General features: G+C 42.2%; 3 protein-coding genes and 1 pseudogene across 5 annotated transcripts; 1 reads left to right on the top strand and 3 right to left on the bottom strand.

The window, feature by feature from the left end:
• Positions 1–84,339: 84,339 nt before the first annotated feature.
• Positions 84,340–181,566, top strand: TRIM24 (tripartite motif containing 24). 2 transcript variants are annotated; one of them, XM_080932034.1, is made up of 19 exons: positions 84,340–85,120; positions 129,674–129,792; positions 134,288–134,435; positions 140,587–140,719; positions 144,298–144,414; positions 149,235–149,349; positions 152,086–152,232; positions 161,134–161,251; positions 162,857–163,023; positions 166,066–166,236; positions 168,325–168,498; positions 169,850–169,985; positions 172,185–172,257; positions 173,593–173,761; positions 174,055–174,383; positions 174,977–175,109; positions 176,844–176,918; positions 180,059–180,208; positions 180,856–181,566. In XM_080932034.1, exons 1-19 carry the CDS (start codon positions 84,757–84,759, stop codon positions 181,063–181,065), a joined length of 3,048 nt encoding a protein of 1,015 aa, XP_080788160.1. In that variant the 5' UTR covers positions 84,340–84,756; the 3' UTR covers positions 181,066–181,566. The 2 variants fall into 2 exon arrangements, with proteins under 2 accessions (XP_080788160.1, XP_080788159.1); XM_080932033.1 differs by having other exon boundaries at positions 162,857–163,125.
• On the bottom strand, positions 118,726–127,705 carry LOC308432336 (glycine cleavage system H protein, mitochondrial-like; annotated as a pseudogene). Its single transcript has 2 exons — positions 127,616–127,705; positions 118,726–119,459 (listed from the first exon to the last, which is right to left on the bottom strand). The product of its transcript is annotated as a glycine cleavage system H protein, mitochondrial-like (transcript).
• A 977-nt stretch (positions 181,567–182,543) lies between the features above and the next one.
• SVOPL (SVOP like) lies at positions 182,544–234,961 on the bottom strand (the record flags this gene model as incomplete). Its single annotated transcript, XM_080932408.1, has 16 exons — positions 182,544–182,746; positions 186,253–186,484; positions 188,719–188,832; positions 204,918–205,007; positions 205,955–206,036; positions 208,269–208,380; positions 211,548–211,759; positions 213,846–213,919; positions 215,131–215,259; positions 217,448–217,573; positions 221,363–221,426; positions 223,856–223,980; positions 225,291–225,362; positions 230,824–230,922; positions 234,085–234,176; positions 234,880–234,961. The coding sequence occupies 16 exons, from the start codon at positions 234,959–234,961 to the stop codon at positions 182,544–182,546; spliced, it is 1,908 nt and encodes a 635-aa protein (XP_080788534.1).
• Positions 234,962–243,256: 8,295 nt separating this feature from the next.
• ATP6V0A4 (ATPase H+ transporting V0 subunit a4) lies at positions 243,257–287,201 on the bottom strand (the record flags this gene model as incomplete). The annotated part of the gene is made up of 20 exons (XM_080932031.1): positions 243,257–243,350; positions 244,738–244,909; positions 245,440–245,557; positions 247,840–247,935; positions 249,086–249,187; positions 252,854–253,070; positions 257,004–257,122; positions 263,568–263,661; positions 266,581–266,738; positions 268,975–269,114; positions 271,318–271,468; positions 273,864–274,076; positions 276,130–276,223; positions 276,986–277,068; positions 279,763–279,889; positions 281,662–281,756; positions 282,366–282,491; positions 285,533–285,627; positions 285,893–285,971; positions 287,085–287,201. 20 exons carry the CDS (start codon positions 287,199–287,201, stop codon positions 243,257–243,259), a joined length of 2,490 nt encoding a protein of 829 aa, XP_080788157.1.
• Positions 287,202–288,358: the final 1,157 nt, after the last annotated feature.

The raw sequence follows: 288,358 nt of genomic DNA, 5'->3' as shown, positions 1-288,358 counted from the left end.
CTTCCTGACCTCCATACGCCACATATGCCATCTCATGGGTCAGGCAACTGTCCAGGAAATCCTTCAAGTGGTTTTCATTTTTAATTATTATTTTTAATTTAAAAAGTCAATGGGAAAAATGTATAATATGATGAGTTAGGGTGTTAATTTTTAAAAGTCAGCCGAAGGACAATTAGACAGCCCAGCAAAGACTGCGGGTTGCACTGACCCCCTAGAATGTGATTAAACCATCTTTTTTTCTCTGTGTGGGGTTTGGGTTTTTGGTTTCAGTAGACCTTTAATTTGGACATGGGGAGGAACGAACATCATTGTTTTGTTCTGGAGAGAAGTTCCTGAAGGTGTTTCTCCCTTCTCACCCACAAATTGACTTAGTTATTAAAGTCTGGCACTTTGAAAGGGTTAAAAAGAGTGGTTAGCAGAGCTTCAATTAAAATGACAGAGGAGGAAAAAAAAAGATGTTTGCCACCACTGCCTGGAATTTGATTTTACTTTGGAGGCAGGGTCCCTCTATGCAATACTGGCTGACCTGAAACTCACCATGGCATCTGCCTTCTGAATACTAGTATTAGAAATATGCATTAGGCTGTAAGGGTTCTAAAATTACAGAATGAAGACCCCAGACTCAAATAGTATACAAAGACAAAGAGCATTTATTGTGGGAAAAAACAGAATGAGAGGGTCAACCATTTATCAAAATGGTGACCATGAAGAAGCTCACAGGGCCCTTTTTATGCAGAGCTAAGGGGATTTTGAAAAGGATTAGATAATCACTAATATGATTGGCAGGGGCCACAGAAGTAACATTAGTACAATTCTGATTGGCTACTAGTTTTTCTATATTTAGAGAGAGGATTAGGTAATCTAACATTTCATTGGTAGGTGCTGGAAAGGTCACAAGGGTCACCTTCTGATTGGCTTGTGCCAGGTAGTCAGTGGTCTGCATCCCTATGGCATGAATGCTTACCCACAGGATGAGATAGGGCTGCCCAGCACAGATGGCCCATCCTGAGATAAGATATGTTCCCATTCTTGTGGTTATCACCAGGCTGTTCTTTAGGAGAGGTTTTATGACCTTGTTCCGGAAATTTATGATCTGTTCCTGAGCTGGTGACTTATGGCCTACTTCCTGAAATTTATGGTCTGTTCCTGGAGCCGGTGACTTGTGGCCTAGTTCCTGAAACTGGTGACTATTGAAGTTACCTTTTGAAGTCAGGCCTGGTCCTAAAATGGAGACAAATGGGGTTTATGCCGTCCTTTCAAAGTCATAGTCAATAGCTGCTATGGCCATCCTTTCTACCTATGACCACGAAGATGTCTGTAGTTTGGGAAGCAACTCGAAGCCATGTTGATGTCTGAGCACTCAGGAAAGCCGGTCCCACCCATTGCCTGTAGAAGTTAAGTCCTGGTTCTCTACCCCATGTTTCCAGAAATAAGACTCAAATTCAAAATAGATTTACAAATACTTTGGCCACACAAGGCATGACACAGACTTCTCTGACTAGATACTACTTAAAATATCCCATTTATTCTAGCCTGCATTCTGCTACGTGGCTGCTTACCTGTGCTCAGGTACCGTATGTCCATCTTGTCACATTCTTTTGGTGATTCTCTCACCTTCTGTCTTTCAGAATTCATTGTCCTCTCCCAGATGTACCACCTCTACTTTCTACCTAAGCCATAGGTCATAAGCTTTCTAATTGACAGATGATGCATCCACACAACACAGAAAATATTCTCTCTACACTCTCCAGCTGCCACATGGCTCTCCTCAGTAAATGCCTTCTGATGTGGAGGCAGGTGGAGAAAAATTCATTCTCCCCTGGGGAAAGAGGGAACTGGCCACTAGGAATGTGGCCATGATCCAGTGAATATATGGATAACACAAAATGGAATGTGTGGGGGAGGGTCCCTTCTTTCATTTTGGGGGAAGTGGGTCACAGGAAAGTGGGGCAGACATGGGAGGACTGGGAGGTTGTAGATTGTTCTGAAGCTGTTTGTATTTTAATGCTAATTTACTTCCCCCAAAAGGGCTGCCTACTCATATACTCATGAGGTGACTTCATCAGAACCTTCCCATTTTAATTAGTAAAATAAAGGAGCCAGTGACTGGAGAGGGTAATGGAGATGAAGAGGGGGCAGAGAGGAGAAGACAGAGGAGGATCGGGGAAGTTCCAATATGGAGATCCAGAAGGATGAACTAGACCCAGGTGGGCTTAATTGGCGTTTTATTGCTATGAACATTTAAGGATTTTATAGGTCTACTATCTCATGTAGAAGGGTGATTTGTATCTTTGTCCATTTGATGTAATCTTGTTGTGTAAAGGGTTTGTGAATTGAGAATAGAATATATAAACCTGTATGAAAAGCTATCGAGCATTAGAGTTGTGTTTGTGTTTGAATTTCAGATGAAGAAACACCCCTAGATGCAGAGAGTAAGCAAGTGGAGTCAAACTGCCAAGGGAAGGGAGCCATTTGGACAAAGTGAGACCATGGGGGCAGCTCAGACTGAGTGACAGAGGCCGTGTGCCAGCTCCGTACTAGAATGGGGCCCTTGGAGTGAGACCGCAGGGCCAATAAAGAGATATGCTTTATTTTTTAAATATTTACTGCAACAGGTGGTGCACCAATGTGTTAGGCAAGAATACACTAAAATGTTTAATGCTATCCGCCTAAGAGTAAGTTAAAAAGTTTGTCTTTTCTAAGAAAGAGGAGGCCAGTGCCATGTTGAGTCACATGATGTCTCAAGCTCAGGAACCTTACAAGAAACAAAGAGACACTCTTTGCTGGCAGGTGTAGTGTCCTGCAGCTAAAAAAGCAGGTGACCCGGGAACAGAGAGAGAGAGAGAGAGAGAGAGAGAGAGAGAGAGAGAGAGAGAGAGAGAGAGAGAGAGATTAGTAACTATTAGTAACTATTTGATTCTTTTAAAATTGTTTTCAGAAATTAAAAAGCCAATTTGTTTTTTTTAAGATGGTATAAAAAATTGATACACAGGTCAAGTTTGTTTTTCTAGATAGAAGTCTGTACACCAGAAGAGTGATACAGACATATATTAAGTTAGGTATTAGTAAGGATCTGACACTCCAGATTGGGAGAAGGACAGATCGAAATACTTTGGGCTAAGGTCCTAGATTTATATAATTGTTTAGTAAATGTATGAAAAATTGGTTCAAAATTAGACAGAGAAAATTTTGTCACTGATTCCAAGAGAAAGAGTGGTTAAAGGTTTATCATTGATAGAGATCTGTGCGCCACAGAGAGTGTATACAGACATATAGTAGGGAAGTTATTAATAATTAAAAATTTGACACTCCAGATTGATAGCCGGATAGATCAAACTACTTTAAACTTAGGTCCTGGTTTTACAAATTGTTTACTTATTGATTTGTAAGTGATAGTAGTTTGTTTTGTGAATTATCCTGCTAGGGCCACTTGGCTCATCAGATGCCAGCTAGCGAGGCTTTATAATTATCTTAATTGTTTATATTGTTTCAAAACAGATATGATGTTGAGTTTTGTGTTTATATTACTTCTATGGGAAAGAATACAAGATACAAGATACCCTTGTTGCCAACTAAAGGACACTTTTTAGGAGAAAGGTTTTGTCTTTGTGTTTTTAAAAGATGTGATTCAGCTCTGTATGCCTTCCAGAGTTATATGGATCAGATTTGATAGAGTTAGACCACCTGAAAAACTAAATTCAAAAAGAGCAAACAAAATATTTCTTGATAGTAAAATGTTTTCTGTTGAGTTTTATGTATGTTATAGAATGTACAGCTATGGTGAATCTTGTCATCAGAATGCTGAACTGGACGGATTCCAGACATCAGAGACTACAACAACCTTCAGTGTGACTCTTGAGGCCTGTCTGGCTTCTTCATTCCCCTTCTCCCTTCTAAATCCTCAACGCTCATATATTCAGCTTGAAAAAGCTGTGAAGAATCGTCTCCTGATTCCCAGAACTTTGTGGGGGGGGGTGAAAGTGGTTATTGTAAGGTTGTTTTTATAAAGAATTTAGAAATGGTCATAATCATACAGGAAGGAATTAGCCAGATTGAATTATACAGTTATAATCTTGTTTTGGGAACTAAGCTAAAGTCATATCTTCATTGGTAAGAATCTTTCTAATTGATACCAAGTTAAAGTTATAATTTTTATAGTGACTTGATACAGATTTAAAGTTTATACATTGTGTTTAGTTGATTAAACAATACTAGTTGAGGGCTAGATAACAGCTCATGGTTCTGAGTCATTAAAAAGGTGTTGTTTTTAAGATACTGTGAATTAAAGATGGCCAAGAGTAGTCAAGGCTTAACAGTTCAGAGATGCTTTATGTAGATAGATAATCTTCAAAGGCATCAAAAGTCCACAGAATATGACATTTATAGATAATGTTTTTATTAAAGATCATTTGACTAGAGACCTGTCTGCTCCTGACAGCACCCCTTCTTAGATCCTAAGAAGAAATTGAAAATTAATAGAGTTTCTCCTGTTGTGGTGAGACAGCCACTAGGCAAGAATTACCTCATTCATCCACAAACAATACTGTCCAGAAAGACACTTTTGCAGAATAGTCTACTGATAATCTTTGCCAAGCCAAAATTGTCAGCCCTTCAAAATTCTGCATTGCAAAGTTCTGTCAGATATGATCCTGGGACAGAAGGCTGAAGACAGATGTGCCAATGTTTTGAGAGATGAGGAACTGTCCAAGTGATCAGTGGTCATACATTGACTAGTTTTGGAAGCTGTGTTTTGTGTTTCTCATATATCAGGTAATATTAGTCATTCTAGGATTTCTGACATGGTTGAAGACTTGTAGCCTCATAGTCAAAACAGCTGTTTGGCATTAAACAAGTTATTATAGTTCTAAAAAGGTGATTTTTCAGATGACATTCAATCTAAAACCAAGATATAAGTCAGATGTAGAATTATAAGATAGATGAAAAGGTGCTTTATTTAATAGACAAAATTGATAGACTAGGTGTTAAGGCTGTCTTATACTTTATAAAATTAGAATGGTAATAGTTGTATTTATTTTATAGTTGAGGGAAAAGAGCCTTTTAACTGTACAAAAGGTAGAAAATGTAGATTGTACTGAAGCTGTTGGTGTTTTAATGCTAATTCCAATTTCACAAGAAGTGCTGCCTAGTCATGAACTCATGAAGTGACTTCATCTGAAACTTCCCATTTTTATTAGTAAAATAAAGGAGAGCCAGTGACTGGGTGGGATAAGAGAGGTGGATAAAGAGCGTGAGAAAACGAGAGAGGACTGAGGGGAGTTCTAAGATGGAGGTTGAGAAAGATGAACTAGGTCCAGGTGGGGTTTATTGGTGATAAGTAATTATGAACATTTTAAGAATTTTATAGATCTTATATCTCATACAGAAGGGCAGCTTGTATCTTTGTCCATTTGATGTAATCTTATTGTGTAGAGGGTTTGTAGATTGAGAGTTTGGTATATAAACTTTTATGAAAAGCTATCAGGTATTAGAGTAGTGTTTGTGTTGGGATTTGGAGTAGAGAAACATCCCAGGACAGAGGCAGTAAGCAGGTGGTGTAAACCACCAAGGGAAGGTAGTTGTGCAGACAAAGTGAGATCATAGGGGTGGCTTGGACCGAGCAACAGAGGTGCACATGGCTCTGTAATAGAAGCGGGCCCACAGAGTGAGCTTGCCGGGCTGATAAAAAGATATGCCTATCATTTTTTAATATTTACTGCAACAGGAGGTAAGCTCAATTGGGGTGCACGATATGAGAGTCCTAAATAATCAACAAGAAAGACAGAAATGAAGAAGGGAGAGAGGGTAGGAGGGAAGAACAGAGAGAAGAGGGGAGGGACAGAGGGAGAAAAGGAAGAAAGAAAGAAACAAAGGAAGAAAGGAAGGTAGAAAGGAAGGTAGAAAGGAAGGAAGGAAGGAAGGAAGAGAAAAAACCTATGATCGAACACTCTAGAGGCAAAGGCAGAAGAATCTGGATTCTAGGCTTACCTAGAATATGTAGTGAATTGGAGGCTAGCCTGGGTTATATGAGACATTACCACCACCCCCCCAAAAAAAACCAACAAAAATAGGGAAATAAAATAAAGAAAATCTAAAATCACTACTTTCTTAACTACTCTAGTGCATTTCTACACTCAACAGAAAATTTTACTTGGACCTCATTTTTTTATTCCCTTAGATACCGTCTATATTTGGCAGCCCCAGATGCATTCCAGGGACCGACAAGGTGGCTCAGCAGGTGAAGGTACTTGCCAACAAGCTTCAGATTGAATTTCATTCCTAGAAATCATATGGTGAAAGGACAGAACCAACTCATGAATGTTATCCTCTGACCTCCATTCATACACCATAACACATACATGCCAACACAGACACACACTAAACAAATATCTAAATAAATAAACATAACAACAATAGATTATCTTTAATTCACTCTTTAACTATCCAGATAGTTCAGCAGGAACCTTGAAAGTGACTGTACATCTCCTCAAGTTGCTCTTTACCAGCAATTTAATGTTTACCCAATTATTTCTTCCTCTTCCAGCCCCAAGTTGAACTTTTAAACAGACATGCTTAACGGTTCTTCCTAAGAGCCAAGCTAATGAATAGTATGTTATAGAAGGGAAGACCACAGCCCAGCGAAGCCTGTGTCTAATCATGTTCTGCATGATTGTTCCCTTTCAGTCCTGAGGTTGCCTTAGCAACCACTTCCATTCTTTCATCTTAAAGCCTTTTGAAGTCTCCTCAACTTCAAGTTGGCCCTTGAAGTTATTCGCAATAGAGAACTAAAGATTACCTATCAACTAACCTCTCAGAGTTCTGAATATGACAAAGAAAGCTGAACATTTAATAAGTGCCATACTTTTGTAGTTGACATTACATGCAAAAAAATAATAATTTTTTATAAAGGTTATATGATTTCTACTGTTTAGAAAGTTATGAATGTAACTCTATTTTAACTTTCTTTATTATAGTAGTTTGAATGAGAATGGGTCTCTTAGGCTCACATATTTGAATAATTGGTTCCTGCTTGATGGAATTGGAAAAAGATTAGAAGGTGTGGCCTCTGTGTGTGTGTGTGTGTGTGTGTGTGCCTAAATATATATAGGTGCACTATGTAAGTCAGCAGCCTGTGGAGATCAGAAGAGAGCTTTGGGTTGGCTGGAACTGGAGTCACAGATAGTTGGTAGGTACCACGTGAGTCCTGGGAACTGAACATGTGTCTTCTGCAGTAACAGCAAGTTCTCTTAACTATGAACCATCTCTCCAGACTGCCACTTACAATTTGAAAAGAATAGTAAAAAGAAAAATATAGAAAGATATAGAGGAATTTTAATATATCAACATGGTTACTTTGCTCACACCCAAATATTTCTTAGTTCTGTGTAATTCCTAGCTGGAATGCAGACACGCCCTTAGTACACAACTTTAATGCCAAATAATGACAGTCTAATTGATGGGCAAAGTCATGAATCAGAGGAAGATTGGGCAGAATGAGTCAGAGGAAGATTGAACAAAATGAATCAGAGATAGGATACGCCCAACTCTCAGGAGAAAATAAGAGCAGCATAGACAGTTCAGTGAACTCAACTGAGTGGAGTTGAGTTTGTCAGTAAGTCGAGCCAGTTGGTTGAGAGGCAGTACAGTGCAGTGGAGATGATTCCTTGGTGACTTGATGCAGGTCAACAGAGGCAGTAGAAGCCAGAGAATAAGGAGCCAGAAGATTAGAATAAGTTGCTAGAGTTTGAGTCCAAGGGGAACAATTCAGTGAGAAGATAAGAGAAATCAGATTGAATCAGTCAGCTTGGAGAGGAGTTTTGATTCTGAACAGCTGAGTTGAAACAGCCAGCCAGAGTTGTAAAAGAACCAGAAAGGATAGAAATTATTCAATAGTACTTTACTGGGTGGAGTGGAAAGCATACACTGATCAGACTATTCCCTATTCCACTCTCAGTGCCTTTTCCAGGAAAAAGGTGTTCTTTTAGGGGAAAGAGATAGGAAATTTTCCCATTTTGACTTTCTGGCCTCTGGCAAAGGTGGAACCAAAGATATATTGGCTTAAACACTTCTGGCATCTCTGGCTTCTAGCAAGAACTTAAACTACACACAAAATTTCTGGCTTATTACCAATTAAGTTTTTTCTTTTATTATTTTTATTTAAAAAATTATTACACTTTTTTCCTTTTATTGAAAATAGTTTTTTTTTCCTCACAAAATATTATGATTGTTGTTGAGGCCTACCTTCCTAGCATAGCTATTGTTTCAGTAAATATTAAAAAATAATAGAACAGTTTATCTCTTTAGCAGCCCTGAGGTCTCACTCCTCAGGCCCAGTTTTAGTTCAGAGTTATGTGTACATTTGCCATCCAGTCTGAGCTGCCCCCACAGCCCAACTTGTCTGAGCAACTCCCTTCTTAACTATTCTAGTGCATTTTTCCCTCTCTACCTCCCTTGCCTGGCCCAGTCACTGGCTTTCCTTTATTTTGCTAATTAAAATGGGAAGTTTCAGTTGGAATTATGTGACTAGGAAGCCCTTCTTGGGGATGTGGAATAAACATTAAAATACAAACAGCTTCAGGACAATCTACAGCTATTACTATTTTGTTTCATGCCTGTTAGTCATTAGTCATTGACGCAGAAATATTGCTTGACTCAGAGCAGGGTTATGTTCTGTATGTTAACCTTAAGAAAATCCACAATTATAAGCACTACTTAGGACCAATCAAAATAAAGGTCATTTTTCTCCTCACAAGGTCATGATGTGCTTAACTATCTTGAATTCCTACTGCCTTGACTTCCTGCTATAATGAGCTGTCAACTTGTGAACTAAACCAAACCCTTTCTCCTGTTACTTTCTGTCAGGATCCTATAATAACAACAATGTAAAAGAAACTGGGAGGGAAATCATATAGTTCTAATACACTATAACAGAAATAGGGACCCTATTTGCCCCACATGCTGGCTATTGGTTAGTCTTTCACAGCTAGGAAAAGACATGAAATGCATATGTCAGGAATTAAGGGCTGTTTACAATGGCAATAGCTCCAACAAGCGCAACCATATTTTTTTCCTTTTTATTTTAAGACAAATATTTATTGACTATTGGAATTAGAGTACGTTCATTTTCTCCTTTTCTTATATAGTCCTAGACCTCAACTGAAGGAATGAGATAGAGCTTTTTGGCAGACTTCACACATCAATTAAGGTTATTAGAACAATTTCCCACATATATGCTCAAAGGCCAACTAGATTCTGACCACCAACCCTGATGCAACAGAGACTTCATTGCTCTTCAGGTTTCCTAAGGTAGCTTAGTGAGGTCATGAGGATACCTGCTACATTCTAAAGAAGGGCCTATTCATGGGGACACAGAAAGCACTAGGAGCAGTGAATTTCATCAAGACACTTACACATAGTGATTGAAACTTAGGCAAGGGTACAGGAACAACTGTGTAGCATGTAATTTTTAAAAAATTCCATGCTTTCTCCAGCAACAATGGACTTACACAGCCACCACAGCTAGTTCCAAGGGGCTGTCTGGCCCTCCCATGGCTGGTCTAATAAACACCAACAACCACTCTGGTTTCACTTAGCTCCCTCTAGCTAGCCCCATGAAAGAAAAACACTAGAGACTTTTATTTATACTAGCTAGATTTAGTAAATCTGCAACATCAACATCCCCATGCAAGGAACACACAACTCAGTCACTATATTTATAAGTTGCATGCCTAGATTAGGCAGATTTATCACTACACTACTCTATTCCCCAGCTATGAGATCTCTTGCTACTTGTGCCACGGAGGAGCTACACCTCCATCTTCCACTTCTTCCTCCATCTTGTTCTCCCTCAGTCCTCTGTCTCATCTTCCTCTTCTTCTTCCTACTTTCCCTTTCCTAAAACTTTCCACCCTGCCTTTTCCTTCCCACTGCTCAATCACAGCTCTAGCCTTTATTTGACCAGTTCAGGCTCACATGAAGTCACCTGAGTACATGGTACATTCCTTGTCTGAGGCAGCCCCTCTTGAGAAAGCAGAATGAGTATCAAAATACAAACAGCAAGCCACAACATATCCCTGTTCCCATTTGTGATTGATATTCTTGGGTATCAGTTTGCCTACTGTTAATGTTTTGTTCAGGAATCACCACTCAAACCTCACCCACACCATTTCAGTGAAGCAAGAATAGTTTATTGAATGCACACCATATTGGACATCCAGGACCCCAAGAAGGAAAAGCCTAATTGTGGCACTAGTGTGATCTCAGAGTGGGCTTTTTATAAGAAAAAAACAGGTTCAAGGTTTAAAGGGTGAAGAGGAGAGCAGTCCACTCACTAGGCAAAGTGTTATCAGCTAAATTTTAATCTGATTGCTCCTGAGTAAGGATGGAGGATGGGTAAACATGGGAATTTCAGAACATTGAGATACCTGAACATGAGTATTGTGTGTGTGTGTGTGTGTGTGTGTGTGTGTGTGTGTGTGTGTGTGTGTATACAGTAGTACACTGTTGCTGTCTTTAGACACACCAGAAGAGGGCATTAGATCCCATTAGAGATGGTTGTGAGCCACCATGTGGTTGATGGGAATTGAACTCAAGACTTCTAGAAGAGCAGTCAGTGCTCTTAATCCCTAAGCCATCTCTCCAGCCCATTAAAAAAAAAATCTTAATTAAATTATTTGAATTGGGAAGACTTGTCCTAAGTCTTTAGGGTAAGCCAACTTTCTGATTATAGCCTATAAAAGGACATTGAAGAAGGAAGTGCTTATTCTGCCTTCTTGTCCTTACTCTTCCTGGAAAGCCCATCCCTTCACTGGCATTAGAGCCCATGTCTTCAGGATTCTGGCAGATACTGCAGACCAGAAGGGACATCCAGTCTTAGGCACTGGACACTGCTGGATTCTTGAACTTTTTACTGGGCGATAACAATTGTTGTTTGTATGTGTGTATGTGTGCGTGTGTGTGTGTGTATGTGTGTAAGAGAGAGAGAGAGAGAGAGAGAGAGAGAGAGAGAGAGAGAGATTTGTATATGTATGTATATACATATATATAAAATGAATGTGTATGTGATGTGTGTATGTATATATAATGATTGTGTGTGATATGTGTGTATGTAAATTCATATACATATATAATGAATGTGTGTGTGTTTGTCTTAGTTAGGGTTTTATTGCTGTGAACAGACACCATGACCAAGGCAAGTCTTATAAGGACAATATTTAATTGGGGCTGGCTTACAGGTTCAGAGATTCAGTCCATTATCATCAAGGTGAGAGCATGGCAGCATCCAGTCAGTCATGGTGCAGGAGGAGCTGAGAGTTCTACATCTACATCTAAAGGAAACCAGGAACAGACTGAGCATATTCAGGCAGCTAGGAAGAAGGTCTCCAAGCCCACCTCCAGAGTGTCATACTTCCCCCAAACAAGGCCACAAGTTATAATAGTGCCACTCCCTGGACCAAGCATATGTGAACCATCACATTCCACTCCCTGGCCCCCACAAATTTCTTCAAACACGTGAGTCTATGGGGGCCATACTAAACATAGCATAATGCAAAATACATTTAGCCCAATTTCCAAAGTCCCCGTAGTCCATAGCAGTCTCAACGATGTTAAAAGTCCAAAGTTCAAAGTCTCTTCTGAGATCCATCTAATTACTTAACTGTAATTTCAGAGTTAAGACAGGCAACCAGCTGGACAAACTCCAAACTCTGCCATCTCCATGTCTGATGTCAAAGCAGTTTTCAGATCTTCAACTATTTTTTCATTTTTGTTGACTGCAACTAACTTCTTTCTCCTGAGCTGGTGCCACTCCCTGTTAACAAATTTTCTTGGCAGGTATTCCATGGCCCTGGCATCTTTAACATCTTTGGGTCTCCAAGGCAGCTTCAATGTTGCAGCTTTTTGTTTCAATGTCTGGAATTCACACATGATCTTCTGGGCTCCTCCTAAGGGCTAGCTTTACTTCTCCAGCTCTGCCCTCTGTAGCACTTTAAGCTCAAGTTGATCCATTACACTGTTGCTGCTGTTCTTGGTGATCATCCCATGGTAACTGGCATCCTCAATACACTGGGCTCTTCAGTTGCAACTAGGCTTCACCAATAACGTCTCATGGGCTCCCTTCATGGAGTCAAGCCTCAAATCCATTGCATGACCCCTTCAGTCCTAGATTGTCAACTTCAACTGAGGCTGTACTTTCACCAGTGGCCTTTCATGGCCTCTCACAGTCCTAAGCCTCAGTTGTTCTTCATGACGCCTTCATGCTTTCAAAACCAGTACCACCTGGGTGATTCTTATACATTACCAAGTCTAGTTGCAGCATGAGGTACAAATTTAGCTATCTCTGGAACACAGCCTGTTGTGCTCCCATGAAACACTTCCCAGAAGATTTTACCTTGGTGATGCTGGTTTCTTCTTAATCACCACTAATTTCATAACTCCAGCTAACCAGCATCAATTTCTCAGTATTCTCCTTTTTCTCTTGAATATAAATCCAAAAACACATGGTCAAAACTGCTGAGTTCTGCTACTTACAGAAGCTGGAACATGCCCCCTCTTGTTCTATTACATTATCAATAGCTTCCTCTTGTCTAACTTGTTCACTACCTAAGCCTGGCTGTCATGGATCTTGCTCAGTAGATTGACCTTGAATTTAGAGATCTATATGCCAGTATTTTGGGATTAAAGGTGTACCTCCACACCTAAATTTAAGCTTTTCTTCACCTAGAACTTGCTCTGTTCTAGGCTGGCCTTGAACTCAGAGATCTGCTTGTCTTTGCTTCCTGTGATTAAAGATGTACTAAATTGCCTGAAACTAACTTAGCTGGGTGAAATCTTACCATAAGGTCATTAACCCCCTTAATTCAATTTAATAATCTTGAACATGGGATTCAGATCCATATTACTTTCTGGTGTCCTTTTAATACTCAAACCATATATTTTATATTTTTTTCCTTTCTCAACTTGCTCCTTTTTATTAAAATGCTCTTAATAAGAGTGAGCTTTAGTAAACACACTACAGAATTTACACCAGGCTGTTTTGAGAACTCTAGTTCACACCGACTATGAGAGCAGTTTACTTGAGCCTCCGTGAAGAGGGCCCTACAGGGAGAAACACAGATTCCACTATCCTAGAGAAAGTACCCTCAAAACATCTTCCAAGACACCTGGTATTGAGAGTTTGTTTGTTCACATTTACCTCACCAGTACTGGTACCATCGTTATCAAAGAACAAGAACAGTTTTACCCATAAACCACAGCAGCCGCCAGGAGGAGAAGAACCGAGGAGCAAAGGGGAAGACTTATGGAGGTCAGACGTGGGGCTGACAAGTAGCCACGTGGCAAGGAGGCTTTAGAGGAAGAATATGGAAGCCCAAATATTGATAAATCTCAAAATATTATAAAAAGCATACTTAGAGAAGAGACAGAAGCCGGGTAGGGGTGACTCACACCTTTAATCGAAAGACAGGAAGCAACATCCTGTACAAAGCAAGTTCCAGGACAGCCAGGGCTTCCTGCAGAAAACTTGTCTCTGAAAAAAAACTAAAATAAATAAATAAGAAGAAATAAAAGTTATACTTCTCTGAATAATTCAGAAACTTGGGCAAAAACTGACAGTAAGTATCTACTCGCTTAAACTTGCCCTTGTTTTTTATGAATATGAGTGTTTTTCCTGAGTGTATTTTACACCACATGTGTGTCTAGTATCTGAGGAGGGCAGAAGATGGCATCTCTGGAACCAGAGTTACAGACATTTGGGAGGCACCAACTGGTGCTGGGAATCCAACCCAGGTCTTCTGCAGGAGCAGTAATGGTTCTTATCTGCTGAGCATCATTCCTGCATCGAGTTGTTTTATTTTTGATATGTTTTATGTAGTCTAGGCTGACCTCAAACTCCATATATAGTCAAGAATAAACTTGACCTTCTGTTCCTTCTACCTCCACCTCTTAAGGGCTGAGATTATAGGTGCAAGCCACAACAGCTATTTTTGTTGTGTTTTTGTTTGGTTAGTTTTTGTATTTTGGTAGTGGATTTGTGTTGTTGCTTTTGTTTCTGTTTTGTGTACTAGAAATAAAATCCAGAGCTTTGATCATGTTAAACTGACCAATGAGCTATGACCCCATTGTCTCTGGATATGTGTCTGTCAATACACACACACGTCCATACACCTCATTCTTGTATGCCTGCGTGCAGGCTAGCAGGCATCATCAACTATTTTTGGTGTTTTTATTTATTACCTTCTACCTTATTTTTTGACAAATTGTCTCACTAGACTTGGAACTTGCTGTTTTCAATATACTGTCTGGCCAGCAACCTCAGCAACTTCCTGTCTCCAAAACCATCCCCTTCTTAACATTACTGGAGTAACCTACACATGCTTCTTTGCCCAGATCCTCATGCCTGAATAGCGTGTGCGCATGTGCACACACACACACCACTGATGTTATAGACTATAAAATGAAAATAATAGTCTACAACAAATACTTGTTATAAGTATGGTGCTTAAAATCCAGTATAAATGTGTTTCTCTGTTACTCTAGACAGAGGCAAGAGAATGAAGAATGTAAGGGCATCTGGACTATTTAAGTAGATACTATTTCAAACATAAATAAATTATATATGTCTGTATATATGTGTGTGTGTGTGTGTGTGTGTGTGTGTGTGTCTGTATATATGTGTGTGTGTGTGTGTGTGTATGTATGTATGTATATGTATTCATATATATATGAATTGTTTGGCAAAAACAAGCAAGGCTGCTAGTCACATCTGCTATAATTTCCAGATAAATACCAGTGTTATCTTTATAGTATCAGTGATTCTACAGAAACCAGCTATGCCAGATCATTGTGACCATGGTGACTGCAGTGTCGTACCTAGTGTTTCTCTGAGCTAAACAACTTTGTGACCTCACTTTTGTGTGACATTTAAATTCTTTCTTAGGATTTTGTGACTTTTCAAGTAGAGCTTTATCGATTGTTTATATGTATACAACCCAGGTACCACAATGTGTTAAAAGCATTTTAGAAAGCCCCTGCACCCATCCTCCATGTTCTCTCCCCCCCCCCCCGTGTGTTTGTGTGTGTGTATGTGTGTGTGTGTGTGTGTAGCATGTACAAAACCTGTGATACTGAAATCAGGAGCTAGAGTATTCTAGACAGCATATTTAAATGGTAGGGATTGCTATTCTAATCATGTTTAGACGGCAAAGTTTAAGTGTAGAGTGCAAAGGAGAGGCCCAGCAGACACAAAGGAAAGGGAAAAGGAAGAGGAGTCAGGAACCGATTTCAAACACAAAATACATCTGCAGGGAACAGGATACGCCTGTCCCGACACCGGAAACACTGAAGAAGGAAAAGCAATTATCAGAACAGATGGGCGGAAGCTGAGCCACTCAGAGAGGCAGATTCACATGTGGGAAAGCAAGTGGGTTCTGAGGTGTGGAGTTGGACAGAAGTCACCTTATAGTCACAGCTTCTGGGTCTCTAATGATGCTTGTGGAGCTATTTAAGCATGTATGAGCTCATGTAAACACTAAAGATCCTTCCTTACCCAGGAAGTGCCTATCACCTAGGACTACTTAATATACATATACTTAATGGATACTACCCTTAATTTATTTCCTTCTTGACAAAGAAGTGGAATTGTGAAAGTTTATGAAGCTAACTTTAAAGAATATTGAAACCAGGTTTGCGCTAGAAAATATGGGACAGATGGTTGTGGGACATTAAAAACGAAACTGTTAGGCCTACCATACAGAATCTGACTGCCATATTTTTTTAAGCTGTACAGAGAAAGGCACATACAACTGCTTCATGTCTTTCCATACAGCTAAATTTCTTCAGACATACACAATTTTTAAAAACGCAATTCACGCAGTAAATTACATGTATAATATAAATAAAAATGCAAAGCATTATAGAGGAGCTCTGTGTCTGTCAGCTGTCCACAGGATTGTGAGGTGTAATAAATTACACACCTCGTGCTCTACATACCTACAGAATCTTGAATAAAAGTCATCCCTGAATATTTATTAGTTATCAGTACATTCTAATTGTTTGGTATTTTGAAGCACTTGCTCATGTAAATTGATCCTGGTTTCCGTGGTGCATTCATACAATTGCTTTAGCAAACAGCACAACGATTCTTTTCATGCTCACTGAAATGCTTCATTTTTGAGCTGGAATATATCTCATTTTCTCAAGGTAAATTAAAAACAAGAACAAAAAAGAGGAAGAAAGGAAGGAAGGAAGGAAAAAAAACTGACCTTCTTTCACTGTCTCAAGGGGAAAAAAATACCAAAAACCAAAACAAAAAAAAACTGACCCTCAGGGGTTTCCCAAAAGTCTTTCTTTCTTTCTTTCTTCCTTTCTTCCTTTCTTTCTTTCTTTCTTTCTTTCTTTCTTCCTTCCTTCCTTCCTTCCTTCCTTCCTTTCTTTCTTTTTTTTAGACAGGGTCTTGCTATGTTGCCCTGACTAGTTTTTTTTCTTTCTTTTCTTTTCTTTCTTTCTTTGTGTGTGTGTGTGTGTGTGTGTGTGTGTGTGTGTGTGTGTGTGTTTGTGGGGGGTGAGGGATAGAGTATTGCCCAGACTGACTTAGAAATTACTTTAAAGCCCAAGCTGGCCTCAAATTTAAGGTGATCCTCCTGCCTCAGTCTTCCTAATGTCGGACTATGCCTGTTTTCAACTATATTATACATTAACATGTAGAGAGTCCTTTCACTGTTTCATCTATTTGCTATATATGTTTTTTAATGATAGCTGAAAATTTGCACTTATCTGGTCATATTAAATATTTATACATTTTCTTCCTCTGTTCTTTCCAAAAAAAATGTTTATTTTTATAGCCTTTTGAGTCTAAGATTTGATTTTTCAATTTTTAATCTTTCAGCTTTTTCTTTTTAAATTTTGACCTAAAATCATAGTATCTTTCATAAAACTTTTAATTAATTTTGGTCAATTGTCCAGATAACTTTGGCAAGCTATATGTAATTTTTTCCAACTTTTTAGTGTATACTTTTAAAAATAAGTTCTTATTTGGTCATGATTGCAAATGTTTCTAATCCTAGGTGTGAGGATATGGAAACAGTAGAATCAATAGTTCAAGGACCTCCATGGCTGCATATAGATTTTGAGGCCAGGCTGGATTACAAGAGAACTTGTTTGTACAAACAGAACAAAGCCAACAGTATCTCCATCAGATTCACAACGTAGCCCACCCTGACCTGAAACTCAGGGTACCACACCTACCTCAATTTGCAATACTGAGATTACAGAGTGGGTCACCATGGCCATCTCTTCTATGCTGTTAATATGACAGAGTTTAATTTCACAGCCCCAACAGGGCTTGAATTTATGACATACCCACCCCAGTAATCCATGTGTTGAGATTACATGCCTGACTCACCATGCAAGCTTACTGTATTTGTAAGTATTCAATTGATCCATTTGCAAACTACAATTTGTGCAACATGATGACATTCTCACCTGCAGATAAAACACCAATGCACATTTTTAAATGACAGTGATGTTGTTCCAGCACAACGACTGAGCCATGTCATTGCCCTCAGGACTCAGGGACTGCCCACAGACTGATGAGCACCCAGAAGAGCCTCAGAAATGCTCTTCCACCTGAGCCCACAAAGACAGAGCCAGATCACCACCATCAGAACTCACTGCCTGCCCACAAAGAGCAGAACATCCAGGAGCACCTAGCAACACCCCTGAGCCCATGGGCGCTCAGACCCACAGGAGAGACAAGCTCCAGTCAGAGTCAACAAGATCACCTAATATTACAGATAACAAGATGGCAAGAGGCAAGCACAAGAACCTAAGCAATGGAAACCAAGACAATGTGGCACCATCCGAACCCAGTTCTCCCACTACAACAAGTAGTAAATTTCACAATGCACCAGAAAAACAATATATACACTTAAAAATCATGCTTCATGATGATGATGGAGGTCCTCAAGAAGTACATGAATAACTCACTTAAAGAATTACAGGAGAATACACTTAAACAAGCCTTTGAAGAGAAAACACAAAAATAACTTAAGGAGCTACAAAAAACCACAACCAAACAGGTGAAGGAATTGAAAATGGAAATAGAAACAATAAAGAAATCATAAAAGGAGACAACCCTGAAGATAGAAAACTCAGGAAAAAAATCAGGAGACATAGACGCAAGCATCATCAACAGACTTCAAGAGATGGAAGAAAGGATCTCAGGGACAGAAGATACCATAAAAAACATTGACAAAACAGTCATAGAAAATGCAAAATTCAAAAAGCTCCTGACCAAAAACATCCAGGAGATCCAGGACACAATAAGAAGACCTAACCTAAGGATAATAGGTGTAGAAGAGGGTAAAGACTCTCAACTAAAAGGCCCAATAAATATCTTCAGCAAAATTATAGAAGAAAACTTCCCTAATCTTAAGAACAAGATGACCATGAACATACAAGAAGCCTTCAGAACTGCAAATAGATTGGGTCAGAAAAGAAACTCCTCCAGACACATTATAGTCAAAACACCAAATGTTCAAAACAAACAAAGAATACTAAAATCAGTAAGGGAAAAAGGACAAGTAACATATAAAGGCAGACTGATTAGAATTACACCAGATTTCTCAACAGAGACTATGAAAGCTAGAAGATTCTGGACAGACATTATACAGACCCTAAGAGAACACAAATGCCAGCCCAGGTTACTATAGCCAGCAAAACTCTCAATTACCATAGATAGAGAAACCAAGATATTCCAGGACAAAACCAAATTTACACAATATTTGCCCACAAACCCAGCCCTACAACAGATAATAGATGGAAAACCCCAACACAAAAAGGAAACTAAACCCTAGAAAAAGCAAGAAAATAATCTTCTTGCAAGAAAATCAAAAGAAGAACACACAACATAATTCTACCTCTAACAACAAAAGTAACAGAAAACAACAATCACTATTCCTTATATCTCTTAACATCAATGAACTCAATTCCCCAATAAAAAAAGACATAGGCTATCAGACTGGATACAGAAACAGGATTCAACATTTTGCTGCATACAGAAAACTCATCTCAGCAACAAAGACAGATACAGCCTCAGAGTAAAAGGCGGGGAAAAAACTTGCCAAGCAAATGGTCCCAAGAAATAAGCTGGAGTAGCCATTCTAATATCTGGCCTTTGGTCCAGTGAAAGTGGGTTTTCCCAGTGTAGGGGAATGCCAAGGCACTGAGGTGGAGAGGGTGATTGGGAAAAGGTGCACCTTCATGGAAACAAGTGGGGGGGGATTGGAGAGGAGAGAGGATAACATTTGAAATGTAAATACAGAGAATATCCAATAAAATAATTTTTAAAAAATTAAAAAAGTAAAAATGGCAGTGATAATACTTAATGAGTTCCCTGTGTTCTGGGATCTATGTCATTCTATGTAATGAGAATGAAAAGTGTCAGAACTAGGTATCCTTCTGCTGACTCCAAAGCCTGTCAAGTTTTTTCCTGAGTGCATATATGTCTGATTTTAAAACTTCTGTTAGGGACCAGCAAGATGGCTCAGCAGGTGGAGGCATCTGCCACCAAAACCAATAAGCCGAGTTCAGCTTGAGTTCAATCTCCAAGACCTTCATGGTGGAATGAGATAACTCCTACATGTTGTCATTTGACTCCTACAAGTTATCATTTGACTCCTATATGTTATCATTTGACTCCCACATGTATATGCCTACATGCATATGCACAGTAAAGGGTTTTAAATATAATTTTAAAAACTTGTATTAACATGTACACATAGTTGAAAAATTAAATATAAAATGAAAATTTTTAAATGGTAGGTTAAAAAATACAGAAAAATATGTTGAGCTTTAACTCTTAAATCTTTCTAAATAAGATGGCAAAGGCAAAATCGGTTTGTTGATTAATCTTATTATACTAAAACCACAGGGTTGTTGATGTGGATCGGTTGATTAAGAGGCTGGTTGCCAAGGCTACCAACCTGAATTTGATCCCCTAAATCTATAAGGTAAAGAGAGCTGACTTCTGAATATTGTTCTTGTGTGCATATGCAGTGACCTGTATGTGCATGTGATCAAGTACTAGCCCAAGTGTACATGCACAGACAGACTAAATACATAAAAATGCATTTTGAAACATTTAAATTGCTGAGGCTTTGGGTGTAGCTCAGTTGGTAGACTGTTTGCTTGGCATGCATGAATTTCTAGGTATGTCCCCTAGTCACCCCATACATCTAGATTGTTGAGACACACCTGTAATCTCAGCACTCAGGCGTTGTTCTAGTACAAATACCATGGTCAAATGCAGTTTAAGGAAAGTTTATTTTGGCTTACAGCTCCTGTCTGTTGTGGACAGAAGTCAGGATAAGAACTCTGCCAAGGGCCAGCCTGAGCTTGAAAAGGGTTTCCTGAGGAAGGGGTGTTTGGGAGCAGAACAAACTACCCAGAGGCTGTTATGGGTGCATGCTTACAGCTCTGTCTCCTGCTTGAGCTGGCTCTCCAGACAGCTATGTAGACAGCTCAGCTCTAGGAGACCAAAGCCCAGTCTTCTATTAACATATCACATCAGTCACATACTCCAGGTTTCCTTTGGATTATCCCATGAATCATCATTTTATGACCTTAGCCCCTTGATTCTTAGAAAAAGACAGCAAGTACTTTTTTAAAAAAACTAGTAAATGAAGACAGAGATTTGTCTGCCTTTGTAAGCACAAACAATAAGCTAGATAGAATAGGATGCCACTCTGAGATCACCACTTCCACAACTTCTGGACCTAAACTTGATTTGTCCCAGGATAACCTAGAACACATAAATCTGTCTATCTTTGTAAGCACAAACAGTAAGTTTAGCTGAATGCGATCCCACCCAGAGATCACCACTTCCTTACTTCCTGGTGCTCTTTTTGGGCCTTGTCTTTAAACTCTTCCTTTCTCTTTACTGATTCATTAGTGTAGCTACCTCTGTTCTTTCAGGTACATGAAGACCCTCAAACAATTCACATTGCATTCTTATATTTTGCACAATTAAAACTTTATATATTTTAAAACTCATGTTTTCAGAATTCTTTCCCACAGCTTTCAGGGTTGTTCTGAGGGTCACAGCTTTACCATTTTGCTGAGGAACATAGTCTTGCTTCCTAGAATCATGCCATTTCTAGTTATCATGGAGTCATTAACCTTGGCAAGGAGAATATTCCTCAATAACTTTGGCAGGGAGAACATTTCCCAAAGGAAGAACATGAAGTAAATTATGTACATTATTATACAAACAAGCCTAATGCCTATAGCAATCATCAAAACTCATGGAAGCCGACATCCCATTGCCTCTGCTTCAGGGGCCTGACCATGTCACAGCTATGCCAGACCTGGCAGAATTCAAACAAGAATATGACATAGAAAACAGAATATCACTACCTCCAGGATTGGGCAGGTTACTTAACTAACATTTTTATGTTACTCAGGACCATCTGCTCCACAAAGGGTACCACTAATGGTGGCCTAGGTCCTCCTACATCAATGAACATTTCATATAATCAGTCCCTCACAGAAATGCTCATGGACCAACACTGCAGTTAACACTCTCTTCTCAGGCAACTACAGGTAGTGTCAAGTTGACAATTAAAAGACACAGAAAGTGGAGGCAGAAAGATCAGAAGTTCAAAGTCATTCTCAACTATATAAAATTTGAAGCCAGTTTAGAATTCTCTTTCTCTCTCTCTCTCTCTCTCTCTCTCTCTCTCTCTCTCTCTCTCTCTCTCTCTCTCTCACACACACACACACACACACACACACACACACACACACACATACACATGCATACACATATTACACATAAAAAAAAAGAGAGTTAAATTTCTGTATGATTTTTAAAAATTGCAATGAGGCAGTCAGTGATGGTACCCTCCTTTAATCCTAGCACTCAGGAGGCCATGGCAAACAGATCTCTGAGTTCAAGGCCAGCCTGGTCTACATAGTAAGTTACAGGACAGCCAAGAATACATAAAGAACCCCTTTCTCAAAAACAAAACAAACAAAAAAAATTCAGAAATAAAATAAAATAAAATGAATACAGTCTGGGAGTGGTGCTGTAGGTCTACAATTCTGCATTCAGAGGCAGGCAGGAATGTTACTGCAAGACTGGCTTGGTCTACAAAAGTATTCTAGGCTGGCCAGGGCTTCATAGCAAGACCCTATTTGGGGGAACAGGAGGAATACAGAAAATATTTGCAATATAGAAAATATTAGCAATGTAGATAATAGGCAACTGATTATAGGGCAAAACATGTATAACTCCATTCATATATAACATGGTAGTTTGAAGGAGAATGACTCCCATGGCTTCATATGTTTGAATGCTTAGTCCCCAGTTGGTGGAACTATTTCAGAAGGCTTGGAGGTGTGGCATTACTGAAAAAAAAAATGTATCACTAGACTTGGCCTTTGATGAATCATTGCCAATTAGGTTCCTTTGCTTAGTGTTTGTGGGTAAAGATGTAAGCTCTCAACTACTGCTTTAGCACCATGCCTTACCTACCTGCTGTCATGATCTTCACCATGATGGTCATGAACTCTGACCCTCTAAAACTATCAACTCTAAATTAAATGTTTCATTTTATAAGTTGTATTGGTCATGGTGCTTCATCACAGCAATCGAAAAGTAACACACACACATACACACACACACACACACACATATATATAATATGTAAATTCACATTATATCAATAAGAAAAGGATTTTTAATAGAAAAGTAAACTAATAAGAATGTGTGAAGCACAGGAGAGGAAATTAAATAGCCAAAAAAATGAAAGTATGCTAACTATTGCTGGTAATTGGACAAATGAAAATTGAATAGGAATGATATACCACTTTTTCTCACTTTCTCATCTATACTGGGGTAACCCCAAACTTACTACAGAGTCCAAAATGATCAGTGTGGGTACAAGAGAAGCTTAATTAGAAATCTTCCCACTCTGATCCAACGCTTATCATAAATCTAACTAAAAGCACCAGTGAAACGCATGCCATAAATTGAATGCTCTATTGGTATGAAAATATCATCATTAGATTGATGTGTCCATTGCTTTAAATTTTGGTATCACTTAAAGTTGCAAGGCACAGACAAAATATAGACATATGCTTTGCTAGAATGGAATATAAATGTCCTATTGCCTCCCATCCCAACAGTGTCATTCCCATCTGAAATTTCACATTCCTATGAGCATTCTTGTCTGAGTTTCTACCAGAATTATCTAATCCAGTAGTCCTTAATCTGGGACACCCTTTGGGTTTCAAATTATCCTTTCACAAGATTTACACATGAGATAGCCTGGATATCAGATATTTATATTATGGTTCATAACAGTAGCAACGAAAATAATTTTATGTTTGGGTGTTACCACAACATATGAACTGTAATAAAGGGCAGCACCATTAGGAAGGCTGAAAATCACTGATTGCATTCTAATCATTTGACAACATTCTAGGGATTTTTCAAATTGTCCTACTACAAATGCACATGCCTTCAATACCAGACAAAGGTAAATGGATCTCTATAAGTTAAAGGCTAGTCTGGTCTACATAGTGAGTTCAAAGCCAACCAGGGCACTCTATTTCAAAAAAAAAAAAAGTGGGGAGATGAAATTGGCAATGCCATATTTGGTTACACTGTGAACTATTAATTTTAAAGCTTTCCAACTGGGCCCAGAGTAGGGTTCTTGCTAAGCATGCACAAGGCTCTGGGTATCTTCCCTTAAAATATAAAACAAGAAAAACAGCAGCACATCATTATGATTAATATATACAAAACTGGAGAACATTGCATAATGACTGAAATAAGAAAGTGCCCTAGTAGGTTCAAGTATATGAATATTTGGTACAAAGTTGGCTCTGCTGGGGGAGGAGGTATGTCCTTGCTGTAAGAAGTACTGGGGGCACAATTTGAGAGTTCATATCCTGGGAATGGTGGCATAAGCCTTCAATTCCAGCACTTGAAAGACAGAGAGAGGTGGATCTTTGATTTTGAGGCCAGCATGAGTTACAAAGGGAGTTCCAGGACAACCAGGGCTACACAGAGAAATCCTTTCTGGAAAAAAAAAATGTGTGTTGGGGGAGGGGGAGAAATCATATTTTCACCTATTTCAGTTTGCTCTCTGTACTTCCTGCTTGTGGCTAAAGATGGCTGTCACACTGTCCCTGATATTATGGACTCCAACTCTCTGAAAATGTAAGCATACACCAACATTTTCATTTATTATTTTGTCTTGGTCATGGTATGTTTCTAACAGTCACAGAAGAGCTAATATATGACCTAATCTATACCTATTACTATCTATACCTATTACTGTTTCAGAGGATACCAACACATCACAAATATTTTTTATTTATTTTATATTTATTTATTTATAGCTTTATTTGAGACAGGGTTTCTCTGTTTAGCTATGGCTGCCCTGGAACTCACTATGTAGACCAGGCTGGCCTCAAATATCCCCCTGCCTCTTCCTGCTGAGAGCTAAAAGCAATGGTGACACCACTATCAGGCTTTCCAAATCGTGTTTTACATTTACTCCCTAGCTGGATTATTTAAGAGCAGATTTCAATTTTACCTATAGATAAATGGGAAGTCACAATATGGCACCAGAAAATGTGCCATGCTAGAATAAAAATTATTTTGAACAGAAGGCAATTAAGGAAAAGCAGACACAGAAGGAGCTTTGCCATCACATATGCCTGAAAACAGATCACAGTCCTTTTGAGAATGACAGCCCTCTCACATACTTCCAATATAGGAATGAATAGCAACCTTACCACCCAAGACAAGACACAGCCAAGAAAGCAGTTATGTAAGTAACCCTCACTAACTGTCTTGATCTTGGATTATTTTGTTTTGTCTTTGAGATAAGTTTTCACTATGTAGTCCTAGTTTGCCTGAAGCTCACTAGTGTAGAGCAGGCTGACCTCAATGTCATAGAGATCCATCTGCCTCTGCCTCCCAAGTGTGTATCTTCTGTCCAGATATTTGCCTTGCTAAAATCCATCTCCCTGAAAGTTCAGCTCTCTTTTCCTTTCTCTTCTCTTTAAATCCACCTTCCTTTGCCCAGGTGAAAGGTAATCCTCAAAGCCTGGGTATATGGAGGGTGTTTTATCTTTTCTCTACAAAGCATTCCTCACTTTCATCAAGCAAAACATTCAGCTTCAAACAGGTTTGAGCCAAGTACAATAGCTGTGCTTATGATCCCCAAATTTGAGAGGCTGATGCAGGAGGATCACTACAAGTTCTAACCCAGTTTGTTAGGTATATTGAGTTCCAAGCCAACCAGACATACATAGTAAGTTTTCAAACAAAAACTCAAAAATGTGTACTTTTTTTTTTCTTATGAATCTGTCATGAGCTTATTTCCCCTCACCACCAACACTGAGGCTTGAGAATCTAAAACAAGTGACTCGGAAGTTCAAGGTCATTTTCAGCTGCACAGTGATCTCATCTTTCTTCCTTTTCATTTTCTTGAGGCAGAACCTTTTGTGTATCAAAATTTTTCCTTGGGCTGTTCCAAAACTCAAGTGAACAGAAATTCCTGAAAAGCAGCTATGTCGCCATGAACAAAAAACTTGTTCAAGGAGTATCCGCTTCTACAGAGAAGGATGGACCAGTTGGAATGTCAGTACCGTGAAGAGGTTCAGAAGCTAACTACTTTATCCTCAGCTACTTTTAGCCTTCTTAAACAGTTTCGTTTCACTCTGCATCTGAACTAACATCTCATAATAATAAATAAAAACCTCTTAGAAACTATTAATGTATCAGAACGTTAACTTCCACCAGTCCAAGAGCTGAGAACATTGTCAGATAGCATCTTTGACCTCCAAAAAAGCTTTTCCCAGCTCAATATACCCATCTCTTTGCTATACCTATCTGTAGCAAGTTAAGTCCACCAAAGAACACACACAGATACTCTGAAAGTCAAAAAGATCGTCTTTTATAGCTGCTCAGGCAGCTCACACAGAAATTTGCCCAAGTCATGAAGCCCTGATTCTCACTTCTTTTGCCTTCTGGAGACAAAGCACATCCTGGCTGACACACTTCAGTCAACAAGAACAGTTAGCAAGAGTTAGGACTACAGAAGAAAAAAAAGATGGGGGTTAGTACACATAGGGGCTTTTATAGGGGATTTCCCCAACCACATCCTTTTTGTTGTTGATGTTTTGGTTTTGGTTTTGGTTTTGGTTTGGTTTGGTTTGATTTGGTCTGGTTTGGTTTGGTTTGGTTTTGACAGGGTTTCTCTAGTTTTTCTAGTGTACCCTGGCACCCAAAGTCTACAAAACCTAGCAGATACCAGAAATTCTCGTACTTGCCTTCAGGTTGATGGAACTGGGACATTAAGGATGGTTTGCTTCTGAGATGTCAGACAGCATACACTGGCCACCCGCTATACCCCAGATAGGTGACTTCAAGATGACAAAATTGGACCTTCTTAGCAGACCCTTGGTAGTAGGTTGGCTTACCTCCAGAGCCTCTCCTTACCTTCAGCAGCCTTAAAATCCCAGTCTGGTCCTGATTTGAGTGAGCAACCCATTTTTTCCCTGGAGCCAGGCAGCTCCCGTAATCCTCTCTCTCTCCTCTATCATGAAAAGGATCTGGAGCAGTTGCTTACAGTCACCCCTGTGGGCAGGTGAGTCAGCATGATTGAGTCTAGAAGACCTGTGAGGACTGCTGGTCTTTCCAAAAATGGGGAATCTGCAACTTCTGATTGTAAGGATCATTGCTGGCAAATGACATATATGTAATGAACTGTCTCCCTGCAGGTCCCATAGCCCGGAGGGGTAAGGCCATAGTGAAGTCAGCCCTCTGGGCAGCACACCCCTTGCCCCCCAACTCATGTGAGGTGTGAAAAGAAAAGGCTGATAATTTCCTATCAGCCTCAGGGCGCCAAGTAACCCCTTCCCTCCAGGAGAAAGAATGCTTCAATCTTTTCTAGCTACAGTCCCTAGAATGTCTCCAGGGCACCAAGAAGCCCCTCCTCCAAGGAAGAAATGTCTCAACCTTATCTAGACACCCCCTCCTATTCCAGCACATCTTAGCCCCTGGAGTATGGGCCAAGAACTCCAAGGAAACTCAAGTCGGAAGAAGCCAATCACCTTAAAAGTCAAATGACCCCATGTTTACATGCCTAATCACCACTGCTATAGCCCGCCAACTATAAAATGTTAAAAACTGCACTATTGGGAAGTTCAGGTCTGCCTCTCCTCTAGATGTAGGCCATCCCAGTGCACTGGACTAATAAACCTCTTATTTTTGTTTTTTTTTTTGTTTTTTGTTTTTTTTTTTTTGTTTTTTTTTTTTGTTTTTTGTTTTTTATCAATCCCTGATCTCTTTTCTAGGGAGACTCAAATAGATATGACTCAATTTGGGTCTTACAGGTGGACTCCAAGTGGAGTCAGTGACTGAACCTCCTCCACCTATGTTGGTTGGGCAGGGGCAGAAGTAGCCATGGTACCAACAGGAACATAAGGAAGGGGACAGAGATTCTCCTCAGGAAAGGGTAGCAAGGAAGGGGGCCAAGGCTGACCCTCCTCTAGAGAAAGGGGAGTGGTGAGGCCCATAGTACTTGGTTAAACTACATCTTCACCCTGCAAATGATGGGGAGATGGAAAGTCCCCTCCTCAGGCCACCCTACTTTATAGGTGAGCCACTCATTCCTGCAAAGTCCTTAAAATGGTTCAGGACCAAGCCCAGTGGGGTGCTTTGTGCCTGTCCCAACCTAGGAATTAAAGAACAGTTTGTTGGAGAGGACAAAAGGCACAAGACAAACACAGAAGGACGTTCCCAGAAAACAAAAACAAACTGAAAGGCTATCTCAGACGGTCTTCCTCCCTGTGCATGGGAGGCCCATAGACCCGCAGCCAGGTCTGAATCCAGATGAGAACTCTCTAGTTCTCCAGATTCTGGTAGTAGGTCAGAGAACCCTCTGTTGTCCCTGGCCAGGTGACAAAATACTCATCTACTTTGTCCCTCTCTGCTTCTAGATTAAACCCCCAAGCAGAGACAAGACAAGAGACAACTGGGTGCCTGGACTTACCAATCAGAAAAATGCTCCACCATTTGCGTCAGGGGGTCTCCAGCAAATCCCAGGATGAGCTCCCAGATGTATGGGTCCATAATTCACTGAATAATGATACCTCAAACTCAAATAGTATGTAAATGCAGAGTGTTTTATTCTGCAGAACTCCAGCATGCTGGGGTCTCCCATTACCAGAATAGAGAGATAACCAAGTGATCCCACAGGCCTGATTAAAAAGCACATAAGGGAATTCTTGGAAAGGGATTTGAGTGGGCAGCCCATTTGTTCCTGGAGCTAGGCAGCTATCTCTAGGCATTCTGGAAACATTACTTGGGTGTGGAGGCTGGAGGATGGGTTTTTTCTATTAGTAATTGACTAGTCTGGGCTTGCCTGGACTTGCCCAGGTCTTAGGCCTCATTTTCTTAACTGACAATTTAAAGTCTGTCATGGAATCAGCCTAGCCTTCTCATGTAAAGTCTGAGGCCTGTTACAATTGGTGTATTTTAAAGTTGCCTTGGTTAAAGTTGACTTTCTTTGTTCTAAAAAATTATAAAAACTTCATGAAACTGATTCCATATTGGAACATGGACTTTTGGGTAACATAAATCTGTGGTCCTGGACCATGGTCACTCAAAATGATTCCAGAGTAAACTTGTTTTCTTTAAGGTGGAAGCTGTGGTTTTCACATTGACACTCACTGTATTAAACAGGCTGGCCTCGAATTCACATTGATCTGCCTGCCTGGGTGTTAAATTAAAAGAATACACCACTATGTTTGTCTGTTTAGCAATTTCAAGGCTACGTGACACCTATCTTTAAAAAAAAAGAAGAAAGAGAGAGAGAGGGAGGGAGGGAGGAAGGGAAGGAGGGAGGGAAGGAAGGAAGGAAAGAAGGAAGGAAGGAAGGAAGGAAGGAAGGAAGGAAGGAAGGAAGGAAAATGAAGAACACTTTTGGCAACTCTGAACAGTTGATGGCGGAGTGATATAAACATTATCCCAGGACATTTTGGGATTAGCCAAGGCAGGAATCTGGCTTCTGAGCTACGCCCTGTAAGGTCTATTATCAAGCACATCTACATCTGAAGTTCAGGCAGGGCTCTAAGAATAAGGCTATAAGGAACTACATCTACATCTGAAGTTTGGGGCAGGGCTTTTAAGAATGTGGGATAGGGAAGTACATTCATATTTGTAGCTCCAGGCAGTATCCTTAGAAATGCAGCTTAGGGTAGAGTGGATTTTGGAATGTAAGCACAGCAGTATCCATTTTTGTCTCTGACCTTTTTATCTGACCTCCATTAAGATGTTTACAGGATCTTAGGCCTCAAGTCCAGCCGAAGTCATATCGCAGCTTTAACTAACTTGTCTTTTTCTTTCAATCCTCGCTCTGGCTCTGGGTGGACCTCTTGAGAATCCGAGCTGTTCTCCGACAAAGGAAGGAAGAAAAGGAGGGAGAGAGAGAGAGAGATAGGAGAGTTGGGGAGGGAGGGAAGAAAGGATATCAGATGGAGGCAGAGACTCAATCTTAAAAAGGCTGGCTGCTTTATGAGATCATTGAGAAGGTTGAACACATTAGAGGGTTTGAGATATGTACATGTACATGGTAGCTACCTCAAAGTTACAGCTGCTGGGTTTTGTAGTTTGACTGGGACCACGCTGGGTTGTCTTCCATACCCAGGCATATTGTTTATGCAGGTGAAGCTTAACAGTCAATTTGGGACCAAGCAATTCTTTATGGTTAGGGGCTATAGCCGGATTTCTCCCCTTTCAGTCAGACAATTGAAAGAACAGAATTTAAGAAATTTGATCTTCCCAATAATGTCCAGTTGGGAGAGGAAATGGTTTAAGCCTTGAGGGTTGTCTGTGCATGTGTGGCTTGTTTCCAGAAGAAAGGCTCAGAGTTTGTCAGGAGGACTTCTGGACAGACCACAGCTGATGTAGTGGTGGGTAGACAAGGAACCATTCCCTGCCACATTGTTCTGTTATGTACACCTCTTACTTTTTATTTAAATCCTACCCTCATAGCAGAGACCCAACAATGAACTGGGCCTCATTGTTTCTCTTCTTAATGTGGCTACATTGAATAAAATCCCTTTTCTTGCCTTTCACTACTAACTTGGCTTCATTAATTAGCCTATGGAAGATAAGTGATAGAACCTGGCTTGTTAGAGCACAGGCTGTGACCCCTAGATCCAATCACAGTACCTGGGACCGGAGTTCTCAGCCTTCCAAGCACTGTGTGCTAAAGGATACAGCTCCACCTGTTGTGGTGACTCTTCCCCACCCACTACCACTTATCAGATTCTTTTTCTTGCTCATTCATAACTATAATTTTGTGATTGTGAAACATGATGTAAATGTGTATTCTGATGGCCTTTTGGGGTCTCATCCATGAGTTGAGAATCACTACCCTTGAGTATAAAGATTACAGGCATAGTCCATCACATCCCATTTTTTTTTTTTTTGGTCTGCCTGTCTGCCTGAGTCGGGAGAAGTGCATTATCCTGGTACTGTTCTTTCTAAACCCCTGTTTGCCCTTAAAGGTAGTGAGACATGAAACCTGGAAACAGCTAAAGGCAGCCTAAGAAACTGGGAGTTTGGAAGTACCCCACCAGTTCCAGGTCGAAGACGCTGTCCTGATCTGACTTTATTGAGTGGGAAACCTAGAACCTCGCTGGAAGGGGCCATATTTGGTGCTTTTGACAACTCTTACAGTGGTTATGGTTGAAGGCATTTCAGCTTGGATCCATGCATCCCACATCAAAAGAACACCCTGGAGCCATCCTAAGATGAATGGAAATTGGAAAAGACTGCTGATCCTCTGAAGTTGAGTCTGTACCGCAGGTGTCTCACTGGTAGTAGGTAAAAACTCCCATGCCCCTCAAAAACTGACTTGGCAAGTTTCTTCACAGACTGAGGAGCTGATATGGTCCACCTCCAAAGTGACCCTGAAAGACCCCCGAAGGGACACCCTCACTCAAATCTCAGGAGAGGCGCACACCCAGCGAGGCACCAAGACCAGACTTGCTGCAATCGCACGAGGAATTTTATTGAAAGTGAAACAGAGCGAGATCTCAGGCCAGCATGCTGGGGTCGAGACTCATACACCACACAGGGGTAGAGGAGTTCGACCCCGGCCTGAACTTGTAACGGGCTTATAAAGGCAAAAACCACAAAAGAGGGGGAGGACAGGGGGAGAATGAGGAAATTCAAAGGGGACAATGAGGAAATTCAAAGGGGAAGAATCATACATTTTTTTATCAGTTAAACCATGTGTCACATGAATCATACACCTGGGGCACACCTAGGGCGTTGAAACATTCCACAGAGGTCATCGGGACCTTCTGTGGTTATTCTGGGAACTCAAATCTCAAGAAAGTTCCGGGAGCGATTTCCTGCAGAGAGGGGCCTAGGGCAAGAAATCAGTGTCCTTTGACAACTTTTTACTCTTCAACCCCACCATACACATGGTGGCCTATGTTCACTCATGACTTCTGTAGCTGAGCTGGACTCCTGGGACATTCTTGACACAGATCCTTAGATATGCCCCTAAAAGTCCCTAAAAGATTTTCACCTGGAGGCAAGTTTGAGTGTGGGAATCCAGAGGCAAGGTGCCACTTGGAGAGACTAGGATTTTACATTTGCCCCTGAGATGGCTGAGACTGGGCCACCACTTGATGTTGCAGAGGCTTAGAAAGTTTACTGAATCCTGTTGGCTTTGCCTCTCCTCAGGGCCCCCCTATTATGAAGGGATTGCATTTAATGGAGATTTTAACCAGACTATTAGCCATGCTCCTTGCTCCTGTGGAACAGGAAAAAAAGTTAACCTTACTGAAGTATCTGAAGAAAATCCTGGTCTCTGCATAGGGACGCCTCCCCCCCTCCCATCAACACCTATGAGCCAAAAGTTATTCTGTATCTAAGATTGATACTAATCATTGCCTTATACCGACCCCAGTTGGGTGGTGGGCTTGTAATACTGGGCTCATCCTGTGTGTGTCAACTAGTGTTTTTAATCCTTCCCACGATTTTTGTGTTACGATTCAGCTTTTGCCTCCTGTATATTACCACCCTGCTGCTAGCTTAGAAGGAAAATACACCAGTGCAAGAATTAAAAGAGAGCCAATCACCCTCACTTTAGCCATGTTTATGGGTGTTAGTATGGCAGTAGGAGTGGGGATGGGAGTGACAGCGTTAGTTGAGGGGAGGCAGGGAATCCAGTCCTTAAGAGATGCTGTCAATGAAGACCTAGAGATGCTAGAAAAGTCTATTAATGCTTTAGAAAAATCTTTAACTTCCTTAGGAGAGGTAGTGTTACAAAATAGAAGAGGCCTTGATTTGTTGTTTTTAAAAGAAGGAGGACTATGTGTCACCCTTAAAGAGGAGTGCTGTTTTTATGTAGACCACACAGGAGTAGTTAGGGATTCTATGCAAAAGTTGAGAGAAAGACTGGAATGGAGAAGGTGAGATGGAGAAGGTGAGATCGAGAAGCCCAGCAGGGATGGTTTGAGTCCTGGTATTCTCGGTCCCCATGGATGACCACTTTGTTTTCTGCTTTAGCTGGACTGATCCTCATTGTGTGCCTAGTTTTAGTTTTTGGCCCCTGCATAATAAACAAAGGAATTGCTTTCATTCAGAGTAGAATAGATGTGGTAAAGCTTATGGTTCTTCAAAGACAATATCAACCTATAGTTCAGATAGAAGCAGAGTTAGAGAACACTGACCTCTAAATTCTACGATTAGAATTAGTATACACAGAAGAAGAGGGGAATGAAAGGAAATTAAATTCAAGGTCTAAAAACTCATGTTAAATTGGGGCAAAAAGAGTAGTTTGTAAGCTTAATGGCCTAGGACTGAGAACATTGTAAAACAAGTCCAGGCATGCCCAGCCAAAACCATTGTTAAAACATTCCTGAGGCTAGGTTAACTGACCTTAAAGAAAGGAATGCAGAAGCTGATTCAGGCTCTCTTTTACAACTGAGTCATCAGTCAAATGAGCCCCTCCTGAGCCTATTCAAAAGTTACAAATTAACCACATGTATCCTGACTTAGGTAAGCTTCTGCTCCACCAGTCTCCTGACTTCCTGACTGAACAGCTGTGGGTGTTGGGTGAACTTTTTACTTGTGCTAATTCTTCCCGCTAATTCTTGCCAGACCCTGACCCTCACTCCCAACCCACTCTCTATAAAAACCCCTAGCTTTTGAGTCTCAGGATTGATACCTCTGTCTCCTGCATGAGATACGTATCAGCCCGGAGCTCTGCCATTAAACTACCTCGTCCTTTTGCAGCAAGAAGGTCTCTCACGTTTCATTGGGTAACCCCATGTTCTGAGACTCAAGTGGGGGTCCCTGAAAGGGGGTCCTACAATATCTGTTGCATAGTGTGACTTTAAGGCATTCCTTGGGCCCAGCCTGCCAATGTGCTCTTCTATTGCAAAACCCTAATTCTTGTAGCTATCCCTAATTCTTTCTTCTGCTTGACAAGTCTGTTTGGTGATGTTTTGATTGTGTAATTTAGGATTTCTAATTTACCCCCAAATCTCCATTTTCTTGGTCTTTTTCTTTCACACTTCTGACATCTTCACCCTCATCTCTAATTTCCCTCTTTATTTTGCTAACTTTTTCTTCCATTGCTGATTCTTTTCTCTGGGTACTAAATTCCTCTGCTTGTTTATATCTTTGGGATCATTGGTTTTTGTTGTCTTGAAACAAATCTAGGCATATTTGGGAAGAGGGAATCTTAATGGAGAAAATGCCTCTTTAACCTGTTGGCAAGTCTGTGAGGTCATTCTTGATTAATGATTAGTGTGGGGGCCCAGATTACTGTAGACAATGCCACTGTGGGTGATGTCATTGTGGGCAGGTGGTCCTGAGGTGTATAAGAAAACAAACTGAGCAAGCAAGCTAGTACACAGCATTCTTTCATGGCTTGTGCTTTGGTTCCTGTCATAAGTCCTTCTCTGAAGGACAGTAATGTGGAAGTGCAAGCTGAAGTAAACCCTTTCCTCCCCAAGTTGCTTTAGAACAAGGTATTCATCATAACAATGAAAACCCTAAAATAAGCCTCTTTTGGGTTTTAGTGAAAACTTATGAAATCTTCCTTTGGCCTTTCATCCCAGTCAGTATCTCTTCAGTTGGTAATAGGGAAGTCACACTGCTTTGTGGTACCCTTTTCCATTTTGTGTGTTTCAGTGTTATACATTACATATTTGTCAATAAGTACTGTTGTAGCTTTGGATCTTGTTATTGTTGCTGTTTGGTTTGGTTTGGTTTGGTTTAGTTGTTTTATGTTTTGTTCTGTGTTTTAAGAAAGAAGCCTTTTAAATATGCAGTACTACTTGACTTGAGGAAAACAGCCTGCTTTTGGAAGCAGCTTCTGTGTAGATTGTCCTGAAGCTGTTTGTATTTTAATGTTAATTCCACTTCCCTAAGTAGGACTGCCTAGTTGTACAACTACATCTGAACGTTCCCATTTTAATTAGCAAAAGAAAGTCAGTGACTGGGTGGGGCAAGGGAGGTAGAGAGAAGGAAGGTCTAAGAGGTCAGAAGATGAGAGGTCAGAGGACTGAGGGTGAAGGTCATGGCAACATGGAGTTTCCCAAGGACCAGCTAGATCCAGGTAGGATTGATTGGCATTAAATAGCTATGAACATTGAGGATTTTATGAGGTCTAATAACTCATATAGAAGGGCAGTTTGTATCTTTGTCTATTTGATGTAATCTTGTTGTGTAGAGGGTTTGTGGATTGAGAATTGAATATATAAACCTGTATAAAAAGCTATCGGGCTATAGAGTTATATTTATGTGGGTACAGAAACACCCTGGGACAGAAGCAGAGAATAGATGGTAGGAAACTGCCAGGGAAGGGAGTTGTAAGAACAGGCTTGGGCCATAAGTGTGGCTCAGATCGGGCAACAGAGATGCATGAGGCTCTGAACTAAAACGATCTGAGGAGTGAGACCTCAGGGCCGATAGAGAGATAAACTATTTTTACTTTTTAATATTTACTGCAACACTTCTGTGTCCACTCCCCTCCCCATAACACCAGGGCTCTGTGCAGCTGAAGACAAGTACAGTTTGTTACTCTGTGTAGTACTTCTGGTTTGCTTCCTTCCCGTTACCTTTTCTCTTCCCGTATAGATTTCTTAACTGTTTCCTCTATTTCTCTCTTTGGAATAAAATCTAATTTTTCTTTTTTCTGGCTGTCTTCCTCAGAGAGAGACAAACTATAGTCTACCATTCTACACACAATAGTCACATACTTTCCTTGCTTCTCACAAATACATAATGTTCTAGAATTCTTTGTGTTTTCTTAAAAAGAAATTACGTATATGGTTGTTTTGTCTTTATCTATGTGTGTGCACTGTATTCATGCCCGATGCCAAAGGGGTGAAAAGCAAATGCTGGATCCTCTGGAACTAGTGTTCTAAAGTTATAAATAGTTGTGACTTGCCATGTGGGCACTAGGATCCAAACCTAGCAGTCAGTGCCTTAACTTCTGAGCCATCCTCTATCTTCTCTTTTTCCTTTTCCTTTTGCAAAGTCTTTTTATATAGCCTAGCATGGTAGTTTAATGAGAAACTTCCCCCATGGGTTTGGGCATTTGAATGCTTGCTCCTTAGCTGGTGGTACTCTTTGGGGAGACTTAGGAAGTATGGAACTGTTGAGGAAGTGTGTAAGTAGGGCTGGCGTGTGGGAGTTTCTACCTCATCTCTGTGCTTCGGTTTACAGTTCCAGATGTGAGCCCCTTGCTCTTGCCGATGCAGATGCCTTCACCCAGCAACCATAGACTCTAATAGACTCTAATCTGAGGGAACCACAGTCCCAAACCAATCCTTTCTTCCATATGGCCTTGATCACCGTGTTTTGCACAACAACAGAAAAGTCACTAATGCACCCAGGCTAGACATACAGTCATGGTCATTTTGCCTCAGCCTTCCAGTGTTTGGATTACAGGTGGGCGTCATCATACCTATCTCCCAGAGTCTCTCTCTCTCTCTCTCTCTCTCTCTCTCTCTCTCTCACACACACACACACACACACACACACACACACACACACACACACACACACACATATATCCCAAATCTGAGATTTCTATAGGAGGAACTGACTAACTTCAAGAGGCCCTTGTAAAAGTTATAAAATATTTTGTTTTCTTTTTTGTTTTTTTTTTTAATTGAACAACTTTATTGAAAAAAACAAAGATAAATGTACAGATTTAAAGCATTTTTGCATGAAAGTATATGAATACATTTTTGTCAGTACTTGATTTTTTGATAGTATGCATTAAAATCTTATTAGTTACAATGAGCATAAAGTACATGTAAAACAAGATCTAACCTGGAAATACTCAAAGTTCTCTTGGTGTGTAAAGATTAATCATATTGATTTTTCATTTTCTTTCTTTTTTTTTTTTTTTTTTTTTTTGGCCTTGTTTTTCTTGAACCTCATATAGTCTGTGAGTTGTTTCTGGGGTGTTCATAGCTTTCTGGGATTAGTATCCAATTATCAGTGTCTATATATTATGTCTGTTCTTTTGTGACTGGGTTATCTCACTCAGAATGAAATTCTCTAGATGCATCCATTTTCTTAAGAATTTCATAAAGTCATTGTTTCTGGTAGCTGAGTAGTACTCCATTGTGTAAATGTACCACAATTTTTGTATCCATTCATCTACTGAAGGACATCTGGGTTCTTTCCATCTTCTGGCTATTATAAATAGGGTTGCTATGAACATTGTGGTGCATGTTTTTTTGTTGTATGTTGGAGCTGCTCTGGGGTATATGCCCAGAAGTGGAATAACTGGGTCTCCAGGTAGTACTATGTCCAATTTTCTGAGGAATCGCCAGACTGATTTCCAGAGTGGTTGTACCAGTTTACAACCCCACCAACAGTGGAGAAATATTCCCCTTTCTCCACATCCTTGTCAGCATCTGCTGTCACTTGAATTTTTGGTCTTAGCCATTCTGGCTGGTGTGAGGTGGAATCTCAGGGTTGTTTTGATTTGCATTTCCCTGATGGCTAATGATGTTGAGCACTTCCTTAGATGCTTCTCAGCCATTCTATCTTTCTCAATTGAGAACTTTTTGTTTAGCTCTGCACCTCATTTTTTAATAGGATTGCTTGATTCTCTGGTGTCTAACTTCTTGAGTTTTTTGTATACCTTGGATATCAGGTCTCTATCTGATGTGGCGTTGGTAAAGATCTTTTCCCAATCTGTTGGCTGCTGTTTTGTTTTCTTGACATTGTCTTTAGCCTTACAGAAGCTTTGCAATTTCATTAAGTCCCATTTGTTGATATTTGGCCTTAGAGCACAAGCCATTGGTGTTGTGTTCAGGAAATTTTCTCCTGTGCCTATGTGTTCTAAGGTTTTCCCTACTTTCTCTTCTAATAGTTTCAGCGTACCTGGTTTAATGTGGAGATCTTTGATCCACTTGTACTTGAGCTTTGTACAAGGAGATAAGCAAGGGTCTATTTTCATTCTTCTGCATGCTGAGTGCCAGTTGGACCAACACCATTTGTTGAAGAGACTATCCTTTTTCCATTGAATGTTTACAGCTCCTTTGTCAAAAATCAAGTGACCATATATGTGAGGGCTTATTTCTGGATCTTTTATTCTATTCCATTGATTCACGTGCCTATCTCTGGACCAGTACCATGCAATTTTTAGCACAATTGCCTTGTAATATAGCTTGAGGTCAGGGATGGTGATTCCTGCAGATGTTTTCTTGTTGTTGAGGATGGATTTTGCTATTTTAGGTCTTTTGTTATTTCAGATGAAATTGCACGTTGCTGTTTCCAACTCTATGAAAAATTGGGTTGGAATTTTGATGTGGATTGCATTGAATCTATAGATTGCTTTTGGTAACATGGCAATTTTTAGAATCTTGATCCTTCCAATTCATGAGCATTGGGAGATCTTTCCATTTTCTGAGATCTTCCTCAATTTCCTTTGTTAGAGATTTGAAGTTCTTGTCATTTGAAGTTCAGGTTCTTCACTTGCTTAGTTAGAGACACACCAAGGTATTTCATATTGTTTGTGACTATTGTGAAGGGTATCTTTTCCCTAATTTCTTTCTCTGCACGTTTGTCCTTTGAGTAGAGGAAGGCTACTGATTTGTTTGAGTTAACTTTATATCTAGCCACTTTGCTGAACTTGTTTATCAGCTGTAGAAGTTCTCTGGTGGAATTTTTGGGGTCACTTACGTACAATATCATGTCATCTGCAAACAGTGATGCTTTTACTTCTTCCTTTCCAATTTGTATCCCTTTGATTTCTTTTTTCTGTCTAATTGTGCCAGCCAGGACTTCCAGTACTATGTTGAATAGGTAGGGGGAAAGTGGGCAGCCTTGTCTAGTCCCTGATTTTAGTGGGATTGCTTCAAGTTTCTCACTGTTAAGTTTGATGTTGCTATTGGTTTGCTGTATATTGCTTTTATTATGTTTAGGTATGGGCCTTTGGATTACTGTTCTTTCTAAGACTTTTAACATGAAGGGGTTTTGAATTTTGTCAGATGTTTTCTCAGCATCTAGTGAGATGACCATGTGGTTTTTTTCTTTGATTTTGTTTATATGGTGGATTACATTGATGGATTTCCATATATTAAACCATCCCTGAATCCTAGGGATGAAGCCTACTTGATCATGGTGAATGATCATTTTGATGTGTTCTTGGATTTTGTTTTCAAGGACTTTGTTGAGTATTTTTGCATCAATGTTCATAAGTGAGATTGGTCTGAAGTTCTCTTTCCTTGTAGGGTCTTTCTGTTGTTTAGGTAAGAGGGTTATTGTGGCCTCAAAAAATGAGTTGCAGCGCAGTCTCAACAGGCCTGAGTCCCTGGATTTCTGCTGTTCCTAGTGGCAGATGGCCTGAGTGCCTGTTCTGCATGCATGGGCCCTCTGGGTGGAAACCAAGTCCCTATGGCAGAGTTCCTGCTTTCCTGAACCCATGGGGGGGTGCGCTTTCTGGGCACTCAACCCAGACCTCTCTGTGCCCTGGCTACTCATAGCGTAGTCTCATCAGGCCTGTGTCCCTGTATCTCTGCTGTTCCTCGTGGCCAATATTTTGTTTTCAATTCCTTCACTGCTTGCTAACTCACAGCTCCTAACAACCTTGGAATCCATACAGTGTGTAGCACCTATTGAACATTAATAAGAGAAATAGTGGCTGGTCCCTAGACAACTTCAGAATGGGCTCTGGGCACTAGACAGATTAAGGGAAAATTAGAGACTTTCAACACTGCCACCAAAATGTTGAGTTAGGAAACAGACTAAAGGTTAAATTGATCAACACTGATTAATGTTTAACCAATTATGCTTATCACTACCATGATAACTGAAGGGGAATGAAATCTAGGGATTCCTGGTTGGGAAATATGTGGGATTTCCTGGAGAGTTGGTACGCTTGGGGAGAGAAGGAAAGCTCATCATTCATCCACAAATGCACATAATTGGTATATATATTTATTCCATTTGGCTAATCATCTATATAGATTTTTTTATGACAGCCTTGGTAATAAATATGTAAATGTAAGCAGTTACTATGGAGTCTGATAAGCTAAGAAACAAACTAATCAGATCCAAGGCGGGCTTCATGGTATGATTTTTTTTTTTTTAATTCAAAGATAGCTAGCCAAACAGAGGCTAATAATCCATAAAACCCCCAGCTTTAATCTTCCCAATTTGGTAAAAAATTTTTTAAACAAAGTCCATGTTGCATTCCCAAAGCTGGATGGCCATGAGCAACAGACTCCTCCCAGTCCTTTGACCCTTTGTTTCTTTGGTTGGTTTTGCTTTCTTGAGGACAGGGTTTTTTTTTTTTTTTGTGTGTGTGTGTGTAGCCCTGGCTGTCCCTGGAGCCAGGCTGGCCTCAAACTCACAGAGACAGAGACCTGCCTGCCTTTGCCTTCCAAGTACAGAGATTAAAGGTATGCACCATCACCTTGCACTTTGACCTTTTTTTTTTTTTTTAAGACCATTGAGAAAGATTCACCAGGCAATGAGAAAAAAATTTCCATCATCTGCTGTAGAATGAAACCCAACCAAACTTCCTGCCTGGTATGCTGGCTATCTGTTTTGGGTTCTGGTGTTCCCTTTTTGCAAAAGAAATTGCCTTGTCAAGCAGCTTTCTCTTTATTCTCTGTGTTTCTTTGTAGGCCACTGAGGCTGTTTTTTCTAACTGTAAGAATTTACATTTATAGTTAAATGGTTGGTCAGAGAATATAATTGGTATCTCAAGTGGGTGTTGGGTGTCTCTGGGAGCCAAGCCCTCTATAGGCAGAAATTTTTTGCCACCTACTTTTAATAAGGGTTCAATCTCTCCTCTAATACACCACCCCGCAGAGGTTGTAGAAGAGAAAAGTTATTAGGATGGGGGAAGTGGACCTGCTCAGCAATAGTTCTTTGAGGGTGAGCTGGACCATATTGGGCAACAGTTCAGTCCTATAGCAGACACCATATATGACTCAGCAGCTACAGATTAATCCTCTAGTCAGGAGATACCAAGGCATGAACCAGCAGCTACAGACCAATCCTTTCAGCAATTGTAGTTCAATCCTGAAGAAGCCACCAGGCTTGCCAGTTGCCTGAGGTGAGGCTCCTGACAGAAAGCTGCTGCAGGAGCCTCAAGAGCAAGCAGTTCTTGGGCAAGTTTCTCTCAATGTCAAAGCTACCACAAATTGAGCTCAACACTATGCAAAGCGAACCAATACATGTGTATCTTTAGTGAAGAATAGCAAGGTGGAGCAAACCAACCAACCAAAATGAGCTATCTGACTATATTTAAAGAATGTAGAGAATTGAGTGTTTTCTTGGTATATGGTGAAAACTTCCCACATATCTGGGATCATAAAAGTAACCCGTGTTCATTATGGAGTGGCAGAGTAGGAAGCATACTGTGGCTTCTCCTATAGGTAGAGTTCCTAAAGGTTCTATCTGATACCTGATTCCTCCACTGGTGAAATGAGCCAACTCAAGCCAAAATAGAATATATTAAAGGCTGATTTATGGTGGGCAGGCAAGTTCACTGGCCCAAGGACCCAGGTTAGGGAAGTCATCATGGAGAGAGAGGTTGGAGGGTTGGGGGAATAGAGAGAAAAAGGGTGGACATGTAAAGAGGAAGGGGACGGGGGAAGAGAGAGAGATGGAGGTGGGGGAGGAGAGAGAACCCAAAAATGTCTGGATTATTAAGGGAAGGGCAGTCTAGCCTCTGGGCTGGAAAGTTCAGGGTTGGGAGCAGAGTATGCCTGGTAGGATCTGGGGGATGCAGGGAGAACCAAGAGGCCAGGTCTCCTTTGATATGTAAAATACACACCTCAGTCCCTTGGTCCAGGAACCAAACACTAGCTACATCCAAGATGGGAGTTTAATTACATGACAAAGTTCAACTGAGAACAACTTTGTTTTCAAATTGGAGGAAATTGAAGGTGGAATGATGGGTTGGCAATGAAAAGCACTCCCTGCTGTTCCCAAGGACTCACGTTCAGTCCCAGCACACACACCAGGTGTCTGACAGTCACCAGGAGCTCAGCTTCAGCAGATTGATACCCTCTTCTGGTTTCCAAAGACACACACATATGAGACAACATAGACATAAATTTTAAAAAAATGATATCTTAAATTTCAGGAATTTTTTTTATACCTAGTAAAGTGTTCCATAAATTAATGTAAGAGTTATATATAAAATTAAAGTCTGCAATAAGTAAAAATAGAATTTAATAAAGGCCAGGCATAAAGGCCCACACCTTTAAGCTCAGCACATAAGAGGCAGAGACAGAAGGATCTCTGTGAATTCAAGGCTAGCCTAGTCTACATAGTGAGTTCGTACATAAAAAAGAAAAACAAAAGCAACCTTTTAAATAGTCTAATGTTCCCAAAAAGATAGATGAGGATGGAGGAAGAGTGCTTGCCTAGTATAGTGTAGCCTGAGTCAAACTCCAGATGTATATATTTATCTGTGAGACAAAGAGAAGAGGGACATAGGTGGATAGTGAGTCAGAGCTTGGACTCCAAACCCACACTGTTCTAGTGCTTCCCAGCTACCTTTTCATTTGCTTTTTGTCGAAGTAGATTTTGGATTGCAGAGCAGTGTTTCGTTTTGTCCAAAGTGTGTGGCCCAGGCTTCCCTGGAGCTCCTCATCCTTTTGCCTTTGTTCTTGCATGCCATTTGAGTCTGGGGTCTTCCTTCAGCGAGACTTGAACCCCAAGGACCCCACATCTGTTCTTTCACTGGTGCAGCATTATCCTAGTTTACACAGATTTCTGTGGAGACATTGCTTTGTGCTATGCTGCACGGCAGCTTTCAGAATGGACCTTGCCCCACCTGATTCTATTTCAATTATTCATTTCTTTTTACTTTTATTGAAAGTACAGGTTTAAATTCACACATTTTCTAATTAGAGCTTTACCTCTCACCGCTCCTCCCAGTTCCTCCCTACACCCCTCCAAGCCAGAGCAGCTTCCGCTCTGTCCCTCAGGAGACAATAGACTGCTACAGGATAACAATAAAAATATAACAAAATAAAATGTGACAAGATAAAGCAAAAACTGTCCCATTGAGGCTGGTCAAGACAGACAGAAGGAAAAGGGAACAAGAATCTAAGACACACCCATTCACATGCTCCGGAGTTCATAAGGCCACTGAACTGGAAGTCATAATTCATAATATATGCACAGAAGACCTGATGAAGACCCATGCAGAATACCTCAGTCTCCATGAGTTTGTATGAATTTAGATCATGATGATGTAAAGGGCCTTGTTTTCTTGGTGGCCAGTATCTACTGTTTCTTACACTCTTTCCACTTCCTCTTCTCTGAGGTTCCCAGAACCCTGAAAAGAGAGATTGGATAGACACATCCCATTTAGGGCTGAGTGTTCCAAGGTGTCACTGTCTTCATAATGTCTGGCTGTGGGCCTCTGTATTTGTTCCCATCTGCTCCAGGACACTTCTCTGATGATGGCTGAGCAAGGCACTAATCTATGAATACAATAGAATGTCATTAGGAGTCATCTTATTGCTACTTTTTTTTTTTTTTTTAGAATAGTAGTGCTTGTTTGATTTTCCCCTAAGTCCATGGGATGTCTGATCTCTGGTTCTTGGTTGCTCAAGTACTATCAGGACTGGGATCCAGGGAGGGCCTGTAAAATCAGATATTGGTTTGTTATTCCAACAAGCTAGGTGCTACCATTACCCTAACATATCTTGTAGGAAGAATACCATTGTAGATCAAACAATTTGTGTCTGGGTTGGATTTTACATTTCACTTTTGGTAGCATGCACGCAGAGTACCGACCTGTCCCAAACACACTAGAACATAGGAGTGGAGGCTCTATGTAGGCACCGGTTTGATTTCTGTGTTCAATGACTTGTGTAGATGTTGTCTTCAGAAATGGGGCCTTGCTCTCAAGTTTGTGGAGAGTAACATATAGTCTTGGCAATAGCCATGGTTGGTTGGGAGTTTTTATGAGTCAACAACTGAAATTATATATATATATATCCCAATCCCAGTACTAAAAGCTTCATTTGGTGGCAAGATGCCCAGTTGGGACTCTGTCTTCACTATTATTTTGTGATTTCATTAGATCAATTTATATATGTATATATTTTAGGGTACTTCTACTGTATTAGACTTCCATATAACACCTCAAATGCCACAAATTTTAGTCGCATATTCCCTCCCTCATCTCCCCTCCACCTCCTGACTTGACTCTCTCATTCCAATCCCCATCATCCATTCATAACTATTGTTATTTCTATTCTAATTCTCTTTACTAATGAGATCTATCTTACCCCTGGTCCCTCACTCTATACCTAGCCTCTGTGGTTCTACAGTTTATAGTTTGTTTATCACTTACTTAACAGCTAATATCCACATATTTCTCCTATTTGTCTTTCTAGGTCTGGGATAACTCATTCAGAATATTTTTTTTCTAGTTTACCTATGATTTTCATTCATTAAAAAAAGATGTCATTTTCAACACCCAAATAATATTTCATTATGTAAATTGCCATGTTTTCTTTAGCCATTGTTGTTGCTGTTATTGCTGAGGGATATCTTGGTTGTTCCCAGTTTCTGGCTATTATGAATAGAGCAGCAGTGAACATGCTTGACCCTGTGCCTCTGCAGTAGGTATATTTAAATACCATGAGGTATATATCCAGGAGTGGTATAGCTGGTTCTTTTTTATTTATTTTATTCATATGAGTATACTGTCACTTTCTTCAGACACACCAGAAGAAGGCATCAGATCACATTACAGATGATTGTGAGCCATCATGTGGTTGCTGGGAATTGAACTCAGGACCTCTGGCAGAGCAGTCAGTGCTCTTAACCGTTGAGCGACCTCTCCAACCCAGTATAGCTGGTTCTTGAGGCAGATTGAGTCCCATCTTCCTGAGGAACTACCATACTGATTTCCATAGTGCCTGTACAAGTTTGCATTCCTACAATCAATGGATAACTGTTCCTCTTACCCCACATCCTTACCAATATGACTTGTCTCTTGTTTTTATTGGTTTTAGCCTTCCTGATAGGTATAAGATGAAATTCCAAAGCAGTTTTGATTTGCATTCCCCTAATAGCTAAGGATGCTGAACATTTTTTTGTTTCTCAGACATTTGAGTTTCATCTTTGATAATTCTGTTTATATCTGTACCCCATTTCATAATTGGGTTTTTGGATCTTGATATCTAGTTGTGTTTGGGTTTTTTTGTTTGGTTGTTTGTTTTGTTTTTTTGAGTTGTTTATACATTTTGGATACTAGTCCTCTATTGTATGTATAGTTGGCAAAAATATCTTTTCCCATTCTGTAGCCTGCCATTTTATCCAAATGACAGTATCCTTTTCCTTACAGAGGTTTTGTAGTTTCATAAGGTCCATTTATTAACTGTTGATCTTAGTGTTTTGTTTAGAAAGTCTTTTTATGTGCCAAAGAATACAAGGCTATTCTCTACTCTCTCTTCTAATAGAGTAAGTTGGTCTTACCTTATGTTGGGGTCTTTGGTCCATTTGAAGTTGTTTTAATTCTTCCACATGGAGCCATCTAGCTGTTCCAGCACCATTTGTTGAAGATGCTCTTTTTTAAAAGTTTGTAATTCTAGTTTTCTAGTTTAAATAAGTGTAGGTGTATAAACTTAGGTAATGTCTTCAGTTCCATCCCATTGATCATCATGTTTGATACAATGTTGATTTTATTACTAGAGCTCTGTTGTATAACTTGTGAATTGGAGATGGTGATAATTTACCACAGCTCTTTAACTAATCAGGATTTTGCTTAATGGATACTCTTTGTATGTGTGTTTCTATATAAAGCTGAAAGCTATCCTTTCAAGTTTTGTAAAGATGTGTCGGAATTTTAGTGGAGATTGCGTTGAATCTGTAGATTGCTTTTTGTAGATGCCAATTTTTACTATATTAATTCTACCAATTTATGAGCATGGAAGATCTTTTCATCTTCTGATTTTTTTTTTTTTTTTTTTTTTTTTTTTTTTTTTTAGATTTTTTTTTCTTGAATACCTTAAAGTTTTTAACCATAAAAATCTTTAATTGGCTTGGCTTGAGTTATCCCAAGATATTTCATGATATTTGAGGCTATTGTTTCCTTGATTTCTTTCTCAGTCCATTTGTCATCTAATATAGGAGGGCTATTACTTTTTTTAGTTAATTTTGTATCCAGTCACTTTGTTGAAAGTGTTTATGAGCTATAGAGGTTGCCTGGTGGAATTTTTAGGGTCATTTATATATACTGTCATCTACAAAAAAAAAGATACTTTGACTTCTTCCTTTCCAATTTGTATCTACTTGATCTTCTTCAGTTTTCTTATTGCTGCGTTAACAGGTATGGAGAGAGTGGACATCCTTGCCTTGAGTGGTAATTTGAATATGCTTGGTCCATGGGAAGTGGTACTATTAGGAAGTGTGGCCTTGGTAGAGTAGGTATGGCCTGGTTAGAGGAAATGTATCACTGTGGGAGTGGGTTTTGAGGTCCTATGCTTAAGCTCCACTCAGTGGGGAAGAGAGCATCCTCCTAGCTTCCTGCAGATGCCAGTCTTCTAACAGCCTATAGATCAAGATTTAGAACTCTCAGCTTCTAATGTATCATAATCATGTCTGCCTGTATGCTACCATGCTTCCTGATATGATGATAATGAACTGAGTGTCGAAATCTGTAGGCCAGGCCCAATTAAATGTTTTTATTTATAAGAGTTGCTTGGTCATGGTGTCTCTTCATAGCAATGGAAACCCAAACTAAGACACCTTGTTTCGAATTTAGTGGAATTAGTTTGAGTTTCTCTCCATTTAATTTGATGTGGGCTATGGGTTTAATGCAAACTGTCTTTTTTATGTTGAGATATCCCTTATATCTCTAATCTTTCCTAGATTTTTATCATGAAAGGGTGTTGGATTTTGTAAAAGGCCTTTTCTAAATCAAATTAGATGATGATGTGTGTTTTGCATCTTTCAGTTTGTTTACATGTGGATAACATTTATTGACATATGTTGAACCATCCTTGCAACATGGTGAATGATCTTTTGACGTGTTCTTTGATTTGGTTTTCAAGTATCTTATTGGAAATATTTGCATTTATGTCCATAAGGGAAATAAATTGATCTGTAATTCTCTTTTGTTGTAGGGTCTTTATGTGGTTTGGGCATCCGGGTCACTGTGGCTTTAAAAAAAATGAATAAAAACAGGCATTCATTCTGTTTCTATTTTTTATAATAATTCAAGGCATACTGGCATTAACTCTTCTATGGAAATCTGGTAGAATTCTGCACTGAAAACATCTGACCCTGCCATTTTTTTTTTGATTGAGAGACTTTTAATTACTGTTTCTATTTTTGTTTTATGTTTGTTTAGATGGTCCAGCTAACCTTGATTTAACTCTGGTAAGTGATGTGTATTAAGAAAGTTACCTATGTGTTTTAGATTTTCAAATTTGTTATAACAGTTTTGAAAGTATGTCCTTATGATTCTCTAGATTGCATTCATGTTTGTTCTTATTTTTCCTGTTCATTTCTAATTTTGTTCATTTGGAGATTCCCTCTCTGTCTTTTTAAAAATTTGTAAAGTGGTTTATTAGTCTTATGAATTTTCTTAAAGCACAAACTTTCATTGATTCTTAGTATTTGTTTCTGTTTTATTAATTTCAGCTCTAAGTTTGATTATTCCTTGCCACCTACTCCTTTTTGGATGTACTTTCTTCATTTTGTTCCAGTTTTTTTCAGGTATATTAAGTTACCTAGTGCTATGAACCTGTCTGTTAGAACAACCTTCATTGTGTCCTATAAGTTTGGGTATGCTGTGTTCTCATTTTCATTTAATTCTAGAAAGTCTTAATTTTTTTCTTAATTTTGATCTTCACCCTATAAACTTAGATATTTCAAAACCTACTTTAATAAGGGTTCATAAATGTTTCTACCTCCCTTCTGGCTGACCAACGATAGGGGAGAAAAATGTTTAAGAAGACGAGGGAAATGTGGAACTGTGTAGAAGTAGTTCTTTAGGGTGACTCCAATGTTCATTGTCAGGATCAGCAGTCTAAGTCCAAAGCATCAAACACAAATGAGTAGCAGCAGCCCAGTATAATCAGCCAACACCAGCCATGAATTAGTAGCATTGGCTCAATCCAGAAGAAACCCAGAGGCTCTGCCAAATTGACATGTGTCCTCAGAAGCAGAAGAAGCAGCAGGAATACCATGAGTTCTTTGGTAGGTTTCTCTCAATCATAACAAGTGAAGATCAATAAAGACTAGCAAAGCATTTCAAGGTAAACCCATGCCAAGAGCTTCATCAGCGAAAACTAGCAAAGTATTGCAAAGTGAACCAAATTGAGAGCATTGTTCACTGTCTATTAGGCTCTATGTATACTCTTTCCAAATACCACACATTCTCTCAAGTAAACTGCCTCAGTAAAACATCCTCTCTTCAGACAGCTTCCAGAAAAGCATCACATGACACAACTACATTTCTAAAGAAACCAGACATTTCCTCTTCATATCCCCCTTTCTGTTTAAAAAAAATGTCTTTTTCTCTAACATTAACAAACACAATAGAAATAATTATAAGAACTATAAAACTAGAACTTAATATCACATTTTAAATAAGTGGCTTACAAGCAATATAGTCAAACAGAAAACCTTAAATTTTTATCAATATACAATAATTCAAACAAAACAATCTTAAATTTCTATTAATATACATCAATCAACTTTATTTTGTTTCCTCCATGATCATAACCAATAACAACCTGCCACCCTAAATGATAACAACTATAACACATCAAGTGACCAAAATCATTCACCTCAACTTAAGAGAGCAGGATCTCATTAATTGCTTCCTGCTGAATTGCAGTGACAAATTTCTGTTTGGGGGTCAAGGGGTGGGGGGCATGGTTAGTCTGATAAAAGCTAGCTGTAGCATTTGGAGTCCAGTCTATGTGTTGTCTAGTCTTTGGGTGAACTGTCACTTAGGCTAGCCCTTTTGAAGTTGATTTACATGCATGTTTTAGAGAAATCAGTCACTGAGACAGTCTCTGAGAGTGAATCACCTGGGCTATTTGCTTTGTGAACACACTCATGTTTCAGCTGATAAAAGATTTTCCCTGGTCAGATCTAATCTTTATAAGTTTTGCTGGTAACCATATTTTTTCATTCTCTGTACATACATAAGCATAACCATGTCCCCACCTTAAAAATTGTAGGTTTCTGTTCTAATGTCAACACATCCTTATAGTATGGCCTAGGTCCTCAGATTTTTTTTTCCCCCCAATAACCCGGTGTCTCTCAGCTGCTGCTGTTTCTTTTTCACCAACATTAAGACAATTTAGAATTAACAAAGCATTTGTTTAGTCTGTCTCTGGGGCTTTTTTACTCACTCTTTTTATTTAATAAGCATCTCTTTTAAGGAATGGTTGGCTTTTTCTATAATTACTTGTCCTGTGGGATTGTGTGGTATAACAGTAACATGCTTTATATTATACAAAGAATTGCTTCATTTTATTGTGTACATATACAGGAACATAATCAGTTTTAATTCATGCAGATATTCCTGTAATTGCCATTATTTCCAATAAATGTGTAATTACACAATTGGCCCTTTCAGAACTTAAAGCAGTTGCCCATTGAGCTCTGAGTACACGTCAGTGGTATGATGTATATACCTTTGTTTTCCAAATTCTGGAAAATGAAAGGCATCCATCTGCCAGTACCCCTAGGGTTACTACCAGCAGGTTAACATAGTTCGGTTATATAGATAACATATAAGACATTAGTTTTATTATGCCTTTGGCTTGTTGACAAGTGATAATAATGTTTTTCTTTAAAACTTTCCCATTAATATGATGTTTCTCGTGAAAATTTGAGATGTCTAACACATTTCCTATTATAGTAATTGGTCAATTTTAACATTTTCTTGAGTCAATGGACCTGGATAACCTCTAGTGGCTGGTTTATATTTTTGATGGCCTGTTGCAATTGTATAAATAACAGAGCCAATTCTGAGTTATCAGGTACAAATTCATCAGTCTCTATATGCATGACCCACTTTTTATTCAGTAGTGAGTTATTCCATTTCCATAATTTTGTATGCTTTCTGTTGTTTCTATTGTTGATAGTGATATTTGTGTTGGCCAGATGTTATTTTAATTTTAGATAGTATTGTCAGGGTATTAATTCAATTTCTTAAAATCTGTTGAAACTGGCTTTGTGTAAAAATTCATTCTGGAGGAATTTCTGTGAGGTACTGAGAAGAAGGAACATGTACATTTGTGTTTGAGTGGAAAGTTCTTTAAACATCTGTTGCATCCACTTGGTTTATAATGTCAGTTAGCGCTAGCATTTCTTTGTTTGGTTGTTTTTTCAATCTGGATGACCTATCTATTGGCAAGAATGGGGCATTAACCTTTCCCACCATCAGTGTGAGAGGGTTAATATGTAATTGATGCTGCAATATTTCTTTTATGACCTTGGCTGCCCTTGTGTTTGCTGGCTAGATGTTAAAAATTGAAATGTTTTTCTGGTGGAGTTTTCCTTTGATGGGTATGTAGTGTCCTTCATCAAATCTTCTGATTTGGCCAAGTGATAGAAATTTTTTCTTTAAACCTTTTCCATTATATGGGAAAGTTTGGATTTGATGTCTATTTTGTCAGATTTTAAAATGGCTACACTAGCTTGATTCTTGGGGTCCATTCCCTTGGAATATCTTTTTTTCCACCATTTTACTCTGAGTTGATGTCTCTCCTTGATGTTAAGGTGAATTTCATGAATACAGCAGAAGGATGGATCTGTTTTTGTATCCATTTTGTTAGTCTGTGTCATTGGGGGGTGGGGGGGACTGAGACCACTGATCTGGAGAGATATCAATGAGCAGTGTTTGTTAATTCCTGTTATGTTGTTGTTTGTGGTGGTGGGGGTGGGGGTATTTCCCCATTTTGATTCCTTAGTCTGGGATTATCTATCTTTCAAGTCTTAAAATGATTATTTGTTTCCTTCCATTTTGTTTTAGCTAGATTTTGTAAAGGGTTTAATTTATTTCCTCTTTAAGGCTCTCTATCGAATTTATAAAAGCTATTTTAAGGTCTCTTTCTTGTGTTTCAGCTATACTCGGGGCCTGTTATAGTAGTTCCTGCGTTCTAGTGAAGAAATATTGTCCTGGCTTCTATTGATCCTGTTTTTGTGCTGGCATCTAGGCATCTGGGATTAGGAAGACTGTAATTCTAGGTGCTGATATCTGCTCTTGTCTTGATTACGTGTTTTGTTCCTTCGCTTCTGTTTTCTCTCTGGTTCTTAAGCGTGAGCTGTGTGTGTTCCCTGATAGGAAATTCTTCTGGGTTACTAATAGATATAGCCACTGGGGCTTTCAGATAAAATGTGTTTCTGGGTATGGTGACAGGTAGGAATCGGGATGTGTAGGGTTTATGTGAAGCATGCCACAAGAAGAACTAGCAAGGTAGAATGAAAGACCCCCGAATTGGGGAAGCCCCTCACTCAAGTACAGGGAGAACTCAAACCCAAGAACTCACAGAGATCCTATCTTGTTGCAGTCAAGCAAGAAGTTTAATTCAGGGGGGCGGAGGGGAAGGCCAGGACTCTGGGGACGACACATATCTCACGCAAGAGATAGAGGAGTCGACCCTGAACTCAATTAAGGGGACATATTTATAGGGAAAATTACATAGGTAGTTAGCAATAGGCACATAGCAATTTCATTGGTTTATTCAAATTGGCACACTCTGCCTATTTTGGACACGATTTAACTCTAGACCTCTCTATTTTGGAGCACACTGACCTTCATATTTGTTTTTTTCAGGACTGCAGAGCCAGACCTTATCGAGACCAGGTAGTCTGTGGTTTTTGTTCTCAGCCTTGAGACATACTTGTCCTCAAGGCAGGGTCAGTGGGGCCAACTTAAAATTTTAACTCTTTCAGACTATGTTCAAACCCCAGATATCTTAAAACTTGAGACCAACAGGAGCATGTAATCAAGCAACCCCCAATCAAGTGGTTGGTTTTTTTTTTTTTAAAGTTCTATAGAGATCAAAATACATTGTAGACATGCATTAAATTCTCAAAGACTTTTAAAAACACATATTTTAAAGTTCTATAGTCATCTCATTGTTGTTCCATTTGATGTCTAAATCAGCACTGCCTTTCTTAACCTTGAGCACAACTAGAAAATTCCTCTCACCTAATAGAAAAACTGGAAATTTAGTTTTACCTTGGATACTGTGTCATAAAAGATCATCTTATCTCCATTGAGTTTTTGTTTGTTTGTTTGTTTGTTTGAGTCAGGTTTCTCTGTGTAGTTCTGGCTATCCTGGCACACTCTTTAGACCAGGCTGGCCTTGAACTCAGTCAGAGACTGTGAAAGTACACCTTGTCTTATCAGTTCAGTTGCTTATCTTTGTTGTTGTCATCAGCAAGTTCATTTTCTGGTGAGTCTTTCTTATTAGTTAGAATTAGATTTTAAGCTGCCCCTGTGAATGCTCATAGAATTAGCTTGCTTTCATTTAGATCATTTCAAAAGCATTGGTTTTGTTCCTCTTGGTTCATGGACAACAGTCTTCCAATAGGCCTGTTTTTCTGCCACACCTTCTAGGCCAACATGGCAGGAGATTTCCAGAATTTAATTCCTCAGCCAAGAAAATTTCTACTCTTATTTTGGGCACTGTTATATTTTTTATTTTCTCTGAGCTCTTTTCACAGTTTAAACTGATAACAGGAGAAGGGCAAGACACTGTGAAGGTTGAAGGCTGGAACCCTATTAAATTCTGTAATTATCTGAGGGACTTTAATCCGTCACCAAGTTCACCCTATGGAAAGTACTATTTGCAACACAAACCATGAGTTGACTTCTTTTAGCTTACACATATAAGAATCTCAAAGTTCTATGGTTTTGGTGGGAGTACTTTTTGTTTTTTGGTTTTTTTCTGAGACAGGGTCTTACTACATAGTCACAATATTCTAGGCCTAACAATATAGACTGGGGATTAAAGGCATACCCTACCACTCCCCACTCTCAAGATTTTTAAAATAAAAAAAAATTAAATGAAGGTCTTTCCTTAGTGCTTGTTCTTAAACTTAATTTTTAATTTAAGGAAAAAAAATGCTGTTGTTTTGGGGCTTTGTTTTGACTTGTTGTTGTTTTGAGACAGTGTTTCTCTGTGTAGTTTTGAGTGACTGTTCTGGAACTCACTCTGTAAACCAGGCTGGACTCCGATTTATAGAGATATGCCTGCCTCTGCCTCTCAAGTGCTGGGATTAAAGGCCAACACTACACAATGGAAAAGTACCTTTTTAAAACTGTGTCTCCTTTTTCTTGGTGCTGGGGATTTTCACCAGGGCCTCACACATGCCAAGCAGGTAGTCTAGCAGGCCTTAGCAGGAGTTCTGCTGCAGAGTTAGGAGACTGGATTTGGAGAAGCAGAGGGAGAGGTGCAGACCTGCAGTCAGCCAGCTGTTTCCCTGGCTCTATTGGCTATGACTCCATTGTATAAAGCAGCAAATTTGTCTTGAGCTGGTTACTCCATCTTGAGTGAAGCACTAAAGCAAACTAACATGGTCACTTATCTGTGTACCTGTGTGACCCCAGATGTGGTGCTGAGTTCAAGGTGGAAGCTGAGAAAACTCACTTCAGAGACAGAAACAGTTCTATGCATTGGCAGGGAGGTGGCCAATTTGGGATCTGAACTGCCTGTCCAGGAAGAGAGATTGATTGTACAGCATTGTTAGACTATGGGAACACAAAGCCAGGGGAGCAGGGTGGGCTGTTGCATCGACCAATCATTATTTGAGACAAGGGATTAAACACAGAAGTTAACATTGGTAGCTGGGCCTTATCTAGGCCACCTGGTTTCAGGGTTCTTGAGACAGCTTTTGCAGTCAGGTCCCCTCCTGGACTCTGACCTGGAATCTACAGTGACAAGAGAACAGAGGAGGGGCAAGCTGCACAACCAAGTCAAGCCAAGCAACACATTTCTGACTTGTGTGCCTTGGTTTAGACAACAGGGGTAACAGCCACTTCCTTGCTTACATCCTTTACTGGTTAACAGACAACTAGGAAACCCCTGAAGAAGCAGGACTAGCGTTGCATTCTGTGGCCTGGGAACATGAACTCAATTTTGACCTTGCCAGCAAGGTGGTACTTGTTCCTGAGATGGCTGGACTCAGGAAACTGTCTCCTAACAGTTGGGTGTGCACAAAGTTTTTTTAAAAAGCAACCCCAAGCTATATGGCACATTTATAAGGCATAGACTGTCAGAACACAGTCCAGAAATGAACCTGTGTGAGGAGAATTCTGAGTGCTTGTGAGAAAATTCCAAAAACGAAGGCAAGAGTTCTGTTCTAGCTCCTCCTAGACAGAGGATGGTTCGTAGAATGTGTTTCATGCCCCTCCCAGGTCTAGCAGATAGGAATGGATTTGCTTCATTGCTTGTGTTGTTATTCAGAATGTTCGCAGGAGCCTGATCTCATGTGAACTTTGCTCATTTGATATTGCTTAAAATCAAATATATATATAATCTTCCAGGGGTCAAGATTAAAGGCTTGAGCCACCAGCCTCAGCCTGGAGAGACACATCCCAGAGACTAGCTTCTGTTTAAGTTTTTTGTCTAATAGGTTCTGTTCTCCAACCAAATAAGCCAACTCGAACCGGATTAAAACTAGAAATAGGCAGGTTTATTGAGGCAGCTCTTCGGCAGTTCACTGATCCCAAGAAGGGGGCCAGGGAAATTGCCACGCAGAGCAGGAAAGGGTTAAATGCAGAGAGAGAGAGAGAGAGAGAGAGAGAGAGAGAGAGAGAGAGAGAGAGAGAGAGAGACCAATGTGTCTGCTCTGCAGGAGGGGTAAGTTCAGCCCCTGGGATGGAGAGTTCAGGAAGAGGGTGTGGCATGAGGGCCAAGTTTTGCAATAGGTAGGGATTGAGGGATTCTGTGGGAAAACTGCTAATTAAGGTGGAAGTCCACCATTGACTGGATAGCCTTCTGGGGCTTGGGACAGCGAGGTATGTAACAGAGTACTCTCTTGTTAACAGAGTTTCTCCTTTTCTTACTTTGTCTGGGGTAGTCCAAGCCCCCACACTTGCCCTCTAACTGAGGAATGTCACATAGCCTTAATTAGTTTATAGGATCAATTTCCTTTCGCCTGACAAAACCTGTTTAGTCAGCACCTGAGATTTCTGAAAAGCTTCCACATGCTAATGAGGTATGCTAGGTACTTAAGACCCCAGCCCATGACCTTTGCCCATCCTGGATGTCTCTACCCTTGGTCCCCAAGACTTTATAAGCCTTCGAGCACCCTGAATAAGGTTGGTCTGCCTACTAACATGTGATCCCAGTGTGGTCATTCACAATATGTACTCACAGGGCTTCTGAAACACCGTCCCTACACATACATACATACACACACACACACACACACACACACACACACACACACACACACACACACGACTGCCACCTCTTCTCTCACTGCCCTCCTGGACTGTATTGGCCTTTGGTCCATGATGATGAGGAGACCCACAGGAGGCTAGAAAAACCTGGAGACCAGGTCTGATATATGTTAAATAGGCACCTTAGTGACTTGTCTCAGTCTAAAACACAACAGTCTCATTGATGAAAGGGTTTTTAAGTTCATTCATGAGGAAACAATGAAAGAAGAGGCATCTAAGGTTGTCATGTCAACCTCCATCATTTTATAAGACCAGTCCGTGTATGAACATGATTTCCAGAATTCCTCTATCTCTGTTCTTCAGCTTCATCTCTGTGGTCCACCTACCTGCCTCTGTTTGCTTTGAACCCATCTGTCATGCAAACCTCCTTAACCTGGCATTGCTGTAGTTTGCCAACTGTGCATCTGGCTTTCCTCAACCCTCATCAAACCAACTGTGGTGACTCTTAGCCTTTGTGTTGACTCTTGGAACAAATTGCCCCTTATCTTAATTAATTAATTAGTTAATTAATTAATTTTTATTCAGTGTCTCAGTATGTAGCCTTGGTTGGCCTAGAGCTCAGTATATAGACCAAGCTGGCCTCAGATTCTGAGAGATCCTCTTGCCTTTGCCTCCTGCGTGCTAAGCTTAAAGACATATACCAGCATGCATGGCTAATTAACATATTTTGCTGTTCATTAAAAATTGAGCTGATTTGATTTCCTACCCATGTAGGATTACTCTTAATAACACTACACTTCTCATAAAATATTATATGAGATATAAACTATCAGTCATACAATGTGGTGGTTTGAATGAGAATGATCCTCCTAGGCTCATAAGTTTGACTATTTGGTTCTCAGTTGAACTGTTTGGGAAGGAGTAGGGGGTATGGCCTTGTTAGGGAAAATATGTCACTGGGGACAGGATTTAAGGTTTCAAAAGACTCAGGCCATCCCCAGTGTTTCCCCTCTGCTTCCTACTTTTGGATCATATGTGAACTCTTGGCTGTTCCTGCCACTGACCACCTGAAACCATAATTCTAATTAAATCCTTTATTTTGTGAGTTGCCTTGATTATCATGTTTTGTCACAGAAATTGAAGAATAACTGATAAATGCAGTCAATGCCTTCTGGGACACTAAATAATAATACTGTTTTCCACTTGTAGGGATAAATATTAGTATCAGGCAAAATTAGATTAGATTTAAGATAGAGATAGTGGTCCATGCCTACCACTTGGGAGGCTGAAGCAGGCAGCCTGAGAGTTGGAGGCAAGCCTGGTCTACATAGTGAGTTTTAGGACAGTCAAGATTATGTAGAAAAATATTGTTTTCAATAACAAACAAACAGAAAACAAAAAAAACTATATTCATTCATTGTAGAATTTGAGTAGTAAATGTATCTGAGACACAGTTATTTCTGAAGTCACTTATTCAATCTGTCCTTTTATTATCATATCTCCTGTGGAATGATTCAGCTCAAATACTGATGAGCAATGAATAATGAATTGAGAGTAACAACTGATTATTTCTTTTAATATTAATACTCATAAAAAAGGAAAATATGCTCAGGGATAAATTGTGATTGGACCTCATGATTCCATTATATATCTTTTTTGTGATTTTGTTGTTGTTGCTGTAGGTCACATGGAAATTTGTGATTATGAACTGATTTTTTTTTTTTTTTTTACTTTGAGGAAAGAGTAGTGTTAGGAAGGGAATTTGAAATAATGAAAAAGTTTTAGGAAGATAAGAGAATACTAGAACTATAGAGGCATTCAGCATCTATCTAACAAATACCTGTAACTGAAGAGTAAAAAGTTGTCAAAGGACACTGATTCCTTGCCCTAGGGCCCTCTCCTCTGCAGGTAATCGCACCCAGAACTTTCTTGAGAAAAACAGTTCCCAGAATAACCACAGAAGATCCCGATGACCTCTGTGGAATGTTTCAACACCCTAGGTGTGCCCCAGGCATATGATTCATGTGACACATGGTTTAACTGATAAATAATGTATGACTCTTCCGCTTTGAATTTCCTCATTCTCCCCCATCCTCCCCCTCTTTTGTGGTTTTTGCCTTTATAAGCCAGTCACAAGTTCAGGCCGGGGTCGAACTCCTCTACCCCTGTGTGGTGTATGAGTCTCGACCCCAGCATGCTGGCCTGAGATCTCACTCCATTTCACTTTCAATAAAATTCCTCGTGCGATTGCAGCAAGTCTGGTCTTGGTGCCTCGCTGGGTGCGCACCTCTCCTGAGATTTGAGTGAGGGTCTCCCTTCGGGGGTCTTTCATAACCAAACAGACAAGTGATTCAAAGGTAAATTGTTAGGTTAAGAAAAAAAGATCTACTGTTTTCTGTTAAGCATCACTTTAAAAGTTTTGTATGTTTCTTCTTATCTGTGTATACAAAATGTTCTAGAATAATGGCTTTTGTCTAGATTGTGAGAAATAAATTATCAGGATTTTGTTTGATTCCTTTTGTATAAAACATTGTATATACATAAAACAAACATGTCCCCCCCCCCAAAAAAAAAATAAAAAGAAAAAAGATCTATTTGACAGCCAGAGAGCTAAAGAAGGTAGCCGCCATAATCAACAACTATGGAAACAATGGCTATTGGAAGTTATGGGCAGCATATGAGATAGGCAGGCATCAGAACAGTTGTAAACTTTAGTGGTCTCCCTTTCTGAAACTTAGGCTGCTGGTATCTGTAAGACACTAGAAAGTCTTGGTTCCTTAAATATAAAGAAAAGTTACCGACTACAAAGTCTTATGGCAAGTATTTTCAGTCTTTTTACAAATAATAATTAATTCTAGAGTTAATTATTAAGATATCAAGTACTTATTTTCTCTGGGGATCATGGAAAGATCACAAATACCTGTGTTTCTAAGGGGAAGGGGAGCTAGAGCAAGGCAACTTCCCTGTGGAGGGCAGGAGGAAGTAACAATTTTGAATAAGCAGTTTTTGACCTACTAGATGACCTCAGTTTGGAGTACTTTCTATAGCAGAGCCAGTTGAGTCTGTCACAAGTAAGCAGAGCTACAGAATATGCTTAGGTCTTCCCTTTGTTAACACCTACTATAGTAAATGTTAGGTCTGTTAGGTCTGGGGAAGACTGACCAATAGGCTCCAGAAAATAGGGCATGAAGAACAATGAGTGGGTTGGCTCAAGTCCCTGAAACAGGGTATAAAGATAACAGTGATTTGCCATTGGCCAAACTATATCAGTGGGGTTGATTCCAGCTGTGCCAGTTCCAACAACCCCAAAACAGATGTGAGGGACAGAGGGTGATCGTGGCCCATGCTAAGTCAGATCAGAACAAAGTCAAGACTTCCTCTCTGTGCAAGCATGTGTGGAGTGTTGTGCCTCTAGTGAACTTCTCACCTTTGAGGGTATTTAAACCCAAGTATGTATTTTTGCATAATATATATCTATTTATAACAGACTTAGTTTGGGGTAAAATAGGCTTTCAAGAACATGACACTTTCCTGGAAGTAGCCATCCTGGAGACACACAGGGAGAGACTCATTCTTTCTCAAGAGCATATTCTTATCTCCTCGATGCCTGTAACTAATTAAACACCTGACTGCTGGATATGTGCAGGTTGATGTCAAGGCAATACATTATTGGACAGTAGAGACTGGGACAGGGAGAGTCTAGGAAAGCAGAGGAAGTGGAGGAGAGGTGGAGATTACGCAAGAAACAGGATGGAGGCAGATGTGGATGTTTCTCTGGGAACATCTCTAGATTGATAAGGTTGTTATGCTTATTTAATGTATATGGTCCTACAGTCATTTGCATTTTGATGCTAATTCCACTTCCCCAAGAAGTGCTGCCTATTCAAGTACTCAGGTGATTTCATCTGAACCTTCTCACTTTAATTAGTAAAATAAAGGAGAGAGCCGGTGATTGGACAGGGGAAGGGATGGAGAGAAAGAGAGAGGGTCAGTGGAAAAGGGAGAGTGAGGGAGGACAGAGAGGACCAAGGGAGAAGGATTGAGATGGAGCTGGAGAAGGATGAATTGGAGCCAGGTGGACCTTATTGGAGTTAAGTAGCTATGAACATTTAAGGATTTTATAGGTCTTATATTGAAAGACCCCCAAATTGGGGAAGCCACTCACTCAAGTACCAGGAAAACATGAACCCAAGAACTCACAAAGAGCCAGTCTTGCTGCAATCAGGCAAGAGGTGTATTTAGGAAATCAGAGCTCTGAGGACAACTCTTATCTCACGCAGGAGATAGAGGAGTCAACCCAAAGTCAATTAGGGGACATTTATAGGGAAAATTACATAGGTAGTTAGCAACAAGCACATAGCAATTTCATTGGTTTATTCAAATTGGTACACTCTGTCTATTTTGGACATGGTTTAGATCTAGGCCACCCTGTTTTGGGGCACACTGACCTTCGTACTTGTTTTTCTCAGGACTGCAGAGCCAGACCATACCGAAACCAGGTGATCTGAGGTTTTTGTTCTCAGCCTTGAGACATACTTGTCTTCGAGGCAGGGTCAGTGGGGCCAACTTAAAATTTTAACTCTTTTAATATCTCATATAGAAGGGCAGTTTGTATCTTTGTCTATTTGATGTAATCTTATTGTGTAGAGGGTTTGTAGATTGAGAGTTTGATATATCAACATGTAAGAAAAGCTATCAGGCCTTAGAGTCATGTTTGTGCTGGGCATGTCAGAAATTTTACCTGGGTTGGAGGTAGTCGTGTGGGTGAAATGAGATCAGGGGTGGCTTGGACCAAGCAACAGAGTCTGTGTAGTGGCTCCATACTAGCAGTGGTGCCCACAGAGTGAGACTGCCAGGCTGATATAGAGATAAACCTTTCCATTTTTAATATTTACTGTAACAATTTCTAAGGGTTTCTATGGGTCTGTTTATCTTAACCAGATGGGCTGTTTATATCATTGTCCACTGGTTGTAAGCTTATTGTGTAAAGGGTCTTTGGACTGAGAATTTAACATATAAACCTCTTTGATAAGTTAATAATTGTGGAGTCTTTTTACTGGGCCTGTGGAAGAAGATTTAAGGGCACCAGGCTTGAGAATTAACCGTTTAGGGGATTGGGTTCTGGCTCTGCACTGGAGTGGCTACTGGCTTGGCTCTGGCAGCTCCTGGAGCAGCATCCGTGGAGTGAGACTGTGGTGCCAATAACAACAGAACCACTTTTAATATTTATTGCAACAGGTCTATTACTGCGACTTGTCTTTATTCTTCTCTTCCAGGAGCATAAATCCTAAAACTGCTGCTGGGGAAACTGGAGAGCTCCCAGAAGAAAAAAAAAAAAAAAAAAACTGTAAAAAAAACAAAGCTTATGGCCATCAAATGATAAATTTAGCAAGAATGTATGGTGGTGCACATCTATTATCCTCAGGTGTGGGAGGCCGAGACAGAAGGATTGAGAGTCTGGGCTATGTAGCAAAAACCTGTCTCAAAAAAAAAAAAAAAAAAAAAAAAAAAAAAGCTGTTTCAAACCCAGGACCAGCTGCTGAGGTGTCTATTTCACACATCAAAGCAGACCTGGCATCAAGGTTCTCCCAGCATCCCTCAGTCCCTACTTGCTACAGGATATGCTGTAGACCCTGTCCTGTATCCTAAACTTTCCAGTCCCAGTCTCTTCTCTCAGAGGCTTCTTCCTATATAATCCAGACATTTTGGTTACCTACCCCCCTTTTAAAAAAAAGATTTATTTATTTATTTAATATATATGACTACATTGTAGCTGTCTTCATTCATACCAAAGAAGGCATCAGATCCCATTACAGATGGTTGTGAGCCACCATGTGGTTGCAGGGAACTGAACTCAGGACCTCTGGAAGAACAGATAGTGCTTTTAACCACAGAACCATCTCTCCAGCACCCTCTTCCTCCTTTTGTACCTTTGCCCCCCCTGGCTGCTGTACTTGGTTCTCCTTTCTCCCTTCCCCAGACCACTCAACTCTACCAGATGTGTCTGCCTCTGACTATGCACTTCCTTTTATCTACAATAAACTTTCTCCTCCAACATACTAGGAACAGTCATATTCCTTTCTTTTCCCTTTCTTTCTTTCTTTCTTTCTTTCTTTCTTTCTTTCTTTCTTTCTTTCTTCCTCCCTTCCTTCCTTTCTTTTTTTCCCATTAATAAACAATATGACTAAGCTCAGCTTCTGGCCCTAAGTCTGAGACAGACAGTGAAAGAAAAGCTGGATAATGATGGCACAAGCCTTTATTCCCTGCATTCAAGAGGTAGAGGCAAGCAGACCTCTGAGGTCAGCCTGATCTACAGAGCAAGTTCCAGGACAGCCAGGACTACATAAAGAAACCCTCTTTCAAGAAAAGAAGAAAGAGGAAGGAAGGAAGGAAGGAAGGAGGGAAGGAGGGAAGGAAGGAAGGAAAAAAGGAAGGAGGGAAGGAGGGAAGGAAGGAAGAAAAAAGATGCTCAGCTGTACTAAATGATTACATCTGAAAGGATGGAGAACAGATAAGAGAAGGTATACAGGTAACATGACAGCAGAACTCAGGAAAGCACTCACCATCCTACTTCCCAAAAACCCTTAGAAAATCGGTATATGTTTATAAGTATATGCCACATGTGTGCTGGTGACTGAGCCGGCCAGAGAGTGTCAGAAAAGTATGTCAGATCCCCTGGAGGGGTTACAGATGGTTGGGAGCTGCAGAGCTCAGGATCTGGGAACCTATGTAAGAACAGGAAGCACTTTTAAGCACTGAGCCATCTCCCCAGCCTCTCCTCCAACCCCAGAGATTCTTCACTGAAACCCCAAGTGGAGGAAGAATATGAAAATATTGATACATTCTCCTTAAGACCTCTATTCTCACCAACAGCTTGGCTCCTCCTAGTAGAGCTCTCTCCTGTTTCCAAACTACTTGTGCACTTTGTCTATAGCTATTGGAGCCATGCGAGTGACATGGGTGTCATATCTAGATTTCCATTGTAAAATAGTCTCTGTCTTTTCAGATCTACAGATTCCTCCCACCCCCCACTGCTGCCCAGCTGCCTGTCCACTGTTTATGGAATTTGTCTCAGTGCTGGCCCTTTTGTTTCTTAGCATTTATTAGGCCTCAATAAATCCATTTTTAGAGAATTTCTAGTCTTCAGAATTTAAATTTAATACAAGCAATTCTTTACTATATTATTATAATACTAAAAATAGGCAGAGACATTCTTTCTATAAAATAAGTTCCTTGGCTAGAGAGAAACTGTCAAGACACATACATACGCTTAGAAGCAATAGCAAGTATTGTCTCTTTAAACCAGATGAATAGGACATGGTAGTACACAGCTTTCGTCCTAGCATTTGGGAGGCAGATACAGGAGAATCTGTGAATTCCAGGCCAGCAATGGCTACAGAATAAGACCTTGTCTCAAACAAAATAAGGCTGTGCCTCCTCTTCATGCCAGGTTTAAAGTAGCATTTTATATAGTTTACACCAGATTTGTGTGTGTTTTCCCTTTCCTTAAAATGTTCCAGGAACTGAATTTAATAACTATTCTGAAATAATGACAGGGTGTAAATCTACATGTAGAGTTTAGATGTTGGTCCTCTGGGAGATTTAGATTAAGCCCAGTTTTTGGCATGCAACCACCAGAATTGAGCTTTACAGGAAAGGACAGAAACTGAGCACTCTTGCTGTGTGATAGTCAGTGCTGACTCAGGACTTCTAGCAAGGCCATTTGTACACTAGACCTACAAAATGGAAATGAAATAAACCCCTTTTCTTCTAAATATATCTAGTCTGTATTATGGTAGTGTTGTGGTTGTGGTTAGAGACAGAGTCTCATGAAGTCCAGGCTGAACAAAAACTATCATGTGACTTTTTGTGAGGAGTCATGATGTTCACACTCAAGGGGACATTGATAATAGACACAATGTCACCAAAGTTTATCTTAATAAGATGCTGAGATTATTGGAGTTACATCAGTATGGGTAACAGGTTACTTATGGGTGAGGGGTTGGTTACAGGAATATAGGCAAGGAGTTCTTGAGGAGTGTTGGAGAGGGGCTGCTGACCAGAGTATAGGTGAGAGATCACTTACAGGAGCATGGGTCTGGTGAACCATTGCTTACTAGGAGTATGGGAGAGATGTCACTTATAGGAACACTGGTGAAGGATTGTGTGACAGTGCATCGATTCCTCCATTTTATATTCTCATAAAGGCCATTTTGAGCTTGACTAGAATTTGATCTCCTTGGTGTAAAGCCCTGTGGAAAATTACTATAAGTGTTGCAGCTCTGAAGGGAAAAGCTTCCCCTAGAGATGTTTTGCTCTGGCTGCCTGGGAAGGTTTCCCTGGAAGAAGTGTTACAGATCTGCTGTAAACTGGGGGAGGTTCCCCCCGCGAATGCTTTGGAGAGTATTATAGCTCTGCTCCAGGGAAAGTGTCATAGCTCTGCTCTGAAAAGTATCCTGGCAATCAGGAGCCAAGGAATACCACAAAGTCTCACTGCACATCAAATCTCACAGAAGAGATTTGTTGGAAGGAAAAAACCCAGGAGGGTGACCTTTGCCTAGGAGAGCAGAAGCAAAGTACCGAGGAGGAGGCAGAGCTGCTCAGGGTGACCTGGGATTTGAGGAATTATATGGCCTGCGTTTAGGACAAACTCTAAAATTATTAGGATTTTTGTTTTCTCTTGCAGGGCAGGGCCTTATTACTCTGGTAACAGCCATCACAGCTGTTAAAAAATAGCCATTAGGGCCATTAGAACCATTAGGTGGGGCAGGCATGGCCCCTGGAACTCTTTAGGTGGGGGATTTGGAGGAGCTGGCAACTTGCCTGCTTGAGGATTTACAAGGTTTACAAAATATACAAACTTTACAAAGAACATGTAGGTCCTCAGCAGGGAAAGCCTACTCACTTGAATTGGTCTGATTAGCCAATTATTACCCAACTCTATTCTAGGAACCCAAAGACAAGATGCCCCAGCTATCTTATATCTTAGCTTCTGATAAATTGCCTGCTTGAGTAGAATCCCCCTCCCCCTTCAGCTAACTGCTTATCTTAGCTTCTGTTAAACTACTTGCTTGCTTGAAGCTCTTCTCCCAACTGCCAAATGAGATGCCAAGATATGGTTTTTACCTTCAAAAGCTCCTTGCTCTGGATACTTAGTGCCACACTTGGACCCAAATACCTACCTGTGTGTAGTCCTAGCTGAGTAGAATTAAAACTTTCAGTAGGCTATTAACTGTTTCTAAGTGGTCCTCTCTGGGTTGCTTATAACAATTGCTTACAGTTGGATTCATAAGGGTGTAGAGTAAAAGAACTCAGGAAAAGAACACCCTGACCATGACTTGACCCCAAGACCAGGGCTAGGAGAAAATTAAAACCAAAATAAAAACCCAAGACAAAACACCAGTCCTTGAGTAGGAAATCCCACTAATCTCTGAGCTTCAAGATCAGGCCATAGAATTCCCACCAATATCTGAACTTGCCCCCAACTCAGGCCATATAATCTTTCAAATCCCAGGCTATCCTGGAGAGCTCACCTCCACCCCGACCCCTACCCTATCCCCAAAGAAACTCTATATAAAAGTCTGTCTTCTGCTCAGTTCTCTGCTGCTTTTCTCCTGAGCAGAGGCAACCACCCTCCTAGGTTTTTCCCTCCCAATAAATCTCTTGTGTGAGGTTTGTTGTAAAGTGCGGCTGTGTGGTGCTCCTTGACTGCCAGGATACCTTCCCTTCAGAGCTATAACACTTGCATTGGGGAACCCCCACCCCTGACAGAGCAGAGTTGTGATACTTCCACTGGGAATGCCTTTCTTTTCAGAGGTGTAAGACTGACAGAGGAGCTCCTTACAGAAGCACGGACAACTCAACAACATCTTCATCACCAAGAAGCTTACTCTAGTCTGGGGAAAGGACTTACATCAGCTATGTCCCTGGGGTTCCCTAGATAGCTTATGGACAAACCCAGCGCAAGAGACTCCTCTCTCCAGCAACTGTGACTGCTTATATAAACTTAGCATGGGACCATAAGAATCTTGTGTTTCAATAATTTTCTGAAACTTGTAAGTTTTGTTGACTAGTTGAGACTTTTACATTATTTTTTCTAACTTCTTGAGTCTCACTAGGCCATCCTCCTAGGTATATTTCAATTTAAAGGAACTAATTATACAACAAGTTCACTATGGTTGCTGAAAGTTCAACATGAACTCATTTGTCTCCATTTAAGGACCAGGCTTGATTTTGGAGAAAAAAAAAAATAGGCTGTAAGGTACCAGCTCAAAGAACAGACCATAAGTCCCAGAAACTAGGCCATAAGAACCAGCTCTAGGAAGAGACCAAAAAATCCAGAATAAGGTCACAAAACCCCCTCCCAAAGTACATTCTGGGGATAACCACAAAAATGAGGAAATATCTGATTTCAGAATGGGCCATCTGTACTGGGCAGCCCTATCTCATCCTATGGTTGAAGGCTCATGACATAGAAATACAGAGCTATGACCACCTGTGATCCCCTAGCACCCACCAATGAAATTTTAGATTGCCGATTCTTCTAGGGAGTTCCCTTGGCTCCCTATAAAAAGGCCTGAATGCTTTATCTGGGGTCCACATTTTGGAGAATGGTTGACCCCCACATGCTGGTTGTTTTGGCAGAAGTAACACTCTGTCTTTACACACTACCTGAGTCTAGGGTCTTCCTTCAGTGATTTTTCGTCCCTTTCAATGAGAAGATAACCCGAAACTTCCGCTCATCCTGCCTAGTTATAAATGCTGAAATTGTAGGCAGGTGCTATCACATCCAGTTTTTATGGTGCTGAGAATTGAAACCGGAGGCTTAGGCATAGTAGGCAAGCATTCAAGCAAGCACCTACCTCATACTGAGTTATTAACTACCTAAAATGGGTAGATACAATTATATTTCTCCTTTAAATTAATTAAAGTTATTTTTTTCATGTGTTTGTAGCAGGGTTTTACTTTGTATCCCAAATAGCCTCAAACTGAATACTGCCTCAGCCTCTGAGTAATGTGGTCAGAGGACTGTGCCACTATGATTGGCTGGGGGGGAGGGGGTGGAAAGGCATTGTTAAAGTCCGAACAACCATATGATGACTCACAACCATGTGTAATAAGATCTGATGCCCTCTTCTGGTGTGTCTGAAGACAGCTACAGTGTACTTATGTATAATAAGAAAGAAAGAAAGAAGGAAAGAAAGAAAGAAAGAAAGGAAGGAAGGAAGGAAGGAAGGAAGGAAGGAAGGAAGAAAGAAAGAAAGAAAGAAAGAAAGAAAGAAAGAAAGAAAGAAAGAAAGAAAGAAAGAAAGAAAGAAAGAAAGACAAATAAAGGCATAATTACCACCACTGTTTGGGAACCAACATTGCTAAGCAGAGGGGGAACTATCTGTAGTTTCTCAGGTTCTAGAGGCGTAAGTCCGTCCTAGTCAAGACCTTGTATTGAAAGTCCCTGAGCGTCTTAGTCGAGTGCAGTGGTACACACCTTTATTTCGTCCCACTACTTGGAAGGCAGAGGCAGGGAGCTCTCTTAGATTGAGACCAGCCTGGTCCATACAGCAAGCTGTAGAACCACCAGGGCTACACAGAGAAACCTGCCCTGAAAAAAAAACCAAAACCAAAACCAAAACAAGAAACACCAGAAAGTCCCTGAACCTGGCCACTAGTCAGGCTGAACTGGCTCGTCCATTGTCTGCATTAGTTACATTTCAGTTGCCATTACAAAACACCATGACCAAAGCGATCTACAAAATGAAGGGTTTATTTTGAGCTTATAATTCCAGAGAGTCAGGGAAAAGACATGGGGGAGGAGCAGCTCAGAGGTTTGTGGGGGTGGGGAGAGGCTCAAAATGGCATGCATCTTTGAAACCCTAAATCTGCCTCCAATGACAAATTTCCTCTGTTGCAGGCACACATTCTTATCCTCCCCAGACACTAACTATGGACAACTATGACAGATAAATATCTTATTCAATCCACAACAGTGCAAATTATTTATTGCCCATAAAAATACGTTGGCAGTGAAGGGAGTATTGTAAAGATGTGAAAGAAACACGAAGCCTTAGAATTGCTATTAGAAAGAATTGACTAATAAAGTTGTTTAGGAGACATTAAGTCACACAAAGCAGAATTTAGCTAAGAGAGTACTGCCTCCAAAGTCACTCAAAGATGAGTACAGTGCTAACCGGATTCATTAGAGATAAATGAAGTTTAAGATTTCTAAGATTGGGGCTGGAGAGATGGCTGGACAATTAGGAGCATGGGCTGTTCTTCCAAAGAACCCGGGTTCAATTCCCAGCACCCACAAGGCAGCTCACAACTGTCTGTAACTTCAGTTTCTGGAACGGGCATTCTCACACAGACATACATGTAGGCCAATCATCAATGCACATAAAATAAAAATAAGTCATTAACTAGTATAGGGCTTTTGTAATTGTTCACCAGGCTTGACCATTTTAAAGAAAAATCCCATTTAAGAAAAAAAAAAAAAAAAAAAAAAAAAAAAAAGACAACTCTGACTTACAACCAACCATTAGACCCATCTCTCCATCAGAAAACAGGTCTCATAAGGGGCAGCATGAGATGACAACCATTGTTAAGTCGTGGCCCTGGCCTACCAGTAAAGTCCTCCAAGATCTCTTTCTAAGAAAAACATAATTCTGCTAGGCGGGCACAGGATGGCCCTGGCAACTATTTGAAAAGAACAACACTATTGTGGTTAAAAATAATTCTGGTAGTATCTTTGCTATGTACATTTCCCATCTGCCAAAATGGCCACACTTGCAGTCTCCTGTCTCTGCTTGAATTGTTCAAGGTGTAACTTGGGGTTGGTTTCTGAATTAGATGTGAGGGTGACAGCCTATGATACTCTATATAAACTGGTAAAACAAAACAGCATTCTGTTCAATGCCGATGCCCTTTTGGGCATTAGCCAGAGACTATCACAATATCAAAGTCACACTATCAAAGAACATTTTCCTTTATTAATCTCTAACCCTGTGAAGGGATTTTGCAATGGGAAAGCATTTTAAGTCTATAACACTAAAAATTATGTGAACAGTGGGTTGGCACATGCTTTTAATCCTAGCACTCGAGGCAGACAGATCTTTGTGAGTTCAAGGCCAAGCCTGGTCTACATAGTGATTTTCAAGACAGGCAAGAAACTCTGTCTAGAAAAACCAAACCAAAACCCATGTGATCAAAGTTCAGTGAGCCTATGCCAGGCATATAAGTGGTATATGGTCACTGTGCTTTGAGTCTATCCTCTTTACCTGGATCTAGCAGGGTGCTGGTAGATATTTAACAACTGTCTTAGTGGAGACAAAATGTCCATTTGCTTGTTGGCTGATCTCCATGATGCAAATGTTTCCACTATGACCCATTTTACATTAGCAACAGTTTAATAACCAACTCAGAAGCATCCTGAAAACGTATGCACCTTGCCAGTGCTGTCTGAAGTCCAGATACAAAGTTTTTTAAAGCTCTGAGAAAAATGTGGTTACCTATTTCACATGCCCTATATTTCTATCTCTCCCCCAGGAAGACCTCTTCTTAACAGCATAAAAATTCTGTCATCTTCAAAGAAATTCCTATCCATAGTCAAAGGTATGCTTCTGATTTTTCAATGAATCCCAGGTATAACTTCATCTAATAAAGAATCACTTGATCCCACAGACATTATATGATATATTTTGCATAGTTAGCTACCTGCTGTAATGTTATTGATTCCCAATGCCAGTGACTCAAAGTGTCTCCCCTTTCTTTTCTCCTCTACACTCCTCATCTGAGATTTATAGCTTCTTTGCCTTGAGGTATTTGTTTATTTGCTTGTTTTTAACTTTAATAAAATATTGTTTTAGTCTGTCCCTCCCATTCCTCTCCCTTAATTTCTTTTCTGTAGACAAAATTTCTCTGTTGTACCCCTGGCTGTCCTGATCATACTCTATAGATAAGGCTGGACTGGAACTCAGAGACCTACCTGACTCTACGTCCAGAGTACTATGATTAAAGGCATGGGTCACTGTATGTGACTTACTTGGTTCTGTGATTAATATGACTAAGAATCTTCATGAGGAGACCCTGATTTTCCTGGTATCTACTCACCACAAAAGCACTCTCCTAATAGCAAGGGGTCAACTTTCTGATGTTGGTTCTCTCCTACCAAGGGTTTCAGGGATCAAACTCACTTTTACCCACTCAAGTACCCCTCCCACCTGGAGACTGAACTTCACATTGTTTTCCTTTGCTCTGATTCTCTGTAAACATTCTAATAAAGATTACAGGGAGACTGGTCTAGATTCCTGTTCCTCTAAACACATCACAATTTAAAAATTCAGTCTCCAGCTGCTGCTTTTTTTTTTAATTTTTTAAAAATTTTTTATTATTTATTTTTTATGTGAGTACACTGTAGCTGTTTTCAGACAGACCTAAAGAGGGCATCTGATCCCATTACAGATGGTTGTGAGCCACCATGTGGTTGCTGGGAATTGAACTCAGGGCCTTTGGAAGAGCAGTCAGTGCTCTTAACCACTGAACCATCTCTCCAGCCCTTAGCCATGTGAAGTTTGAGATGACTGTTGTTTTTTAAAAGTAGTAAATCTTATGTTTTTAAAGTATCTTTAGATTCACAGCAAAATTAAGTAAAAGGTGCTAGCTCAGTAGTCATGGTGGTACATGACTTTAATCTCAGCACTTGGGAAGTAGAGGCAGGAGCATCCCTCTAAGTTTAAGACCAGCCTCATAGACACAACAAGTTCCAGGACAGCCAAGACTACATAGAGAGGCCCATTTCAAAAGTTAAAGTTTTAATAAAAAAAAAAAGAAATGTTTATAGTGTCTAATACCTACCGCCACAGAGAGACAACCACCTGCCTCACCTCCATGTGCCAAAACAGTAGAACGTGTGGGCAACTGATGAACCTGTTTTCACCCTTCACCTGGTGCATAGTTTAACGAGGATTCGTTGTTGACTTGTACCTTTAAAGGTTATTCACTACATTCAATTAGGGCTGGGCTTGTGTTTGTCGTACACTGGGGCACACAAAACCTACCAATGCCTCTCCCCAAAGGAAAGTGACTCTCCCTCAACCACAACCAGCCACCTAAGGAAGGGCCATCAGGATCTCCTCCCACCTCCATGCTGTAGTAGCTAACTATACTGATTTTTATGGAGATCTTGAGTGAGAAACCACTGTTGTTGTGAGTTACTGTGTGTGACAACCATACCATGCAAAGAACAAACAGCCTTTATAACACCTGTCCCTTCATCTGGCTCTTACATTATTCCTGCCCCTCTGCCAAATGTCCCCTAGGAATGGGGAGAGGTGTCACCCACAGCTGAACATTCACAGTAGGTTATTTTCAATACTTCCAATAGTTATGAGTCTTGTATTAAGGACTACCCGCTACAACAAGAAGCTGCCAACCAAGGTTCAGAGCAACACAAATCTTTGACTGGAAATAAATATTTAGAAGGCAGTTTGGCAATATGACCATTTAATAAAACAACATCAGTAGGTTTCCTTCTAGGCCCTATGGCTTTCCTTTCAAAATCATATCAGGCATCAGTTCCCTCTTATGGAGCAATCATTGATTACCCATGAATAGTCTTAACACTATGACACCAGTGGGCACATCTTATGTGGCAGATCATTATGACAGCATACATGATTCATTGTCTTTTCTTTTTTTTTTTATTTTAAACAATTTTTGCTTAAAATTATACATTTTTGTCAGTACTTTTTTTTCAGATTTTAACATAATTTTTATATAAAACTATATGAATATATTTTTTAGTCAGTACTTGATTTTTTTCAAGGTTTGGTGGTATGCCTTGAAAACTTAATAGTTAAAATGAGCTAAAGTACATGTAAAACAAAATGTAACATGGAAATAGTTAAAGTTTTCTTGTTTTGTAAATATTTTTTTGTTTTGTTTTGTTTTCTTTATTTCTTGGACTTCTTACAGTCTGTGAGTTGTTTCTGGGGGAGTGCAAGCCTCTGGGGTTAGCATCCCACTATCAGTGACTGCATATTATGTCTGTTCTTTTGTGACTGGGTTATCTCACTCAGGATGATATTCTCTAGATGCAGCCATTTTCTTAAGAATTTGGTTAAGTCATTGTTTATGGTGGCTGAGTAGTATTCCATTGTGTATATGTACCACAATTTTTGTATCCATTCATCTTCTGAAGGACATGTGAGTTCCTTCCATCTCCTGGCTATTATAAATAGAGCCGCTATGAACATTGTGCATATATCTTTGTTGTGTATTAAAGTGTCTCTGGGGTATATGCCCAGAAGTGGAATAGCTGGGTCTTCAGGTAGTACTATATCCAATTTTCTGAGGTATCGCCAGACAGATTTCCAGAGTGGTTGTATTAGCTTGCAACCCCACCAACAGTGGAGAAGTGTTCCTCTTTCTCCGCAGCCTCACCAGCATCTGCTGTCATCTGAGTTTTGGATCTTGGCCAATCTGACTGGTGTGAGGTGGAATCTCAGGGTTGTTTTGATTTGCATTTCCCTGATGGCTAAGGATGTGGAGCACTTCCTCAGATGTTTCTTGGCCATTCGGTGTTCCTCAACTGAAAACGTTTTGTTTAGCTCTGTACCCCATTTTTTAATAGGGTTATTTGATTCTCTGGTGTCTAGCTTTTTGAGTTCCTTGTACACCTTGGATATTAGGCCTCTATCTGATGTGGTGTTGGTAAAGATCTTTTCCCATTCTGTTGGTTGCCGTTTTGTTTTCTTGACGATGTCCTTAGCCTTACAGAAACTTTGCAATCTCATTAAGTCCCATTTGTTAATCTTTGACCTTAGAGCTTGAGCCATTGGTGTTTTGTTCAGGAAATTTTCTCCTGTGCCTATGTGTTCTAAGGTTTTCCCTACTTTCTCATCTAATAGTTTCAGTGTATCTGGTTTAATGTGGAGATCTTTGGTCCACTTACACTTGAGCTTTGTACAAGGAGATAAGAAAGGGTCTATTTTCATTCTTTTGCATGCTGAGTGCCAGTTGGACCAGCACCATTTGTTGAATAGGCTGTCCTTTTTCCATTGAATGTTTACTGCTCCTTTGTCAAAAATCAGGTGACCATATACATGAGGGCTCATTTCTGGATCTTCTATTCTATTCCATTGATCCACATGCCTATTTCTGTACCAGTACCATGCAGTTTTCAGCACAATTGCCTTGTAATAGCTTGAGGTCAGGGATAGTGATTCCCGCAGATGTTTTTTTGTTGTTGAGGATGGATTTTGCTATTCTAGGTCTTTTGTTATTCCATATGAAATTGCACATTGATCTTTCCAATTCCATGAAGAACTGGGTTGGAATTTTGATGGGGATTGCATTGAATCTGTAGATTGCTTTTGGTAGGATGGCCATTTTTAAGATGTTGATTTTTCCAATCCATGAGCATGGGAGATCTTTCCATTTTCTGAGATCCTCCTCAATTTCTTTCTTTAGAGGTTTGAAGTTCTTGTCATACAGGTCCTTCACTTGCTTAGTTAGAGTCACACCAAGGTATTTCATAGTTTTTGTGACGATTGTGAAGGGTACCTTTTCCCTAATTTCTTTCTCCACATGTTTGTCCTTTGAGTATAGGAAGGCTACTGATTTGTTTGAGTTAATTTTGTATCCAGCCACTTTGCTGAACTTGTTTATCAGCTGTAGGAGTTCTCTGGTGGAATTTTTGGGGTCACTCAAGTACACTATCATGTCATCGTCCAGCCGCTGCTTATGTGACAGACAACAGCAGGACTGCCTGTGATAGTGCTGGTTGGTCAAAGTTGGCCACGTACAAAGGGCAATATTGTATAGGATGATAGACAATAAGCTAAAAGGAATCTCTTGCCTTGAATAATTGAGAAGTAAAGTCGAAGACTTACCTTGGGCCATGTTATATGCAAAGAACTAAACTGGGTATAGATTAAGCTAATGAAATTGCTATCCCAGCTTAGCCCATGTCTTAGTTAGGGTTTTATTGCTGTGAACAGACACCAAGACCAATGCAAGTTTTATAAAAGATGACATTTAACTGGGGCAGGATTACAGGTTTAGATGTTCAGTCCAGTATCAAGGCAGGAGCATGGCAGCATCCAGGCAGGCATGGTGCAGGAGGAGCTGAGAGTTCTACATCCACATTCAAATGAAGCGGGAGACCAACTACGCATTCTCAGGCAGCTAGGAGGAGTGTCTCCAAGCCCACACCCAGAGTGACATACTTCTTGCAACAAGGCCTCACTTTCTAATAGTGCCATTCCCAGGGCAAAGCATATGCAAACCATCACATTCCACTGCCTGGCCCCATGGGCTTGTTCAAACACATGAATCTATGGGGGCCATATCTAGACATAGCATAATAAAAAGTATATTTAGTCCAACTTCCAACTTCCAAAGTCCCCATAGTCTGTAGCAGTATCAACAATGTTAAAATTCCAAAGTTCAAAGTCTCTTCTGAGATCCATCCAATCACTTAACTGTAATCCTTGAATTAAGTCAGGCAACCAGCTGGGCAAACTCCAAATTCTGCCATCTCCATGCCTGATGTCAAAGGGGTCTTCAGATCTTCAACCCCTTTTTCATCTTTGTTGACTGCAACAAACTACTTTCTCCTGGGCTGGTTCAACTCCCTGTTAGCAGCTTTCCTTAGTAGGTATCCCTCCGCTCTGGCATCTTTAACATCTTTGGGCCTCTGAGGCAATTTCAATGTTACAGCTTCTCATTTCAATGTCTGGTATCCACACATGATCTTCTGGACTCCTCCAAGGGCTGGCTTCACTTCTCCATCTCTGCCCATTTAGCACTTTAAACTTCTGTTGATCCACTACACCTTTGCTGTTGTTCTTGGTGATCATCCCATGACACTGAAATCTCAAATATACTGGGGTTTTCCGTTGCAATTAGGCTTCACCAATAGCCTCCATTGGCTCCCTTAATGGTGCCAAGCCTCAAATCCTTTGCATGGCCCCTTCAATCCTAGATTGTCAACTACAACTGAGGCTGCACTTTCACCAGTGGCCTTCCATGGCCTCTCACAGTCGCAAGCCTCAGCTGTTCTCCATGACGCCTTCATGCCTTCAAAACCAGTACCACCTGGGTGATTCTTACACACTACCAAGTACAGCTGCAGCATGAGGTACAACTGAAAGAGTTTAAGTTGGCCCCACTAACCCTGCCTTGAGGACAAGTATGTCTCAAGGCTAAGAACAAAATAACATGTTCAAAGAATTGGCCCAACCCCAGACCTTCTGCACTCGATAAGGTCTGGCTCTGCAGTCCTGAGAAAAACAAGTATGAAGGTCAGCGTGCACCAAATAGGGTGGCCTAGAGTTTAACTGTGTCCAAAATAGACAGAGTGTGCCAATTTGAATAAACCAATGAAATTGCTATGCACCTGTTGCTAACTGCTTATGTAATTTTCCCTATAAATACTTCTCCCCATTTGAGTTTGGGGTCGACTCCTCTATCTCCTGCATGAGATACATGTCGTCCTTAGAGCTCCTAAGGATGACATAATAAATAAATAAATAAACCTATTTTTATTTAAATAGGTTTAATAATAAATAAATAAATCCTAAATAAACCTCTTGCCTGATTGCAGCAAGATTGGCTCTCCATGAGTTCTTACTAGGATAGCCCATTACGCCCCATTTAAAGCTTTCCCCAGCTTTCCAAATCCAAAGTCCCCCAAATCCACATTCTTCCAAACAAAAGCATGGTTAGGCCTATCACAGCAATACTCCAGTCCCTGGTACCAACTTCTGTCTTAGGGTTTTATTGCTGTGAACAGATACCATGACCAATGCAAGTTTTATAAAAGATAACATTTAACTGGGGCAGGATTACAGGTTTAGATGTTCAGTCCAGTATCAAGGCAGGAGCATGGCAACATCCAGGCAGGCATGGTGCAGGAGGAGCTGAGAGTTCTACATCTATATTCAAAGGAAGCAAGTGACCGACTAAGCATCCTCAGGCAGCTAGGAAAAGTGTCTCCAAGCCCACGCCCAGAGTGACATACTTCCTGCAACAAGGCCATACTTTCTAATAGTGCCCCTCCCTGGGCTAAGCATATGCAAACCATCACAGCACATAATTTAATAAAAACAAACAAAGGGATGGAGAGATATTTCAGCAGGCAAAGGTGCTTGCCACCAACCTGGCAAGCTGAAACTGATCCAGTAGCTAGACTCAGTTCTGCAGCTTTTATCTCAAACTGGTGACCCAAAGCAGGCCTGGCTCACAACAACAGCAACAGCTTCTCAAGTAGTTAGTTATCTCAGGTCTCACAGAGACTTTGTACTGCATCAGGTTTCCTGCTCTCAGGCCTCTGAAACCTCTAGAACTCTGATCTAGCTTCTTAACCCTTTGAAGCTTTCTGTAAGATGCCCCCTAAAATGCACGGGCGCGCGCACACACACACACACACACACACACACACACACACACACACACCATAAGTTTGTGATGTGTTGTATGTATGTGGCCTGGGAGTGAACAGTAGTACTGAAGACTGAAATAAAAGAACCTGTTTACCTCAGCCCTAGTTACCAAGGAAAATGAGAATAGCTGGCAAACTGTCACTATACTTTATGAATTCATTGTTATTTAACACATTCTGCCATCGCAGAAACACACAAAGTACTAGCAGGCCTTGCTTCAATCTAATACTTTGTTTTCAAAAAAAGGACTAGATATGTCCCCTACTCTCCCTTCTGCTACTTGAGCCATTCAGTGGGTTTTTCTTTTCATCTACAAATAATATTCTGAAAACATAAACTATCTGGGAAGAAAACAGGAGATAAGAGGACTGAAAGATCATTTTAATCTTGTGTCATGAACTCTCCACATGAGGGTATGACTCCAAAGAAGGAACTACATGAGGAGAATAGAGTTAATCAAACCAAATGCTTATGGTGGGCCATAGGACAAGAAGACAAAACCAAGGGGGGAAATTCTACCTAGTCATCTGTGAAATTCGAGAAATGTTAAAAGAAATACAGAAGGGAATAGGTAGTTCTAGAAGCCAATAAATTACAGTCTATCTAGAGAGTTTACTTGCTGTTGGATTGGGGGCCCAGAAGATCCCCTTCAGTTCATATGAGCTTCTCATGAGAACACAAGAAGAAACTGTTAGTCATTCACATAGGTAAAATTTATTATATCCAAAGGATGGGACTTTATTTGAGGAGAAGTTATATAGGGAAAAATCATGAGAAAGCAGAAAGATTGGTCTAGTGGTCCCCTCTTACAGCAGTCACACAAATAGTACTTGCCCTTGTGTGTATAGACATAGCAAAGTCTACAACAAACCAACCATGAGGAGACATGCATAATCTCAGTATGTTGGATAGAGAAGCAGAAAATTAGGAGTTCAGGTCACTTTCAGCATACAGTGAGTTGGAAGCTAGGGTGATTATTTGAGAGTCATATTACATATAGAGATAAAGATTATATATACATGCATATGGAGAGGAAACGAGAAGGGGGAGAGAAGAATAAGGGGAAGAAGAAGAGAAAAGAAGAGGCAGGGGTGTGCTGGGGAGAAGGGAAAGGGGAAGAAGAAGAGAAATTCACTTAAGTCTTGGAATCCAGTAAGGCTGATATGCAAGATGACTTAAATGGTACAAGTGCTGGCCACAGGTGCCTGGTGAGCTAAGTTTGATAGCCAGAAGTCACTTGATGATAGACTCTAATCCACAGGTTATCCTCTGGGTACCAAAAAACACCATAGCACACACATACTCCTGCATCATTCACATCCCCATTCACATCCATACCCACACATGCTAGTCAACAATATTAAAAATAGAGACAGATATAGCAGGGCATGCCTTTAATCCTAGCACTTGGAAAGCAAAGGAAGGAGAATCTCTGTCAGTTTTGAGATCAGCCTGGTCTTCTCAAGGAGTTCTTCTTTCAAACCAAACAAAACCCACCCCCCCAAAAAAAAAAAAAAAATAGGGACAAACTAGGCTTACACACTGATTATCTTTTGGGAATCTCATAAATATGACTTTAATTACAGAGAAGACACCCAAATTTCCTGTACTCCTCTGATCCAGGTTTTATTGTATCAACAGTAAATTTTATTTATTTGTTATTATTTTATGTCTAAGGGTGTTTTTCCCGTGTGTATGTTTGTGCACATGTATGCCTGGTCAAAATAATTTCATTTCTGTTTACTTCAAATTTAAGACTGTCCGTGCCTCGATCTATTCCTGGAATCTGACATGGTACACAAGTAATTGCTACAGCTGTCAAGGGAAAGGCCTTCTGGCAAGTGGAAACCAAGGAACACTACAAAGTCACACTGTGCATCAAACCTCACACAAGAGATGTATTGGAAGAAAAAAAACCAGAAGGGCGACTGCCGACCTCTGCTCTGGTGAGAAGCAGCAGAGAACTTAGCAGAAGCCTGGGTTTGATAGGGTTTCTTAGGGGGGAGGGGAGGAGCTGAGCTCTCCAGGATGGCCTAGGGTTTGAGGAATTATGTGGCCTGATCTTGGGGCAAGCTAGGAGATTGGAGGGATTCCGTAGCCTGATATTCAAGCTCAGTGGTTGGTAGGGTTTTTGTTTTGGTTGTTGTTTTTCTTGATCTTGTCTCCATCTTGGGGTGAAGTCAGGGTCAGGGTGTGCTTTTTCTTGGCTTTTGATGGTCCACCTCACTCTATGGAATTTGGTTCACACTCTTACCATTCCTTGGGCTCCACCCCTCACCAAACAACAAGATGTTCTGCCAAATAATCTTATCTGTTTCTGTATTTTGCTTCCCAAGTTCCTTATTGGAATTTCCTCAACCTTTGGGTTTGGGGTTATAAAAAACTTACATCCCCTTGTTCAGGGCTGATCTCCTGAGTCCTACTTTTGGGGGAGACCCAAGACTGGCTTTGTTATTCCCAGAAAGTAAATCCTGCTTAATTCAATCCGGAAAGAGTTGGGGATCCTTATTCTTATTCAATGCGATCCCCTGAAGCTAGAGTTATGGACATTTGGGAGCTGCTAAGTAGCTGCTGAAAATGAGACCAGGGTCCTCCAGAAGAACAGACAAGTCTTGTAAACACTGAGTCCTCGCTCCAGTCCTGACTTTATCAACTATAACCCTGTCAGGTTCCATCTGTGGAACTAACCCCAAAAATCCCTCAGTGGTTCTTGAATAGAATAAGTTCAAAATGACCAGAGTGATCCACACGGTTATGATAAAGACAATGAAGTCGTTTTTGAGAAATCAATAGTCACGTTCTGAATACTTCCCAGTAGTTCTCTGTTTTCCAAGCCCTGTGCTTAAATTTTAAGTTAAAATTGCCTTTAAATAAACTTCAACTCTTGCTTGGTATGTTGATGCAAACCGTTAATTCCTGCACATGGGAGGCTGGCAAATCTCTGAGTTTAAGGCCAGCCTGGTCTACAGAGTGAGTTCCAAGACAGCCAGGGCTACACTGAGAAACCGTCTTGAAAAAACTAACCCTCCAAACAAACCAAAACCAAACCAAACCTCCCTGGGAGTTCAAGACTTTCTACTTACTACCATCTTTTGAGAGGTAGAATGAGAAATCCTCACCAACATCTAATACTCTTGCTCTCTTTGTTGATATCCTTATATTTTCAAAGGAATTAGTAAGATTCAGTTTAGAAAACAGAAAACGGCAAATCATCCAATTAAGCAGAGTTTCAAATGTGTATGAGAACATTGGTAGTATGAACGAGGAAGAACAGATAGGGATGAAGCCAGAAAAAGCTTTCAGTAGGGAAAACCAGAAAATTCTAGAACAAGAGTACTGTGTGCTATAACCAAGGAAGAGTCATCCACAAGCAGAGTGGGTCTTTATAAAGTGCATTTGGAACAACACTTACAAGGAGGACATTGTGTGAACTTCCCCACTCCTAGGAGAACGTTGAGAACAAAAACAAAAATGTTTCACTCAAACATAGCTTGTCGAACCAATTAATGTAACTGGGGTTATGTACACGAACATGGGCTGGGGTGACTTAAAGGAGCATAGGCAACTTTCAAGTCACCGTATCACTGATGACAGTGTCTCTGGACCCAGACACTAGTTACAGAGAGGGGTGCAGCCCTATGAGCCCCTCCACTTCTGCATGACTGACTATGGAAGTGCCCAATCTTGTGCAGATCTCATGACAGGTAATCACAGCTGCTGAAAATCCAAGAGTGCATTAGGGGTGTCATGTGTGTGTAAGAAGTATTCTATAACAAAGGATAACAGTCAGATAAGGTATAAGGCCTGCCCCCCACCCCACCCACATAGCTGTAGCCATTTTGTTCCATGTCTGCTAGCTATTTCTTTCTTTTTTAAGAAAAAGTATTTACTTATTTTACATATGTGAGTATACTATAGTTGTCTACGGACATATCAGAAGATGGCTTCGGATCAATGGTTGTGAGCCACCATGTGGTTGCTGGGAATTGAACTCAGAACCTTTGGAAGAACAGTCGGTGCTCTTAACCACTGAGCCATTTCTCTAGCCCACTGGCCATCTATTTTATATTGTTGCTGTAATATGCTTGCCAGTCAGCGACACAGAAAATAACTTTACTCAGAGAAAGGTCATCCTGAGCACATACATATCCTGTTATGCTTTGTTATGTTATGAGGTTTGTTAGTCTTTAGAAAATCCACAACAATAAGCTTCTTGTAGGACCAATCAAAGTAAAGGTCAAAATGAACTGTTCTAAAATGGTTTGAGTCAGGGCGGACCACTTCCTGCATTTGCATGTGAATATAGAAAAAAAACTGTTAAGGATTGTAGCCTCAGGCCCTAAATTCTGAGCTACAGCCTTGACCAATCAGTCTTAGGGTGTGGGCTTAAAAAACCATCTCTGTCCAACTGAGATGGGTGTTCATGTGTTTGGTTTGTGGGGTGATTTCTGGACCCCAACATAAAGAAAAACCATAATTTAGATGACAGAAACTAAAGTGATAAAGCTATACTTAAAAGATACAAGCCATTCATACTTAAGCAAAGTGAAAAAAATATATAGCTATTTTATGTAACATTTAAGAGTTAGACTTTTGTTTCTTTGATAAGTACCTGGGAAAACAAAGGGCAGAAAAGATTTATTTGTGCTCATGATTTCAGAGGTCTCAGTGCATGGCCAGACGGCTCCATTATCCCAAGGTCCATTATAAAGCAGAACACTGAACAAAATTGCACCCTCAGTGAGAAACAGGAAACAGAGAGAGTCCTAAGAAGGAGCTGGTGACAGGATTTATCTTTTCAGGGCATGCTCTCAATGACCTACTTCCTCCAACTAGGTCCTACATCCTAAAATTTCTACCACCTCCCAAAATAGTATCACCAGCTGGGGACCAAGACTTCAATACATAAGACTGCGAGGGAGATTTTCTTTCCAAGCCAGAATAGAAGGCTAAAAATATAGAAGATAATTTTCCTTGAAAATGATTATCTGAGGAGTCTGGCCTTGAACTTCTGACCTTTCTGTCACCCAAGTCTGAAGTGTTGGAATCATAGGTGTGTGTATGCCAGCTTCCCAGGCTAGGCAAGCTCTCTACCAAAGGAGCTACATCCTCAACCAAGAGCAAGTTAAGCAATATCAAATTGTATGATATGGCTGAAAGAGACCACTCAGCTGTCAAAAGCAATTTTGAACTTAGAGGTTCAAAACCATCCTCAACTTCAGTTCTAGGGGATCTCACAACCTCTTCCGACGACCTCAGGCACCAGGCACACAGTTAGTCCATATAACAGACACACAGTGTAAGGAAAAGATGATGGGGCACCAATGAAAGGAAAAGTCACAGGGCACCAATGTTGTGAAAGGTTAACGATCCGAGTCACGGCACCAATGTTAGGGGAAGGATGAAGAGAGTGGGGGGCATATGGCCCATGGAGGTGCGGCAAGGCCTGAGGGCAAGGGAGATGCCTCTGGGGGGGGGTCCATGTTGGGAATCCCTTCCCTGAGGGACCAGCCACACAACAGTATAGTACGGAATAGAGTTTATTCAGGTCATGGGAGAGTTAAGAGGGTGGTAGAGGCAGAGAGAGAGAGAGAAGTAGAGGAGTAGAGGAGTAGAGGCCGGCCATGAGCACGTGGGACAGAGAGGGGGGAAGGGAAGAGGGAGGCTGCAAGAGCACCAGGGCAGGAGAGGCCAAGAGAGAGAGGAGGGGTCAAGCAGCTCCTTTTATAGTGTCAGGTCACTGGGGCGGAGCATACCTGGCCACTGCTGGGTAATTGAGGGGTGGGGTATACCTGGCTGTTGCTAGGTAACTGAGAGGTGGGGTTTACAGAATCCCAACACACAGGTTATGGTAATTTGAATGAAATACCCCCATAAACTCATTTGTTGAATGGTTGGTTTCCCAGTTGGTAGACTATTTCAGAAGGATTAGAAGGTATGTCACTGGGGATGGGTTTCAGGTTTCAAAACGCACACCGGACCCCGTCTCTTTGTGCTTAATGATTAAGATATAAATCTATTCCAAAAGCACAGCAGGCAGGTTGCTGGGACAGTGCACATACTACATAGTTGTCACGCTCTATTGCTAGGGAGGGTTAGTAAAGGCACTTTATTATATTTTTTGATTATGCTTTTTATTTTTTAAGAGCATGTGAATTTATGTGTTTGTGGAGCTGGATTCCTTGGCTCTGGAGTTATAGATCTCTACACGTGTGCTAGAAATTGAACCTGGGTCCTCTGGAAGAGCTGCAAGTACTCTTAACTGCTGAGCCATCTCTCCATTCTCAAAGATGCCTGTGTGTGTGTGTGTGTGTGTGTGTGTGTGTGTGTGTGTGTGTGTTTGTGAGAGAGATTTTGATCCAAGATTGAATCCCCAAATACACAAAACATGCTACAAAGACTGGTGTAGTAAGAATTCCAAAATTTTGGTTTCTTTATAAAAACACAGAAATTTTTAAGAATGTGCATTTGTTTGAATCCCAGCATTGGGGATGTGGTGCTGCTTTGGACTGTCCGAAGCAGCTGGCCATGATTCGGGTTCGGCAGCTGCAGATAATTTCTGCGATCGTGTGATGTTTGGAATTCTGGGAACTTTTCAGAGGATACATACACTTGAGAGCCCCTGTGAGGTGGAGTTGATGGTTGTTTAGTGAAGTTGGCTGCCGTTTCTTAGTAGCCATGGTCAAAGGAGAATCAAAAGGAAAGAAATTAGATTCAGGGATTTTCCTAATTTCTCTCTCCCCTCTATCCTTGTTTCTCTCCTATCTTTGGGGTGAAACTGTCCAGGAAAGTTAGAGGAAGAACCCACAAAGTAGCAAAGACCAGCTACATGCTGGGAGGGTGGTCTGTACAAAATTAACAGACAATCATTAAGTGTCCGAACCTGATATTAGAAGCCCATTAATCCTACCTTTGTTTAGGGAAGTTGTTATAATTACCTTGTTAAATTCTGCCACTGTAACTCTGCTTACTTTTCCCCATCTGGAAACCACTTATCCCTGATCTATAAAAACCTTGTTTTCCTCACAACCAAGGTGGACCTTTTGAGCCCCTTAGGGGGAGACAGCCTATGTACACAAGTAAAAAAGTATGCTTTAATTGCTTGCTTGCTTCTTGCTTGCTTGAATAAATTTGGCTGTGATGATTTAGGTCAGTGGTCTTTCTCTTCAAGTCTTTGGGAATTATAGCACATGGACTTTAGTCATGTGTGAACAAAAGCTCGTCTCCTCGCACAGTATTCTTCAACCTCTACCAAGTTTTACCCAGCTTTTTGATGTTTTTAGAGATAAGGTTTCTCTGGGTAGCCCTGGCAGTCCTGGCTCTGTAGACCAGGCTGGCCTTGAATTCAGAGATCTGACTGCCTCTGCCTCCCAAAGGCTGGAATTAAAGGTATGTGTCAGTGCACCTGGCTTTTTACAAAGCTTTTGACTGAAAATGTGATTTCTATTCTTCTTATTAAAGGTCCGTTAAGAGAAAGGTGTTGCCTACTAACCAAAAGCCATCGGATTCTACCTCGGAGGTAGAGCCACGCCATTGTCTCCATCTATAAACCTTAATCCAGCTGGGTCTACTAATCAAGTGGATAAGGGACCATCCCTTAGAAAGGCCACGTTCATCTTAAGCCATGCTAAAGAGACAGAGAAATAACTTACCCTTTAATGAAACAGTGCACACTTTCTCTTCCCAAAATCCCTGGCCCCTATCACAGTAGTTTCAGATTGCCGACGAGATTCTCCATGATTTCTGTCTACTCCTGTCTTAGAAACACTCAACCTTCTCTTTGTCTTCTCTTTTCATTTGGGTGCTGGCCTAATACATGCTCTCTGATAGTTTGGGCTTTTTACTCCTTCTCTAAAGCTTCCCTCCTGGCCAGGTGGGGTGCTTGTTAACCATGTAGCTGACCTCTATGTCTGTGCAACACAAATTAGCACAGCATCTCTTCCCCTTCTCCATCTTCCTCCGGGCAGCAGCCAAGATTTATAGCTTGCCTGCATTGGTTGGTTGTTTTTTCTTTTAAACCCTAATAAAATTTCCTCCAGCTTCCTTTTGAGTTTCTTCTTAAATTCTTTTATTAATGAGACTAAGAACCTCAAGAGGGGACTCTGATTTCCCTAGTAACAGGTGGCAACTCCCATGGGACTTCGCAGAATTTCCAGTAACAAGCACATGAGAAGGAAGACACGTAATATAATACTGAAACTTGAAAACAAGAATTGAGTTTTTTTTTTCTCCCTTTTTTGAGACAGGGTTTTACATTGACTATAACCAAGAATAATCTTAAATTTGTAGTGATTCTCCTGCTTTTGCTTCTGGAGTATTAGGAGTATAGGTGTGTGCCACTAAGTCTGACTTTTTGAGGGTTTAATATTCATGTACTTGAGACACTTGCAGATCGTTTATTCAGTCCACAAAAAGTTAACTGCTTTTATTCACTTAAAGCGCAAAATAAATTTCACCTTTTCCCACTGAGGTCTTTTAAAGTTCCGACAAATTTGTAATATCTCCCCCTATACATCACACTCATTCATCACAGATTGAAATTCAGGCCACCAAAAAAAAAAAAAAAGCAAGCTGCCTGCAACACTCCCCCTTTCACACAATGTGGGCTCATACAATGCGGTTTTAATCTTTAATCATTTGCATGTAACTTACTTCTTCATCCTCCCAAGGCCCTCCCTCGATCTTACACCTCTCACCATTCAGGTCTCCAGTAGTAAAAGCAGTTTTCCAAGCAGTTTCTTAATTAATCAGGTTGGGTAAACCAGGTAGAGCCCCGCCCCCTAGGCGGGGCCACAGCGCCTGGCGGAACCCGATGCCTACTCTGGCTCCTTTACAAACGATTCCTTTACAATCTTCAGAAGAGAGACACACACAGAGACAGCCAATCAACGGCCGCGGTCCTCGGCGTCCGGAGCGGGGCCAGCCCCGCCCACTCCCAACCTCCCGCGGGGGCCGTCCGAGACTCGCGGGCTCCCGCAGGCCCCGCCCCCTGGGCAGGCGCGGCGGTCATTGGATGGCACTCGGCTGGCAGTCGCCGGCGGTTGCTGGGAGAGGGAGGTGGGGGCGGGGCCCGCGGTGGTCCAAGGGGCCCGAGAGAAAGGCTGCTAGGCGCGGGCGGGTGCGCTGGGCGGAATCGAGCGTCTCGGTGGCGGTTTGCTGGGCAGCCCGCGCGGCGGCGTCGCGGTGCGGGAAGCGGACCCCGTTGACAGCTCCGCGTCTTCCGGCCGCGCCACTCGGGAGGTGGCTTCCTCCTTGCGCTCCCTCCGCGAATCTGCGCGGCCTTGGAGGAGAAGCGGGAGGCAGCGGCGGCGGCTGCAGCGGAGGTCGTCGGGGGCGGCGGGCGGTGAGCGCGCTCCCGCTTCCCCGGCGGCGGCCGCAGGACAATGGAGGTGGCTGTAGAGAAGGCGGCGGCGGTGGCGGCTCCGGCCGGGGCCGCAGCAGCGGCGGCACCGAGCGGGGAGAATGAGGCCGAGAGCCGGCAGGGCCCGGACTCTGAGAGCGGCGGCGAGGCGTCCCGGCTCAACCTGTTGGACACTTGCGCCGTGTGCCACCAGAACATTCAGAGCCGGGTGCCCAAGCTGCTGCCCTGCCTGCACTCCTTCTGCCAGCGTTGCTTGCCCGCACCCCAGCGCTATCTCATGCTGACGGCGCCCGCGCTGGGCTCTGCAGAGACCCCTCCACCCGCTCCTGTCCCCGCCCCCGCCCCGGGCTCCCCGGCTGGTGGTCCTTCGCCATTCGCCACCCAAGGTGAGAGAGGGGGCCGCGAGGTGGCGGGCGCGACCGGCTGTCACGCGGCGAGGTGGGGGTGAAATGGGCCCGTGCCGGCTGAGCGACTCGGCGGTCCTTCACTTTTGCGGAGCTCTGAGGGTTGTAGGGAGTTAGCAGCTCCCCGCTGCCTCCGGGAAGCTTTGTCCCGGTGCATACGATCTGGATCAGCTCGTGTACACCCGGGTTATACGCGCCGGAGGGAGGGAGGGAGGGATGGAGATGAAGTGATGGGGATTTTCTTTGATGATTGATTGCAGATTGGCTGCCGTCTGTTTCGAATCTTGTGCGTTCCGGGCTTTTTACCTTAATGAGTTCCCTCTCCATTCCCTCCGTTGGGGACAAAGGAACCAGGAGAAGGAGTTTTGTTTGTTGACTGCTGCTTTCGGAGATTTTATTTTGAGCGATTCGATAAAGGATAGAAAGTAAATAGACTTCCAAAGTCTTTTGTAAGCAGTGGTTGGAAGTTACTTTCTCTTTTGTGGTGCTGCTATTGGGTAATTAGTTTTTGACAGGTAGTTTCCATTGCTTATGTTAACAGGTTTGAAGCATTTAAAGTGATTTGAAGTGCAGTAATTATTTCTGGGAGAACGCTTGAAGTTTTTAACTTTTAATAATGCGAATATTTGGGCAAATTGACATCTTTAAAATACGAAGTTACCGAGGAAGGGAGATCTTTTTCTGTTGCTTTGAGGTTTTTTGTTTGTGTTTATGTTTTGGTTGGCTTATGTAGTAGCCCAGACTTGTCCAAAACTAGTAATCTTCCCGCCTCAGCCTCTTCAGAGTAAAGATAACAGGCGTGAGCCTTCACAACCGCTGGCCAGTCAGTTTTAGCATCTCTTTTAAAGGGAATAATTGCTTTGCGTTGATTTGTTAAGTAATTACATTAGGTCAGGATGCAGTGGCTGGCTTGGGTTGTTGACTTAGAAGCACTTAGCTCTATTTGACAGCAGTCCTTAGAATAGAAAACTATTTTCCACGGGTCTCTGTTGTTAACAGGAAGCCCACTACAGGGAAAGCCCACCAGAGAGAGACCACTCAGACAGTCTATAGCCAAATGAAAGTATTCTAGCCAGCTGGATTACTCTCAGGTATCCAGGATGCAAATGTAACCCATTGGTTTCAACCTGTGGGTCCAGACCCCTTGAGAAGGAGGAATGAACCTTGCACAGGGGTAGAATATCTGATACCCTGCATGCTAGACATTTACATTATGATTGATAACTGTAACAAAGTTACCATTATGATGTACCAAAGAAAATAATTTTATGGTTGGAGGTCACCATGACATAAGGAAGTGTGTATTCAAGGGTGGGGGCACTAAGATTAAGAACGTAGGTCCTTAGAGAAAAGAGTTTTTTTTTTGTCTTGTTATAACAGCTCTGACTGTCCTGGAGCTTGCTCTGTAGACCAGGCTTGCCTGGAAGTCACAGAGATCCTTCTGCCTCTGCCTCCCTAGTGTTGGGATTGAAGTTGTGCACCAGCACTGCTCTGCAAGGGGCTTTCAGAGGCACATCCTTATCTTGCCTTGCAGCTGCAAGAGATTTTGTGCAAGCAAGCAGTTTAACAGAAGCCAAGATAAATTAGCTAGGACATCTTGACTTTGGGTTTTTAGATTTTGGTAATTTTCCATGAGTCTCCATTAAGGAAGCCAAACTTTAGTCAAACCTAAATGGTCTCAGGAAAAATATAAGAGAAACCGCTGCACTGTCTTGCCCTGTAATATTACCTAATTAGTCCTATGGGCAACAAATAGTTGACTTGTGCTGTTCCAGGGTCATGGTTGGTTCTAAGGATCAGAAGCTTAACTAACTTTATTTTCTATTTGATACATTGGCCATGCAGTTGAGAATGCAGGATTCCACCATTAGCTGCATCAGAGGTGGGAGCGGGCAGGATTCTTTTTACAATCTGGTCAGTGCCGTGGTATCTTAGACTTTCAAGTTTGAAACATAATACTTGGGTCTGAGGAGTTCAACAGGTTTTTTGTTTTGTTTTGTTTTGTTTTTGTTTTTGTTTTGTTTTTTTGTTTTTGTTTTTTTGGCTTGGTGGAGATCTGTAACTACTCAGCTCCTACGACTCATGGAAAGGATGAATCTGCAACCAGCAGCATCTCTATTTTTTATCCGTAGTGGCTAGTTTTCACCCAGTCAGCCTCCCCTAAAATATGTTCTAAGTGGTTCCATGAGCTGGGCTGTGTCAGGGCTACCAAAACTTGGAGAGGCCCCAATAATTCTAGAGCTACTTCCCAAGTGACCCTATTTAACTCTGGCTTCTGGAGAATTCCCCTTTTTAAATTTTTGCCAATGACTATTGGCCATCCTTTTGGGTAATCAGATAAGCTTCTAGTATGGCTAAGATTTCTTCTGCTTTTGATTATTTTTTCCTGCTGAGGTTAGCAGTTTTCTCTGTATGAGCTCCATGGATCTGGGCCATGGTGAAAGCATGTTGCTGACCAGTGTATTTGATGATAATGCTATCTTTCCTCCAGTAGAATGCTTAGGTCAAAGCTAACATCGCAGCTCATTGAGTTGATGTTCTCCTGCTTAAAAACTGTAAAGTAATTTATCATTTTACATAACTGTTGACTTAGACTTCCTGCTGTTCTAGTTCTTTCTGAAGTCTTGCAGGCTGGTTCAATCTAGCTGTTCTGGCTTAAACTCCAAGCTGACTGATTCAATCTGGCTTTTCTCATCTTTTCACTTAATTGTTCTGCTTGACCTCAAACTAAACCTTAATCTTCTGTCTACTGATTCTCTGGTTTCAACTGCCTTTACTGACCCTCACATAATTGCATGAACTCAACTCCACTGATTCACTGCACTCCCAAGTCAACTGCAGCGACTGACTAGAACTCAAGAGATCTGTATGCCTCTGTTTTCTGAGTGCTGGGATTAAAGGGCATGTACTGTCATGCCTGGGCCTGAGCTTTTCTTTCCCTGGAACTTTCCCAGGCTAGCCTTGAACTCAGAGATATGCTTGTATCTATCTCCTGGTATTAGAGGTGTATCTGTATTCCAGACAGAGTAGCCATTTTACTGGATTAAAATTCCTCTACAAAAGATTGTGAATAGAAACTCTTATCTTGGGTCACTACTGCTACTCCTGCATACCTGATTCCATCTTGAACAAAACTACTTCCATACTTCATTTGGTATTATCATTCTTGATAGACTAGGTCAGACAGTAACTGCAAGTCATGCACAAGTTCCAAGAGATCATCATCCTGAAGCCGACTTGGCAGGGTTGAGGGCTGGTATCTTGTGGAACCAAATGTGGGGTTGCTCCAGAAGCAGGACTTGGTATTGAGTCCCCTCATCCCACACCAGGCATTAGACATCTATCTCTCAGGTATCTCCCTCAAGAGGGCCTCAAAAGAGCTGCTAGGAACAGTTCTTGCCCTGATATTAATTTGTCAGCTTGTTTTACCAGCAAGATAGAGGCAGCTATGGCCTTTATACATGCTGTCTGTGGGGAGCCCCCACCACAGTACTATTCTTTGACATCGCCATTGCCATTTTAACTTCATCTGCCATTTCTGAAGCTACTAACAAAGCCTGCTTTAGTTTCTCTTCTCCCATAAGTTCTCACTTATGCAAGTTCTCACTTATGCAGGTTCTCACTTATGCAGGTTCTCACTTATACAAGTTCTCACTTATGAGGGTTCTCACTTATGAGGGTTCTCACTTATGCAAGTTCTCACTTATGCAGGTTCTCACTTATGAGGGTTCTCACTTATGCAGGTTCTCACTTATGAGGGTTCTCACTTATGCAGGTTCTCACTTATGCGGGTTCTCACTTATGCAGGTTCTCACTTGTGCAGGTTCTCACTTATCAGGGTTCTCACTTATGCAGGTTCTCACTTATGCAGGTTCTCACTTATGCAGGTTCTCACTTATGCAGGTTCTCACTTATGCAGGTTCTCACTTATGCGGGTTCTCACTTGTGCGGGTTCTCACTTATGCGGGTTCTCACTTATGCGGGTTCTCACTTGTGCGGGTTCTCACTTGTGCGGGTTCTCACTTGTGCGGGTTCTCACTTGTGCAGGTTCTCACTTATCAGGGTTCTCACTTATGCAGGTTCTCACTTATGCAGGTTCTCACTTGTGCAGGTTCTCACTTGTGCAGGTTCTCACTCATGCGGGTTCTCACTCATGAGGGTTCTCACTTATGCAAGTTCTCACTTGTGCAGGTTCTCACTTGTGCAGGTTCTCACTTATGAGGGTTCTCACTTATGAGGGTTCTCACCTATGAAGGCTCTCACTTGTGCAGGTTCTCACTTATGAAGGCTCTCACTTGTGCAAGTTCTCACTTATGCAGGTTCTCACTTATGAGGGTTCTCACTTATGCAGGTTCTCACTTATGAGGGTTCTCACCTATGAGGGTTCTCACCTATGCAGGTTCTCACTTATGCAGGTTCTCACTTATGAGGGTTCTCACTTATGCAAGTTCTCACTTTAGTTTTTCTTGCATAAGTTTCCATTTACTGTATCTAGAGCTGTTTCTGTTAGACTTCCTGTTGCCCTGTTTTCTCTCTAGTGTATAACCTGTAACTCTTTGCAATAAAAATCAGACTTGTCAGTATATCCTGTCTTGCCCCATTCCTTCGAGTCTCCTATTCCCTTTCCCAGGTCTATTGTTGACTGACCCGTGGGCCGGGTCAGCTGTCCATCTAACTGTGACTGGGTCAAGTGTATTAGATAAGCCACCAGTCTTTTCCAGAATCTCAAGGTTTTTGTCAGGATACCTTGGGAATACCTCTGGCTTCATCCACATACAAGTTAGATGGCTTAGTAATATGTGGAAGGGCCAGGGCAGATACCAGGGCTTTTTACAGGGCTTTGAAGAAGGCCCTCTACTTAATCTCAGTCCATTCCAAAGGCTTTGTACTCCCAGCATACAAGAGTTTGGCTATCTAAGCAAATCCCATTTTCACAGCCAGCAATATCTAACTGCCCCCAGGAATTTCCATACCTGTTTTTTCAGAGATTTGTAGGGTAGCTGAAATACAATCATAGGAAAGCATGTGTTTTCCTTCCTCTAGGTTGTAGCCTATGTATGTGACCTGAGGGAAGCACAGTTGGGCCTCCTTGGCTGGGGCTTGAAGGAACCCTAAAAGACCTTCTTTTGGCTGTATATCTTCCTCTTCAGTGGTCAAAGCTATGAGATCATCATCTATATTACTGAAGCAGGTTGCTCTGTAAACTTTCTAAATCCCACAAGTTGATATTTTCTCATTCAAATCCTTCTAATTTCTTCAGCTTTCTCCTTATGTCTGGAATAGACTATGTGACAAAGAATATTAGTGACTCACTGTTTTTTAGGGGCATCTGGGTTTATAGGATAAATACCTGATAATGTGTCACAGACCTTTTTCATAAATTCAGCAGGCAATTCATTATCAGCTCCTTGAGTATTCTGACTTGGCTTGGAAAAGTTGATGAGTTTTCTGGCCACTTTTAATCTTCTCAGTGATGTTTGGCAAGAATGTCCAATGCATCCTTACATTTATTGATGTTAGAATCTCTACTTGGTTGGGTAGATGGTTAAGGTACACTCTGCTTGGGTCTTTGTGTTGGGAAGTGTCCTGCCACCCAGTCCCAGAGCCAGTTGCTGTCCAGCCAGATTCAGGTGTCCTTGGCTGTGTACAGAGGGTGGTCAGAAGCTTTGGCAATCATGGAAAGTCAGCTGATATATATATATATAAAGTCTTCAGTAGGCTGGTAGGGCTTGGGGCTTCTCCTAAAAGGGAGGGTTTTGGCTGTTCCAGTTATAATATAAATCACTGGTGGAGAAAGGGACTACTTTCCTTTCCTCCTCCTTCCTTCCTCTGGTCTGTAGCATGGTCTTTGTGCTTTGCCCATGGGGAGAAGGAATGATGGTCTCATAGCCCAGACAGGGCCTGTCCTCCCCATAGCCAGAGACTGTGTGATGGTGAAAGAAGAGACCACGTATAGTAAGTAGAGTTAGCTTCCTGGCCTCCCCTCTGGGGAGAGCCATTTTCTCTAGCTCCTCTTGTATCTTCCATTGTTCCAGTCAGAATATAATGAGGTCCATTTCTTCTGGTGAGCAGGGATAAATTAGCTGGGGTATCTTTAACTCCAGTTTCTAGAATAGAGTTTAGTGATTTTCCACTGGGCTGTACATCCAGGAGATCAAATTCTTGTCAAACCTAAAGTAGCCTCAGCAAGAATAAAGATGGAAGAACCTCTGTACTGAGTTGCTTTGTTACAAATATTTGAGTTTATGCTGTTGCTATTCATAATAAACCACCTTTTTATCTCTAATCCTTGAGTTAGTTACTTGCCATTGATTCTCATAAAGAAACTTGCTATCTGTGAAACTTCGGATACTTTATTAGGTTTCAGGAAGGAGATGGAGTCTCATAGTAGTTTATCTCAAAGGGGCTTGCTTCATGGGAAGGTGATGCAGGTATAACATATATCCTATTTTTTGTTGGTTTTTGAGACAGGATCTCACTGTGTAACCTTAGGTAATCTCTGCCTTTTGAGTGCTGGGTTCAAAACCATGCTCTATCACGCTCAGATAAATATAAGTTCTTAATTACAGCTATGTTCATATTGATGCTGAGGAGTAAGCCATGTAAAATAAAAACACACACTACCATGAAGCTCCCAGTTTTTAATTCTTAACTGTATTTTAGACATTCTCCTCTCCAAGATTCTCCTTAATGCATATGAACTGTTTTGCCTCCCTTACATGTATGTATGTATGTATGTATGTATGTATGTATAACACATACATGCCTGGTGCTCATAGATACCAGAAGTGTGTGTCAGATTACCTGGAATTGAACTTGCAGATTTGAACTGCCAGGTGGGTGTCAGGAAGGGAACCCAAGTTCTCTCTCTGTAAGAGAACAGAGTACTTCTAACTACGGGGCCAACTCTTCAGCCCTGTTAAGTTGTCTTCTACAGGAGTCCTTAAAATTTAATTTTACTTTGTGTGTGTTTTGCCTGCTTGTATATATGTGTAGTGCATGACTCCCTGGTACCCTTTGAGGCCAGAAGATGGAGTTGGATCCTCTGAAACTGGAGTTAGCTAGTTAAATGTGGTGCTGTCAGTGGTTTGAACTGCCGACCATCACTTGGGCTCCAGCAGCCCTCCTTACCCAAAAGTGGCCTATACAGGTTTTTATATAGCCTATATACAGCCTGGTGATATTTTAGTTCTCTAGATAAAAATACAGCCTAAATGCTGTAAAAGTTAATGACGTTATATAGTTTATGGGGTAGTGAAAAAAAATCTATAAAGTAAGTAGGTAGTTTTTCTCATCTGTACTTGTTTGAATCCACATGTTCAACCTACAGTGATTTTTATAGTATTTATGTAATTTTAAACCACTGAGTACTTTTATCATGTATTTGTGCTCATGTGTGGACTCAAGAGTCACAGTGGGTGTGGAGAGGGGTTAGAGGGAGGCTTTTCTGAGGTTGTTTTCTCCATGTGGGTTCCAGGGCTCAAATTCAGGTCATTTGACTTGATGGCAAGCCTTTTCTTTACCTGCTAATCCTTAAATAGATTTTTGTAACTACCTATATTCAGAAATTTGCATAATTCTAGAAATAAGACTTAGTGCCTGATCTTGACACTTGCCTTGAACGAGTGAGAATCTGGATGAAGAAAATTCTGGGACTCATTTCTGAGACAAGTTTTAAGTTCCAGACTTCACTTGCTAATTTTTCAATCTTTTTGGTTTATTATAGAGCTAAAAGAAAACATTTAGCTCAAATGTAAACTTTTTATACTACGGAAAAGTCTAATGAACTTCTTTATAAAGGGTTAAAGTTTCTTGTTTGAGGTAAGTTCTTTCTAGCCCAGGCTGCCCTTGGTGGATCTTGCCTCAGCCTCACACCTGCTAGTATTACAGATATGAGTGATCATATCCACAGAGTAAAGATTTTGCTTATAAACTGAATGGTGGTCCTTTAATCTGAGGCAGAGGCAGGAGGATCTCTGTGAGTTGGCTATCTACAGAGTGAGTTCCAGAACAGCCAGAGCTACACAGAGATATCCTGTGTATAAGGAAAATAGATTCTGTTTAACATGTTGTTCTTGCATGCCCAATGTCTCTCCTCCTATAATGTGGTCTTGGGATTGAAATCGGGCTTGGCAGCAAGCACCTTTTCCTGCTTAGCGTTTCCATCTCACAAGTTAGTGGTTTTGTTTGGTGTTTTAGTTAATTTTGTTCTTGTATAATTTTATACCTATATATAATACATTCTAGAATTGTCAGTAGCCAATAGTAGCAGGAAGAGTAGGGGCTCATGAGGCCAACCCCATTCTTGCTTGACAAGCGTAGTCTGGTACTAGATCAACAGCAGTAGCCACAGCTTCGATGAGTTCCTGATTGAATGGCTGTATCTGCCTAGAAGATGACATTTTTCAGGATTTCTGTTTTCTAGCTCTTGAATTCTTTCTGCCTCCTTTTCCTTGGTGTTCCTGAAGCTTTAGAGTAGGTAATATAAATTTCTTGTTTAGGTCTGAATTCTTGTTCGTATACTTAATGTGATAGTTTGTTTATGCTTGTGCCAAGGAGTGGCACTATTAGGTCTGACCTTGTTGGAGTAGGTGTGTCACTGTGGGTGTGGGCTTTAATACCCAGCCTTAGTTGCCTGGAAGGGGAGTATTCTGCTAGCTGCCTTCAGATGAAAATCTAGAACTCTCAGTTCCTCCTGCCTGGATGCTGCCATGCACCCACCTTGATGATAATGAACTGAACCTCTAAACCTGTAAGCCAGCTCCAATTAAATGTCGTCTTTATAAGAATGCCCTTGGTCATGGTGTCTGATCACAGCAGTAAAGCCTTAACTAAGACTTAGTTTGGCAGCCATGAGTGTGTATTTACCATGGTTTACTGCAGAGTCTTCTTTATTAAGGTTTAAAAGTAGCATTTGTCTCTGTGAATAAACAGGATATTTAGAAGGCATTTTTATACCATGTCCATTTACTAGCCAAGTATAGTAAGTGCTTTCAACCCTCTTGGATTGACTTTCCCAAGCATGGGTGGTTTTGGTTCGCTTTATTTTGTTTTGAGACAGTCTTACTATATAGGCCTAGCTGCTCTTGAACTTACAGAGATCCATTGTGCCTTTGCTTCCCAAGATCTGGGAGTAAATACAAGTGCTCCGATTAAAGGACCACCACCCAGTTTACTCACTGGATATGATGGCTCATATCTGTAACACTAGCAGATATGAGGCTGATGCTAGATCAGTCACCAAAGATCCAACTAGGGCAGCCTGGGCTAGAACTTATCTCAAATAAGTAACTTTAACCCTTTGTGCAGAAGTTTTCCCTAGATCACACCTAACAAGCATGGGACTTTGACCAGGTTTCCAGTATTAGGAGGCATGGATTTCAATTTAAGGGGACATGCCTCAAATCCTAACAGAAAGCAGTTGGTTACCCTCAAACAGTCATGCCATTATTGCAGTTGGGCATCTTCCCATGCAAGTTAATATTGTAGTTCTAGGGTTCATAGCTCCATTATACCTTAGATTTCCCACCCCTCTCCCAACCCCAAGCATCTTGCATAGCACTTTCTGGCACTAAAAAAGCTAGCCAGAAAGGGAAGAATGCTTGATTTCTCCATTTTGGAATCCTAGAGTGTGGTGTCATCAGCAGTAGCGTTTGTTTGTTGTTTTTGTTATTTTGTTTTGTTTTTTGAGACATTGTGTCTCTATGTAGCTCTGGCTTTCCTGGAATTCACAGTGATTATTCACCTGCCTCTGCCTCCCAAGTGCTGGGATTAAAGTGTGTGTACCACCAAGGCTGGCCTTAGCAATAGGCTTAACATCTACATCTGGTGTACAGCCTAGACGAACTGCAAAGTCATGTATTTGGGGAGGATTTCTATATCAGTGTCTTTCTTTGTGGCCCTCTTTGGCATAAGCACTCTCTTAACCACTGAGCCATCTCTCAGAACTCTAACCCTGAGATTTTTATTTGGATAATTGCTTCTAGGACTAGTATGGATCAGCCATGCAGGTTATCTCTTTTCAAACTCTTTTATGATAATGTTTATATTTATGTATGTATGTGTGTATCTATGTGTATATATATATGCATGTATACATGTATATGTGTATGTATATACATACATATACATACATACATACATACATACATACATACACACACACATACATATTGATTGGTGGTTGTTTTGTCTTAATGTATGCCTGCACATATGTATGCTTGATGGCCTTGGAGGCCAGAAAATGTCAAGATCCTCTGGAGCTGGCATTGTAGACTTTTGTGAGTCCTCCACTTGTGTGCTTAGAATAAGGTTTACTTGGTTATCACCTTTCTTCACATGAGTCAAACAGCTTCTATTGGCTAAGCAGGTAATTGAAGTGTAGAGCCACAAATCTGAGGTTATATAGCCTAAGCTGGCCTCAAATTTTTTATCCTTTTGCATCTGCCTCCCAAGTGCTGCCATAAGAGTGTATCACACTTCAGGATCATAGTTTTACTAAATAAATGCATGTCAACTTATAAAACATAAAAGTAGCAGGAATAAGGGCCGAGAGATGGTTCAGTGGTCAAGAGTGCTGGCTCCTCTTTCAGAGGACCCTCTCTCAGGTCCCAGCACCTGTAAAGCAGTTCACAGAGGTCTTTAACTCTAGCTGCAGAGGATCTGATGCTACTTTTTGGCTTCTGCAGACACTGTGTACATGTATTGCACAGACGTGCAGCTAGAACACCTATACACATAAGTCATTATTTTAAAAAGTAGCAGCAGTAGAAATTACACAGATTTGTTACCATTCTAATTAATTCTCTAGAACCTTCATCCAAATTGCTTTTCAAAGGCTCTTCCTTAAAGAAAGTAAGGATAAAAGTCTTGACTGTCCTTTTGTTTTGAGACCTGGGCTACTCTGTCTTCTCCTTTCTGCCTTCTCTCTCCACCTCCCTTACCCCCGCCCAGTCACTGGCTCCTTTATTTTACTAATTAAAATGGGAAGGTTCAGTTTCTTGAGGACTTAACTAGGGAGCCCTTCTTTCGGAAGTAAATTAGCATTAAAATACAAACAGCTTCAGGACAGTCTATACTTCTTGTTTCTTCTTCATAGCATTACTTTGGCACTATGTTTTGAATTATTTATTTATTTATTTATTTTTTTGTAGTCTACACTAGCCCAGAACTGCATAGCCAAAAATGTTCTCCAGTTGTCTATGTAGCCATGGATGGCTCTGAATTTAATCTCTTGCCTTCTGCATGCTGAGATTGGTTATGAGATTGGCAGGTGCTGCTGTTAAATGCTGAGCCAGCCCTTTAGCCCCACCATACTGCCTGGCTCAACAAGGGAAGCAGCAGTAACTTTGACAAAGATAATTAGGGTACTAGCCAACGTTTCTCAGTCACTTAGATGCTCACAATTTCAAATTTCTTCCAATAACTTGCTCCCTTTCTCATGTCTTATTTCTGTATTTTCTCTTTTATTATCATTTTTTATTCATACATTAATGATCCAGGCTAACAGGCTTCCCTTTGATATCCCCATGCTTACATATATCTTCCATTGATTTTGGTGCTTTTAGCACAGGATCTTGAACTGTTGTGTGGACTCAAGTGATCCTCTTATCTCAGCCTCCCAAATACCAAATTACTCCTCGATGTTCAGCTCAGGTTTTTGTTACTCTTTTTGAGATCTCACAGCTCTCTAGTAGCCCAAGCTAGCCTTAGACTCCCTATGTAGAAGAGGATGATGTTGAACTTCTGATCCACCTGCCTCTGCCTGGGATTACACTGGTATTACACCCAGGTTTTATTGTTTTTGCTTGTTTTGTGTTTTAATGCTTTTTCCAAACACATGTGTAGTAGGTAAGCATTACTAATGAACTAACTTACTCTCGCCCTGCATTTTCAATATACAGTCAAGAAGTGGACTTCAGAATGAGATGGGCTAGAAGGAGTTGAACTCGGTGGTAGGAACTTGTATAACATGTACACAGAGTGCATTTGAGCTGTAATATTTAGGAGTGAGATGGTGTTAAATAGATTATCACACTCATGTGAGAAAGAATGCTAAATTTCATACATGCTATGACGAGTATCCTGATGATAGGTGTTGGGGCTGCCACAAACTCTAATGGTAGCTTTGTGTGGTTTAGATAAAAAAAAAAAAAAAGCCTCCATAATGTTCAACTTACCAAGCACTATAGTTGCTCTGAAGTTACAGATCTTTATATACTGTAGTCCCTATTGTTCCCCCAAATACTAATTATCATTTATATGTGGTTAGAAAAGTAAGTCTGTATAAGTTGTTTAGTTTTTTTTAACTAAAATTACTTGAGTCTAAGATTATGGGTCACCATTTCCAGTCCTCTGCCATACAGAAGTCCAGTGTGGAGGCTACTTTAAAAAGCCCATCAATTTTAGCAGCCTTGAAAGTCCCTACATCGCAAGGTACAGACTGAGGTAGGAAGAGTGCCCCATTACTTCTTCCTACCAGAATCCACATCTAGGGCATTCTGTGATCCTAAAAGTTGGAGACTGAAGCAAGAATGCTGAGTTGAAGACCACCTCGGGCCTTTTTTCCTTTTATCCCCCCAAGGAAATGTGAAGCAGGATGACTCAGTGGGTGAAGGTTCTTGTTATGCAAGCCTGACATCCTGAAATCAGTCTGCAAAACCAGTTACTGAGAGCTGCCCTCTGACTTCCACATGTGAGCCATGGTGTGTGCCTGCTTCCCCACATCCAGTAGTAAATAAAACATTCAAAAGGTGATTTTGAATTCCAGTAACTGAGCATATATATTGTTTTTCCTTTGGAGTGTTTACTCAAGGTTGGGCTCATGACTTGCCTCTTCCCCAGCTTTGAATAGCCCTGAGGAATCAGGGCTGCTAATAGATGATAACCTGGTGTTCCTGGGAATTAAACTCACAATTCACTGATAAGGAAGTATGTGTTCTATAGAAAACTAACCATTGTTATACAATTTTGGTTTTGATTTCATAGGGCCGGGTTTCCCTATGTTCTGGCTGTTTGGGAACTCGCTCTGTATGTTAGTCTGACTTTGAACTCAGAGATCTGCCTGCCTCTGCCTCCCAAGTGCTGAGATTAAAGGCATTTACTACAACTAATTCTTGATTGGTATCTGATTTTGAACTCTATAGTATTAGCTATATGGAGCTGATAAGATTGCTTTTCCACTAGCCTTGGATTTCTTTCAATTCTTGACCTTATTCTAACTGTGAAAAAGGTAATACTTGTCTACAGGCATAGCAGCGTTAATGACAGAACCAACATCTTATAGAAACTTTACAGTTTCACTGTAAGGTCATTAGCAGTGACTAACAAGGGAATTGGGATCAAGAATTTCAAAACTAGAAAGACTCTTTGAAATGACATTCTTGTTTGGGAATTGTTGGGGTAGGGAATCACCACACAAACTACTTAGAAACCAATCTGTCAAACAGGGCTGAACACACACCCCAAGACTGACCAATCAGGCATACAGTCTAGACTCAGCTAAACAGAGACCCTAGCCAGGGTTCTATAGAACTATTGAGCCTGAAATTCAAAGGTTGGTGCCAAGTTATTCCTCTAATGAGGATTTAGGGATGGGGACTTCCTTAAGAACATGTCTTTGCTGTACACTTACCTCCTTCTCATTGGTTGGGATATTCAGCTATGGTAGGGGACTTTCCTAACATTCATGTCAGTCACGTCAAGCCAACCAGGATGTCAGTTACCCATACATGCCTCTTTCTGCCAAGTAGGATGTCAATTCCAAGGGAGGTCTTGGGAACTTAGTCTTTATTTGACCACTACTCAAAACAGAACTCTGTTTTGAATGGCTTCTCTTATAGGCATTTTCTCTTTCCTCTCTTCTCCTGACTCTCCTGTTCCAGACCCCACCCACATTCATCTATAATTACTCTATTTTGATTTTTTTTAGGTTTATTTTTTATTTACAAGTAAATGAAATTTTTTTTTGAAAAGAAATGTAAACTCTGAGATAAGAAAAGCATTATAAAGACATGATCCTTGGCTCCACAGTGTGAAGGAGATCATGCCACTGTTTAACAGTAAACCTTGGCATGGTGGAGCGAATCCCACCTGCAATCCCACAAGCTAGAGGTGATCCTGGTTTACATAGTGAGTTCTAGGTCAGCCAGGACTATGTGTTGAGACTGTTTGAAGAAGAAAAGTAAAAATAATATGCAATTGTTTTGTTTAAAAACAAAATCCCATGATTTCTTCATGTTGGCATCCATGAAAGAATAAGATCACTTTTCAACGTGATTCTCTGGTCGAGTGTGTGCGGTCAGGTGACTGCACCTGCTCATACAGGATTGGTGACATGGCCATCATGTAAATGCATGTTTGTGGTGGGGTTAGGTAGGTAGTAGAAACCAGATAGGGGCCTAGGTTAATCAGCCAGTGAATGGGAGGTGAAAGAGGTATGTGGGACGTTCATGAACTGTTAGAGAAGTTGACCTCTGACAGAGGAAAGTGATAAGAAAGACAAGACCAGGAGTAAGAAAAAAATGGAGAGGAAAAGTATTTCTTTATTTATTTTTATAAACCCAAAGGCTTTCACTAACATTTAAATGGAAGTAGGAAGAAAGAATCCATTGAGGCAAACTATTGAACATAGAAAGGAATTTGAGTGGTGAAGCTTTTAGGCAGACTTGGAGGGATGAGTGGAAGGCCTGGGAGTTCAGGTAGAGGTGGTTGATTTGTTGTACTCAGGAGGAGAGGTTAGAAAAACTGAGAAACTTTGTGTTTTGAGCTCCCACCTATTTCTCTTTCTATTAGAAATAAAATCCTGATAGAATATAAGCAGAAAATAAGCAACGTTTGAGAAGTGGAGTTCTGCAGTTGGTCAGGAAAAGTGGTGTTATTCCAGGCTGTGAACAGAAAATGTATCCTAATACCTTCCTCCTCCTAATACTGTCCAGTGCCTTTCTAAAGTGGCAGTATACTTTCAGGAAGTGCTACAACGTGCATTTTCAAAATTTACTGTGGGTCCGAAGTAAGGAGTTTGGTGTAGAACATAAACCAATGTTTATTGTACTGAAAAATAGTTGGTTTTTATTATGACATAAGCAAGCCTCTGATCTCATTAAGGATTTGATCACAAATAGTTTTAAGGTGTTATTAAACATGTTTTCTTTTTAATTTGGTTTGCTTTTGCAGAAATGAGGATTAAACCCAGTATATTTTAGCACTTGATTATACCATTCGGCCCTGGTTTTTTAAGACAATGTCTCTCACTATGTAGCTCATGGTGGCCTAGAACTTTATAGCTCAGGTTTGTATCAAATTTGACATGCTCTAATCTCAAGCTTCCCAAGTGTTCAAGCAAACTCAAGCATGACTTTAAAATTGTTAGTCAAAATGTGATAGTTGGACCAGAAATGTAGCTAGGTTTGTAAGACCCTCAGAGAGGACCTTTTCCCCAGAGGAGACCCTCGAGCCCAAAAACCAAGCGGAGACCACTGGCTGCAATCAGCATGAGGGTTTATTTGATCAAAGTACACAGGTACTTTTAGTCTGATGTCTGCGGACCCAAACGGTGTCTCCGATCTGGAAGGGGTATGGCGTTACCAGATGGTCGAGTTGGTCTTGGTAGGTGGCAGCCAGGGGCTTCCAGATGTCTCGTTGCACAATTTGCAGGGCCTGTAGGTGGGCTTCCAAAGAAGGACTGTTAGCATAGGCTGAGACATTTGAGTCCAGAAAATTAACAATTGGGGTCGGGGCCCCATACATGATTTCAAAAGGGCTCAGGCCGTGGGGTCCTGGGGTGTTGCGAGCCCTATATAAGGCTAGAGGTAGGAGGAGAACCCAGTCCTTTGTGCCAGTTGCAAGTGTTAATTTAGATAGTCTCCTTGATGGTTCTATTCATTCGTTCTACCTGTCCTGAACTCTGGGGTCTATATGCACAGTGTAACTTCCAATCAATCCCCAGTAACCTGGTCACCAACTGACTTACCTGGGAGACGAAAGCGGGCCCGTTATCTGACCCCAACACTTGGGGCATTCCATACCTGGGAAAGATTTCTTCAAGGAGTTTCTTGGTGACTACCTTGGTTGTTTCAGTCTTTGTGGGGAAGGCTTCCACCCATCCCGAGAAGGTGTCTGTAGTGCTCCTCCCTGGTTAAGGAGGTCTCGCTCCAAAAGCTCTTTTATCTTTTTGGTTCCGAGATGGGTCAGTTTGTGCAAATGTGAGATTAACTCAAAGGTCAGTTGCTCAGGCATAACAGTTTTCCCTTGGAAAATCCACCGCTCTTGTTTGGGGTCATAGGTGGCCATCCATTTTCTTTTGGAGGTGTTTGTCCTCTTGGGTGTAACACCAGGGGGCCGGCTTATCTTCATCTGGGCCAGCCGCTCCCTTCAGGGGGAGAATCTGCTTCCCCAGGGTGGCTTCCCAAGCAGTAGCATCTGCCATTCGATTGCCCCGTGCTTCAGGACTATCTCTCTTTTGGTGCCCAGGGCAGTGCATGATACTCAGTCTTTTGGGTAGGAACAAGGCCTTTAGGAGAGCTAGGATTTTAGCCTCATTTTTGATCTCTTTTTCCTCAGGGGTGAACAGCCCTCTTCTTCGGTATATTTCTCCATGAATGTGTGCGGTGGCAAAGGCGTATCGACTATCTGTGTACACATTCAGTCTCTTACCTTGTGCCATCCGGAGTGCCTGGGTCAGGGCTATAAGTTCAGCTCGCTGTGCCGAGGTACCAGCAGGGAGGGCGCTTGACCAAACCACTTGATCCTTAGTGGTTACCGCGGCTCCTGCCTTCCGCTCCCCACCTACCAGGTAACTGCTGCCGTTGGTGAACCAGGTGTAGTCGGAGTCTTGCAGAGGTCGATCTGTGAGGTCTGGTCTGGTTCCGTGGATCTCCGCTCCTCAGATGTCGGGAGCAGAGTGGCCGGGTTCAGGGCAACTACTGGCCTGAATCCTACACGGTCTGCATTCAGCAGCAGAGCCTGGTAGTGGGTCATGCGGGCATTGGAGAGCCAGCGGTCAGGAGGTTGCTTTACCAAGGCCTCCACAGCATGGGGCGCTAGAACGGCAAGTGGCTGTGCCAGGGTCAGTTTGCTAGCGTCTTTGATCAACACAGCGATAGCTGCCACCATCCTTAGGCAAGGGGGCCAGCCCGAGGCCACCAGGTCCAATTTCTTGGACAGATAGGCCACTGGGCGTCTCCATGGTCCCAGCTTTTGGGTGAGCACTCCTTTGGCATATCTTTGCTTCTCATCTACAAATAACTCAAAAGGTTTGGTAAGATCTGGGAGCCCCAAAGCAGGTGAGGATAATAGGGCTTGTTTAATGTCTTTAAAAGCTTTCTGTTGCTCGGCACCCCACTGGAATGAGGTTCCTGATTTAGTGAGCGGGTACAAGGGGGCCGCCATCTCAGCAAATCCGGGAATCCAGAGGTGGCAGAACCCTGCTGTCCCCAGAAACTCTCTCAACTGTCGGGGATTCTTTGGGACTGGGATCCCTGCCACCGTCTGCTTCTGGGCCTGGGTTAGCCACCTCTGCCCGTCCCTCAGCTGGTATCCTAGGTAGATTACTTGAGTCTGGCATATCTGAGCCTTTTTGGCCGAGGCCCGATAGCCTAGGCGTCCCAAAGTTTGTAAAAGGGATTCAGTGCCTCGGTGGCACTCTAGCTCAGACGGCGCTGCTTCTCTCAAGTCCTGCACCAGTCGGTAGTCACCCATCCCTGGTTTCTTTACAGGAAGGAGGGGAGTGTTCCAAGGGGACCGGCAAGGGACCAGGATGCCTTGGTCCAAAAGTCTCTTTATGTGGGGCCTTATTCCTTGATGTGCCTCATGTGGCATGGGATATTGTTTAATGGAGACTGGAGTCGCTGCCGCTTTTAATTCAATGACCAAGGGAGCCTGTGGTTTGCAAGTCCCATGTCTCCTGTCTCCGCCCAAGCTTGGGGAAATCTTTTAACCCAAATGTCCATCTCCAGGCATTTTGGCTCGTCTGGTTTAGGTTGTAAGATCTCAAAGATCTTATATTCATCTTTTAATTTTAAAGTGAGGACCTGGAGTGGGGCCCCTTCAGGGCCTGTTAGTTTGGCTCCTTCTCCCTCAAAGTGGATCTGAACATGCAGTTTAGTGAGAAGATCTCTGCCTAGTAGTGGATAAGGGCAGTCAGGAACATGTAAGAAAGAGTGAGTCACCTTACCAGTCATTTAACAAGGTCCATTCTCCCATGCACAGTCTGCCACTTTCATTTTCGAAGTTTGACCAACATGTTGTTCACTCGGTCCCAGACCTCTGACCAGTGATCTAAAGTGAGGCTCAAGGGGGTGGTTAGAGACTGTCTCAATTTATCTTCTGAGAAAATTAACACAGAAATTAGACACACAAATCCTAGTACGAGAGACACCCAACACAGAGACGCGCTGCGCGGCTTCGGAGTAAAACCGAAAGCAAAAACTCAGACGGAGACGTAGAGGGTCCGGATCCCTCGTCTCTTACCAGAGCCACGTATCCTTCCGATACGGGCTGAGCCCCGAAAAATCGGGCTCCAGACATCCTTGGAACATCTTCCAGGGCTGCGGGGTGAGAAGTCCGAGCTCGTCAGCTCCTTCCCTGGCCCGCCAGATATAGAACAACTCAGATCTGAGAGTACTGAATGCAGACTGTGATAGACACATAGACACACAGACAAATCAGGTAGACAACAGAAGACTAAACGGACGCTGGCTTTACCTCCTGGTGGATGGTCAGTGGTCCCTGGGCGGGGGAGTCTCCAGATCTCAGTGGGACCTCCAAATGTAAGACCCTCAGAGAGGACCTTTTCCCCAGAGGAGACCCTCGAGCCCAAAAACCAAGCGGAGACCACTGGCTGCAATCAGCATGAGGGTTTATTTGATCAAAGTACACAGGTACCTGCGGGCACACAGTCTCTTGGAGGACTTGCACGCCCCAGGCTTGGGCACTCGCTCTCATAGGGTTTTAGGAAGCAGGAGCAGGCTTACAGAAGCAGATACATGGTTACAGGGATTTAATTGGTTGATTTAAATGAGGTGGTGGGTCGAACTGGGGGCAAGGTCCTTAGCCACCTGCCCAGGACATGGTGATTAGATAATAGCTGACTTGGCCCTATCTTGGGTGGGGGATTTCTGCAAGAACCCTCTACACCCTCTTTTGGTACCAGGTGGCTGACCACAGATAACTGCTCTGCCTTGCCTTTTACCTTGAATTAACTGCTCTGCCTTGCCTTTTACCTTGAATTCATGCTTATCTGTGCAGGCCTTGTTCCTGCAGTCAGGCTAGTTCAATGGTGGGGATCTTTCAGGTTAGTCAGTGAGAGTGTTTGCCTAGTATGCATGAAGTCCTTGCTTCCATTCCCAGTGACATGTAAGACAAATCAGAGGTCAGCTTGGCCACATAACAAGTTTCAGACCATCCTTGAGAATCATGAGACCTTGTTTCAAAACAAACCCAAAAAAACTGGTTTATAAAACCATCAAGAACTCAATAACAATCAAAATTATCTTATGCTTGTATGTTTTGTAAAATAGAATATTTTGCATATATATGTGGATGGACTATGTGAAAAATTTCATAGTCCACATTTAAAAGAAAGCTTAACTATTTGCTGCAAAGTAGATTTAGTATTGTACCTTGACATTAATAGTATGTACAACTGTAAGAAAGTAAGACTGTGTACTGTTAGTGGAAGTGTTGGGTGATAAGCATATAAAGAAATTATTTAGCAAATTGAAAATTCACTTTCTGTTGATTATATGGTCTTTTATAAATGAATCTCAAAGATGCAATACAGAAGCATAAAATGTGATGTTTCATTGCTAATACTGAATGTGACTGAAGGGATACTAAAAAAATGAGGATCCCTATATAGACCAGTGGTTCTCAACCTTTCTAATGCTGCCACCCTTAAATACAGTCCCTCATGTTGTGGTGACCTCCAACCATAAAATTATTTTTGTTGCTACTCCACAACTGTAATTTCGCTACTGTTATGTGTAACTTTAATTTTTTTCAAACCCTAATTTTAATGATAGTTCTTAAACACTTTACCTCCCTTTTATCCTATCAACTACCAGAGGTAGTGGAAAAGAAAGGACACAGGGGTGGGGTGGTGGAGGAGATGGGAGGGTAGACCTGTTTAGGAAGGTTCTTTGGAGCAGTTCCCATCTATGTTGTCTGGAAATTGACAGTTCAGTTCATAGGTCAGAAGCAGCTCGATCCACTTGTAAACACTTTACAGAAATATCAACTGTGCTTCTCTCAGCAAAGTGGAAAGAAGATCAGCAAAGACTCAAGACCAACAGTGTTTAGCAATATAAACAAGGCAAGTTCAGTCATGTCCATCTAAGTGCTTCTTATACTCCCTCCAAACATCACATGTCCTCCATGGGTCTTGCCTTAGCTTGTGAGTCTGTCTCAGCCAATATTACTCTGCTAATCAGTCTGAGTCCTCAGAAGCGGCAAGAAACTGCAGCACACCACTAGAAGTTCTTTGGTGTTTCTCTCTATGGTGTCCCAATAGATAGAGCTCAACAACACAATGTAAGGCAAACCAACACATTCATGTCGTTAGCAAAGACCCTTTCATCACGTGTCCTTTCATGTGGTTGCTTAAGTAAAGCATCCTCTCTCCTGTGTCTACCTTAGCCTTTCATCTTTGTCTACTCCAAGAAAACACTCTTCATGTCTTTGCCCCAGCAAAACACCATCTAATACAATCGACTTTCCAAAGAACCCTTATGTTTCCATTTCAGTTATGAATTGTAATATAAATATCTGATAGGCAGAATATATTTTCATTGTTACAAGTTGTATGTAATTAGAGCATAATGGTTAATTACAAAAACATATAGTTATATATCATGAAATATTTGTTTCTAGTTACAAATACATGAAAATGTGTCTTGAAGCATGGTGCAGAATGGGAAACAGTTTTAACACTACAGCAGTAAACTATATTGCTATATTTTGCAATGGTATGAGAAAAGTCAGTGTGAAGGTTGAGATTGTTTCCTTCTCATCAAATCAGAAATTCTCGAGGCACTCTTTGCAAGAGCATAGTGTGAAGATCATCTACAACAGTTCTACTTATGTATTTACACTTGATAATCAACAAGGTGGAAACCCTGTTTCACAAAGCTATGTCATTGGAAATGGAAGAAGCACAACACAGTCTCAGAACAGATATACTTGATCCAGAATTTTGTAACAGTCATTGGAGAGAAATCAGTTCTCACTTCATTGCTGTTAGCAAGTTCAGTGAACCCCTCCTGTGCTCTCTCAGGAATGTCTTCAACTTTGTGAATGGGCTTCTGGCAAGTGTAAATAGATTGTCAAGTAGACTTGGAAAATGCTAATAAAATTTGTCTGCAAGCATGTGCAAGTGTCCTTTCACAGAGATTATTATAATCCTTCGGTCTAGTTTGATTTTATATCCCTCAAAGTAGATAAGATTGGCATCATTTGGCATCTGGGAATCACTGTACAAACCACTCAGAAACTGATCTCAGTCAAACAGGGCTGGTTTATTGAATGCATACCCCAATATTGATTAATCGGGAACATAGTCCAGACCCAGGAGCTGAACTGTGAAATCCACAAACATCTGTGCCGAGTTATTCCACCAATGAGGGTTTAGGGATGGGGGATTTCCTTAGGAACATGTCTTTGTTGTACACTTATCCCACTCCCGTTGGCTGGTGTATTCAACTGTGGCAGGGGTCTTGACTTACATACATTTATGTCTTAACTTGCCAAGCAGGATGTCAGTTACCCACCTAATGTGTGTCTTTCTGCCAAGTAGGATGTCAGTTCCCAGGGAGGTCTTGGGAACTTAGTCTTTATTTGACCTCTACTCAAAATGGAAACTCTTACCCCCAAATAGCTTCTTATATTAGTGAAGGTATCTCTCTTACGTTTGGGTCAATTCCAGAGGCAACAAAAACCATAAAGGCTCACACACAGCAGGAAGTGCTGCTGAGTGGTTGGTTCACTCAGTTTTATTATGGCTAACTATACAAAACAATTCTAATTGACTTCTATTGTGATTGGTTTCCAAGAACACCAAAGCACAGAACATAGCAGAATATGCAATCAATTTGAGCATGAGAAGGTAACATTAGTAAAAGAATGAAAGAAATTTCCTTGTAACATTAATAATAGCAGTTACCCAGGCCTTAACTGGCAACATGTAAATTTATTTTCATTTTTCTGATCAAAGCTGAAGTATCATTTGGAATGATCTGATCTTTTTAGACAGATCGAGGCATGTTGTATTTGATTCTTGCTGTGATAAATTTAACTCATTCAAGATGGCAGTGTTGTCAACCACCGTGTAAGCTATTTTCTGCAATTCGAACTACTGTAGTCTTGCTTTCTGATTTCCCCATGAAGCTCAAAAGTATTTTAAAACATTTCTTCTCAACAGGTATCTCACTTTTGTGTGAAGTAGTTTTGTTGAGCACAAGAACGCCTCCAGCAGTTTCACAGTTGTGAAAACAGGACTGTTTAAAGTGTCCAGCTTTACAAATGGACAGAATTGGTGTTGCTTCTCATTACTTTTTGTAACTCTGTGGCAGCGTCTTCATTGCTTACATTTGCTGGTGAATCATATAGTGAGTTCCAGTGACCTTTGGTGACTCAATTCAGTTCAAGCGTGAATCCAGATTGATATACTAGTATAGCAGGATCATCGTCTGTTGAAACACCCAAACCTTTCCCCAAGACATCTCATTCTTTTTCAGAAATGATCCAACTCTTTCAAATGCATCATGTGCAGTAATTGTTTCAACAGGACTGTAAAACTATTCATTAAAACTAGTAACTGTGGACTGCTGTAGGACCCTATAGACCTGCCAGCCAGAACCGCACCAGACACTGAGACTTTAATATTTCAAAGATTAGGCCTTATTTAGCTGGGCAGACTTTTAACTATACCTCATTTAAGTTAATCTAGCCACCTAGCCCTATCCCGGTACACAGTTGTCTCTTCTCATGTCTCCTGGTGAAAAGACCCACCTTCTTCTCCCCAGAGTCCCTTTCTCCCTACCAGGGAGTCTACCTTTACACTTCCTGCCCAGTTATTAGCTATCAGCTTTTATTCTATAAACAGCTACATTCTAATCTGAACCAATCAGCAGCAGGACACTATCTGATCCATCTTTTTGAGTTGCTCTTTGGCAAGGATGAGGGCTATGGCAGTTTGCTTTTTAACATAATAATCTCAGAAAATCATCTTTTGGGCCAATGAGGAAGGACAAGCATTCACATATAGAAAGCTGAGAGAACAGTACCAAGTATTCTAGCATTCAGCTTACGGCTGTATCATCAATTAACAGTCCTAATATACAGAGACACTGATGTGAATGCGAAGGAAGGTCACCTCTACAGTGAACATTTACACCATATGTAGATTTATCAGTCTTGATACTTAATATTGGAAATAGGGAAGATTTAGTTTTTTGGATTACCTGATCAAGAATATCAGCAAACATGTCTTTTTTTTTGTTTGTTTGTTTGTTTGTTTGTTTGTTTGTTTTTCAAGACAGTGTTCTTAGATAATGAAAATACACTCAATTGCATAACAAATTTGTCTCCTCAACTCAATGTCTTGGGCCACTGGCAACAGTAAACTCAACAATGGTGTGAGGTTTTATAGCTATTTTGATTCTACGTGCCACCAAATATGAAACTTCAGTGGCTGCTATGTCTTGTTTGTGGCACTGCCACCTGTGTCAAGTTTGGTCTTAAGCCCAGCAGCTTTGCTCCTAAAATAGCATCCTTGGGTCGCAAAGCTCAGATGCTAGCTACCAAAGTAGTAGCTTAGCTTGTCTTCGCAATAAACACATTACATTTTTTCAGTTCCTGCTGTAATTATTGAGGGGAAAACCACACTAAAACACCCACTTTATTCTCTTAATGTTCTTTTCTACACAATCTATTGTCATGGGATGGTTTTCTAATGAAAGTAACATAGCAATAGCTGTAATAAGACAAAGGATAGTAGTTCATTCAATACAGTTTATTGACGTTTGCTAAGATTTATCATTCTCTTTTTACATACGTGTTATCACAAGGAGGTGCAGTATTCAAATCGTAGCTGAATATAAAAAGACTGATCAGTGAAAGACCTTATGCAAAAGCAAGAGGATTTTATTATGCCAACATGCCAGGGTTCAGCAGCCTTCTGGAAGGAGTGAGCCCCAAGCAGTAGTTACAGTGAGTTTTTAAAAGCTGGAAACGGGGTATCTGGGGGAGCAGGGCACCAATGCCAGATGTTCTGTTTCTGCTGATTTTGCCCTTTATCTATTGTCAAGTACCGGCTGAGACCTTGCAGTTGGTCTTCTTTTGGGACCTTGGGTTCTGGGGAGTGTTATCAGGAGCGCAGCTGCAGCCCCAGTCTGTCGCTAGCTCATCCTGAGGAGGAATCAGGTTCCTGAAGGTGCGCAACTGTAACTCACTTGTCCTCAACTCCTTCTGAGGACACTGAGGGGGCAGATGGTATTTTTCCACTATTGGAGCCTTTCATCAGCAACCATATAAAGTTCCCATGGTACATTATATATGTATCTATATATACACACATAGTAATATATATTGCCATAGTTGATGTGTATGATTTTACATTTACCCAGTAATTATGAGTCATAAAGTATCATTTTACCTGCAAGACTGTTGCTTTCAACATAGATGGTCTCTTACACAGGTGTAATTGGTCTGCATAAGTACATTATAGCACCAACGCTGTCACATGTCGCTGTATTTGTTTGGGGTATATGTGATGGAGTTGGCACTGTGATGCTATCATGCCAGGTACTCTTATGCGAATATATCTGCAGGTGAGTATACTTGTCTGGGGACACATAGAGAAATGGTGTCTCAGTTCCTAATACCAGGAATGCGATCTCTGATGGTCTTGGATGACCCTTTTGAAAGAGTCATTAGGGCTGTTCATCCTTCAAAGGGGTTAAGACCCACAGGTTGAGAACCACTGCTGTAGACTCTTCTGTAAATTCTGATTTGTAGTAATATATTACGTGGAAACAGCAAGGCACAAAAGAACCTACAGTACCCAGTGTCTTTAATGAGAGGTGTAATGACATCATGTATTTGTGTATTTCTTAGCTCTATATACTGAAAGGACTTAGTCACAAAGGAAGTAAAAGAAAGTATATCCTTGTACTTCATGATGTTGTGGAAAAACAGCTCCTAATAGAGGGGTATGAGAGCAAGAGAAGGAATTAAAGAATGAAAATTTGTAGTATATATCACAATATTGATTCCACCATGTGTCAGCTAGGTGGCTCAGTGGGTCAAAACGTACTGTGTAAGTCTAAAAGAATGATTGGTACTTAAAATCCACATAAAGGCAGAAGGAAGAAACCAGCTGCATCCAGGGTATTTTTTTTTTCCAGCCTCCACATATAACCCATGGTACATATGCCCACACACTATGCACACACGAACACAAACACACACACACACACACACACACACACACACACACGTAAATCAGATTTAAAAATACAACTCTGGGCATTGTTACAGATCATTTTACCAACATGTAAAAAACTCTTTTATACAGACTTTAAGTTTTACTGTTTTTCTAGTAACCTAAGCACAAAGTGCCATCTTGTAGCTTGTTTAGTGATTATTTAACATCACTACTAGTGGTTATTTGTAACTATTTGGGCTTCATGTGTCATAAAGCATACAGAGAATTAGGGTAACCTGTTTAGGCAGAGGGATTTTCAGTAATCAGTAAGTTCCAGGGTGGAAATTTGCAGTAAATTAGAGGAAGAATAGAGCTAGAATGACTTCAGATTTCAGGGAATACATTCAATAGAATAGATGTAGTGTAGGTAAACCAGCAGATATTGAACATATTAGAAAAGATCTGTATTTTTTGGTAATATTTATAAGCAACGTTTATCCAGTTTTGTTGTTTTGAAAGTTTTATGATATACTCCTCCCTAGCCTCCAACTCTAGGCAATCCTGATGCCTCCGTCTCCCCAGTACTGGGGTGGCAGAGGTGCTGTACCATTCCTGTCACAGGCAACATTACTTATTTACTTATTTAGTGATGATACAGGGAAAACCAGGGTCTCTTTTTGGCGTCCCAGGATTTATTAATAAAAGAATTTAAGAATAGATTAAAATAGAAGCACAGTGATAGGGTTATTAGTATTTAAAAGAAAAACCACAAAAGGCAGGGAAACAACCTTACCTGCTGCCTAGATAAGATGAATGGAGAAGAGATGGCTTTTTTCGCTGATACCGAGGCCAGGATGCGTGCCAGCAGTCAGACACAATGTGGGGAAAGAGGTATGCTTTTTCCTTAAGAACGCAGACGGGCTTAGTGCAATGATCCACTTAAGATCGTTACAACCATGCTACTTGTCCTTTAATAATGGTGAGACTAGGAGTACCCTAACATCTGCAAAATGTCTCTTGGTGCCTAAGCTCTGGGGTTTACCATTTTTAAAGAAGGGGGAAGAAGGAAGATGAAGATGGAGGAAGAGGATACCAGTATTCTGAGAGGGGCTGGAATAGCCTTGTAACATCTGTGTTTTTGCAGAGCTTAGCAGCATTTTGTAGACACAACACAATTATTTTTGATTTGTACTTCCTCTAATTTGTTTTAGCTTGCACAGACATTAATTATTTTGGCTAATACATCTAGACCCGTGGTCAGGGTCACTAATAGTCCCAAGAGCATCGCCAGGGGGCATGTAGCTGTTGTGGAGTGTGTGTGGGGTGGGGTAGAAGGCTGAGATGTGTTAAGAGGCCACAATGAACTCAAGATGGCATCACCTTTGTCACTTATCAGTAAAGATCTGTAAACAATTGCCTCTAGGGGAAGGACTGCTGAGGTCAAAGTACATTATTATTTTTTAAAATTACATGTATTTGTGTGTGTGCTCGAGAAAGCCAACACATGCATGTAGAGGTTAGAGGATAACCTGTGGTTTCTGACCTGTAGATCCAGGGGATCAAACACAGGCCATGAAGCTTGGTGACAAGTACCTTTAAACATTGCAGCCTTAGTGAGGATTGATCTGCTGTCCAAGTGACCTATAGGCCTATTTAGATAATTCTCTTCTCCCCCCTCCATTTTTAAAATTAATTTGTTTACATCCCAAATACTGTTACCCTTAGTCTCTTCTCCCCATCATTTCTGAGAGGGTAGGATGCCCCCCCCTTCCAGGATCCGCCCCCATCACAAGTCTCTGCCCGATTAGATGAATCTTCTGTTGAGGCCAGGGTTAGCTACTACTTGGGGGGGGTGCTCATTTCAGCACATGTATATTCTTTAGTTGGTGGGTTAGATTCTAAGAGCTCTAGGGATCCAGGTTTGACTGTAGGTATCTGCTTCTGTTTTAGTCCACTGCTGAGTAGAGCTCTCAGAGGGGTCCTGCCTGGCTATTAGAGGTGGCCTCTTTAGGTTTCATGTCCTTACAGTTGGACATCTCAGCTAAGGTCACCAGCATTTACTTCTGTAAACCTCCCCTCTCCCAGGTCTCTGCAGTTTCCTAGAGATTCTCACCTCCCCATACCCCAGGCAGCTGCTCATTTTTCCATTTATTCTACTGGCTCACTGGGCCTCTCCCCTGGTTCTCCTCATAAGGGACCCTGCCTACCATACCCCCTCTGTTCTCCCCTTTTCCCTCTGCCTCCTATAACTACTTTGTTTGCCTGTGTAAGTGTGATTCAAGCATCCTTGTTTGGACCTTCCTTCTTGATTAACTTCTTAGGGCCTGTTGGTTGTATCATTGGTATTCTGTACTTTATGAATGATAACCACTTACCAGTAAGTACATACTGAAGTGGATACTTAGGGTTCTTTGTAAAGTAGTTGTATTGGATGGTGTTTTGCTAAGGCAAACACATAAGGGCATGTTTTCCTAAAGCGGACACAAGTGAAAGGACAGGTGAAGGATTCTTAGCTAATGACATGCTTGTATTGGTCTGTCTTGAATTGCACAGTTGAGCTCCAGTTGTCAGGACTCCATAGAGAGAAATGCCCCAAACTCTTCTGGTGGTGTGCTGTAGCCTCTTGTTGCTTCCACAGACTCAGGCCGATTAGCAGAGTGAGGTCAGCTGAGACAGACACACATGCTGAGGTAAGACACAGTGTGAGGCAAGACCCATGGAGGACATGTGATGTTTGGAGAGTATAAATAGGACTCAACAGACTGGGAAAGGAGCTAGAGGCTTGCTGGTTAGAGCTGTCTGTGCAGCACTTGTTGGTCTTCTCTGATCTTTGCTTTGCTGCACAGGTGAGAATTTCTGGTGTTTCTGTTGCCCCACCTCCACCCCTATCCTTTCGTTTCTGCTGACTCATGCTGATTTTCTGAGGCCTGGTCATTCCTGCTAAGTCATGCCACCACTGTAGCTATCTCTGATGTGTTTGAGTGGATTGAGCTACTGCTGCTGACCAGTGAATTGAATTGTCTTTCTGACAGTGCTGATGGGATTTGCTTCAAAAATAATAAATAAATAAAACATTTATAAACAGCTCCAGTCTCCCCATATCCTTTCTTTTCCACTACATCTGGTGGGTGGTGGGCTAGAAGGGAGGTTAAAGCATTTACAAACCATCATTAAAAATAGGCTTTGAAAAAATTAAATTTACAGCATATTATGCCTGTCCTTTTGGATCTGGATATTTTCTGGTTGCATTCATTTGCCTACAAAATTCATGATGGTTTTGTTTTTCATAGCTGTATAATATTCCATTCTGTAAATGAACTATATTTTTTTGTGTTTGTTTTTCAGTTGAGAGGCATCTGTCTGGGTTGTTTTGTTTTCATTTTCTGGCTATAACAAATAAAGTTGCTATGAACATAGTGGAGCACGTGTGTCCTTGGGGTATAGTGAAGCATCTTTTGGGTGAATGCTCAGGAATAGTATAGGTGGGTAGTCTTGAAGAACTATTTCCAATTTTCTGAGAAACCACTAAGTTGATTTCCAGAGTAGTTATACAAGTTTGCAGTCCCACTAGCAATGAAGGAGTGTTCTCTTCCTCTGAGTCTTCACCAACATGTGTTGTCACTTATGTTTTTGATCTTAACCAATTCCAGGGTCACTTTGATTTGCATTTCCCTGATGACTAAGGATGTTGAACATTTCTTCAAGTATTTCTTGGCCATTTGAGACTTAATCTGTTGAGAACACTGTTTAGTTCTGCCCCATTTTTTTTTTTACTTTATTAAAATACTGAGTTTATTTCACATGTATATTTTTGTTTCCCTACATTTCCACATCTGATCACCACTATTACTATGCCCTATGGTAACATTCCATACATTCTTAAAACCAAGTAAAGAGTGGAGTTCCATCCTTGAAAACCAATCAGGCATTTTAGACAATACATTCTTGGCAATTGAACCTGGACAACATTTATCAAACACAGTAGGGAAAGTTTCTTGGTTCCATTTGTGTGGAAAACCTTTTTCTAGACCTTAACTCTGAGGTAGTGTCTATTTTTGTTGCTGAGGTGTGTTTCTGGTATGTAGAAGAATGATTGATCATTGATCTTGCTTATGTGTCCAGTCTTTTAGCTTGTGTCTTTTTATTGGTGAATTGAGTCCATTGATATTGAGAGATGTTAATGACCAATGATTGTTAGTTCCAGTTATTTTGATGTTGTAGGTGTTATGAGTGTGTGTGATTGTCTTTGTTTGGTTTTACTATGAGTTGGGTTTTTTTTTTTTTTCCCAGGGGTGGGAGTAGGGGGAGCGCTTACCCTCTTTGTGTTGGGAGTTTTACTTCTATTATCCTTTGTAAGGCTGGATGTTGTTTAAATTTGTTTTTGTTATAGAATATCTTGTTCTCTCCATCTGTGGTGATTGAGAGTTTTACTGAGTATCTCAGTCTGGACTGATAATCTGTATTCTCTTAGGGTCTGCATGACATCTGCCCAGGATCTTTTGGCTTTTAGAGTCTCTGTTGAGAAGTCAGGTGTAATTCTAATGGGTCTGCCTTTACATGTTACTTAGGCTTTCTCTCTTGTGATTTTAAATAGTCTTTGTTTTGTATAATTTTGTTCTATATGTTGCAGGAGGATTTTCTTTTCTGGTCCAATCTATTTGGTGTTCCGTAATCTTCTTATATCTTCATAGCCATCTCTATTTTTAGGTTAGGAATGTTTTCTTCTATGATTTTTGTTGAAGATGTTTTCTGGCCCTTTGAATTGGGAATTGTTGCCCTCTTTTATTCCTGTTATTCTAAGGTTTGGTCTTTGCATAGTACTCCAAATTTCCTGCATGTTTTTTGAGTTAGGAACTTTTTTTACATTTGACATTGTCTTTATTCAATGTAACTTTTCCTCTATTGTATCTTCTATGCATGAGATATACACACACTCACTCTGTCTCTGTCTCCCTCCATCCCTCCCCTTACTCCCTCCCTCCCTCCCTCCTTCCCCCTCATTCTGTTGGTGATGATGCTTGTGCTTGTACTTCCTGTTCTTTTTTTCTAGAATTCTGTCTCCAAGTTTGCCTCTATTTGTGTTTTCTTTATTGCTTCTGTTTCTATTGGACTTTTAAAATTCATTTCCTTCACCATTTCAATTCAATTTTCCTGTATTTCTTTAAGGGGTTTATTTTTTTCCTCTTTAAGGGCTTTTAACCTTTTTGATTCTGTTTTTCTTTATTTCTTTAAGGAAATTATTTATATCCCTTTTAAAGGCCTCTATCATCTTCAAGAGATGGGATTTGAGGTCACAATCTTGCTCTTCACATGTCTTAGGGTATCCAGGGCTTGTTGTAGTAGGAGAGCTGGGTTTAGATGCGATCATATTGTATTGGCTTCTGTTCATTGTGTTCTTTCACTTGTCTTTCAACATCTAGTTGTCTCTGGTGTTGGTTGACCTGAGTGTACCGAGTTGGATTGAGCCTCCCAGGAGGCATGTCTCAAGTTTGAGCAGACCTCCTAGGGGGGCAGACAGAGCTGTGGGGTAAGGCAGTTTGCTGCTCCATGCCTGCTGATGGTTCAGGCAGGTACCAGAAAGAAGCTAGAGCTCTAACTGGACAGGATAGAGCAAACAACTGCTGGGCTTGCTGGGGTCCTCGCAGGTGGGGGTATTGGTGGGGAGTTGGAGGTGTCTGACTTGTGTGTGTCGGGTTAGAGCCTGGCTCTCGGGAGGCACGTACTGCTGTGGTGTGGGCCACAGTGGGTTGCTCCATGCCCCCCCCCCTTTTTAACATTTTGTGAACTAATGACCTGGTCCTTTTGCCTTTGGCTATTAGAATCTTTGTGCACCCTCTTCTCAGTATTTACTGAGCCTTAGTTTTAGGAATTGTTATAGACATATCAATTGGTGTTGGGCCCATCTGGATTACTTTAAAAGAAAGAGACAGTTTTGTAAGTCTGTGTAATCTCTTTTGGGAAGTTTAGAATACCATTTTTCTATCTTGAAGAGTTAAAGTTTACAGTCTAGTCTCTCTTCTCTCTCTTTCTCTTCTTGCATGTTTCTTTCTACCGACCTCCCCAAAGTTTTCCAGTATGTCACCCTGGCAGGACTGAACTCCCCAAGATCATCCACCCCTGACCAGTTTGAAATGGCATTAATGCTTTAATGAATATGTCTATTAAATTTTACTATACCAAGAGAACTACTTTTTACCTCTTGGGCAGCAATCCAAAAGTTTGTCAACATGAGACTTTAAAACTAGATATAGTGCATTTATAATGTGGATGCATTTGACAGTTGTTGAAATGTTGGAGATCCTTTTATCTTTGACCCACAAACCCACTTCTAGGAATCTATTTTAAAAGCACTTCTACCAGGAATCTAAAGTGATATGCAGTCAGTTACTCATTGTATCTTCTGTAATTTAAAAGTAAGGCATTGGGGAGAAGTTGTACAACAGAAATATAATCACTCAGTGTGTGGCTGGGGGAATAACAAAATCCAGCTCTATTATATATTTAATATAGAATGAGTCACCTAATGTAGTGTGTGAACAGGAGCAAAGCTGCAGGGATAGTATATATAGTAGGTAGCTACTTTTGTGTAAGAAAAATACTTTTGTAAAACAAAACAATTAAATATTGGATAAACTAGAACGTCTTTAATAAAATGGTTTAATAAACCAAGTAATGAAAATAGTTACCTTAAGGGAAGTAAGAGCTTGAAAAGGTGATGAGGAGAGACATTTTGCCTTTGAACTCAGCCAGTATTTTGCATATTCACACACAAGTTTTTATCAACATAAAAAGTAAAACCTAAAAGTAAATGATTTTAGGAAACTTAGTTTGCTGAGTTGGTAACATATCATCGGACTTTACTATTAAGTTTGTTACATCAGACTTATCCCAGTATTTTTAAAATAGCACATTTTATTCCATATTTAATAACAATATGCTTAGTTTAGGATCTCCCCTCTTTGTTTTTATTATCTTCTCCTCCACTTCCCTTTCTCCACCCCCCACCCGTGTGTGTGTGTGTGTGTGTGTGTGTGTGTGTGTGTGTGTGTGTGTGTGTGTGTGTAAGAGAGGGGGGTGGGATGGGGTGGGGAGTGTCCTGTAGTCCAGGCTAGCCTTGAATTCTAGATCCTCCTGCCTGTGTGCCTCCTGATTGCTGAGATTATAGGCTGTGCCACAGGCCAGTCTGACTGGACATTTGAGGGGAGCTAGCTGTTTCTGTCTTCTGACTTCCTTTGTTATGCGTAAGAGTCTTGTCTTCTTTCTTTCATGATAGTTTATTCCTTTAAGGAATTTTCTGTCTTTGGTTTCAGTTTTTGCATGTTACATATTTTCCATTCTCTTTTGAATTCACTCATCTTGAAAACTTAGGAAAATTATTTCATTTCTTCAGAATTCTTGCCCATTATATTTTCTTTCTGAAATTCTGGTTAAAGACTTGTTCTGTAGAATGTGTATATATTTATCTCTAGTTTTGTTCTACTCCATTGTTTCTAATACTTTTATTTTTTATTTTTTGAACAAAGAGGATGAATGTTTTATTTGTTTCTCATGATGTTGCAAAACCAGTGCTTCACGGTGAAAAAATAACAGCCAACACAGCACATGATGAAACAAAGACAGTACTCTCCTGCATCTGGCACTGCACACACTTCCCTGTAGTCCCAGGCATTTCCAAAGAGAGGACATTAAGTCTCTGACCAAAACCCAATGGTGGATATGGCCTAGTTACAAAATTATGTAAGATAAAACCACGGTTATCCTGAATTACGAAATTCTTATACCCAGTAGAAAGCCCAGTAGGTAGGGTTTCACCGTGTAACTGTAGCTGGTCTGAAACGTGTTCTGTAGATCGGCCTCGAACGAACATCTGCCTGTTGAGTGCTGGGATTAAATCGTGGTCCTCACCAAACCCAGCTTCATAACCACTTTTAACACAGATGATCTAAGACCTAAATGCCAGAGCTTATCAAAAATCTACACACTGTGTTTGTCTGCATCCATTAGGAAGTTGGGGGTGGGTCTTAAGTAGCACTGTCAAGAATAGTTTCTTTCCATCAGTATTGCTAAAAGTTATTGCAAGTCCTCTATTCTCCACTAGTTTAAGACAAGCATCCTAGAGCAGGTCATGTCCGGTTTTATCTGGAAGTGGAGGGTGACGTGGTCACCCCTAAATGGACTTCACACATTTCTCATATGCTTCTCCACTCATTAACACATGACCCAGGAGGGCCACTCGGTGTCATCTTGACCAACCATCTTCATAACAGGATTTGTTGACGAGCCCCGGGTTTTTCAGCAAGTGCTTCATCGACTTCAGTTACCTCTCCTGACAGTCGAGAGTAGAGTTCTGGCAGCCTTCACGCTCTCCAAAGCACCAAATTCTTTAGTTGCATCACTTGAGACCGAGGTAGGTGGAGCTCTGTAAGTTGACAGCCAGCTTTGTTTTTTTCAATTTTGTCCCAACTTCAGGCAGACTACAGTAAACAACATCTCCCAAAGCTTCCTGTGCAAAATTGCTGGTTCCCACTGTACCCATACCATCCTCTGTTGCTATCCGTTCGTGCTTCTCTGTGAATTTATGCACTGATAGCAAAGCAGTTCCGGTGCGCAGCGAGCCGACGGACAGTGGCAGCGCTTGGCGCCCAGGACCGCGGCGGGGAAGGAGGCCAGGGCAGGGCACAGGCTGCAGGCTACAGCCGGCACGCTCCTCGCGGCTCGCAGCCACGTGATCCGAGGAATCAAGGGTAACTGCGCTTCGCCTCCGCCACCGGAAATACTTTCGTTTTTAATTATGTGTAAGTGTGCGCTTGAGTGTAGTGTCTGTGGAAGCCAGAAGAGGGCATCAGTCCCTCGAGCTGAAGTTACCGATAGTTGTGAGCTGCCTGTTGTGGGTGTGGGGAACTGGAATTGGAGTATCGGGAAGGGCAAGTGTAGTACATGCTCTTAACCAGTGAGACTTGAATATCACCTATCTACATTACTGAAGTGTTTATTACAGCTGTAGAGACAAATAGTATACATCCTTCAAATTAATTTTTCAAACTATTGTTCAGGTAGAAATATATATCATTAATTTAAAATCATCCTATAAACATAAGTTATTTGAAAACATGTTTGTTGGTGTTCCTGCTCAACTTGAAAGGAGTCCTGGGACTTGGAAGCCCAGAAACTACACAACTCTGAGGTGGGACAAAGTCCTAATGAAAGGGTATCCTGAGACAAGCCAGCCCTGGAACCACACAGCTTTGAGGGGAAGCCTCCTCTGCTCAGGCGTAGGAGCCCTGAGGGAGGTGATCCCTGGCTGAGCTGGAGTGGTACAGGATAACAGCTCCACTTCACTGTCCCTCTTCAGCATTGCAGCTCCCATAGGAGAGTGTCCCCAACTGAGCCTCAGCCCTGCTCCAGTCAGTCACACTAGGCAGCAAAAAAGATTTATTGAGGGTCTGGAGAGGTGGCTCAGTGGTCAAGAGCTCTGACTGCTCTTCCAGAGGCCCTGAGTTTAATTCCCAGCAACCACATGGTGGCTCCCAACCATCTGTAATGGGATCTGATCTTCTCGTGTGTCTGAAGACAGCTATAGTGTACTCATATATAATTTAAAAAAAGATTCATTAAGAGGGACAAATCTAGGGTTGGCTCTGCCCCCAGAAGACAACAGGGAACTGAACAGTATTGAGGACTTACATAGAGTGTCTTAGGGAGGGTTGTGCAGGGGGGTCGATTACCAGGTGGGACCTGGCCACTGCCTTGAGATTTTACACAGTATGCAAAATTTGCAAAGGGAGTTTCCCAGCTGCTAGAGTCAGTGTGGATAGCCAACAGTTTAATTTCTAGGATGTCATTTTGATTATGAAACAGGCTGCATGTGTTTTAGGATTCGTCAGTGTAGTTTATTTTACTTTATATGCCTAAGCACTTCGCCTTTGCATGTGCACTTGTGCTGTGTGCACGGTGCTGGGACCCAAACCCAGGACCTCAGAAGAACCAGTGCTTTTAACCACTGTGCCATCTCTCCAGCCGTGTTTAATTCTTTCAAACCCTGTTTTATTGTTTAGCATATATTATATCTTGATGACATTCCATTCACACTTAAATTTACATTCTGCTAGTGTAGGGTGATAACTAAATATTGTTTTATCAAATTATGTGCCTCAACTCAAGTCTTATTACTGCTTTGATTTATTTGATTTTTGCTCATTACTCTGTTGATTATTGAGAGAAGATAACTGAAATCTCTAACTACACGCAGCTTTAACCTCTCCAACTTTGTTTATTTCTCAGATGTCTGTATTTTGTTTTGTACCTGGTATGTTAAGATTGTAGGTTCTTAAAGGAATTGACCCCTTTATGACTAGGCAGTAGCTCTAACTGTCCAGAAACTCACTCTGTAGGCCTGGATGGTCTTGAACTCACAGAGATCCACCTGCCTCACTGGAATTAAAAGCATGCTTGATCCCTTCATCCCCTGCTAGACAGTACTTCTGATTGTTGCATTAAATATTAAATTGATTCTGTTGCTATCAGCCCCAAGGTCTCACTCTTTGGGAGCCACTCCAGTGTGGAGCCGAGTGCACAGACTCCGCCACACAGTCCGCAAGCCACCCTTGTTGCTTCTGTCCTGGGTGGATTCGACCGCCCCGGCATGTTGTTTTCACTCACTTCCCCTTGATGTGTTGTTGCCAAGCCTTAGACACACACACTGCAACTCGGGGGCGGGCTTTGTGTGCTTTGCCACTACATCCTTTGAACTCAAAAGTCATTACATCAAAGAACACACCAAAGTGCTCTGATCTAATTGGTATAATTTGCTAACCTTTAGAAGGCAAATGATTTTGTACAATTCTGTCTCCTATAAAACATTCATTACAACCTTATTTATGAGGAGATGTGAGCAGAGAAACATAAACATCTGCCTCTATCTTTGTTCTTCCAGGAATCTCTCCTCTCCTCCCCTTCTGTTTTCCTAGCTTTTTCCCCGCCTATGCCTCCACTGTCCAATCATGTATCACCTTAATATCAACCCACATCTGATGATAATTCTTGTATAGTCTGCTTTGTAGACATTATAGTAAGCTACACTAGTTTTTTTTGGGGGGGGGGAGATTCTTTTGTTTTTTCTAGTGAAGAAGCCTGGTTACTATTTTAGCTTGCTACAAATTCTGCATTTTTACTACTTATAGAAGTCCAGTGAGACAGAACAACATAGGTTACAAGATGCAGCTAAGTCAGGCCGAGGAAAGCAGTGCATGGTAGATGAAGTCTTGTTTGAATACTGCAGGTCAAGAATTACAGAAAGCAAGCAGCTCTCCTGACTGTATACCCAGTGGCAATGTTTTATTGGACTTAAAACTTTGAAGGATATGTTGTTTCCAAGACAACAGGAACAGAGATCTGGATGTTCCAGTCAGTCCCTCATTTCAAGATGTTGCATCCCTAACACAGAACTACAAATGAGAAAGAAGTAAAACATTTCTGAATAACTTGTTCTAAATTGTGTGTGTGTGGGGGGGTGCTAATGGTCTGTAGCTCAGTAGCAGAGCACTTGGGTGGCGTGTGTGAGACCCTGGATCCAATTCCCAGAATCTTAGGAGAAGAGTATAGGAGCTGGAGAGAGCTCAGCAGAAAGCACTTGCTACCCTTGCAGTTCCCAGCACCTATATGTTAGCTCACAACTATGTGTAACTGTAGTTCTGGAGGACCTGAGAGCCTTTACACATGTGATGCACATACATACATGCAGGCGAAGTACTCATACACATAAAAGATCTTTTTTTAAAAGTGTATTTCTGTTGACATTATGAGTCTTTCGATGGATAAAAAGTACGTAATTTGTTCAGTTAACAGACAGGATGCAATGATGATACCATTAAATTATACCCATGATTTTATAGTCGTCTTACTGTTATCTAAATATACTCTGTGTTGTTAACAGCCTAACAATACATTTCTCAACATATCCCCAGCACTGGTGTGTGTGTGTGTGTAGCAAGCCATTAATGGTTGACCACGTACAGATCATTCTTTTATGTTTTATGCGTTCATTCACTTTTCTCCATAGATGTCAGAATTTATGTCTTGACTAGGAACGACCGACCGTCTCTGGTCATTCAGCTCATGTCACTTGGTCAGTTCCATGTAACGAGACCTTAAATCCACATCTCTTTCATAGAAATGAACAAAGTTTGCATGTTAACCATTCTAAAATTACAAAATCTGAGTTAATCTTAAATTTAGACTGAAAAGGCTAAAAGTGAGATAGCAAGTCACGAATCTTAGAATCCAGAAGATTAAAACATTTAAATTTAGGTGGGCAGTGAACAGAAAAATGCTGTTTTTGTTAGCAAATGCAAAAGAAACACATGTGTAGCATTATTAAGTTCCAACTTAGCAAGCGAGTAGTTTGTTTAATTTGTTTCTGAAATTTATTTTGCATTCTTCCATGTTGGGCATTGGTTTAAAAAAAAAAAAACAGTTTGTATTATTTGCTTTATGATTTCTCTAAAGTGACTTCTTCCTTGCCTGTGTGGTTTCAAATGACTCCTTAAAAATAATTAAAAAAATAATCTTGTGTTCCAAATTATTCCCACTCTTCCTAGAATGGCGTGTCTAATACAGACTTACTTCAGTTAGGCCTTGATTATATTTACTGTATGATATGAAAAGTCTTGACTTTTTGTTAGGTTTTAGTTTGGTTGCCTATTTTTGTACTGAAAACACCTATGATTTGGGGATGAAGTTGAGGGAGAAGTTCAAATTTGGGATCTAATACCACCAAGTTAGGGAGGATAAAAGAAAGAAGGCCTTGCTGGGTCTTTTGGGGGAAAAAAAATCAATTGTTGTCACCTGATTTTAATGAGAGGATAAGGATAGAAATTAGCACAGGTTCCAGTCCAGATTAGACCTTTCCCATATATTATTTGTCCTTAAAGCAGTCCTGCCTTGAATGTTCTGATAAACTTGGAACACTTAGCATGGTAGCTGGAACACAGCAAATTGTAACTGCCAGTGTGCTACAGTGTGTTTTACAGAAAACAGACTTAGAAGGTCATTAGGAGTTATAAGCAATAGAGGATTAACGTAGGTCTGTGTGGTGTATATGGCTTTAAAGCCAATGCTGGGTTTGCTTTTGTTATTGTCAGTTGTTTTTAGTTTATTTGTTCTGTTTTTTGTTTGTTTGGTGGATTGGTTGGTTTGTTTTGTGCTGGGTATTAGATAGGACCTTTTAGCATGTTCTGCAAGTGAGGTATGCCCATTACCATAGTATCTATTTAAATACCATTTTATTAGGCAGGTTTCAAACCACAAACTTTCCAATCAGAGTATGGGACCATGATTAAGTCATAGTGACCCTAAATATACTAGAACTGATATAGAGTAGGTTATAGGTCCTTGTGCTCTTCCACAGCCAGGTGAGAGGTTCATATAGAAGCTAACAAGTCTTTGACTTGGATTAAAAACTCTTTCTTGGAGCTTAGAAGGTATTTATTTACTTCGGGAAAGGATTCGAATGTCTTTGAAGTGCCCTGCTTTCTTTTTCTAGACATAGCTACTATTACTATCTTTTTTTTTTTTATTATTAATCATCATTAGGCCTTTCTTCTACTTTTTTTTAGCTCTGTATGCTTTCTTGAATTTTCCATTTCGATTCATCTGATTTCTTTGTTTCACAGTTTGTGTTCATTTTGCTGCTATTATTCAAATGTGGCACACCAGAGCTTATTGCTATTGTGTAGACATGCAGGCTTTTTATGTAAAATGCTACAGGCATTCTTAGAGCTTCTCTAGATGGTAAAGTATGAGTTTCTACATGATTTTTAATTGTGGATCACAGATAAGTGCTTTGTACAAAAGGAGCTGAACATTTACTCACCAAATGTTTATTGAACATCATGTTGCCAGGCCCATTCGTTGGGCTTTGGACTATTAGTGAAGGTAAAAGACCAAAAGTGTCTGTCTGTATAGAATCTATGTTTTGCTTGGGAGAGCCAAGCAGCGTGAGGAGATGACATGGGAAGGCGATGAGTGACTGGGAAAGAGAGAAGAATAGAGCAGATAAAGGGTCAGCTGTGCAGAAAGATGGGCATCCTACATGTCACCCTCAAAAGCAGTGGGACCTAGGACAACGGAGCTGACTTTATTCAGAGCATTAAAAGTTTATACTCTGAGGGTTAAGAGGTCACATAAAGTTCTCAAGAGTTCAAGCTGTACACAACCACAAGGACAAGGCACACGTGGCAAACATGTTTTCCATGGAGCTGTATAAAGTATAGTTTAAACGTAATGGAACTACAGCAGTGAGCAACAGTGGGTATTCTGTTAGACCTGGGAGGCATGTGAAAACACAGTCAGTTGTGGTTTTTAAACTGTTTGACTTTGAAAACAATTAGACTCACAGGATATCACAGTATTATTCTTATGTTAGGATCATGTCTTCCATAACCATAACATGGTTTCAAGCCAGACAATTTACACTAGCATGTAGGGAATGTAGTTGTGTTCCATTTCATCATATGTGTAGATTTATTTAACTATGTGAGCACTGTCAGTGCAAAATAACCACTCTCCTTTAAAAGGATTAGAATGCCGGGCATGGTGGAACATGTTTGTTACCAGAAGGCTTGGGTGGTGATGGCGGGAATGTCAGGAATTCAAGGTCATTTTCAGCTGCTTAGTGACTTTAAGGTCAGCCTGGAGTACGTTCTCATGTACTCTGTGTGTGTGGTGGTGGTGGGGTGGGGAACAGCATAGGAAGGACATGAGATGACATGTAGGACTGGCATGGTGGCATTTGCCTTTAATCCTAGCACTCAGGAAGATGCTGGAGGATCTCCATGAGTTTGAAGCCAGCTAAGTGTACGTGTCTAGTTCCAGAACATAGGAAGATCCTGTCTCAAAATACCAAAATGAAGGGAAAAAAAGACATCTAACCTTAGGTAGAGCTTGATAGGAAAGGAAACAGTTCCTCTCAGCTACAGCAGAGTAAACATTGTATGTTTACTTAAGGGTTTTCCTTCTTAGTTTCAGTAAAACTTTTGGGTTTTTTGTAGACTGGGTCTCCCTGTGCAGTTCTGGACTAGTCTGAAACTATGTAAATCAGGCTGGCCTTGAACTCTTACAGATCTGCCTGCCTCTTGGGATTAAAGGCTAGCACCACCACACCCAACAATTGTACTTCTGAAAACAAGGTTGGATTTTTTTTTTTTTTTTTTATTTTGATCTTGGTTTTGTTTGTTGCCTGAGAATTTTACTTGAGTTCACAAATAATTCAACAAACAAAGCCAAACAACAAAAAATTCAGACTAACAGAGATATTGAACTTACAAAGGGAAGCTCTGAATAACAGCACCCAGGATGAAGAACAGGGGATGTAGCCATGTGTGTTTGGCCCACCATTTTATAGACTTCAGTTTGTGCTGGGTTGTCCTGTTGCCTTGCACCTGGTAAGACAGCATGATGATGGGGATATGTAGCAGAGCAAAAATCTCATCTTCCATCAGCATGTGGGAACCAAGAGAAAGCACCCAGCATCATAAACTTCCTTCGAAGACACACCCCTCATGAGTCTGTGATCTCACTGGACACACCCCTCATAACTCTGACCTCACTAAGCCTACCCTCATGACTGTGACCTCACTGGGCACACCCCTCATAACTCTGACCTCACTAAGCCTACCCTCAGACTGTGACCTCACTGGACACACCCCTCATGACTCCATGACCTCACTAAGCCTACCCTCATGACTGTGACCTCACTGGACACACCCCTCATGACTCCATGACCTCACTAAGCCTACCCTCATGACTGTGACCTCACTGGGCACACTCCTCATGAGTCTGTGTAACCTCACTAAGCCTACCCTCATGACTGTGACCTCACTGTGCACACCCTTCATGAGTCTGTGACCTCACTGGACACACCCCTCTTGGCTCTATGACCTCACTAGGACCTATTATGCACTTTGTAGTTGTGCTTTGGTAACCCAGCCTTTAACATGAGTACCTTTGGGGTACTATGGCGGATATTTCTGATTACACTTTTACCAGTGGGTGTGGAGGTGCTTGTGCCACATGAGCACATGGAAGTCAGAGGATAACTTGGAGAAGTCAGTTCTTTCCACCCTTGTATTCGTCCCATGGGTAAAACTCGGGCTGTCACTGGTGATGAGCACCTCTAGCCACCAAGCTGTCTTACCAGCCAAACTCTAAAATTGTTTTGCTTAAGACAGGGTCTCAGTATGTAGCCCTTGGCTGTCCTGGAAGTTACTTTGTATGTAGACTAGATTGTCCTTCAGAGATCCACCTGCCTCTGCCTCCTGGGATAAAAGGCGTGCATTTGCATGCCTGGCCAATTTAAAAACATTTAATCTACTCATAATTTGGGGGGGGGGGTCAGGTAAAGTATGAATTCAATCATCTTTTTCCTAAATGATAATTAGTACCCACCCCAGAGTTCATCTGTTTTCCCTGGTAGTTTCTAGTTCCACATTGATTATACATACATGTTTCTGGTGTGCATATTCCGTTCTGTTTCTGCTTATTTTTACAGAAATGCCATACTGCTTACCTATGACTTAGTAGTTAAGTCACATTTCTTAATAGAGATGTTCTGCCATCAAAATGCTAGTAAGAATTAGAAACAACCTTGAATGTATACCTGTATTGACATGTTTTCTTCGTTATTTAGACTTTTTGCTTGTTTTATAATATGTTTTTTCTCAGCAGCGATCACTATTATCCCATAAAATTTATGAAGTACGTAATAGTTTGTTATTGTAAAATACTTTTTTAATTTAAACGGATATCATTTTCTCCCTTTCCTTTCCTCCCTCCAATCCCATGTATCCTTGCCATACTCCCTCTTGAAATCATGGCCTTGTTTTCTTTGGTATATATTATGCCTAAATATATAAATAAACCTGATCTGTCCATTTAGTGTTTGTTACTTGTATGTATATGATTTCAGGGCTGACCACTTGGAACTAGATAACCAATTAAGGGGATTCATCCCCAGAGGAAAACTTTCTCCTCCCTTGGGATTCCCTAATTGCCTGTGTTACCACCTTCTCTATTGTGTATCTATTAAGGCTGTACTGCTCCAGGTCTTGTTGAGACATATCACTGTGCTTTGTCATTTCCAGCAGGACCATTCTCTCAGCAAATTCTCTGGTCCTTTAGCTCAATCTTTCTTTCTTCCTCTACCCCAAGTCTTGTCTGGATACCCCTTGATCACTTTTTTCTCTGAATTTTTTTAGCCAGTTGTGATTTTCTATAAAGATCTGCTAGCTGTTGATAAGAGATTTCTTAGATGAGGGGTAAGAGCTACATTTATCTGAGGGTGTTAGAATCAATATTTGGAGTGTAGTTTTGGAAGATAGTTAGTAAAGTGGTGGTGGTGGATTCTCTAAGTCCATGGCCTCTAACTCTAGGCAGTTGGCTAGGTTTCTAGTGCCTGGCACAATTTTTTCCCTCCTGTTGAGTAGGTCTTAGTTTGGTTAAAAAGCTTGGTTATCACCAAGATGCAAGCCACTATTGCACTCTCAAGGTTATCATGATTCATGGTGGCTACAGCTGGTTGTTTCTCTCCCTCAGAAGCTGGCGTAGCACCTGCCAGTGTTAGGAAACCAAGCTCTCAGGACAAGGCTTTCAAGCAGCTCAGTTCTTCCAGGTCTTGTGTCTGAAGTGCAGTGTCTTTGGCAGTAAAGACAACACCAATAACATTGTTTGGGGGAGTCTCTTGGACACTCCTGATCAGTAACTGGAAAGGAGAGTCTCGGGTCTCCTATTATTAGAACTGTTGTTGGATAATCATCAACTCTTGTGGAGGAACATAGTCCAAGTGTTAAAACAAAACAAAAAGCTTAAAATTCATATTTGCTTCAGTGTTGAGGATCTGCTTTATATATATATATAATCTCAGATGGATTTTTAATATGTCTTAAATGTGTGTGTGTGTTGCATACATGTGTGATGTGTGTCTTTACACCATTTATGTGCAGTGCCCACTAAGCCCAGGAAAGGGCACTGGATCCTTTGGAACTGATGCTACAGATGGTTGTGAGTTGCCATGTGGGTGCTGGGAAGTGAACCTAAGACCCCTGGAAGAGCAGCCATTGTTTTTAATTGCTGAACCATCTCTTCAGCCCCAGGGTTTCTTTTTAAATTTTTATTATTTGAATGTACACAGATAAAATTGGCCTATGGATTTCTTTGCTGCATTTGTTTTCAGTGCATTTCACTTTGAAAACACATTTGTATCATTCACTCTCTTCATTGTGATGACAAAATACCAATTAGAAACGGCTTAAGGGCAAGAAGCATTTATTTAGACTCATGGTTTCAGATGGTTTAGTCCTTTGCTCTGTTGATTCTGGGCCCATAGTAACAAAGAGAGCATTTGGAGGAGACTGTTCTCTTCAAGTGGACAGGAAGTAGGAGGGAATTTTCAAGACATGTCTCCACTGACCTGTTTCCTTTAACTAGCCTTTACCTCCTAAAATTCCAAAGTCCCCAAAATAGTGCAGCCAGCTAAGCCTGTTGGACATTCACATTCAAACCATGAGGATCTGTGAACCTTGTTGAAGTTTCCATTATAATATTAGATCAGTGCTTTGTATGTATTATATGCATGACTGAGAAAGAACTTTTCCTCATAGAGTTTGCATCTATTCAAGTAAAACACAAAATAATACTTCTTAAGAGAGATGATTGTAATTCCTCCAGAAATTCCGATTCTGTAGGCATGGAGAGACCCAGAGTTCCTTGTTCTATAGAAAACGTGGGACATCGAGCGCATGGTAACCCATCAAGGCCTGATCTCAAATGCACAAAGAACACAAAGCGACTTAGGTTTGAAAAACAGTGATAGAGAGGTGATCAGTAAGAGCAGAAGCCATTGGGCATGTAACTTAAAATTGAAGTGGACAACATTTAGTGTATCTAGTATATATAAAATGCATGTGTAAAACACATACACACACACACAGATTCCTCATGAATTTAAAAAGAAGGCTATGAACTTTAAAAGATTAGAAACTAAAGCCCCAACCAGCTACAGTGTGAGTGGGATGTGCAGCCCTCAGTATGTTAAACTTCAGATTCAATTGTGTCGTTCCCAGTTGGAGTCATTCGATGCCCGGTCTGCAGTCAAGAATGTGCCGAGAGACACATCATCGACAACTTCTTTGTGAAGGACACCACTGAGGTCCCCAGTAGTACAGTAGAAAAGTCTAATCAGGTAAGTGGAAATTCATGATGAAGCGGCTTAAATGCTGAAGGAAATTATATAAATAGCCAAACTTCAGAACATTAATAAAGTGACATCCTTTTTAAGTGTGTGAATGATAGTGAATACTTGAGCTTCGGAATAAAACAGTGCCAATGTAATTTTACCATTGTATTTCTGTATGCTAGAAAGAAACATTATGCTATATTTAATATTGCTTGTACTGAGTTACTAGGTATTATTGAAATTGTTACCTTAAACTTCTTAAAGCGTTATCTTTATGTGTATTTTTGGTAAGTATGCTATGTGTGTGCAATGCTTGTGGAGGCCAAAAGAGGGCATGATAGTCCTTGGAACTGGATGGAGGTAAAGACAGTAAGTAGCAAATCCCTTGAGGGTGTTGGGAACCAGGTCCTCCACAAGAACTACAAGTGTTTTTAGTCTGTGAGCCATCTCTCCAGCCCCAGCCTCCTTTTGGAAACTGTATTGCTCAAATGACATACATTATGTTTTGATCAGTAAGATTTCTACATTCTAACAATTATTTTTTAGTGTGTGCATAAAATCAACTTGGTGAATGAAGTTGGTTTTCTCGTGTGTGTGTGTGTGTGTGTGTGTGTGTGTGTTCTGGAATCAATGTTAGCTCATTATGCTTGCATTGTTAGGTAGAAAACCGCCTTACTTTCTGAACTCTCTCTCCTCCCCAGGGCTTTGTGTTTAAGAAAGGTCAGGTGCTGCTCTGAAAGCTGTGTTTAGTAGCATTGTCCAAGGTGCTGAATTTAGATAAACAACAATATCTTCTTTTCATTCCTTCAAGCCTAAAAGTAGTTATTTTATCCCTGAGAGATTCTGCTTTTCTAGCATGGGAAGGCCCTGCTAAGGTGGAGTCTCTTGCATGTGCCAAGAGTAGTAAATTTGTGTACATACAACTTTTGGTTCATTGTCTGATAGACAGTTCCTTTTCCTAAGATCTAAGCAAGAACTAAGTCTAGTTAGAAAACAGTTGTTAATTGTGTCTATTGTATAACTGGTGTCTACTTCCTTCCCACTTGATTTTCAGCTTGTTTGTTCCAGCGGAATATAGGGCTCAAGTTACTTAGAAAAGATTTAGTTAATACTAATTAAAATTCAGTTGTTTTAACAGTGTCCACGTTGCTCCCCAGAGGCCAGATTGAGCTTGCTTCAGGGGATAAGCCATTTCCTTGTGAAACCAGCTTTAAATATTGGAATTGGTTTGCCTCAGGTGATGTGTGTATAGTGCAGGAGACCCTGAGCTCATCAGCCTTTTCTAGGGCTGATAATCCAGAAACTGTGCGGACTACAGTGTGATCAGCTGTTTCTCTAGGCCTCTCTTATTTCCTGCTTTGCTGCTTTTGTTGTATTGTTTTACAATAGGCTCTTGCAGTGCAGCCCAGGATGGCCTTGAGCTCAGTCCTCTTGCTGCTCCCCCAGGACGACAGGTATTACCATATCTTGCTTGTGTTTGCATCTTATATTTTGTTTCATTTACCAGGGATCTGGAGCAGTGGGTGTTTGCCATTCCCCACTCATCTGTTAGCCTTCAGTGGAAGATGAGAAATTTAAGTAGCATCCTTATAGACATGGTAGTTGAACTTGAGTATTTCCCTAGATGTAGGGTGAACCTACAGAGTCACAGGAAGAGAAGTGGCAGATGGGATCCCGAGTGGAATTGGGAAAGCAGAGAGGATTGGTAGATAAAGTGATTCCTAGCACTGCCAGTGTGAGAAAAGGTGGAGATGACAAGCCCTGAGAAAGGCAGATTTTTGGTTCCTGGGAATACCAGATATTTGGTAGTTTCTTATTTATGTGATTTGTTTGTTTGCTTGCTTGCTTGCTTGCTTGTTTCTAACTACCAAAATAGTATTGCCGCTGCCTTCACCCTTCAACCAGCTAGCTACATCTGCTAGATACTTCCTCAGTACCCAGTGCACTCTCCAAGCTTGCTTTACTTTGTAAATCTCACCTTCTGTTCTCTTCCTCACTTCTGCTAGCCCCCTTGTGTGGGCATGCCTTCCACCTGTCTGGTCTGTCCTTTGCATTGGAGTAATAGTGCTTTCTCTTCGGACAGACCGACATTGTCATGTGGCCTTACTTGATCTGACCCAGCTCCTTCTCTTAAGTCTTCCCCTGGATGCCTGTAGTAAAGGACCACTGGCTGTGTCTCAGTTCTTGAAAGCAGCCATGATCTTGCTTGTTTGGTTGGTGCTATTCTCACTAGATGATTTTCATCTAGGTTTCACAGCTTGGTGCTGACAAAGTCTTTTTAGGAAAAGCTTGCCTCAGTGTCTTCATTTATAAGCACTGACAACTCTTTGTGCATTTCTCCTATCGGCTCTTCACAGAGGTGATCATTGCAATAGTGTGTCTTTCCCATTTAATCTTAGGAACTCAATAAAGATGTATCCATGGGCTGGACAGATGTCTCCGAGGTTAAGAACACTTACTGCTCTTCTGAAGGTTCTGTGCTCAATTCCCAGCCCCCACATGGCAGATCACACCCATCCGATGCCATTCTTTGCTGTGCAGACATGCATGCAAAGTACCTATACACATAAAGTACACAAATAAGTATATCTTTAAAATTTGTACCATTGCCTTCGTTTAAATGATGAATTCTGTATTCTGTTCAAGACCATTGTTGTAGTTAGGTTTCTAGGTAAAATACCACGACCCAGAGTAACTTGGGAAGGAAAAGGTTTATTTCAACTTGAAATCTACATCACAGTTCATTATCAGAGAGTCATAGCAGAAACTTACGGTTGGATCCCAGAGGCAAGAACTGAAGCAGAGGTCATGAAGGAATGTTGCGTGGGTTGCTCAGCCTACTTCTGTAACCCAAAGCCACCTACCCAGAGATTTCACTGTGGGTTCTCCTACATTAAACCTTAACACCTGAGGACTTGTCTGTATGCCAGCCCCTTTCCTTTTCTTTTTTTCTCTTCTCTTTTTTCTTTTATGTTTTATGTGTACGGGCTCCTGGCCTGCATGCCTGTCCATCCATCATATGCATGCAGCGCCCACTTAGGCCAGAAGAGGGCCCTGGATCCTCCAGAACTACAGACAACCCTAAATTACCACATGGGTTTCATAAACTGAACCCAGGTCAAGAGCAGCCAGCATTCCCAACCACTGAAATATCTCTCCAGACCCTCAGTAGCTTAATCTTCTGGAGGCATTGTCTTCCCAGGCTAGAGAGATGGCTTAGTGGTTAAGAACAACGCTGTTTACTCTTCCAGAAGACTTGGGTTCAGTTTCCAGCATCTGGCTCACAACCAGTTGTAACTAGTTCCCGAAGATCAGACACTGTCTTCTGAGCTCCACAGGCACTGCACACATGTACTGCACGGACATCCTTGCACGCCAAATGCCCACACACATAAAGATAACATAGAGGACGTAAAAGAATCTGTTTCCAGATGTCTCTGGAGTTTTCTCAAGTCAACAAAAGCCATGCAGCTGATAACCACTTAACTAGTTAGTAGGATAACCTGAGTTTTCACTTGTCCTTCCATCTAGGAGGTTTGCAAGCACTATAAGGACAGACGTGTGTGTACTTTTCCTTACCATTGTGTGCTCAGTACCTAGCCTAGCACTTGGAATGACTAGGATACTGGATGAGGGAGAGAAATGTACTTAAATTCATTTTTTAATATTTTATTTTTGCTTTATTTGTGTTTTTGACAACATGTATGCATGCTGTCAAAAATATTCCTGGTGTCTTCAGAGGCCAGATGAGAACATTGGATTCACTATAATTGGAGTTACAGGTGGTCACCAGCTGGCGTTTGGGTGTGAGGATCTGAATCCAGCGTTCTATGTGAGAACTGCGTAACTGCGGAGCCATCTCTCCAATTTGTTTTTCTTTTTTAAGATTTATTTTTGTTTTATTATTGTTTTTGTTTTGTATGTCTGAGTGTATGTTTGTATGTATGTACACCATGCATATGCTTAGCTCTCACAGAAGCCAGAAGAGGATGTCAGATCTCCTGAAACTGGAGTTACAGGTGGTTGTAAGTGATTGTGTGTGTGCTGGGAACCAAATATGAATCATCTAAAGCAAGAACTTATGCCCTTAACACTGGAGCTGTCTGTCTCTTAAACCAGTTGAAATGATTTTTACATATATCATTTGCCTAGTGTGGAATGTCTAGTATATCAATCTATGGAGAAAATGTGTTTAAATAATCTTTGTCCGGTCTAGTGTTGCACACTTTTATCCTAGAAGCAGAATCTTAGGTGTCTTAGGAGTTCAAGTCCAGCCTAGTCTAAATAGTCCCAGATTAACCAGAGCTACGTAGTGAGACCTTGTCTAAAACGACAATTCTTATGGATAATATATTCATTTTAATATACATATATATAGTTTAATGCATACTATCAGTTTTAACTTAGAATAATATAAGAAAAATAATAGTCCATTTGGTTAGTGTCTCATTCTTTTTCACTTATTTCAACAATTTGTGTGACCAGATTCTTTTATTGTTAGGTATGTACAAGCTGTGAAGACAATGCAGAAGCTAATGGGTTTTGTGTAGAGTGTGTTGAATGGCTCTGCAAGACATGTATTAGAGCTCACCAGAGGGTGAAGTTCACAAAAGACCACACAGTCAGGCAGAAAGAAGAAGTGTCTCCAGGTAATGAATCAGGTTTTTCCGCGCTTCTCTCTTGCTCTCTCTGCAACTGTGTGTTTACATTTACTGTACTGACTTATTTTGATACAGCTATACATACTATATGTACTTTAAATTATGCTTTTTGATGCAAAGAAGTCAACATTCTATCTGAAATTATACTTAGAGGTATTATAAGTATGGATTACATATTAAATCTTGTTTATATTATATTCCCAACTCTCCTGCTTCTGTAAATTCAATTTGGTGTAATCAGAAGGGAAATAAAACAAAATAAAACGTTGCTTTTGTAAATCTTAGCTGAATAAGAGTGAAGGCCATTGACTACTTTCTTTGGCTGAGTTATGCAGGTTTTATTGTCTCTCAGACGGGGCTTACCTCCTTAAAGTGGAGTTTGAGGAAATCACATTGAACACAGGAGGAGGTGAGGTTTATGTAGCCCAGAGAAACCCTGCAAGAGTTTTCAAGAGTTGGGCATTTCTAGAGGAATTTTGGTTATATTAGGAATTTGGCTGAACATTTCAAAATTATTCAACAGAACATCTTAACTTCATAGGTGTCACATTCCAGAAACAGGTTAAAGCACAGTCAACTTGAATTTTGCAACAAATAGAAATGAACTTGTTCTGACTTTATAACATAGTGGCTTCTGTCCTTAAGATTGAGCTGGTCCATCACAAATGTTCTTAACTAATGAACCAGCTCTCTGGCCCCACTTAACATCATGTTTTAAGAGTTCATACATATCATTGCTTTTTTTCCCCCTTAAGATTTGCTTTTCTCCTGTTTGTCCTGAGTCGGTCAGTATATGTACCTTTATATTCTAAATTTATATTCCTTACAGTCTAAGTACTAGAAGTGAAAATGCCAGATGCCTCTTGTACTGCAGGAGTATCTAATAAAGAATATAAGCAAATATATACTGAGAGTTGGGCTACCAAATTCTGTTGGAATACTTACAAAGAGTACCAACCTCAGATTTGGGAATTTAAGTTGGAGGCCAGATAACTGCAGTTGAACGAGCTCTAGCTATAGAAATTGAAGAGTTGCTTGGTAGCATCACTGTTTCATTTGGGCTACATAGACCATGAAACTTTCCTCATAGGTCTTGGCATTCTAGATATTGGAGTAGGAAATTAGACATGTACAGGGTTGGGTTATCTGGGCAGATATTGTAGAAATGGAACAACATAGGAAATTGATATAAAGGCATGTTGAACTGTTTATGGATTTTAATTGGCTAATGGAGGTACAAAGTGTTAAGAGGATATAACTGATAAGGGAATTAGTAACATAGCCATTATAGTAAATTAAGAAAGAATGGTTGGAGTGGGACTGGTGAGTTGGTAATTATAGAAACAGAATAGTAATAACAAATTCTACAGTGTAGCCGAGTGGATGGTTAAAATGAAGCAATGGTCTCTGTCTTACCTTTGGTTGCAGGTGCCTGTAGTCCCAGCAGTTGGAAGAGGCAGAGTGTAACCCGTTGTCTAAGTTACAGCCATTCATAATCCAGTCACCGTAGTGATTAGCTCAACAACTGAGCACCAGACCTTTGACACAGGAGCTTTTGGGGAGGGGAGGGAGAGGGAACGTTTCACGTCCAAACTGTAACAACTACCAAAACTTTCTATGCTTATTTTTCCTTTTTCATTGTGAGTTTAACAAATTTATATCATTTTCTTTTTAACTTATAGGGTTAGTTTGGTTTTATTTTCATCTATAGAAATAGCTCTTTGAATATATTTACCCAGCTGTTTATACCATTACCTTCTAGTCCATCAGTCTTGCTTCTTCTCAGTTACCTTAATTTTATTTTAAATTTCTGTTACTAGAGATGAGTGTGGAGATGCACACCTTTAATCCGAGCACTCAGGACAGAGGCTGGTTGATCTCTGGGAGTTTGAGGCCAGCCTGTCCTCTATAGCAAGTTCTGTGACAGCCAGAGCTGCATAATGGAGGGAGGCCTGCCTCAAAAACAACAACAAAGGGTTTTTTGATTTTCTTTGTTTGTCTTTATTACCAGGACAGCTATATGCGTGATGTGTTTTAAGATAAGTATTTAATGTTTGAATTATAGTTTTTCACATTCAGATGATTTTAAGATGTTCTGCTATTGAAGGGTTTACTTTTGTCTTCACTCGCTTCCTACATTTGTAGTTCTGTGAATGACTATGAATGACTGATATATTATTAATGTAAATTGCTGCATAGTGTGATTATTATGAACTCAAGAATTGATTATAGTGAAGAATCCTCTTGAGCTTCTGATCCTCCTTGCCTCCACCTCTCAGGAGCTGCTTGATAGGGTCGCAGTCTGTGCTAGTATGCCCAACTTAGGAGGTGATGGGGAGTGAACTCAGGGTTTCATGTCTGCAAGGCAAACACTGCCAACAAGGCTGTCCCCCAGCACCTGCAAGAATTTCCTTAAAGGAAAGAAAAAAAATTGCCCAGTTTTTTGCTTTTACTATTTTTTATTGTCAACTTTTCATTAACTTGTGGTAAGATAACTCTATTAACTCAGTTTTCCTTTTTGGTTACTTCTAAGGTTTTTCTAAAAAATTAAAATCCTGTAAATATTTTAGTTGTCTCTAATATTTACATTTAGTAAAGCTTGCCTATTATGGGGAAAAAACTTTAAAAACATAGAAACCATAAACACAGCATTTAGACCTGATAATTTAGGTTTATGTTCCCCCCAACCCCCTCCCCCCAGAGGAGTCTATTTAAACAGTGATTCATTTTTAGAGCTGGGAATGTGGCTCAGTGATAGAATGCTTGGCAAGTTCAGTTCCCGGTATCACAAATATTAAACAAGCCACATCTTTTTTGTTGTTGTTTTGTTTGAGAGTGTTTCTCTGTATCCCTGGCTGTCATAGAATTTACTCTGTACAGCAGGCTGGTCTTGAACTCAGAGATCTACCTATCCCTGTGTCCCAAGTGTAGGGGTTAACATGCACCACCACCACTGCCTGGCAACAAAGGTCATCTTAGTAATAATGATAATAATAATTATAGTAATATAACACACACGCACACACACACACACACACACACATATATATTTTTAACTGTGACTGTGTAAGTGCCTGCTTTTGTACTTGCATATTCCTTGCCCATGCATTACGAACGGAGGTCAGAAGAAAATTATGAACTAGAATTAGAACAATAGGCAATTTTGAGCCACCTGATTTGGGTGCTGGGAACCCAACTGAGTGAGGTCCTTTGGTAGAGCAGTAAGTGATCTTGACTGCTGAGGTATCTCTCCAGCCTCTCAAAAGGACAAAATAGGTCAAAAAATAATATCAAACTATTGACACATGGGAGGCTTTACACTAATATCCATGTTAAAAAGCCTAGCATGATGGCTCTTGCTTGTAGTCTGGGCAAGTGATGGAGCATCCGGGTACAGGGTTACAGACATTTGCCATTTCCTGAGGCTTATTCACCAGGCAGCTTCACTTGTTAGACAGCTCTATATTCTAGTGAGAAACTCCAGCTCAAAAGCATTTGGGTGGCTTCTAAGAAACAACACCTGAGGTATATCTATACAACCTTGCTCACCTGTGTATATATGCATGCACCTAAACACACGCGTACACATAGTTTAGAATACATGAACCAAAAAAAAAAAAAAAAAAACAACAACAAAAAAAAAAAACTTAGACATCAAGATACTCTCCTCATATAATCTTGTCACTAAAAGAAGTACAGGTAAACAGAAAACATGTAAGAGACTGTTCAGGAGCTTAAGTCATCAGGAAATGTAATGAAGTTACATTTATGTTTGATCTCATTGCAGTCGGAATGGCTATAATTTTTAAAAAAGATGTGACAAGGACAGTGTGAGAAAAAGAACACTTGAAGTATTGATGGAAGTATAAATTTGTTCATTCTCCTCACAAAACTAAACATAGCTGAGGCTGTACTCCGTATTAAAATGTTGCTTAGTTTATATAAAGCTCTAGGTTTAATTCCTAGAACTGACCAGATGGGTGGGATTCACCAGTGAAAGATGCAGCTGTCTCTGAAGAAGAGGTATGTAAGTGTATAACCGACCTGCATTCTCAACTCTGACCCTGATCATCAGCCAATTGACTAGTCCACAACAAAAGAAATTTGTTTTATTATGTATATAGGGGTATTTTGCCTGATGTATATCTATGTACCACCAAATTAGAGCCTGGTACATGGGGAGATCATTAAGAGGACATCAGTATTCATGGAACTGGAGTTAGAGAGGACTGTGTATTGCTCATGGTTTTACTAAGATGGAACTGAAGTACTCCGGAAGATCAGCAAGTATGTCCCACTGCTGAGCCACTTTTCCAGCCTTAGTGCACATATTTTGATCCTCTTGTCTCATATTTGGGATAGAAAACATTCAGTTTATACTCCTGCAGACTATCTTAAGACTTTTTAATTATATAGATCTCTTGTCATTGCATATCTGTTTAAATTACTCCTTAATTAAAGTAAAAAATCTTACCCATTTTCCTTAAATATTTGAGAAGTGTTTTGTGAGATTTTTTTCTTTTTTACAGTTTTATTTATTCCATGTGTGTATATATATGTGGGCACCTTGTGCGAGACTGGCTACTTCCAACCTCGTCTTGAGAAAGGGAATCAGTGAATGGCAGCAGCGGAAGACTCAGTCAGTGATTGATGCTAGCTGGCGGCTCTGAGATCTGCCCTAGATAGCTCTCTCTTACAGAACAAAGCCCAGTCTGTTATAAAGCTGCTTCCTTAGAGATTGCTTATCAGTTTAACAATTTACCCCAGGTACCCTTTTGATCATTCCACAAATCAGCATTTTATGACCTCAGCCTGTTAGACTGTTAGAAACTTAAATGCAGAGCACATTCAAGGCAGTTGAACCAGACAGCAAGTACATTTTTTTTTTAGCATCACAAGTCCTGTGCAGTTCACTGGGCACAGCACTTGTGGTTGCCAAGTCTAGTAAAGAGGCTATTTTTTTTATGTGAGAAAATTAGGTTTAAGCACAATATTTTTTATATTTTTTTTTCCAATTTAGTGAGCTTCTGTTTGGGCTCATGCAAGCAGCATTTTAGCTCATATTTATAATTCTTAGTTACCTCAGTATGTTATTTTAATCTTTGGATTTATTCTTTTCATCTCAGTAAATTCTGTGCTTATTGGAAAATATTAAGCAATCTATAAAAGTAAGAATATCATTAAACCATCATCTTTTTTCTTGGTACTAGACTTTTTAATCTGACCCCAGCCTCTATTTGGATTGTACATTTTAGGGAGTAGAATATCTGGATCAAATTTAGTTTTGGATGGTTTCTGTGGAGGTGACCACCATTTTACCACTAATATTATATAACTGTCTCTCTGAGCCTTGTTTTGTAACTATTCCTTTCTCTTTCTTGCTTCAGGGTTTTTTCTCTATTGATCAAATTATGTCATTTTTAATATTTTTCTGACTATGCTAATTCATTAGAATAGCTCCCTCTGTTCTTTCAGGTCTGCGAAGCCCCTCATAAAATTTTTATTGCATCCTTATATTTTAAGTTGTTGAAAAATCCTATTAAGAACAGCTCTTACACTGATTTATGTATTCTTGAACTCATGTTTTCAGAATTCTTTCCAACAGCCTTAGGGCTGTCCTGAAGGTCACAGTGTCATCATTTTGCTGAGGCTCACCAGACAAGTTTTTGATTCTGAGAATCAGGCTATTTCTGATTATCATGGAGTCTGTTAACCTTGGCAGAGAGAAGGTTCCTCAGAGGAGGAACATGAATACAATCATACATTGTTATACAATCAGGTCTTATGACTCAGCTACCTTCAGCACTTTAAGAGACCCATGTCCTGCTGGCTCTTCTCCAGGGGCTGAAGTCATTTCGTGTCATCCCAGATGCCATAGGAGACATCTTGTGGGAGTTGGTTTTCCTTCCACCATGTGGGTCCTGGGGATTAAACTTAGTTCATCAGGCTTGGAAGCAGATACCTTTACCTACCAGCCTTGAAAATATTCAATATTTCAAAATCTGTAATGCAGTAGTGATTAAGTGCTCAGAGAAAAGAAAGGTAGTTCTTCTATGTCAGTGGAATTGAGTAGAAAATGGACCGCTAACGATTTATTATTCAGTTACAGTAATTTTCTTTCTGTTTTCTGTTTTTGCAGAAGCAGTTGGTGTGACAAGTCAGCGACCAGTGTTCTGTCCGTTCCATAAGAAGGAGCAGTTGAAACTCTACTGTGAAACATGTGATAAACTGACATGTCGAGACTGCCAGCTCCTAGAACACAAAGAACACAGGTACCTGCATCTTTTGCTCTCTTCAGATCTGCAGCATTCCTTTATGTGGCTTACAGACTGTTACTGCTTCAGCTGAATGGCAGTTTGTGTGTCTTTTGTTTGTCCAGAGGTATCCTGTCTTACACGGCGGTTTCTCAATTTCAGGGTTTGTTTTGTTTTGCCTTTTGTTTTGGTCTGGACAGTGCATTGAAAGAATCTATGCATTGTATGGTGTTTAGCAGCATCCCAGTGGAATATTGGTTGTACCCTGTACTACTCTGCCCTCTTACATAACAGCTAAACATTTTTAAATATTTAAGACCAAATGCCCTGTAGGCCAAAATCAGTCCACTTTGAAAGTTGATTTCTTACCATGCTGTTTTTGTTGTTGTTGTTGTTGTTTCTTAAATAACAAGATAGTAGTAGTTGTTGCTTTTTAAATAATAGAATGTTATAGACCAGGAGTCACTCCACAAACTACATGAACAACAATCTCAATGAGAAAGAGATAGTTTATTGAGAATTTGCACTAGGACTGATTGATCAGGACTGCAAACCAGGCTTAGGAGCTTATTTCAACCCCAAGCCAGGATCCTACCTCTAGAGCTTTTAATAAGCCTAAGATTTATAAACATCTGTGCCGAGTTATTCCACCAATGAGGGTTTAGGGATGGGGGGTTTCCTTAGGAACATGTCTTTGTTGTACACTTATCCCACTCCCGTTGGCTGGTGTATTCAACTGTGGCAGGGGACTTGACTTACATACATTTATGTCTTAACTTTCCAAGCAGGATGTCAGTTACCCACCTAACGTGTGTCTTTCTGCCAAGTAGGATGTCAGTTCCCAGGGAGGTCTTGGGAACTTAGTCTTTATTTGACCCCCCTACACAAAATGGAAGTCTTATTCCAAATGACTTCTTATATTGATGCAGGTGTCTCTCTAACGTTGGGGTCTATCCCGGGGCCAGATTATAAAGGCAAGGTCCGTCCCAAGGCAAGAAACCATCAAAGCTCATGTACAGGGCCAGGAAGTGCTGCTGGGTGGTTGGTTCTGGTCCAAGTTTATTATGGCTAACTATACAAAGCAATTCTAACTGATTTCTATTGTGATTTGTTTCCAAGAACACCAAAGAACAGAACAGAATATGCAATCAATTTGGGCATGAGAAAGTTTCCTTGTAACATTAGCAACAGCACAAAGTGACTGGCTAGACAGGCAGCAGCAGTCACCCAGGTCTTAACAGAGGAGTCATTATTTTCATGGGGTTTTGGTTTGGGTTTGTTGGTTTGAAGTTGTTGTTGTTGTTGTTGTTGTTGTTTATGTATAGTCTCACTAAGTAGTCTTACCTATTCTGGAACTATGTAAACCAGGTTGGTCTCAAACTCAGAGGTCCATCTTAGTTGTGGCTGGCTTTTTTAAAATTAAGTTTATTGTTAGTGTGTTTCCATGTATGTTCATCTGTGTGTGTGTGTGTGTGTGTGTGTGTGTGTGTCTGTTTGAGAGTCCTTTCCTTTCATCTGGGTTCCATAGACCAAGCCCAGTTGTGCTGGCCCTGACTACTCTAGATGTTACAACCCAAGCTTGTATTGTATTCACCTTTTTCCTGGATCAGGCATGAACCTTATTAGAAAACAACCTTTGTCTTCTAATGAGTCCTGCATTGTCTTGTATATGGTATATATGCATATACTACATACCAAGGCTCTTCTGACTTTGCTTCTGTGATTTTAATTATTCTTACTGAGCCTATATCAGAGGTAGAGCTCCCCAGGTTGAAATATTTTTCACCTTTATTGTTTTGGTTCTACTTTTTTTTAAATAGGGTCTTTATTATATAGTTTTGACTATCCTAAAACTCACTACATAGACCAGGCTGACTTTGAACACATAAGAGATCTACCTGCCAGCCTCCCTAGTGCTGAATTTAAAGGAATGTATTAACCACACCCAGTTTTTCAGCTCCATTTAACATTAAGAATATGTTCCTTGGCTACAGAATTCTAGGTTTGCAGTTATTATTCAAACCCCCTGCTTTAGCCTTCCAATTGGCTAGCACTTCACCTATTTTATCTTTATGTTTAGATGGGGGGGGGGGTTTACTCGTGTCCGTGGCACACATGGGGAGGTTAGAGGACAGCTTGCACAAGTCCATCTTCCCTCCACCATGTAAGGCTCAGGACAGAACTTGGGTTTTCTAGCTTGAAGATAATGGGGCTTCTTCCTGCTTTGCTATCTACCAGCCTAGAGTTCTTTCTGCGATGTATACCCTAAGTGTCTCCTCTTATGATTGCTTTCTATAGTTTACCAGAGTCGACCATCTTGACTCCCTGGTTAATAACAACTGCTAAATGCTGTGTCTTATTTTAGGTTAATCAAGGTTTTAATCACAAGATGTAATATCAAATACCTTCCCCCATTTATCCAAAAGAATAATGTTTTGGCTTGTTGTACAACAAAACTCCTTACTGTTTAGATATGATCTTGAAAGTGTTATTCTCAGCAAACTTCCATGGTTCTGAAATCCCAAAATAGTTAGCCTATTAATATTAACAAATTTTTTCCTTTTTTTTTTTTTTTTTTTTTTTTTGCTGCATCTGTCTAATGAGCTGTATACATCTCTGAAACTGAGTGTTGGGTATTTACTACACTTGATACTCTTGAAATAAAGAGTATCAAAGACTTCTTTGTTGAATAATAATTTTGTAAATAGCCAGCTGACTTCATTTTTCTCTTCCTAGTTAAAAATTTATAATTTGATTTATTTCTATATTGTTCCCTATGGTGTTTTCTCTATCTACCAAGCTAAAGGTTTGTTGTTTGTTTGTTTGTGTGACTTGTTTTTCCTTTATAATCTTGTCATTTGTACATTGCAAATTGTTTCCATTGTTCCGTGGTATGTTTGGAGAAATGGTTGGCCATAAAACCACAACAATTATTAACTGCAAAAGTTTCACTTTTTAATAAAGCTCAGAGCCCAACAATAACAAGGCTCCCCTGCTTTTGGTCGGCCATTTCTCTCTCCTACTTCCAGGAGACTGCAAGTTTGGCTAGTCATAAATAAATTTTTACCTTGTAACATTTTAGTGTTTACTCCTGGTTTTCGACAACAGAATTTGAGAAGATGGGAATACATGCCTTTTAAAGACTTTCTAGGTGTTTATGTATGTACATCCTTGCAGACCACATTATGTGTGGAGGTCAGAGGACATCTTGTGGGAACACTTTCCTGCCATAAGGGTCCCAGCAATCAAAATTAGACTTGACAATTAGCATTTTTATACCCTTGGGGCCATCTTGCCAGCCCACATTCTGTATATTCTAAGATCATTTTTATACCTTTTATATAATTTCTATTTCTTTAAAATAACCTATTTATGTGTGTTTGTATGTATGTGCATATGGATTGAGGTTCCCCTAGAGACCAGGCGAGAGCATCAGATCTCTAGAATTGGAGTTACAGGTGGTAAAGAGCAGCCTCTTAACCAGGATCGTCTCCAGCCCCCATAGTCTCTCACTTCCATTGTTTTGTTTTGTTTTTTTAACTTTTGAACTTTTCTTGTACAGATATTTGTATGAAGTTATTTGCTTATTTCTTCAGATATCAATTTATAGAAGAAGCTTTTCAGAATCAAAAAGTGATCATAGATACTCTAATCACCAAACTGATGGAAAAAACAAAATATATAAAGTATACAGGAAATCAGATCCAAAATAGGTAAGTACATTTACGACACTATACATCACTGGTGTGCAGTAAATGCAGACATTTCTAGATTTCCTTTTCTTAACTTACTATGAAGTATCTAGTAAGCTTTTGGGTTACAAATGCATGATTGGTAAGGCTGTGTCAAACGCTGGGCTGGGAAGCAGCTTCTTTACTAGTAAGATGAAGCTATGTAACAATAATAGTTCATTTATCTGCTATATATAATCAAATGATGTTTTCTAATTTAATTTATTTTCAAGATTGAGAAAAGGGCAGCTTTGCCAGTAATGTAACTCTTTTTAACACTAATTTTGTACTTATGCTATTTTTAAGTTTGTTAATATTTGAGATGCCTCCCTGGGCTTTTATTCACATAGGGTAAAAGTTTTGAAAAACACAGAGACTGGGCATCACTAGTGGACGTATCATTTCCTGAGGAGAAGACACAATACACATCCAGATAGGGGACCCAACACACACAATGTATATATCTATATGCATATGATATATATATATATATATATATATATATGTGTGTGTGTGTGTGTATATATATATATGCACACACACATTCATACATATATGTATATATAACAAGAAAAGATCATAAATTTGGGGGTGGGCAGGAGATGGAGGGAGAAGAACCACAGAAATTAATTTGGTGAACCAATGAGTTTTATTAGATTCACTTAGAGGAACATGGGAGAGAAGTTACAGGAGCAGAAAAGTCGCAAAGACAACGGCATCACCAGCACCCTCTTTATGATGGGCGACAGCTCACAAAGCGGGGAACCTGGAGCACAGGGCATTCTTTGCACGTCATCCACTGAGAGTTGTCTTGGCAGCTTAGCTCAGCTCCAGTTGATCTGAGGGGACTATAAGCTTTTAACGCTTACTCTGTTGGGAAGGGACCCAGTGAACCTGGTCTATATCAGGGACTTCCTAAAGCTATTTGAGTTGTTGACCTTGCTGCTCAAGAAGCTTCCTTGTAGGATGGAATATTTCAATTTCAAGGAAATTTTTTTTTGATTTACATTTCAAATGTTATCCTCTTTCCCAGTTCAAGAAAATTATTACACAGCAGTTGATTCCTTGTCTGTTTCTAGGTACTACTTGTTAGGACTGTGACCCATGTGCTTCATGAAGGAAATCCTACAAAGGGCACTTTCACATACCACCTTAGCACACCAAGCAATACCCTGCTCTCTCTCTTGTGATGTTTTTGCATGAGAATAATTGCTCCTGTTGACAGGTGAAGAAGCACCGAATGGGAAGACCTGAGTAGAGAGACTGCTCTGTGCGTCTCGGTGCTGCCCATTGGGAAACCTGTGTCAGCCTTTGTGGCATAGCTGATTATCATAATCTATTACTCTTTCTTGAAAACAGCTAGATTTGGGATTTTGCTTCATTTTGTTTTGCTTTGAAACACAATTTTGTGGGATTTTTTAAGATAGGGTTTCACTGTAGAGTCCCGGCTGTTTTGAAATCCACTGTGTAGACCAGGCTGGCCTTGAATTCACCGAGATCCACTTGCTCTGCCTCCCCAGTACTGTATTTAAGGGCATGTATCGCCACACCTGATGGGTTTTCTGCTTTGCTTTTTGTAGTTGTTGTTGTTGTTGTTATAGGTATAATTGCTAGCTGAGAAGAAATTCTTACCTAGAAGAAGTTCTTAAGTGTAGTTTAGCCATTTTCCAATATTCCAGTATTAGTCTAATTATTTTGGGTTATGTAAATCATTATCATACATTTATTCTGTTAAATTGTGTTTATATATCTTTTCATTTTTGTTATCACTAGAGTATGCTGTTTATTTTTTTTTATTTATTTGTATGTTTTTGTGTATATGCATATATATGTGTTGCTTTCAGAGGCCAGAAGAAAGTTTTGGATTCCTAGAGATAGATTACAGAAGGTGTCTGATATGAGTACAGAGAAATGAACCCAGGTCCCCTACAAGAGCAGCAACTGCTACAGCCTCTTGCTGCCTCTAACCTTCCTCATTCGTATAAAAACTCAAATTAACAAAACACAATTGTCCTTCACCATATTCTAATCAGAATATAGTAGGGTTTTTTTGCTAAGTAAAATAATTAGCTTCAGATTTTGATTCTGAGTACTGAAAAGTTGAATGACTGTGATGATTAAAGCTAGCAGCTGTGGAATAATTTCTAATCAAAATGTCTGTCTTCTGTGAAAGTTACTCTGGATTTCTCTACTATGTATATGATGTGTCAAGGTTCACTTTTCTTTTTTTAACATACAGATGTCTATTTCTTCTAATATAATTTGTCCAAAGCACTAGCCTTAGTATTTCTGTAGAATTTCAATTTACTGCGGAAGTATAGAATGATTCTAGGATTTGGATTGTGTTCTCCTGTGGTTGGTTTTTAAGAATGGGATTGCTTTATTCTGTTTCATTGACATTTTCCACTCTCAGGGTCATAGTAGTTTTTATAAGAAATCTTAAAATCAGATACTGTGAATTCTCTAAATTTGTTTTTTCTTTTTTTAATATTTTTGATTCTTATTAATTTCACATCATGCACTCCAATCCCTATTTTCCAGTCCTTCTGTGTGCACCCTCCTCCACAAAAGAAAATTAGACATTAACATTAAATGTAAAACATTCTCATCATGTAAGCGTCTGTGCGCTAGTGTCATACAGTATGCCCTTCTGTCCACACTACTATTTGCAAATGTTTAATAGACTGAGCCATTGATTTGAGGCCTCTGGCTTCTGCTATGCCGTCAATACTGGATTCTCACAAGGACTCCCCCAGCAGTTCACATGTTAAGATGGCCCGGCTCAAAGTCCTGGATCTGGGCCTGGGTAGAAGCTGAGGTCCTCAGCCTGCCAGCTCTCCCACACTTACTCAACCAGAGCCAGTAAGAGGTGGGGCAGTTCACCCTGGCCCTAGGACATCAACATGGCTCATGTGCCATCCCAGACCACTAACAGCCATGGCAGTGCCCTTTGGTGGTAACACAGCCACGGACGGACATCACCGTGGCCTCAGGTGGCAGCACAGACACCTGCTCTGTTTCTCCCCCATCTCTACCACATACCTGTTCATCTTAATAGCTGCACACTGGGCCTAGGCCTATTCATTGTGGGGGACACGCTTCTGCTTTTTCTTCTTATCCATTCCATCTGTTTTTCTCTTTAAAAATCACTGGTTTCTTAAAACATAAAAGTTTGTTTGTTTGTTTGTTTGTTCAGGCCAACAGAGGATTCAACTAGACACTCAGTAAAAAGAGAAACTATTATTAACACACACTGTGCTCCTAGCTAGTGCTTAAAGGGGGGCTAGCCCTGACTAGAAACTTTCTAATCTTATGTGCAGTTGTGTGAGCTCAGAGACAGAGAAGCACAGCTTCAGTTTCTTAAAAGAGCCTCTGTCCCCAAGGTCTTGTCTTTAGGTAAGTTTGACAAGTGCCACTCCTAAGAGGAGGGTGGGTCTTTCAATAAGCAAGCAGCCCCTGCTGAGTGATTTTATAAAAGCACAATTTCAGCAAATGTAAAATCTAATTAAGTCATAAGCACAGTTCTGTTTACTTACCTGAATTGTCTAGAAAAACCAGTTAGTAAGGTGTCTATCTTAAAGTCATTGAATAACACTGATGCAGAGCCCCTCAGCTTATTTTATTTCTATATAATTTAATATTTCCCTGCGACAGGCCTGGCAAGTTGTCACAGCAGGCAGGGAAACTTGCAAACAAGTGAGAATGAAAATTCGGTTCCGTTTGACTTCATCAAACTGGATCAAACTTCTAAAGAGTCTGATGCTAGGCAGATTATTGCAGGCATATTTAAACACAATTGGATTTGGGGAAAGTTTCCAGGCATTCCAGTTCCACCTGCACAACAGAGCTTAAGGTATGGCAGTATAGCAGCTGCTTTGCAAACTGCATGTGACCTTGAAGATGGGTTCTGTAGCTAAAAGGCCAAGAATCTGGTGTGGTCTCCTACCAGGGTAGCACGGAGGTCAGCAGGCCATAAAGTGCATGTAACATCTCTCCCAAGGAATGGGTTGAAGGGAGACACAGAGTCATACGCAGGTGTGGAAAACCAACCAGCAATTCCGGAGTTGGAGCGGCACTGTTCCTGGAAGACAGAACTAAGGGCTACATTACTTTACCCCAGCTGTTAGGCTACAGGTGTCAACTGCCTACGCCAGAGGTTTTTATCCCTCACAATGAGCAAGAACATTTTTAGACCTTCTTAGAAGTTATCAACAAGTATTCAGAATAGTTAGAGAGCTAGAACATCCCGGAGACCATCAGTCTTGCAACACACCTGCACATGTGGGTTCTGGAGACTCTGAAATCCTGGTCCTCATGCTAATGTAAAGTAAAAAGTAATTTAACCTCTGAACCATTTAGAAAAGTAAACTATTATTGTCTTTTGCTTCTGTGTTCCAGTATGATGAAAACTGCCAATTTAGACACCTGAGATCAGAGTATCACAGTTACATAGCCAAACTTGTTTCCGGTCATAATTGTTTTGTCTTGACTATAAATTCTAGTTGTAGTCTGCTCCCAGGTCCTATTCTTTTTTTTTTTTTTTTTTTTTTTTTTTTCTTGCCATATTGCTTTCCTGCTGTGTGCCATATTTCATTAAAGCCATGTTCTTTAAAATATATTCACTGTCCATGTTTTGTTTAACTGAATTATTGTTTCTGATGTCTCCAAGTCAGTAGGACTTGGAGACAGAACTTGTTAAGACTAAGCATTTTGGTCTAATTTAGCTATTAAAATATTCAATTTAAATACTTGAAAAATCTTCCATTAATTTTAGATATTTTTCCCTTTCATTTCATTTTCAGGATAATTGAAGTAAATCAAAACCAAAAGCAGGTGGAACAGGATATTAAAGTTGCCATCTTCACATTGATGGTGGAGATAAACAAGAAAGGGAAAGCTCTGCTGCACCAGCTTGAGGTAATTCGGGGTCTGTGACTCAACAGGCTTTCCTCTGACAAATGCTGCCTTGTGGCTACCTGCCTATAACCCTGAGAATGCTGACCGGCCATCTTAGATGTTCCCTGCAGTAACAGCTGTTGTATCATCAAGGAGATGCAGAACTTTGTCTTACTTAGGGTTCTATTGCTGTGAAGAGATACTCTTATGAAGGACAACATTTCATTGGGGCTGGCATACAGTTTCAGAGGTTTAGTCCATTTTCATCGTGGCAGAGAAACATGGCAGTCCGCATGCCAGTAGACATGGTGCTGGAGAAGAAACTGAGTTCTACACCTTGATCCACAGGCAGAATGTGTGCCACACGGGTGAGACCCCAAGGCCATGCTTCACCTCCTAATAGTGCCACTCCCTCCGTGCCAGCCATTCACACACGAGTCTGTGGGGGCCATTTCTATTCAAACCACTGTTTCCATATATGGTTTTCAAATAGATTCTTGTGACATACAGCGATGTTCCTGTCAATAGAAAACTGTAATAGTGATCTTTTAAGATTATGTACTATGTCATCTTGTGGTCATCTGTCTTTGTTGATAGATGTACACTCTGATGGTTGCACAGTGATAGAAACACCAAACAATACATTCATTACAGCCCCTTGTTAGTAATGTGTGGCATTTTACTATAGTTTGGTGATTCATGTTTGTAACCCCAGTATCAACGAGGCAGGAGCAGGTGGAATTTCTGTGAGTTCAAGACTGCCCTGCTGTACATAACGGGTTCCAGGCTAACCAAGGCTCCAAACTGAGACCGCTTCAGACTCAGATCAGCAACAATAAAATAGCTACCTGTAATGTATCCCTTACCCTCAATATTATAAACTCTTCGCAATATGATGTCATTATGCAGCAAGGGTCCAGCCTATCATTGGATGAGAAGGAAAGGTAGGCAGGAAAAAGTCTAGGAAGGGAGAGGAGGAGGAGCAAGGAAGAATCTAGATGGAGCCAGAGGAAGATCTAGATCCAGGTCGACTTAATTGGTGATAGGTAGATATGAATATTTTCAAGGGTTTCTGTAGGTCAATAAGTCTGATTGATAAGTTATTGATTATTGAGTCATGATTTTACTGGGCTGTGGGGAATGTGAGCAGAGAGAGGGACAGCCAGGAGAGGGCAGCTAGTGGACTAAGTGGTAGAGAAACAGCCGGGGCGGCTGAATCCAGCTTGGTGGCCCGTGGCTCCATGGAACCAATAGCCACAATTTTTTTTTTTCACACTGCAACATCTTTGTTTTGTTTTCATAACATTTTTTCTCTGTTTAGTCCAGGCTGACCTGTCCCTCAAAGTCCTCCTGCTATAGCCCCCTGAATGCTGGGTTCCAGGCCTAGACCACCAGCTATATTTTATGTATAGTCTTAGTTATGAAAGCAGCACTTACAGAGTATATGCTGAAGATAGAATAGTAGTTTATAATTATAGGTAAAGCTATAAAAGATGGACTATCTTGATTTTTCTTTTCTACTCTGTTTTTCTTGTTTTCTTTTTTGAGACAGTATGCCACTTTGTAGACCAAGCTGGCTCCAAATTCATAGAGATCTACCTGCTTCTGCCTCCAAAGTGTTGGGGTTAAAGGCGTGAGCCAATATGTGTCAGCTTACTTGACTTTCTTAAATTCATCAAAGGCAACAGCAAAAGTCCATGTTTGACCAGCTATAATCTGAGGTTACAGTATACATGGAATGTGAACTTCTTATCTGTCTAGTTTCTCCTTCAGCATGTTGGTGAGAAAGAATTTATAGTCAGGCTGTTGAGAACAAGTGCAGAAAGAAAGTGCTAATATGGGGAGACTTGAAGTAGAGACAATTAGGAAAAAACATTGGTTCATCTTTAATTCACAATTAACCAGTTGATAAATCTCTTTCAGAAAGTCCTGTCCCAGCTAGGACAGCGCGACCGTTTATAATTCTGCTACTGTGAAGATAGTTACTCAGTTGAGGGAGTGCTTTGGATGGAAGGGATCAGTGCTCAGTTTTGGTATCTGTATGTTAAGGGTTTTGCAGTAGTTGCTTTAAACATGGGCACACTTAAGCAGAATTTAATGATCTCAGTCTGTTTTCTAACTACATAGTTTACTGCTTTGCCTTCTATTTTTGATTGCAGTCTGTTTCCTAAGTTTATATTTTCTGTGTAGAAAGTCTATATTCTGACGCATTGGGACAATGTTGTCATATTGGCATTGAAACTACCTAGTGGCTTCTCTAGTAACTCTCAAGACGAATAACTTGATTTTCTTTTTAATACCAAATACAAGATAAGTTTCAGCTACCACTTAGCATGATCCTGGGTATCAACTGTTTATTGGAGCTAATAGTCTGGGTGTACTGACAATTGGAGTTGCAATCTCTAAGGTGTGGGACTGTGTATTGACTGGATAATACATCTGTTTTACTTGAGTGTTTTGAATTTAGCACCTACACTATTATAGCTAATCCATGTCTGTTTTTGTTTAATTTGGCAAGAGTCATACACTGAGACTTATATAAACCAGACTTACAGGCAAAGAGTGGAGAAAACACCAAGACTGTATGTTTATTACATTCAGAGGAGCCTTTGTATTATGAAGGAAACTGCTTACAATCATTTTTGATTGCTGTCACTTGAATATAGAGTGGTTCTTATTGTGAGTTGGTTATCTGAAAATAATCATGGAAATGAATACAAAGTACAGAGACTAATTCAGAAATTATTTTCTTTTTAGAGTCTTGCAAAGGACCATCGAATGAAACTCATGCAACAACAGCAGGAAGTGGCTGGGCTTTCTAAGCAGTTGGAGCACGTCATGCATTTTTCTAAATGGGCAGTTTCCAGTGGCAGCAGCACAGCCTTGCTGTACAGCAAGCGGCTGGTAAGATGGAATCCAGGGTTTAGTAGTCGGTAGCAGGCTCAGTGAGGCAGGACTTGAGTGCTACACATTCACAAAGAAGTCTGCACACCTTGCATACCTTGAAGTCGTGCTACTCAGGGAAAGCACTTTTCTGGTTCTAGGTCAGACTGGCAAACATAGCAAGACACCGTGAAAAAGAAAAAACTCTGGGTGTGGTAGAGCCTGTCTTAATCCCAGCATTGGGGAGGTTGAGGCAGGCCACCCCCGTCTACGTAGTGAGTTCTAGACCTACAAAGGCTACACAGACACCCCCCCCCCAAAAAAAAAAAACCAGCAAAACAAAACAGACTACCTATTCATTCTTAATTGCTTTTTTTGTTTCATTTTGACCCCACCCCCACCCCACCACCAGCAAGACAGGGTTGCTCTGTATAATTGCCGTGGCTGTCCTGGGACCTGCTTTGTAAATCTGGTTGGCCTCAGACTCGCAGAGATCCCCCTGCCAAATATTTCTACCTGAAATGATTTTGATGTAACCTCAATTTTAATCTTCTTTTGTCACTCTTACTTATCTTTTTCTTCACTCTGTGGCAAATGAACCCAGTGTAATATATTAAGTATAAATAGAAAATATTACTATCAACTATGCCCTGCCTCATCTAATTCTAAGCATTTTTCATGTGGAATATCTACATTATTTTTAGGCGTACATAGCTAGCCATTTCATTGGACAAATGATGAGACACAGTGATAAATGGCATGTCTAACACCATGCAGTAAAGAGCTGTAACCATGCCCACCTTTGAATCTGTTGTCTTCTGCCAGCTTCATACTGCAGCACATGCTGCAGTAAATTGTACAGCATCTCACAAGGGTAGTTTCGCATCTGAGAGTATTGCCATTATACCTGGAACATGTAGGATCTCTGTACGGTGAGTTTGGCAGGAGCCAAACTCTTTCCATCAAGTGTCCAGGGCTGCTTGTTGGTCTCAACTACAGTTTAATAGCAAGAGTATGGCTTAGAAGATCAAGAGATACATCTATTCTAAAGTATTAACACCCCCACATCTTTTGTCATTTACTCTATGTAGTCAAGTGGCAGAAATAGTACATGTGTTACATAAGTTTCACTTATTTAAATTACTAATACCTCTTTAAATTTTAAAAATATAAATAATTTTAAATCAATTCTCAAAGTATGGTTCAATGCTGACTTATAAGCATTTTTAAAATTATTCCTGATTGTGAATTGTTTTATTGTACATTTCTTTAATGATTAAAGGTGATTTCGTTGTTTTTACTGCTTCTTTAAGCAAAAATAATCTTTATAGTATAGGCCCATTTGTTATTAATCATTTTGAAAATCAGTCGTTGACAAATTTGAACATTATCTGCCTCTTTCTACCTGATGCTGTTTCTACACATTTGACTTTTGTTTTTTGAGATGTAATGTAAGATAATAAACAGTTACTATGATGTTTTCAGTTACAGTGATGTCACTAAGCATAGCATATCCTAGATTTTTATTCTTGTCAGAAATGTCAAGAGTTTTTGGTTTTTGGGTTTTTTGTTTTGTTTTGTTTTGCTAAATACCAAGCATTTCATTGCTGGTCTATGATTGTTTACTCAGCACTACTTTCTTTCTTTCTTGGTTGTCTCTTGAAGGTGAGCAGTTGGGGAAGAGCACTGGCAGGGGCAAGATATTTAAGGTTACTGTTTAATAATAAAATGTTTACCTATCTTAGGTCTAAATCACTCTGCTACTGTGGCTGACCTGCCTGAGTTCCTTTGAGGCCAGAAAACTCCAGTCTCTGGCATTTAGCAGCTCATAGTAAAGCGGCCTTTGTTCTGTCTCTGCAGGAACTGCACAGCTCTAACTCCCTGCCTGCTAGTTGAAGTCCAAGGAAGGAAGAGAGACATTTTAAAAAAGTGATTTTAGCCTTTATTTCTAAGTACTTTCGTTCTCCAAAAAGTTTCTACAGAAGTTCTCTAAAAAGTTCTCTGTGCTCTCTCCTCCTGCTCTGATGTCAATAATTCCCTTACATTCAGTGCCTTTACTGCTATGTTCTCTCTAAGTTTTCTAAGAAAGGTCTTTGCTAAAAGGTTCTTGAGTTCTGCTTTAAAAGTTCTCCCTTTCTTTGTGCTCAGCACTTACATATATATCTTTCAATACATGATCACGTGGTAAAAAGTTCACAAATTTACACATAAATTCCAATCATAAATTGAGTAAGAAGTTTTCAACAGAGAATATTACATGTATATCCATTAAGAGTAACTATCTAGCTAAACATTCATCATCACTCACTAGCTCTACAGGATCATGGAGAGTTAAAACCCATAATTATTGTGACTACATACAGTATTTGAGAAGTTTTATATGGGTAAACCCAGTCAATATTTTATCTTCTGTCCTCACACCTATAATAAATCCTTAGTTCCCTTTTATGACCTTTGATTAATGGTTTTACAACCTCTTGGAATGTGCTCTGAGTTGTAGCCACCTGCTTGCTATCTCAGAAGCGATTAATTGGTGACACTTGAAGATCGGCAGAGTTCTCATTGCAGTTTTGATTATCAGAGAAGATTTAAGAGCAGTCCTATTATAAAAGAGCTTAATAATTATGAATATAAACTTTAGGAATTCTTATAGGATCATCATTAATAATTAAAAATCATGTTTTTCTTTATAGCACACTACAAGGCAATTCATCTTTATTGTTCTGTAGCAATCTGTTCCAAAGGGTGGACTAATACCTAGTGATTGTTATATATATTTAATAATAGGAAAAGCATATATTAATAGCAGGAATCTTTCCTAAAATGAAATTCCTCTTGGCCTTGCCTAAAGAAGCAATCCTTCCATTAACACTACAGTCCATAGAAACCATCTGGAACCATCCCAGAAAGATAACCTGCTAGTTTTTAGCTTTGCCTTGATGGCTATTGATTTACCTTCATGAAAATTACAATAGACATGGAAGACCAGACATTTCTGCCATGTATTTCAGTTCTTTGGGAATATATCCAATTAAAGAACTTCTAGGGCATATAGTATAGTTTTAATTGTTTGAAGAACCTTCATTCTGCTTTCCATAGTAGCTGTTTAATTTACATTCCCAACAGTCTCCAACCCTCAGCAGCACTTACTGTGATCACTGTTTAACTATCACCTGTAGTTACAAGCATGACATACTGACTCCTTCTGGCTTTAATTTGCATTTAACTTGTTGAGCACCTGCTCACTTAGCCCTTTTAAGCAGTTTTCAAAGACTTTTTTAAAAGGTATATGCACATGTGCAGGTATCATGGCATCAGATCCCATGGAACTAGTTATAGGCTATGTGAGCCACCCAACATGTGCTAAATGGTCTACTGAAAGAGCAGCAAGTGTTCTTAACTGCTGAGCCATCTCTTTAGCACTGTTGGATATTTTTATTTTTGTGAAAATGTCTGTGTGCTTTCTCGTGTGTGCTCTCTCTCTCTCTCTCTCTCTCTCTCTCTCTCTCTCTCTCTCTCTCTCTCTCTCTCTCTCCCTCTCTCTCTCTCTCCCTCCCTCCCTCCCTCCCTCCCCCTTTCTCTCTCTCTCTCATGTGTTTGGTGTGTGTGTGTTTCCAATGGAGAGGAAATTATTCCTCTTAACTTAATTATTTTTTGACCATGTAGAAGCATTTTAGTGTGAGTTAACCTTTCGTGTTTATTTTATACCTTCTAATTTAGGTAATTCCTCATTTCATAATCAGACAAAGAGAAAGAAACTAGCTAAGTTGTATGAAATAAGAAAGTCCATTCAGAAGTCAAATCTTAATGTTTTGAAATATTTAAACTCCACATTACTTGCTTAGAATTTCTCTGTCATCTATTAAACCTTAAATCTCTGGATTATTTAAAAGGATGGCAGGAAAACTTGTGTTGGTAGAGTTTGAAATGGTTTGAAAAGTACAAAGGAACAAGCGCAAAAGAGGTGCTGAGTCTCCCGCTTTCTTCTCCTCCCTTTTCAGCAATCAAGGACCTTTTTATCCCTTAAATGTCTGCCCTGGCTCTACCACCAGCTCCCATTCCCAAACCCTCAGTGCTCAGAATATGGAGTTCTGTCTGATGCTTTATTGTAGAAAGTCTTTCTCTTCCCTGATTCACATTTGTTCTTTTTTCTTTTCACCACCACCCCCTGCTACCACTATGGTTGGTTCTTCTGGCTTGGGCTACAGTCCTGCTGGGATCATAGGCATATAACCACTTCTGGCTTAGACTTTTTGGAAAAAAACTTATTCTTACGTTTTTAATGAACCAATTCAATGAAAGAGGGAAACCACTAGTTCCATATAAAAGTGGCACTCAAATACTAAGATGTTAAGGGCTAACTAAACTTGATGTTGCTTGGTGCTTGACAGTGTAGGAGCTCAGGGCTTGATGGTGGACCTCTGTCAGAAATCATAGATGACAAAAGTCCTTGCTCTTTGTAGGAGTGAAAACTTGAAAGTATAGAAATTAAGTTTAAAGCCTATTCAGACCTCAATAGAAAGGTAATATTATATTGAATTTCTTGTCAAAAACTATTTTGGATGAAGACATAGATGCCTTAGCAGGTAAGGTGCTGGCTACCAAGGCTGATGTCCTGAGTTTGGTTTCCAGAATCCACGTAAAAGGACAGAACCATCACAACACAGATTGTGCTCAGCCTCTGTGTATATGCTGTGATAATATGTGAGCATCTGTGTATGTTAAATGCACAGATATGATCATTGTTAAAAGGACTGATTTGTAGAGCCAGGACTATCTGGCACAGCTACTAGGTACCTGTAACATATTAAGCCTTTGGATTCCTCCCCAGCACCTCTCCTCACCCCTCTACCCAGTCCCCCCAAAAATACCTCAAACTTTTTGCTACTTTTTCTATTAAAATTTTTCTTATTCTTTGTTTTGTTGAGTAGTAGCTAGATTTTTCACTATAAATACAGCTTGAGTTCATTTTAAGTTCTTGTAGATCTGAAGAAATGAACAGGAAGACTTAGTGAACCTTCACATATTTCTTGTACTAGCTAGGCCTTATAGCTTTTAGGTTTATCTAAAGGACATCAGGAATGTTGTCAAGTCTAATGGTTTATACTTTAATTCAGATAGATAATAAGTAAAGCAGAAAAAATCCTAAGCATGCATGGCAAGGAGCCAAGCTTGGCCGTATCTCATACTACCTTTAGACTTTTCTGTTACCTGTTCAGCAAATATGTAAATAGGTACTCGTCTTCTGAGGTATAAATAAATCTCAGTATTAAATGGAAAGGACTTACAACTTAGCTTAGAAGTGCTTACAGCAAGTAATATGCCTTAAAGTTCCTTTTAACTATCGTTGTTTACCCTTAGGTTTTTTGACCACAGAGGTCAGAGAGAGCACCTGCCTCCCCCTCTGGAATGCAGGGTTTAGGTGCATACCACCACAGCCAGTTTATATGGTTCTGGGGACTGACCCACAGCTTCCTGCATACTAGGCAAGTTGGGTACCAGTAGAACTCTACCTTTAGCCTCCATTGTGGGGAGCCCTCACCACAGGACTATTGCTTTGACCTCACCGTTGCCATTTTAACTTCATCTGCCATTTCTGAAGCTACTAACAAAGCCTGCTTTAGTTTCTCTTCTCCCATAAGTTCTCACTTAGGCAAGTTCTCAAGATCTCACTTGTGCAAGTTCTCACTTATGTGGGTTCTTAAGTTCTCACTTGGTTTGGATATATTATATTGCCTTACTTTTTCCTGCATATTCTCCTTTGTTTGAATATTTTCTTGATTTATGCCCCCCCCAGTTATGTGTGTTTGTGTAAGTGCTCACACTCACACTTACATAAGATGCCTGCAGAAGGGGGCATCAGAGCTTCTGGAACTTGAGGTGTAGGTAGTTGTCAGCTACTAGATGTGATCCAAACTCAGCAAAAGCACCAAGTGCACTTAACTGCTGAGCCATTCCTTCAGCCCCCTCGTTATTTATTTATCTAGTTAATTATTTATTATTTAAGCTTATGTATGTAGTGTTTTCCCCCACTTTTATTGTGTGTACACGCCATGTATGCTTGCTGCCTGAGGTCAGACAAAGATTCAGATCCCCTGGAACTATAGTTACAGATGGTTGTGAGCCATGTGGGTGCTGGGAACTGAAGCTGGGTCTCTGCAAGAGCAGGAAGAGCTGTTACATGCTGAGCCATTCTCTGGACCCTCTTTGTTCCTGTTCTTCTTAGTAATTAAAAGATTTTCAAATATGGGTTCTGTATTTTCTTCATTTCCACTCTTCCAGCTCTTACCATGCCCCAACTCCCTCTCAAATTCAAGGCTATTTCTTTATTATTGTTGTTACATACACACACACACTGTCTTAGTCAGGGTTTCTATTCCTGCACAAACATCATGACCAAGAAGCAAGTTGGGGAGGAAAGGGTTTATTCAGCTTACACTTCCATATCGCTGTTCATCACCAGAGAAGTCAGGGGACTGGAACCCAAGCAGGTCAGGAAGCAGGAGCTGATGCAGAGGCCATGGAGGGATGTCACTTACTGGCTTGCTTCCCCTGGCTTGCTCAGCTTGCTTTCCTATAGAACCCAGGTCTTCCAGTCCAGGGATGGCACCACCCACAATGGGCTGGGCCCTCCCCCTTGATCACTAGTTGAGAAAATGTCTTACAGCTGGATTTTGTGGAGGCATTTCCCCAACTGAGGCTCCTTTCTCTGTGATTAACTCCAGCTTGTGTCAAGTTGACACAAAACCAGCCAGTACACACAGCAGACAACCACAAACCTATCTCCTAAGTCCATTTAGCATTGCTCATACGTAACTGTCTTTAAGGGCTGACCATTTTGGATTGCATAATCTATTAGGGAGCTCACCCTTAATGAACATAGTTTTTCTTGGCAGACATTACTGTAACATCTAGAGGTGGACTTTGTGAAATTTTCTCCATACTGGCATGTCAACTGTCACTGTCATTGTGCAAGTCTTTTGTAGGTAACTATGTCTTTCCGATTTCCTGGGGCTGCTTCTCTTGCTGTGTCTAGAAGAAGCTATCTAACAGCAGACATATTCACAGGTAGTTGGCCAGGTTTACAGTACCAGCTGTGAATTCCCTCCTGTTGAGCAGGGCTTAAGTCCAGTTAGACAACGGATTTAAGTGCACCTTTGGATATCTTGATAGGTCTGTTGTAGTTCATTGGCTTTACAGATGGATAGCTATTGTTACAAGTTAGTTCAACTAATATTGCTATGTTGTTTGATGTCTTCAGCAAGGGCAGTAGCTTATGTTGTTTGGAGAATCTCTTGGGAGGACCATTTTTATCCCACTAAACACATTAGAAGAATGGGGTGGGGGTGGGATTGGGAGGATGGAGTGGGGAAGTGTGAAAAGCCTTCACCTATCTCAGAGAATTTACAAGTAGAAATTCTTTAAAGCAGCACCAGGAACAGAACTCCCTTGAAGTTGTGTGTTAGGGAGGGAATCGGAAGGCAAACAAACCATCAAAATGTCAGGCCTTCCTAAGGTCAGATATTTGAGGTGAGGTCAGTTGCTGTATTAGTTCCATTAAGTTGAGACAGAAAGATCAGGTGAGTTGCTTTGCTTTGCATGGAGGAAAGGTTGCTGGGAAGAAAGAATGCTGTGTAATAAATGAACCAGAGTGGGAATGTGAGTAGCTTGTAGCCACTGGCTTGCACGTGAGTATGGGCAAGGGAAGAAGAAAATAAGGTGGAGGAGGAACAGAGAAAATCCTAAGAGCAAAGTCGGTAGGAACTGCACTTAACTTTGGTATTTCCAGCAGAGTGAGCTGGATATTAAATTGTCAAGGATGGGGACAGTAGTGTTGAAGAGGGGTAGGCATTGGAAGCTGTAGTGGAGAGGAAATCTCGTGAGATAGCATGGGATTCCAACAGTGAAGAGCACTGGCAGTTAACACAGAAGACCTGGATTCGGATTTCAGCACTGGTGTGGCTCAGTCCAACTCTAGTGAAAACAGTGCCATCTTCGGGGGGCATCGGCTGTGAAAGTGATGCCCAGACACATGCAGGCAGGATAGCATCTATACAAAACAACAGTAGTAAATCTCAACCCAAAAAAAGGAAAGGAAAGAGAAAAGCACAGTAAATGCATGGAAAACGAGTTGGTGTTTGTGTAAACTGTTGTTAATTTTAAAAATTGGTTTTGTTTGCCATTCTAGTTGGCGGAGTGAACCTGGGAGATTGGGGCCTAGAATTGAGCATCAGACAGTTTATATACACTGAGGGACAAGAATCACATGAGCACAAGGACAAAATGTGACACTTATAACAAAATCATGGTTTCCCACGGAGGTGTGTGGATAACAACAGCTGAAGTAAAGTTTCTCCTATCCAGTACACCTGGGAGGAGCATGACCACACCTTCCGAGAACAGTGCTGTGTTTTGAAGGAACTGAGATGAAAAGGTCTTGTCTTGTTTTCTTAGAGTTTTCTCACAAGCGCTTAGAATTCTCACAGGACTCTGTTTTTAGACCATGTTCTGACAGTTTTAACTTGTTTTAGTTCAATAAGCAATAATACAAATATCACAAAATTGTAGCATATTTGAGCAGAAATTTCTGAGTGACCTTCTTCCTTCCTTCCTTCCTTCCTTCCTTCCTTTCTTCCTTTCTTTTTTCTTTTTTTGTTTCTTTACTTATCTGTTTAGTTAGAGGCCAGGTCCCTAGTAGTCCTATTGTCTTGGAATTATGTAGGACCAGGCTGTTCTCAAACTCAAGAGCTCCTCTTGCCTCTGCCTCAGGAGTTCTGGTTTGTGTGGCTTGTATGACCAATTTTGAAATCCAAGTGAGATTCTTTGTACACATACCAAAAACTATTTTAGGAATTCACTGAGCTTATAACACATTATCTGCATTAAAAGTGTACTAATGTTTTTCTCTCTGCTTCCTTCTAGATCACGTACAGGTTACGGCACCTTCTTCGTGCAAGGTGTGATGCTTCTCCTGTGACCAACAACACCATCCAGTTTCACTGTGATCCTAGTTTCTGGGCTCAAAATATTATCAACTTGGGTAGGCCATTGTATACTTTTCCCTACATGACTGCTTTGGTCATGACATGTTACTGAATATAACATTCCATTCATTATCTAGTCCCTTTCTTCAGTATGCCATTAACATATGCATATGGTAACTCAGATGCATGAATATATAGTACTTGTTTTGAGGTGATATGAAAATAAGTTTGCTTATAGGGTACTTAAGTTAGGAGCCCCCCCTTCTCCCCATAGAATCCTGTTTGTATTTGCTTTTTAGTTTTTTAATGTATATGGGAATTTTGCCTGAATGTTTGTCATGTACCATGTGTGTGCAATGCCCACAGAGTTGAGCCCAGGGTCCAGATCCTGTTGGAATTACAGAGGGTTGTGAGCTGCCATGTGAGTGCTGGGAATGGAAGAGCAGCCGGTGCTCTTTAGCCACTCAGCTATTTTCTCTAGCCTCAAGGTATTTTTGCAGTGGGGGTGGAGCAGAGGAAAACAGGAAAGGTCTCCTGTGGTTCAGGCCAGCCTACCCTGACTGTGCAGTCAACCTTTTCCCAGTCTTGCTTCTTATAATCAGTTTTTTACTTTGCAAGCAGTAGCTTTGTAGGTGTTGGCACTGTCACCGTGTCAGAAGGCTGACAACAGTCTTTTAAAACCATCGCTCAAGCCCCTAGTAGCTCAGCAGCTTTATCTTATTTATAGAAGATTGTTTTTCCTCCCTTTGTCATTACCCTCCCCATTCATTTGGGGTTTTAGATATTTTCTTCTCCTGGCCAGATTATAAACTGTGTGAATGTATAGAATTTGTATGGGGAGAGGGAGTGTGTGTGTGAGTAGTTGAAGGATAACACACAAAAGTACCCCATCTTAAATACCAGGGCTCACTGAGTCAGAGAAGAGCATCTTGGCAACATTAGAGGTAGATGATCTCTGTAAGCAGTGCAGTCAAAAGTAACCACCAGCTTCCTTGCTGTTCTACTAAATACTGGTTTTGCCCTTAAAGTTTTACACAAGGAAATGCTGGAAACAAAGGCTCAAAGGTTCCCTAGACATTGTCCAACAGCCGGTTTTCCTTTGAGTGCATCTTGGGTTCCCGGATTTCTTTTAGAATCATCAGATATGGTTGCTCTTCATCCTCAAGACGAGATTTATGTGATGAAGAAAAGCCATCTGGAGAAGGAGATAGTGCTTCCCTCACAGCACACAGTGGGGAGGACACGGGCTTAGCGGAAAGGCCATACAGAGGAAGAACAAGACGAGTCATGGCAGTCTGGGAGATAGAGACCCTCTTTTAGCTTATACATGGCCATTTGCTTATCAAAATATATAGCCAACAACTGGGATCAAACACTTTGATCTACCCTATTTAAAAAAACTTAGAAATACAAAGCACAGGTTTGGAGATGGCAGTTCTTGAAAGTCTTGTCATTTTTAAAGGGATTAGTATTCTTAGAAATTTTTATAAGGTAAGTTTTTATAGAGTATAAATAAATAAAAACCTCATTGGGAACCCTCCATTTTTAATAGTTTGCAGTCTCCTGTATCCAAAATTCTTTGGCAATTAAAGTTCAACTCAGTAGCTATGTATTTCACCAATTACCAAACACTGTTATCTTGTTGTCTTTTCTTTAATTAGGCTCTTTAGTAATCGAGGATAAAGAGAGCCAGCCACAAATGCCTAAGCAGAATCCTGTCGTGGAACAGAGTTCACAGCCACCAGGTGGTTTGCCTTCCAACCAGTTATCCAAGTTCCCGACACAGATCAGCCTAGCTCAGTTACGACTCCAGCATATGCAGCAACAGGTAATGGCTCAGAGGCAACAGGTGCAACGGAGGCCGGCACCTGTGGGTTTACCAAGCCCTAGAATGCAGGGGCCCATCCAGCAGCCTTCCATCTCTCTTCAGGTAAATTTGGAAGCAGGCCTGTCCTAACTTAGATAACCATAGAGTGATTGTGTTGAGCAGCTTACAGTAACCCACACCCCACACACACTGCCCCTCACATATTAAAAATCGACTGCATTAAAGGACCTAACACGTAGTTTCTAGCTCACCTCCAAACTGATTAATGATTTGCCTGCTGTATCTACTTTCAGTCTCTACGCATTGTCATCAGTCTGGCAAGGAGTAAATGCTCTGTTTCCAACTGATTTTACCTCTGGCGGATGCTAAGCGCATCTCATTAAGTCCTATAGGTGCATCGAGTTGAGCAGTATCTTAAGAGTCTCTTTGGAGGCAGTACTTAGAAAACCACACTTTATTGTAGAAACCAGGACAGTATTCAATGGAGAAAGTCAGGCAGTCATTAGAGTCCTGTCTTTTCAACCTTTTTAAATTTTCCTGAGCAAATCTATATATTATTGCTGTTCTTGGTAGATGTGTGATGTTCTGTCATTTTTTTCAGTCCATTTATTTATTTATTTAACACGTTTGCATTGTGTGGTGTTCAAGTATCCACGTGCATGTTCTCATGTGTACAAGTTATTTTATTTTCTCCCTGTCTAGACAGAGGGTTAGTAATGATTTTATAAAGACACAAGCTGGAGTTTCAGAAGTCAAGTATGTGGGACAGAACTAAGAAGTCTCAGTACATTTAAGAACACATCTTAGCTCAACTGTCTTGGCAACAAAAGCAAAAAGGAAACAAGGCTAATACAGAAATGACTAACTGATAAAAAGGAACTGTGAGTTAATTAGAAGGAGAAACTTTAAAGTTTACCAACACCAGGATACATAATGTGGTTCTTTATGGAAAAAAAAAATCTAAATGGTATAGTCTTTAATAGCAATCTAATAAAACCTGAAACAGCTTTTAAAGAACTCTTCAGCATTGAGAGTTACAGGCATACATTGTGTTTGTTGTTACTTGCCTATTTTGTAGTGCTGGGACACAGCCCAGACCCCTGCACATGCAGAAGCACATGCTCTACCACTAGTTTTGAAGCAGGAAAGGAGTGAACCATCACCTCAATGAGTTGCCTTGTTATAAGCTATTGGGCAGTAACTCAGTAACTGAAGAACGGCTCCTTCATGTGAACAGTGGCAGACAAATAGCACGCGAGCTTGCAGCCTGCTTTCTCTAGAAGTTGGCTTTTGGTTTTCTGTCTGTAGCATTTAGTGCTGTAATATATATAAAATCTCAACTATACAACTTAATTCTCAAACTAGAAGCAACTTTCACCACTTTCCTTGTGTATTCTTTGTCTTCTATGACCACCAGTTCCCTCTCTCTTGATTCTTTTTAAATCTGTTCTGCTAACTCATTCCCACTTTTTTTTTTTTTTTTTTTTTTTGCTATTACTTTACTAGTTTCTTCATTTTTCCACCAGCTCCTGTACATTTGCTTTTTGTGCACTGCCTTCTAAAAGCAGGTGTCTTTGTGTTACTAGTTATGTGGAGTGTGTAAATCATTTGTCCTGTGGACAAGTAATTGGATGCTTCATGCTTGTAAAAAGTCATGTACATGATAGTTTCATAGTTCTTCCTCTGAAAACTGACCAGCCACTGGTATTCCGAAAGTGTCTGGTGGCAGCAAAGGTGGAATACTTCATTATGTGGCAAAGTAAGTAGGTCAGACTTGGTAGACGGCTGACTTAGTGCTTGCTCCACAGTGTGTGCTACTGCTGTGTGGCTGTATGGCTCGTTTGGAACGCTGACAGAACTGCACTGTGGTGGGTTATAGCCTTAGTTCTCACAGTGCCTGTGCCTGCAGTCTCACCAACTGCCTTACTTTCTTCATTTGTTTTCTTCTCAGCTTGTAATTCCTGAATGAATTACTTTATTTGCAAAAAATATCACTAGTTTTGCTCTGGTATTTAATAATGTATGGAGTTTGTCAAAACATTCTCCTAGATTAACCCAAATGTAGCAGTTCAGGAAACAGGGAGAACACACCTTACACTATGTTTGCCCATGAACTTCTTGATGGTAGACGGGGTTAGCATTTAGACCAGTACCCTGGCGTCACGTGTCAAGTTCCTTTTGATTTTTTGGTGTTTGGGGTTTTTTGTCCATTCATTTGTTTGTTTTTGGTTGAATCATTGTGTTGAGAACTTCCTAAAAGGATGAGACGAAGGCAACAGGAGAGAACTGTTAAAAATCATTTGTGTGTTTTAAGTTAGAAAACTCTCTCCTGTAATTCCTCACTATTCTGTTTGTGTTTTCATGGTGTAAAACCCTCATGTATCAAGTTCTGTAGTAAAATGAGACGTTGTCAGGCGTCTGGCTCTTTCCCTCTGGTTATTCAGAAATGCTGTTTCTGCTCTTGACCCTGGAATTCAGTTGGTCCAGACACACTGCACAGATGTGTTTCCAGTGGTTCTGTGACATTCTTAACTGAGGGGAAAGGAAGCAATTAATTTAGAGTATGAGAATAAATTCCAAAAGTAGAAAGAACTGTGGGAGAGAAGGCAGAGCTATGTTCCACACCTGTCTTGGTGTGGCCACATGAACCTTACAGCGATAAGGATTCATTGTCTCTGTGAATGAGGACAGACGTGCTTCCTTTAGGAAGTCCTGATCATGAACACAGTTATGGTATCTTGAAAAAGGAAGCAGCAAGTTCTCAACCATAAAGACTGGCATGTGAGCCTGGGGCTGGTAAACCGTTCAGTTTGAAAACAGTGTTGACAGGAGATACAGAGAGCCTTGCCTCTCCGCCCAGCCTTCCCTGTCCTCCCTCCTGTCCTTCCTTCCTTCCCTTCCAACCACTCTCCCCCTCTCTAAGTGACTACTGGGGTAGCTGTGTCTCCCATCCTCCCCTGTCTTAGTGAGTCTCCTATGGCAGAGCTGTTAACCTCTGTAAGAGGCCATTGTTACTGCAGTGCTTTTGTTTTTTTCTTCTAGCATCCGCCACGCTTAATAAACTTTCAGAATCACAGCCCTAAGCCCAATGGACCTGTGCTTCCTCCTTATCCTCAGCAGCTGAGATATCCACCAAGCCAGAATATACCACGGCAGACAATAAAGCCCAACCCCCTGCAGATGGCTTTTTTAGCTCAACAGGCCATAAAACAGGTGTGTATTGCCTTTCTCTTAGGCAGAAATAGGTGATGAAGGTTGTGTGCTTGCTTTTCTAAATGAGTAGAAAATACAGAGTATACTTAGAGGCAGATCTGTGGAGACAGAGGTAAGAAAACATCTCAGTGCTTTGTAATCAAGGAGTCTGTGTGTGTGTGTGTGTGTGTGTGTGTGTGTGTGTGTGTGTGTGTGTGTGTGTGTGTAAAATCAAGAGTTGATTTACTTTCTCCAGGTTTTATTTAATAATATTTAAAAATTCATACTTGTTTCCGCTTCACCATTATAACTAAAAGTTTAAATTGTTGCTTAACATCAGATTCTCTTTATTTTCCTAATTTATGGCCTTGCCTCATACATTATTTTTAGATCTCACTCCAGCTATAAAAATGAGTACCTTGCAGAGTTGTGCTGAGAGTTGTCCTAATGCATATAAATTACCTGGCACTTTTCAAGCATCAACTTCTCCCCCATGTAGTAGATTTTAATGGCTAGATCATGGCCTTCTGCCAGTGACCAGTACCAAGGAGCCGAAGTTGAACTCCAGAGTTAGAACCAGGGACTCAAAGTTGCGCTGCACACGAGCGTCTGTCCTAGCACGAGGCTGTGGAACTTTTCTTCGAGCAGCTCCGCATACAGACTTGGAGCAAGGACAGAGGAATACGCTCATGCAACTGAGCACTGCCATCCCATGAGCTCACAAGGCAGAAGGTCTCAAGGCTAAATCAGGGTTGTTTGGTAAGCTGCATCTCTAAGCCAATAGGAAGCATCTTGCCTGTGGCATCCCTTGGGCAGATGGAAGCATTCCTGCCAGGGGGAGAAACAAGAATTCTGTGAAACATAACAGGATAGCATGTGCATGCTTCAGTAAATACTCTTAAGTTGTTGTTTTTAATATTTTCTGGACAAAGTCTAAACATAAATGAATAAATGAACAAGTAAACCAGGAGAAAGATGACTGTATTCTAGACTTTCTGTATAGAATTAGATTTACAGATGTTGTGTAGGTCGGGATAGTCCTTTGGCATGGTTGCTGTCTGAGGTTAGAGGAGAGCTGGGTCTCTAGTCTTCCACCATGTGGGTTCAGGGAGCCGGTTGCCAGGCAGCAAGTGCTTTATGTGCTGAACATCCCACTGGCCCCAGAACAGTAAGAAACTATCATGTTACCTAATTTTTGTGAGATACGATCTCATCTGTATAAGTAACAATCCGAGGAAGGGAAGGGGAGGGGGAAAAGTATGTGGGGATAAGATAAAAGTACTGAGTGGCAAGTACTAAAGATGACATTCACACCCAACTTCGTATGTTTCTGTGTGTATGTTTTACAGTTACATATATATGTAGGATTTTTTAAGAACACCAAATTTCAGAACTGCAGTGCCATTCATACGTAAATGATAACATGTTGGGCAGATGAATAACCTTGGGATGGCTTTCAGTTCTCCCACCCCCAGATTCATGTTTCTTAAATATACCAAATACCGAAATAATTTTATAGGCAACAGTTTGTTTCCCGTGCCCTGCTACATATAAAGCACATGCCTTTTTGTCTAACTAGCCATCAGTACTTTAGGTTGGGTTTGCATCCTGCTGCGTAACTGGCCTTGTCTTTGTGTGTGTTTGTTTATCTTGTAATGTGAATGGGAAGGCTTAAGTACCTGTTCATATATGAAAAATAAGAAGTATAAACATCTTACAGCCTAATTTGTGGCTAATTATCTTTAGGCATTTCAGGTAGGAATTAAAGAAAATGTATGTTTTCAATTAATTCTCTAGCTTTACTTCAAAGAAGTTGCTTTTTGTATGCTTATATTTCTTGTTTATATATAAATATATTGCAAGGATGGATGTGAGATTGTTTTCTGGTATATACTAATTATTTTTTGCCAGAAGAAAAAAAAGGCTTATTTTCCGGTATCATTACCACATGCATATGCACACATTCAATATGTTTCCTTTTCTCTCTCCCCTGTTCTTTCCATTCAAATGACATTTGAGCTGAAATAATACTGCTTCCTCTATCTTTGATATCTGAAGAGAGTGACGGTTTGCATTTCTCATTTTTTTCATTTCATCTCGGTACTCCAGTGGCAGATCAGCAGTGGACAGGCTCCGCCCACAACTGCCAGCAGCTCCTCCTCCACTCCTTCCAGCCCCACAATCACAAGTGCAGCTGGGTACGATGGAAAAGCTTTTAGTTCACCCATGATTGATCTGAGTGCGCCAGTGGGAGGGTCTTACAATCTTCCTTCTCTTCCAGATGTAAGTTTGTGTATAATCTGTACTAATGACCTCCTCTGAAGATTGGCAGTAAATTTGGATTTAGTTTAAGGTCTGGGTTTCTTGGTTTATCAGCTTTTTCTGAGAGCTTAGTTTTGTTCTTTAGAAATAAAATGTGAGTAAAATTAGAAATTATGAACATTTGGACATACAAAAGAATATTTTGCTGGGCTCTGACCTTAAATATGTTTGTAGAGGATATGCCATAGAGTCAAGGATAGGAAGAGAGAGGGAAGACTAGACTGGGCTGTTCACACAAGAGTGTGGAGAGAGCAGAGGCGAGGTCCTGAAGGGTCAGGCCCGCAAAGCTGCAGAAAAGGCAGAACACCAGCCCTGTCTACGTGAGCACATTAAGTAATACAGTCAATCTTTAGGATCTTTAACTTGGACGAGAGACATTTAAAAGCATCTCTCTACAGGCAGAAAATAGCAGTGTTCTGTTGCTGGCTTCTCTGTACGGGTGCTGTGCCTGCATGTATGTTGTGCCCCACATGAATGCGTGATGCCTTTGGAGGCCAAAAGACAGAATCGGATCCCTTGGGACTGGAGTTACTGTTGTGATCTGCCATGTGGGGGCTGGAATGAAGTCCTAGTCCTCTGGAAACCAACAGATGCTTTGAACTGCCAAGCTCTCTCCCAACCCTGCTTTCCCTTTCCCTACCCTGCAAAATTAGGTAGTCTCAGGGTTTTTTTTTTTTCTCCCCTTTTCTCAGTATTATTTTATTATAGAATCTCAGTTGAGAAAGGCTACAAAGGCCTATACATGTTCCTGGGAAACCTGGTATATTTAGGCATGACAAAATATTTGCAATGTTTTAAGAGTTTTAAGCATAGAAACTCTCATTAAATTTAACTTACCATTTGTGTGTGTGTGTGTGTGTGTGTGTGTGATCACACGCATGTTGTGTGTGTGATCACACATATGTTGTGTGTGTGATCACACGCATGTTGTGTGTGTGATCACACATATGTTGTGTGTGTGATCACATGCATGGTGTGGTGCATCAGTTGTCAGTATATTTATAGTGGGTAGAATGTGAAGAGTAAATTTTAGTGTCTTGATGGGGAAATTGTCTAACAGAGCCTCTCAGTTTGTATTACTTGAGCCCCGTAGTCTCAGCACTCCAGAGGCAGAAGCCGGTAGATTGATGGTAGTTCAAGGTCAGCCTGCTCAATAAATTGAGTTCCAATGTAGCCAGGGATGCACAGAGAAGCCATGTCTCAACAAACAGAGGAAGAACAGATAGTACTTAGGATTGAAGTTTTCTTGTAAATTTAGTCATTTTTAACTTTCAACATGAATTTGCTCTGAAATAATTTCTTCTCTTGGAAGATTGATTGTTCAAGTACTATCATGTTGGACAATATTGCAAGGAAAGACACAAGTGTAGATCATGGTCAGCCAAGACCTCCATCAAACAGGACGGTGCAGTCACCAAACTCATCAGTGCCATCTCCAGGCCTTGCAGGTAAAGCCACCTTTTGGGTTTGTAAATGTTTTCTGGTTGTTACTTGTATTTTTACTTAAAGTGATTAAAAGTTCCTCTCTGCCTCATTTTTAGTAAGGGTGTTCTGCCTTTAGTAAGGTTTAGTGGGGTTCTGCCACAACTTTTAAGTAATGATTACTGTATCTTGGTTTTCTTTTATATATATTTATGTGGGTGTCCGCATCTGTGCCTTGGTGCACACGGGAAGTCAGAGGACAACTTGGAGTTGATTTTTCTCCTTCCACCAAGTGGGTTCCAGTCTTTTATGCTCAGGTTGTCGGGCTTGGGGAAAAGAGTTTTAACCCACTGAGCCCGTTTCACCAGCCTGAGTGTTTATACCACGTGAAACTAGAATTCTTCACAAAGAAGGAAACACAGGTTCTTTTCTTAGTTTTAGCAAGATGTATTAGCATTATAGCAACCAAAATGCAAAGATTTATCACACTGTCGTCAGCACACTATGTTGTCTGTGATATGGTCTCTTTCCAAATGTAATTTGTCTAGCATCATATTTTATTGGTTAGGTTACAAATGAAGAGAACAGTTTTGGTGGTTTGTTTGCTTGTTGTGTTTAATTGTATTTAATAATGTTTAATGTTAGGGGAGGTAAGGAGATGGTTCACTGGGTAAGAGCACTTTCTGCTCCTGCAGAAGACCGCAGTTCTGTTCCCAGCACCCTACATGGTGGCTTACAACTGCCTGTAACTTCAGTGCTCGCCTCCCCACACATTGCATGCCTGCAGTACACTTACATACATGCAGGCAGAACAATCAGATCACATTAAAGGAAAATTTTTTTAAATCATTTTTTAATATACTCAATCGATTGCTATAAGAAACACTGGAAGTATTACTCCTGAAGACTTGATATAGCAGGTGCCTCTTGTGTGACATCCTGGGGAGATGTAAACAGATGCATCCAGATATGCTGGTGACAAGCCAAAGCAAGAATCAAACTCATGTCTAGCCTAGTGAACCAGTGACTTCAGCAAAGAGAGCCTCCCGTAGCTGTCTCCACCAAAGAGCCCTTCTGTCCCAGCACATAAACATTCTGACTTTCTGAAGCTTGACTTCTTCAGTTTCCTGAGTGTTAGGAGCCTCCCTTTCCCCTGGAGGAGAGACGGTTTCAGTTCTGAGGAACTTAGCCTCACACCAGTGTCTTCTTGGATAATGGAAAGGAGAGAACTTAAGTTTTTCAGCAATGTTACCAAAAACTAAGGCAGTTACAAAAGTTAAGCTTCTATTTTAAACATGAACTTAGAATAAAATAAAAGACAGGTTCATATGAATAAAATAGGAATGTTCTTGGTGTTGATGAAAGACACATGAATAGGTAATCCCTACCCAATAGGGACGTCTAGCAAAATAGACTAAACAAAATTTTCCTCTCTCCAATTGTCAGAACAGACTTGGTTCTTACGTAAGCCATGGTTTGAGTAGAGAGGGAAGCAGTGATGCAGATGTCACAGGACTCCTTCCTGTGCGCTGTTCTGTGTCACTTGTCAAGACACTAGACAGATTCCCATATAGCCTCTACTGCCTCCACAATACAGATTTCACTTAGTAGTAGTAATAGTGTCACACCTACTGGTGTGTGTGCATATGTATATTAGTGCCACCGCATGCACTTGGAGGTCAGACAACAGTTTGTGGAAATCTAATCTCTCCTTCCCATTCGTGGATCCCAGGGATTTAGCTGAGGTCATCAGGCTTGACAGCAGGCAACTTTCCCTCCTGAGCCAGCTCAGCATCCTGAGCCTGGGTTCTTTGAGGCAGTAGTTGAGAACCTCATTTATCACATCTGAATCTGACTTTGACTTTCGTTGTCAGGCTTGCTGACCAGCACCTACCTCTAAGCCACCCTCCATCCCCTGAACACCTTTATATTAGCCCCTTTCTCTTTTGTAGTTTCACTGGCTCTGCTATTCTCTACTTACTCTACTGCAAGAAAGACTTGGAAATGTTCTTACTAGAACTTCAGGTTGGGAGATACCCTATGATGGAAAGATTTTCTCCCTGCCCAGAAGTCAGTAGTGCCGTGACTGTAAACTTTTGGTGTAACAAAATATTAAAGATATGCCTATGGTTTCATAGACTTTTGTTGGATGGTTTTGGTGTAGTTTAAGTGAACCGTTCAAAATGAATGTATTCACCTGTATATGTCTGTTTCCTTCTCCCCAGGGCCTGTTACTATGACTAGCGTCCATCCCCCAATACGTTCACCTAGTGCCTCCAGCGTTGGAAGCCGAGGAAGGTAAACAGATTTAGCCATACTTACAGGTATAGTCTTTCCTTGGTATCCAGGGCCCATCCAAGTGTACCAAACCTGCAGGAGCTCAAGTCCTCTGATGGTACAGTGTTGCATATAATCTGGGCATATCTTTGCATGTGCCTTAACTCATCTCTAGGTTACTGATGCTGCCTAATACAATTTGACTGCTTCATAATTACTTGTTATTGCATTGTTAAGGGAATAATGACACCCCCCACCCTGAAGAAAATAGTTTGTACACATTCAGTTACAGGTACCATTCCTGCCACAAGGTATTTCCCATCCATATATGTGAAGGCCATGGGCAAGAAGAGCTAACTGTACATATAATTTCTTACAGTTGTTAATGTTTTGATGCTTAGTGCATCTTTTCTATTGTTAATTTTTAACTAATATTTTAATATGATTGAGTAGTTAAACTAAAGATAGAAAGTACTTGTCTAAGTGCTAAAAATAGGAAAGTATTTGACATTGTGGTAGCAAAGACAAGATTAGGCATAATATAGTAATATATAGACAAATTTTAGGGAACGAAGTAGAGTTTATGGTTTTGTTTTGAGACAGTGTCACACGGTGTAGTTTTAGTTGGCCAGGAGCTCACTTGTGTAATGAGACTGATCACTTTACTCGTCATGATGCCCTTGCCTGTGTCTCAGAATGAAGAAGCAATATTCTCACTGTTGTGATGATCAGACATTGGTTCTACACTAAAAGAAATTTTTACACTTAAGCTCCTACTTTAAGTTGTTATTGAGTTTTTCCCTCATTGTGTTTGAAACTTACCTCTAGGTGTAAATCTCATTTTTTTTTGTTTATCATTTGAAAGCAGCATTCTCTAGGAGGAAGTTTGCTCTGGTCCTCCTTAATATCAGAGTGGCGAATAGGACAAGGTTTCTGTTCGGCTACTACCTTTAAGGAGCAGAAGCAGAAGCCAGCAAGTGATACTCCAGTGTCTTAGCACAATCTGTGCACGAAAGTCTAGATTTCCTGTTGTCACTGACTAGACAGGAAATTGGAAAAGACTTAAAAAAAAAAAAAAGTTAGTTCTAAGATACCAGATCTAAGGCTCTAAGTCATTTGGGTATAGATTGGGTTATCGTGATGTCCAGATCATGACAGATCTGTTTAAAGGTTAATATGGAGGCCTTTCTGCCATCGCTGAAGAAATGAGTACCGCATTCTACAGCTGTGTTCTAACTTCATCACTGCTGATATAAGATGCAGTTATCACTGTGAAGTGACAGTCTTCCAGAGTGTTCTTCAGTTTACTGCTTTTAGGTAGTCTAACGTCTCCCTCTCGGTCTTTCTCCTTCGCAGCTCTGGCTCTTCCAGCAAACCAGCAGGAGCTGATTCCACTCACAAGGTCCCAGTAGTCATGTTGGAGCCAATTCGAATAAAACAAGAAAACAGTGGACCACCTGAAAATTATGATTTTCCTGTTGTTATAGTAAAACAAGAATCAGATGAAGAATCTAGACCTCAAAATGTAATTATACCAATGCTTGCAGTACTAATCCCATTGTAAGAGGCAAGAAAAGGATTTTCTAAATGGAGTTTCCCTCCTCTCATGACTCCAGATTGTATCAAGTTGACATAGAAACAGCCAGCGCTGTGTCTGATGTGTAATGTACATTAGTAGCTACAATAAACCATCTTTACACTTCAGGGGTTGACTTCCACACTGCTCACTTAGGCTTTAACTGTTGTAGCCACAGGGATTAAAGCATCCCCTTCAAAACATGCATATGTACATAAATGATGTCCTCTCTCTGTTTGCAGACTAACTATCCAAGAAGTATACTTACCTCCCTCCTCCTAAACAGTAACCAGAGCTCTGCTTCTGAGGAAACCGTGTTACGATCTGATGCCCCTGACAGTACAGGAGATCAACCTGGACTCCATCAAGAAAATTCCTCAAATGGAAAGTCTGAGTGGCTGGATCCCTCCCAGAAGTCCCCTGTACATGTCGGAGAGACAAGGAAGGAGGATGACCCCAATGAGGACTGGTGTGCTGTTTGTCAAAATGGTGGGGAGCTCCTGTGCTGTGAGAAATGTCCTAAAGTATTCCATCTTACTTGTCATGTGCCCACACTGACAAATTTTCCAAGGTAAAAATATGTCTATCTAAAGTATGAAGCCCAGGGTTAGGAGTGCCGCATAATACTCGAGCTTCTTAGCTGGCATGTGCGTGCCCGGGAGCTCTAGAGCAGAGGGATGGCAGGGAGGAAGGGGGTTACAGCTGGACAGGTAGGGAAGGCACAGAAGGGATTTCTTAAATCTAAGTTGTAATGAACTTTCGACAAAGGTTTGGCACAAATGTATACTCAAGTTCCTACAGTTTCCTGTTTCCTGTTCCGTGCTTCCTAGTCTTTGTGCTTCTCAGAAAGCTCATCTGTTGTGAAAAAACAGTCATAGGCCCTCTTTGGGCCCTTGTGGCACACAGCTGTCACTAAGCATGGAGGATAGAGGGAGGGCCACAAGTGTGATGTTTACTCAGACGTCAATGTTAACTTCTTAGTCCTTTGCATAAAATCTCTATTTCTTCTCTATACTGCCCTGTACCTGAGTTGTATCTGATAAATAGGCAGAGGATAAAACCCCTTCCAAAGAAACCTGTCGTAGGTGGCCTGCAGGTGATGGGAAGGTGGTGGTGAAGACAGATGTGACCTGCTCAGAACTCAAAAGTACATTATCCCAACAGTGGAGAATGGATTTGTACTTTCTGCCGAGACTTATCTAAGCCAGAAGTCGAATATGATTGTGATGCCCCCAGTCACAATTCGGATAAAAGGAAAAGTGAAGGCCTTACTAAATTAACGCCAATAGACAAAAGGGTAAGTTTTTTAATGTTTCCATGCTAGAGTATTAGGGCATGTTTTGTTATGTGCATTGATTTTATACTGAATTCTTTACCTTTAAGTCTCTTTCTCTCTCTTCCCTCTGTACACAGAGAGAAGAATCAATAGTAAGCTCGTGTGTGTGTGTGTGTGTGTGTGTGTGTGTGTGTGTGTGTACTTGTGTGTATGAGCCCTCATCCATGCATCTACACATGAAGACCAGAGGCTGACTTAACAACATGCCTTCCTCTTTTGCTTCCCACCATATTTTTGAGACAGGTCCTGTCAGTGAACATGGAGCTTACTGGGCTAGACTGGCTAGCCAGCCAGTACCTGCACTTCACTTGTTTTCCCATCCTCCCTCCTATCAGAGTTACAGGCGATGCTACCGCGCTTACCTTTTTTGCGTAGGTGTTAGGGATCCAAATCCAGGTGCATAGAAAAAGCACTTGGTCTACTGAACTATTAACCTCTTAATTAGAAAAAGAAAACTATATTAGCTAGGTATTTACAATACTATACTTGAGCAGAGTAAACTGTATATTTCTCATAGATATGGCTGGGCTTTGGGTTGGGAAGGCTAGTGCTGGGGTGTGGGGGTGGGGAGGATACCTGGGCAGTGGGCCCCAAGTCTCCACCATTCCCACCTCTTTGCTGCAGGCAAACATCAGGGTGCCTAGCTTCTTTACCTTCCATCTTAAGAGTTCAGCCCAGCTGTTCCCTGCTTTACTGACTGAGTCATCTCTTCAGTCCAACTAAGTCTTGGTTATTGTGGCAGGGCCAAGAAGAAACAAGGACTAACTGTAGCCCAGGCTAGCCCAAAACTCTGTATAGCATATACTGGCCTTGAAGTCACAACATTCCACTTGGCTATACGTTCCAAGTAATGCCCCACCTTGTTATTTGTTTCTGATTTTTTATTTTATTTTTGTTTTGTTTTGTTCTTTGAGACAGTATCACTGTTAGTCCAGTCTGTCATCAGACAGCAATCCTCCTGCCTCAGCCTTCCAGGTGCTGGATTACACAAATGGGTCACCAAGCACAGCTTTAGTCTGAGATTTTAAATTTTGTCTACCCTACTTTCTGTCTTGTTTCATATCTCTCCTCCTCTCCCTTCCCCCCAGACTTCTCTAGCACTATCCCTCCCACCCCAAAGCCCAGCCCTGTCTGTAAAGGATACAGTTTACTCTGCTCAAGTATAGTATTTCAGAACCTTTTGAGAATTGCCAGCAAGATTCACTTTTTGGTTTAATGTTTCTGGAAATAATTCCATACTTTGACCACATGAAATTTTACTTAACGTTTAACCATAATTTTTTATTACTAAAAAAGTTATCAAAATATATTCTTTAAAAGAAGCTGTGAAACTTGACATCTAAGAAGATGCTAGTACAGCCTGTGTTCCGTGGGAGGCAGGGCTCACCGCAGGACACTACTTTTTTCCGAGAGAGCTTCCTCCAGTGACCGCCAATTCACACAACGCAGACTGGAGTGACGGTCGTGAGGAGGGGCACTCATCTTGGGGACAAATGTATATTCCCTAGTGGGACTGGCTCACTCACCCAGTTTCAGGGACTCTCATAACCATGTCCCCTAAATTGTTCAAATGGGAAGCAAAACCCAAGGATTCAGTGTTCTCCTACTGATGCCCTGGGCTTTGGTTTTTATTGGGAGACCCGTGGAGTCTTTGAGAAAATGAGCTGACTTCCCTCTTCCTTGTATTTCCATTAGAAATGTGAACGCCTGCTTCTGTTCCTTTACTGCCATGAAATGAGCCTGGCTTTCCAAGACCCCGTTCCTCTAACTGTAAGTATTAATGTCATGTGTGCATGTCTACGTGGTGGGAGCACTTTTTAATTTTATTTATGAGGACCTAATTCTTTTACCATTTCAATAATTTCTTGTATCTAATCCAAATCTTTCTGTGGGCCGTCCTGTGGGGGAGTGTGTACAGATATGTGTAGGCAGCACACTCGGGGTCTTTGGGTTTTGAGAGAGGACCACAGCGGGGCTTACGTGTTGGACTCCGCTAGCTCTCTAGTCATCCCCAGGAGTCTGCCTGTCCCTGCCTCCCACAACTGGGATTCTAAGTGTGTGCGGCCATGCCTGGCTTAACAGGTTTGCATAGGTGCTTTGATCAAACTCATGTCTTCATGCCAGCCCACTAACACTTTGCTCACTGAGCCATCTTCTCTCTCTCTCTCTCTCTCTCTCTCTCTCTCTCTCTCTCTCTCTCTCTCTCACACACACACACACACACACACACACACACACATACACACAGAGTTTTCATCTTAAATACATGCTCTTTTTTCTCTTTTTAGTTAATTTGTTAGTTATCATATAAAATACTTGGTTTTATTATGACATTTTTATACATACATATCATTCTCTCTGTCTCAGTCTGTCTGTCCCTCTCGCCCTCTCTCTCACACACCCTCGCTCTCCTCCTGCACACTCCTCTCCCACTAGTTCCTTCGTCTCAAGCTCTCCTGATGTGTATGTGTGCATGAGTGAGTGCTCTAAATCTGAATGCCATATGAGACAGGACGGAACTTGCCTCTCACTTCCCCCGTCACTCTGTCCTGTCTCCTCACCGGCACTGCCCTTGCTCCCTCCACACAGATGCTCTCCTTACCTGTCCTATACAGTTCTCTTCTGAGCCGCTCACTTCACTTAGCATGATGATGTCAGGCTTCATGCATGTTCCTACAAGTGAGGTCATTTCACTAAATAGGTAATGCATGTTACCAGCAATTGGCTGATAATTCTGCTTGTTTCTTGGGTATCCTTCTCACCCCACCCGCTTTACTTTTATATTGGGATAGTTTTTATGTTTTCTGTATCTCAGAAGGCGTATATATGGCTTGAGTTGTTGGGGACAATAGCCACTATTTTTTTTTTTAATTAAGGCCTCTCTAGTTTATAGGTCTAGTCTTACAAAAAGTAGAATTTAATAATAGAAAAAAGCTGAGAATCGTGTGTAGGCATATATATATGCGCAGCTACTAAGCTACAGCCCCAGTCCAAAAAAGGAAATAAGAACTTCAGGGAGAAGGAACAGGGTAGAAAAGAATAGAAGTTTGTGCCCGTAATACTTAAAAATATAATCCAGGGCTGGAGAGATGGCTCAGGGATTAAGAGCACCCTAAAAGGTCCTGAGTTCAAATCCGAGAAACCAGCGACCACATGGTGGTTCACAACCATCTGTGATGGGATCTGATGCCCTCGGCTGGTGTGTCTGACGACAGCTACAGTGTACTCACATTCATTAAATAAATAAATCTTTAGAAAGTATATATAACCCAAAATTGTTGCTTTTTATGATTCTGGCTTACATTTCTGTTGACAGTACCAGCAGCCACAAGTTAACCCCCTTTTTCTTGAAATAAAGTATTTCATAAAAGTCACCTCGTTTATCCCCTGAATTGCCGGGATGGTTGATGTGGAATACAACTTGATTTTCAGCAGGGTTAAGTTAGGCTTGTAGGGTCATGCTAATGAGTATCAAAGCTGAGGAGCGAGCCCTTCTCTGCTTGGAACAGTACAAGACAAAATGGGTATGTTTGCTTGTTTTAGAAACAGGGTCTTATTATCTAGCCTTTGCTGGCTGTCAAGCAGATATGGATGTCATACTGGTCCTGCCTCTGCCTCCCAGGGCTGTGTTGATGACACACCAGCATGATCAGGCCTGGCCATCAGAGATAACGCTGTTGGGCAGAGCTGCCGTGCTTTACAGGGACCCACTCTTTGGTCTCCTTGCTTTTCTTTCTTTTTCTTTTTCTTAAACTCCTGGCTAACCTGGAATTCGCTGTGTAAATCGGGCTAGCCTCCCTTTCCCTCCCATGCCCTGGGATTAAAGGAGTGTGCCACTATACCCAGCTTAGTAATTGTTTATTTAACAACGAAGAGGGAGCACATAGGAGGTTTAAAGGAAAATACTGTGTGCCTTTGCTGGCCTGGAACTCCTCTCTTTTTCCATTAAAATCATGGTTAACTAGGTCACATAATAATCCTCATCAGCTTTACGGGTGTGGGTGTGTGTGGGTGTGTGGGTGTGTGGGGGGGTGGTGATTATTCCTTCATGGTAGCCGTTCTGGCTGGGATGAGATAGAATCTCAATGTAATTTTAGTTTTTATTTTCCTGACAGCTAACATTAGTAAACATTTTGTCCTTAATGCTTATTGGTCATTTATACTTTATCTCTTCTGGTTTAAATGTACACTGTGCAGTGGAAATATTTGCTTGTTCATATTTATTATAGCATTTTGCACAGCAGCTGATAGAAAGCCTAGCTGCTCATCAGCAGACAGTTGCATTTCAAAGTCCTGGGTATTGTTGAGTGGTGGTGGCACATGCCTTTAAATCCCAGCACTTGGGAGGCCGAAGAAGGTGGATCTTCACATTTAAGGCCAGCTTGGTCTACAAAAAAAAATAAATAAATAAAAAACAATGAAAATGTTATATATGCATAATAGGTTTTTAGTTAGCCATAAAGACTAAAGTTATATCATTTTATAAAAGATAGCTATGTGGAGATAAGTCTATGAACCCAGAAAGGTGTCACATGTTTTCTCTCAATGGTGGGTTTTCTGCTAATCTCTCTCTCTCTCTCTCTCTCTCTCTCTCTCTCTCTCTCTCTCTCTCTCTCTCTCTCTCTCTCTCATGCCTGGGAACTGGGAGGGGAGACTTTTGGTATAAGTCTTGATACACTAAACTATCTGTATGATACCCAACATTATATACAGTAAAAATATACCAATATAAAATGTTTTTTAGAGAAAGTTGCACAAGACCTGTGTGAAAACAGCAGATACTTGTAAATGTTTGTTTCTTTGATTTTGTTTTTCACCAGTGACAAAGTAACATGAAGAAAAATAGCATGTACTATAGGACCGGGTACAATTTACTTATTTATATTATAATAACTCATTTGTTTTGTAAGGTGCCTGATTATTATAAAATAATTAAAAACCCAATGGACTTGTCAACCATCAAGAAAAGACTTCAGGAGGATTATTGCATGTATACAAAGCCTGAAGATTTTGTAGCTGATTTTAGATTGATCTTTCAAAACTGTGCTGAATTCAATGAGGTGAGATGGGGCGAGGCCACAGCAATGTGGAGAGTGATCTTAACCAGACAGCTTGCCAGCAGTGAGGTCCCAAGATGTCTGTGCTAGCGTAAGTTTGCAGTGTCGCAAGTCTACCAGGGTATGGCAGAGCTTGCTAGGGAGGTTTATTCACACTGAGTTTGCAAAGTTTTATCTGTGGTAAGTGCAAATGTGAGACTGCCTGAGGCTGAGACAGTTTAGAGTAAGAGTTTACCATTCCTTCCTTTTATTTGCACGCCGTGCACTTAGACTTCAGTTTATCTGGAAATAATAAGGATGTAGCCAACAGTTCTCATCTACAAGCTTCTCGCTTTATGTGAACTGTCTTTTTGTTGATTGTTGTTTGTTCTTTTGTTGTCATTTCTTATCCTACCTACCCATGATCATCTCGTCACCTCGCTCAGGTGACCCATCCGTGTTGTCACCACTTTTTCTGGAAGGAGTCCGTGCACAGCGTAGCCCCAGACTAGTGCTTGTTTTACAGTAGGACATCGCTAAGTGCCTTCCCAGCAGTCCATTAAGCTTCCTAGTTGTTTGCCAAATAGGAACAGAATTATGAAAGATTCTTTTTATTAACTAAGATGTGGGTCTTTGGGGTGTTAATTCCTACCTTTATTTTTATCCCGCAGCCTGACTCTGAAGTAGCCAATGCTGGTATAAAACTTGAAAGCTATTTTGAAGAACTTCTAAAGAATCTTTATCCAGAAAAAAGGTTTCCTAAGCTAGAATTCAGGCATGAAGCAGAAGACTGTAATTTCAGTGACGACTCAGACGATGACTTTGTACAGCCCCGGAAGAAGCGCCTCAAAAGCTCGGAGGACCGCCAGCTGCTCAAGTAGGGCAGCAGTGGGCCAGTGCACTGTTAAAGCAGAAACCTTGTCGGTGGTGGACGATCATGACAGAGCAGGGTTTGTGCGCTCCATGGCCTCTTTTTGCTGTTTACTGGACTTTGGTTTCTTTAATAACCCATTTCTTTAATCTTTCTCATTGGTAATAAAAGAAGGATGGAAGGAAATGTGTACAAGAATAAAAGAAGGAAGAAAAGGTAGAAAAAAACAGCAAAGAAAGAAAAGACATTCTTCCCACTCGTTGGATTTCATACAACAACCTGGAATAAGAACTCAATTGAAAGAAATAGTTTGAAGAAAATTGAGATTTTAGTGTGATTTGGATGTGTGATAATCCATTTTTAGAATATTAATCTCATTACCTATTAATTATGGCCAACTGTAAGAAGATAGGTTTATTAAATGGGAGTGGAAACAGAGTTCTTTCCCAGGCTGCCTGCCGGAAAAGGTGTAGACAGATGCTGTAATACACCAAATAGTTTCCATGTAAGATTTCCATTAAAGAAATCAGGAAATACAAATGTTTGATTATTGTTTTGTTTTTTCTTGACTGTCAGAGATGCTGGGCATAGCAGGTCTTTCTTGGTTTGCTAGATCGGCCTTTTCTTCAGCTTCCTTGAGGGAAGTAGGTGTGCATGTTACATGTTGCTGTTTAATTCATCCGCTCCCCCCACCCCACCCCTCCTTGTGCAGAGCTGAGAGTCAGACTCGTTGCTAGTGGCTTTTCTTTTTTTGGGGGGGGGTTGGGAGGAATGAGGCAGGGCTGGTGGTTGGGTGTTTTGAGACTTTATTTCTGTAGTCCTGGCTGTCCTGTAATTCACTCTGTAGACCAGTCTGGCCTCAAACTTAAGAGACCTGCCTGCCCCTGCCTCCTGAGTGCTGGGATTAAAAGTGTGACCCATAGGTTCACAATGAGGCTTAATAGAACAGAACCGTGGAATATACAATACAATAGGGTACAGCAATGTTTGATTGATTTTCTTTAGCTTGTGTCCTGAGGCTACCCTGTTTAAGTTCCCGAATGGGCTTTCATCTGTCCTTCTCATTTCAAAGAGCGGATGTTGTGGAGTTGGGAAGAGTTCAGTTGGGAGGGTAGTATTGTGAGGTGTTTGTGAACTATGCCTTGTTAGCTTTCAGTTTGCTTTTTTTTTTTTTTAAAAGAACTTTATATGTCATCTTTGATCTGCCTTAATTCATGATTTAATTTTCTTTGGGAGAAAGAGAAAAAGAATTTATTCCTTTTGCTTGTTTGTTTGTTTTTTGGGGGGGTTCGGGGGGAGAACCCAGATAAAGAACCAAATGAGACTAAGGTAGAATAAAATCATGTGTACTGTTGTATTGGCTCAATGCTGACAAAACACAAGAACAGTTTAGTTTGCCAGAGAGACTTAGTATTCGGGCATTTGAATTGTTGGGCAGAGAAATCGTTCTCCTTCGGTTGACAGAATAAAGCGCTGCTGACCCGAGGCTCATTTGGCCGCATTGCCTCCCCAAATTAAACTGTAGCTGGACATGGCAGATGTAGTGTCAGACACACGCTCAGAGAGCCAGCAGGAGAAGGAGAAGTTCAAGGTCATCCTGCGGAGCCTGGTCAAGGCCAGTCTCTGCTGTGTGAGATGCTGTTGGGGGCGGGGCAGGGCAATGGTGAGGTTGAACAGCATTGCTGAGGTTGCTGGTTGGAGAACATTGTATACGTCCATTATTAGCAATAGTTTCCCATTCTCTAGGCAACCTATATAATACTCCAGTTACACATAACCACTGTAACAGTCTTAGTCCATTTTCTAAGTGTGTTTTGTGTGCTATAGTGTTTGTTGTGTTGATTTGAATATGCAGCTGACATTTATACTGGAAACACAGTCTGAACAAAGGTTAACAATACATAGACCCTTGGAGAAGTGGGGTTTTATGTTCAGTTCAGTCCTGGCCCTTCTACCTCTACCTCCCTGATGCGGGGACTAAAGTGGTGTGCGACCATGCCCTCAACTTTGGGGGTGGATGGTTGGTTTGCTAGTTTGCATTATTATTTGTGAGAAGTAGTTAAACTTGCATGGTTGAGTCCAATGTTTCAAGTGTGGCAGCTGCGGACCATTTTTATTTTAATATTTAAAGATTTATTTTTATTTCATATGTGCTCATGTTTGTCTGAATATATGTTTGTGCATCATGTGTGTGCCTGGTGCCCACCCACCTAGGCTAGAAGGGGGCGTTGAATACCCTGAAATTAGAGTTAGAGAGGATGGTCAGCCACCATATGAGTGCTGGGAACCAAACCTGGGTCTTCTGCAAGAGCAATAAATGCTCTTAACCACTAAGCCATCTCTCTAGCCCCAGCTGTGGAACTCTGGGCAATACATTCCTTTTTGCAATCTTAGAATACTGTTCTCTGATAGATCATCTTCCACACACCATCTGAATTAAAACAGTACTTATGTAAATTATTTTGAGAATTATCACTAAGTGGGGGGTAGGGCTTAAATAAGGTAAATATAATTTTTGTGTGTTTCAGCCAGAGTCTACTGATATACCCCAGTCACTATTATATTCTGTGCCATAGTAACCTTTCAAAAGAGTGCTATATTTCACCACTACCAGTTTTTGCTGAATGAAAGACAGTTGAAAGCCATGTTTCTTGTAATGATATTTAATAGTATATTATTAAAAGTAAATGTCTTGAGTTTTCTACCAGTAACACTCTGATAGCTATATCATTTACAAGAACCAATGTGTTCAGATGGATCCACACTAAATGGTCTTAAACTGTAATAGCTTTTAAAAAAGCAGTCGAACTCTATCCCATATTGATTTGAGATGACTACCACACAAAATAAAAGAAAAAAACTGTTCAGTTTGATTTAGCAGTCTTGACCTAAACTTACTCCAGGATGTACAGTCTTAGGTAAAACCTCTGCTACAAACACACTGCTCTCACGGAACATGACCATTGCCTTTGAAAGATGATTCTAGATATGCAGACCACACAGGGGGTAGGATTTGCTTTTGCTTCCCCTTGTAGCACACGCAGCAGGGAAACTCACAGAAGCATACACGTACTGAACAGACAAAAGGCAAATGACACTCTACGTCAGCACCCGGCTGTGTGGTCCCTTTGTACTTGGAATTCACAGGCTCTGCTTAACTGGACGGAGGGGTGGGGAGAACAAAGACCCTTCCTTCTGTGGTACTTCTGCTTTTCCAATCTAAAGAATGGCTTGGCTGCCACCCAGAGGCAGGTGCAGAAGTGTAGCTGAGAATGGTGTCACAAGGCCACCCCAGCCAGACCGGGCACTACCCTGCCAGCTTCTCATTCAAAAGGTGCATTTGCAACTCACTGCTGGAGCAGGACGGACACACTTTGCATTGTTGAACATGTAAAGGAGGCTCTCCTGCTGAGGCCTGAGCCAAACCAATGTGAGTTGTTTCACGGGAAACAAAAGGTTTTGAGTTTCGGCTGAAAGTATTATAAAGAGAAAGTGTGTTCATTTTTCTGTTTATCTAAAATCTTTATGAATGAGGGAAATAGATCTGATTGGGTCATTTAAATTGCAGATATGACCTCCTGAGTTAAAGTACTGTATGTGTTTTTTTAACCAAATGCCATATTTTTTAAAGTACTGAATAGATCCGTGTAAAATAATAGTTGTCGATTTTGTATTTATTTTGCCTTGGGTAGGAATTCCGCCATTTTTCCCACGCAGGTGTCTCTTACTTATGCATCAGGTCACAAGCTTCTCCACAGAGGTTTCACAGTTGTGAAGGACATCTGAAGCAATAGTAATTTTAAATTGTGTTTTTGTTTCTTTGGAGATTGGTGCTTTGAAATGTAATAAAAAAAATTAACTGATAAATTTTTACTGTGACTATTTTACCACAGCAGAGACTTTTGTAATGGAAGACTTAATGGGGAAAAAAACGGTATTTTAGTAGCATTTTCTAGTCCGAGTTCTCATGTATTCTTAGCAGCTGGAGCATCATTGCCTGTAGAGATGTGCTATGGTCCATAAACAACAGGACTTTTTTAGTTCTAATATGTATGTCCTTTACCTTATATAAACCAAGAAAAAACTGACAAAGGAAAATCGACTGCAGTGTCTTCCTCCTTGGACGTAGATTTTGAACAGTGATACTGGTTACCTAATCTCGTCTCTTTCAGGGTGTTCTGATGATGGTGTTAAGAAAACCAACCCCAACCAGGTAGTGATGCTCATCTTTAATCCCAGCACTTGGGACTTAAGAGGCCAACCTGGTCTTCAAAGCAAGTTTATTACAGTCAAGTTTACACAACAAAATCCTGTCTTGACAAAACAAATGAACAACAAAGAAAGCCAGCCCAAGATACGGGAAGTTCAATTTCTATTACAAAAGGAAGTTGTATCATGAAGGCTTGTGTCCTAAAGCTTTGCTTATATTAATTTTAATAAAGGTGGAAAGTGCGGTAGTTATAAATGTTTTAAAAGTCACTACTAGACTTGTTAATATTTTTGTTTATTGGTGTTTTCCATGCATCTATATCTGCATTATGAGGTATGGACAAGGTGAGATGTCGTATCTGCAGGGAATTGTACCTGGGTCATCTGGAAAAGTAGTCTGTGCTCTCAACTGTCTGAACCATTTCCCCAGCCCCACTCCTGAGCTTTTCATAGATTTAAGTTTGGTCCTAGAAATTTCTTCCCTGGTAGTTTATAACATTTATTTTCTAATGTGGCGTGACAGAAGGGTTGCTTAATCATCCCCCACTATGTAGCAGGAATTGTGGGAATGGATTCTTTGCATGTGTTCTTAGGCATTAACCCTAAGGCAAGTGAGCCAGAAAATGTAGTCCGCTACCAACAGCGACAGTGCTTATCCCATCTAGTCTCTAACAGTATGCTAATGACGTGTTTATCAAATTCAAAAAATAAAATTTAGCATATTGTAGACAGCATTTACTGATTATACTCTCAAGTCTTAGATCAGATTCTCTATGTAAGACTATCCAATTCTGACATGCTGTTTCTACTATACTTTTTATTATTCTCTAGTACCTCAACCAATATTGACCTCAAGTCTTAGGGATCTGTGAAACAATTCCAGTAAGTTCTTACTTTAAAAAAAAAAGTGACTTGGGCTGGCTGTGTGCTGAGGTCAATTGCCTAAGTACCACAAAGTGTGGAGAGAGAAGCAGAGCCATATACGCACAATAAGGAGGGGTAGGCCTGGAGATGAGAGGGTGTTGAGGAACAGCCTGATGTGGGGAGCCTGCACTGCCACCAGGTACCATGTCTGCGTTCATGCCTGTGGCCCATGAACCAAAGGCCATGCAGACAGACATTCCTGATCTAGAATGTTGCCAGGGACTGTGCTGTTGTCCGAGGGCTGTGCAGAGCTGGCCCCATCCCTCGCTGGCTTTGGCAGCACAGTTGAGATGGCCCTAGTGGCAGACATAGGTTAGAGGTCATGGGAGAGTTGGTCCTACCCTTTTTTCAGCCCTGGGAGAATGGGCAACACAGTAAAGCTGACCCCCATGGCGTTGGCACTGGTGAATCAGACCCAAGGGCATGACATGGGGAGATGGGGCCCCACCCCTTAAGAGGTTTGTATATAGCTTCCTATGGAAGAACCCTACTGCATTTGTGTGTGCCTTGGTTGCCTTAATATATACTTGCTTTCTTAATTACCAATACAGAAATCAACCCATTTAAAAATACTCAGTAATTCAGAGAAGATCAAATATACTTTTCTCCACATAGTATTACAGGTCCTCATTTAATTTGCTGTGGGGGGAAAAAAAAGAAATTAGTAAGGCTTTGTTCTCAATTTACAGGGAATTAGATACATCATTTACAACGTTAGCTTTATAATTTAAAGTTGATACAACACGGATAGGATCTAAAGAAGTTTACACTATATACTCGTCCTGGATCTCTCTTGTAGATCAGGCTGGCCTTGAATTCACATCACCTGCCTCCTGAATGCTGGAATCAAGGTGTGCACCACCATGCCAACATTGTTTACTAACAACACTAAGCTAGTCACCAAGTTGGTTTATCCAGTCAAATTACTGCTCTACTGTTTTTAAAAAGATTCCATGTGAATATGGTCACAGCAGGAAGCTGTGTATCTATATGTATGTCTTTAATTTTCCTGAAGACACCACCACGCAGTAGCCAGGATGTGTTTGTATGTATATATTGAACCAATATGTTAAAGGCTCATCATGACCCAGTGCCAAGTGTTTGTGTCCCGCCCTGGCTTTATGAGTAGGTCTGAGTTGTCCTGTGGGGCACATTGAATGATCTGTTAGGTTCTTCATTCTTATTTGTAAGTTTGGTAGCTCACACTTAATAACCCTAGCACTTGGAAGGCCGTCACCAGTGTATGAAGTGGAAATTTTGGAAGGTAATGGAAACTTAAAATTTGCTCAGCTTGTCCCTAGTGATCCTTTGCATAGCAGGTGTGGTGATATCTTATAAGAAAGGCAACACCTGAGTCATCTTGTCTGATTCTTGCTCAGTGATCAGACCAACTGCAGGTTATTTCTGGTAGCCCAGTGCTCTAACATAGAAAAGTCCTCAGACCCTCTTCATATACTTGTTCTTGGTAGGCCTCCATGTTCCAAACTGAGAGCCGTGGTTCCAAGTCCCCAGGGACTTGAACATAGATCTATGTTAAAGAACCCGTGCCCTCCCTTCATCCACATCCTCCAGAGAAATAAGGAGCCCAAACACAGAGATCGGGGCCAAATAATTCTGCCTTCATAATCTTGAATGTTAATTAAACCAATCATGAAAGGAAGGATGAGAAAGAACTCAAAGGGGGGAAAAGCCAGTCCTTTGCATCAGAACTGATTAGTCTGGGGGAGATGAAGCCATTAGGGGCCATCTGGCCATATAACTGGTCCCTTCCCTAGTCAGTACCATGGTGGTCTGGTAAGGCATTTGCTCAGGCAGGCTTCATATTAGCTACATGTGCTTAATTCAGCTCTGAAACTTGTCTTCCAGATGCGGTGGAACTGGAGGTCAGTTTACTTAGGGCAGCTGGAAATCACGGGCTATGGGTATCTAAAGCTCATATACCAACCTGCTTCTACTGGTACTTCTATATGCTTCTACATGATGCCTCAAGTTAGGCTTTCCAGCCCAGGGAGTCCACACTGAAATTTCCACCACTCACTACATTCACTGCAGATATTAGGGGAAGAAAGCTCATCTGCTATATCCAGACCATGTAATCCCAAAGACTCTGTGGTAATGTCTTCACCCAGCTCCCTGTTTGCCCAACAGTGCCTTTTACATAAGAAGATAGGAAGCGAATTCTTAATTAACGTCACCTTATTGCTGCTAAAAACTATATGTGAGAAAGGCTGTAAGCTAAGAATTTTTATCAGGACCCTCTAATAAGAATTTTTTGCCTGATTAAATAAAGGCTGCCCATAGTCCAAGCTTCTCTTTGGCCAAAAGTGGTGGCTAAGCGACGGCTTAGATGAATTACTGTTGGGTTCTATTCTCAACTAGCACCCATGTTGGGCACCTCATAAATACCTGTAACTCCAGCTCCAGGGGATTTGCACTCATTCACATATCCACATACACATATACATATGCATAATTTAAAATAGTTTTAGGTGATAACTAAGACAGTCCAAGAGCTTCCGGAGTCGCATACCTGCAAAGCACGTCCTTTGGTCTCAATGGGAAGAGTAAATGCAGAAATGGCGCACAGGACACAGACAGATGAGAAAAGACAGAGGGCTCCCAGGAATGAGGCACTCATTAGCACCTGTAGTCAGAACAGAAGGACTTGATTCATTATGCCCCTACCACTTCACTGGCAAAGACTGTGAGCAAATGCATATATAAGTGGTTCTTGTAGCCAAATGTGTTGTTGAGCCCTTGGATCCTTGGTTTGATTGGACCAAGCTGGGACAGGCATCTTGAGTGACTGGCATTAGTACACACTGACCACCTTACATCTCCATCTGAAGACACAGGAGAGTTTGTTCTGCTTCTACACTAATCCAGCCTACTTAATTCCTAATCTTCCTTCACTTCTGACAGGGCAACAGAACTTTTTTTTTTCAGAAGAGATAATATCAAGAGTCTTTAAAAAGATTACCCCCCCATCTTGTCTCTATTTACAGTGTTTTGTGTCACTGTCAGAACTTTTGTTTTAAGACAGGATTTCTCTCTGTAGGCCTGGCTGCCCTAGAACTCATTCTGCAGACCAGGTTGACTTCAAACTCTAAATTCTGGGATTAAAAAGTATATGCCACCACACCCGGAGGACTGTCAAAAACGTTCCATTTGATGTTTTTTTTTTTTTTTTTTTTTTTTCCATATAAGAAAGGGTTTCTGTCAGTCCATACACCTTTGACTGGATCTTTTCACTTTTCTACTGGCTAACCAAAGATTTTATGAACACATTTTTCCAGGAGAGTGCCCAGATAGTTAAGAACTTGACAGTTATCAACTACTTTGAACAGGATGATTGCCTACAGTGCAAAAGGAACAAGGAGGCCTGCTAACATCAGACTATGTACAATTTTGAAAGATCTGGAAATTCCCTAGTCTAGTCCAACCCTGTCATTTTAGGGATGAGCTTGCCCTGACTCATCACAATGACTATTGCTCCAAAGTCTTGGGTCTCTGGGAACCAGAGCCTAGTGATGCTACCACTTACATTCTTTTAAGATACCAAACTCAGAAACCTATCTCCAGTATGTAGTCTACTGCCTTCCAAACTGGCAAATAACACCACATATGTAAACAGAACCCATCACATTAACCTCTAATTGGAGTTGACCTAACATGATAGATGGTATTCATATGGGGGGGTTGTACTTTGAAGGGTTTGGGATTGACAAGGTCTCGGGTAGCACAGGTGTGCCTTATACTTACTCACTATATAGTTGTGGTTAGCCTATCACCTAGCTCTCTGCTCTTTGATTTTCAACACCAAAATAAAATCTTCTGAAGCATGAGGGTGGGAAAACAGAAAACAGACAGAACCCAAAAGAGACTAGATAACCTGCAGAGTGTTGAGGTCACCACACAACATGCCTAGAATCCAACACTTGTTACTGAACCTCAAAATTCTCACCACCACTAGAACGGGTTCTAAATTATACATTTTTTCACCTATTTCAAGACCCTAAGTTGGGTAAGACTGAAGAGTTGAGTTTAAATCATGTAATTATTATACAAGCCAGAGCCAGAGAACAACTATCTAGTCTTGTTGCTCCCCTAGAGATATGTAGGACTCTGATTCGTAGCAATCCAGTGCATAGCTGTCACTGCATTCTTAATACATCCTAAGCAAGCCAAAGGAATTTTCTATTCTTCATTATCAAGAAGTCTACGTAATTACATGGTTGTAGGAATGGTCTAGGACCTAGGGATGTAGCTTATTGTTAAGAGACCATGCTTAGCATGTGGTCTTAGAGTTTCTAATGTAATAAAACACCATGACCAACAGCAAGTTGGGTTTGTTTTATACTTCTAGATCATTGTCCATCATTGGAGGAAGTCAGGACAGGAACTCAAGCAGGGTTGGAACCTGGAGGCAGGAGCTGATGCAGAGGTCATGGAAGGTGCTTACTGGCTTACTTCCCCTGGCTTTCTCAGCTTGATTTCTTATAGAACCCAGAACCACCAGTCCAAGGATGGCACCACTCAACATTTATCACTAAATTGAGAAAATGCCCTACAGCTGGATCTCATTTTCTCAACTGAGGGTCCTATCTCTCTGATGACTCTAACATGTGTCAAATTGATACACAAAACCAGCCAGTACAGCATTTGGTGTCCTGAGTACAGTCAGCATCATAAAAATAAATATTCAGTTAAAATTCATCTTTCCAACATTCACTCCATATTGTCAAAGTCAAAAGGAAAAAGAACTCTTCTTCTAAAAGTTTCAGGAACTAAGGATGTAGATCACCTAGCTTGTGGGAGGCCCCAAGTTCAATCAGCACAAAACACTAAGATCTAAAAAGCAGTGCTGTGTAGCTCAGTGATAGAGAAGTTACTCAGGATGAACAAGGGTCAGGGTTCAGTCCCCACACCAGGAAGGAAAAACACTAAAAGCAGAGCCTAGACCAGAGGTAAGAGAGAGCTCTATGTGACAGTCAATTAGACAGCATTCATAGACATTCATATACAAGATGAAAAAGCTCAAACATCAGCTAAAACTAAGAGCAGAAATAGTTCAGACAACTAGAGACCTTAACATATCCCTTGTTTTAAGATTTTTGTCATTTATATGTATGTATGTGCATATGTGTGAATGAAGATGTCCATGAAGGCCAAAGGGGGTGTCAGTCCCCTGGAGCTGGGATTAGAGGCAGTTGTGAGCTACCTGATGTGAGTGGTAGGTACTGAACTTTGGTCTCCTGGAAGAGCAACAAGAGCTGAATCCACTATCCCTTTCTTAATAGACAAAAAGAAAGAAAAAAAGAAAAAGAAAAAGAGGAATTGAACTTCATGACAATTAAACCAACAAGGTCCGATTACAGTCCATCCAGTATCAACATCAATATCCTTTTTAAAATGTTCATCAAATGCTAATTGGGATAAACCATATCCTTGGACATAAAATAAATTTCAGTAGTCTTGAAACAATTAAAATTGTTTTCTAACTAAAATGGCAACATGTTATAGAGACAATAGCAAAATCTTCAAACATTTTTAAGCTATCAAAAAATTCAATCTGAACTGAATACAGTGGAAATGATTTAAACTTGTGAGACACAGCTAACAGTGTCAAAAACCATTACTTGGGAGTAACTAAATTTACATAAAGGGGCTGGAGGTATACCTCAGTAGACTGACTGCAGTCTTCTATACACCAAGCACTGGCTGGGTTCTACCTCTAGCTAGTGAAATTTCAACAGAGCTTGGTAGTATCCACATGAAATCTTAGCACTAGGGGTCATCTGTCTTCAGATGTACACATAGCAACCTTGATGTCAGCGTCAGTTACATGAAATTCCGTGCCAGAATTAGCATGAAAAAATTGGAAAATGCATATTCATACATTAATGAACAGCACACGAATGAGCTTCAGTTCTTAGATAAAGTCTTACATCATTCTTACCAAGGCAATTTGTAATTCTAATGGAAATAAAAATTCCCAAGAAGGAACTTGCAATCAGTTTGGAAAGAAAAAAATTTTAAATGAATTTCAAAGAACTGACTTGTAAAAAGAAAAAACAAAACAAACCCAGGAAGCCTGAAAGTTTTCAGAGGACCCTAGGGAGGTGATTAGCCTTGGGTACTAAACAGAAAAAAGGCAATAAAGTAATGAGTCACAAAAGATCACTAGCAAATACCTGTGGAAGTTTGTCTTTACTATGATAGGAACATTATTGTCAGTGAGAAGCCAATGCCCACGAATCCTTACACCTGCGAAGCAGGCTACTGCCGCGCTCCATTCCCAGACTTTTGTTGCTTTTTTAACTCAGACCTTAAGCATGAAATCGAAATCAAGGCTTAGCAAGCAGGTGAATGTAGCTGGCTTTGTGGCACATGGCAGGACTACATTGTCTTTAAATAAAGAAAGAAACAAACAAATAAATAGCTTGTGACTGTCTGGTGGGAAGACATTTAAACATGATAAAAACACCATGGGTCAAAAGTATTGGTTCAGGGTCTGGAGAGATGGCTCAGCGGTTTAGAGCACTCACTGCTCTTCCAGAGGTCCTGAGTTTAATTCCCAGCAACCACACGGTGGCTCACATCCATCTGTAATGGAATCTGATGCCCTTTTTTGGTGTGTCTGAAGACAGCTGCAGTGTACTCATATACAATAAATAATTTTTAAAATGTATTGGTTCATAAAATTTTTAAAATGTATAGGCCAAAAATTTTTGATAGTAAATCAAAAGGCAGGCTATGATCACCTTTGTTGTGGGGACTGGAGAGCTCAGTGGTTACGAGCATTAATTAGCCACTCTTGCAGAGAACCTGAGTACCATTTCCAGCATCCATGTCGGGAAGTTCAGGGACAGTGTGCACCCGTGTGCACATACTCTCAATACAGATATACACACCTACACACAATTTAAAATGAAATATAAACTAAACCCCATTTTTTAAAAATCTGTTGCAATGATAAAAGGGAGATCTACCCTGACAAGATCAGTGTCCTTCCAGAAAGAGAAGACACCACATACTCCATGATGGCAAAGAGAACCACAAGCCAGGGACAGAGCTCTGAACAGGACATCTTGGACTCTTGTTCTAGAACCTTAAATAATGCCTGGTTATTCCCGCACAGCCTTCTGTTTACAGCAGTTAAAGAGGCAACAACTGACACAAACTGTAGGAATGTGTGAAGAAATATTTGAAGCTTAATCAGAAACGCTAGAGTTAAGATTCTTTTAAGACGGTCGCATAGAAATCCAAAGAGAGTAGTTAGATGAATCAGAGGCTCAGAAGTGAGGCCTGATGCGAAAATGAGAATTTAGGAGTAATGAATTTGAGCATGGTAGGACAGCTAAAATCCCAGCACTTGGGGCATAAAAGCAGGAATCAGAATTCCATGGTCATCTGCTACACAGGGTGTTTGAAGGCAATCTGGACTACATGAGACCCTGCCTGCTTTAAAAAGGGTAGGGTTTGGAGCAGGGGTCAAGATGGGTCAAATAGTAAAGCCTGATACCACTAAGCCTAAACTCAGTTTCTCGGATGCTCATGATGAAAAGACTGACCTCCATATATACTGTGGTACATCCATGCCCGCAAACACACACAAATTTAAAGCTGAAGAGATGTCTCTGGAGTTAAAGAGCACTGGCTGCTCTTCCGGAAGACCTAGGTACAGCTCCCAGTACCCACACGGTAACTCACAGTTGTCCATAACTGCAGTTCCAAGCGAGCCAGTGCTTCCTGGCCTCAAAGACTGCACATGATGGTGTATAAACAACGACACAGGCAAAACACCCATACACATAAATTGTTTTCAAATTTAAAAACTTCTTAAAAGCAAACTGACAACTGTCCCCCCAACCGCAGAGGTCATGGGCATACAGTTAGTAATTAGGAAATAACAATGAGGAAAGATAAGCATCCAAGATTAAGCAGTAAGAGCAGCACACAAAGGAAGCCGAACAAACATGAGCGTCAAAGCAGCTGAGGTGGATGCACCAGGCACATGGAAAAACAAGCAGGTAAGATGGTAGAAGTTACCAGCAGGAATCAAACTCCTTAATATGGCCAAGAGCTCAAGTAACCTCTGGATTTAGGGCCCTACGCAGGGATAGAGGAGGGGTTACTACAGAAATCAGTGAAGAGCAGAGGGAAGAAGCTCCTCTTAAGAGGACTTAGTTTACAGCCTGTGACTGTGTAACCCAAGGCACATTAAGAGTCTGGCTGGAAGTCATTCAGCGTGGACGGTGGCAGTCACAGAAGGATGTGATTTCAGAGTCGGGAGCCCCGATGAACAACCGTTCAGAATGAGGTCAGTCTGCTGACTTCTTTAAAACAAATAAAAATAAGCACTAGCTAGGGGGTGGGGAGGTGACTTAGGGTAAAGCGCTTCGGGTCTCCAGGATCTAGGCTAATGGCCAGTAAGCCAGCCCATTGGCAAATTCAGCAAGAGCCCCCTGCTTTAGAGAACGGAGAATGATCAACACTCGAAGCCAGTCTCTGCCTACACATTCACCACACGCATGTGCATCTGCTTACACGTGAGCACACCCACAAGCTTGTATACAGACAAGACAAAATGAAAGGTATATGGTAAATAAATATTGAGTGAAAGGTATAAAGTGGGTGAACTTACAACACATGAATCTATCAAGAGCTATGGAAGGAAAGGAGCACAGGTGAAAACTACAGACACACACTTAATTCTTAGAAAAGCAGAAATAACAGTAGTTAAAAGGCAAGTTCATTTTTAATTATTTATTTATTATATATGAGTACACTGTAGCTGTCTTCAGACACACCAGAAGAGGGCATCAGATCTCATTACTGATGGTTGTGAGCCACCATGTGGTTGCTGGGATTTAAACTCAGGACCTCTGGAAGAGCAGTCAGTGCTCTTAACCACTGAGCCATCTCTTCAGCCCTAAAAGGCAACAGGGCCAAGAACACAAACAGGAAGAAATAAAATGATGGCAATTAGCACATACATCACTTTAAAAGTTAATACCCTCAACTTATCAATTTAAAATAAAAATACAAAGTAGCTGAATGGACTAAGAAAGCCATCTTTCTGTTACTATATCTAGCAAAACTCTCAATCACGATAGATGGAGAGACCAATATATTCCAGGACAAAACTAAATTTACACAATATCTGAACACAAATCCAGACTTACAAAAAATATTTGATGGAAAACCCAATACAAGGAGGGAAACTACATCCTAGAAAAAGCAAGAAAATAACTAAGCAAGAAAATCAAAATAAGAAAGACACACAGACATAATTCTACCTCTAAAAGCAAAAATAGAAGGAAACAGCAATCACTATTCCTTAATATCTGTTAACATAAGTGGACTCAATTCCCCAATAAAGAGACATAGACTATCAGACTGGATACATAAACAGAATCCAGCATTTTGTTGCATACAAGAAACTCATCTCAGAGACAAAGACAGACACTATATCAGAGTAAAAGGCTGGGAAAAAACCTTCCAAGCAAACAGCCCCAAGAAACAAGTGGAGTAGCCATTCTAATATCAAATAAAGTAGATTTTCAACCAAAAGTCATCAAAAAAGACAAGGAAAGACACTTTTTACTCTTACAGGGAAAATTTATCAGGAGGAATTCTCAATCCTTAACATATATGCTCTAAATACAAGAGCACCTATATTCATAAAAGAAACCCTATTAAAGCTCAAAACATACATTGCACCATACAAAATAATAGTGGGAGGCTTCAATACCCCACTCTCATCAATGGACAAATCATGGAATCAGAAACTGAACAAGGATGCAGTGAAATTAGCAGAGGTTATGAACCAATTGAAATTAATAGACATCTACAGAACATTTCACCCTAAAAGAATACACCTTCTTCTTAGCACCTCATGGCACCTTCTCCAAAATTGACCATATAGTCGGTCACAAAGCAAGCCTCAATAGATATAAGAAGACTGAAATACTCCCATGCATTCTATCAGATCACCATGGACTAAGGTTGGTCTTTAATAACAACAAAGACAACAAAAAGCTCATATACACATGGAAGCTGAACAATGCTCTACTCAACAATAGCATGGTCAAAGAAGAAATAAAGAAATAAATTAAAGATTTTCTAGAATTTAATGAAAATGAAAGCACAACATACCCAAATCTATGGGATACAATGAAAGCAGTACTAAGAGGAAAACTCATAGCTCTGAGTGCCTCCAAAAAGAAACTGGAGAGAGCATACACTAGCAACTTGACAGCACAGTTGGAAGCTCTAGAACAAAAAGAAGTAGATACACCCAAGAGTAGATGGCAAGAAATAATCAAACTCAGAGCAGAAATTACCCAAATATAAACAAAAAGAACCATTCAAAGAATCAAAAAAACCAAGAGCTGGTTCTTTGAGAAAATTAACAAGATTGATAAACCCTTAGCCAGAATATCTTGAGGGGAAAGAGAGAGTATCCAAATTAACAAAATCAGAAAGTAAAGTGGAGACAGAACAACTGAAACTGAAGAAATTCAAGAAATCATCAGATCTTACTACAAAAGCTTATATTCAACAAAACTGGAAAATCTGGAGGAAATGGATAAATTCTTAGACAAATACTAGATACCAAAGTTAAACCAGGACCAGATAAACCATCTAAATAATCCCATAACATGTAAAGAAATAGAATCAGTCATCAAAAGCCTCCCAACCAAAAAAAGCCCAGGACCAGATAAGTTTAGTCCAGAATTCTATCAGACATTCATTGATGACCTAATACCAATACTCTCCAAACTATTCCACAAAATAGAGTCATATGGAACACTACCCAACTTATTCTTCAAAGCCACAATAACCCTCATTCCTAAACAACACAAAGACCCTATAAGAAAAGAGAACTTCAGACCAATCTCCTTTATGAACATTGATGCAAAAATACTCAACAAAATTCTTGCAAACCAAATCCAAGAACATATCAAAATGATCATTTACCATGATCAAGTAGGCTTCATCCGTGGGATGCAGGGATGGTTTAATACATGGAAATCTATCAACATTATCTGCCATATAAACAAACTCAAAGAATAAAAAAATACATAGTCATCTCACTAGATCCTGAGAAAGCATTTGACAAAATTCAACACCCCTTCATGTTAAAAGTCTTGGAAAGAACAGGAATCCAAGGCTCATAGCTAAACATAATAAAAGCAATATACAGCAAACCAATAGCCAACATCAAACTTAATGGTGAGAAACTTGAAGCAATCCCACTAAAATCAGGGACTAGACAAGGCTGCCCACTCTCCCCCTACCTATTCAACATAGTACTTAAAACCCTGGCTGGAGCAATTAGACAGCAAAAGAACATCAAAGGTATACAAATTGGAAAGGAAGAAGTAAAAATATCACTATTTGCAGATGACACGATAGTGTAGTTAAGTGACTCCAAAAATTCCACCAGAGAACTTTTACAGCTGATAAACAACTTCACCAAAGTGGCTGAATATAAAATTAACTCAAATCAGTAACCTTCCTCTACTCAAAAGACAAACATGCTGAGAAAGAAATTAGGAAAAAGATACCCTTCACAATAGTCACAAACAATATGAAATACATTGGTGTGACTCTAAGCAAGTGAAGGACCTGTATGACAAGAACTTCAAATCTCTGAAGAAGGAAATTGAAGAATGTCTCAGAAGATGGAAAGATCTCCCATGCTCATGGATTGGAAGGATCAACATTGTAAAAATGATCATCTTACCAAAAGCAGTCTACAGATTCAATTCAATCCCCATCAAAATTCCAACTCAATTCTTCATAGAGTTGGAAAGAGCAATTTGCAAATTCACCTGGAACACCAAAAAACCTAGAATAGCAAAATCAATCCTCAACTACAAGAAAACATCTGCAAGAATAACCATCCCTGACCTCAAGCTATATTACAAGGCAATTGTGTTAAAAACCACATAGTACTGGTACAGAGATAGGCAGGTTGATCACTGGAACAGAATAGAAGATCCAGAAATGAACTCTCACACATATGGTCACTTGATCTTTGACAAAGGAGCTGAAAACATTCAATGGAAAAAGGACAGTCTCTTCAACAAATGGTGTTGGTCCAACTGGCACTCAGCATTCAGAAGAATGAAAATAGATCCTTTCTTATCTCCTTGTATAATGCTCAGGTGAAAATGGATTAAAGATCTCCACATTAAACCAGGTACACTAAAACTATTAGAAGAGAAAGTAGGGAAAACATTAGAACACATAGGCACAGAAGAAATTTTCCTGAACAGAACACCAATGGCTTGTGCTCTAAGAGCAAGAATAAAGAAATGGAACTTAATGAGATAGCAAGGTTTCTATAAGGTTAAAGACACTGTCAAGAAAACAATTGGCAGCCAACAGATTTGGAAAAGATCTTTACCAATCCCACATCTGATAGAGGTCTAATATCAATATATACAAAGAACTCAAGAAGTTAGACGCCAGAGAACCAAACAATCCTATTAAAAAATGGGGTACAGAGCTAAACAAAAAATTCTCAGTTGAGGAATATTGAATGGCTGAGAAGCATCTAAGGAAGTGCTTGACATCCCTAGTCATCAGGGAAACACAAATCAAAACAACCCTGAGATTCCACCTCACACCAGTCAGAATGACTAAAATCAAAAACTCAGATGACAGCAGATGCTGGTGAGGATGCGGAGAAAGAGGAACACTTCTCCATTATTGGTGGAGTTGTAAGCTGGTATAACCACTCTGGAAATCAGTAGGACGGTTCCTCAGAAAATTGGACATAGTCCTACCTGAAGACCCAGTTATTTCACTTCTGGGCATATACCCCAAAGATGCTCTAATGTATAACAATTACACATGCACCACAATGTTCATAGCAGCCCTATTTATAATAGCCAGAAGCTGGAAAGAACCCAGATGTCCTTCAGTAGATGAATGGATACAGAAATTGTGGTATATTTATACAATGGAGTACTACTCAGCTATCAGAAACAATGACTTTATGAAATTCCTAGGAAAATGGATGCATCTAGAGAATATCATCCTGAGTGAGGTAACCCAGTCACAAAAGAACAGACATAATATGCAGTCACTGGTAATTGGATACTAACCCCAGAAAGCTCTGAATACCTCAGAAACAACTCACAGGCCATATGAAGCTCAAAAAAGAAAGAAAGAAAAAAAAAGAAAAAGAAAAAAGGTCAAAAAGTGAAAGCCTCAGTCCTTCTTAGAAAAAAAATAAGTGTATAGCACCCTCTCAGAGTGTGGTACACCCAGACCTTAAATCATTAATAATTCAAGAGCTAAGAATATAGCCTTGTGGCAATTTTTGGTATTCAACAATCATTGTGTTTAGTCTATTCACAGCAAGAAAACTTTTGACTGTTTCCATGTTATGTTCTGTTCTACATGTACTTTATGCTTATGGTAACTAGTAAGATTTCAGTGCATACTATCAAACCTCCAAAAGAATTAAGTACTGACAAAAGTATATCCATATAGTTTTATGCCAAAATGCTTTTAAAAATCTGTACATGTATCTCTCTTTTAAAAAAAAGTTGTAAGAAAAAAAAACATACAATGCGGGACAGTGTGGTATCCACCAAAGAAGAGTAAAATTGATCCCCTATCTATCTATTCCAAATGGACTGAAGACCTCAAGGCAACACCCAAAATACTGAAACTGCTGAAAGAAACCATGGGCAGTCCAAGGCATAGGTGCAGGAAAGAACTTTCTGGATAGGACTCCATTTGCTTCTGGAATTAATCACAATAACGGACACACAGGACCACATGATAGTTTCTGTACAGCAGAGCAAACACGTGAAGAGGAAGCCTACAAAGTGGGGGAGAACCTTTGCCAAATTTAAACCTGATAGATGACTAATATCCATAATATATATATATATATATATATATATATATACAAAACCTCAAAAAACAAGTAATGGGCTGGAGGGATGACTCAGAAATTAAGAGTACTTGCTTTTCTTCTAGAAGACCCTGGTGGTTCCCAGCATCTACATCAGAGGACTCACAACCATCCCAGTTCCAGGGGATCCACAGCCTCTGACCTCTGTGTATAACTGTATTTCTGTATACATACCCACATGCATACACACACAGACACACACACACACACACACACACACACACACACACAATTAAAAATAATAAAATTAAAATTTTTAAAAGAAATAACCCAATTTGAAAATGGGCTACAGATCTGAACAGGAAATTCTCAAAAGAACAAATAAATGACTAAGAAATCTCTCAGAAGGTGTGTTCAATGTCCTTAGCAATTAGGGAAATGCAGATTAATACTACTTTGAGATCTTACCTTACCCCAGTCTGAATGGCTAAGAAAAATGTTAGAGGATGTCGGGAAAGGAAACCATAATTTACGATTAGCAGAACTGCAAATTAGCCTAAACTCTGAAAATCAATAGGAGAATTCTCAAAAGGCTAAGAACAAATCTAGCATATGGCCGAGCTGTACCACTCCTTGGCATAAGCACTCAACAGCCTACTCCGTAGATACATGTTCAGTAGCTGGAAGACAGGAACAACCTAAATGTCCTGTTGATTATGTGATGGAAATGTAGGAGATAATACACAATGGAATACTATTCAAATGTAAAAAAAAAAAGCATGAAACATGTAGGTAAACAGATGGAATTTGAAAACATTAAGACAGGCATTAATTGAAGCGCTCATGGGGCAGAGACTAGTGGATCTCTGAATTCAAGGTCAGTCTGGTCTACACAGGAGTTCTGGGACAGCCAAGGGTTACATAGAGAGACTCTACCTCAAGAGAAGTATACTGAGCAAAGTAGCCCAGACCCAAAACAAATTCATCATGTTCTCTCTTATTTGTGGATCCTAGCTCTGGGTTTTTAGATCTGAGTATATATCCAGGAGTCACCACAGAAACCAGGAAGGTAAAAAAGAGACCTTCAGGATGGGAAAGAAGGAACTTTAGAAAGGGGGATATTGGGACACCGAAGAGGGGAAAGGGGGAAATGACAGAGTGGGGACTTAATGCAAAGGAGGAAGGAAACATAGTAGACAGGAAGGGAGAAAGAAGGATGCAGACACACTAAGAGCATGAAAAGACACAAGGAAAATATATTAGTTTATGTTTACATACATACGTAATACATGCATGCATACATACTTACACATGTATGTATACATGAATGTGTATGTAGAGAAAGAGGGGGTGGGAAGAATGTAAGGAGAAAGAGGCAGTTATGACGTTTGGGGTGATACCATCGACTGTCTAACTAAAGCCCCAATACACAGTACAACAATCTTCCTTTGGAGTCATTGGCCAGGGAAGTCAGAGACTCCCAACATTATTCAGAGGTTATTGCTGTTGCCTTTGGTTGCTGCCCCGGACTCGAAGGTAATACCTATTGCTAAAGACAACACACACTTTGGACAAGAACTTGGAGGAATTGGGATGGAACTGACCTGGGACCTCCTCCCAGAGGACTAATTCTTGCATCTAATGATTCTATGCGAGCTGCTAAGAGAGAAGAGCAATTGCCAATCCTAGTGATAAAGCATGAGACCCACAACCACCAGCAGCTTGCTCAGTAGGAAAGGATTCAAGCCTGGTAATATAAACCTAGTCAACTATCTGTAGCTTTAGTCTTCCTAAAGGAGAGCCTGCTACCATTTTCCTGAACCAACATATTTTCTGTTTTCTAAATATTTACCCTTATAGCCACAAATGAGTGCTGCGCTCACTCCTCATCGAAGAAGCTTCGTTTTGCATCAGAAAAGGATACTACAAAAATTCACAATTGATCAAAGAGCAAAGAGCAGCTGACCATGGGGTGCCAGCTGTAATCAATATACTACAATCAGCCTACACCTAAGGTTCAGAAACAATCAGAAGACGAAGCAGAAAGACAGTAAGACACAGGACAGGAATGTCAGCTACACGATAGTGTGTTCTGTGTGATAGGGGGTTTTACCTGTGAAATCTCAACAATACAAACATACCGTTGTAAGTGAAAGACACCTCACCAGGCCCCCACCCCTAGATGAAAAGCTGCAGGCAAGGAAGGGTTAATAAGACAGGGACACGAAGTCTTCTCAAGTTACAAGGCTGTGATAAGTTAGCTTACCTTTAGCTGTCAGCCCAAAACACAAACATGTATATATATATGTGTGTGTGTGTATACATATATACACACACACACATATATGTACACACACACATATATATACACACATACATATATATATATATACATATGTACTACGGTAGGCTGTGTGTGTGTATATATATATATGTATATATATATATATATATACATGTGTGTGTGAAATAATACGTGTGTGTGTAAAATAATAACTATGCAATCACAAACTTGAGAAGGAGTGAGGGATGAACATGAAAGAAGTTGAAGCAAAAGACATCGTGGAAATTATGTAAATACAGAACTCACATGTAAAATTCCCAAATTAAAAGAAAAAAAATTTAAAGATATGTAAAAAAAAACTAGAAGATATACTAATATAACTAATATGATATACTAACAGAATAACAATTTTATTTCACAAAACAAAGACTATTAGTGAGCTACGTAAATACTGCTACAAAAAAAAATTCTACAATCAGCAGGGGGGAACTTACACTCCAGAAATTGTTTCTTAAATTAGTCACTAAAAGAGGATAGGAGGTGAAGAGCCCTCCTCCCTTTTAACAAAAGCTCCGTTTGTTTGCCCTGCCCCATTCTCTGCGCGAACTTTCCCATTGACATTCCTGTGTGAAGTGCTGTGTTCATGCATGCATGTCCTTTCCATGATGTTTTCACCTAATAAGATGCCTTGTTTAGGTTCGGCCACACGGGGGCAGTCTTCATTGCTTTGGCACAACACTTTCCCTAGCTGTTTTTCCACTATGCTTGCTACTCAAGTTCCTTGTTCATTAGGACTTAGCCACCCATCTATAGAAGGTCTCAGGATATCATACATTGCTGAACCAAGGGACTCCTGTAGGCCTATATGCCCCTCCAAAATTCCTATGTTGAAATCCTAGTCTCAGATACGAGCACATACTATTTGGGGGCAGGTCCTTTGGGAGGAGGTGTTTGCACCCTTATAAAACAGGCCACACAAGGCTCTTTTATAGGTGCGGATACAATGAAAAGATGCCCATCAGCCAGCTAGGCAGAGGGCTGACTCTAAATTCACTAGTAGGTGGGGATGGGTGAACTTCTGATCCTCTTGCTTCTACATCCCAAAGTGCTGGGATTGTAGGCAATCCAGGGCTACTTGCATGCTAGGTAGGCACTCTTCCAACCGAGCCACACCCCTAGCCCCTTGGTCATTGATAAGTTGTTATAGGAGCATGAACTAAGATACTTGGCTAGGATTGGGGCACCTGGTTCCTAATACTTCCCAGAATAAAGGAGAATAGTTCCTGCCTAGCTCCAGAGAACCCTTGTACTGATCCCTTCGGCACTGTGGCAAGCCTTTGATAATCTGGTAGTAAAATACTCCTTTTTTTGTTTGCTTGGAATACATAAACCTAGATTTTATTATTTTTATTGTAGTCATTCTTTAACTAGATACCTCAAAACATTTACTTTAAAAGATGCATTTGACTTAAACTTTATATATTTAGTCTTTATATTATATAAACATATTGCTGACTAATGTATATGGTCTTTACTTTTAAAATATATTTTAAGTCTGTAGTGTATGTGTGGGGGGCAGATGCTATGTGTATCTGAGGGGTCTAAAAAGGGACATCAGATATCACAGAGATGTGGGTACAGGCAGATGTCAGCCACCTGACATGGGTGCCGGGTGTTAGAATTGAACTCCGGTCCTCTTGGAGAACAGCCAACATTTTTAAGCACTAAGCTATATCTCCAGGCCTGCAAAGTCTCGCTTGAACTCATTGAATTACTGGTTTTAGAAAATAAGAAAGGAAAGAACCTTGTGAAAGAAAAAGCCAGTTCCTAATCACTGCTTTCCCAGTGCTCAGCACAGCCTCCCTCGGGAAGGCGCACGGATCAGTCGACTCAAGGCTCTGCTTAAAGTGCAGGTAGTGGGTCTCCATCTCTACCATCTGCATCTCTGGGCAGAGCCCAGGGATATTTGTGTGATAATGATACCCTACCATTTAAGATTGACAGCTATCACCACGGAAAGCCTGAAGCAGCTCTCGCCATCAGAAACCTCGGCAATACCCTAGGGGTGAACATGAAACGTCCCAGACTTGAATTCTCCACATCCAAGCTGGTCAAGGGAGTGAAGTGCATAGTGGCTGATTGAAGTGGATGGGACTTAAAGGCTTTTGTTTCTCTTATTTTCATGTTTCCTCTTCCCCTCATTCCCTCCCCCCAACAGTTTCTTAAAGGAAATAATAATAATTATAATTATAACAATGCAACACCAGGTAATTGAAGCTCGTTCTAATATCCAGCCTGTGCCAAACTTCTGCCCAGCCCCACCTCCTGGTGCCAAAGCTCTGCTTTTCTAATCTACTCCCAGATATGTTCTTGCTTTTCAATAGTCCATCTTGGCTGACAAGTTCCACAAGAGATACAACTCACAATTAGAGATCATAGACAAACATTCATGCCTCCGAATAAAGCAGAAAATCTTGCTATACCCTTACTCTAAGAGTACTGGGATCCCCTTTCCCCACCCCACTGAGGTTCAGCCTCCTTGCACACCCTTCCTGTGTACCTGGGATATAAATGGGGCTACCATCGCTCCAATGCGGCAGAGAGAGCCACTGGTTCCCATCCCTAGAGCACGCATCGGGGTTGGGTAGACCTGCAGGGAAGAGGAACAGAAAAGGCCCATTGGTGACTGGTCTTTCCACAATTCTCTTCCTCCCTTCCCGGACTGGTTCAAGTTTCTGTATTTGTAGCATACTGGATGGATTTTGAGGCAGATGGTGCTTTGTCTTTAGTATACAGTTTTTAATTAAAAATAGTTACATTTATTTATTTCTCATGTGTGAATGGCCATGCATGCATCTATGGTGCATGTATGGTCAGAGGATAACTCACAGAGTCGGAGCTGTCCTATCACGTAAATCTAGGGGGACTGAACTCAGATTGTTGTGTTTGGCAGCAAGTACCTTCTCCCAGTGAGCCATCTCCCCAGTCCATGGCGATTAATTTTTATTGTCAGCATATTTAGATGTAGAGCTGCTTAGATTAGTCAAGGGCAGAAACATTAGGCCTACCCTAATCAATTGTTTAATCCACTAATGGACTCAAAATTTGGATAGACTAGAACTTCAGAAGCCTTGTTAGAAGACGTGGGCACTGGAGTGTGCTTTTGAGGGTGTATCTTAGCTCACACCCCTTCTTGCTATTCTCCTGGCTTCCTGGCTGCTATGAAGTAACCAGCTTTCTTTCCCACACTAGTTGGCCATGGTGTCTCTGTTACAGACCAAAGGGTAAAACAGCCAGCCATGAATCAAAACAGCTGAAACGGAAGGGAAATAGATCCTCCCTCCCCGAAAGCATCTCAGGCAGTTGTCATACTGACAAGTTTGAGTAACATCCCGATTTTACAGGAAAGGGAAGGGATCTTGTCTTTGAGAGAGTTCAGTAGACTGAACAAGAGAGGAGAAATCCATGTCAAGCTCTCTGATACCATTTTCGTAGAGTGTTTTAAGAAACTCATCAAATGGTTAACGGCAGTCAGATGCACAGGTTGAAAGCTCAGCCGGCGTGTCCTGTGTAGCCCCACCATTCCTCAGGGCTCACCTCAGCAGTGTAGATGTAGATGGTATTGAAGTTTGCTGCCACCAGGGCCCTCAGCATGAAGAGGAAGCCAATGAGGCCGGCACTGAAGAAGAAGCAGCAGAGGAAGTTATAGGAACAGACACAGAGGACCTTCCAAGGCGGCCTCACAAAGCTGAGCCTTGGCAGGGTGCTGTTCTTCAGCTGGCCTAACCGTGACATCCTAAGCCAGCCTAAGCCAGTTTCCCCACAATCCTTTCGCCAAATAGGATGCCCAGGCCTGACGCTCCCTAATGAACACATGCCTTGGAGAAGGTATTCATCAGTATAATTGCTTGGCCTGCATGTGTGCATGTTCATTGTGTGTACGCCTGGATGTGGGTGCTGGCAACCGAACCTGGGTCCTTCACAAGAGCAGCTAATGCTCTCATCTGCTGAGCCATTTCTCCAGCCCCCTCTCATTTCTTCTTTAAATCACTAGATTGCCTAGTCCCTTGTAAGATGTAAATGTCATGGAGTGCCGTTTAAGAGCAACGATGTGCAGAGAACAAGAGGGTGTTAATGCCCAAACAGGAGCAGCACATCCACAGCTCCAGTCCTGCATCCAGAACCCACTGTGAAAGAGGGTCCGGAAGATTGCAGGGAATTTGCTCTAAGAAAATGTATCCTAGAAAATTGTCAGAGAGGCTGTACCCATGAAGTCTCATCGGCATGGCTACCTGAACAAGACCTGAATGACAATACCAGTGGACATGCTAACATGGAAGAAACCTCACAGGGCCTCAGTTCCAGACAAAGAACTATAAAGAATGGAATACTGAGATCAGGAGAAATGGTTGTCCCCAAGGAAAACTCTTTCCCCCGTTGGTTATCCAACGCCAAATGTTCATCTCTGCAATCACAAACATACAGGTAATAGTATATGGACTGAACAGGTTATATTTATGAATTTAGAATGTGTGTGTGTGTTTGTGTGTGTGTTTGTGTGCGTGTCTGTGTATGTGTGTGTAAAACAATGAAAAAACTTAAATGCCATTAAAAGAGAGCAGGGGGTACATAGGAGAGATTTGAGGAAGGAAAGTAAAGGGGGAAAATGATGTAATAATAACTTCAAAAACTAAAGAAAAATCCCAAAAAAAAGACCCAATTCACAAATCTAAAAGAACAATTTTAGACTGTCTCAGTTAGGGTTTCTATTGCTGCAATGAAACACTATGGCCAAAGGCAGCATGAGGAAGAAACAGTTTACTTGGCCTACATTTCCACATAGTAGTCCATCTTTGAAGAGAATCAGGGCAACAACTCAAGCAGGGAGGCAGGAGTTGATGCACAAGAGGACATGAAAGGGTGCTGCTTACTGGCTTGCTCCCTATGTCTTGCTCAACCTTTTTTCTTCTAGAACCCAAGCCTACCAGTTCAGGGAAGGCACCACCCACAACAGGAGAGGCCCTCCCCATCAATCACTAATTTAAAAAATCCACTATAGGGGTGCAGCAGTTAAGAGCACTAGTTGCTCTTCCAGAGGACCTGAGTTCAATTCTCAGCAACCACATGGTGGCTCATAAGCATCTGTAGCTCCAGCTCTTAGGGATCCAATGCCCACCCACAGGCACATATGCAGGCAAAATACCAATGCACACAAAATAAATAAATCATAAACATCTGAGAGATAGAGAGAGAGAGAGAGAGAGAGAGAGAGAGAGAGAGAGAGAGAGAGAGAGAGAGAGAACGCCCTGCAGTGAGATCTTGTGGAAGCATTTTCTCAGTCCTTTTTGATGCCTCTTGCTTGTGTCAAGGTGACATGTAGCTACCCAGTACCCACACTCTACACAGATGTAGTTTGTTTTCACTGTCTGGAATAAAACTTAAAAAAAAAAAAAAGCCAATCTATGGTTGGTTGGCCTGTAGGTGTAGGACTCACAGATCAATAGTCAACTATATATTGTGCAGGGTTGCAGATCTGGGGTGATGCTTGCTATCTGAGGCAAGAACCCTACCTGAACTATGTTTCCAGACTCAGATACGTTGTCTGTGTCACTGTGCTAGTTCCTGTTGTTCCACATAATTTGGTAAGAAGCAAGAGCTGTTTTCTAATTCTCTAAAAAGCTTTGCACAAATAACCGAAATAAGCCAGTGGGTAAAGTGAGCATCCTGGTACTGCACAACATCCAATGAGAGCTGAAGGTGTCAGGGCAGGGCCTGACAGTCAGACAGACAGACTGCCTGTTCTCTGCTCTCCCTTTGAGGTGATGTGTTCCAGACTCCACTGATCACCAGGAGTCAGGAAGTCCCATTCGATGACCACGTGAGTAGAAGCGGCCGAAGAACAACAGAGTACCTTGAAGTGCAGATATTGAGGAGCAGGAAGAACAAAGCCGTGCATCCCATGGTGATGGACAGGCTCAGTCGTCTGCCCAGGAAATTGATGCCCAGGATATTTAAAGGGTTCACTAGAAAGCAAGGAGCAAAGACAAATGGTGACACCTCGGAGCAAAAGTGAAATCCATAGACAGCAGCGGGACCCCGCCTGTCATCTTAAACCTAGGCACGCTGTCATGGGAGCTGTGACATCGCCAGTGTATTTTTTCCTTATGGGTCCAGGTGTAACAAATACTGGTTATGCATAAAGATGTGGTTTTCTCCTCCTCCTTCTTTCTTCCTCCTCACTCCTCCCTCCTCTCTCCTCCTCCTTCCTCTTCCTTCTTCTACAAGGTCTCTCTGCATAGCCCTTACTGTCCTAGAACTCATTATATAAGCCAGGTTGCTAAATCTCCTATACCATTGTCCATTGAATTCAAGGCTCCACTGAATTTCTGGTTTTGAGACAGGGTTTCCCGGTGTCGACTTGTGCCACCACACTTAGCTCTGGGCCCTATTTAATATTTTGAGACAGGGTCTCATATCACTGTCCTCAAACTCAGCCAAGGGTGACCTTAGATTTCTGATCCTCTTGTATCCAGTTCCCAAGCAATGGGATTATAGGCACACACCACTACACACCACTACACCCGGTTCATACGGTCCCAGGGATTTTGCACATGTAGGTAGGTAAGCACTCAAACAACTCAGCTACATCCAGTCACACTGACTTTTATGGACGATCATTTTGTCCAGTAAAAATAAACAGTGCTGCCAACTGAAGTCTAATTGTAAGATACACCCATTTTAGCTGACATTGATGGTGCATGCCTTCAATCCCAGTGTCCTGGGGACAGAGACAGGTCAATCTCTGTGATGTAGAGGCCTGTTTAGTCTACAGAGTGAGTTCCAGGACAAAGCTACAAAATAGAGAAACCCTGTCTTAAACACCAAAAGAGAGAAAGGGAGAGAAAAAGAGAGGGGGGAAAGGGGGAGAGAGAGGGAGAGTGAGGGAGAGAGAGAAAGGGAAAAAGAGGGAGAGAGAGAGGGAGGGAGGGAGAGTGGGAAGGAGGGAGAGAGGAAGAGAGAGGAGAGAGAGGGGAGAGGGAGAAAGGGAGAGGAGAGAGAAAAGAGAGAGGAGAGAGAAGAGAGAAAGGAGAGAGAGGAGAGAGAAGAGAGAAAGGAGAGAGAAGAGAGAAAGGAGAGAGAGGAAAGAGAGAGATTCTCGCTTTGGAGTTATCTTCACATGCTTCTTCAGAGTTTCATCCAGGTAAATGGGTGGGACTAGGAAATCATATTAAATGAGGCCACCCAGAGCCAGCGAGGCAGTTGTTGTATGCTCTTTCTTGTATGAGGTTCCTAGCTCCAAATGGTCAGATGTGAGTATATAACCTGGAGGAACTGCCAAATCCAGGAAAGTGGAAAGGCACTGTTGTGGGGAAAGGGAGAACAATAGAGATCTGAAGGGGAAAATGAGAAACCGGGTCAGGGCTTACGAAGGCAAGAGAGTGGCTCAGCAATTAGGAGCACTTGTTACTCTAGCAAAGAACGGCCTGGATTCTATTCCCAGCACCCACCCACATGGTGGCTCATGACCACCCATAACTCCAGCTACAGAGCATTAAAAACCCTTTTCTAATCTATGAGGACACCATGCATACACATGGTACACATACAGACGGGCAGGCAAAGCAGCCATACATAAAATCTAAACAAAAACCATAAAAATAAAATAACTAGGGGGGTGAAGAGAGATAAATACAGAAGGAGGGAAGCCGGTAAAATAGCAGGAAGAATATTTGGATACATCATAAGAAACTGTAGTATTATCTACCTAAAAAAAATCCCTAGAATATGTGTAAGTCAGTACATATACATAAGTATTTTAAATAATTTTTTTCCCATCTGGACTGACAATGCTTCCCTAAGAGCCAAAGACTAACAAAACCCCAACACCAGGCATGGGCTCAGGAACCTACAAAAAAAAAAAAAAAAAAAAAAAAAAAAAAAAAAAAAAAACCACAGAACTATCAAATCATACAAAACAGATTAGATTGTACAAAAATCAGGTCATACAAAACATTGTAGGATATATTACTGCTCTTGGCTGCTGCCCAGCAGTGGAAGGTAAGTCCGTAGTGCTGAAGACACCATCCACTTCAGACACAGAACCCAGAAGACCAGGGCTGGACCTGAACTGAAAACCTCCTGAGAACCAGCTTTCATGGCACCAGAAGGCACCGAACCAACTTCCAACAGAGGGAAGCACTGTCCTGTAACGCCTATGAGCCATGACAATGACCAGCAAGGCACAGCGACCCTAACAGTGCATGCACACCTTGGCACTAACCAAAAGCTGTCTAATTGGTCATAAAGTCCACTCAACTGGAAGAACACCATACCTGGAACTGGAAACCTACCCAGCTCTCCAGGACTGGTGAAGCCAAGGCTCTTGGAGAAGGCCATACAACCATCATTTCACTAAGCCAGCATATCCCCTAATGACACTATGGATATTTTTTCTCACACCCACAGAGAACAGCAGTCTCTACCCTCACCAAGGAAAACTCTGCAACTACTGAAAACCACGGCCAATCAAAATCCACAGTTGTGGAGCCCAGTCCAAGTGGATACATCTTCAAAATACTGCTGTACCTAAGGCTCAGAAAACATTGTGGAGGAGGGGCAGAAAGATTGTAAGAGCTAAGGGGAAAATAGAAGTTTGCTGTAAATAAATAAATAACCCAAACATAGGTAGGTAGATAGATAGATAGATAGATAGATAGATAGATAGATAGATAGATAGATAGACAGATAAATTGAACAAAACCAGAGACTATGAATTTGAGAGTGGGGTTCATGGGGAGGAAAGGGAATTTATACTATGATCTCAAAGACTGGATCATTACATATGAAACCAGGTCTCGCTACTTTTGTATCCCTGGCTAGCCTAGAACTCACTATGTAGATCAGACTGGCCTAGAACTCACATAAGTCCACTGGCCTCTACTTCCCCAGCAGTGGGATTAAAAGTGTATGCCACCGCTCTAGACTAAAACTGTATCTTGGAACTGATAAAACGGATAGTTCAAAGCTTTACTCTTGTAGGCCCTCCTCCCCACAGCAACAGAAACCCAGGATGTAGCAGTGTGTGTGATCTGAGGACCTGAGGAGTTCTGCTAGGTGGGAGCCCCGCCGTGGGGGTCACATTTCCCTTAGATTCCAGCCTGAAACAGGGCAGGTACATGGGCAATCTTACAAGCAATTTCCCCAAGAGTGCTGATGATCATAGTCCTGTAGTCAGAGGGCGCGAACATGTGGCAATAGCAGGGACTCAGACCCTCCTCTGAGTCCCCTGTGACCTCCACCACCTCTGGTTCCGACTCCGACTTCGAACCGCAGACCAGATCCCGCTCGAGCAACTCCGCGCTGGCCAGGATAACCCCGTAATAGGCAAAAGAAATGCCCAGCCTGGAGGTGTGTAAAGAATATCATTGGCAAAGGCTTTCACCGGACCCGGGGAACAAAAAGGACCATGGCAGGCAGGAATGAGAAGGAACGTGGTCTGTGTGAAAGGCACAGAGAAACAGCAAAATGGACGGCATTCACAGCATCTGAAGACGCCTTTGGAGAAACACACGTATGCATTTCTGTTGGACGTAAACTTGGAGCTACAACTACTGGCTCCTGCCATGTATGTGTTCTTAACAGTAACAGACACCCCTAGGCGGGATTTCAAATCATCTGTTCCCATATGAACAGCAGGCAGCTGTACCTGGAATGTTCCAGTTACTTCGCAGACTCGCAAACCCTTGGTTGGTACAGGCAGTCTTTTTAAAGATCTATTTTTATTTTATGGGTGTTTTGCCTGCATGCGTGTATGTTCACCATGTGCATGTTGTGCTCTGGAGGCCAGGGGAGGGCGTTGGATCTCCTGGAGATCAATGGTTGTGGGTCACCATGTGGGTACTAGGAGCTGAACTGGGGTCCTCTGCAAGAGCAGTCAGTGTACTTAACTGGTGAGCCACCTCTCCAGGCTGGTGGTCTTTCTTAATATAGCTGTCCTTACCCATTATTGAGTTTACAAAAGCTTGTAGGGTTTTAACTTGTATTTTCTTGACGACGTTAAAAGTTGAGCATGTCTTGATAAATGCTTCAGAGGTAGTTTGGGTGCTATACCTAGTCAAGCCTTTTGCCTATTTCTAAACTTATTTGTGGGGGCTGGAGAGATGGCTCAGTGGCTAAGATGGTTTGCTGCCCTTCCCAAGGAGACAGACTTGAGTTCCCAGCACCCATGTTGGATGGCTCACTGCCCTGTTTATAGGAGACCTGACACCCCCTTCCAGCATCCTCTGCCAACCACACATGAGTGAAATACAGAGAAATACACACATACACATAAACTTAAAAAAAAATCTTAAACTTGATTGCCTATCTTAACTTGTTGAAAGACAATTACATATATATATATAATTTGTATTATATATGCTTATTATATAATAATGTGATATATATTCCAAATTTCTTCTCTTAGTTGATAGCTTGCCATTGGGTTCATGATATTATGTGGCACAGAGACACCACATTTTTGTCTATTTGAGACAGGATTTGATGCATGCTAGGCTTGCTTTAAACTGCTAGCAGAAAAATGTGCCACCATACCCACCTCCAGAGATACTAATTTAATGTAGTAAAAGTCCTGTGTATTAAGCATCTTCTGAGTCCTGCTTGGAATCCTTTGCTCACTCAAGGTTAAGGCTGCACAGCAGAGAGCCCATCCAAAGGCTGTTCTGCCATTGTTAATGAGCTCAAAGGATCAGTCTCTGTTGTGGGGTAAACAGAAAGCCCCAAACTACAGAAGACCAGGAGGTGAGCACAGTCATGGGAGGGGCTGGGAACACTGGAGAATACTAAGGTTTCCTTTCTCTTTTTACGGCTTATCATTTTTTTTTTTTTTTTTTTTTTTTTTTTTTGTGGGGTAGGGTGGGTAGTATTAGAAAGACAAGATATTGAAGAAGAAACTATTTGATCGTCCATGTGTATTTCTCCTGGTGCCCCTGGTGCCCCTGGTTTACAGTTGTCTCCTTTATCCATGGAGAGATAAGACCTTCTAAGACTTTCAGTGAACACCGTGATGCCTTACATGTTCCTGTACAGTCTAACAAAACAATTTGCAATGTGTTGTAATAAAAGTTCTATGTACATGTGGTCTCTCTGTTGAAGAAGCCAAAACTAGTATGATCTTTAGATTCTGGTTAACTATGGAAAAAGAAATCATGAGAGACAAAGTTTTTTTAAAAAGGTCTATTTGTAGGGTTCCTCTACTTGAGTGGGTTTCCTCAAAATACCTGTTTGGGCTTTTGTTTGTTTCTTTGGTTGGTTGGTTGGTTGGTTGGTTGGTTGGTTGGTTGGTTTGTTTGATTTGGTTTTGGTTTTTCAATACAGAACTCCTCTGTGTAGCCCTGGCTGTCCAGAAATTCACTAAGTAGCCCAGGCTGGACCTGGACTCACAGATCCTCCTGCCTTAACATTGACCCTGCAGTAATTATGTTCTTACCATATGATCCAGATCTGTAATGTGGTCCGAAGATATTTAGAATCTAGTAGATCTGCAAATCTTCCTCTTTTCTCCTGGGAAAAGGAACAGGAAGGTCAGACTACATGCCTGGAGAGCTAAGGACATATTTCTCTGATGTTATTGATCATGCATAAATATGCTGTGGTGAGATCATCCTTGTGTGGCTTAGTTATGAAGCCCTTCCCCCACCAAATCCGAAAGACTGAAGTGTTATATCCAAGCCTAGGGTCTGGAGGACAACTCCTTAGCTAAGAGCACTGTACAAAAGACTGGTTGGATTCCAGCACCCACAAGGCAACTCAGGACCATTCCTTACTCCAGTTCCATGGTATCCAATACCCTCTCTTGGCCTCTAGGGGACACTGCCTGCATGTGGCAAACACCTAAACACACACACACACACACACACACAAACATACACCTTCAAAAACACAAAAGAGGGGCTATCAAGATGGCTCAGCAGGCAAAGGTGCTTGCTGCCAAGTGTGATAATCTAAGTTAAATTTCCAAAACACACAAACTAGAAGAGAACTGACAACCACAAATTATCCTCTGGCCTTCACATGCATGCTAGGGCATACACATTCGCACCAATACCCACAAACATACACACAAATAAATATACGTTATAAAAATACTTCAAGTGGGCTTGAGAGATGGCTTAATGGTTAGAAGCACTGACTGTTCTTCCAGAGGTCTTGAGTTCAATTCCCAGTAACCACATGGTGGCTCACAACCATCTGTAATGGGATTTGGTGCCCTCTTCTGGTGTGTATGAAGACAGATACAGTGTACTTACATATAATAAATAAATCTTTAAAAAAATACTTCAAGTAATAAAACAAAGCCATGAACAGAATATGTGACCATGTCCTAGTGTGCAGCAAGATGACTGGGAAGTTTTTGAAGAAAACCATTAGGCTTTATGGAGACATCTTCTCAAAATGAGACAAAGCCAATATAAGAACAGAAAATAAAAAATTAAAAATCTTTCATAATATAAACCATGAAGGCAAATTATATGATTAGATCTACAAGGTAAGGGGCACCATTTGTGTTTTACAGATAACAAAAGTTAAGTCAGGTGATTTATCAGAATTACAGTGCAGCAGGGCAGAGGAGAGCCCAACCGAGTCCCACCTCTAATCTGCTCATTCATGGCCATCCCTCTGCCTCCCATCCCTCCTCTCTAGCCAGACTAGAGCACACTGGTCCCCTTCCGCCTGGACTACCAAGTGTACACATAACTCAGATGCCCACTCACCAGGATGGGCTCCACCAGCCGTCCCTCGGGCATGACTGAGCGGTTCATCTTGGCAATGCTCTGCAGGGTGTTCAGCGCAGCCTGCGTGTTCCCGGTGGAGACGTTGAAGCGAGCAGATTCCGGGATGAACTGGGCACAGATTACAAAGAGCATCAGAGCGACAGAGTCCACAGACTGTAAAAGGTGCTGCTGTCACTACTCCATACACGCCCTACTCAGTCCTGCAGACCCCACCCCCATGGGAGGGTTGGCAAGTTTAAAGGCACACAACATATCAAACGTTTTTCTGATGAATTCACGCTGACTCAGAAATTTGCCTCTAGGGAGAGAGGTCTAGAGAACAAGGAACACTGGACTAAAACCAAAGGATACAATATAAATTTTTATTTAATTTTCTACAGATTCCTCAATTATATAATGGCAGATATTATATCCTAGGCTTGAGAGCAACTCATATACAACAAGTTCCAGGCTGCACTTGAACCTAGAACCTGAAGAACACTCAGTGATGGGATGTAGTTGGCTGAGAGAGCAGTGACCTCTTAGTCAACAACCACAGAGAAAATGTCTTCCCACAGGAAGCAACAGGCCTGAGAGTCACTGGCCCCAAAGCACCTGAGGGGTCTAGATGTGAATCTTGGGGGTATCGGGTATACACTGGGGATTAACCTAAGGCCAATGCAAGTGAGGTAAGGAATATACCCAAGGTCTCAGGGTCATGGATGGGCAAGGGGTGACTCTGAACAGTAGATCTGAAGAGAATGATCCTCTAAGCCTGCACAGAGGATAGAAGGGAACCCTGCCCTGAGACCAGCCATGGGAAAGATGTGTGAGAAGGAAATGCTTGGGAGGTCAACTCTTACAAACAAGCAAACAAACGAAACATCTTTAAAAGTTGCCAGGTGAGAAGACAGAACCCTAGAAATCTGTGACCTAGTCGCAGGCTTTCTAAAGCTGGGAGTGTCCCTGTGGAGACCTGAATTGGATCAAGCTTTGAAATAAATGATCATCCAGGGACCTTCTCTTTCTCAGTTCTCTCTGCTCCCTTCTCTCTCTCCCCTCTCCTCTTCTCCCCTCCTTTTTCCTTCCTTTTCTCTCTTACACATCCCAGGATGGCCTCAAATCACTATGTAGTAGAGTATAGCCTTGAAACCTTTCTTTCTTTCTTTCTTTCTTTCTTTCTTTCTTTCTTTCTTTCTTTCTTTCTTTATTAAAGATTCATTTGTCAAAAAGATCACTCAGAGACTGCCTCACCTGGGGATCCACCCCATATACAGCCACCAAACCCAAGCACTATTTATTGCTGATGTCAAGAAGTACTTACTGGCAGGAACCAGGTATGGATGCCTCCTCAGAGGCTCTGCCAGAGTCATACAGATACAGTTGAGAATGTTTACAGCTAACCATCAGAGTGAACAAGGGGACCTAATGAAGGAGCTACAGAAAGGACTGAAGGAGCTAAAAGAGTTTGCAACCCCATGGGAAGAACAATATTATCTACCAAACCCTCCAGAGCTCCCAGGGACTAAAACACCAACCAATGAGCACACATGGAGAGACCCATGGCTCTGGTTGCATATGTAGCAGAGGATAGCATTTTCTGGCATCAGTGAGAGAGGAGGCCTTTGGTCCGATGAAAGGTTTGTTTTCCCAGTTTAGGGAAACGCCACGGCGCTGAGGTGGGAGAGGGCGGTTGGAGAAGGAGCACCTTCATGGAAGCTAGGGGAGGTGGATGGGGATGGTAGTAGGGGAAAAGGGGATAACATTTGAAATGTAAATACAGAAAATATCAATAAAAAATTCACATTAAAAAAAAGAGTCATTTGTCTATTTTATGTGAGTACACTGTAGCTGTCCTCAGACACATCAGAAGAGGGCATTGGATCCCATTACAGATGATTGTGAGCCACCGTATGGTTGCTGGGAATTGAACTCAGGACCTCTGGAAGAGCAGTCAGTGCTCTTAACCGCTGAACCATCTCTCCAGACTGACCTTAAACTTCTGATTTACCTGCCTCTGTCTCCTGACTACTAAGATTACAGCAAGCATGTGTTACCATGCCCAGTTTAGGCTGTGCTAATGAACAAACCCAGGGTAGCTTCAAGTGTCTAGACAAGTACTCAACCAACTGAGAAACAAACATTCCCACAACTGAAAGTCACTACAGCCCCAAGGGATCAGACACACTCTCACGTACACATCTACATACAAACACACATGGTCATATACATAATTAAAAATGAAAGTATGTCTGGTTTTACAAAGAGGTCCGTGGTCCAGCAGAGAGGTAACACAGAGGCATTTCAAAAGCATCACCTTGAAGGCCATGATGAGGATGATGCCAGGGATGGAGGCGATGCGGATGAGCCAGCGCCACCCAATGGTGGGGATGACTACAGAGGCCATGCTGATGATGAGCAGGGAACCAGCAAGCCAGAAAACCTGGGAGAAAGACCAGAAACATGACTATCCATCTGTCCTGCCTCTCTGACGTTTCCCCTTCTGTGGAGCCTTGGAGCTGATCCTTCTGTGTAGTTTGTGAGTGAGGTGGGAGTTCTGAGGGGTGATAATCGGGTCCTACTTCCAGGATGGCTCCTCTGATCTGAGGAGTTAAGTCACTCTGTTCTGTGGTTCAGTTTGTTTTCTATAAATTGTTGGCTCTACTTTAGCTACAGAAAACCGTCAGCAATGTCACTAAAGTTTAAAACAAACTAAACATCTAATACTCTGGGGTTCTCAACACTGATGGCACAGATAACGCCATCTCTGCATCTTAAGGAAGCACAAGGAAGGTGAGGAAGGTGCTCCACTCCGGGCTCTCGGCCAACATTTTCTCTTTCAGAAGGATGTGACATCATTTTATCTTTCAGAAGGATGTGATGTCATTTTCTCTTTCAGAAAGATGTGATGTGGTTTTTTTTTACTGTTTGCCTCCAATGCTCCCTCAGACACAGACAATAAGAAGTATTTTGTTCCTTTCTTTTTCCAAAAAAACATTCCATAGAATACATAATGTTTTATGCTCTGGGTTTTTGTTTGTTTACAAACTTGATATTAAGTACTGTGGGCCCCACTGGTCAAGAATTATTAATAGAACCATTCCTGTTTGCCTGAGCACTCCTACCCATTTATAATGAAAAATAATGTTCACTATCTCACGGAGATAAAAAAAAAAGTAGTATTTTAGAAGACCCTTTAGAAAGTCAATTAATGGGTAGCTTTTAAAAATATTTATTTTTATGTGCATTTATTTTTACCTGCATATGTTTGTGTGCCATATCTGGTGATTGAGAAGGCCAGTAGGTATCAGATTCCCTAGAACTGGAGTCACAGCTGGTTGTAAGCTGCCAAGTGGGTCCTGGGAATCAAACCCATATGTTCTAGAAGAATAGCAGTGCTTTTAACCACTAAGCCATCTTTCCAGACCCAAGGGAGGGTTACCTTATAAACAATAACTTCACCAAAAATAGATTCTTTTAGAAAGTGTTAGGGCTATAAAGACAATAGAATATTGTATGGAGAATGACTTGGGTGACAAGGGACAACTTTTCTGAAGTAAATATAGCTGCTGTGTAAGAGTAAGTGACAGTTGATGTGGCATTGGGATGGATCTCAGTAGTAATGGAGGAAAGACTTTATTAATGCATTGAGCACACATCTCTGAAGGGAAAGGTGACAAGGTTTGTTGATGAACACTTGAACAATGGGTCCGAGAATTGGGAATGAGGCAGCAGAGTCTGGAAGCTGAGTATGGGAAAGGGAAGAGTAGGGTCCACTGAGGCTCCTACTTAAGCTCAGATGGCAGAAGGTGAGCTGCTTGCTTTGACCTGGAATAGAAACATGAATATCACAGGTCTTGGGAAAGTGAAGAGGCAAGTCCTAAGAAGGTTGCATGTGGTAATTTGAAGAAAATGCGCCCTTAGGTCCTTTGGGACTATTAGGAGGTGCGAGATTGTTGAAGTAGGTAAGGCTTTGTTGGAGGAGGTATGTCACTAGAAGATGGGTTTTTGAGGTCTCAGAAGCTCAAAAAGTCTTCCTTCCTGCTACCTACTAATTTAAATCTAGATCTCTCAGCTCCTTCTCCAGCAACGCATCTGCCTGCAAGCTGACCATAACAATAATGGGCTGAACCTCTGAAACTATAAGCCAGTCCCAATTAAATCTGTTCCTTTATAAGAGGTGCCATGGTCATGGTCTCTCTTCACAGCAATAAAACCCTAACTAAGTTGTTATGATAGGTTGGACCATGCTTTTGTTTGGAGGAATGTGGACTTAGGATTGGGAAAGCCATGGAATGTTTTCAGTGGGGCTTAATAGGCAATCCTAGTAGAAACATGGAAGACAGTGCTGCTGAGGGTGACAAACTGTTGGGACCTGGCTCAAAAGGTTTCAGAGGAGACTCTTCTTATGATGTTTTGGTGAAGAATGTGGCTTCTTTCTACCCTTGTATGAAAAATCTGTCTACAGCTAAGTTAAAGAGTTTTTAGATTGATTGTGTTTCAAAAAATAATCTCAAAACAGCCTAATATCCATTTTTGGTGTGGTTATCAATAATGAAAATCAATCTAAGCAAGGAAATATACAAAATGCAAAGTTTGAGGAGAAAATGGGCACCAGGAAGTGGAATGGAGCTAAATCATGCGAGCAAAGAGATCAACAGACTAAAGAAAAGTCTGATATTAAATGAAATAAAAGGAGTGGTGACCTCATGGCAAGATCCCACCCAGCTAAGCTTCCAACTTGCTAAAAGGAATTAAAGAATAGCTTAGGTCCTGGTGTGGTGGTGCACATCTTTAATCCTAGCATTCAGAAGGCAGAGGCTGGCAGATCTCTGTTTGAGGCCACCCTGGTCTACAGAGTTCCAGGACAGTCAGGTTTAGGGAACAAAGGAAACCATCAAAAACATAAAGGTGGTGAGGCCCATTAAGTGCTTTCCCTTATAAGAATTGCTGTGATCATGGCGTTTCTTCACAGCAATAAAATCCTGACATTGCATTTTAGGACTCACTAAAATATTCTAGTGACTCGCAGGTACATGGCAACCAGCTCTCAATTCAGGGAGGTGTTCCTGGTTTTCAATCTATAGTTTTGGAGACAGTAAGAAGAAAGCCTAGGTTGAGCTGTTTGTCCCTTTCTGTAGGATTCACGTCCATGAATTCTACATCCATGGTTTCAGCCAACTGTATATGGAAGATATTAAGAAACAAAAAGTCTGTGCTAGACAAGTGAATACCTACAAAACATAGATTAGGCAACTCAAATGTAAATGATTGAAAGTATATAGTATCTGAGGGGGTATATACAATATGACACCATTCTCTATAAAGAACTTGAGCCTCCATAAATGCTTATATCCTCTGGGATCCAAGAACCAATCTACCATGGATAGATAGAAAGGGATGTGTATATATAGGCAGCCACTGGAGTTGAATATATGACCCAAGGAGACTTAGACAAGATGGGGGCACTGAGGAAGCCTGCCACAGTGCTGGACAGATGGATCACTTAGTATTGAAGGATAAAGTGCAGACACTATGAATACAGATGCATTCCTGGTCATGAAAAACTAAAGACAAAAATGTGGTGAGAAATTGGACTCACCGTTGGGTGTTTCTGGTTCTTGATGGTTGGTGTTACTGGAATTCTATATTTAAAAAATGCAAAGCAACCTCCTGTTTTATTCATTGCCAAATACTCTAAACCTTAGTGGAAAGGGTTTTCTTTCTCCTGGGCATTCACTGGAGTTGAGACCTTAGGGTCTGAGAGCATCAGAAACAGTCCAGGGGAGCAAGATCAATAAGGCTTCTGATGACCTCTAGTCAACAGCTAGCCAGGGTCTGTGGAGGGAAGACCCTGGAGGAACAGCAGCTGCCAAGACACAATCATGGTGCCTTCCTCCAAGTGGGAGCAATATGGATCTGGACACACCAGCATCCTTGGAAGAAAGATGAGACATGCAAAAAGGATAGGAGCTGTCTCCTCTGAAGTCTCAGTAGTGAAAAAGCCATCTTGGATGAACTTGAGCATCGTTGCTGGGTGGTACAAGTCCCCAGCTCAGATAAGCTTCACAGTGGACCCCTGCGTTAGACATGCTTTGTACCCATTAGTTGGTGCCAAAACACTAGGCGATGCTTGAGCTTCACAATGTGTATGAGTGTTTGATTGGAAGGAAGACAACCCACAGTTCTGTTCAGAAGCAGAAGGCTCTGTGGAGTCCCCACTCTACCTTACCTGAGACAAAGGCAGCATGTAGCCTCGGTATTTGGTGGGCAAAAATTCAGTCTTTATGATTAACCTGCACAGGGAATGAAGAAACATAGTCATCCTGTTTTTAGAAAGCCAAGCAACTGTTCTTTAAATGGTCACAAGCCTTCACCTCAATAAAGGCATTTATAAGCATGGGGGGGAGTTTAGAGATGGCTCAGCACTTATGATCACTTGTGGATCCTCCATGGGACCTGAGTTTGGCTCTCAGAACCCACATGGTGTTCGCCATCATCCTTAATTGCAGTTCCAAGGTGTCTGATGCCCTTTTGTATCCTCTACAGGCACCAGGCACTCATAGACTACACATACATACATTCATTCATACATACACACACAACACACATATAAACACATGCATACATGTGCACACATATATACAGACATGCATACATACACAGATACATATATACATACATACAATTGTACATACACATATATACATGCATGCTGCAAAGCACTCACACACATAAATCTAAAACTTATTTTAATTAAAAGGGAGCTCATTGGCTATGAAGCTGTAATTGTTACAGTGACCTTCTACTTCCAGTGAGAAGTGAACTTGCAGCTGCTCCTTGCCTGTCACTTTGCCACCACAGTCATTTAAACAGGGACATTGGCCTATCACTACAGCTATGAGAAGCTTTGGAAAACAGCTTTGTCAAATCGAATCACCCCTTTGATGTAAAAACATACCTAAGAAATGAAAATATACTCCAGGGAAGGCAAAGAATGCTCACTGATGAAAGTCACAGCACAGTCCTAATGAAGTGCGGGTGATTTGTAAACAGAATGAACAGAATTCATGAGAATGAGAGTCCAATGTTTTCACACTGTTTTCTGTTAGCATTATTCGCCAGAGCTGGGTTGTCTTTCTTTTCTTTTTCTCTTTCCCCCTTCTTTCTTTCCTTCTTCCCTTTCTTCTTTCCTTCTTCCTTTCTTTCCTCTTTCTTTCTTTTTTTCTTCCTTCCTTCCTTTAAAAGTATTGGCTGGGCTGTTTCTTGCAGGAGACTTTGAAGCTCTCTCAGCATCTCGTCCTGTCTGGCTCTCAGATACTTAACTAATGGCCCAGGAGAAAATGTCTGTTTTCTACACAAGAAGGCAGTGCCAGGTGCTCTGACGGCTCCTGATGTGATTGAAGGAGAACAAGCCTCAAGGCATCCTGGGGGGAATAGACTGAGAGGTTCTGTGGATATCTAGATGGCCCCATAACTGGAACATTATCACAGCAACTCTCACACCCAAACATCGAGACCCTGTACAATCACCGAGCAGCAGAAGACAGGCTGGCAGGTAACAGGCAGTACATTCATTAAAGCCTGTTTCAGGATTTCCCCTCTGCTTTGGTTTTTCTTTCTGGTATGGGTTTTGTTTTTTATCTTGTTTTTTTTTAATCCAAATATTTTTATTTTATTTTTAATTGTGTGTGTGTATGTGTGTGTGTGTGTGTGTGTGTGTGTGTGTGTGTGTGTTCATGTGCACATGGATTGCAGGTTCCCAAAGAGACCAGAGGCATCAAATTTCCTCTGCAGTTGATTTGAACTTTGGCCCTCTGCAAGAGCAGTAAGTACTCTTAACCCTTGAGCCATTTGTCTAGTCAGGTGTGGTTTTAAACTTCATAATGCGTGGCTGCTCCTGAATGGTACAAGTGTTTGTATTTGGCCCCAGAGCCAGCTCTCTCTTATCCCCTTTGAGGTGAGAGGGGTTGACAGGCAGCAATATGAAGGGATACGAAGAGTGCCACAAATAGTGTGCAGGAAAAAACGTAAATCCTACATCCTTGACCTACCTTCAAAACCAAGGCCTTGACCACGAGCTGTCGGACTAACATGGACTTCAGCTATTTAGTACAGTGTATGTTTGTGTGTGTGTGTGTGTGTGTGTGTGTGTGTGTCTGTGTGTGTCTCTGTGTGTGTGTCTCTGTGTGTCTGTGTGTGTGTGTCTGTGTGTGTGTCTGTGTGTGTCTGTGTGTGTCTGTGTGTGTGTGTGTCTGTGTGTGTGTGTCTGTGTGTGTGTCTGTGAGTGTCTGTGTGTGTCTGTGTGTGCATGTGTGTGTGTGTGTGTGTGTCTGTGTGTGCATGTGTGTGTGTGTCTGTGTGTGTGTGTTTTTCTGCCTGTATATAAATCTATGCCCCCTTATCTGTGTGTGAATGTGTACATGTGTGTCTGTCTCTGTCTCTGTGTCTATCTGTGACTGTGTGTGTGTGTATCTGTCTCCATCTCTGTGTGCATGTGTGTGTATGCTTTGTCTGCCTGTATATAAACCTGTGCCCCATGTGTGAATGTGTACATGTGTGTATGTCTCTCTCTCTCTGTGTGCATGTATGTCCGTTTCTCCCTCCCTCCCTCTCCCCCCCCCGTGTGTGTGTGTGTGTGTGTGTGTGTGTGTGTGTGTGTGTACACCACATTTAGAATGACAACATTTCTCTCCCAAAGACAAGACCATGAAGCAGGTCTTACCCTTGTGCATGGCCAGATACTCCACAGCCTACCATCGTCCGCAGAAAGACAAACCAGATGTAGGAGGGGGAGAAAGAGGTGAGTAAGGAGAAGTAGGCTCCCCACAGGAATGAGAGCAGCAAAATCTGAAGCAAGAAAAGAACATGTGTCATTGGATCTGCCTGGAGAAGGAAGGGGTCTCAGACACCTCTGGAGGTGGGAGCTTCCTCTGAGGAACATCAGGGGATGAAGGGATATCAGACACCTCTGGATGTGGGTGCTTCCTCTGAGGAACATCAGGGCCACAGCACCTGCTGGTCTCTCACAGTCTCCACTGACACACTCCAGAAAATTCTGTGTCTGAAAGCCCCTTTTTCTGCATCCAGCACGTCCACCCTCAGAGGTAACACAGAACAAAGCTCTCCCCTCTCCCCTCACAGGGCTGTTAGGAGCAAAGGAGACCCTGTATTGGAAAGAGTATTCAAAGCAAACGAAGCATTGCTTTTTCTTATTTACAAGAACAACAAAGGTTTAGAACTAAAGTCCCCAGGAAAACCATGGCTATGCTGATGATTTTACAAAACTGGGTGGCTGCTGAGAACTATAACTTAGAAAGCTGGACTACTACAGATCTAGAGCCACATTATCTTAGGATGTCCTTAGCTCTCTCAGTAGACATTTTTCACCCACCTCTGTATCCAACATCCCAGTAATCGTAAGGTAAAACCTTTGGGTTACATGAACTTAACTAGCTTTTGCTGTCCCCAAGCTAAAAAACAATGTCATTAGGTAACTTCTGAGCCCTATAGCAGAGAGTCCCCTGCTTTGCTTCAGCCACCAATCTAATGTCCCCAACATGTGTCTTTGCTATTAAGTAGCAAGACCAAGTTGGAACATTGTCTTAGGGTTACTATTGCTGTAATGGAACACCATGACCAAAGAGAACTGGGGAAGGGTTTGTTTGCCTCACACCCCTACATCAGTGTTCATCATCCAAAAAAGTCAGAACAGGAACTCAAAGGCAGGAGCTGATGCAGATGCCTCGGAGGGAAGCTGCTAACTGGCTTGCTGTCTTATAGAATCCAGAACCACCAGTCTGTCGATGGCATCACCCACAACGGGCTAGGCCCTCTCTCATTCACCACTAATTAAGAAAATGCCCTACAGGTTTACCTTCAGCTGGATCTTACGGAAGCATTTTCTCAATTGAGGCTCCCTTCTCTCTGATGACTCTAGCTTGTGTCAAGTTGACATAAAACTAGCCAGTAAAATGTGGTATTCGGGGTAACCTGAGTCTGTGTTCCTGCTGGTCACTGTCATTTGTGTTCAGCTCCTCAATAAGCTCTCGGATCCCCTTTGAGGTGGGAGGTACCAACATGAGACAAGTCCATGGAAGAGGAGCAATAGGGAAAGTGCCCCAAAGGGGGTGTGTGCAGTCTTACATGGCCCAACCTACCTTCCAGCGGCCATATCTGTCAGCCAGGAGACCAAAGAGAATGCTGGATACCATGTAGCCAAAAAACACCATCTATAACCAAGGTGGAAAAAAAATGCTCTAAGCAGAATACACCACCAGTGAGCTTGTGTTTGCTACATTAATCATATAGCCATCCCAAGTAAAATTAGGCTGCAGATGCAGCCTTCCATGGTTCAGGGAGTACAGGCGGGCTCCTGAGGTCAGTGTCTACGCTTCTGTTACAAATATACCACACTGACAGGACTCAGGTGGAAATGGGTCCTTCTTCCAGAAACTGGCTTCAGCTGTACACAGACCAAAGCTGTGACTTCTCGTTGTCACATAAGATCTGGTCATGCTTGTTATCCCTCATTGTGGTGGCAGAGCTGCTGCCACCAAAGCAGCCTTTCTTTGTGTGATCACAAATGAACAACACCGGAGCCAGTCACCCACTTGAAAACTTCTCAAGAGCTGGGGCAAGGGCTCAGTTGGAAGGATACTTGCTTAGCACACCTAAAACCCTGGGTTTTATCCCCAGTGCCACATAAAATCAGGCATGAGGGTTTGTGTCTGTAAGCCCAGCCCTCTGGAGGTAGAAGCAAGAGGGTCAGAAATGTAAGGTTATCCTTGGGTATTGGAGGCTAGATTGGACTACATGGATGCAGAGAATCATAGACAGACACCGTCATAGATCTTCCCAGTTAAAATCCTGGCTGCTGGGGCACTGTGTGTCTTTCAGTTCCTGAGAAGCAGAAGCACTCCCTCAGGCAGTAGGACACTCAGGTCATCTGTGTGTCTCTGCGTTCCCCACAAGTCAGCAAAGCATATAGAAGCTTGGCTGAGCAATTACTCTTAATTAGCCATTAATCTTATGTACCCTGTATAACTTGTAAACAACATTGTATCCTGGCAACTACAACTGTATTCTGTTTCTGATAAGCATATAAAAAGTCCGATTGCTTGCAATAAACTTGTCTCAGCCTCAGTCTTGCTGACAGCCTTCCAAGCCAGGCCTGGTTTTCATTCTCACCAACCGTTTCCAGAGACTTAGTTCAGTAAGTGAGCGCAGGTGCTTACACATAGAGACCCTGTCTCAATAAACAAATACATAAAATCTCTGAACTGTAAACCCTAAGGCCTTGTTTTCCTCTCTTGTCTAACACTTCACTCAGCCCTGGCTCTGTGTTGGTGCCTGTGCACTTAGCACCCACTTCTCTGCCTTCCAGACAATTGCTTTTCCCCTTAGGAAGCCTCCAGGCTGATGCCTCCAGGAAAGAAGAGGCATAGTGCCAGCTTTGCCTCCAGCACTTCTCATGGGAAATGCCCCCTCTCCCCTTCTCCCTCCCCCTCCCCCTTCCACCTGCCCTGTTTCTCTTCCTCTCTACCCTTCATAAGAGAGACTCAGAAGGAACTGTTTGAAAGACATCAAGCAAGCCCATTGCCCCACCCCACTTCTGTGCTGCAGATCAAATCCAGGGCCTTAGGTTCCCATAAATTCTCTTTTATAAATTATTTTTTCAATTAGCAAACAATGTGTATGTAATGGGTTTCATTGTTATAGCATTTTTATACACATTTTAAAAATTGTGTTGTGAGGGTGGGGGGAGAGGGAGGGAGGGAGGGAGGGAGAGAGAGAGAGAATGTGTGTGCCTGACTGTCGTATATGTACCCATACATGATGATGTCCAAGTAGCCCAGAAGAACATTGGATACCTGGAGCTGAAGTTACATGTGGTTTGAGCTGCTCAACAGTTGCACTGGGACTCAGACTTGTGCCAGCAGCAGGGGTCCTTAATCTACCTAAGCCATGGACCTCCAAGCTTTTTTGATGACGCCTGCTTCCCTTCTTTCCTTTCTCTCCTGCTTCCTGTTGGTTCCCCCACCCCACCCACCCACTGTCATGTCACACTTGTTCTATTCGGTTTTCATCTTCCCTAATCCTCCCATCTTTTCCCCCCTCATGGTTCTTGTCTTAGTTTCATGACACATATCTGCCCTAAACACAGATTTAAAAAGTAGAAGCTAGGAGCCACCGATGAGAGAAAACGTGGTGTTTGTCTTTTGAATCTGGGATACTTGGTTTAACATGATTTCCAGTTCCATACATGTCCATACACTGTCATGACTCTTGTTTTCCTTATGGCTGGTTAAAGTTCTATTTTGTACATGCGCCATGTTTTCTTCTGTGTTCATCTGCCCCTGAGATGACTCCATTTCTAGCACATTTCAGTGTGCACAGAGCAGCATCATAGATGTGCAAGTGTCTCTGCAGTTGGACCAAGAGTATTTTCAGACTGTACCCTGGCACTGGAGTATGGCTGAGCTCTAGTTTTAGGGTTTGTTTGGCTTCTGTTTTTGAGAAGCCTGCATATTGATTTCCATGGAGGTTATTTCAGCATCAACAGTGGATAAGGGCTCCCCTCCCCCACACCCTTGCCAACATCTGTGGTCATTCATCTTCTTGATGACAGCCACTGTGACTCGGATGAAACCAAATCTTGAAGTCGTTTCATTTTATTTTATTTTTTAAGATTCATTCATTTATATGAGTATGTTGTTCCTCTCTTCTGATACCAGAAGGCCACATTGGAGCCCATTTAGATGGTTCTGAGCCACCGTGTGGTTTCTGGGAATTGAATTCAGGACCTCTGGAAGAGCAGTCAGTGATCTTAACCACTGAGCCATCTCTCCAGCCCCTTGAAATCGCTTTAATTTTCATTTCTCTGATAGCTAAGGTTGCTGAATACTTTAAATGTCTATTGGCTGTTTAATTTCTTTTGAGGCCTGTATGATATATTACATCACCAATTTAATGGAAATTTTGGGTTCTTGGTGTTTTACTTCCCCAGTTCTTTACGTGTTTGGAGTATTGCCCCCCCACCCCGTTTGAGCTGGCAGGCATTTTCTCCCTTTCTGTAACCTGCCTCTGCACTCTGCTGACTGCTCCTTGGCTGGCTTTTAAATTTTCACATAATTCTACTTGTCAGCTGGGGTCATTTCCAGTGTTTTGGAGTCTTTCAGAAAGTCTTTGCTATTCCTGTTTCCCTCTAGAGGTTTCAGTGGTTTTGGGTTTTATATTAAGGTCTCTGATCCATTTTGAATTGATTTTTGTGCAGTGCGAGATGTAGTTCTAATTTCGTTCTTTGTGTGTGTACTCAGTTTTCCCAGAACCCCTTGCAGACAGGCTTTATGCTTTCCCATGGGTGTTTTTGACACCTTTCTCAAAACCTGCGTGGCCATGGCCGTGCGGGTTTATGTCTGTGTCGACTGCTGTATGCCCTCAGTCTGCATGTGGATCTTGGCCAGCACTGTGGTTTGTTATATGGCTCTGCAATGCCATTTGAAATCAGGGGCCTGCATAAATCTCTCTGCTTGGGGTTGCTTTGACCACGAGGAGTCTTTTGTGTTTAGACGTTAATCTTAGGATTGTTTCTTTCTACTTCTTCAAAGAGTAGCATTGGAGTTTTGATGGGGATTGGAATGAATCTAGAGACTGCCCTTGCCAACACAACCACGTACATGGTGTTAATTCTACCAATCCATAAACATGGAGTCTTCCCACTTTCTGGTACAGTCTTTGCTTTTCCTTTATTCAGTGTCTTAGTTTTCACCCCATAGTTTTTTGACCTACAAAAGCCATGATTATTGCCCTGGGCTCTACTTTCTGGAATAGAAACTTGACTCATAGCCTGTGTTAACCCTGAAGCCTGCATTTCTGTAAGATTGCAATAACACACTTCACAGTTCTCTTGCAGTCTTCCTGTGGAACTCTGATCCCTTATTTAAAATATAAAAAATGATTCTGCCAAGTATGGTGGCACACCTGTAATCCCAGCACCCAGAGACTGAAAGAGGGGACACAAATGAAGCACAGACCGTGTCCCGTGCTGTGTAGTAAGATCCTGTATCAATCACAAAGCAGAAGGCAAGTTTCTGACTCAAATACTACAGAAAAGGACAGACCTGCTGCTGTGACTCGACACACATCTGGGCCCCAAGCCTTCTGTCCTCCAAGACACAGAAAGAAACAGGATTTACAGAGCAGTTCTCAGGGAGGGAGTGGGGATCCAGCACAGATGCCAATTCAGAGGAGGCTGTGAGTGGAAAGGTAACCATCTGTCCTCACTGTCCTACCAAGCAAGGGACACTCCTCTGTCCGTATCCTTGCAAGCTCGAAAGGTATGGTGGATTCAATAGGGATGCCCCCCGTAGACATGTGTATTTCAGTGTGTGGCCCACAGGGAGTGACACTATTGGGAGGTGTGCCCTTATTGAAACAGGTGTGGCCTTGTTGGAAGTGTGTCACTGTAAAGGAGGGCTTTAGGTCTTATATATGCTCAAGCTACCCTCAGGGTGACACAGTCACCTTCTGCTTCCTTCAGATGAAGATGTAGAACTCCCAGCTCTTCCTGCACCATGCCTGCCTGGATGCTGCCATCCTCCCACCATGACGATAGTGGACTAAGCCTCTGAGACTGTAAGCCAGCCCCCGTTAGATGGTTTTCTTTATAAGAGTTTCTGCGGTCACTGTGTTTCTTCACACCAATGAGACCCGAACTAAGGCACAAGAATATAAGCCAGGGAATGGGGGTGGGGGGAGGTCAGCAAGAAAGCATCTAGAATTTTCCACGAGCGCTTTCAGACAACGGCCTTAACCCTGTCTCACAGAATCTTGCCCTCGAAGCCTGTTACAGGTCACCACCTTCCTGACTCCCAGCAGTCCTCTCAGCCAGGCCACAGTCTGGGATGTCATTCTGGGTTATGTGTAAGCCAACTCCTTTCTCATTACTCTGCGCCTCTCTGGTCCTCCTAGGCTGGTGTCAGTGCCTCAGTAGTTTCAGAACACACAGACTCACCTCCAGGCATTGCCGTTCACAGACACTTACCGCCTCCCTGGTATCTGGCCCACCAGCCATGCTTCCTCAGAATTATTGGAGCAGCCAATCACAACCCTTTTTAAGGCTTTCGGTGGCTTCTCACATTCACAGCATGGCCTCACATTTTCATATGTCCTCTTGGCATACTAACCGAACCATGTGTCAGATAGAAAACTTACCTTAATATCCATTTAAGAAACATAGTGACTATTGAAGTATAAATCCTTTGTGTGAAGTTGCTTCTTGTGACATGGACTAGGAATCTGAAAACTGGGACACATAACTGTGTCAAATGTCTTTTTCAGGAAGAACTTAACACTTTGCTGGATGTTGAGTGGAGATCAGCTGGAGGGCCGGATGCTAGGGAGGAGGGGCTGGGGCTGTGATTGATGGCAGTGCACAGAAGTGCGACTGTTCTAGAATCACTGAGGAGACATCAGCTAGGAATGCTTGGCCACTCATGGTTAGTCGCTAGACCAAAAGAGAAAGTGAAAAAGGCATTGAATGCTAACTGCACAGGGCCTGGAACCCAGGAGTTTTTGAGGCCAGCACTGCTCATCATGGGTGGGGTCAGGGTTGGCTGAGCTCCTGAAGGACTGGAAAGAAAGCCGGGCACTCGGTTGTCCATTCACAGGGCACAGGCAGAAGGTACTCACCGTAGTAACAAGCGCCACCTGCCAGTTGTCCAGCCTCCATTCACATCGGATAACAGGGGACACCACCGCTATTAACATGATCTCCATGGCCTCCACAACCTGAAAGAGAAGGGAACAATGCCACATCTGTATACCAGCTATCACCTCCACACAGGCATGTCACATCTGTACACCAGCTCATAACACCTCCACACAACCATGTCACATCTGTACACCAGCTCATAACACCTCCACACAACCATGTCACATCTGTACACCAGCTCCTGTCACCTCCACACAACCATGTCACATCTGTACACCAGCTTCTGTCACCTCCACACAGGCATGTCACATCTGTACACCAGCTCCTGTCACCTCCACACAACCATGTCACATCTGTACACCAGCTTCTGTCACCTCCACACAGGCATGTCACATCTGTACACCAGCTCCTGTCACCTCCACACAACCATGTCACATCTGTACACCAGCACCTATCACCTCCACACAAGCATGCCACATCTGTACACCAGCTCATAACACCTCCACACAACCATGTCACATCTGTACACCAGCTCATAACACCTCTACACAACCATGTCACATCTGTACACCAGCTCCTGTCACCTCCACACAACCATGTCACATCTGTACACCAGCTCATAACACCTCCACACAACCATGTCACATCTGTACACCAGCTCCTATCACCGCCACACAGGCATGTCACCTCTATACACCAGCTTATAACACCTCCACACAGGCATGCCACATCTGTACACCAGCTCCTAACACTTCCACACAACCATGTCACATCTGTACACCAGCTCCTATCACCTCCACACAACCATGTCACCCTCCCAGCCCCAATGTCCTCGCTCCCCTAGGTCAGCAGTTCTCAGCCTGGGGATCCTCAACCTGGAGGTTGAATGACCTGTTCATGTTCTGCACTGTTCTCAACATTATATTCCAAGCTCCCACAGAACATCCCACAGAGCTCTTAATGTCCCAATGACTCTTCTAGCTCAAACTTCCGAAGTCCTTCCACAGTCTTCCCCAAAGGTTGTCACAGGAATACCCCACTATGCTGGTACCAATTTGTCTTAGTCAGGGTTTCTATTCCTGCACAAAATATCATGGCCAAGAAGCAAGTTAGAGGTGGGGGAAAGGTTTATTCAGCTTACACTTCCACATTGCTGTTCATCACCAAAGGAAGTCAGGACTGGAACTCAAGCAGGTCAGGAAGCAGGAGCTGATGCAGAGACCATGGAGGGATCTTACTTACTGGCTTGCTCAGCTTGCTTACTTATAGAACCCAGGTCTCCCAGCCCAGGATAGTACCACCCACAATGGGCTGGCTCCTCCCCCCTTGATCACTAATTGAGAAAATGCCTTACAGCTGAATCTCATAGAGGTGTTTTCTCAAAGGAGGCTCCTTTCTCTGTGTAACTCCAGCTTGTGTCAAATTGACACAAAAACCAGCCAGTACAATATACATAATATATAATACAAATTAATAATTAGTTGATATTACATATTAATAGTAAACAATCAATATTAAATTTGTTATACTAAATATTATATTAGTATGATATTAAGTATTATATTAGTATTTAATTTAGAGAGAGAGAGAGAGAGAGAGAGAGAGAGAGAGTGTGTGTGTGTGTTTGAGTATGCATGCGTACCACATGTACGAAGGACCCAAGGCAACCAGAAGGTTGTATTGGATCCCCTGGAACTGGAGTTACAGATGGTTGTGAGCTGCCATGTGGGTGCTGGAATGAAACCTGGGTCTTCTGCAAGAGCAGCACATGCCATCCCTCTAGCCCAACTTTATCTTCTTAGTCTCTTACTCACCGAGCTCCCCCATTTGGCTTGACCCGATGGCCAGCAGGAATCCTTATCTTCCCCTCCCGCTGGGACTGCAGGTGCACGCACCACTGAATGCAGCCTTGGTATAGATGCTGGGGCCAGACTCAGGCAGAATTTTTGTTTTTGAGATAGGGCTGGCTTTGAACTCTTGGCCTCAAGTGATCCTCATACCTCAGTCTAGGTATCTAATGGGACTACAGGACCTACCAAATTTGAGAGCTTGCACCCTGACAAGGGAGAGGAAGGAGAAATAAAGGAAGAGAGCACGTTTGCCGGAGGTTTCTCTCAATGACACTTCTGGGACAGAGGGTCGTTTATTATAGTAATGTGGAGGCCTGGCGTGAAAAGGAGGAGTCGTGGTCCCAAAGCTCTGGACTTTCCTGTTACTGTGTGGCTTGTCTGCCCTAGAGGATTGCAGCTGTGCTCAGAGTTCAGAGACTGGGTTTTAGCACAGGACTCAGACAGCATGACCATCTCAGAAAGTGTTTGATTTACCAAATACCTCTTCCAATCCTCCTGCTTCCTCCTCTCAAAACCAGAATTACACTCCTGTGTTGCCTGCTTTCGGTTAGTGAACATTTGGTGAAAGTCTTTAGAGAATTAAATATTCAGGACTGCAATCACCTAAGTCCACCATACCAAGGAGAACACAATAAGACCACATTTCCCAAAAGAAAGAGATTTGATTTGATTTGATCTTTGCACTGGGGTACTGGGCATCTATCCCAGAGTCTTGCTGAAACTTCACCTGCTAGCCAAGCTCTCTTTCACTGAGATGTATCACTAGCCCTTTCTAAAACTTAAAAAAAGCCTAAATGTGTGTGTGTGTGTGTGTGTGTGTGTGTGTGTGTGTGTGTGTGTGTATAAGGGTATATGCCACTGTGGACATGTGAAGTCAGATTTTACATATCCCAAGCTGGCCTCAAACTCAACACTTAGCAGAAGATAACCGTGAACTGCTGACCTTCTTATAGCTATCTGCCGAATGCTGTGAATACAGATATTCCCACCATGCCTAGCACACAACACCTAGAATTTAGGAGAAACATATGCCAATGATAGAAGAAAACTGAGCCTCTTAGGGGATCGAGAATCTTCCTGACAGCAGGTGCTCTAGATGATACCAATGCATACACGCTCAAGAGTTTGTGTCTACTCCTCATGGAACAACCCCATGGTCATTTCCTTTCTTCCCAAGAGCTCAGTGTAAACCTTTAAGATGAGTCTTGAATTGCCAAAACAGACACATGCATTCAGTTGTTCCCACCCAACTCATTGCAAAGGCTGATGAAATTTCCATGGGATTCCCACTCCCTGGGATGGACAGCCCAGCGCTGGAGGCCAGCAGAAACTTGGTGCCAAACAGTGAGGTCAGAATCACAGCTACAAAGGTTGGCCAAGAGCACTCACCCCTGTGCTGCCCATGATTAGGAAGAGTGCAATGTGGAAGCGCCCGAAGCCGATGGTCTCCACTGCATCCTCTACTGTGAATGTCTTTGTATCTGACAAGGAAGGCAGAGTATGAGGACCACTGGGGGGGAGGGGAGAAGGGAACCCTTGAGGACTGTGGCCCACCTTTGCAGGTATGTGCAACATTATTATTACTTATTACTTTGGTCTTGTGAAGCCTAGACTGACTTCAAACTCCTATGTAGATGGGGATGACCTTGAACTCCTGATCCTCATGTCTCTATAACTCCTGTGGGATTACAAACTTGTGCCACCAAACCCAGTGTATGTGGTACTGAGAATCTAGTTTCAGACTTTGTGATGGTTTGCATATGCTAGGCCCAGAGAGTGGCACTATTAGAAAGTGTGGCCTTGTTGGAGGAAGTGTGTCATTCTGGGGGTGGGCTTGGAGACCTTCCTCCCAGCTGCCTGAAGATACTCAGTCTGTTTCTGGCTTCCTTTGGATGAAGGTGTAGAACTCTCAGCTCCTCCTGCACCATGCCTGCCTGGATTCTGCCATGCTCTTGCCTTGATGGTAATGGACTGAACCACTGAACCTTTAAGCCAGCCCCAATTAAATGTCATTTATAAGACTTGCCTTGGTCATGGTGTCTGTACACAGCAGTAAAACCCTAACTAAGACAGACTTTGTGCAGGTTAGGCAAACACTCTAACAACTGACCTATAGCCTTGACTCCTAGCATTACAACAATGTTAAGCAATGGTTTGAAAGCTGAGGTTTCGGGATGGTCTTACCTTTCTGCTGTGGTTCTGGGGCTGCCTGGCTCAGTTTCCGAAGGCTGATGATTGTCACGGGTTCTGTCTGCTTGGCTGCCATCTAGGTCACTCTGATTCCCCACACAGCTCCCCTAATGAAGCCAAAGAAGAAATATCATGGGCGAGTAGCAAAGAAGAAATATCATGGTTATAGAAGACTTATCCTATGCCAAGCCCACACCATGGAAAATTGCTTTGAGCCCTCACAAGTCCTAGAAGGAAGGTTAGTAGGTAGGCTTGGTCAGTAAAGTGCTTACTGTGCACACATTGTGAGCTTTTTGTATGCATAGAACCCATGTTAAAAAGACATCTGATGTGGAAACAGGAAGATTCCTGGGTCTTTCTGGCCAGCCAGCATGGCTGAATCTGCAAGTTGCATGCCAGTGAAAGACCTGCCTCAGATAAAGGTGGACAGCATTCCTGAGGGGCCACACCCTAGGTTGACCCGTAGCATGCACATACTCATGTACATACATGCACAGGCTCCTGAGGTTGACCTACACACACACACACACACACACACACGTGCACACACAAGTCCTAGAGTATTTTTTTTGTCTCTGCCATTCATTTTGTCAGACTACTCTTGACTACTCTTACGTTTAGATTCCCTCCTTGCTATTTACTGGGCACCTGGTTTGAGGAATTTGCCTCCTTCTGCACCTTCTTCTCCTCACTCCTAAAATGGGAATAATATGCTACTGCACCTAACTCTCAGGCCGGTGTGAGGTTAGCTCACAGAAAGCATTCATCCTCCACCCGCATTGCACGTGGTGTGCACCGACCTGTTCGGTAAGGGGAAGCCTCACGCTATGAGGACGGCTTATTAAGCATTTGCTGCCACAAATAAAGAGTGGTGACTGATCCAAGCAACAGTGGCACATGCCTTTAATCCCAGCACTCAGGAGGCAGAGGTATGTACATCTCTTAAGCACAGAGTTCAAGGCTAGCCTAGTCTACAGAGCAACTTCTAGGGCTACACAGAGAAACCCTGACTTGATGACCAAAAAAAAAAAAAAATTAAAATTAAAATTAAAAAAAGAATGATGACTACAAAAACTGGAAACATAGCAGCATGTTAAAATGCATTTGCTCATAGGAAATTCAAAGTGAAGACCTCATGATTGCCAGGGCTACATGGGAAGACTCCTTTTCATCAAAATAAAACACCCAAAAGAGGCAATATGAACTCACTAGCTCTGGCACAGAGGGGGCTCACAAGACTCCACCCCCAGCTGAGAGTTATTGGCAGCTGAGGGCTTCTAGGGAAGGAGGGGAAGCCAGGGGTGTGGATACTGGTAGGTTGCTCATACACATTCAGATAATGCTAATGGGAACCTTTAGGGGCCATGAATAAAGAGCAGAGCATGAAGGTAGAGGGTCAAAGGTCAGAGGGTCAGAGGTGTTGAGGGACTTGTGAGAGAGGAGTTAGGGTGGAACTAATCAAGAGAAGGGGCCATGGAGCTGGGGAGCCAACTTGGGTTAAGAGTACTTACTGCTCTTTGCAGAGGACCTGGATTTAGTTTCTAGCACCCATTTGGCAGTTTACAGACAACTCCTACTCCAGTTCCAGGACATCTGATGCCCTCTGCTGGCCTATGCATGCACTAGACAAAAAAATGGTGCATACACACATATGCAGGTAGAACACTCAAACCCATAAAATGAAAATAATTAAAAAAAAAAATATGGGCCATATGTGTGGCAAAGTGTTGAAGGATTATGGATGTACTGTGATTTAGTATGTGAAACATTTTCGAAACGAATAACTTTAAAAGTAAAATTCTGTGATTCTTATATAATTTTCCCATAGACTCACAACATATGAAGGGCGAACACCCACAGTGTATCAGGAATTCCTACAAAAGAAGATAGGCTGTCTTGGAAGTTAAGAGAGCCTGCCCGCACACTGCAAGCATGAAGATCAGAGTTCAGATTCCCAGCCCCCACGAAAGGAGTTCACTTCCAGCCATTGGGAGTCTTCGCAGCAACCTGGCTACCCAGCTAGATACATTTGTAAGCTCCGGTTCAAGAGAAAGGCCCTGCCTCAGTGAGTAAGTTGGAATCATTAAGGAAGACTCCCATCATCAACGTTGGGCCTCTACATGCATACCGACACATGTGTACACATACATACATATTCATACAAAGACATGCCTTCACATACATATGTATACTACACATGGATACACATAACAAAGCCAATATATATGGTTGGTTAATAGGTACATAGAGAAGAGTCATCAACACTAATCAATAGAGATGCAAAACAAAACCACAAGAGACTTGAGCTCACACCCATGAGAACGGCTATCATCAGCACTTTGAAAAGGGCTTGAGGATGTAGCTCCATGGTAGAGCATGTGTGTAATATATGTGAAGCTGTGGAATCCTTGTACACTGTTGATTGGAATGTAAATCGGTACAGCCATCGTGGATGGAGTAAGGTGTTCCCTCAAAAAAAAAAAAAAAAAAAAAAAAAGGTAAATTAGAACTGCTATATTAACTGGTTCAAACTCTAGAGGCAGGGATCTCCAGAGGAACTAGAGGCAGCCATCCTAAAGGAAAACGGAAAACCTGTACCTTGTGTCACGAAACAACATCACTTACCAGCCGAGACAGGAAGCAACCTAACTGACTACTGATGAATATGTGCATAAGAAAAATGCACTGTGTACATCAAACAGAGAATTATCCAGACATAAAAGAAGGAAATCCTGCCATGGGTAACAACACAGGAAGAGGCTGAGGACATACATGACCTGGATGATGATGCTGGGCAGGTGGCATAAAACGCAGTCAGTCTGAGAGATGGGCCCTATACGGGAGGCACCACTGTGCTCTGTACTAAAACTGCTGAGAGGGTAGGTCTTGTGCTAAGTGCCATCACAAGATGGAGGAGGGAGGAGGGAGAGCCTCAGCAGCAGTGAGTACAGCAACTGGAGGTGACAGTCAATTTGGGCACAAACATTCGGGACTGTTCCACAGTTGTATACTTACCTCCAAATGTATCCAGTCTGTGTGTGTGATGTGACAACTTTATATAGTCCAATAAAAGACACATCACACACAGACATGCCCAGAAACAAGTCTCCTCTTTCTAGAACACAGAAGCCACAGACTTGCCTACAGTAGCCCAGGAAGGGCTTCCATGTCTGCCAAGTGTTGAAGTGATGCCTTGTGTTTTGTGGGTCCCTGTGAGGGCTTCAAGGGAGGCCTAATGTATTCCACATCCTAAGAATTGTTTGACATAGCTCATGACACACAAGATAGATGTTAAAACAACTACACTGTGGTAATGAAATCCTTTTGTGTGTCTTTTGGGGGTTTTGTTGTTGTTTTGTTTGTTTGTTTGTTTGGTTGGTTGGTTAGTTGGTTGGTTTTTGGTTTTCTCCTCTGGAAAATCACTGTCACAGAGAGAGCACACATATTCCTAGCAGGGAGTCACAACAATGCCACTCAGCGATAATCATGAAACTGTCCCTCCTAAGCAGCAACAACAAAAAGAAGTTATTCTAAATAACAGAAGCCACAGTGTGACATCATCTAGAACTGCAAGCACAGAGTAAAAGGATTCTCTGATTAAAAGACTTAAAAGGTAGGAAAGTAATGTTACCAGAAATCTTTGGGAGTCTCAGCAAATCAGGATCCTGTTTGGGGGAGTCTTAGTCTCTTCAGGAAAACCATTTAAGAACAGACATAAACAGAAAATGGACTGAAACAAAAACTTGAGGACCATTTATTAGAGTCAAAGAAAAAGAGCAGAGAAGACAAGCTGTCAATCTCACCTCTGCCAGGAGAAGGGAGAAAATGGGGCTAGCCTGGGCTAGCCTGGATGTCAGCCACCTGCTCTCAGGAATGTGGTGGAGCTTTCAGAAGGAATAAGGAGGGCTGGAGAGATGGCTTAGTAGTTAAGAGCACTCACTGCTCTTGCAGAGGACATGGGTTAAGTTCCCAGTACCTACACAGTCACCAACAAGCTTCTCTTAACTCCAGTTCAATGGAATTTGACATCTTCTTCTCGCCTCCGAGGGTACCAGGCACACACACACATATACACAAACACTCATGCACATGATTGTTTGCAATAAAAAGAAAAGGAGCAAGGAAGCCCAAACACATCAGTTAAAGAGTCTGGCCAGCATCTATAGAGATGGTTATGGCTTTCTGAGTAGCACTTAGAGAGGTAGACAAACCCAGCTAACCCCTGTGGTAACTGTCTTTGTCACGGTTTCTATTCCTGCACAAAACATCATGGCCAAGACGCAAGTTGGGGAGGAAAGGGTTTATTCAGCTTACACTTCCACATTGCTGTTCATCACCAAAAGAAGTCAGGACAGGAATTCACACAGGGCAGGGCAGGAACCTGGAGGCAGGAGCTGAAGCAAAGACCATGGAGGGATGCTGCTTCCTGGCTTGCTTCCCCTGGCTTGCTCAGCCTGCTTTCTTATAGAACCCAGGACCACCAGCCCAGGGATGGCTCCACCCACAATGGGCTGGGCCCTCCCCCCTTGATCACTAGTAGAGAAAATGCCTTACAGCTGGATCTCATGGAGGCATTTTCTCAACTGAGGCTCCTTTCTCTGTGATAACTCCATAGGGAGTGCACTAAGAGCAGCAATTCCAGGATGGGAAGGTATGTGATGTTAAAGTAACCCCAGCTTCCCAGGGGTGGTTCCCCTGCCAGGTCACTAGACCTTCCCCACTGGATTAACCCTTAAGGGAGTAGGCTAGGGCCTGTCTCCATCTTAATAACAGCTGATCTCATCCCTTCAGTCATTTCTAAAATGACTTTTCTTTTCCAAACACTGTTGAGACACTTGGAGAGGTGTTCTTATTTAGTAAAGATGTACCATGTACACACACACACACACACACATACACACACGGGCTAGCGAACATGTGTGTTGTTCCTCGTGAGCTGCCCTTCTCCCCCTGTACGTTTGTGTGCATGTGGAGTGTGGAGAACAACCTCAGGTGACATCCTCTGGAGCATCACCTATCACCCTTGAGACAAGCTCTGTCCTTGGCCTGGAGCTCACTGCTTAGGTTAGACTGGCCAGCCAGTGAGCCCGGGAATCCTCCCGTTTCTGCCTCTCCAACATTGGGATTATGCATATATGCTACCACACCTGGCTTTTTATGTATTTGCTGGGATCTAAACTCAGCTCCTGTGCTTACATGGGCTAGCCCTTCCTGACTGCCGTCTCTCCATCCTCTAGTGGGTAATTTTTTTATGAAGTAGTGGCATTTGATTATAAAATAGACTTCGTAGTACATTAAATACTTTCCTTCCCCCCAAAGCACGCAGTTGTTGCCAATAACTCCTCAGGCAGGGGTGGGGGTGGAGGAGGCCTCATGAGAAAGAAGAGAGGGAGGGGGAAGAGAGAGAGGAATGGAGGGAAAGGATGGAGGGAGCATGGGGCAGAAGCTAAACCAAACTGACCCAGAGAAACAGGGAGAAAAACTCGTAGCACCCCCAGCCAGCTTTTCCTTAAACACGGAAGTGAGGATGCAATGTGTTCCCCACCTTCAACCAACCAGAAGAGGGCATAAGGGAAGATGCGGATAGATTGATGTTGGCTCTGCCACTCAAAGGTGCAGGAGGAACCTCAAGTAACCAAACTCCCGGGACGACTGATGACCTCATTCTGTTGTATTTTGATATACTTATTTCTTAAGCCAGAAATAATTGGGCCCCTATAGATCATCTTTTACTGATGTGTGATGCAACTTATTTTACAGCATCATCAGTAAGGTTCTGGAAGAGTACTTGTATAAGGACCCCAATTTCAAACTCCTAGAACCCATATACAAAGGTTGTGGGCCTCTATAACCAGCACCAGGGAGGGGCAGGGATGGAAGGGTCACTGGGTTTTTCTGGCTGCCAGCCTAGATCCAGGTTCAGTAAGAGACTCTTTCTCAAGGGACTAAGTGGACAGCAATTTATCAAGGCACCTGGTGTCCTCCTCTGACTTCTGGGAATGTGCATAGGGCACAAACCCATGCACACACACTTATACCACACACATATATTTCAATACACATATATACAATATTATACACACACATATAAAATACATGAATATTTAAAATATACAATAAATATTTTTTTAAAAAAAGGTTTCACACTCCATTTTCCTCCAGCCACACACAGTCAGCTCCCCTCCCAACCCTGAACGGCAGCAGTAAAAACAGATACCAGCCTATTGCCTGAAAGTTTCTCACCTCTGTATTCCTCGGAAAGAGCTCTGATCTCAGGTCTCTGTTCACTGTCTCCCCACAGCTGTCTGGCAGCACTGGAGGCCTCTCTCCTCTGGACTTATTTTTCGGAATGGCCTGGCCCCTTCCCTACCTTCCTTTTGTCTCACTTCCCCAGACTGGATTCATCATGGAAACACCTGGCATTCTGAGGTCACACCCCCTTCCAAACAGCCCTCACCCGATCCCTTGTTAAAGAGAAAATAACAGCATTCCCAGGGACAGAAAGCAGCTGCCAAGCCTTGGGGGACTTTGGCTTTGTGGTGGGCGGTGTCTTCAAGCCATCGATTGGGGGGGGGGGTGCATTCTTTAGATGGATGTCCAGAAAAATACTAGCAAGCTGAGAACTTAAAACTCCCTGGTGACTGTGGTCTGTTCTGTCAGGCGTCGCTGGCTTGAACATCCCCTCCATCACCCACATCTTACAACCCCCTTCCTTCGGTCTAGAGAGGTAGACAGCCTTCTCTGCACCTGGCAGGGAGAATAACTCCATTTCTTGTCCAGTGATGCACATGATGGGGTGTCACGAGTGGAACTCAAACACAGACACCAAACGCCATACAACTGTCACCGAGGCATGTTGAAACTAGACAGGAAAGAGGCACAACTTCTTCCTTTTAGGTTTGGGCTTTGCTTCTATCAACCCCAGTCAATCTTGACATGAGTCAGCAAATGGAGTCTAAAAGGTAAGATTCCCAAGCTGGGAAGATGACAAGGGGATAAAGGGCTCACCACACAAGCATGAGGACCTAAGTTCAAATCCCCCAGAAGCTATGGAAAAGCCAGTCACAGTAGTGTGAGTCTATAATCCCACTGTTATAGTAAGAGGGAGTCAGAGACAGGAGCATCCCTGCAAGCTCACAGCTAGCCTGGTGTACACAGTAGCGTGAAAAGTTGTCCTCTGATCTTCATGAGTGTCATGGTGTACACGTGCCTGCACACTCACACGCTAACACACATCTAAAAGGAAAATTTTAATTTGGTCAGCTCTTTAGGCAGAAAGAACTCAGTCAATTGCGAGGCATTACAAATGTGATTTATTCTCAGTCCTACGTCTACAGTTTCGATGGAGTTGGCAGGTCTTCACCTGGATTCAGGTCACTCAGGGAAACAAAACAAAACAAACAAACAAACAAACGGTGCACAGGAGAAGTCTCCTCAGGCTCTTGGGGAGATCACAAGTCCAGGGGTCTCTGGGCTCTCAGCCCAACTACGAGGTTGTCTCCTTCTTTGTAGCTGTTTCCGGACCCACCAAACCTCTGCATCTCCTGCTCCAGGAACCCGGCACAGTGGGTGTTAACAACAAGCAGTGCTCCAAGACTGACGTCATGCGGTCAAGTTTCATTTCTCAGGACTTAACAACGCAGAGAGCCAGGGCTGGGCCTCCCTCTTCACAGAGGGCATTAGATGTGCTTCCTCCCGTCAGGTGACAATGTTTGAGAGTCCCTAAGCCTGTAATGCTAAGCCCCAGACAAGGGGCAAGTGAGGGAAAACAAACCTGATCCTGTTCCGGGTGTAGGTTGTGTAACCCCATTGTTCAATGTCAGCCTTTAAATGCTGGTATTAAATGTTAAGGATTAATTTTGAATAGCGACATCTTAAAGAGACAGTGAATAAAGCAGACGTTTATTTTCATGATCATAACACTTGCAATACTGCAGGAGTTCCAGGCGAGGGGCTCCTACCTGTCTTCTCAGCGTTTGGGAAGTAGAGGCAGGAAGAGCCTGGGTTCAAGGTCAAAGACATCATTGGGCTGGGTGGTTATTTCCATGACAGTTAAGGCTAGAGACCTTGTCTCAAAAACAGAATCAAGTAAAATAAAAATAAACTATCATAGAAAGACAGTGAGTGGTCTGGTGCTCCCCCCCCCCCATTCCCCCGTTATTTTAGTATTTGATTACGAAGACTACACATGAAGTCCAAATGATTCAAAGTAGCCCCTCAGCTAAGTGTTAAGTCCGGTCAAACACTGCACAGTACACAGCCCCCAACTTCAGACAAGCCAAGGGCTGGGGCACGGGACGCCTGGGCTGGGCTGGCGTCAGAGGCAGAGAGAACTTCTTCAGGAGTCTCCCGTAGCAGGATACACACAGGCCTACTCCTCGGCCGTCCCTTCCAGGACGTGCTTAAAGGAGAAGGGAGAGAACTTGGAGCCGGCCCCCTCATAGAACTTGTTCTGGAACTCCACCCTGTGGTGATAGGGAAGAGCGAGAAAAGCAAGACTGAAATGTCGGCTAGGGGCTGGGAAGGCGCAGAGCCCCATGGGAACCAGGTGACTCTCCTCTCCAGCCTCCTTCTTACATCTTCTTCCTCCCACCTCTCTTCCTCAGGCTGGGCCACAGCGCACACCTCCCCCACAGCATTAACTTGCCTCCATCCAAGCAAAGATGCCCCCTGCTGTGTACTATTTGATTATCACAGGACACGAGGCATCAGCTCTCCCCTTGGTTTGTGCATGGATTCCCATCGACACCCTGACTTCCGGTAGCTTGGTCCATGCGAGCACAGAATGAACAGAAGCTTGACCCTCCCCCCATATATTACATCTGACTGCAGTTTCCCCTCCCTCCTCTCCTTCCAGCTCCTCTCCCTACTCCAGCCCCCATACATTGCTACTCGCCTTTCCCTTCAGAAACCGGCAAGCAGGCCTCCCGGGGGATCAACCAAACATGGCATATCAAGTTGCAAAAAGACTATTGGCCTGTATTTTGATGACCCCCACGCTCATTTCTGTGGTATTACAGAGACGTGCTTCATGCAATGGGGGGAAATGTCAGTATGGTGACAAGAGATGCTTCAATTCTCTCCAGTCAACATGAAAACATAAAGGTGTTTTGTTTCGTTTTGTTTTTAGGGCTAAAGAGGTGGCTCGGAGTTTAAAAGCACTGGCTGCTCTTCCAGAGGAAGATTTGGTTCCCAGCACCCACACAGCAGCTCACGGGTGTATATGACTCCAGTCCCATGGCATTTGCTGCCCTCTTCTGGCCGCCATGGGCACTGCATACATAAGGTATGTAGACATACACACTGACATTCTGGCAAAGCACTCATACGTATAAAATGAAAAAAAAAAAAAAAAAAAAACCAACAAAACAAAATAAAAAGCTCCCTAACAATAGCAGCCCCAGCGTGTACTGAGAATGGTCCGGGTGGCTCTAAGACAATGCAGCACCTCAACCCAGCATCACCCGTAGTCTCTGAGCCCATCTGAGGATGCTAACAGCATGTTTCCTCTGTTGAGTTCAGTGGCTTGTTTCTAGTGCCGTAACTCCTGCCCTCAGCAACCACAGTGGCCAAGCACCCCTACTCGGCTCACATGCTCTCCGTGAGCCTTCTTCAGACCTGCCACCTGACGTAAGAACAAGACAGCAAATAGATACTGTGAGCTAGCGCGGGCTACGCTACAGGGCAGCCAGCACATCCGCATACATGGGAACATGCCTTACATCACTCATTGTGTAGCAACGGCTAACTAAGGTTCTAAAAATGGAGTTAGACTGTGACTCTGGCCAGTCAGCCCTGCAGATGGCCCTTCCCCAGCTCAGCCCCCGGTTCCCTGGGGACAGGCGGGCTTACCAGTGCAGCCGGAGGGCGTGCAGAAAGGCAGAGAGGCCCTCCATGATGAGGAGGATGGCAACTGTGAGGACGGCGAAGACGGCAAAAATGATGAAGACGCCAACGAGCCCTCCCCAGCCTCGAACGCGAAGGCCAATGCTCATCACCATGGTCCAGAGCACCTCGGACAGCTCTGCGGGAGCAAGGGGACATCCTCAGCCTCTGCGTCCCATGCACATCGTGTTTAGCCTATCACCTCAGATGCCAAGGTGCCTCTGAGGCTCGTGCAGCCTGTCCACAACAGCTTTGACCACTGTGGTGGGGCATCCAACAAGAACCAGACAAATTCTCAGCACCACAAAGGAACAGATTTGAATAACACAAAATATGCACAAAAATTCTAAAACCTGAAAGAATGCATGAAGCATGGTTTGCCCGTGAGCTCGTGTGTTGAGATATGAACCTTTGATGTCACAGTATTTGAAGACAGGGTCTTGGGGGGAAGGTGATTAGAACAGGAGAGGGGTCCCTGTTCTATGGGATCAGGGAAATTAAGAACGTGTCCACTCCGACATCTCAGCTCTCACCCCTTCACACCTTTGTGTTAAATGACCCGGGGAAGGCACTTCTGCTTATGGATACAGTAAACCTGTTCTCCGGGTAGTGTGGTTGCCAACTCCTCCCTTCTCCCTGTGCCCCACACATTCCCGGGAGTACACTCACCTGCATGAGCCAAGCTGAGAGCCCAGAGCCGTAGGTATGAGGCTGTATTGGAGATGCAGCCCAGGCAGTACTCAATGGTGTGGATGGCTTGGTGGACAAAGATGTCTCCAAAGTTGAACTGCAACAGAGTATTTTCTATCTTATCTGTTCTTTCTCTCCCTTATCTCTTCCTTTTATAGTGGGAACATTACGATCTAAATCTCCTTTTTATTACAGTAATCTATATATTTATAGTGAGGGATATATTGTAATAAATTCCCATCATACCAGGGCAATTGGAAGTCTTTGAACTCCTGTCTTGCAGTTAGTTACAAACTATATCATAGATTACCATCAGCCAGAGTCACTGTGGGCCAGGATAGACAGTGGAGGAATGGGGACATGGGAAGGGAATGGGAAGGTGCCCATAAGAGTCAAGAATTCTAACATTTGCTTATGGCCTTTTCTCCTTCTCAAACCTGCAATTCCCTAGAAATCTCACTAAATAAACAAATAACAAGCAAATAAAAAATAACCCATCCACAGCAAAGGGAACGCCCTAAGCCCCTTGCACAACCCTGGTGGCTTATTGGTTATAACATCCTTCAGAGTACCTCTGGAACCAGCCTGCAACATCACCAGAAAGAGAGAAAAGGAGAAAAGAGTGCTGACAACCCTTTGAACTGTAGCCTGTGAGCTACCAGGATGATGTGTGTGGCTAACGTTAAAAGACATCTGGAAATCCTGACTCCCCCTTGAAGAGTGCACCCACACTTAGGGGTGTCTTCTTCTCTTCCCAACTATCTGCTTCTCTTAGCCCCTGTGCTTAAAAATCCATGTTTTAAAAATGTCCTTTAAAAAACTCCTTTAAGAAGCCCATCGAAGGTCTTGAGTTTGTTTTAACCTTCCCTTGAGCCCTTGTTTAAGTTTTGTTTTGTTTGTTTGTTTTGAATAAACTCAAATTATGCTTCATACTGTCTCATTCTGAAATTCTTTTCTGTGTCAAAGTTAAGAATAGGGCAGGTCTCGGGCTGCTGTGGGCAAGGGTGGAGTCACATCCATCCTTGCAGCCACAGACCAACAACCCTGTGGCTGTGGAGCACCAGATCTTAGCTTTGCTCCCTGTGATTTGGTACCCATTACTCCCCCTGTGGGACATACATGATACACAGATGATTGGGGGATGGGTGTTAAGAAACTTTAGTCTGACTTGGGGAGATACACATTAATTTACTTGAGGAAACAGCCAGGGAACCCGGCACCATTTCCCAGTAACAACAAAAGGAGCTGTAAGAGCTGCGTTGAGAAGGGGAGGTGGAGTCACACTGCAGTGTGACGCATGCGTAGTGATGGAGAAGGGAAACCCGTTCCCAAAGAGGAAACTGACCCCGGAAGGAAAATCCAGGTGGTTTGCACTATTGTTGAGTCCAATGTCAAAGGGGAGATCAATCTGTTGGAAACCAGGGCTTGTTAGCTGAGGAACAGCAGACAGAGCTCCAGTAGTGATGTTTCTGGAAAGGTGAGATGGGGGAGAAGCGAAAGAAGTCAGAAGTCAGCGGTGAGCCAGAGGCATGTAAGAGGTAAAACGTGGCGGAAGATTGATCTGCAGGCACAGTGGATCAGACAGCAGCAGGGATCAGCCTAGCCAGACAGGAAGCAGGAGAGTAGCCGGAAGACCCCATACCCCTGGGGCGGCTCATCGCCTATTGGGAAGAGAGAGCATGCAGAAAGGCAGCGGTCACACGGGCGAAAATACTGGCTTGCACACTGAGTATTTCGGGATTATAAGAACAGTCTCCTACCCAGTTGGGGTCAGAGGTGCTTGAGCCTAAGTCGCTGCCAAGGACGGCATTGACAACCCTGAACTGGAGGAAGCAACAGCTGACTTATAGGAGCGGAGTTTGGGGTGACAGCGAGGTATTCGAGAAGAAGCATACAAGGAATGCTAGACATACACTAGGGTTTAGAAAAGCCATTTACATTGTGTTGGATAACGGGGTTAGGATTCACAGCAATCCACTGCTTTCTTCAATACCCCAAGTTCGACACAAGCCATGGCCCCATAGATGGTAACCGTGCTAGGCTCACTCAGTGTTGCTGATGCTTGAGGATGAGGGACCCTCTAGGCTGATAGGCTGATAGGTTGGTTGGTACTTACATGCTTTTAAAGATAGCCGTAATTGGCCAGATAGTAAAGCCTTTTCAAATTCAATGTTAACTCCCTCTTCTGATCTACTTAGATATCTCCCTTCCCTGGGTTTTCTGAAACTTGCTGACCAAGGAGCCACAAGCTGAGACCAGCAGGCCTCTAGCCCCTCCAGCCTGTGCCTGAGTTCCTTCAGACAGGACGGTGTCTCGTGACTGTAAAGATCACATCCCAATTCTAGACTCTCTGCAAGCTGAGAGGCTGGCCTTCGGTACCTCCTCCTCGTGGCCATCCTTCATCCCGTGGGCACCTGCAGTCTTCTTAGCAGAGGCGTCCTCCATGGCATCCTCGGGGACCGTGAAAGACTGCAGCTGTTGACAAGCAAGGAGAGGAAGATGCCTTTCAGCTGGGTCTCCGAGTTACTAAAGGTGTTAACAAAACAGTGGACCTCATCCGATGTCAGCTAGATATCTCTCGTCGATCCTGTGTTGTGACCATTTGCCCTTGTGCTATGCTCTTCTCCTTCCCCAGACCCCGCATGAACGATGGTTGAGGTTAATGTCCACCTCACATTTTAGAAAAGTAGAAATTAGAAGGCATCTAAAATCTCAGTACAGTCCAATGTATCTTCTGCACTAACAGAGGAGATCAGGGAGTCATCCGTGGTTCCTGGGAGGGCTTAATCTCCCCAAACACTATTTGCTTTGCGTTACTGTGTACCCTGGGTACAACTGAGAGGCTCAAGGTGGGTTAGACAAAAAAAAAAAAAAAAAAAAAAAAAAAAAAAAATTAAAGTTGTTATTTGGCAATAGCAGGAAGTTATTCATAAATTAAAACTAAGATATAGGCTGTAGCATGGAGTGAAATCACAACCTTAGAAAATTAATGAAAGTAACTTATAATATTCATTTTAAAGGTAGAATTATCCAGGGGCCATGGTGGTATGTGTCTGTGATCCTAGCACTAGAGAGTTGGAGGCAGGAGGATTGCTTCAAGTTGAAGCTAGCCTGGGCTACATAGTGAATACCAGATTAGTCTCAAGGTTATACCATGAGACTCTGTCTTTAAAAAAACCAATGGTAAGGTCTGGAGAAACGGCTCAGCAGTTAAGAACTGTTCTTCCAGAGGTCCTGAGTTCAATTCTCAGGAACCAGATGATGGCTCACAACCATCTGTAATGGGATCCAATTCCCTCTCCCATACATAAAATAAATAAATAAATAAATAAATAAATATTAAAAAAAAACAAAGGGTAAGCTGACCAACAGTCTAGATGCTTATTAACCTTCAGTGACAACTGGATAGGCCACACACTATCCTATGAGCAGAGTCTAAAGAACTCAAGACTTAAAGTGTTTGGGAAGTGAACGGTCATTGTGCTGGAAGTTAAGGGTCCTCGCGGGACTCTACTGAAGGACACACTCTTGAGACCTCCCCAGGCCTTACAGTCCCCACCTGAGACTTTGTTTCTAGGAATGCATGCTATGACCCCCAGTGGGCAGACTCAAAGCCATCACTTACCTGAGATTTCTGGTGCTGAGCTCGAAGAATAAACGGCTTAATCAAAAGCATCCACGGCACAGACACCAACGCGATGATGACAAAGAAAGTCTGGACTTCTTGCTGTAAGATCAAAATGATGACCAGTCACTAAGATGACCGAAAAATACTCTTCCCGTGCACAGTGGGATTTCCCGTCCTCAAGGGGGGGAAGACAGGCACTTCAGTAGCCCCCTGTGCCACCTAAGCATCCCAACAAACCACCCTCACATCTGCTATATTCCTAGTGTAGACAGAGAAATGCTGCCCTGAGGTGCTCTGTGCCCACAGAAGGAGGTAAACCATTTCTGCTTTGCATACGTTCTATGTCCCCTCGTGATATTCTCACACCATACAGTCTTTAAAACAAGTCCTCTAGGGACACACTCTGAAGACAGCTCTATTTCCCTCCCCTTTAACTAGGCTCCATGATGTAGTTACCCTGGTTGCAGAATGCAACTGGCAGGTCACGTGACTCCAACCATCTCTCTGCTAAAAGTCTTGGTCATCTTGTATCTAGTCAATAATTACATATTTCTTCCAGTGTGAGCTCTCTCATCCTCTTTCCCTCGCCCCACCCTTCAAAAAGAAACCAAGAGTTCCCCCACAACCTCTACTCAGTTTTCTGCCTCTTTTCTCCTCACAGGTTGGGATGTCTGCCAAGCACTCAAAGCCCAGTTTCTCACGGTTCCCCCTTTGACCATTACTGAGACCCAAGAGGAATTCCCAGCTTCATATTTCCTTCCAGGTCCCTCCCCCACTTTGGCTTTAAAAAAAAAAAAAAAACACACGTTGTTCCTCACTCACATTCGCTAGTTCTGATTCTGTTACTATCGTGGAGAGAGGGGACGGTGTCTTGACTAGGGCAAGGACAGAAAACCACTCCAGAGCTAAGGAAATGCAGCAGGTGACACCTCCAGTTCCCTCAGCTGCTCTCGCCAGCTCCAGGTTTCTGTCGGGTGATGGTTTATGGCACTGGTAGCAACACATTCTTCCTGGTGGAAACATTATCCCTATCCTCAGCCTTCTACCCTCCATTTTACATGCTCAAAGGAGGGAGGGGCTACGTGTCCTCACCCTGTCCTTACCCAATGAAGCCCCTGCACATAAAAATACCTCACCGTCATTTGTCCATTTTTTCAACCAGACCTCCCCTGGCCAGACTTGGCAAGGGGTGTAATGCAAAGACAGACAGAAAAGCTGAGTGGAGACTTTAGTGACCGCCATTTGTCCCAACCCTTATGACCCCATACTGAGGTTATGGAAATTAATCTTTCTAGGTGGCCTTGGGGAAGGCAACCAGCGCCCTGTAATGTTTTTGACTGAAACAAGAAGTCGGGAAGCCACTGGCTGCAACACCTAGTGCCTCTTGCAATCAAAGTGAAGCCCTGGGCTCTCTACAAATAGTTACCACTGGAAACACTCGGTTACTCCAAGGCCAAATCCTATAAGAAAGGATTTGTTACTTAGTTACTCTAAGGCCAGTATCTACAAGAAAAAGTTTGCTTGAGCAATCCAGAGGAAGTTCACTCTGAAGCCAGCATGGGATAAATGAACCTCTAAGACACACTCCCTCTGACCAGCATTCTGGGGCCCTCTAAGGTTCCCTCAAGTGTTAAACAAGTCAGACACAAAAGGGCCCTCTGAGGAAGGTTTCTCCTCTATTATTGTAAACCATCTCTTATAAAAGCCTTGTCGGGAGGCAGGTTTTCTTCTTATTTGATGCCTCTGGAGGAAGGGAACTAGTGAGGAGCCAGGAAAAAGGCTCAGAGTCAGCTAGGACTTGAAGTTTGCAGGTCCTGGCTTCTATGGAAGAACCACCGGTGTGATCCTGGCCACGGAACTTGGTCCAGAGGAGTCAGGGTAAAGGGGTCTCCCATTTATAAAAGCTGCCCTCTAGCTGCATTAGCTGGCTCATCTCTGGGTGAGGCCAGAGTAACAATGACTCACTGGGTTCTTTTTACATCCGGTCCCAAGGGAGCACTTCTATTATTTCAAGATAAGCACACTTTATGAGGCGTAAGAGCATGCTGGAACACACTGGGAGCAGGGAGGAAGACAAATCAAAATGACATATGACGACACATATGTGTGGTGGTGTGGTGAGGAAACCCATGATTTGTCTGCTCACCTAAACACTAAGATTCCTAACAAGTAAGCTTTTAAACCCGCTGAAAAGTTACACTTAACTGCCCATCTCCGCAAGTTCCACATCTGCATATTCAGCCAATCAAAAGTATTAACATGGGCTGGAGAGATGGCTCAGCAGTTAAGAGCACTGACTGCTCTTCCAGAGGTCCTGAGTTCAATTCCCAGCAACCACATGGTGGCTCACAACCATCTGTAATGACATCTGATGCCCTCTTCTGGTGTGTCTGAAGACAGATACAGTGTACTCACATAAAATAAATCTCTAAAAAATTTAACAAAACAAAAATCTCTGAACTGAACACACACAAGACTTTTTTTAATCATTATTCCCCCTAGAAAACTGTGTCCCAGTGATTTGCATAGTGTTTGCATTGCACTGGATGCCAAAGCGATCCAGAGAATGTAGGGGAGAGCTCAGCTCCGCGTGGCGGTGCACACCTTTAGTCCCAACTCTTGGGAGGCAGAGGAAGGCGGATCTCTGTGAGTTTGAGGCCAGCCTGATCTACAGAGCAAGTTCCAGAACAGCCTGACTTGTTATACAGAGACACCCTGTCGCATGGGGGATAAGTGGTGGAACATGGGGGATTAAGTACATGGACTTTTCATAAATATTGTACCGTTTTACACAGGAGATCTGAGCATCTGTGGATCTGAGGATCTACAGGGGTTTTCTGTGTCCTAGAACAGGTTCCCTATAGATCCCCAGTGGCCGCTGTTAAGCTGATAAAGAGGCTAAAGGAGATAGGAAAGGGCAGGACGAGAGTAAAATTTAACTGTTGGAACCCACATCCATGGAAGAACAGAAAATGGGGGTGGGCTCCGGTTGACTTTGGAATCATGGGATAGCGTGAACCTGGCCCACGGTTCTCCAGAAACCCACAGACAGTGGAAGTGAAGGATCCTCTGCTTTTGGTTTTATTTCCATTTTCTTTCATGTGAACATTAGCTAAAGTTTGCTTTTGTAACAAAATTGTTTGTTTGTTTGTTTGTCTATATTTAGACAGAGTTTCACTGTGTAGCGTTGATTGTCCTGGAACATTCTCTATATAAGACCTCAGACTCTATATAAGACCTCAGACTCTATATAAGACCTTAGACTCTACATAAGACCTTAGACCTGCCTGCCTGAGCCTCCCAAGTGAGATCTTTTAAGACTTTTTTTTTAACATTTACTTAATTATTTATTTTGCAAGCATGCGGAGATCAGAGGACAACTTGAGAGAACTAATTTGCTCCTTCAACCACATGGGCTCCAGGAATTGACTTTGGTCATCAGGACAGCAGCGAGCACTTCCAGATTTAAAATTTAAACGGGAGCATTTTACAGTTCAAGCCAATCCACCAGACCGATTATTTTTTCCTCTTTTCCTTCCCAGTTTTCAACTCCTCAACAGTAATGTCCCTTGTGCATTACCCCAGCAGGAAGACTGGCAGCCACAGAGCTGTGCCTGTCTCCTTATCAAATGAGAACACAAGGTTCTTCCCGGAGTGCTAAGGTGGCTCAGTCTTGCAAAGAACGACTCTCGGCAGTGCTCAGACCGTGAGAGACGTTTTACAGACTCGAGTGGGTCTGAGGAGGTATTTTCAAAGCAGAGCTACCTGGTGGCCATACAGGGGTGCGTTGGAAGAATCATCATAGTCAAATAGGAACATGCCGATGAAGTGGATGAGGATGCTGGGTGCCTTCCGGGATGTGTGGGCATCATATCGACACCACTTGAAAATGATCATGAAAACCAGGTATCCAAACAGACTCAGCATAAAGATCATCTCGGGGATGAACTGCAGAATGATGTTGAGGGTTCTTCTGAAGTAGCTAGGGGTGGAAAACAGAGGTAAGACAGAACCGGAGCAGACGTCGGTGCTTCAGCGTAAGCGTGCCCCCTGAAGCACACAGTGCCCATTTCCTTCTTGAGCACCTGCTGGTACACAAACGTGCATGGGAAGAGAGGAGAGAAAAAGGCAACATGGAGGAGTAGGGGGTGCTTTGGCACAGATTTGGGGAACCTAGGTCTAAAAGGTACCAGACTTCACTCCTAAGTCATACTTGAAGATTTAAAATGAAGCAGTTGGAAGCTTTTCTCCTATGCATGCGCTAAAACGGGGCTTCCAATCTACAGCCTGTGGGCTACAGAGAGCCTAAGAATGATTCTAATATGGGGCTGGAGAGGTGGCTTGGTGATCCAGACTACTTGCTGCTCTTCCAGAGGACCCAAGTTGGATTCCCAATAGTCACATCAGGTGGATCAACTTCAGTTCGCTCGCGCTCTTGCTCTCTCGCTCTAGCTCTCTCTAACACACAAACACATACACACACACTCCCGCAACATAGTGGTTCTCACGTTTTCATGACTAGATTGAGAAACACTAAAGGCTGGGTCTGTAGCACACGCCTGTAATCACAGACACTCACAAGGCTGAAGCAGAAGAATCACAGAATCACGTTCTAGCACTCCCTGGGCTACACAGTGAGGCACAAGGCAGCCTACGCAACTTAATGACACCTCGTCTCAAAACTAAAAAAGTGAAAAAATAAAACCAGGCATCATGATTTATGCATAAGATTCCAGAACTTGGGAAGTAGAAGCTGGGGACCTAGACGTCAAGTCCATCCTTGGATACATACCAAGTTCAAGATCAGCCTGAGCTATGTGAGACCCTATAAAATAGGAGCGTTGTACCTATAGCCCAGGAGTAGACATGTGCCTAGTGTGGTGGTTTGAACGAGCACGGCTCCCATATTTGTATATTTGCCTACTTAGTCTCCAGTTGGTGAACTGTTTGAGGATTAGAAGGTGTGGCCTTGTTGGAGAAGGTATGTCATTGGGTGGTCTGTGTAGGATGATGTCATTATGCAACAAGGTGAGTCGAGTCTATCATTGGATGAGAAGGAAGAGTAGGTGGGGAAAAGTCTAGAAAGGAGAGAGTGGGAGGAGCAAGAGGAGAATTAAAATAGAGCTGGAGGGCTGGAGAGATGGCTCAGAAGTTAAGAGCACTGACTACTCTTCCAGAGGTCCTGAGTTCAATTCCCAGCAACCACATGGTGGCTCACAACCATCTGTAATGGAATCTAATGTCCTATTCTGGTGTGTCTGAAGACAGCTAAGTGTACATATATACATAAAATAAATCTTTAAAAAAAAGATAGAGCTGGAGAAGGTTCTAGACCCAGGTGCTCTTAATTGGCAATAGGTAGATATGATTATTTCTAAGGATTTCTATGGGTCAATTTGTTTTATCTAGGTGGGTGGTTTACATCTTTGTCAAATAATTGTAAGCTTATTGTGTGGAGGTATTGTGGATTGAGAATTTGACATATAAATCTGTTTGATAAATTATTGATTACTGAATGATGATTTTACAGGGCTGTGGGGAATGTGAGCACAGTTCCCAACTGGCAAGCAGACAGCTGGAAGAGGGCAGTTTGTGTACCACCCGGGTCTGAGAGTTCTTGGGAGCAGGGTGGAGCCGTGGAGCTGCTGAGATAAAGACACCCTGCAGTGCCGCGTGGCCCTAATGGTGCCTGCACCAGTCCTGGATAAAAGGTTACCATATTTTTATTTTTACCACAACAGGCCTGTCTTTCTCTGTTTCTGTATCTATCTTTCTTTGTCTCTCTGTTTCTGTCTTTCTGTGTGGATGTGTCTGTGTGTGTCTGTGTATGTCTCTGTGTGTGTCTGTGTGTGTATCTGTGCGTGTGTGTATGTGCATGTGTGTGTGTGTGTGTGTGTGTGTGTGTGTGTGTGTGTGTGTATCAGGATGTAAAGCTCTCAGCTACTGCTCCAGCTATATGCCTACCTGCTGCTGCCATGCTTCTCACCATGTTGATAACAGAGTAAACCTCTGAAACTCTAAGGAAGCCTCAAGTTAAACACTTGGTGTTACAAAAGTAGCCACAGCCATAGTGTGTCTTCATTGCAACAGAACATTGCCCAAGACACCTAGCCTGTGTGAGGCCCTGTGTGCAATTCCTAATACCTCAAGAAAAGAAAAGGGCAGAGTATTTTATGATCCTGAAATTCTATATATTCTCTCAAGGCACAATGCCAAGATAGGGTAATAGAACGTTCAGAACCTTGTGCTGTAAGGTAGAGCCCTAGCAGGCTAAGAGGGGAGCTCTAGAGATAGAAAAAGTCCTGATGAAGAAGGAGGCCAATGACCACCCAGCTGGAAAGCTTCCCCACAGAGCTGTAGCTTCTCACTCACAGCTCTTCCCACCACATCCTTGATTTCCTAAGTAGAACTACATCTATGACCTCTCAGTTACAGTTGCTCTGCAGCTGGTTCTTGCTAACAAAATGGGACCAGAAATGGCACCTGTCGCTTTGGTGGAAAACTCTACGTTTCCTCTGACATGGCTGCAGGGCTCCGGGCACTGAACCACCCATCGTCTGAGCCCCCTTGGTGTAAGGATGACAGATGTGGAGCTCATGTGGACCCTGCTGCTATGATCCATGGTTTTAAGCCATTGAGGCTGGAGTTGTTCATTTTCCTATAACCTTACCCATTCTTGTCATATCCCTGTTCTCTTCCTTTCTCTCTCCTTCCTTCTTTACTTTCTCCATTTATTTATTTATTTATTTATTTATTTATTTATTTATTTATTTATTTATTTATTTAGAGACAGGATCTCCCATATCCCAAGCTGGCCTTAAACTTGCTATGTAGCAAAACCTTGAATTTCTGGTTTTCCTGCCTCCTCCCAAGTGCTAGAACTGCAGGTGAGCATGTACAATTCCGTTTTGCACTGTTGGAGACTGAACCTGGGGCACACCAGGCAGATGCTGCACCAGCTGAGCTACAGCTCCCATTCTATTCTGTTTAGCATGATGACCTCACAGTGTCATGCACTGAGCCTATGATCACATTCACTAGGAGCTAAAGTTGAGACTTAAACTGGCTGATTCAGGCTCTCCATTGTCTCCGTGGGACAATTCCCTCTTACTCGTGGGTAGCAAGCAGGGCCTGTGTGGTACCTGCTCTCAGCTGCCATGTTCAAGGCACACCGAGTGAGCTTGTATGATGCTGTCCAAACACACTCTTAGAATCAGTAAGTTTAAGAAGCTTTCAAGTGATGGATGTTGACAGAAGGAAAGGAACAAAGTGCAGACATGAACAGATGGGGGGGTGATAGAGGGGGAGGGGGAGGAGAGGGAGAGAGAGAGAGAGAGAGAGAGAGAGAGAGAGAGAGAGAGAGAGAGAGAGAGAGAAGGAGAGAGAGGTTACCACCAATAGCTGGGAAAAAGTACATCCAGGAGCTAGATACTACATCAACCTTTCCTTTCAGGTAGTAGGGACACAAGGTGCTCCCCTGCCCCCTGCTGAACCCTAAAATATTCTCCAGTGAAAAACAAACATTTACTTCAAGAGACTCTGCGTGGCAGAAACAAAGGTGCTCCTGATTCTCACCAACCAGCCTGTCTCAACTCAGCTCAAGCCACCACCCACAGGGAAGCTTCCTGCCATTCTGAGGATCCCTGGTACAAAATTTCTGTCTCTTTTCCTCATCAGTACCATTATGAACAGCAGAGGGTGAATAAAGAAGTTCACACATAGGTAGAAGACAGTTCTTCAGTCCTTGTGTTCTTGTAAAGGACCCAAGTTTGGTTCCTAGAACTGTGCTAGGCAATCAGTCACCAGTGATTCCAGCTTCAGGAGGTCCAGGAGCCTGTCTCACATGCCCATACCCACACTCAAATGCACATACACATGTACATGTAATTTTTAAAAATTTTAAGAAAAAACTCACATGTGATTGAAGAGGCTGAGAACAACACCAAAAATCATATGAACGATTCCCAGGATGACTGACATCTTCATCTTATAGGAGTTTAAAAATGTGAGTTTGTTTGAAGCCAGGTTCCAAATCTGGATAAGAAACACGACAAGAAAGACATGAGGCAGACCTGGGGAGACCTGAAGGAGTTGGGGCTACAGCAAAGAAAGCAGCTACAGAGAGTTGCTTTGGGGGTAGCATGCCGTTGGATCAGAGAAGGGAAAGGACAAGCCTGCTGTCACTGCAGCTGTGGTGACAGTGTTAGAAACATTGGTGCCACTGATCGGATAGCCAGGTGCTGGAGGAAAACCAGAGATGAGAACTTCGGAGATGGCCCAGTGAGTAAGGGTGCTTGCTGCTGAGCTTGACTGCCTGTGTTGGTTAGTTTCTGTCAACTTGACAAACTAGAGTCACCTGCTGCCTCCAGAGATTGGCCTGTGGGCCATTTTCTTGAAATGATTGAAGGGGGAGGCCTAGTCCACAGTGGGTGGTTCTATTCCTAGGCAGGTTGCCCTGGGTTGTGTATAGGAGCAACTAAGCAAGCTATGAGGAGCAAGCCAATAAACAGCACCCCTCCATAGCCCCTGCTTCAGTTCCTGCCCTAACTTCCTCTCAACAGTGAACAGTGACCTGTGAGGTCAAATAAACCATTTCCTCTCCAAGTTGTTTGTGGTCATAGTGTTTATAGAAGCAACAAGAACTAAAACACACCTTGAACTCTATCCTTGGAACCCATGTAAAGGTGGAAGAAGAGAACCCATGAAGTTGTCATCTAACCTCCTCCTACATGCCTCCTCTCATAAATCACACATACATACATAAACACACACACACACACACACACACACACACACATACCAAAAGATACATGGTCTACTTGGTGCCAAATCGAAAGATATTCTGAAATACCATGGAGAGCCTCAAACTTGCCTCAGTCTAATGACCTGCAAAGTGTTGGCCCAAGAATGAATCTCAACTCCTTTTTAATAATAGCCCATTTTTCTTTAAGTTCATGGAAAATGGTTCACATGGTAAAGTATTTCCCAGAACCTTCTTGAATCGTTTCTACAATCAGTTGTCCAAATCACTATAGATAAGATATGACTCCTGCCTTTCATTCAGTCCTGGCACATATTCCAGCTCTACACAAGGACATGGAGTAGTCAGGAGCTCATCGGGGTCCCAGTACTAACATTCCTCCTTGCCACAGAAAGCTCTCTAACCCCGTGTTGCATTCCCATTCCAAGTCCTTGCTTATACCCTCGACCTCACAAGGAACTCAAGCACACTCCTTGTGCCTGTGAGATGTGTCATCTTAAAAGTAAGAAACCCACACAGCCTCCTCATGTCCGTCACTAACAACTTCCTAGTCCCACATGCTTTCCTTCCTAGAGGCTGTTTCCCTTACTTTTCTGTTGCTGCAATGAAACACCAAGGCCAGGGCAGCTAATAGAAGGAGGTGTTTATTCTGACTTATGGCTCCGGAGGAATAGGAGTCCATCGTGACGGAGAAGCATGGTAGATGAAGTTAGAAGCAGGAAGCTGAGAACTCATACCCTTAACCACAAGCATGACACAGAGACAAGTTTTTCATCTCAAAACCCACCCCCAGTAATAAACTCCCTCCAGCAAAGATATACCACCTTCACCTCTCCAAACAGTACCACCAACTAGGGACTGAGTATTCAAATGCCTGAGACTATGGGGGACATTCTCATTTAAAACAGAATGGGGAGGTACCCAGTTAGACATAGCTTTGACACAGACTTGTCCTGCCCATTCCCTGTGTATGCACATACTCATATACACATGACCACACAAAAACATGCTGATGAAAGTTATATACAGCTTGGAGTCTCTGCAATATTCTGAGCAGCTGCCAGCAGCCACCAAGAGACCAGTAGGATGGAGGGAGAGGGAAGAGGGGACTGCAATGACTAACACTAGAATCACCTCCTCTGTTCTCAGCCCAGCTACCTGGCATCTAGGCTAGCCCAGACTTGCTCTCTGACCTTGGGTGACCCATTTCTGCAACACCAGTCACCAAGGTGATCTTTAACATACTGTAGATCTAGCCAATCAGATACACTACAGATGCTAATGGTTTAAACATGTATTGAGCATATATCAAGCCCTCTCGATGTACTGATCTCATTTAATTCCAACAAAGACTCTTAGATACAATTACTCCAGTTATAGAGATATAAACTTACAGAGAATTTATCACAATTTCAGAAGTAACAAGTTACCAATGTACCTTGAAAGAAAATAATCTAGCAGCAACTGATGTGTGTCATGTTCATAACTAGACTGATCCATCTGATAAGCAGTCTCGGGGCTCTGGCTCTTATACCCATTCTACAGGTGACAAGATACACTCAGAGATGTTCGTTTATTCAAAATCATAAAGCCAATGAATGAAAAAAAAACCAAGGTTCCAGAACACAGACTCGTAACCACTGTGTCCCCTCTATGGAGAGTGGCTCAGTGACAGGGCACTTGCTGCCATGCGCAAGACCCAGGGCTTGGTCCCCTTACTGAACAAGGAAACTGAAAACACCTTAAGCTGCTCTGCTACAAGGAAGGGCAAGTGTTTTATGACCCAAGTCACAGGAAGATGCTTAACACAGTGAACAAATGTGCGGAAGAACTTTTATCAGATGTAATAATGATTAATAATCAGTCTCTGGCTCCACAGCAAGAGAAATATAAGGGCCATGGCTGCCAGACCTGCTGCTGTCTATAATGCCCTATATTTTGTGGGTTTTAAATTATACCTATATAATTTTAGGACAAGAAGTTGGGTTTTTGATTTGTTTTGCTTCTGTAATGCTGGAGATAGAACCCAGGACCTTACATGAGCAATCTCTAAACTTTACCAGTTCCCCTTTATTTTGAGCATCCCACCTCTCTCTGACCTTGTTGATGTTTTTCTTCCCTTTCAAAATTGTGGTCAAGTGGCAAAAAATTGCAGTGAAAGAGTTAAAAATTTAAGCTAGCTCCACTAACCCTTCCTTGAGGACAAATATGTCTCAAGGCTGAGAACAAAAACCGCAGACCACCTGGTCTCGATAAGGTCTGGCTCTGCAGTCCTGAGAAAAACTAGTATGAAGGTCAGAGTGTTCCAAAATAGGGTGATCTGGAGTTGAATCATATCCAAAAGCAGACAGAGAATGCCAATTTGAATAAACCAATGAAATTGCTATGCGCCTGTTGCTAACTGCTTATGTAATTTTCCCTATAAATATGTCCCCCTAATTGAGTTTGGGGTTGACTACTCACTCTATTTCCTGCGTGAGATATGTGTCATCCCCAGAGCTCTGGTCTTCTCCCCCCCCCCCCAGCCCCTGAATAAACCTCTTGCCTCAGTACAGCAAGATAGGCTCTCTGTGAGTTCTTAGGTTCGAGTTCTCCCGCGAGTAGAGTGAGGGGCTTCCCCAGTTCAGGGGTCTTTCAGCAGAAGAATAGGAACTCAGGACTAGTAAGCTGTTTTTGTTCCATTCCTCTTTTTTAAATCACTTTTCTATTAATTGAGAGGCTGGGGAGATGGCGCAGTGGTTAAGAGCGCTGGCTGTGGGCCTGTGTAGCTAACAGTCAGTGTAACTGGTTTCATACGGCATCTTTATATGATGTGTCACTAGATTTTGTTCTACTTCATTCTGCTCTGCCTGTGTCTTCCCCAGTGCACACCAGTTTCCCCTCTGCCTGGTTCCCTTTCTCCCCAAATCATCCTCATGCCTGCTTTCATGTCACCGGGATTCCATTACCATCTGTCCTGCTTAGCTTTGGTTTGGTTTTGCCAACTTGACACAAACTGAAGCCATTTGAGAAGAGAGATCATCAACAGAGAAAATGCCACCAGATTGGCCAGTTGTAATTTTCCTGATTAATGATTGATGTCTGAGGATACAGCCCGCTGTGGGTTGCGAACTGGGGCAGGTGGTCCTGATGGTGTAAGAAGTGTGGCTGAGCAAGCTATGACGAACAAGCCACTACAGTGCTCCTCCAAGGCTTCTGCTTCAGCCCCTGCCTCCAGGTTCCTGCCTGACTTCTTTCAGGGCACATGGTGATGTGAAAGAGCGAGCCAAATTAACCCTTTCCTCTCCAAGCTGCTTTTGGTCAAGGTGTGTTTTATCACAGAGATCCAAAGCAACCTAAGACTCTCTCTCCTCCCCTCAACCCCCTTAAGATCTCGTTTGTTCTCTTCGTGATTCCCCTTCTGGTACTGTCTCCCCACCCCCACCCCCACCACACTTTAAATCTAGGCTCTGCAGAAGAGAACACGTGCAGCACTGGATGAGAAAGTACTGCAGCTCAGCTTTACTGGTTTAGCCTGACACAGTAACTTCCAGTTTCATCCATTTCTTTTCCTGCAAACGTCATGATTTCATTTTTCTTTAAAGCCAAATAAAATACCACTGTGTAATGTGCCCCTTGCTGAGTCTGGGGAGCAGAACTGGACAGATAGAAGGGGTTCACTGGCAGCTGGGCGTGGGCTATGCAGGAAGAGAAGGTGGAGCAATGGGATTCTGAGGAAGGAAAAACACCAGACCCTGACATCTCCCCGGTGCCTGCTTCCTCATGACATCCTGACCAATGAGAAAACCTTCCTCTCCGAAAAGATAATGCAGATAATACAGATAAGGCTGAGAGAAGGGGCGTGGCTAAGAGCACAGCTGTTCTTGCAGAGATTGTCCCCATCACGTACATACGCTTACAACCACGTGCAACTCCAGCTCCAGGAGATCTGATGCCTCTGTTGTGCTAGGGCACCTGTACAACACACACACACACACACACACACACACACACACACACACACACATGAACATACGTGCACACATGCACAGACACACAGAATCAAAAAACAATAAAAATAAGATCTTTATAACTTTACACTCTTGTTTGCCTTTTGCACTTTGCAGTTTACAAACTGGCTTTCAAGGGTTTTACCTGTTTTGATAAAACTTAAAACGCTGTTGGGACCGAGCAGTAGGTCTGAAAATCCCCATGAAATGCTTTCTGCTTTTAGTGAGGTGAGGAGAGGAGAACTCGGGGAAACTGAGGACTGGAGAGCCACTGTCTGGCCAGTTGCTGAAGCTGAAACTGGCCACATGGAGCTGAGGACATTAATCAGGTCTACGGGACACATGGTTGATTAGAAGCACAACACTGACACCTAGTGGCAGACTCGCTGGTTTTATCTGAATGAACCTGTGTATCCCATTCACAACTCCGGGTTTTTTTGTTTTTCCCTCTGCTCAGAGAGGTCACGGTGTAAAGGCCTGGGGAAATGCCACATCTAGTTGACTGAGACATATAACAAACAAATGAGTAAAAATGAAACATATCTTTTTATGAGAATACAGCTTTGATCCCAGAACTCATGTTAAAATGTGGGATGGTGTGTGCTTTTAGTCCAAAGCAGGCAATGACAGAAGACTCACTAGCCAGCCACCCTTGCTTACTTAGCAAGCCTCAAGTCTCAGTGAAAAGCCTTCCTAATGGTTGGGATTCAAAATCAGGACAGGCTGCTTCTAAAGATGACACCCAAGGTTAACCCATGGCCTATAAAAAAAGCTAAAGTCATACTTTACAGTGTAAAAGTAAGATGCTATCCACTGCAAGAAAATAGTAAAGTAGAACACTTGATTAGGATATTAAGTAACTTATTTAATATATATAGATTCTAGACAACCAACTGTGTGTGGGGGGGCAGGGGGGAAACAGAGACAGACAGACAGACAGAGACTGTTTACCACCTTCTTTTACCTTTTTTGAGGCAGGACCTCTCTCTGGCCAAGCCAGATCCACTGGCCCCCGCCTCCTAATGGTCGGGATTCTAAGCACATACCGTCATGCCTAGAGTTTGTTTTGTTTTATTCTTGAGACAGGATCTTGCTATGTAGACCAGGCTACCCTCAAATTTACATAAATTCTCTACTTCCATGTCTGAATATTGGGATTAAAGGTATGCACCAACCATGCCCAGTCCATATATGGCTTTTGACATGAAAGCTTTGCAGACCAAACTCAGGTCCTCTCCCTTGCAGCACCAAACACTTTGTCAGCTGAGCTACCTCTCCAAGGTAGCTGCAAGGGCTCTTCAAAAGCTTATTAGTCTTATTATTTGGGCTGGAGAGATGGCTCAGTGGTTAGAGCACCGACTGCTCTTTCAGAGCTGAGTTCAATTCCCAGCAACCACATGGTGGCTCACAACCATCTGTAATGAGATCTGATACCCTCTTCTGGTATCTCTGAATACAGCTACAGTGTGCTCATATATAATAAATAAATAAATCTTTTTTAAAAAGAATTTAAAATTTTTTTACAAAGCTGATTAGTCACAATAGAATAGCTGCTGGAGAAGGAAGTAGGCAGACAGTTATCTAGGAAGTAGAGTCCAAGATGTGGCTCTGCCTGTCACACAACCCTGAGTTTATCCCATCTCACCCCCAGTTTGATGTTCTTCTCTATTCAGAGATCTCAACAACACATCATCCATAACTGGCACTCTACCCCGGAGGGAATTCTTACCGGATCAATTCCAAATGGGTAGGGATTTCCAGAATACACTCCTGGGATGGCCGGGTCCAGCTGCAAATATGGATTCTTTTCCACAACGTGAGCACTAAGAAGACAAAGCAGAGAGATAAACAATATAGAAACAGTCAGGTGCAGAAATACTTTACTAACATCAGCCGTGAGCTTGAATGTCAACCAAAGTCCAGATGCTGCTGAGGTGGCCATTTTGCTCACTCAGTGGCTCCATATTTGGCCACAGAATAGCTACTATGTATCAGATACTACTGAGGCTTCTGAAATTACCATCTGGACCACACAGGTTCACAGCCCAAGTTTCCAAAGAGCCATGGCCCTGACTGAAATGCAGACAGAGAAAGCAGAAACCGTAACAAGTCTGATGAAGTGGGGGCTGGACTGAGGGGAGCTGACAAAAGAGAGAAGTTAGGCAGGGTAGAGGCATGGGGTCTCCCAGGGGACCCCTGGGCCAGTCCTTAAAGACAGATGGGATTTTTACACATAAACCTTGATCTCCGTTAAACTCAAGCCCCCCCAAAAAAGGGAGGGGTAAGAGAAAGAAATATGAAAGTTGGTCAGATTGCCCAGTGAACATGGAGACTGTGCCTGTCTCCCCCACTCCCATCCCCCAGTGCTTAGGTTACAAATATACACTGCATTTTCAACTTTTAAGTGGATGCTGAAGATCTGAAGTTGAGTCCCCATTTGGTACAGCAAGAACTTTACCAGGTAACAAATGTTCCCAGCACCCCCCCCCCCTTTTTTTTTCATGAGCCTCTATAGACAGTCCAGGGAATATGTGTTTGCTGACCACTGTGACAGAGTACCCAGGAAAACTCTCCCTACATGCTACATCACTGTGACGTGGTTCCAGACGGTGGCTTGGGACATTTGGAAGCTTATTTGGGACACTAGTGTGTAGCCTTCCTTATTGGGCCATGCACCCAACCCCAGGGATGGTCTCCAGATGTCAAGAGGAAGTGTCTGAGTCTCCAAGTGTCAGAGGAAGCCCCCAGGACCCAGGCTCTGCCTGCTGACCTAACTCTCGTCTCACTGAGAACAAGGCTCTGCTTTACCTTAGCTGGGGTGTATGGCTGAGCACCTGTCTGCCCTAGCTCCAAAAATCTGGAGCTGGGGAAGGAGTCATTTGCAGTTGCGTTAAAAAATACACTCCTACCCATGTGTGCAGGGCAGCAAGCCCAGTCCTTCACACTAGGGGGAAATGAAATTTCACGTCATTTTGGGAAAACATGCAGATCTAACATCGTTTCAGACTAAGTTCTTTTAGGCTTCTCTTCAGATGCAGGTCTGAAAGGGTTGGGGGCACAGGTACGCCAGGCACCTAGCTTTAGTTTTAACCTTCATTTTTAGTACACTAAGAGCTTGGGCCTCCCAGAGGAATCAAGTGAGATCTATCAGAACCTCCACAACTCAAGCTAAAACTGTCACTATCTGGCCTGGAGATGGGGTCAGTGGTGGTCCCCTTGCTTGTTCAGGGGCCTGATTTCAGTCTGTTTACTAAAAGCAAAGCAAAGCAAAGCAAAACACAGCACCTTCCACTCTCTCCACAGAGCTCACTAAGTCCTCCAGAAATGTTCAGCAAATAAAATGCCCCAGAGAAAGTTCCCTAGAGCTAATCTCCTCAGATGAGGCTGCTTGCCTTTTCTCTCCCTTTCATGTCCTCTACAGACTTGGATGAACAAGTAATACTCTTGGTTTCCTCAAATAGGCTGGGCATAGTCAGGCACACGTTTAATCTCAGTACCTGGGAGACAGGTCTATGCAGTGTGACCATGTCTCAAAATCAGAAGGAAAGGAAGTGTATAGGGAGTGGAGAGGAGGAGTAGAGGGGAAGAGAGGGGGCAGGAGAGAAAAAGAAAGGAAAGAAGGAATGTTATAGTACTCCTGTGAAGAGAGGAGGAGGAAGAGAAAGAGGCAGGGCAGGAAGCAAGGCTGTAACTGCACCGTTTATGTTTCTCTCAAACTCTGAACCCCATCTCTCCCTAGATCCACAACCCTGAAGCGTTGTACTTCCAGTCTGATTAGCTGCTCAAACAGTTGTGGCAAGTTCATGGGAGATACAGACTGTGAAGTTAGAGAGCTTCTAGGCTCCTCCCATCCAACTAGCTCTGAGCACCCTCCAACACCGTCAGCCACAAGCAACCCAGGATGAGCCACAAGCGACCCAGGATGGGGCATAGCGACCCAGGATGCTGGCCATGCAAATTCATGATCTCCTTATTGTTCTTAATGCTGAACTCTAGCCTTTCTGGGCAGCCTAAGAACCGTCCTGGGGCGTGGGGCGGGGCGGGGTGGGGGCGGGGCGGGTGGGGGCGGGGCGGGGGCGGGGCGGGGCGGGAACACTGTTGACGTCTGTATACTTCCTCACCTGCGCCACCCTTTTAATAGCCAAGTTTTCATTCCTAAATCCCTGGCTAGCAAATCTCCACAGGATAGCAAAGCCACCCTCCCCGTCTTGGGTACGAAGCCTTGCTTCTTCAGCTCCTCCTGGGATGTTCAGTTTCTAGCTGCTGTGACATCTATTTTTACAAAAGTGCCTGTTGCCTGGCGTGCCCTCCACAACATATATTTAATTGAGCTGAAATTTGACAAGCTATCTCTTTACAACAGCCAGTTCAGTGGCTGGATTATCTATTTTTATCTATTGCACAAAATAGATACAATAGATCCTGGGGCTGGAGCGCTGGCCTAGCAGTTGAGAGTACTTATTGCTCTTGCAGAAGACCTGAATTCTATTCCCAGCAACAGAATGGCAGCTCAGGACAGCTGTCTATAACTGCAGTTCCAGGGGATTCAATGCCCTCTTCTGATCTCTGCTGCATGCACACATAGTACATACATGTACATGTAGGTAAAACATTCATGCATGTAAAACAATAATTTTTTTTAAAAAACTGGATTATTGGGTGAGATTTCAGGGGCGGCTGTGATGGAAGCCACGCAGTCTTTGGATGGCCTGCAGGCATGCCCTAGCAGGCTATAAACTTACTTCCATGTGCCGTTTCTGAACATAGGCTGGACACTCCAAGAGGAGCCAAAGATGTTAAAAGATTTGGAGAAACAGTCGTTGTAGATCAAGCCGGTGTAGATAGAGAAGACACCCATGAGCAGGATCAGATAGCGGCCGTTGAAGAAGATGTTCCACATCTGGCCCAGGAAAAAGAGGTGAATGTCAGTGATGCAGGAGGAGAGAGAGACATGGGGTGTGTCCAGCATCAGCAGCATGGGGAGAGACGGCATGGCCAAGGCAGACATCATATTCCCACACGGAAGAGCTTATATAGGTCAGTCAGAGAATCCCGGGCCTTTACTCACTGTGCAAATAAAGCCATGTAAGCCTCATGTTCTCTCTTTCAGCAGAATGGATGGCTATGCATGCTAAGGCCTCATCTTCTAAGTGAACTGGCAGGCTGTGGTCTCCAGCACCTCCAGGAGACAGGCCCTCTGCCACATCATCGCAGATGAGACCTGTATGCCTTTTGGGCTTCGTCTTCACAAAGACATAGTTGGGCTTTTCTGTCTGCCACATCTGCTAGGGAAAGCAGCATCCTGTGATGCTGGGTGTGGGTATCATTCATTCTAAGAACTGGTGGCAAGTCAGTTCACAATTTTAAATATCTTCCACAGAAAATGACATCTGTTAAGCTTGTCATGGAAGACTGGATTGGTCACAAGTCTGGCCTGGCTTATGATAACTCACAATGACATCACAGTCCTCCTTCTAACCAATCCGGCACGTGACAGAGGACATCAGCCATTCTTATAGCCTGGAGCATAGCTCAGGGCAGGGCTCCAGTCAGTCAAAGGTGTTACCATGTTTATCTGTCATTAACTGACCGGCAGATAAACTCTATCCAACAGGCACCCGGGGCCTCTATGTTCACAATGCCGTGAAAGGAGACAGTGCCAAACGCAGTGAGAAGCGAGATCCCCAATATCCAGGACTCCCCGAGGTTTTTTAAAGGTTCTTCCATGAACAAAACATTCATGGTATTTTAAGATAGGTTTTAAAGGAAGCCACAAATAATGTGTAATTCTTGACAAACACACAAAATGGAAATATATTAAAAAACATCCGGGTGGCCCGACGGTAATCTGACATAAATTCTACAATTAATGCACACTGCTTTTATAGTCAGAGTAAAGAAAGTTTTTAAAATATCAGGCTAGATTTCATTCCAGCATTCCAGAGGCAGAAGTAAGATCTCTGAGTTTGAGACTAGCTCCGTTTATATAGTAAGATCCTGTCAATAATACGGTGATGATGATGTTGATGATGGTGATGGGGATGATGGGGATGAAGGGGATGATGGGGACTCAGCTAGAGGTGTAACCTCATGGTAGAACCCTTGTTTGGCACAGACAAGGCCCTGGGTTTGTTCCCCAATATCTTTAATCATCAACAAAAAAAACCAATGCTTTGAGTTTGGCTAGCATGCAACATAAACCTGGCATAGCAGAGCATGCTTGCAATCTCAGATCTCCAGAGATAGAGGCAGGAGGCTCAGACGTACAATGTCATCCTTGACTACACAATGAGTATGAAGCCAGACTGGGGTACATGAGACTCCGTCTCAAAAATAAGTAAGTAAGTAAATAAATAAATAAATAAATAAATAAATAGATAGATGAATAAATAAATAAATAGATAGATAAATAAGCAAAAGCCAATGTCTTGTAATGTTTCTTACTACAGCAAGAAACCCCATCCTGTTTAAGAATTTTATGTTGAATTGGGTTATTTTTACAAATATATGTTATTTCTTTCTCCTTTTTAAAAGATTTATTTATTTTATGTATGTGAGCACACTGTCTTCATTCACACCAGAAGAGGGCATCGGATCCCATCACAGATGGTCGTGAGCCACCATGTGGTTGCTGGGAATTGAACTCAGTGCTCTTAACCACTGAGCCATCTCTCCAGCCCCGTTAATTCCTATAGTGACAGTCACATACACATTTTTACGAAGATTGATTCTTACAGTTATTTCTTATGTGTGTCTGTGTGAACACATGCCACACACGTGCAGGTACCTGAGGAGGTCAGAAGAGGGCACTGAGTTGCAGGTGGTTGTGAACCACCCAACAAGAGGTGCTGGGGACTCTTCTAGAGGGCCGGTTAGCACTCTTAACTGCTGAGCCATCACTCTAGCCCCTCGCATATGCATTTTGCTCCTCTTTTATTTGTTTAAACCGGGGTCTCGCTATCTAGGTCTGGCTGTCCTGGAACTGACCATGTAGTCTGGAGTTGCCTTGAAGAACTCAGAGCTCCTCCTGCCTCTTCCTCCCAAGTGCTGAGATTAAAGGCATGAGCCACAGCAAACAACTCCTCGAATGCACATTTCAACATTTTTCCCTCCAGGAAGATCTGCCGACCACCCACCTCATTGGTGCTCTTCTGAGCCAGCAAGTGCCTCTCATTCAGGACCATCCACAGGGCTGCCATCAGCATCACCGTTCCGTGACCACAGTCTCCAAACATCACAGCAAACAGGAAGGGGAAGGTGATGATGGTATAGGGGGCTGTAGGGGTGACAGTCACAGCAGCTGAGGCCCCGAATGGGTCCCCACCCCCAACCAAGACTTCCCCTAGGGAAGCCCCTCCCCTCCCCATCTGCTGGCAGGCTTACACAAGCCTTCCTGATTATATCTCCTCCAACACCTCCATGCAACCCTGGCTTGGCTCCCATGTGCCTGAGCTAACCCGTGAAAACAGTTCTTCTTTCTTGGTTTTTGCCAGCGCTAAGTCTTATATGGTGATTGGAGCTTCTCACGGTCACAAAGTTAGATGACATTTGTGGTACTTGATTTTAATTGCTTGCTAAACTAGATTCCTGATGGGAGCGAGATCTGTAGGGCTCTGATCTAACCACCAGACCAATCCCTTAAGGGATTCCTTGGATGGTGGCTTTGGGGAGGGGTAAAAAGTAGAACAGGGGGTCTCAGGCCTCATCTGCTGACTAAGGAATTGGAAACTGGCAGACTGTAGCCTGGGGCATCTCTAGGGTATAGTTTCTGAGCTGGCCTCCAATACTCCTCCAAAATAGGTCAGATCTGTATTCATCTGATAGATAGAAAACTGTTTGGGACTTGAGCTGGCTAGTATGGGGGTGGGTTGGTCAACTTGACCCAAGCTATAATTTCCATTAGTTTGGCTGGTAGGCAAGTCTATGGGCATTTTCTCATCACTAAATGATGTGAAAAGGCCCAGCCCACTGGGAGCAGTGCTGCCCTCGTCAGGTGGCCCTGGGATGTATAAGAAAGTAAGCTGAGCAAGCCACAAGGAGCAAGGCAGTAGGCAGCATCCCTCCATGGTCTCAGCTTCAGTTCTTTCCTCCAGAGTCCTGCCTCAATCTCTAGCCCTTCTTGATGAACTACAATTATAAGCTAAAATAAGCCCCTTCCTGCTCAAGTTGCTTTGGTGTTTATCACAGCAACAGAAATGAAACTCAGGCAAGACTCTGCCTTGCCCCGACCCCTTCCCACATCTCCCTTTTCTCTTTCTCAATATGCTTCTGCCACCATGATGCTCTGTCCAAGGGACCAGTTGACCTTAGACTGAGCCCTCTGAAGCTGGGAGCTAAAATAAAGTCTTCCTCCCTGTGCTGGCCTGAAGGACTAATGTTCCCCATTGTCTCACATATTTAGACACTGGGTCCACCAGTTGATGGCATTGTTTGGGGAGATTATGGAACCTGTAGGAATTCTTTCCGCCTTGATAGAAGACTGTGTCACTGAGGCATGGGCTTTAGGTTTTATAGCTTTGTCCCACTTCCTGTTCGCTTTCTATTTCCTGTGTCCAGATGAAAATGTGATCTGCCCAGCTTTCTGGTCCCACTCCCTTGCCTACCTGCTATGCCTGTTGTATACCAAGCCACAGTGTACGCTCCTTCTGGAATCAAGAAAATGAATAAACCCTTTCTTTCCTACATTTCTTTTTGTTAGGGCATTTATCACGGCAACAGGAAAGCACCAACATAACCCCTCTCCAGGAAGCTGTTTATACAGGTATCTGGCCAGTGTTATAAAAGTGGCTGATTCGGGACTGGAAGCCTGTCTCTGACTTTTCTATATGCTTTCCAATGCCATCTTTGGTCTGTCTCTAACACAGACAGAACACCAACAGTTACCCACAGGCATTGTGACCCCAGGGGACCCCTGAATCACTGGTCACAGATTGGAGAAGACACAAGCTGTAGAACTGCTCTGTTCTCTGTGTGGCTACAGACCATCTGGTCTACCCCTCTGTTTTACTAACCAGGCCACCATAACTGCATAGCACCAGGCACTAAGGATCTATTCTGCTGACCCAAAGTCCTGTGTATCCTGTCTTCCTCACACCATAACTTCTGGATTGTAAAGATGCTAAAGGGTCCTGGCTGAGTTGGAGAAGAAAATAGAAATGAGGGTTGGCTGCCATTTAAAAGAGCCAAGTGTGGTATGGCTGCCATTTAAAAGAGCCAGTGCAGATATGAAACATGGGGATCATGGGTTCAAAGCCATCCTGAGCTGCATACAAGACCATGAATCTAAACAAACACAGAATCAAGGGCGTGTAAGGACAAAAACCAAATTTTTCATGAGGCAGAGTTTACAAAAGACAACACAGGAAATCAAAGGAGTTGTCGGGTGTCACAGTGGATTCACCTCCTGCATCTACTGAGAGGCACGCCTTAGTAATTTTCAATTTCTTGCTACCCCATTGTACAGGGCATCCGATCCTTACCTGGATTTATCTCTCTGTAGCTGCCTACACCATATGCATCAACAATGTTCTGGAAGCCAGCTGTAAACTTGTTGGTCCTGTTGAAGGTGGGAGGGTCTGTTTTAGTTTCCACTTCTGTCATGATGGGTACCATGGAGGAGCCACTGAGTTCCTGCAGAAAGAAAGAACAGGTGACCAATGTGCGTGGAGGAGATCTGAGTGCTAGCACACAGATCTGGACATGAACTTGGTACAACTCCTGACCTTCCAGAGAACCTCGAAAGGTAAATGTGTCAACACATGCACACATGTTTACACACACACACACACATGCTCACACGCATGCACACACACACACACTCACAAACACACGCACACACACACACACACACACCACGACCCTCAGCTCAAGGTTCTCTACTCTTCCCCCTCCACCTTCTCCAGAAGCTCAGCCACTTTGCTGATTCATCCTTATCTTTCAAAGTGGAACAAGCTTTCTCCCACATGTTTTCCTAACTGCCCAGTAGGTTGTCCTGACCCAGAAGTTCTAGAAAATCCAGCTGCCTACAGGTGAATCACCAGCTTGCCCCAGCTAGGTCCTCCTTGTCCCCTGACTTTTCCCAGAGCCTCCACTTTCCCAGATGCCTGTTCCGCAGCTATTTCAACCCCTTCACTTAGTGGCCACCAGTCCAGCTCAGTATTTCTCTCTCCGGAATCCTGGCTCCTCTTCTCTGGGCTGCCTCACCATCTCCCCCAGCCTCAGGCCTTCTGCTGACTTCTCCACCCACCCACGCTGCCCAGTCACATCTGGACTAAAACAAACCAAAGGCGTTGTTCCTCAAGCTTCCTACAGTCTAAAGAGTGACGTCAAAACACCTTAGTCTCAGAATCAAGGCTTCTGTGCAAGGTTGACTTAATCCTCCACCGCCTCCTTCATAACCCACTTCTCATGAAACTCAAGACTACAAAAGCCACCTCTCCAGGTGCCCAAGTCTTCCAAATTCTCTGTTTTCTCCATCCCATCACTCCACAAGCCCATAACAACAGTCAGAGGTGCCTTGAGTGGGACTCTACCAACTACAAAGGTCTTTTCAGAGTTCAATCTCATTTCCCCTGATGTACACCTCAAGACAAACCCATTTTAGAGATGAAGAAACTGAGGCACAGCAGAGTTAAGCAACTTGCTCCAGGTCATAAAGCAGATGGAGTGGTTTCCCACTGTGTTGTTAAGGAGGAATGGGAATCACCTTTTTAGCAGCAAGGCGTGAAGCCTCCGCTTCTTCCCATACACAGCCCATGGCAGCTGACATGGTGGCTGGCAGAGGCCACAGGGGACTGTGGTGATGGTGATGACAGTACCCAACACCTGCTCTATCTTCATGCTTCCTTCTGCCTCATACCCACACAAGGCCTTCCCTTCCTGTGTGGGAAGACATCTGTGTCACTTCAGAAGAACCTGCTTTAGCCAGCCTCATAGAAAGCTTAGCTTTATTATGACACCGAAACAGGGTCTATCGTATCTCAAAGCTTGCCAGATGCACCACCTGCCTAGCCCTGCCTCATAAGACTTCCCACCATCAGTCAGACCGGCTTTCCTACACCCAGTTCTCAACCCAATGGGCTTCACCATCCTATTACCCCATGCAATGACCACATTCTCCAGCAGGGGCCAGTCAATCCACCCTCTCACCACCACAGAGCCCATTCCTTGTAGTTCCTTGGTCTTACGGGTTTCCTCTCCGGGTGGCCTTGCCTGGCAGGAGGCATCTTCCTGCCTGGATGACACTAGTAATCTTCTCACCTATCACCAGCCCTCAGGCACTTTTGGGGCTGGGGCTTACTCTTCCATCGAAGAGGTCAACTGGTGGTTAGAACCAGTTTCTCTCCCATGATGTCCCTCATTTTCTTCACCCACCATTCGAAGCTGCCTGAGAGTGTATACCTAGACACATGTGTATTGCCGGTCTGTGTGTGTGTGTGTGTGTGCACTCACTCGCTCGAGAATGCAAGCATGCACACACTCAGCACTGCGGCTGGTACACTGAGTCATCTGTGCTTTTGAGCTCTTACTACATGGGCTTGGTTGATTTTGTTTCTCTGGCTAGCCTGTATCCCTGTAAGGTGATAGCATCTGTAGTCCTACTGTGATACCTGTTACCACGGCTGACAGACTGGTGGCACATAAGCACTCAACACGTGCTAGCCCATTCTTCAACTGCAAGGGGAAAAAAAGATTCTCTTCTGTGCCTTTGCACTGAATTAAGAATTGAAGATAGAGGGCCAGGGACATAGCTCATATGGTAGACTGCTTGTCTAGCATGCGCTACGCCCTGGTTCGGTCCCCAGAACTAAATAGATCAAGTTTATCCTCAGCTGCATAAAGAGGTTGAAACTAGCCAAGAGTGTGTGAAATGCTGTCTCGACACTTTTTAAAAATGTAATGAAGGTACAAGATAGTTATAATCCTACCACAAGACACCCGTGAAGGTCACAACCCCGGAAGGGACAAGCAGGGCTGAGAAGGTGAGATGACATTTTCCCCATCCCCAGCTGACCCCGCCACTCACCATGCCTTGCTCCAAGGCCTTCTTAATGTGCCTAGTGTCTGCCACTGGGAACCAGATCTCGGCAATGATGCACTGCTGGGTGACGTCGATGTTGCACATGTTCAGCACGTGGTAGACGGCCTTCATCTTCTGGACTTTGATGACCCAAGAGTGCCAGTTGGCAGCTGCTTCCTGCAGTAGGCGCTGTCGGTGAGACTCTGTTTGGGTAATGACCTGAGCGAAAATGAAAACAGAAGAAGGATTAGCATCCACGGAGGTATCTGATACAATGGCAAAAATGGGGGTTCATCTTCCATAGCGGCTTCCCCTGCCCTGAAAAGAGCATGTCATTTGTTTGTCTTCCCTACCCAAGGTGAGAGCCTACAGGCAAAGACCCTGTCTTCCTTCCGCTCTAAGATCTACCTCATGCCATTGTTCTGGGTTAAATCATGTGTCGAGATAAGATGAAGCAACGTGGATTAGCGTGACCCCAGATCTAGAGATCAAGGCACACAGACGTGCACTGTGGGAAGCATGCATTGATGAGAATGATGTATCCCTAGCCTAGGTCATCCTGGCCAGTGGCCACCAGACCACACTGGAAGGTTCCTCCCTAAGTCTCCTCAGCAAGAGCCCAACACAGGTAGCGCCTTGATTTTGTCCCTCTGGTCTCCAGAAAGAACTGTGTATGAGAAGCCAAGTCAATTATTGGAACCTTCCCAACTTGTCGTCATTTGTTACAGTGTCTCCAGAACAGATCAAACCATCTCTGTAATAATCCATCCAATAAAAGCTAAGGGATTTCATGAACAGGCAATTCCGCACAAATAAAATTCAGTTGATGGAATTACATTTCACGTTTTGACAAATAAAATAGGATCATCTTTTTCAGGAACTTTTCATGTGGCTATTGTGGTATACTATAAAAGACACACTGTAAGTGTAAGACCTATAATACACAGGCCTGCATACATGTCTTGAAGGGTCACTGGAGGGTGCAACCTGGCCTGAGGATTGCCAGGACCAGCTGGCACAGACTTCACAGCAAAGCTTACCCTAACAAAACACAGTGCACTCTCCAGGATAGAAATACCTGCAGGCCAAGGAGATGGCTCCGCATATGAAGGTGCTCACTGCAAAATCTGACTTTCTGAGTTTGAGTCCCAGAGCCCACAGGGTGAAAAGAATCCACTTTTACAAGTCCTCCTCCACATGTGCACACGAGCACACACACACACACACACACACACATACACATATACTCACACAGAAACACACTCACACATACACTCACACATACACACATGCATATACCTTTTCACACACACTCACACATACACACTCACACACAAGTAATTTTAAAAGAAAAATCCTGCAGGTAGGCAGGATTGAATCCTAGAATCCTAGTATATACAAACTATGAGAATGAACTCCAAGAGAGGCCCTTCTAGCACTCGATGGCAAAAATGGGGGTTCATCTGCCACAGTGACTTCCCTGCCCTGAAAAAGCATGTGATCAGTTTGTCTCCCATTTGGTCATCATCCCTAGTGACACCAAGTGTGTCTGTGATGAGAACATTCTGGAACAACAGCAGCACGGAAACTGGTTGTTGAAGTCAGCTGGGCCGACTTCTAGCCAGTCGATCGCTTGATCCTATAACTACTCTCACACTTTGTCTTCCACAATCGCTGCCAGAACTTGTCCTCTGGCTTCTCCACATGTCCACACATACATATGTGCGTGCATGTGTGTGTGTGTGTGTGTGTGTGTGTATGTGTGTGTGTGTGTATGCATGCCAGCACAAAATTTAAATAGCAATCAATCATCACAGACACACGTGGTGTCCCTGGGGATGATGACAAGCCTTTCCAAAGAAATGTATCTGGGATGCATCTAGCGCTCACATGGAAAATCCAGACTCACTGTTTTCTCAGTAGTTAATCGGCATAACAGTTCAGTACGGGCAAACTGGTTGTTCCACTCAGTTGGCTGACTAGTTGGCTGCAGACTCATCAGGCAAAGGTTGGCCATAAAGGGCTCCTTTCATCAGATATGGGCGGCTGCCTTGAGGTAAACTAGGGCTGTGGTCCATTTTAAGCTGAGAGCAGCATGTGACAGACATTAAGAAATGTCGGCCCCCACTCACTGAACACTGCTTTCTAGTTGTGTAACCTGCGGCAGCTCCAACCGGAATCGCAGAGCAAACATTCCAGGCCGGGGCCTGTGGACAGGATCCACATGAAAAGGGCAGAGACCATCAGCTCCCAGCCAGAAGCTCTCACTCACAGTGATTAAGTCTTCCAGCCTCACATTGACGCTGGCCAGCATCTCTCTGCGCTCGGCTGCATGCTCCGGGCAGGGGTAGATGGTAGCACGGAACCTGTGTAAAACAAATTCCGAAGGACACACGCGTTACTGCAGAAAAGCTTATACAATCCCTTTGCTATGGGGCCATCACCGACTAACATGACTCAAACGGTCAAGCCTTTGCTAAAATAGCCCCCTGTGTGTTCCTTATTAATGAGTCACGGCAACAGGGTGCAATGCCTCATGCCTGTAACCCCAGCACTTAGAAGGCTGATGAGACAGGAGGATTATAAGCTCAAAGCTTGTTCAGAGTGAATTCCAGGCCAGCCTCGGTGTATACCTCAAGGGGAGGATGCTTTCTAACAAGAATGAGGTCCTGGGTTCAATCCCCAGAACAACACACACACAGAGAGAAGTAACATAAGATCACTCTATGGGAACAGCTAAGCCATGGTGATTACTGTTTTCCTTTTCTATTTCAGCGCCAGTGAATCAAATCCAGGGCCTCCGGCATGTCAGGCAAGTGTCCTACACCCATGCTGTGTCTCCAGCCCGAGTCAGCCACTCAAGCAGCAAGCTAGAGGGGGTATAGCCTGGACCAGGCTCTGCCTCTGCTTTGTTACCTTGGTAACTAGTTTGTTACTTTCTCCCTGTTCCTGGGCTCATAACTATTGTAAGTGGGTTGCAGTTCAGCATCATTTAAAATGATCATCAGAAAGCGGCTCTAAAGTCCTAGTCAACTTCAAAGAGGGCCAGTCACTTGCACCCTGCGTGGTACAGATCTTTACCCACATCCAACCCCAACCACCAGGACAGAATGCAAAAAGTCTCTCACCCATCACAGATCTTCTTGATTTTCAGCCTGAGCTGTTCTCCTTGATAAAATATGATGAATATATTCTTTTTAATTTCTTCTTTCTGGAATATCAGAAAAAATATATATATTATTTTCCTTCTTTCCCAGTGTTGAAGATGGACTTGCCCTGTGTACACATTCCCCTACTGAAATATCCCTAGCACAACATAAACTATGAAATCTGAAAGCCCCCAGAGGGACAGGAGCACTAATTGTTAATTAAGGAGGCCACAGGTGGGTATCTAATTTTCTCACCCCGATGGGGAAGATCCATGCTCACATTGAAGAAAACACCTCAAATAGAGGCAAGGGTATTCCAAGTACCAAAACAGCAGTAGCTAGCAGGGTATCAGAGGCAGCCTAAACGTAACATCTATGCCTGATACTTAAAGAGAAATCTGTGACTAAGTTCTGACTCACACACCTACTGACTAGGTGCCCTTAAGAGCACTACTTAGGTAGTGGGTGTGGCGGTACACACCTTCAACCTCGGCATTCGGGAAGAACGTAAAAGTTTTAGGCAGTCGGGGCTAAGTAGTGAGACCCTGCTCAAAACAAAGGGACAAACAAACAAACAGAGCTATTGCTTAAAGTATGTTTCCTATTGGGGGTACTGAGTGACTGAGTGTCCACTTGGCTTGTGCAAAGTCCTGGGTTCAAACCTCAGCAATGCAAACACAAAAGTTATTCGTAAAGAAGCAAATGGAGCTGAAATGGTGTCCGTCAGCTTGTTGCTTTTCATTCAAGGGGATAAAGGAAAATTATAAAACACATTGTCGAAGGTGACAATCCAGTGAACTTATCACAGCACTCAGGGCCCTGGAATCAGGTGCCACCTCAAAGATATGCCACTTGTCAGGCCCAGAAAGTATCATGAAAATGTCACACACCCTTCAAGCCAGTAAGCCTACCTTCCTTGGATTCATCTTACAGAATTAATTCATTAAGAAGTAAAAATCCACATGCATAATCCCAGGACTAAGAAGGTGAGAAAGAAAATCTTGAGTTAAAGCCGGCCTGGGGATAGCAACACTGTCTCAAAACAAAAGGTTAGGAGGTGGGGACACTGTAAAAGGTACCCGGAAGCAAATGTCCAGAGATGCATCCTGAGGGTCACAGCATTAAGCATCTCTCACTCAGTAAATGGACACATGATTGTGTTGCTGGCTGTTCACAGGAACAAGTTAGGAGTGTTGGGAAATTTCTGCAAGTGCCTACTTTACACTGTTGCCAAACATCCTCCACCTACGAGTGCTCCCTGGTCTTTTTCTGAACGTTGAGGTCATCTAGTCTCTAGATCTGTTAGAATCAGAGATCCAGTCTGACTTCCTGGCACCTGCTAAGTGACCCTCTGTCTATGATCCCCTGTCTCCAGATAGTCCCTTTATAAATACTCTCTCCCATCACGATGGCTACATGTCAAAACTTAATTCAACATCACAATTTAGAATAACCACAGAAACAGGGCATGGTGCCCAGGCCTGTGATCTCAGCATTTGGTCACTATAGGCAGGAAGATCAGAGGTTCAAGACCTGTCTCTGCCACATAGACAATTTGAAGTGAGTCTGGAGAAAGTGAGACTCTATCAAAACACATAGATACACAAAGAATGAAGGATGCACAGGATTATAGATAGAATTTTTCTTATTATTTAAAGTGAAAAAGAACAGGAAAATCATTTCCACATAAAATTATAACTGCACTCCGGAGGGGCAAGTGGATCTCTGAGTTCAAGGCCAGCCCGCTCTACAGAGTGAGCTCTAGGACAGCCAGGGCTACAGAGAAACCTTATCTTGAAAAACCAAATAAATAAATAAAGTTATAACTGCCTTGGTTAGATAAGAGCAATACATGAAGATAGTTAAAATATATTGGTATACTGGGAAGCATTTTGGGGGAGACTTTTTTCTTTAATTACTCACAGGAAAGAGCATGAACACAGTCCCCCACCATCACAAATAATGCGGTTGAATTTCTCCTGTCGGGTCAGTGCATTTAGATGCACTGGATAAGTCTTACCCTGGGATAACCCTTGCATCTCCTCACCAGATAAATATGTGGTTTTTCCCCTTATTCTCTATTTTATTTTAACTATGATCTTTTTTTTTAAATCAAATGAAACTTAAAATTAATGTTTCAGCCTCTCATCTGGAAGATTACAGACTTTGGGCTTCCAGGAGTGAAGAACAAGTAGGTTTAAATATTCATTGCAAGGAGAGATGAAGCCTCTGGCTTATGGATTTAACACCAACAACTACTGTGCGGCTTTAGTGAAAAGCCCTCTCATGGGAAGCCTGTGGACTGCAGGCAGCAAGCATCTTCCTATCTTGACAGCATCACCCGGAAGGCCGTAAGAAGTGCAGGTCTCAGGCTCCACCCCAGCCCAGCTAGATCCCAGGTGACCCTTCAACAGGGGGTGGGTGTGCACAATAAAGCTTGAGAAACTGCAGTCAGCTCTAGGTGGTGAAAACAGACCGGGCCTCACATGAGACTAGTATGGTACATTCTAGAAACAAGACGCCTACTTGTGCAGTTGGAGGAATGAATCGGCTACACTGTGTAAGAAGAATTGGTTCTTCGATAGACCTTTCAGATGTACTAAATTTTAAAGAGGGGGATGAAATGAGGAGAAAAGAGATGGTCAAGGAAAGAAAGGGAGAGAAGAGACGGGGTTGGGGAGGAAACAGACACCAGTTGCTTGTGCAGGAAGGTCTTTAGTGCTACAGACTCTGTCCTGCAGGCCTGAGGTGCCCACCGTTACAGGATCCTCCAGAAGTGTGTCCATTTCACCAAACTTCAAGTACACGTTTCCCCGACAAACTCTCCACAGCAGCCTCTCGAAGGAAGCCATCCTCTCCCTGCTTATCACACCGGCCGTGAACCTAGACAGCAGGAAGAGGCACAGGGTCTGTGGAGGGATGATGGGAACTGCTCACAAAGCCACACACGTCCCAGCTCACGTCCCAGGTCCAGCTTGCTCACATCTTACTAGATTGTCTGTTTTCTTTAGTATTCTGTGTCCTTAACCATTGCAATTCTATTCTATACAACATTATAGACTGTATAATACTATATAGTATGTAATATGTATAATATGTATTATATATAATAGACCTTTTTTATAGGGTTGTAGCCAAAGTTGGTAAGTATGCAATTGTCAGGCTAACCTACAGAGTGAGTTCCAGAACAGCCAGGGCTACACAGGAAAACCCTGTCTTGAAACACACACACGCTCACACACACACAGGCGCAAGTGCGAGCACACACACAGGCACACGAGCACTGGTCCAGGTGTCCTGGTACTTAGATAACTGCCAGTCCGGCATGGTCTCCAAACTGTAACTTTTCAATGTTTTATTCTTTAGATGACATTGGTCTTGCACTATCTTTGGGTAAAATATTTACAGAAACATTATCTTGTTTCCATTTCAAATTTTGGTTTTTTGAAATAGGGTTTCTCTGTGTAGCCTGGCTGTCCTGGAGCTCACTGTGTAGACCAAGCTGGCCTTGAACTCAGAGATTCACCAGCCTCTGCCTCTTGAGTGCTGGGATTAAAAGTGTGCGCCAACAAGCCCAGCTCCACTTCAAATTTTAATAGGTTCTCAATATGTACTGAACAAAAGATTAGGAACCTCCAACCACACGGTTGATAAATATCTCAAGCTTCATCAATCTCACAAGAACACTGAACACAATCCCATGTTGAATTGCCACGTGTTTTCAAGAGTATTGTATGAGGTTTTTGAGTTGGTTTTTTGTTGTTGTTTTGTTTATTTTTGTTTTTTAGATTTATTTATCTGTTTCATGTATGCAAGTACACTGTTACTGTCTTCAGACACACCAAGGAGTATTATATGTTATATCGGCACCAGCTACTTAAGGTTAATTTGCCTGCTTAATTCTGTCATTTCCAAGGACATTTGAAAACTCCAAGTGCATTTTATCAAACATAAGGGGGAAAAACATCTCTACCTCCTAACTTTGTCCCAAAGCTAGGAAGAGTCACATATAAAGAGTGAGCAGATGCTCCTGATGGGAACCGCGTGCACAGACACTCCCCAAGGTTGACAACATGGATATAATCATGAACAAGGGGCACCCCTCCCCCACCTCACGGTAGAGAAGCTCTTGTGCAATGTATGGAAGCGTCACCTGTCAATCAAAGGCTGTTGACCTATTCGCTTAGGCAGGAAATAGGAGGTGGAAGTTCTGGTAGAGAGAGAGGATTCCTGGGAGAGTGAGGCTCAGAGGATTCACCCAGGAACGTGGAAAAGGAGACTTGTGGAACCTGAGCAGAGGTAACTTGCCATGTGACTGAAACTTAGATCAGAATAAATGGGATATTAACTGAGAGCAAGCTAGAGAACAAGCCAAAGCCTATGGCTAAGGTGTTTGTAAATATATTTTGAGTATCGGAGTTGTTATTCTGGGAGCTTGGGGAGTGGGAGGAAAACCAGACAGCTCACCAGCCTTGTGTATTACTCCTGGGTCTATCTCTGTGTAGAAGCCTTGTATTCATTCACAGACCATTCCACACCCAGGAGTTCATCTTTCGCTAATTCATCAGTCAGGGAGATTGATCACATGCCAGACATCAAGTGAAGGACCAGGTACCTATCCACACCCAATTCTTAGGGCATGGAGCCATACTAACCCCAACTTTCCAGTCATGAATGCGGGTATGGCCCTTAACTCCAAGAGACCCGAAGTGTCTTCAACAAAGAAATCTTCACCTAAGTTGGTTTCTGTCTGAAAGACAAAATACCATCCCTGTCATCAAACACAGGACAACATAGAAACCGCTGGACCCCAGGGTTTACTCTATTTCTAAGGAAGCTTTAATCTTCCACAGATGAACAGGCAGATAGCTCCTTGTCAAGACACCACACACACACACACACACACACACACACACACACACACACACACACACACACACCTCCCCACCCCAAGCCTAAGTCTGCTCAAATCCAGACCTCTCTTGTTCTGACTGTCCTTCTCTTGGGCCATACTTCTGTTTCCTTAACTAAGACAGTGTCTCATTATGTCACCCTGGCTGGCCTGGAACTTGATCTATAGGTGCCAGGCCTGCCTCTGCCTCCCAAGTGCTGGGATTGGATGTGTGAGCTGCCATACCCAGCCTCAGCACCACAGTAGTTTTTATTTGTTTGAACCTGATTCACTGCTGCTGTACCTGGAATGTTTCCCTTCACTGGTAATCTGGCTATGGGGCAAGAAACAAAATATTTTATTCAGCCAGGGAGATTGAACAGACCAGCCAGTTTTTGAGATAGAAACTTAGGGCTCTGAGGAAAGGGCCCTTTATTAACTCCACCCCAAGAAAGTTGAGGTGTTTACCTCAAAAAAGTCCTGGGTTTTCTTTAGGAGGTATTTGAGCTCTGTCAGTTCCAAGAAGCTCTTCTTCAAAGCCTGGTGGTTCTGGTTGGCTTCCTGGAGCTCTCCTTCCAACTTCTCTAAGGTCGTCTGCAAGGGAGGAAAAACGAGCCAGGTAACAAGTGTTGTGATATTTCTTCTATACCTTAACCAATTAACCATTAACCACAGTCAATAACCAGAAATCAAAGAGGTGGCCCCGGGTCATAACATAGCTGAAGATGAGCCTGTTCCGATGCAAGTCATGCTTTCTTGGAGACTATAGTGAAAGCCAGGCTGTCCAGATGGGAACAGTAAGAAATCATTCTGAGGAGTGGAAGACAGCTCATGAGGAAGTCCGGTGTTGTCCCCTCTTCTAAACCCCTAAAAGGTAGTAATCGTCTACACTGGGATTTAATTGCAATGATGGTTAAAATGCAAAAGAAAGAGACTATATCATCTCCCTCAATCTCTCCCCCAACCCACACCCCAGACACCCCAATTCTACATGGATCCAAAGAGCCAAATACAAACAAGAGAAAAGAGACTACAGAGGAGGTGAGGGAAAAAAGCAAGAAGGCAGAACTGAACCAAAAAACAATTTCTTTTCCCAAATGAGCACGCGTGCGTGCACACACAATAAGACTTGTGATGAAACCTGCTGGAAAATCACCAGCAAAATCAAGACATAACCACATGAAGTTAAATCACCTAGTATATTCTAGGCACAATTTGTGAATGTAATATTGAAATTTAACAGCCAGGCACAACATCTCACACTTTAATCCCAGCACTCAAGAAGCAGAGGCATGGAGACTTCTGAGAATTAGAGGCCAGCCTGGTCTACATAGTGAGTTCCAAGACAGCCAGAGCCATATAATAGAGAGACCCAGTCTCTAAAACAAACAAACAATATAAGGTCAAAGCCCTTTAAAGTACAATGGACAGGGCTGGAAATTTGGCTTAGGAATAAGAACTTACTGCTCCTGCAGGGGACCCAATTTCAATTCTGAGCACCCACATGAAGGCTCACAACTCCCTATACAACACCCTGTAATGCTGTCTGAGGAGACCTGACGCCCTCTCTTCTGGCACCTGTAGACAGCAGGCACTCACACAGTGCTCAGATATACATTCCGGCAAAACACCAGTACACACAAAGTAAAATGTCAAAAAGTTTGAAATAGAAAGAAGAAATATAGTAGACAAAGATAAAATTTTAAATGGAGAATAGTAAGCCATGGTGTGTGTGTGTGTGTGTGTGTGTGTGTGTGTGTGTGTGTGTGTGTGTACATATGTGCGTGGCCGTGTGTATATATTTGTATGGGTACATATGTGTGAAGGCCATGGACCAGCCTGGATGTTGTTCCTCAGAAGCAATCTACCTTGGTTTGTTATTTCGGTTGTTTTGTTTGTTAGATGGGGTCTCTTGTTAGCCTGTAGCTCATTCATAGGCTAGTGAGTCCCCAGGATCTGCCTGTCTCTGATTCCTCAGTGTTGGGATTACAAACGTGTGCCACCATGTCTAGCTTTAAAAAAAAAAAAAAAAAAAAAAAAACATTTAATATGTATTGTATGTTATCAAACTCAGGTCATTGTTTGTATAGCAAGCAACTTTCCTATCCTGGTGGTTTGATAGGAATGACCCCCATAGACTCATGAGTTTGAATGCTTGGCCATAGGAAGTGGCACTATTAGGAGGTGTGGCCTTGTTGAAGGAAGTGTGTCACTCTGGGGTGGGCTTTGATGTCATATATGCTCAAACTATGCCCAGTGTGGAACACAGTCTCTCCTGCTGTCTGCTGATCAAGATGTAGAACTCTCAGTTCCTCAGTACCATGTTTGCCTATACACTGTCATATTTCCCCACCCTGATGATAATGGACTAAACCTCTGAAATCAGCCCCAATTAAATGTTTTTTTTTTTTTTTTTTTTTTTTTTGTAAGAGTTGTCCTGGTCATGGTGTCTCTTCACAGCAGTAAAACCCTAACTAGGATGCCTATTGACCTTTCTTGGCATTCTACAACTATACAAGGGCAGTAAACTAAAGAGTGGAGGCAGAAACCACAACCAGTGAAAACAGACTAAGTCATCTATGTTCACACTGTGATCTCTGCCGTCTTAAGACTAGGCTCATGTTCCAAGAGATCCAAAGTCCTTCCTATCCTCCTTGGACACTAAGCACACACTTGGTGCACATACATGCAGACAAACAGTTACATGTATAAAATAAATACATCTATTTTTTAAAGGAAGGCTATCCTCTGCTCCCTGAAAACAAGCTTATAATGACAGACAAACTTGGATCAGAGAGACTCAGAATTCCAGCCTTAGCTCACCTGAGGATTTTACAGGACTGTCAATAAAACCAATCACCACACACTGAGTCCAGCTGGATGGACTTTTTTTTTTAAGGTGGAAAGAGCCAATTCACAGACTTTGTGTGTGTGTGTGTGTGCCAAGCACATAACTGGAAAATATCACCTTCCACCCATATTGGCCCACTCAGCTTGCCCTATGTCAACACATTAAGACTTCACTGCCAGTGAGAAACTTTGGCGCACAAAAGAAATCTCTCTTCAAAGTGGGGTGAACTTTGTTGAGAAAGCAAAACAACTCTCCCTTAATTAGCATAAGAGCCCTAAAGTTGTATCCAGAGATTTTCTTAGGACAGTGTCTTAGTTGAGGTTTCTATTGCTGTGATGAAACACCGGACTCAAGCAACCTTCAGAGAAAGGGGCTCTTTTCACCTCACAGCGCTACACCATAGTCCATCACCGAGGAAAATCAGGACAAAAGAGCAGGGCAGGAAACTGGAGACAGGAGCCAATGCAGAGGCCAAGGCTTGCTCCAGAATCCAGCCCAGGAACGGTACCACCCACAATGAGGAATGGGCCCCACAATCCATCACTAACTAAGAAGATGCCCTATGGGCTTGCCTATAGCCCAATCTTATGGAAACATTTTCTCAACCAAGGCTTTCTCCTCACAGATGGTTCCAGCTTGAGTCAAGTTGGTTTAAAACCAACTAGCCAGTGCTGACACAAAGTAACCCCCAAAAGGAACTATCACTCACTTGTTCACACGTCAAAAACATGAGAACCACTTGGCTATTCTGAGCTGGGGAGCTGTTTAAAAATAAGGCACATACCTCCAGGGTGATCATTTCCCGGGGCAGAGGGGTCTCAGGATCCTTGTCAGGCACTTGGGTTATAATCTCATTTTGCATCTCATCTTCCAGAAAACCTAAAAAACAGGTGAGCATGACTTCTCAGAACTAAGCTGTGGTCCGCTGGAACAGGTGCCCTCGGCCAACTTAGCTATCTGTGCTGTTTGAGCCCCCGTCCAGTAGCCAGGTCCATCCTCCAATTTTCTGTACCCTCCACCTTGGGGATCACCTCAGAAAGCATTACTCGTAGCATAGAGTTATGCCAAGTAACGCAGTAGTTTTGCTCTACAAACTAGTGACATCTTCCGGTTCACGTTTAGGCAGGAAGGGGAAGTGGCTTACGGAGGATTCTCTCCAGTGACTCGCACCTTCGAACTTCATTCACAAACTTCCTCTGGAAACTGTTCACATTTGCGTTTAGCTGCAGGAAAGAAGAACCACAGGCTTGCATTAGCATTCTACAGCTGCCAGTGTCCTTCCTTCAACACTGCAACCTCTTCTTGACGCTGGCCCATGAGAAGCAACGCCCCAGATTGTTGCTAGGAATGTGTTCGGACTACATATGGCTGTGCTCAAGATACAGGAGTTATAGGCAAGTGCACTCTCCTGTTCCCACACTCCTCTGATAGGTCAGGAACAGGAGGGACCTTGAATACGGTACAGGTCTGCATAGTGCATCCGAGTCATCAACAAGAATTCGACCTTTGCTGTGAGGAACACTCACATTGGTTCTAGAGAGAAGGCTCGGTGGGTAAGAGCACTTGCTGTTCTTGCAGTTAGGTTTCCAGCACCCAAGTCAGGCAGCTCATAACCGTGTAACTCAGCTCCAGCGGATCCAGTGCCTATGGCTTTATGAGCACCTGCTCTCACATGCACAAACTGGCATACAGACACACACGTCTATGTGTGACAAAAATAAAAGTTTTCTAAAATGTTAGTGAGAGCCGGCCTCCTGTCGGGTGCTATGCTAAGAGCTAGTGATGCAAAGGACAAGACACAGGCTCCCACAAGGGAGCTGAGGCTCGACTTTTGAACTTGCTGAGGAAATAAAGGACCGATTTTCTAAATTGAACTCAGTAAAAGCTTGACAAAGATATATGACCCATGAGAAGCAACGCTGCAGGCAGCCCATTCCTAGCATATCTTCACTGGAACGCAGTGTCATTAGCAACCTCGGACTCCAGAATGTGCTGCTGCCTCTAGTCTGACTAGTCAAGAGACTCCACACTCATGTTGAAAATCGGTAATCCACTCATTCACTGCCCAGACCCGGTATTTGGAGATGCTGTACAAGGGTTGAAACATGGAGTTGTCTAACACCAGGCCCTTTCACTAGAGCTTCTAGAGAAGATATGGGAAGAGGATTTGTTGAGGGTCATCAGAAATCTTAGCCGGAAGTCAGGGCCATGGAATTCCACCCATTTCAGCTCTGGGATCCTCTTCCTGGTTGTGTTGATGAGCAAGAAGAATTGTGCTAAGGGCTGTCTACTGCCATCTCCACCTTCTTCCCATCTCCAAAGAATGTGATACCTACATCTTTGAACTGAACCACGCCAAGCTCTCCCAGCTCGGCCACACAGCAATAGGCAGCCTCCACCTGGAGAAACACTTGGGATAAGCACATCTCCTCACTTCGAAACACAGACGCCATGTTGATCCAGCCTTAGTCTGGAGGGGGAAAATGAGAGAGATTGAAGGTAATAAATATATGAAAATCTTAATGTGGTTTCTTTCAGTCAGGACTTTATAAAACTCAGGGCTGGATTGAGGTCCAGTGATGGCACACTGACACAGCAAGGATGCCATGTCAATCCCCAGTGTCCACTACACTGCAGAAAGACAGACGGACGGACAAACAGACAGACAGATAAAACTAATAAACCAACATTAACAAACCAAATAACCCTAAACGGAAACTTAGGAGCATCAGTCTGATGCCACGGCTGGAAAAAGTGCCTGCCCCCACCTCCTACTACAACATAAGACCCTGGGCGGGGAGGAGGGGGTTGCTTTCCCTCCAGCTCTGTATAGTTAATGTTTGTACAGTATACAAGGATGAGCTTTGTATGTAGATCTGGGTCCCTTCCCCAAGATGGTGTATTGGGCATGTGTATATTGCAAATACTTAAACCTAAAAGTTCTCGTGCCAAGCATTTCAGATAAGGGATGTGCAAACTCCATGATGAGACATCTCAGGTGGGGGCACTCTCAAAGTTTCATGGGGAAGCAGAGATAAGCAACTAAGGACCCGACTCTCAGAGCTGCTTTCCCACCATTGAGCATACACATAAGCCTCCCCGACGTTCAGGGACAATGCATTCCAAAGTGTGGTGTTTGTGACTCAACATTTCCCTACCTCCAAACACTTATCATGGGGCTAGGAGACTGCTCGGCAGAGAAAGGTACCTGCCATGTGGCCTGATTTAACTGAGTTCAATCCTAGGCACCATAACATACAAGGGGAGAGCCAGATATGGTAGTGTGTGCCTTTAATCCCAGCACTAGGGAGGCAGGGGCAAATAGATCTCTTAGTTCAAGGCTAGCTGGATCTACAGAGGCAGGACTACACAGAGAAACCTTGCCTCAGAAAACAAAATCAACAAAATGCACACACACACACACACACACACACACACACACACACACACACACAGTGAGAGAGAGAGAAAGAACAGACTTGCAAAGGGGTTCAATGAGCCTCAAAGTTTTCACCAGGAAACACACCAAGCTAAGAGGCCTAGCAACCAGACCATTCAGGCCTAGGAGGGCCTCTCCATGTGCAGGCAGGACAGATTGCCTGTCCTGTTA

Source organism: Micromys minutus (genome assembly GCF_963924665.1).
Source record: "Micromys minutus genome assembly, chromosome: 18".
NCBI classification, from domain to species: domain Eukaryota; kingdom Metazoa; phylum Chordata; class Mammalia; order Rodentia; family Muridae; genus Micromys; species Micromys minutus.
The sequence above is the reverse complement of the archived record's forward strand: the minus strand, read 5'-3'. Positions and strand labels throughout refer to the sequence as shown.

Coding starts and splice junctions, on each gene's coding strand:
- TRIM24 (XM_080932033.1), top strand. CDS start 84,757: ATGGAGGTGGCTGTAGAGAAGGCGGCGGCGGTGGCGGCTCCGGCCGGG. Junction 149,350..152,085: donor CTCTGCTGCACCAGCTTGAG/GTAATTCGGGGT, acceptor TTTTCTTTTTAG/AGTCTTGCAAAGGACCATCG. Junction 169,986..172,184: donor GCCATCTCCAGGCCTTGCAG/GTAAAGCCACCT, acceptor CCTTCTCCCCAG/GGCCTGTTACTATGACTAGC.